The 251,637-nt window shown below is 40.8% G+C and overlaps 15 protein-coding genes and 1 long non-coding RNA gene across 24 annotated transcripts; 9 read left to right on the top strand and 7 right to left on the bottom strand.

Annotated features, from left to right (window-relative positions):
• Positions 1 to 26,660: 26,660 nt before the first annotated feature.
• On the bottom strand, positions 26,661 to 31,534 carry drd5a (dopamine receptor D5a). Its single transcript, XM_055026968.1, has 2 exons — positions 29,756 to 31,534; positions 26,661 to 27,439 (listed from the first exon to the last, which is right to left on the bottom strand). Exon 1 carries the CDS (start codon positions 31,145 to 31,147, stop codon positions 29,765 to 29,767), a length of 1,383 nt encoding a protein of 460 aa, XP_054882943.1. The 5' UTR covers positions 31,148 to 31,534; the 3' UTR covers positions 26,661 to 27,439; positions 29,756 to 29,764.
• A 2,654-nt stretch (positions 31,535 to 34,188) lies between these two features.
• On the bottom strand, positions 34,189 to 42,775 carry otop1 (otopetrin 1). Its single transcript, XM_055027094.1, has 6 exons — positions 42,159 to 42,775; positions 41,314 to 41,450; positions 40,884 to 40,942; positions 40,533 to 40,663; positions 36,590 to 37,512; positions 34,189 to 35,451 (listed from the first exon to the last, which is right to left on the bottom strand). Exons 1-6 carry the CDS (start codon positions 42,508 to 42,510, stop codon positions 35,281 to 35,283), a joined length of 1,773 nt encoding a protein of 590 aa, XP_054883069.1. The 5' UTR covers positions 42,511 to 42,775; the 3' UTR covers positions 34,189 to 35,280.
• A 2,909-nt stretch (positions 42,776 to 45,684) lies between these two features.
• Positions 45,685 to 53,038, bottom strand: tmem128 (transmembrane protein 128). Its single transcript, XM_055027120.1, has 5 exons — positions 52,861 to 53,038; positions 50,443 to 50,575; positions 47,928 to 48,089; positions 46,412 to 46,521; positions 45,685 to 46,016 (listed from the first exon to the last, which is right to left on the bottom strand). Exons 1-4 carry the CDS (start codon positions 52,958 to 52,960, stop codon positions 46,422 to 46,424), a joined length of 495 nt encoding a protein of 164 aa, XP_054883095.1. The 5' UTR covers positions 52,961 to 53,038; the 3' UTR covers positions 45,685 to 46,016; positions 46,412 to 46,421.
• A 1,645-nt stretch (positions 53,039 to 54,683) lies between these two features.
• On the bottom strand, positions 54,684 to 57,738 carry lyar (Ly1 antibody reactive homolog (mouse)). The gene is made up of 8 exons (XM_055027477.1): positions 57,215 to 57,738; positions 56,609 to 56,723; positions 56,412 to 56,519; positions 56,186 to 56,266; positions 55,542 to 55,842; positions 55,366 to 55,416; positions 55,075 to 55,160; positions 54,684 to 54,939 (listed from the first exon to the last, which is right to left on the bottom strand). The coding sequence occupies exons 1-8, from the start codon at positions 57,334 to 57,336 to the stop codon at positions 54,802 to 54,804; spliced, it is 1,002 nt and encodes a 333-aa protein (XP_054883452.1). The 5' UTR covers positions 57,337 to 57,738; the 3' UTR covers positions 54,684 to 54,801.
• Positions 57,687 to 62,808, top strand: zbtb49 (zinc finger and BTB domain containing 49). Of its 2 annotated transcripts, none has more exons than XM_055027474.1 (8): positions 57,687 to 57,736; positions 58,633 to 58,803; positions 59,261 to 60,390; positions 60,475 to 60,521; positions 60,611 to 60,684; positions 61,060 to 61,142; positions 61,233 to 61,394; positions 61,676 to 62,808. In XM_055027474.1, the coding sequence occupies exons 1-8, from the start codon at positions 57,732 to 57,734 to the stop codon at positions 62,395 to 62,397; spliced, it is 2,394 nt and encodes a 797-aa protein (XP_054883449.1). In that variant the 5' UTR covers positions 57,687 to 57,731; the 3' UTR covers positions 62,398 to 62,808. The 2 variants fall into 2 exon arrangements, with proteins under 2 accessions (XP_054883449.1, XP_054883450.1); XM_055027475.1 differs by lacking the exon at positions 57,687 to 57,736 and adding an exon at positions 58,221 to 58,270.
• A 5,361-nt stretch (positions 62,809 to 68,169) lies between these two features.
• On the top strand, positions 68,170 to 85,638 carry synpra (synaptoporin a). The gene is made up of 6 exons (XM_055026644.1): positions 68,170 to 68,398; positions 68,530 to 68,595; positions 82,989 to 83,113; positions 83,260 to 83,458; positions 83,624 to 83,815; positions 84,183 to 85,638. The coding sequence occupies exons 1-6, from the start codon at positions 68,381 to 68,383 to the stop codon at positions 84,432 to 84,434; spliced, it is 852 nt and encodes a 283-aa protein (XP_054882619.1). The 5' UTR covers positions 68,170 to 68,380; the 3' UTR covers positions 84,435 to 85,638.
• On the top strand, positions 69,420 to 70,798 carry LOC129357359 (uncharacterized). Of its 2 annotated transcripts, none has more exons than XR_008605499.1 (3): positions 69,420 to 69,971; positions 70,185 to 70,319; positions 70,403 to 70,622. It is a non-coding gene; the product is annotated as an uncharacterized LOC129357359 (long non-coding RNA). The 2 variants fall into 2 exon arrangements; XR_008605498.1 differs by lacking the exon at positions 69,420 to 69,971 and adding an exon at positions 70,667 to 70,798 and having other exon boundaries at positions 70,101 to 70,319; positions 70,403 to 70,536.
• On the top strand, positions 70,878 to 72,614 carry LOC129357350 (uncharacterized). The gene is made up of 5 exons (XM_055026649.1): positions 70,878 to 70,962; positions 71,069 to 71,408; positions 71,485 to 71,668; positions 71,764 to 71,888; positions 72,071 to 72,614. Exons 2-5 carry the CDS (start codon positions 71,346 to 71,348, stop codon positions 72,407 to 72,409), a joined length of 711 nt encoding a protein of 236 aa, XP_054882624.1. The 5' UTR covers positions 70,878 to 70,962; positions 71,069 to 71,345; the 3' UTR covers positions 72,410 to 72,614.
• A 1,020-nt stretch (positions 85,639 to 86,658) lies between the features above and the next one.
• Positions 86,659 to 93,375, top strand: LOC129357334 (interferon-induced GTP-binding protein Mx-like). Its single transcript, XM_055026638.1, has 12 exons — positions 86,659 to 86,942; positions 87,414 to 87,551; positions 87,632 to 87,786; positions 87,918 to 88,056; positions 88,137 to 88,335; positions 88,434 to 88,512; positions 88,605 to 88,727; positions 88,815 to 88,956; positions 89,071 to 89,229; positions 90,821 to 90,897; positions 91,927 to 92,133; positions 92,801 to 93,375. The coding sequence occupies exons 1-12, from the start codon at positions 86,756 to 86,758 to the stop codon at positions 93,059 to 93,061; spliced, it is 1,866 nt and encodes a 621-aa protein (XP_054882613.1). The 5' UTR covers positions 86,659 to 86,755; the 3' UTR covers positions 93,062 to 93,375.
• A 1,708-nt stretch (positions 93,376 to 95,083) lies between these two features.
• On the top strand, positions 95,084 to 100,316 carry LOC129358235 (interferon-induced GTP-binding protein Mx-like). The gene is made up of 12 exons (XM_055027132.1): positions 95,084 to 95,383; positions 96,340 to 96,477; positions 96,575 to 96,729; positions 96,977 to 97,115; positions 97,196 to 97,394; positions 97,472 to 97,550; positions 97,624 to 97,746; positions 97,827 to 97,968; positions 98,058 to 98,216; positions 98,879 to 98,955; positions 99,074 to 99,334; positions 99,869 to 100,316. Exons 1-12 carry the CDS (start codon positions 95,197 to 95,199, stop codon positions 100,091 to 100,093), a joined length of 1,884 nt encoding a protein of 627 aa, XP_054883107.1. The 5' UTR covers positions 95,084 to 95,196; the 3' UTR covers positions 100,094 to 100,316.
• Positions 100,317 to 100,721: 405 nt separating this feature from the next.
• thoc7 (THO complex 7) lies at positions 100,722 to 105,276 on the bottom strand. The gene is made up of 8 exons (XM_055027134.1): positions 105,206 to 105,276; positions 104,842 to 104,962; positions 104,364 to 104,491; positions 104,189 to 104,275; positions 103,878 to 103,935; positions 101,114 to 101,180; positions 100,964 to 101,033; positions 100,722 to 100,867 (listed from the first exon to the last, which is right to left on the bottom strand). The coding sequence occupies exons 1-8, from the start codon at positions 105,222 to 105,224 to the stop codon at positions 100,809 to 100,811; spliced, it is 609 nt and encodes a 202-aa protein (XP_054883109.1). The 5' UTR covers positions 105,225 to 105,276; the 3' UTR covers positions 100,722 to 100,808.
• Positions 105,277 to 107,485: 2,209 nt separating this feature from the next.
• Positions 107,486 to 140,291, top strand: LOC129357174 (ataxin-7). 2 transcript variants are annotated; one of them, XM_055026605.1, is made up of 14 exons: positions 107,486 to 107,630; positions 109,569 to 109,665; positions 115,405 to 115,620; positions 115,855 to 115,923; positions 125,236 to 125,340; positions 129,959 to 130,238; positions 131,136 to 131,256; positions 131,365 to 131,473; positions 131,795 to 131,877; positions 132,608 to 132,888; positions 132,997 to 133,186; positions 133,273 to 133,394; positions 134,261 to 135,413; positions 136,043 to 140,291. In XM_055026605.1, the coding sequence occupies exons 3-14, from the start codon at positions 115,413 to 115,415 to the stop codon at positions 136,058 to 136,060; spliced, it is 2,739 nt and encodes a 912-aa protein (XP_054882580.1). In that variant the 5' UTR covers positions 107,486 to 107,630; positions 109,569 to 109,665; positions 115,405 to 115,412; the 3' UTR covers positions 136,061 to 140,291. The 2 variants fall into 2 exon arrangements, with proteins under 2 accessions (XP_054882580.1, XP_054882579.1); XM_055026604.1 differs by having other exon boundaries at positions 131,136 to 131,473.
• Positions 140,203 to 144,700, bottom strand: psmd6 (proteasome 26S subunit, non-ATPase 6). Its single transcript, XM_055026606.1, has 8 exons — positions 144,430 to 144,700; positions 143,771 to 143,976; positions 142,681 to 142,826; positions 142,383 to 142,602; positions 141,795 to 141,903; positions 141,508 to 141,676; positions 140,635 to 140,712; positions 140,203 to 140,530 (listed from the first exon to the last, which is right to left on the bottom strand). The coding sequence occupies exons 1-8, from the start codon at positions 144,572 to 144,574 to the stop codon at positions 140,434 to 140,436; spliced, it is 1,170 nt and encodes a 389-aa protein (XP_054882581.1). The 5' UTR covers positions 144,575 to 144,700; the 3' UTR covers positions 140,203 to 140,433.
• Positions 144,701 to 145,617: 917 nt separating this feature from the next.
• slc2a9l1 (solute carrier family 2 member 9, like 1) lies at positions 145,618 to 155,122 on the top strand. The gene is made up of 12 exons (XM_055027205.1): positions 145,618 to 145,653; positions 150,620 to 150,715; positions 150,829 to 150,989; positions 151,638 to 151,762; positions 151,862 to 151,991; positions 152,074 to 152,222; positions 152,297 to 152,484; positions 152,724 to 152,834; positions 153,109 to 153,210; positions 153,598 to 153,670; positions 154,334 to 154,461; positions 154,570 to 155,122. The coding sequence occupies exons 1-12, from the start codon at positions 145,630 to 145,632 to the stop codon at positions 154,753 to 154,755; spliced, it is 1,473 nt and encodes a 490-aa protein (XP_054883180.1). The 5' UTR covers positions 145,618 to 145,629; the 3' UTR covers positions 154,756 to 155,122.
• A 7,432-nt stretch (positions 155,123 to 162,554) lies between these two features.
• On the bottom strand, positions 162,555 to 238,357 carry prickle2b (prickle homolog 2b). 5 transcript variants are annotated; one of them, XM_055026509.1, is made up of 9 exons: positions 184,563 to 184,812; positions 184,310 to 184,480; positions 177,513 to 177,696; positions 171,358 to 171,471; positions 170,025 to 170,162; positions 168,021 to 168,224; positions 166,879 to 167,065; positions 165,375 to 166,229; positions 162,555 to 164,061 (listed from the first exon to the last, which is right to left on the bottom strand). In XM_055026509.1, the coding sequence occupies exons 3-9, from the start codon at positions 177,642 to 177,644 to the stop codon at positions 163,142 to 163,144; spliced, it is 2,550 nt and encodes an 849-aa protein (XP_054882484.1). In that variant the 5' UTR covers positions 177,645 to 177,696; positions 184,310 to 184,480; positions 184,563 to 184,812; the 3' UTR covers positions 162,555 to 163,141. The 5 variants fall into 5 exon arrangements, with proteins under 5 accessions (XP_054882484.1, XP_054882470.1, XP_054882464.1 ...); XM_055026495.1 differs by lacking the exon at positions 184,563 to 184,812 and adding an exon at positions 183,676 to 183,775 and having other exon boundaries at positions 184,310 to 184,384; XM_055026489.1 differs by lacking the exons at positions 184,310 to 184,480; positions 184,563 to 184,812 and adding an exon at positions 238,308 to 238,357.
• LOC129356985 (uncharacterized) lies at positions 213,144 to 221,491 on the top strand. 2 transcript variants are annotated; one of them, XM_055026524.1, is made up of 3 exons: positions 213,144 to 215,159; positions 220,948 to 221,003; positions 221,110 to 221,491. In XM_055026524.1, exons 1-3 carry the CDS (start codon positions 214,981 to 214,983, stop codon positions 221,202 to 221,204), a joined length of 330 nt encoding a protein of 109 aa, XP_054882499.1. In that variant the 5' UTR covers positions 213,144 to 214,980; the 3' UTR covers positions 221,205 to 221,491. Both variants share the same exon structure in this region; 1 of them encodes a protein (XP_054882499.1).
• Positions 238,358 to 251,637: the final 13,280 nt, after the last annotated feature.

The raw sequence follows: 251,637 nt of genomic DNA, 5'->3' as shown, positions 1-251,637 counted from the left end.
ATCCTACATCTGTAAAAAAGTGAAAAGCAACAAATCTGCTTGTTTTTTTACATTTAAATCTATTTAACCAGCAATTTTCTCATTTTCCAGGGACAGATACACCTACACCTCTGGAAGGAGTCACTTGTAACTTTATTAAATCATGTTAAACCTTTCTAATGTTTTGTAAAGCACTTTTGCACTTTGCACTTTTTCCTTTTCAAGTATTTTTGAAGCAAAAACTGACTTTAGATGGAAGGAAAGATTACTTTATTGGAATAAAATAAACAGCTACGTCACTTTAGAGTTGTTCAATTTCTCACTAGTAAAGACAGAAGTTGTACATAGAAGAGAGACTTTTGGCTGCTTCTATTCACTGCCTTTAGACTGCTAATATAACATGTTGAGGCAGTCTCTGGAAATAATGGAAGCAATAAACACCTTTGCACATCAGAGTGAAACGCCTAATTCGAAACTGACTTAACATATTGATTTGGATCCAAATAAGTATTTTTTATATGAATTTTATATATACATTTATTTATATATCCGAAACAAATAAAATCCAGGTCTGTTTTATCTTAAGAAGCTATTCAATGTTCAAGAGACTTTTAGAAAGTCACATATTAGCCCCGAGAAAACTTTTTAACTTAGTGAAAATTCAGATTTTCCTCAAGTGTCCCTCACTCATGTACCCTGTGATCGCCAGTAGATGGAGGTTATTTAGTGCGTCATCTGCTCTCTGCAGATTACATGGATGCACATCCAAAGCTACTCTGAAGGCACATTCTAGAAATGGTTGCATAATTCACCGGGGCCATTTCACACCGCTCTGTTCCGCTTGTCTAGAAAAAAATACCATCAAAAATAGATTTATTGACCAAATTGCCCACAGCGAAACTTCATGCAGGACAAGTAAATCAAAAGTCTGAAATGCCCCTTTGACAAACAAGCCTGCTGAGAAAATGCAATAGAGTACGGTACAAACGGGAACCATTTGCCATAAAACAGCTTAACATTGTGTGAGAAAGTGTAATTCAGCCAATCTTTATTCAAGGTACCAGTAACAGAAATGTAATCATGGTTAATAATTAATATGTATCTGTCTTGTGCTCTTTTCTTGGTGGTTTTGCTGAGCTTATGGTTGGCTCTTTGCTACTGTTTGCAAGTTTGATATAAAAATATCTACTGTTTCTGCTTTTGCACCGTCTCACTTTACTGATTCCAACGTCTTTCTTCGGTTGCTCATCATTTTCTAAAACAAACTTTATCTCACATTTACAATTTAGTTTTATCTATCTTATGCATTTTATCTACTTCTGTCTGTCACAAGCGATCCTTCCAGCATTTTGACCAAGTTCTCCTTGTGACGATCTCCATTGCTTTTTGCATATTTTTTTCCCTCCACATATCCTGCAGTTTTAATCAGTGAACTTTGCAGCTTTTCCTCAGTAGCATTTGAATCCATAAATACACAACCTTTATCATCTCCAGACGTAAAGGACCTCACTGCAATCGTTCAGGGACTAAAAAATGTTAAGAATCTGTCAAGAGGTGCAGGGAAAAGACACGGACAGCTACTAGAGAAATGTATTTTTGAAGACTTGAAAAGAAAGTCAAAACTTACAGGACATGAACCAAAAGGAACGGGACACAGAACATGGATAGAGTTTCAGGCAGAGGAGAAATCCAGGAAAGAAAGATTGAAACACCAGGCGCTAAAGGTTTCTGAGAGTCTTTTCAAAGAACTTCTATCTTAGCATAAAATCCTAACTTCAGTAAGCGGCTGAGAGTGACACTGAGTGAGGAGTTTACAGAAATTCATTCATGAAGAGCAGCGGCGGTTTGGGCATCTGCCCAGGGCGCCCTCTTGTTGGGGGTGAGCACCTGACCAGGTCCAAAGGGCCATAAGTCATTTTATGTACAAACCAAAGGGCCATCTAAGATTAAACTGACCATCAAACGATCATCAAATTACAAACATCACCTATAAACACTGGATTTAAATACAACATTGAAAGCTCGTGCAAATTCATGACAGAGCAATCTGATCCTATACCTTAAAAACACACGGGGAAGGAAGGAGGTCCCGCGATCTCTGTGGGATTTATTGGACGCTTACACCGCTTGTAATATGAGACTTAGTTTGACAGAACATCAAGCCAATTCCTCAGAACAAACAGAAAATGGCCCGTTATGAAGAGATGTTTCTCCATGCGTGGCCGAGAGCTTACAGTGGGAGGAAAGAGGACACACACTCGCCCCCAGCATCCCAAGGAGCTGTCACATTGATGCAGTACACTCAGACAAAATGTTCAGAGCGCACAATTCCCTCGGCTTTCTAGCTATGTGCTACTGAAGTGTAAAAAAAAATTAGAGGGCTCCTTCTTTTAAGAGGAAGCAATCATCAAGAGGTTGTTACATGTGCAAACTTGCTCCAGAGGTATCAGATGGAGTTGGAGTTTTTTTTTGATCCGGGGAGCTGAATGCCTCTGCCGCAGAGTCCTGTTTGTGTGTTATTGTGTGTTAACATGTGTGTTTGGGTTTCAGAGGGACGATAAGCCGGGGATTTAGGGCACGGTTTTCTGGGTTGCAGTTAAATGCCACCTGTCTGTCCAGAAAAAAAAAATCGATTTAAAAATGTCGGTATGAAAAAAAAATCCTACTTTTTAAGTTTACAGAGAAGGTCTCTCTCTTTCCCTTTAACTCTGCACTCTTAAAAAATGAACAACAACCCAAATCTGACTGAGTTATAGGTCAACGCAATATTAATCAAAGGAAAAAATGCTGAGAGATGTAGGAGTAGCACATCTTTCTAAAAACTTGCATGAAGTTACTTGACAGCATGTGGCTGATTTCACCTCTATTAGTCAGTCTGGAACTTCTTTAAGCTAAAAGTGAAACTTCTTGAGATGTGCCTTTAGCCATGGGGTTGTTATGTGTCTAAAACTAACTTTTTGATTGATTCAAAACGATTTTTAAAAACAGAAAACCGAGCCATGTGCTGCAGTTTGCCTCATTATTCTGCAACCTCTGTGAAAATTGCTTCAGATATGAAAGCGCAACTCTTAGGCATATAATTTTCTTCACCAAAAACAGAACGAGGTATTCCTCGTGCTGAGCAATAGGAGCCTAGTTTTGACTCAATAGTTGCTAAGGGCAATTAAAATGAAATTAAATCATTTGGATAAAAACTGCTCAGTAATAAGCCCAGCGCTGGCGTTATCTGAACAGAAAGATGCTTCACATCATGCATGTGATAAACACAGACACTTCTCTCAAACAGACAGAATTCAACCTTAAAGTCAAATACTTTACCTCGCGAGTAATTTTGCCCGTTTTCACATGAATCCGGCTGCACCACATCTTAAGACCTGAACAATGCAAGCAGAATCATCTACAAAACAGCCCAGAGCCACCAGATCCAATAACATTGGGGTGAAAGGTATAATGTTGCATTTGTGCATGTCACACACTGTTTGCTCACTGAAGGAAAGACAAAAAAAGAATTAAAGAGAATGACTCATTTGAGCGTGTCCCTCTTTTCTCACATTATGTATGAGGCCTGTGTTTTTAGATGTGAACTCTTGAATATGCATTCGTTTCTTCTTTTTTTTTTTTTTCAATGAGGGCGTTGTCCACCTGCGTCCCTTTGTCAGACACCTTTCTTTCTAAGTAGGACGCAGAGCTCTTCCTGGCAGCCTGAGCACATCCTGCACTGACATTCTCGACTCACCTGAAGAGGAGGAACTCCGTCACTCCCTGTGCATTATGCTCGTGTTCCCCACCGCCTCGGACTGTTTGTCCGTGCATGTCCCCCTCATCTAAATGCCTGCATGTACAATGAATTAAAAGTGTCCCACTTTCTATCTTCTTGCGCCCAGGTGCGCAGGTCTGCTCAGCAAACATGAGGCTGACCTCGATAGTTAAGGAAAAACACCAGACACCCAGATCTGCAATGCAAATTGTCAGCACATGATCCTCTGGAACGACAACCAGTGTCGCCAATTAAAACTTAATTCTCACTTCATACTTTCTCATGCCATGCAACCACACCTTAGCAAACCAAGATATTTCATGGCAAAATGCACATTTTGTAAGAAATCCCTCAAAGAGAGGAGATTAATCACTTCCACCCGACATTTTGATGCTTTTCAAGGATTATGGGAAAGTTACCAACCGGAGGAGATTCCAGTGAACGTGAAGATGAGCACACGCTTGGAAGAGGAGGAGAGCCTTCTGTGATTTGCAGCACAACTCTTAACGTGGTGCGCCGGGGAGCACAAACGTCTCTGGACTGTCAGGAAGCCAGTTACTGAATTTCACCTTTTCATTTTGATTTTTTGTTTGTTTTCAAGACATCCACGACTGCAGAGAGACATCCAAAACACTCGGCATCCGTCAGTCGAATGTTTGTGCACTTCTCCTCTCCCAGTTCGACTTTCCATCACTCAGCTGGATGACACTTTGCAGTTGAACCCTTTTTCTTTAGCCTTTTTTTTTTCTTGTTTCTTTTTTTACCACTTAAACCTCATCACATGCTATTGGGTAAAATACTGCTCAATATGTACCAAACAAATAATGTAACTCTATGGTTTATTTGTCAATGGGTGATATTTTAAACGTAATTTTGTGTAATTCAGTGGAAGACAATGAGAGTCAGTAGAGGGTTCAGGCTCTTTAACATTTTTTTGAAATTACACAATAAACTAAAGTGGTTCAAACAAGAATGAGTGACACCCTGTTCACGCTCCTCTTTCCTTTGTAGCTGATGGTAGATTTATTTCAATGCAAGATATGTGTAAAATAAAACAAAAAAACAGATGAGCACAAGACAAGCAGCCAAAAGTTTAGTATTAATATTAACATTTATACAACAAACACCTCAAAACTAAAGATAGTGATGGCAAAGTCTCCAGCTGCCATTTATTCAAAAGTTCAGTCAGTTTGTAATTTCTTCAAAATATTTCGGGCCACAGAAGTTTCTTATCGTGCTCCTGGTTCACCTGTCTTGGTTGGACAGGAAGATGAAAGGCTTGTATGTTTTCTGTCATTTGGCTCACACACAGAAAAAAGCAAACAAATTGCAGCTCCGTTTGGTTTGCTGAGCGTTGTCGTTTTTTATTTTATCTATTTATTTAATGACGTGACATGAGATCATCAACATAAAGCCTCTTGGCTGTGCAGATGTTGTGTATGAAACAGAACGACAGATTTGGCACCTGTTTGGTTTTTCGAGAGAAGTTTGAGACGGCAGAGACTTTTCTCTGTGGGCTTCGACTGACTATTCAGTGACAGAATTTACTGCCTTCAGCCTCTGCAGTGGAACAACGGGGATTTGAATTTGAAGTTGTATTTCTTTCAGATGCTTCTGAGTTCTCTGTGCCTTAGATGGCATCCAGCCGAAGCTAACGGGCCCAGTCTACCCGCCCATCCACGTCGGCAGGCCTGCGGTCGCACCGTGCAGCCGCTCTATGAGAACACCTGCCGCTGGGGAAAAGTCTTTCAGGTAAACAAAAACTGTTCAGTGCGAGGAAAGGGTTCTTAAATTGAGTGTAAATTTGTTTTAGCTTCAGATCCAAATTTAACTCTAGTATGAATTAATTACCTTAAACTCTAAAATTGTTTTATGCAGCCATAACTGCAAACGACGATTAAACTCTCACACAAGTCACAATATTTACTGGTGTTTACTTTCCATGTGACATTTTACTCTTACACTTTTTAAACTACTGTATTGTTTAAAACAATACACTTTTTATTGCTGCAGCTAAGCTTGTAGTCTTTCTTTAGCTTTTGCTCGATAAACAGAGACAAAGATTTATTATAAATCTTTGTTATAGTTGAATTGAAAGTTCTACAAAGTACCAAGGATGACAGCACGAGATTGATGTGCATGGTGCCATTATTTCTCCTGGCTCAATTTTGCAGTTTTAATTTCCACCTGGTTTGCTGACTGATATTCCTCTCGATTACTTCCAGTTTGTGTCGCCCGGCAGAATACAAACAGATTTAAAAAACTCAGTTTGCACATTTCTCAATTCAAAGGGGTTTTTGTTTACCGCCCACATAAGGGGGATTTAAAAAAAAAAAAAAACTTGAGTCTTCCACATAAAAACAACATAAAACTGTTGAAACGTCACACAAAAGCGTCTTTTCTTCCTAAACGCGGGGTACGCCTATAAGTTGGAGGAATATTTCTGTTAACTTTGAAAACTGATCCACATATTCAGCCACAGGAGGTGTACCACATTCCTCTTCTTCATTGTCTCAGACAGCAGAATCTGCCGCATAACCTTATCGCTCCCCAGCAGCCATGTGGGTCAGGCTTACTCACTCGATCTTTTTGGTCGACTTAAATGCCACCCGATCGTTGTGGCAGACTTTGGGAAATAATATGCTTCTGCCAGTGTAATTCGAGTGGACCGTCCAGCCCGGCCTGCTACCAGTAATCCTGTAAGGCTGCAGGACGCGGAGAGGAAATGATGAGCGCAGACGCGGTGTTCTGGATCCTCTTGCTCTCCTTAAACCTGTGGCCCACTTTCAGCTAGTAAGAGAAAAGTGCGCACGTTAGAGAAACGACTGCTAAAACTTTGCTCAACGTATCGCAGGAGTCCACTCAACGTAATACAAAACAAAGGTGAAAAATCTGCATGGCAGATTTGGTAACTGTTTTCGCCAGCGCGCATAAATTACTGCACACATTTGAAGTGTATTTGTGCTGATGAACCAAATGAGGTCTGGGTTGCTGAGTCGATGAATTCATCAAAAGGCATCCGCTCGTAAATGGATACATACATGGAGACATACTTGACCTAAAAGGCTGCAGCAAACAATGCATGACGGAATACACCGGAGGAAAAAACCCCAGCATCAGCGGTACAGAGAGCAAAAAAAAGAATAAAAGAGTGTATCTTTTTTCAAATTTAGATGCATCCATAGAGCGAAATGTGAATCCACCTCAACAATAACCTGCTGAACCTCTTTCCTCGTGGGGGGAAAAGAGGAGAAAGGCTGACAGCCATGGCAGGTTGCTGAAAACTCAAACCGCAGAAACAGAGACAATGTGGCCTGACATCCCAGTGAGTCAGTCTGTTAGTGCAGCGGCTGGAAAACATTTGTGGTTTTAGTGCCGTGTTTGCGGCTCTTTTTTTATTATTATTCATTTCTTTTTTACTGGCTCTCATATGTGGCACTGTAGCACAGGTCAGAGGTCACATTTGGCATGTCTTTCATTCATGGACAAGATTATGAAACTAATACCATTTTTAATATTACCTGCTGCAATACATCGTCGCCAAAATTCAAGAATAACACCGGTCAACAGCCACGTAGCAATTGTCTGGGGTTTTTCAATTGTTTTAGGCTCATTTTGATGTGCTGCATCCAAACATCACATTGGTTTTGCTCAAGCAGACGGAGGTCACTTTTGGATTCAGCTGAAACAAACATGGACAACTTCCAAAAAATATTCTTGCGTAATGTAGTTGTTGTAGTGAGAGAAAATGGGGAAAAAAATGCTTTCTTCATCGCTTCTTTCCTTTCCTCCTCATGATTTCTTCTTTCTTTTCCCGTGTCCTATTTTTACCTGTCCCTCAGTTTCTCCTGTCCTCTTTTCATGTCTTCCTTCTGTCCGTCTTCTCTGTGTCCATCTTTCCTTCCTTCCATTTGTGTATTTTACTTCCCTTCATTCTTTGGCTCCTTCCTTCTTTTATTCTTCCCTTTCTTTCTGATCTCCTTGCTGTTTTTCTTCCTTTCTCAGTTTTTTCCAGTATCTGACGTCTCGATACAACACATTGTAGCCTGTAGTATTGGACCCCAACAAACATCTGATCTGACACTCATAGTTGATCAAATGCTGCAATCCTGTAGCTAAACAACAAAGACTTTTTCAACAATTACCATCAACCATTTCCTTATTTGCCTTCCCAGACTCACTGACATTTATTCTTAAAATGTAAAGAACGTCGTGATGTGGCATGATTGAGAGACGGATCACGCTTCAGCTAATCAGACGTTGGTGGAAACAGGATCCGGTAAGTGTTTACATACGTTGCACTTGCTCTCATGGGTCTGTGCTCTTATTCTCACGCTTGACTTGAAGCGCAAGCGCGCATGCAAACTCATCCACGTTCACGCACAAAGACGGTGTCATGTTAGGTGGCTGAGTGGCAGCAGTGGTGTCTGGGCGCAGGTGTTTTCCTACTTACAGTTCATATCGCAGGTAGGAAACACAAAGAGGTTTTCAGTCATTGGGAAAAGGCTTGTGGTGTGCTGTGAGGAATAAAGTTAAAATATATATATTTATATATATAATCAACAAGTGTCTTAAGTGGCTGTAAAGCTTTGGAAAATGTTCAGGCTTTGAGGAAGGGCCAGGAGGAATGAAAAGCTCACGGCGTGATGTCAAGGAGAAGAAAATCAACGAGGAATAAACACACCAAAGGAACTGCTATCAAAGCGCTCAATGCCGAGAAGCCTTTAGAGAAAAGTGAAAGTGAAAGGGATAAAAGTCCAAGAGGAGTCAGACATGAAAGAGGCCAAAAGGGATCCGAACAAAAATAGTGCCTTGGAAAGCAAGAATAGCCCAAGATGGCAAAAAAGAAAAGAGGGTCTGTGATCATCAGATCAGAGTCCCCCCGGCTGGACAGAGATAACATCGTCAGATGCTGAAAAGAGGAAAACCAGCCTCTGCTTTTGTGGATAAATTGTATTATTTTCTAGACTGCTCCTAACACACCAGACCATATTGACACTGGTGAGTATATAAGCAGCATAATTGTGTCTGTAAGTGTAGGATATTTTGTACAACAAGATGTTGAGTCACAAAGAGTCATAAAATTAGACTCATTTCTCACAAAGGTTTTGGACTAACTTTAATTTCCTTCCTAATAACAACAGTGGGAGATGAGTCCCTCTGTTTTCTTTATGTTTTCCAGTTTCACTTGTCTCATTTGTTCACTGGATGCTTGGAGCCAAACCCAGCAGCCAAGAGGCGACAGAAACCAGGAGCGCAGGAAAATGATGACTTTTCAAAATTTGTTCCACCTTCATGTGTGAAATTTGGTGTGTGAAATTCAAATGGAAAAAAAAAATAAAACGGCTTGATTGGATCCACTTTGACATAAAAAAGAAACTCCGGAGCACGATGTACAGGACTGTTTTTGTGCCAAACAAATCAGAACCATAATAGTTGGATTCTCCACTATGTCCAGGTGAGGTCAAAGAAACAACCTAATAGTTGATCTTACTGTGTGTACACTGCAGATCTTTGAAAAGCTGACAGGAATGCTAAATTTTCATATTTTGCGACTAGTACGTATAAGTCTAAGATGCTGGTGTAAAGGAAAGAATGTGGTCACATTGGAAATGCTAAAAGAAGCAAAGTGTATCAACTTACTCCTGGACTTGCACCACTGAGGGTTCAACTTTCACAGTCCTGCTTAGTTTGTGACAGACTGTCTGGGTTTACAGACAGTATGATACCACAGCATCTAAAACACGTTTTTTACACGTCAAGCTTAACCACGGATTAGTTGGTATTAACACTGAAAACTTCAAAGTGTCGGTGAAAGCTCCTGCAAGCTTATTACTCATTGAAGATCCAGTCTGACTCGTTTACGGATTGTTTCAAGCAAAATATGAAGATCTAGCTTCCGCGTTGATAAAAACACAAAACATAACAACAATAATAATAACAAAAAACATAGGTTTCAACTGAGCAATTTGGGGTTCGAAACTGCAATTAACTTTTTGACTTAAGAAATTTGTATCTGCAGTGTAAGCTTAGCCCTAATCCAGAAAATAAATAAAATAATAATTATGCAGAGGTTCATTGTAAAACGTCTCCTGACTCATTGCAACTAGCAGCAACAAGCTCCTGCACAACGTTTTGTCTTCACTATATCTCCCCTCTATTCCCACAAATAAAGGGGAGTGCGCATAAGCGTATTTCCAGACTCAGTAGTTGAGACTTTGAAAATCTGCAAAGCGATACAGAAATAGACTTTTCTTGTTCTTGTTCTCCAAAGAATGTTCCCAGCAGCTCAGTAAAGTGTTAACATCGTGAGGTTATTTCCTGGTAGAGGAGCAAAGACCTTCGTCTCTATTCATCACACACTCCTTACATAGAGATCCAGCCTTAAACATGTTCTCCTTGTAGGCTTGTATTAACTGATAATCATCAGCAGTTTATTATTTCTTTAGTGTATTCGATAAATAAAAGAGTTTCTTAAGCCTGCACATGCAGCTTTTCCCCCCCTCATATCGGCCGTCTGTATAAAATGATTTGAGAGCTTTGTGGAAACTCTTCACTGAGACAAAGTAATATCACTTTCCATTTGTCAGAGGAATGCTTTGCACTACTGAGCAGGCAATCTCTGTTGTGGCAGAGATGAAAGAAGCGAAGCGCATTCATCGAAACTACGGGACGTTTCTGCCAGATCTAATTTTCACCAGGTCTTTCATCCTGCTGTAGCTTATGACCAATTGTTCTTTTATCAGTCCCTGATGAAAACCGTCTGACAAGCAGATGCAATTAGTTTTTTTTTTTATTGAATCGTATTGGACTTGTGTGTTTTTTCTAAGCTATCATACACCACGTTGCTCCGATTTAGGCTTACTTTCAAGGTCACGTCATTTGAGCAACAGGTAGTGTAAGGATCACAGAGTTGATTTGACAAAAAAATGCGCAGGGGTTTCCAGTTTTCTGTTAAGTGAATAGTTGTGGACCTCTAAACTTTTGACCAGGCAAGGCAAGGTAAGGACTAGACAACCCAGGTAAGGTAAGAAAAGATAATTGTTTTTTTCCAGCACATTTGCAGCAACAAGGCTTTACATTAATAAGAAAGAAATACAAACAAAATAACAACAGAAAAGCATAAGAAACACAAAAAGCACTCCACATTTTATAAACTAATAGAAAAGAAAAGTATTGGCTTCCCATGTTTAATAAGAATGAGTGTTGTCTTAATTTGTTTTAACGTTTTTAACTAACAGGAGTTTCTCTGGGTCTTTCTCCGATATCAAAGGTTTAAATGTTGATGCTAAGTTTGCTTTAATTTCTGCTCGGGGCTTAAAAGCAAGACGTTCATCTGGATACACTAAAAGGAATTTCTCTGGACAATAGTGTAACATGATCTAAAAAAGTATAAAAGTCTAAAGTAATGAGTGCTCCACAATTTCTAAAAATCTTGAAGAAAGGCACTCGCCCCTCTGCATTATGTTAGCTGTAATATCTGGTGCAGATAGATATGTGGTGTGTGACTATTTTCTTAGGCGTTTCCTTGAGCCCCTGATTTCATATGAGAGGAACTCTATGCAGCAACACACCGATGATGATTTGTGGAGGATTTGTACCCGAGTGCAGAGAGGAGGACAGCAGTCGTATGCTAAGGTGAAGGTTTATTTAAAAGAAAATGTACAAATTGGAGGAATAAACACCTGAGAAACATCTGACTGGGAAGAACGGAGGCAATGGCGACAGCCTCCACATGCATGGAGGATTCAATAAAAGAGGGATCTAACGAGGACGCAATGAAAGTGAGAGGCTTTTAACAGCAGGGAGGTGATTACTGGCACAAGACGAGACTAATAATCAGAGTGCAGTCCGGCCAGGTGGGAACCTGAACTGAGTCGGTGAGGGGAAATGACGAACACAGAAATGAACACAGAGGCATCAGAATAGGAGACAATAGGACTTTACTAAAAGTACCAACGTAAAGATCCAAACATGACAGAACGAAGAATGTTTACCAAAATGTAAACTATTTTAGTGCAGTAAGCAAAAATGTTTTGAAAAAACACAACTTAACTTGATGACAAGACAAGACTCCATCGCTGTCAAGCTATTTTACCAGAAAGAGATACCAGTAAGTCCAAAAACCAGCTTAAGAGTGGGAACTGGAAAGACTGGTAAAGAACTCAAAGGTGACATCTTGAAGTGATTGAGATCCTACAGGAGCCATTTCAAAATATTGCTCCTTTTCTGTTCTACATGTTTAGTCCAGTCCAGTTACAGTATTGGAAAGTTTTCAATTATTTTTCAAAAACGTGTTTTTTACAATAACTCCAACTCATAATTTTTATCCATGATTTCTTTTTTCTTTTATCCTTCCATAAAGATGAAGTTTGCTACTTTGAATTTGTGTTGGCTATGCACTAACCTGCTTGGAACAATGAGACAATGCGAGATGTTTAATTCACGCCTTTCCTGCACATCTGAAATGGATTATTCATGAATGACCCTGGCGATCATTTATTTGTTTTTTTCCTCACTGTGTTTGGCATAATGAAATCTTCACTGATATGTGTGGTAGCAACATGTTTGCCCACTAAATTTCTTATTGTGCGATTTCATGACAGGAAAGAGAATAATGGATATGTTTACTGAAAGTTCATAAAAGTTAGTGTGATGCCAATTTTCTAATTCTGTTTCATCTGTCACAAGATCCAAAACATGAGCAGGAGTGCCTGATCCCACTGATGGACAGGATTTAGTGTCACTGTCACTTGTATTGACGCTCTGGCAAACCTGAATGTCATCTGGTTAATAGCAGGGAGCCACTTAATTTCACAGCTGAATGTTTTCAGACATCACAAGCAGGGACTCCAACTAGTGCGACTAAAAGGAGCCTGCAGGGTAACAAAAGTTGGAAAAATATTTGCTTTATTCCAGCGTTGTAAGGTGGAAGAGATAATGTTGAAGTGTGAGGGATGAGGGGGAGGAAGTAAGTGGATGCACACACAAAAAAAGAGGTTCAAATTGTCCAGCTCAGTAATTGCGTGTTTCACTGAATGGCTTCAAATTACTGATGATGCTCACAGTGCATGATGCAATTGTCTATCTTTGAACACAGGAAACAGCCCTAATTCACTTCATTTTATACGCTGAAGTATAGGAAGGAGCTGCTGAATTAACACTGGGGTGATGAAATTGTGCGCCACAGTCTGCTGGGGAAAGAAAACCTTAATGGAAATGAAGAGCAGAATAAATCAGGGAAAGCTGAGGTTTGAAAGTCAGATCAGAAACACGTTGATGGAGAATAGACTATGAGAGATGGATAAGACTTGTTGGGAAAATTCCTGCTGAGATGAAAACATACAGGTGATACAGGTGCAGGCAAACTTTTTGGTAAGTGGAAAATTCATTAGAATGACGTCTGCTCAATATTAAGAGGAATAAGAAACTCTTGCATTGAAAAACTAACCTTTAAAGTAAGTGCATTTATACATATATATATATATATATATATATATATATATATATATATATATATATATATATATATATATATATATATATATATTTATATGAAGAGAGCGAGAGAGAGAGATTAGATGAAGATTGAGTGTGAAAATGTGAAAAAGCCAATAACTGACTCATATCTGGTGCAGGATCTGGAGATGTATTTTCCAACTAAATAATAATGGATTTGCTCAAATTTTGTATATTTTTTCTTTTTTCAAATCTTTGATGTGAGATTGGTGCTATTACAACAAAAAATTAAGAATTTTTACACATCTTTAATAGAGTTAATATCAGTGAAAAGAAGAAACAAAATTGGCAGCGCACTGCAGCTACCGGGTCAAAACGTGATCCAGAAGGTGACTGTGATATAAAATATTCCAACACGTCAATATGTGTAAATGTCAAAATGACATTAAAAGTCTGAACCGCAGTGCCTTCTGGGAAAGTGTGTGAAAGGTCTCAGAACCACTTCCTTCTTTAATTTAATGTTATTGTGTTACTGCTGTTCTCCAACAATGAGCTTCTGGGATTTTTGTCTCTCTTTACAGCTTTAATTGTCTCAGTTCCAGTTGTTTTGAAATCCAGCACCACTTTGAAAGTTTCAGTAACAAACCAGCGATTTTCCAAAGCAGTGTTCTGACTCATGAGGATAAACATGCATCTGCCTTGTTTGAACGGCATGTTCTCTCGTTTTGTTGAAGAGTGACTTAGAGAAATGGGCCTCGGCGTCACGTCGCATTTATTTCCCAGGAAAGAAGGAAGCAATCAATGTTTCTTCAACAGATTTAGCATTTGTTGTTTCTCCTTTAAACGGTTTAAAATTAAAAGTTTCGTGTTTTCTAAAATGTTCTATTTTGCATGTCTCAAACAGAAAGGTGTTGATAAATCTCAGTAGTGTTGCTTTTAAAGCCCCCACTTTGTCTTATTTATTAATGCTTGACTGCATTACAAAGCAGCTATTTATTCTGACAACCAAACTTTGCCCGTTGATTAAATATCTGTTAAAATGTAACTTCGGGACAGTTGCCCTCTGCAGGAACCCACCTGCATAATAAACAGAGACGTAATATCTTGTGCAAAGAAAAATATTGGCACAAGTTGAGTCATTTTGGCAAGAGCAGGGGGTCACCTTATTAGCAACTCCACAGGGATTTGTCACTTACTTATTTGTCATCGAAAAGATCTGTAAGAGGGTGCTACAGAGGACAGACAAATGTTTCCCCTGAGCGAGAAAAGTGTAAATTTCACGCCGCACTTTCAAACGGAGCATCATCCCCAGGGACCACGCCCGGCTTTCGGCAACATTGCTGCGGAAGTGACAGAATGAATGCCGCACCTACAAACAGCAACGTGTCAACAGCAATTAAAAAGATCCAGCCACCACATGAGCATCGACGCCTGACATGAAATCTGTCTCTTCCACTGGATTTATCTGTCCGCTTATTAGACTGCTAACATTCAGGAAATTAAGCCGCAGACAATTTCAAGTCCTGTACCCCTCTGTGTGCGGGTGGCGCCGTCAGGTGTTGTGACTGTGTCCTGTTTAGATGTCACACAAAGAGACAGGGACTACTGGTAAACAAACTCCAGCGCAACAGCTGTCGCTTTCAATGACCCACAACAGGTAGAAGCAGATACAGCAGTGGGGGGACGATAAGAATGTGACACACAGTATCAAGTTTTCCAAGTTTTCCCACCTAAAAAAAATGGAGGGGTATGTCATTTTCATCCCAGGTGTACTTCAGCTATGAGAAACCGAATATATAAGCAACACGACTGTCTTCCACTGTTGGATAGAGTCTTATTTGGTGACGGACGGACCGCCATCCAGGTACCGAACAAGATGAGCGTATTTGCCTCGTCTGCACTCATCTGAGGTTGAACTTTTGTAACCCCAGTTGCAAAAGCTCAACCTTCACTTGAACTATTGTCACGGTAGAGCAGATCCATCAATAGCATACTCTCCAAATTAGAAAGAACACCATGTCAAACTAGAAAAAAAAATCTATTCATGTGTATCTCATACATGTAGCTATCACATTTGCTCTAATAATCACTGATAACTTCTTGTCTCAGGTTACTTTTATTGATTAAGCATTTCATTTTAAATACATAAAGAAGGCCAAAGGAGCGGAGTAACGTCACAGTTCATATGCAACTAATAATATCCTTAATGAAGTTCTGTTCAGTAAAAGTGGGGTACGTAGATTAAGTTCTAAGATTAGGTTTTAAAAAAAATGAGGGCAGTGTAAGTTTCAAACTTGACTCAGAAAGTTCATCCTAAAAGCTGGCAGGGAATCTGTGTTTTATCTCTACAACTATCTATAATAATTTTTCATTGAATGCACTTTGCATGCAATCTTTTCTGAGATGATTCGTTTTTCTTTGGGTGGCCATGAATCTGGATTCCACAGCTTGCTTTGTGTGTTTTCATGAATACAGATGTATATCACAGGCCTCCTTCTTTGCTATCAGCAGGTTGTTGGCAGTAGGTTTCTGATCACATATTTACAAACTTACCAAATATTCTCCACTGTTTTATTTGGACAGTTCTTGTTTTTTTTTATGAAACTTTCTTGTGTGAGTGTATATAAATTGTCAATGAGATTTAGAAAATTGTTCAACCAAAAATCTGCTAAAAAAACAAAGCATCTGCCCCACAAATGTTTTTTCATTTCACTGCAGAACTTTTTTGTCTGTGTCAAACACTTATTTAGTGCAATAAAACTTAAAATTGTTGTTTAAAAATCACATAGTGGGATTATACCTTTTATTATTATTACTTAATGTCTTATCTCTCACAGTTGAGGTTTACAGATTAAAAACCTCTCCATTCTTCATAAGTGGGAAAACTTAAAAAAATTGGTGATGTATTGATTATGGGGTTTTTTTGCCTCTCATGTGCATAAACAAAACAAACAACACATGCAATTGTGATACTGAATACTGCAAAACTGAATTTATGTGGATTATGCTGCATCTAAACATTTCATGTGGCAGAATTATTTGAAACAGCACACACACCCACTGTGCTTTTTGCAAAACTATGCATGTCTCTTGGACTTTATCACGCCCCGCCAATTTACAATCACGAACTCAGAGTGTTTCTTTTGGATTAAACCAACACAAATAGAAATTTGACCTGTGTGACAGGAGGCGCCATGTCGTTTTGTTAGACAACAGGAAGGCCGACCTCAGACCGCTTCAGGATGAAAAGTGTGTGATGGTCGAGATGTTGCTTTTCTTTGAAATCCTCACGGATGCAGGCAGGCAGCGGTAACCTTTGTGGTTTCTGTGTTTCATGACAGAACAATGATGGAGGGATGTCAAGTGGAATTTTTTTCATTCCCATGACATTTTGTTCACCACAGATCTTTGACACAACGAGCCTTGCTGTCCTACATACAGGCTTCAGAAGAACGAAAACACACATAAAGTCATTGTAAATATAGAAAAGACCCCTTTAACTTATTTTATATTTTTTTACTGTTACTATACAAAAAAAACCTAACTATTCAAGGATATTCTGAAAATATAAAAGCAGTACAGCAAAAAAATAAAATAAATAAAATCACTGCATGCATCAATCTGGAGGCCTATGCAGACAATTTTCAGCTTCAGCCTGTCTTCAGGGTATGTGTAACAGAACTAAAGCGAGAGGTTGGGTATTTTTGTGCCCACCTGCAATCAAAATAGCAAAAATGCTCATACTGTCATTCAAAATTATGAACTACCTCATTCAGAGGGTTTTCTATAAAGGACGTCACTCTGTGTCAAACATAACAGTGGCATAGCCCCGGTTTTTACAGTACGGGAGGATATGGCTCACCGTCCAGGGCAGCATAACCTGAGGGGCGTCAGGAGCGCTTGACAAAGATATATGTAAAAAATATTTTCGTTAACTGTCTCCAGTCGAACTGTACAGCAATCAAAATTATTGTCTGAGTGTCAAAACAATAGTTTCACAGTTTTACTTACTGGAGCATTATGAGGAAAAATAAATAAATAAATCAGTTTATTTGAATTCACCTTTCAGCAAATATGCATTTGAGTGGATGTGAATGGGGCACGATCATTTGACTTGACTGGTCTTTGTATTTCATAACCTGTAAATCTACTGGAATTAAGAAAAAACATTAGATCTGAGCTTCACAGAAAATGGCTTGAAAAGGATAACCATCAGTAAACTGTATATTTTATAAAAGTCCAAGATAGCTTTTTGTTACATGGTGCCCAAGATATACATGAAGGGGATGTGTTGCAGGGAACTATTAAGACCTATGAAGCACTGCACTTTGCTTCTTGTGAAATATGAAATGTCCTAAATATATCTGTTATGTTTTGTATCAGAATCTAGAGGTGGGTGCGAATAAAGAATCCATCAATAATTAAAAATGGTTAATGTTATTGCTCAAACAATTCATCTATTTTAATGTCTTTTCGGTTGTTCGCTTTCTATTGTAGCCAATTCACGTGACATCAACCTCGATCATCGAGGACATAAAGATTTTTCTCTTAAATATTTCAAGAAAACTTGAAGTTTGTCTCAAATTGTTTCATAGCAGCAACGTGTTGGAGCTCCACGCTCAGATAGTTGTTGACATAGGGAGAGGATCCCGTGAGCACATATGCACATGCAAACATGTGAAGTTTGCATGTAGATATTTGAATTATTTATATGCAGTCTGGTTTCAGTTCACTGTCCAAAGCCCTGTTGGGTTAATAGCCCACTCTGAATTACCCAGAGGTGTGAGTGTGTGTTTCTGTCATGGACTATTGACCTCTCCAAGATGAGCCAAGACTCTTAGTACAGTAGATAACCACCAGCAGCCTGTAGAATTATAAAATAATTCATCCTAAGCTGTGGAGCACATCGTCTTTAAATTAAAACATTACTTTTCAGGCTGACGCCAATGAGACAATGTAGGTTTAATTGAATTAAGCAAATTAACTTGGGCACCAAATTAGAGCTATAATTGGCTGCGGACTATCTGTGATGTAGATGGCATTTTGCAGCTTCTGGCCTTCTCACTGAAAAGTTTGTGACTCACTGAAAAGTTTGTGTCAGCTGGATGTGATCTTCACTTTCCTGACTTCCTCTCTCAAGGTCTTTGGCTAAGTTTGACTGACCATAGCGAGGAATCCTGGGACAGACACAAAGGACTCTGTCCATATCGACTGGATGTACATCCATCTGTTGGATGTGTCTAAGCTGTTGATCCATCAGATTATGTGCACAATTGTCTTTTCTTCATCAATCGAAGAGGGGCAAACCTAATTTTTTTTTTTGTTAATCATTGTCTAACAGCTCTGAAACTTTCACCTCATCGCCTCTCATTACAAATCAAATCTGTGCTACAAATTACCTGAAAGGTTTCAAAGGGGAAACTCTAAATGTATCAGTGCAGCGACTGAAACCTAGTCTTGATTTGCAGCAATAGCTTTCCATAACATTAACTCTATAATTATTGCTCTTCTGATGGCCAGTGGGGATTTCCAAATACCGAAAGTAAAGTATGGTCTGTTAAAATCCGATTCGCACCGCATTTATCTGCAAAAAATAAAAAAGTACACACCCTGAAATAGAGTGCATTTAAAAAAGGAATTACACATCTTTGTTTTTTTTTTTGTTTTTTTTATTACAGCCAGGTGATTTTCAAGTGTTAGCTTCGTGAGTCACATGTTTAGCTAATGATGTCAACTTGTGTACAATTTTAGCTATAAATTTCTAGCTGAGCTTTCTTTGTTCGGTTACAATTTTAGCCAAACAAAGAAAGCATTAATCAGAAACATGATGTTCATATTCATGATTCTGGAGGAGCTGCAGGAATCCACAGCTCATTTGAGAAACATCTGTTAAAAACACAACTGTTGGTCATACAGTTCACTAAGTGGAAAGGTTTTGTTGGGAACAGGTAGATGAAGTTATGCATACAGGCTGACATGAGCCATTTGCACCCACCAAACATGATGGAGGCAGCGTCATGCTTTGTTTTTTCTTTAGCAGGTGCATGTAATGGCAGGATGGAGGAAGCCAATCGCAACATACATTTCTTAATTATGTTTGCAGCTTATCGGCCTGTTGTAAAAGAAAACACCTGAATGTTATTTTCCTTACACTTTTTGCAGGTCTGACATAAAACCCAGTGAAATACGCCGAAGTCCTCGGCTGCAATATGACAACAGAAAACTAACTGTGAATGTTTTTGTTCAGAGACGTACAAAGCTCAGGTGTGTTTTATGTCCCTCTGAGCAAGACAATTTTTGACATTCAAGTGGAGTCAAGTGATTCTTCCAGCAGACAGAACCACAGACCCAAGAGACTCACCACTCCGCCAGTAGAGAACGACCCCTGACCCAAGAACCTGGTAGCGGGTCGGCACACAGGAGACTGTGCTGTGCTTGTGCTGTGCTTGTGCTCTGCTACAAATCGTAGCAGAGCACGTAAAAAGCAGATGGTAAAAAAAATTAAATAAATAAAAACACGAGTGAGAAAATTTTTCTTAGTATCAGTGTGGGAGAAGGCTTTTTAAAAAACCAGTTTAGTCTAGTATGTTAAATTAGCTCAATCTTTTCATGACTGTTCAAAACTGGCAAGACCACAATGCTGCTCTGGGTAAGAGGAAATAAATTACTATTTGTTCTTCACAATTGCTATTGTTGACAAATGTTCATGGTTGAATTATCTCCACACAGAGAGGTGGGTGGATTGAATAGAGGTGCCTATATTCTCCAGGGATGTGTGTATGATAGAGGACAGGAAGTTTTCCTGGCTTTTGTTTCCCCTGCTGTGACAAACCTAAGAACAGCTGAAACCTTTGGTTTGGTGTCCAATTAAACGTGTTGGTTGTGGAACTGAAAACGTGATGCTTCGACCAAACAGACAAAAACATCAGAGTTCAGTCGACTGCATTCGATTTATCAGAAAATGTCATGGTTTTCTAACATTTTGTCAGTTACATTGGTATTTCGAGTTACATTGTAATGATTTCTGTCATTTTTTTTAGTTATTTGGTGATATTTTGGGTCACCTGTTTGGTAAGTTTAAGGCTTGCTGAATTATTTTTATTTACAAATTTCTGCTTTTGTGTGGTATTATTTCTGTAACTCAGTCCTGAGCTTGATTTGAGTTCACCCACTGTGTCTGCTTGTGCAAAATATGAGGCTTTAAGCAAATTCTTAAACTATAAATAAAAAATGTGTACATATTTTTTTGGAGCTCAGTCTGTGTTTCCATTGCTGGCTTTAAATTTTGGGTATTGGTTGGTCACAGTGATATTTAAACTGGCCATTTTGTGGTGCAGCAGAGCCGTTTTTGCATAGTGGGAAGCGATGGAGCAGCCCCCGCAGTCAGCTGCTGGCATGCATATGTAAGTGGAGCCAGATTCCCTAATTTAAATATCTACATTTACCAAATGTTGAAGCAGACATCACAAAAAAAAAGAAGAAAAATTTGTCTCCAGATGTTTTTAAAAAATGTTGAAAAGCCATGATAGATTTCTGTGTGTTAAAAGTTGAATTTAAAATTTTTAAAACACAGATGACTTTTTGAAAAGACTCTTATGATTCTATGCATCAGTTTAATCTGTGTTTGCCTTTAGTTTATGAATCTTCCCCATAAGTTACCTCCTTTATCCTCTGCAGAGTTCATTTCCTCTGGAAACGTCTGAGCTCTCAAAAGTTGAGAGAAATAAACTATGCAGTTCCCCATAACTAAAGTTAGCACTCTTACCAAGACCTTATCCTGTACTTAGAGACGAACTGAATCTGTTGGTCATTTTTTTATTCTTTTTTTTTATGTGAATTATTGCCGTAAGAAGGGGATCCAAATCCAAAACAGCTGCCATGTGTGCTTCATAGACTACCCCTGAAGAAGAATCAATAATATTATGGAGCAATGCATGACAATCCCGCATGCAAAAACGTTTGACCTGTGTTAGATTAATATTTCCAGCTTTTTACATTCATATTGTATATTTTTATTTTTTGTCACTGAGATGCTAAAGTTTGCAGAAGGGATAAGCAGTGCTAGAAAAGAGCCAAAAACAAGAGGAGGTAATCTGATCAACTCCTCTTGATCGTCGACCTCCCAGTCGTACACAGTGGAATCGGTTTTGTGAATGTTGTGCAGTCCCTGTTAGAATGTTTTAATGTAGATACAAGATGTCAATTTACTAAAAGGAGGAGGTTATTCTCTAAAAACCCAATATGAAGAGAATTTATGCGGAAGGTTAATTTTCTTTTCTTCAGCGTGAAAACTGAAATGATTAGGAAGGTCAGTGAGTTTGAAATAGTCAAGAGCAGGAAGGAGTGTTTGAATGATGGAGTGAGAAAAAAGGAAAAGCTGGCGTTTGCTTTCAGAAAACTACAATCCTCACTCTGATTAGTGAAGTCCAAAGCTCAGTCATGTCATCGAGGGTGAACCAGCAAATCAAAAACAGCGTGGCACTTTTTCCTGGATTTTTTTTTCTCTCACATTTGCAGTGCAGTCATTAGATGAATCATTTTTGCACTGTCCCACTTAACTCTGAGGTCGGTGTTAGCTGTCTCGCTCTTTTGAATTAATGGCAGCTGAATAATGGATCCATGTGTGGAACCAGGTATGTAAACTCATTTGTTCACCAAGAGACAAGCAGTTAACTCCTGACATCTGACTTACACCCCCTGATGTGTGATTGATTATCATACATGCAGAAGTAATAACTTCAATCAGCAATAACACAAACCTAAAAGGAAGAGTAAATTGCAGTCCCTTTCAAATATATTCACACCCCTTTGAACTTCTTCAAACTGTGCGACATTACAGTGACGACTATGTTATTAGGATTTTGATGACAGACCAATACAATGTGGGACGTTAACAGAAGATGGAAGGAAAATGACAGAGGGGTTTGATGGTTTTTAACAAATAAATGCAAATCTTTCTGGTTTCCTCTGTCTGGCATCCCTCTCCCAGATGTCTCTATACTTGCCTCTGATTAATCCCTCTGGTTCTCATATCAATCCCAATCTCAGTATGTATAGCTCTCTTTCTTCATTGTTCTCTAATGGCTCATTCTGCGATCTGCTCCGTATTAACCCCTGTGATTTATCCTTCTGTCCCTGGTGTTTTGCTGCCTGTCCAGATCTCTGTGAGGTTTTTCACTAAATTATGCGCTGAATGTTCTTCCCAAGCTCTTTAGAGGCCTGAAAAGGTCTAAAAAATAATTAAAGAGTTCTTTTCACAACAGAGAAAGATTTCAATGGTGCCAATAAATTGAGGCACTGACTATTTTTAAAAGGTCAAAGAAACTTAAATGTCAATTGATCCCTTTCATTTCGTATGTCTGACTTTTTAAGATAAAGAAAGAGAACATAAGCAATCTTTGTTTTGTATGCCTTTACATCTGTGTGGGTGCATGTGTGTGTGAGTGTGAGTGTGTGTGTGTGAGTGAGTGAGAGAGAGAGAGAGAGAGCAAGAGGAAAAGAGTGATTTTGATGAATGTGTCTTGACGGATGGTGTAACCCCCCCTAACCTCCTCCAGCTCTCCTGTCACGGCCAAATATGGAGGTCAGTCAACCTCTTACAGCTGCTCCCCAGTGCAAGGGCACAACTCACAAACTCAATGGCATGCCTACAGGTGGGGTCACTGTTTTCATTCATCCAGTCAATTGTTGGGAGGGAAAACTGAGACAGAACATGAAAATTACAAACAAGATTTTTACTACTCTCTTTTCAGTCTCAGTTTTATTTGGAGAAACATATTGACAAAACGTGAAGCTCCTCTTCCTTAAGCCCTCTGGGATCTTTTCCTTTATGCCCTTCACAGGTTGACTTGGACACAAAATATCATCTTTTCCAAATTGCCATAAAAACAATATTGATCGCCCCATTTTTAATCCTTTTTATGTCTGTCCTCGCCATACGTAACAATCAGCTGTGACATATTCTCAATTTTAACCCATCAAATGCTTTCTATGGCAATACAAGTTACTCTTTATTTTAGAAAAAGCATGACAAGTGGATTATTTCGCATTCGGTTCGGAGAAATGAGATTTTGCAGGTGGGTATTATCTGAGCCAGAGTGTCAAACATAAAATCTGAATAATATCTGTTTTTTGTGTTGAAGGTTGTTTATAATTAAACTTTTCCTAAACCTTAGGATGTAAAAAATGCTTTTCAGAGAAACATTATGGAACAAAATTTATTTATTTTTTTTCAAATCTGTTCTACATTAATGCCATTATTAAAGTTTTCCCTGTAAGGTGTGTGACAAATGCTAGTGGAAACTGTGATGGACTGTTTGCTAAGAACCAATAGATTTATTCATATTTTTTGTTGGGTGCGGGTTTGTAATCGAGTCTTTGTCATCAGAAAGATTACAAAGATTTTAAAGGTATTTCAGTGACATAAATTCCATCAACAGCAGTCAAATTGCAATGGTAATGTGGTCAAAAGTGCATTTCTAATGTGAGTCAATGGCATTGAAATGTTAGAGGGACACATACTTGGTTTTAAAACAAATACCAAAGTGCAATTTACCTGCACAACAGTTCACTATGGAGTATCAAAAGCTATCTCAACAAAACGCATCAGATTTATAATGATAATCTGACAACATTTCAAAAGATCAGAGGGGGTTTGAAACATTTGCAAAGCACTAGAAGCTGCAGAACCACACGTGTACAAATGTAGCTATGAAAAGAAAATAATTCCCCAGTGCTCTGTTGTTTAGTTGCAACCCAATGTGCTTTTTGCTGAGAATTGGTCCACTTGCCAGTTTCTGACAGAAACAACGGGCTCAGCTGAACATTCCCCCAACCCTCATCATCGTCTTTTCCCATCAGAGAAACGCTGATCGGTTAAAGAACGGGAGTGAAAATGGAGGATAACCTCCTCAGGGCTTCAGTTAACAGGCTTTCCTCTTAATGTCGTTTTGCCAATGATCAGGGAAAATTACCTATTGTCATTGAGTCAAGGACCATTTACTCATCAGAGCCTAAATTGCATTGCTCTTGCTCAGTTGTTATACATGAGTGATAACATTAAGATTCTCAGTTTGCAAAGTTACGTTTCCTTATACTGAGTTTGACCAGCTGCTTGGCAAAATCTAAACACATCTTCATCACAGGCTCTTTTAAACTTCCTCTCAAAAAACATTCAAAACTACTGTATTTAAAATGGCTGATACATATAAAATTAATTGAATACTAATTTGAATACTATCAAAGGACATAGAAAGAGGCACTTAAAACTCTATTTTTCAGCATCCTTGACAAAGACGTGTGAAATTCTTTCAAATAAAAAAAATTTTTTTATAGCAGACATGACATTATTCAGATTTATTTTTTTATTATTATTATTATTTTTTAGAAAAGTCTAACTTTTATTTTGTCAAATTAAATCACCAGACCAAGAATTAAATATTTATGGGAAATCATTTCATGGTGTATGATAATAGCATTGGCCACCTTGCATATAAAACATAGCCACAGTTGAAAGGATTGTTTTCACTTAATTGAGTCTCCTGTCCACCCATTGATTGTCCCTAGCTGTCCCTTGTTTCTCCTGTTTCTCCTAATCCCAGCTGTATGCCTTGGTCTTGCCTTGTCTTGCTGTCTTGTTGTCTATTGTTTACCGCTTGCTACCAGTTTTGAGCCTTAGCCTTCCGCTCATTCTGTGCTGCCTGGATTTTGGACTTTTGATTTGTATTTTCACCATTAAATCCCCATTTATTCTCTACTACCTGGGTCCTCTGTGTCTGCCTAACCACATTCATAACCCTTCTTTACTGATCCATCTATTTGCATAATCCAATCTTGTAAAATACCATGGAGAAAGGATGAAGTGTTGTCCTGTTAGCTTTTGTGAAGTTTATAAAGCTCTAATGCTCTGTTATTTATCTGGGTTCTGCCTCAGGAGCTAGAAAGAGTTACCCATGTAAATATGCACAGTGAGAAGCGCTGTATGTGTGTTTGAGAAAGGGAAAAGGTGCCATATAGAAAAAAGCAGTACATTCAGTTTAAAAAAACAAACGAGAGAAAAGACAGATTTAAAGGGTGAAATTATTTTTGATAATTATTTGCCCTGTTTTCTTGTTAAACAGGAACATGTTGCAGTAAATGCGCCTCCTGAGGGTATGCAGAACTGCAAGATAATCTCTGTGCCTGAATGCACAGATTTGGCTCATCTCTTTGCAGATGCAATAATTAGGAGTCAGTACCTTGTGATTTCTTTGTCTGTGAGGCTTGTTTTCTGAATAATTTTGCCAAAACTTTGAGCGTAAGACTTCTCGTCACACCAGAGCACAAGGAAAATAGGAAAGCAAAAAATTTAAAGCAGCATTGTTCAGAATGGCTGCAACATATTTGCAGTGGAAATCAGGCTCCACTTTCTCCAATGGCATAGAGATTTCTATTGCAGGGTTTCACGAAGACAATGCCTTGTAAAAACTGCACAAAGGAAAAACAAATGCTAATTCTGCTTTGTGGTGGCATTAAAAGAGCAACTAGAATTGAGCTGATCAGCTTGTATTAGAAAATACTGAGGACGATGAGCAACTTTTGCCAGATTTCAGTGTGGATTCTGAAGTTCTCCAGAGAGTCACGGGTTTGAGCCAGAATTTCTTGACCACTGAGCCAACATGGACAATGGCATGGATACTTAAGCTAAAGTAAACGGTGACAATCTCAATGTTCACTTTCACAGTTTTACCTGATCACCATATTAAAGTTTGGCTTTTTACATCCAATCAATTTTTTTAGCATATTTTTTTTTCAAGAAAATACTGGGTTCTGCTTGTATTAGACAAAATAAAACAAATAGAGTAGCTACAGTAATTTAAGCTGCACACTTATATCATCTCCATCTCTGACTGCTGAGCAAACGTATTTTCTTTTTTTTTTTTGTTCTTTCCTCTGAATATAATGATACCAATGGAACAAACTGTGCTGTGAGGTAGGATGGGGTTGTCTGTCTAACCTGCCTGACAATTGATTTAGACCTAAGTACCAGGAAATGCCACTGGAAAATGAAATTTGAAATACAGAATTTTAAGGAACCCATTGACCATATATGTATGTATATACAGCTATGGAAAAAACATTAAGAGTCCACTGCATTGAAACCTCCTGGTTATTCCACCACATATTGATTTCTGAACTCTTCCTGAGTTAAAACGTCAGTATTGTTGTTTCTAAATGAATATGAACTTGTTGACCATTTCTCATGTTCTGCAAGTAAATGCTACATTTTTGCTTGGAATTTCAGACGTGTTGTTAATAAAATAAAAGAACTAAGTTCATCTTACTCAAACATATGCCTATAAACAGTCAAATGAGAGAAATTGATCATTTGAAGTGGTCTCTTCACTTTTTCCAGAGCTGTAAGTATAAACCAATAGTTTTGTCTTTATGGAAAACAATCCTGCAGGAAGATACTCATGCGCTGTACTCCACTCTGAATGACAACCTTTTATTTTATTAGACAAATTATGACACACTTCACCATTAAAATGGACAGTAAATACATTCAGATGAGGTCATCAGGATGTGGATGCGATATCCAGCTGTGCTGTCCGATTGGTTTCAAGTAATGTCTGGGAGACATTTCATTATTATCGTTTCTTTTTCTTTTCATCTTTGAGTCTGATCAGACAGAGTTAGCTCTGGCTCACAGAGCTGAAACGTTACACAAGTTTTGGCCTCTGTGTGAAGTTAAACATCGTAGAAAATAACTCTAACAATAGCAAACAATTGTTATTTCAAGATGTATGAGAGATTCCAGCACACGCGGGCTTCCTCAGTGCATCCTTCACATTAGATTTTGTGCTTTTGCCTTTCTATTAAAAAGCCTGTGGCAGCTCAGATTAAAGTGTCCACATGTCCTGAGCGCATGTGCTAAAAAGAGTCACCTGGGAGGTTGGTGTGGCGAAACGCTTCAATAATGCATTTTGGCATCAAGTAACTTAAACTCTACAGGACACATTCCTTGCATGTCTCAAATCTCTTTGTTCACCAGGCTGTAAGGCGCTAAATCGACTGCATTGGACTGTTTTAGTCACACTGTCTTGTAAGGCTTCCCTCAGCTTTCATGCTCAATGGAAAGGTGGGCACTGGGTCCGTTTGATGGTTAGTAAAGAGGCAGAAAGTCCCCTTTGTGAATCGTCAGAGTAGACGGACGTTACGTACACTGGCGCACCGAGTAAAGCCTTTTAGTCAGCAACACTGAACCTATGAACAAAGGAACACAGACTTTAATTGTCAAGTAAATAAACATCTACACGTCACGTTTGTTTTTTTTTGTTTTCAGAACAGGACAACAACATCACGTTTTATAGATGATGTAAAGCCATAGCTAGGTGGTCTATCGTGTTTACGGGAAGGTCATCAGACCCCACCACTGCCCATGCCTTGGTGCTCAGTCGCTCAGGGAACCCCTATGTTGCATCCCACTCCAATGGAGAGGGGCTTCTGGGAAAATTAACGATGATGGAAGCATCAGAGCCGGCCCACGGCAGGAAATGCAGGAGCTTAGCTACCACTCCAGTCCGCCTCAGGGCTCCTAATAACACATAAGACCAGAGCGGAAGTTGACAGATGTGGACTTATAAAAAAAAAAAGAAAAGAAAAAAACATCTACAATGCCTTACTTTTGTCCCTTGCAAAAGTTTACATACCTCTTGAATCTTTCCAGATTTCTCAACATCAAAATCACCAGCATTGATCTCATTTTTTGGGATTTTATGTGATACACCATGACAAAGTATGAAGTGGTTGGGAAATATGGCATGGTTATACTTTTCATGTAATTTTATGTAATTTATATATTTGTAAATCTAAAATGTGTGGATTTGTATTCAGGCCCCTGAAGGTGGAGGGATGCACTCTTCACGATCACACCACCATGTTTGCTTCTTTATCGTCTTTGCCCATTTATAGATGGACATTTTTGCATATACTTCTTAGAATAGCGAAGTAGCTGAAGCTCAGTCAGATCGCATGGCAAGCATCAGCGAACAGAAATTGTCAGGTCTTATTTTCTATATTGGATTTCAGTGTGAACTTTGATCTCTGATCAGTTAAAAACATAAACACGCTTTCATCTACACCATTCTTCTGCTCGTCTGTTTAAGGTCACTTCTTGCTGAAAGGCAAGCCTCATCCCCAGTTTCATGTCTTTTACAAAGTTTTAGTAATTTTTTTTTTTTAGTATTGCCCTATTTGTGTGCCAAATGACTGCCAGTTCAACACATTCCCTCCCCTGAGCTGTAGATCTCTGAAGCTCCTCCAAAGTTGCCATAGTCCTGCTGGATGGTTCTCTGATCTCATAGCTTGTGAGTTTAGTTTAGGTATAAGCTATTTTAATACCTCAATTTTGATCTCATTCCCACAAAAGAAAATTTGTCTTGAGCTTTCCCACCTACTGGTAAAAACAGGGTGTTATTTTCACTTGTAGAACTTTATTACACGTTGATTTTGTTTTATTATGACTTGAAGAAATGTGCTTTTACTTAGACAAAAAAGGTCAATTGAGTGATTCTAAACGATCAACCCACATAATATTTAAGGGCCAAGTAACATAGAAATTAAAGAAGTTAGCCTTTCCTTTAACAGTTATCTTTAAACACAGGACTAATCTCTGCATAATTTAAGGAGCTAATGACCTATACATGTCCAGCACACACTGCAGGCTCTTTGTTTAGTTGCACTGGTATTTTGGTGAGTTTGCAGCTGTGTGATGCATTTTCCATTTTCAGATTAAGATCTAAGATGTCCAAAGCTTGCCGTTCTGTTTTATAACGTAACGCTAAGCTTCTACAGCTTTTTACCTGATTTGACAGCTGTGTTCATTGGTCTTTGTGAAAACCGGGACTTTCACTGAGATTAAATTCCAAATAGGTGGACTCTCTTTACTATTTGGGTGATGTCCGGTGGAATTTTATTTTATTTATTTTTTTGCATTTAAATATTTTTGTTTTGATTGACCACATAAAATACCAATTAAATGTGTCTCTAATGTGACAAAATGTAAAAAAAAAAAAAAAGTTCAAAGGTTGGGATTTCTTCTGCAAAGGCACTGTAGCTACTTTGATCAGACTGCCTGAGCACATTTGTTCCACAGTGTGTTTGCCCAGTGTAAATACCTCGCTTTTTACCTTCAAAATTAATTAATTCAAACAATTTTAAGGTTCATGACTTTGTGTTCCCATAAATCTCTATGAACATTTTGAATCTGAGGCTGTCCTTTGATTCTCTTGGCCCAGCTCTGATTGTTTACCCTCCAGCTGATAAAAATCTGAAATATCAATTTAAGGATTTGTTGTATTTGCTTGTTGTCCTTGTTTGTTTCTATTTCTGCATTTGAACCAAGATGCTCCAATGTGGAATTTAAACAACTATCGATCACGGACAACATAAAATCGCAGCGCTTTAGTTGCTGATGGATGTTGAGCTTAATCAGACGTGGGCCTCCGAATCAAATTCTGCCCAGGGCCCCATGTATCTTTGGGCCGGCTCTGAGAATCGCCAACACACCCAGTGACGCACCGTGTGGAGTCAGTGTAATCCGTTTGGAGTGAAAGGTGACAACCTGTCCAGACTGATGTCCGCCTCGCAGTCCTCCAAGTCGCACACGGAGTCTGTGGCGTTGTCGTTGTTGTGAGAAAACTGTGAGATCCTGTCGAACGTCTCCTCGTGCTCCATACATTCGACCACGTTGGGGATCATGTTGACGTACGCGCTGGCGATCTCCTTGTGGATGATCGTGTCCTGGTTGTAGGAGACCAGCTCGTTGCTGATGTTCACCGTCTCCACGGGTGTGTTGGAGCAGAAGTGGCGGCAGCCCAGGAGGCTGGCGAAGGCCTTCCTGAACTCATTGTTGAAGGCGTAGATGATGGGGTTGAGGGACGAGTTGGCCCAACCAAACCACACGAAGACGTCAAAGGTCGTCTCGCTGACGCACGGCAGGCCCGCGTCCCGGTCCGCAGCCGGCTTGTTGCAGAACGGGACCATGCAGTTCAACACGAAGAAGGGCAACCAGCAGCACACGAAGACGCCCATGATCACCGAGAGAGTTTTAAACACTTTGGTTTCCCGTTTGATTGAAGTTTTCAGCGTGTTGTGGTGTTGGCACTCTATCCTGTTGCTTCGGCAGCTTTGCGCGTGCTCCGCCGCTCTCTCCAGGGACGCTATTCTTCTGATCTGGATCTGAGCAATCCGATATATCCTGGTGTATGTTACAATCATGATCGCCACGGGAATATAGAAACTTATGAGCGAGGAGGAGATTGCGTACTCTCGGCTCAGGCTGGAGTCGCAGTTTTCCTCCAGCTGCCGACTCGCGGAGGAGTTGTGCGCTCCGGCCAACCCGTCGGCGGCGGCTTTGTGCCAGTTCAGCTGGACCGGTATGAATGAAATCAGCACGGACAGTGTCCAGGTGACGCTGATCATGACAAAGGCGACCCGCTGGGTCATTTTCCTCTCGTATCGAAAGGGGCTGGAGATGGCCCAGTACCGGTCCACGCTGATGATGCAGAGGTTGAGGATGGACGCGGTGGAACACATGATGTCGAAGGCGACCCAGACGTTGCAAAAAGTGCCAAACGGCCAGTATCCGGCCACTTCTGCCACAGCCTTCCAGGGCATCACCAGCACGGCCACGAATAAATCCGACAGAGCCAGGGACACAATGAAGATGTTGGTGACTTTGGTCCGCAGGTGGCGAAAGCGCAGCACCGCGGAGCACACCAGGATGTTCCCCAGCAGAGTCCAGAGGATGAGCAAGGACAGCAGGCAGCCGGTCACTGTGCGCACCACCATATCCTTCCCCCCGTCGTCTGTCGCCTCCGTTTCAGTGCTGTTCCACATAATCTCTCCGAGGGGCGCCGGCACGGAATCGATCCCCTGCACCGAAGAGAGATACCTGGCCGGGTTCTCCATTTCCCCCCCCAACCCCCACCACCACCACCTCGTCGCTTCAAGTAAGACTGCAGTCCGTATCTCCGTGCGTGCGGGCGGGCTCAGCTTTCAGCCAGGCGCCGGACTCTCCGCGATGACCCGCTGGACAGCCACCGTGATGCGCAGCGCAGAATAGAGGGAAAGCAAGAGCAGGGAGCTTTGGAATTAAACCAAACGACGCACACGGCGCGCTGAAGGACCCAAAAGCGGCGAGCAAGGGGGGAAGCATATTGGGAAAAACCCGTGTGACCCGTTTTGTCGTGTAACCGGGCTGCTCCTCTGGATCCGTCAGTTCAAGATATTCTGAGCACGGCGAGGACGAGAAGGGAGTCCCTATAGCTTTACTCTCACACACGTCGACGCACGCTCACACGAACATCTAACCAGGTCTTGGCGCATGCACCATTACGCCTTCTTTGTGCGTGGCGTCAACTCACAATTACGCACTGGGGACCAACAAGCTGTCTCGTTGGGACACACCAAAGTACGTAATTAAAGGCTCCACAATAAAAGAAGGAGAAGAAAAAAAATATATTTTCTTTCTTTCTTCTTGTGGACATTCTATGCCTGCTTTATATTTGACGCCATGCAGTGAATGAAACATAAATAAGATGGAGAAGCAGCAACGCGTCCACATAAGATAATCGGGTGCAACTCCGCAAAAGTATTCACACCCGTCAACTTTCCCAATACTTGGGATACTTTGAAACAACAAAATCCAACAGACGTTATTGTAATTACATGCGACAAAACGATCTAAAGCAGTGCGGCAAAGTGTGGCGCTCATTCGCATCCAGCCCGGTTTGCTCTGCTGCACCTAAATCAAATCCAGTCCACGTAAATAGTAAACATAATCACCCTGTGCTGTGGGGTTAAAATCCAAGTAAAACTTCACGTGTTCTCTGGAGACTTAAGATATTTGTTGGGTAACATTGGTAAGCAAAATAAACGGTGTCCCAAGCGTTAGGTATCGCAACAAACCTCTGTTGGAAAGAGTATGCCACAACTGTAAACCGACCAAGACACGACTATCCACTTCCTCTTGACAGGCAGGTGAAGGAGACCACTCTGACGCAGAGATCCGAAACTCTGGTGGGAGAATCTGTCTGTCATCAGAACTTTCCTACAAGCCGCACAGAGAACACGGCAAATGCAATACGCGCTGGTAATTTGAGACCAGTGCGTATGTAACACTTTTTTGTTTGTTTGTTTGTTTGTTTGTTTGTTTGTTTGTTTGTTTGTTTGTTTGTTTGTTTGTTTGTTTGTTTGTTTGTTTGTTTGTTTTTGGCCAACATGCAAAACTGTGTCTGTGGCAGACAAATGGCGCACAGAGAACCATTCCCAGGCTGAAACCAAGTTTTATTTCTAAGAATAATAAATAACCATCTTTAAAAAAAAAAGGTCAAATGATTCTAATAGGCTGTGTGCTCAGTAAAATTACCCGACTGTTCCAACCCAGACTCTGTCCGTGGTGCTGAAACGCAGGCAGGCCGCAGCAAAGAGCATCAGGATGTTGGGAGCACACAAAAAAGCTTACGTTCAAACATATTTTTATCACTATAGTTTAAAATAATCTATCCTTCATTTAATATATCTACATGGTCTATATGGGCTGCCATTTCGACACTTCAGTGTGCCGGAACATATTTCTTGCACTATTCCTGATCCCAGGTGCTTGTTTATCCCCCTCTAACAGTCCCTGACTGGAGGTCAAAGCTCACCCTCTTCAGGGACTTTTCTTTCCAAAGCCGATGAGTCACACACTCGCCACTCATCGTGGCTTGCAGAGCGAGGAGCGCCGCGTCGACAGCGCAGCGGCAACATCGGCGCGGCTTCCGCCTCGGAAACGTCACGGTTATTTTTAGACGTGTCTGAGTGCCTGTCAAATCGTTCAGACACCACGCCGGAATAATCCCCTTGACGTCCGGTGCCAAAGTCTCTTGGAGTAGCCCGAGCCGTAATCTGCGGGGGATCAGGCCACGTCAGGAGGCAGAACGGCGTCCCGTCCAGCATTTAGGACACCTTTGCGCTTCGCAAACGCCACAAGGGCTTCATGCACACGTTCAAGTGTTGTGAAAGAACCTTTGCTTTTCGTCGCTAAAGCTGCAATGGACTGATTTCCTTTTTCAAACAAACGAGAGAAAAAAAAGTACAGAATAGCACAGTTTAAAAATTCAACATGAAAAGAGAAATGTTTGTTTTGAGTTTCTTTTTTTCTGTTTGGACGTGGCTTCAAACTAGATTTGTATTTGTCAAAGGTATTATCGCCGCACTCCTCCCACTTCCCCCTCCCCCTACACACATACACACACACACACACACACACACACACACACACACACACACACACACACACACAAGCGTTTAGTGAAAAGCATACGCTTAAGAAATAAAAGTGGTTCAAACCAGTCTGGCTCCACCCAGTGGTGTGAATGGATACTGCAGCCGGATGTACATCTCACTGCCTCCCTAACAAACCCTTGACTGATGGCAAACAGATTTCAGTTCCAACAAGAAGATGCTCTCTAAACTAAACCCATTGGGTTCTATGCGTGTGTGTGTTGGAAGGTGAACATCCACCATTGTTTGCAGTCTCTAATAATTTCTCTTCAATGATTTCCCTGCGCTCCGGTTCACTCGTCTTGCCACCAACTTTTGCCAACTTCCCTGTCAGTGCTGAAGAAAAGCACTCCCACAGCACAAAGCTGTCGCCACCATGTTTCACTGTGTGGATGGTGTGTTCAGGGTGATGAGGAGGGTCAGCTTCTGTCACACACAGCGTTTTGCATGTACAAGCAGAGTGGTCACACACATTATATTCTTCCACTTCGCAATCGTGCTGCATTTGTCATTTAAAATCCTGATAAAAATTAGGTTTTGCGGTGGTTGCAAAGTGAAGTGGAAACGTTCGAGTGGCATAGGTCCTTCGTAAGACAAAAAAGGGAAAATATAAGTCATAAGTTTGAAAAAGAAAAATAATTTTTTATTGTATGCACAGAATATGTACATATATATTGATGTAATCTCTTGAAGGTACAATTGAATCAAATAGGCAAAAAAAATCACAGCAGCTAAGAGATTTTGATCAGAGTAGCTGTATATTCAGGACTACAGTAAAATGCGAGAATTATTTTTTTGTTTTTTGTTTTTTGTTTTTGTCGTTGTTGCTTCCTTGTTTGTTTCCCACAACTTGGCACATAGAAAACCCAAAAGTATAGCACCAGACTGAGAACTCAATCAGACACCTGAATAAAACTTTCAGCAAAATTTCATGGCAACGTCTTTAGTGCAAAGTTTTGTGATTGTTTTCATTGCATTTTCATTAGTGACAGCACTCATCTGTGGTGACTCGTCATGACAGTAACAATATTTTCTGGTATGAAATTAAAGCAGCGTCTATCCTGACACATGATAACATTGTGAATTTTATCTGGCTCACACAGGGAAACTTTTTTGGCGTAATAATTTAAAATACATGTTTCAATCAGATGAACAGATTGTGGATTTAGAGCGAACAACTCTGACGGCTGAGAGACGAACGAGATGAGAACGAATGTCCAACTAGTAACAAAATGCTCAAATTTAGTGATAACATTGTAAATGCAAACTTGCAATTCTACTATGCATTCTGTTTTATTGCTCAGTCTAAACTTCAAACATGGATAATTGAGAACGTTATCCATGTACCCGGCTGCACTGTTCACTTTTGGATATTGTGACTCGGTCAGTATTCTGCAGTCTATATTTAGTCACGATTATGAGAATATATAATGTGCATTTCAGATTAAGCATTCAGTTCTAGAAAGGATTGTACCCCAGTTGAAACAATTATCAGAACAGATTATAAAGTACTAAAGAGTCCCTGTAAATTTAGCAAAATATCTATAATCTCCCCATAAATATGTATAAAATGCTTTGTGTTATTCTTCAAGGAGCACAGGCTCTGTAGTTCGTCTCTCCAAGGTTGAGTTTTTCTTTCAAGTCTACTGCAGAAGTGACCCTGATGGCCTCCTGAACACTTGACCTGCACTGCCGTGCAACGGCTGGGAGTTCGTCGCTCGTTGCTGGCGAGGGTTCCGGCGCATCTTATCGGGCACCATTGGCCGGCTTTCCGGTCAGACTCGGCGAAACACCTCGAACAGAGAGGCCACGGAGTGCATGCGGTAGAAGAGGTTGAGAGGAATGGCAAAATTGAGAACACTGGTCCACCTGCCGAAGCCAAACGTCTCCTCTTCCAGGCCGTTGTCGTACTGCGGCCTGCAGCCGAAGGCAGGAAGGATCCACAGCTGAAAGAAGAAAAGAAATTGGTTTTTGAAAAAAAGCAAAATTTAAAAAATGAAACAAGGGGAAACTTGACTCACTGTTGCAGGAATGATACGTTACGCTCATTATTTCAGGAGTCATATGTCCGTCTGGTTTGAATAGAAACCCTTTCACATTTTGTCAGCAGAGCTTCAAATTTCAATGTTTCAATATTTCGTTATCGAAACACAAAGAAGTTTTTCATTGGAAAGTAGAAAAAAGTGACAGATCACTTTCAAAGTTTAAAACAAATAAAACTCAATCAATGTTGGCTGTGCACACGTGCTCAGCCCCATCTACTTTGATACTCCTAAGTAAAATCCAGTACAACCCCTTGGTTTCTGAACCAACCTAATCAGTGAACGCATCTCGCCTATGCAGCGTCTCTAAGGGCTTCCGAGGTTGGCTGGAGAACAGTAGTTAACAAACACCATCATAAAAACAAAGGAACACAGGACGCGTCAGAGAGAAAGTTGTGGAGGATCTCAAAAAGAGATTGATCTATTTGCGAGAAAAAAAACCCCATGGGAAAACATCTTTTCTACATCTGCAAATCATAGCTGTAGTAAACCACCTTTCAGTGCAAAGTATGGACTCAGCAGACAAAATACACAACACACGTTTCAAAGTTGCATGTAAAAAAAAAAAAAAAAAGAGTGAATTTAGTGTAAACTTTTTCATCCATTTCACATTTGAAATGCATTGTTTGTGGTTGTAGCATAACAAAATGCTACAACCATTTGCTTTGTGAGCACTTTTGAAAAGTATGATACTCAAATAGTTGCTTACTTCACCAGAGCATAAGTAACGCTGGAGGGAATGCTATGTACTCATAATATCTTGTATAAATTTAGGACTTTCCAGTTGCAAAGTTTCTAAAAGTTTTTTTTTTAAGTATGAGACTGAACCAAGACAGTAATAGGCAACATAATATTATTTTTTAAATGGAGGGAGACAGTGATGTAGTGTGAAAACACTAGTTCCAGTTTCTTAATTCATTGTAAAAACCAGAAACAAGCGTCACAAATTTTAGGCAGTAGATTATTACTTTGACTCAAAAGTTTGAGTTACTTTACAAGCCAGGTTGTGAATCCCGTTTACATGGTGTGTGGAAAAACTTACCGAAATATTGCAGAATAACAGTAAAACAGCAATGTTCTTCAGGACGAGCCTCTTCATATTTAAGGTTTCCGCAACGTGAGTGTCAACGGGCAGCGGCACATTCGACTGCTTCCGCGGACATCCGTACACCTGTCCGTTCTCCTCCTGCTCGTTCTCCGCGGAACCGGAGCCCCCACTTGGAGACTCGTATGCCTGGTTGTCGATCCCGTTTAAGGGAGGCAGAGGCGAAGTCACCGAGAAAACCTCCGGATTGGCGGGCAACTCTGGGTCCGTCCTCTCTACGCTCTCCTGCTGGCGATAAAGGGACTCGATGATGAAGAGGTTCTGGACGTACTTCTCCAGAATAATTAGGAGGGAGTAGACTAGGTTGGTCCAGCGGTGAGGAGGGTCACTCTTGCTGCTCAGCACTGACACAATGCTGCACCAGGACATCAACCAGGAGCCCAGGGCCGACCCGAACAGCAGCTCTGTGTCCAGCTGTCTTGAAGGGTTCTTTGATGTGTCAAGAGGCATGTGGTTTGCGCGGTAGATGAGCAAACCCAGAGCGCCGGAAGAACACATGACCACCATTATGACGATGCCGTAAATGTAGAACATAGAAATGGCTGACTGGTGAACTTCCGGAGGGCCTTGTAACCGTGTGATGTAGACCACCAGTATTCCTATAGTGCTGACCAGTGCGAGGAGGCCTACAATGGGGCCTAAAGTCAATCCCTGTGTTTTGGTGACCAGACTCTTTCTGTTTGAGGATATGTCAATGGTGCGTCCGATGTTTTTCCACATGACGAAAAGCAGCACGGAGACAAAGATGTGGTACTCGATGTTGAACGGGAAGAGGTACGTGAAGCTCTGGGAGAACAGGGAGCATGTGCTGGTTGTGCAGTTGCAGTGCATCTCCAGCTCCAGCTCCAGCTCCCGCTCCCCTGGAAAACAGGTAAAACAAGAATGCGTACAAAGACATGAGAGGCAAAATGCAAGTTACACAACAAGATATCATTGTTGTGCCAACCATTATTGAAACACACCCTTCTATTGAGACCTAACAATGGAAGAAACTGCAAGGTTTAAAACGTGACGGAAGTACTGTAAGTAGGGAAGGGCAGAAAGAATTAGTAAATAGATAACAATGACATGATGAAATCTAAAACAAAGGAGACTTGTTAAATTAAATAACACAGTAAGTGTGCAGAAGTAATTAAGTAATATTACCACACTTACCATAACATTGCAATATTAACCCGATGAATCCAGAGAAACCCATCTGAACAGAATTTTTGTAATTAAATAAGATTCCAACAAACTCAATAGGCCTAAATATAATATTGGATTAACAAATATGCAGCAACTGTTGCTATTTTGATGTGCAGATTAAATTAAACTCATTTGTAACATCTTTAAACGTGTGACGTTCTCCATCATCTTTACACGACAGGGACATTAATAAACCCAATAAGAGTTCGTTTCTGCCAGGCCAGCAGGGATTCCTTACTGCTTCCAAAGTTTGCTTAAATCAGACCAGCTTGTAAAAAATACCAAGAACATGGTGTAAAATATTAGACCAGTCAAACCAGTTGAATCAGTATTTAATAATCTCTTTTTACGGACGAAACTAGTGCGTAATCGGCATTATTTCAGCAGGCTTCAACTTGCCAAAATTTAAATTTGCTTAGTAAATCCTTCTAAGCCACAGCAATACTTCTTAGAAACAAACACATATGGATTAAACACTGGATTAGCTCCACCTCTAGCAACAGAACAAAACTTGTTTAGTATTGGTATTCTTATGAAGTCATACAAGGTGTATATTAGTTAAAATGAGCAAATTTGTACATTTAAGTCAGGGTTCTTTGCTGTAAAACAACTGGTAAAATGATATATTTACATAGTGTGAAAAGACATTTTCCTCTTTGGCATTAAATCAGTTTTTTAAATATATTTTAGATTAGTCAGGATGAGCACAATTATTGCAAAATGACAGAACAATAACATAAGAGGATTTTTTCCCCCACTAATTTCAGAAGTTACCTGTTCATCTTTCTTTAAGCAGTTTTTAAAAAGTTCAGATGAAACAGCTTCATAAAGTTCTGATTCAAGTCAAATAGTGCATTGGTACTGTAGGAGCTATTTCTCCATTTTTTTTGTTAAAGTTTAGAATGTAGATTTAGTTTATTTTTATTTGTTTATTTTCTAGTTGATTTATAATTAGAATGTTTATTTTGTTGTTTCTAAATAAGTTTTGTGGTTAGTAATTAACTTAATTAGTTAATTGATTTCAGTTTGGGAAGTGGGTGTGTTTCACAGTATAAATATGTAGGGTTTAAATAAGTCTTGAGTCACATGGGTGGTCTTATGGTTTTTTACCTGTCGTCTGTCAGTCAGTTTTTATCAGTGAGAACAGGTGGAGGAGTTAGGGCAGGTTTATCCAAAGCCTGTAACTTGTTTTTAACCCAAAAAACTGAATAAAGTAAACAAAGAGCTGCATTTTGACGCATTGTGGGTTCTGGTTAGACTGCGTAAACCAGAACCCACAATGCACAGTATTGACTATTTGAGTTTATTTTATTTTGCTTTGATCATTTTTTGAGATTTGAGTTTTTTCGATTTTGGAATTTAGTTTTCGGACAATTAGTCAATACAGGCGCACTTTAAGGCAACACCTCAAAAACACGACTTTCTGCGTCCTTTTGTAGGAGGTTGTAAAAATCTGAAGGCGTTTCTTTTTATGAGACATTTTCATGGGATGTAAGACTTTTGGCCATAAAGAGCGTCGATGCCTTTGGAGGAAAAGTGGAAGCTTGCAAATCTCTGAACTTCATCCCAAATGTGAAGCAAGGAGGTGGCAGCATCATGTTGTGGGACTCTTGATGAATTTGTTCCCTTCATAAAATAGATGGCATCAAAAACATGATGTGGAAATATTGAAGCAACATTTCAAGACATCAGCCACACGCAATGTTTTGGAGCGATCGTCACAAAGCTCTCATCTCAGTACCAAAATATTTGACCAAAGTCTACAATTTAATTTTAATAATGCAAAGAAATGCATGTGAACGTTTTTTTTTTTTTTTCTGGCTTTCTCTTGTTCCCCCAATTTTCTGATTTTATGATTTCACACCTGCAATTACTTTATATATTGCAGGTCTTTTCAATTTCAACAAGTATTTTTTTATGCCATATTTCAACTTTTCTCTGGAAGTGAAGTCATTATTAGGTTTATAATATTAAGTCATTTTTCTAACAGCAGTAAATCCAAAACCTTCACCTGGACTGTTTTTGTTGCTTTTCCGTGGTCAGTCATAGCAGGTAATATTTTATTGATTTGAAATTTTTCCCCGTTAGCTGAACGCACCTGCAGTTGAATGTATGTTTTATACTTACCCACTGCGTGTAAAGCCCACTGTGGTTATTGGTTGCCCCCAGGGGCACACCTTAACAAAACCCTGCCGTGTGCCCCAGCCCCCCCGCCCCCTGCAGCCCATGGGAGGCCACCACCATGGAGCTGCACCTTTTAATTAAAAGGGGAACAGTCAGGGTGCAGCCACCCTCACAGCCAGCCGGATATGAGGAGGAGCAACTGAACCCCCCAACCCCAGGCTTAGATGTATCAGTTACTGTAATTGCAGCACCCTTGGGACTAAGCAGCCCTGGGATAAAGATGCCTAGGGTCAAGTGGGGGGTTGCCAAAGTGGGCAGCGGTGTCTAGAGTGTGCGGAAAGGGCCAGGAAGGGGGCAGCCAGGACCAGCAAATCTGTGCTCCACTGTGAAACCTAATAGAGAGATGTCCGACACAAACAAGACCTACTGGGAGGCTGAGCTTGCCTCCCTTCCCCTCTCAGACCCTCCTCTATTTTAGTTTTCTTTCATCCATTGAAGCGAGCTCTCAAGTGGACAAGTATACTTTTCTTCTGAGGTACAAGGCAGCAATCGACCCTCTGGCCCTTACCTTCGGTGATATTTTCAAATTCCAGGCCGGCGGTTCTTCTGAAGTGGTTCTTCATAAAATGCTCGGTCTCCGACATCACGCCGTTGCACCACAGGAGGAGGTTGGTGAAGACGGCGTGAATCACTCCAAACCTGAGGACACAAATATATCATACTCGTCTAACAGTGTCTGGAAATAGTTGGCATCTTACACTGCGAGGTTCAGTAATTCTTTTTAGATACATGATACGGCAAAAAAAAAAAAAAAAAAAGTATTTTTTAGACACACGGTACAAAAAGTCAGAAAGGTGGGATGTGCGCTTCCATTCTTTGACCATGACTCTTAAATCATAAAACGCTAAAGTTCAAATACCTTTCAAATGTCTCAAAGCTCTTGATCACGTCCTTGATGTGAAACCAGAGAAAATGTACCTAAAAAGTTGGAAAAAAAGAGAGAAGAAGAAAAAAACCCAACAAAAGTAAACGTCTTGAAAGGCTTGTAGAAACAAAATCAAAATGAGTTCACAGTTCCAGCATTTGGCACAAATACCATTGTTGTATGTTCAAAAATGGTTACTAATCTTAAATTGAGTGTTTAAGTCTCTTTAAAACACAAATTGTCTTTGCCGTATGAGGTTATTCTCAAATAACATGGAAAAGGAGAGGATTACAGTGTTTATGCAACAAAGGGCACTTCTTTATCCAGGGTTCTTTGGTGGCACACAGATAATAAGGACTGAGCTGGTAAAATGCAGACAAAACATTATCACGTTCCTGATATTAAAGCAGGTTTGTAAACTTACCTGCGCTACGGTGTGAACTGCGTGCACGACAGGATAGACTACGTGCACTGCCGACAAGCACAGCCGATATCCGACGTAGTATCCGATTTTCAAGGCGTCCATGATCAATGAGAGGACAGCGAGAAGAGTTAAACCACCTACCAAGGGGAAAAAAAAGAAACAAATTCCACCATGTTTGTCATTTACAGTGACTTGGGGAAAAAACAGCCATCAGCATGAAACGGTTCAGTGTCTCCTGGAAGCTGATTTGACAGAAAGCAGCACAAACTTTTTTTTGTTTGTTTGTTTGTTTTGGTTCAAAGTGAGGCATGAAATTATGTTATTCATGTTAGCCATCTACTGTTGACAGCTTCCTCGCAGCATGATGGTGTCGTCACCATGGGGGGATGATGTGATCAAGGTTGATATAAGAAAAGAAAAATAAATAGAATTTCATATATATATATATATATATATATATATATATATATAGATATATATATATATCTATATATATATACATATATATTTTTTTTTTTTTTTTTTTTTTTTAACTTAGAGGTTTCTAGTCCTTAAGACACTCAAGCAATTTCAACACAGGTCTATGCTGTTTACTATTATCATGTGACTTGTTGAGGTTGTCTAGGATCTTATGTAGGGGGTGTTGCAGTGAAGGTTGGTGAATATGCAGGCCACACGCTCCAGATTTTTGTTTGCAGTTCTGTCACACAAAACCACAACAAAATGCATCGAAATCTGTTATTGCAACCAGACAAAATGTGGGGAAAAAGAGTTAATATAGGCTATCCATGAATATCCACAGCAACTGGTGTTATGCGCCTGTTTGCCTCCTCTACCAGGCTCACCTCTTATCCAGCATGTCGTGGCATTGACGTCCCTCTCGGGTCGTGCGTTCCACTGGCTGTGCCGCACCAGGATGTACCACATCATCCAGATCAGCTGCAGCATCATGAGGCTGGTGGTGAAGGACAGCAGGTCCTTCTCCTCGACGGAGGCGTGTTGGTGCGCGATGGCCAGCATCAGCGCCACCCCGACCAGCAGCAGGTTTATCCCATACTGAGCGCTGAGCAGCTCCGCGTTCTTCCTCGGGTAGTCCCCCGACAGACTGAGCTTGAGCTTGGCGAAGACATTCCTGTCCCGGATGGAGCCGGAGGACGACGAGGAAGAGGAGCTCTGGCTGTACTTGTTCAGGGACATGATGTTCGGGCCGCCGTGTCCCGCCACTTGGGTTAATGTGCAAACAAAACAAACAAAAAACGCTGCAACTTTGCGAGGGGGGGGGAAATCTTTGGTGCGCTATAAGTGCATCAGAGGGGAGGCCAGGTGCGCAACGCGTTTCCGCAGGGCGCTGACTCAGACGGATGCAAAAGAGTGCCAAGCAATGAACTCGATCTTCGAGGTCCGGCTCAGTGGTTGCGCACAAGCTCCAGTGTCCAGCCTCGTCCGGGATTGACTTGATAGATGCCAGTGTCGCCGCCGTGGGCCGAACCCCGAAACGCAAATATCTGCGCTTCTCATAAGCCCGCTGAGTCACATCAAATGAGGGTTTCAATTACGTTCATAGGTGATCCCAGGCGTCCGCCTTGTGGAAACACCCACGTGTTTCCAAGAAGCTGGTTGATCTCCCTGTGACGGCCACGCCAGCTATTCATGGCCTCAGAAAAGCTCAGACCTGAAGCCTGGAGTTCATCCACACAGCAGAAAAAAACAAGTTTCGCCCAAATCCCGCGCTTCGGTCCAACTGGCGGACAACTTCTGGCTGGCAGCCGCGCAGGGGTTGAGCCGAAAGACAAGACGACCAGCTCACACTCCGTCTACTTAGAGTGGATGATACCTTCTAGAGGCAGAGCACCGATGTCAGTTGATGAAAAACAAACAACAACAATAAACATCTATTGTATAATACTCAATGGCTTGTTGTGCAGTCTGGGAGATTTAATGGACGGTCGAAACGCAGACCGGTTAAAAGCGGAGGCGTCTGCGCGTAATTTGCGTATCAAAGGTGAGACTGTCCAGAAGAAAAAAACAAAAACAAAACAAAAAAATACCGAGAGGAGGTCAAATGGGTGAAAGATGGGATTATGAGAAATCTTGTCAATATAAACGCATGCCTTTGCAGAAACCTGCTGCTTGCGTACCCATAAATAAAACGGGACCTGGATGGTGGGAGTTTTTATTATTACTTACAAAAAAAGAAAATATTAAATTCTTGGTTTAGTTGTTACTTAACTTCAGTAACAACTTATTCTTTTTTTATTTTATTATTCAAATGCATAAAATGTGTTGCTCATATTTTCTCATGATACATTTAAGGCAAAAATGACAATTTAAAAAAACTTATCAATTATATCACATAAATAAATGATGAACTCGGACGATGATCAGCTTTCATATTGAAAAAAAGACAAGCTGCTAATCTCGAGCACACACACAAAAAAAACAAATTTCCCTCTGCAAAAGAAGTAAATTAATACCTGGAAATGCTATATCTAAAAAAAGAATAATTTTATTATGAATGTAAGTTGAGAAACTTTCAGAATATTTTATTTCACATCAAAAAAGAGAATTTATCACGTGTCGTAAGTTTTTTTGTGTGTGTTTTGCAGTTTTGATAAACGTTAGTATAAATATGCTCCATTTATGCAAAAAAAAAAAAGAAAAAAGAAAATAAAGTAGGCTCAAAATGAAACACAAAAATTGAGGTTATCCTGAACTGAGACAAAATTATACAAACGAAGCGGCTCCCCGGAGGTACGTGGGGAAAAATATATAGCCTATAATAATAATAATAATGAAAGACGACTTTACGTTTCTGGGCCCCGCTGACACGTGATTGGTTACCAACGAGACGCAGACGACAACCTCGGCGCTGATCTATCGCAAGTGATGACGTCATCGTTCCAGCTCCCGTCTTAAAACAGACACTGCACCGGGACGTCCTAAATGAACAGCAGAAGATTTCCCAAGATTTGTTTCCCGGTGACACTTTCCCAAGAAAAAAAAAAAAAAAAAAAAAAAAAACTTCAGTGGGATTAACTTTGTGTTACCGCTGCAGATTACAGTCATCCGCCGGAGTATTGACTTGATCACCGATGATCAACATGACGACAGAGATAAGAGCCGTTCCTTGTGCAGAGGGACAGATTGAGTTGGAAACACTGATTGAATTTTTTTGGGGCACTTTAGGCCAATAAAAAAAAAAAAAAAACTCGGTGACATTTAAGACTGAAGCATATTGAATGTTTAGTGGTCCAGTCAAAGCCCAACTCCAACCAAGCATCTTCTGTGCAAAGATTTGGCACCTGACATACATCCAATCTACCTGGACTATCCTAAAAATTTGAATTAGAAAAAAAAAAAGCATCTGTAAAACTCAGACAAATCTGGTTTTGACCCAAAATTTTATGTTTTTGCAAGGGCCTTTGATCTGAACAAATATGTTTCAGTGTTCCTACATCAGGGGTGTTAAATCAATATTAATTCTGGGCCACATCAAGGTAATAAACAGCCTCTACTGGCCAGTTGTGGCAGAATGTAAAACTATCCATTAAGCAGTTGGATTGCTTTTGCTTTCTCTGCATTTTTAAAACTAAATATTACACATCTTGTCACATTGACATAGTTTGGTACTGTACAAATAAGAACTAATTTGACTGGACTAATAAATCAATATTTATGCTATAGCTATTACCTTAGATTTCTACTTATGTGGCCATCTGGATTCTAGCTGAGGCAGGCCGGAGTTTGCTTTTCCCTGTGGGTCTTGCATTTGACATGTGCTCTACATTAATCTTTTTGAGGGAGATCCTATTTTTTTTTTTTTTTAAACTTATTTAGGCAAATTGTTTTTGTTGCAGGAATGGAGATAAGAGCTATTATGATAAGCCACCAGGACCTCATTATCCTCCGGTGCCGACCGCCTCCCCGCCCTCCTCCTTCTCCAGGAGTGTACAAAAGTGCAAAGTGTCAAGTGCTTGAAGGCACAGCCAAGAGAAAATGGGCCAAAACGCACCAACCTGTCGGTCTCTGAAATTTTGTTGACTGGCCAGAATAGGTCTCAAACGATGCCGAATGAAATGGCGTCCTGTGTTTGGAAATGAAAACCACACTCAACCGAAACTGTAAAAGAAATGGATGACGGTGTTTCTGCAAGCAAAATTGCCCTTCAAAAAAAAAATCTGAATGGAAATTATTGAGCTCTTCTTAATTATCAATCAATTCATTTCTTATTGCGACAGGCTTAGCTGAGACCCAAAAATCACTTTGTAGATGACAGAAATGTTTTGTTTGAGAATATCATGCATCCCAAAGGAATCAGGTTCACTTATCACATTTAAATGTATTGTAAATTAAAATTGAGTCAGGTTTGCACATTCTTTGAAAATGGTTAGAAGAGTTTATTTCAAAAAACATAAAAAGAGTAGAAAACACAAAGCATAAGCAGATGTCTTAACTTAAAACCAGACACATTGATAAAATCTCAAGTACTTGGACATTTTGCATGTTCACAATACCTCTGCAGGTGTGTGTTGCAAACACAAAAAGCAGAGGGATACAAAAGAAGGTCACAATAACAATGCCACTTTAAAATGGTGAGTTTGGATCAGCCTTTTGTCTGTAGATAAACTGAGTTAGTGAGAGATTTAGAGAAGCGGAGAACCCTGGGGAGAACGCCTGGCTTTTCTCATTTCTGGTGTTTTGGCCTAAAAAAGACAGAACAGAGAGGATGGCATCACATTTAGCAGGTGAAGAAGGTTCACAATAATAACGCAAAAAAAAAAAAACATAAAATAAAAAATAAAAATTAACAATTGTCCCATGTCTATGACCCTTTGTCTGCACTGATGCCTGGGGCTCATACGCCAAAGACTGGCTTTGTACATGTTTGGCACCAAACAACAAAAGTGTGTGTGATTTTCAAGAAGCAAGCTGGTCTTCAACTTAACATCAAGGTAAAATTGCAAAGAAAAGCTTTCTTTTTTAATATAAAACCTTTTCTGTAATGCTTGATATCTTCAACAAATTAATGACAATATTATTACAATAAGCAAAAACGAAAACAAAGTCAAAAATGACCAAAATGCTTCATCATTCCCACCTTTCATCGTTCATCCAAGCAAAGAGATTAACATGACGACGCCCATGAACTGTGTGAAGAGGATTAGTGGAGTGAAGAAAGACCACACTGGCCACAGTGCAATATTAAAGCTGCAAGATAAAACAAAACAAAACAACACATTTAATCAAACTTAACAGATCTGTCACTGAGTGAGCTTTGTACAGGCTGTCATTGCAGAGCATGTAGAGATTAGTGCTTGGAGTAACTTAACGGGGGCGTTCAGAGGACTGCAGGGAGCGCTGGCAGCGATTTTTAAAAAGGGGGGTTGCTGAGATTCGTTTGGGGGGCGTTTGCTCGACTTTACAAATTAAATGAATGCAAGTTTTTTAGAGCAACTTGCTAAAACAGTGTTGTGCAACAATAAAACATGCTGTAACTGTATTGATTGTAGCTTTTGTTCTCTTCAGCGTTTCTGTTAGCTTCTTGATGCAGCTCCGTTTTCCTGCTTCTGGTGGCTTCACTGCGTCTGTTCAGCGTCACACTGGTTGGTGTTGTTGCTGTGACTCACTTGTCAGGTCACGTGTCTGATTTTTAAATATTTTATGTTTTATTGAGAATTTTGTACATATGGTTTGGCAGTGCTGTGATTGTGTCAAAGCAGCAACTTATATTGAAAAGTGAAAGTGTTTTGATGTCAATCTGACTGCTGCTCTGTGTTCATTTTGTAGAATTAACATCAGTGCTGTAAATAATATGAGATGGTAGAACAGCACTTTTGAATTTTAATCATCGAAGTATGGGGATTTTTTTCCGTTGTTTTAAAAGGTTTGCAACGAACTAACCAGATGTGAATCAGACAATCTGGCGGTGAATAGTGACAAATCAAGATGAGTGTCAAATCAGGTGAAACACATGATGATTAAGCGGCGCAGCAGGTGAATAGCATGATGAACGTCAATACAAACGATAAAATAAAACTAGAAACAGGAAAGAAACTGAAGAAGACATAAAATTAAAACCAAGAAAGGATAATACTAATTAAAGGAAAATAAATGGAGAACAAAATGCAAGAACAAACTAAGAAACTAAAGTAAATACAGAGGAATAAACCTGTATGGCAAGACCTTTTGAGCAATAATTAATACAGAGGACTGTATGGCAAGAACAAAGAGATACCGTTTTCAGATGAAAGATAAAATAATATTGCTGAAGTGCATTGGGCAAGGTAAATGCCATGTGGGTGAAATTTTTTAGCTGATACTATAATGTTCCATTCTCCTGAAGGCAGCATGGAAGCATGGAATAAATGGAAGGCAGTCATACCAATATATAAACATATATTGGTATGACTGGGCAGGGAAATCTTTTGTAATACAATTTTTTTTATTTCCTCCTACTAAAAAAAATTATAAGGTCATTTAAAGGGAAAATATAGTTACTTTGGGTGGGAAAATTCTCCTATATTGCAGAAGCAAAAATCTGTCCTTGAATTTCAGATGTATTAGAACAATAATAAATGCTGGCATTTTTCTCTCCATTTCTGTGTGTGTTTTACCTGCATGATGCAGCAATAAAGGCTGCAGTGGTAATGGGAGGAATGGCTGGGTACTCCTGGTCATAGTGCTGAATGCCTTTGAACCACTCCAGGTACACAATGCAAAACATAGCCAGAGACAAACAGACCCCAAGGAGTATCAGACCGACGTTAAACCACCAGCTGAAAACACAAGGAAAAGGTGCATTTATTTCATCAGCTGTCATTAGGGTTCTATTGAACCTTATTTAGGTTCAACAGAAACTAAATAGGGTATCACATCACAGTCTCTGTGTAGTATCATATAACAGTGGTTTCTTTTGTATTGAATCCACTGTTCCAGACGTTTGTGAGTGAAACAAACTTATATATAACAATGACTAAGCACTATTTGATCAGAGCTCCTTTCTTGTGAATGTGAATGTCTGAACTTGATATTTATGTTCAATATAAAGAACACAAACAAATAATCTTTTCTCCTATTAAACTACTTGTCACAGCAGAGAATAAAGATACAATGTGGTTATTTTATCCTGCTCTTTAAGTACACACCCATAAAATACATCATTGAAGCAACCTTTTATTCAGTCTTCCTTGGTAGAAGTCTATTAGTAAGTCTATCTATTTTTCACATAAGTTTTCAGAACATATAAGAGCCATGTACAGGAAGACTAAAAGGTTCAGAGAAGTAAGTTTGGGCAAGTCTTTAAAAACAAGCAGTAACATTTTAAAATGTAAAATTCTAAAAAGAATTAGATTCTCTTTAGAATCAAATTCTAAAAAGGAAGCCAAAATAAAGAGGATGGGTGATATGCTCACATGTAGAGGTGTTGATTAAAAGTTCAGAGCACAATGGGACTTCAACTTGGTGTTCTTTAGCCCAAGCACAGCATCTAATTTGTACCAAACATTCATTATACTGTCAGATGTATTCCCTTGTCTGCCTTCACACACATATGAACTTGAGTCACATACCATTTTCAAACTACAGGATTTAGCATCACCCATTGTGCATTCATGTTTAAGAGGTGGGAAAACTTTAACCTAATGATTTGGAGTGATGAGCAAATATGTTTGGTGTGCTTTTGTCAACTGTGGCCCAAAGGTTCAACTTTGGTTTTATCAGAATGGAACACATTCTGTCACCAGATTTTGTGAAATGTGAGCTAGGCCTGGGTGTTTTTTTTGTTTTTTTTTTTGTTTAGGGTATTTTTTTCCTGCTGTTTTGCAACCAGTGTGCTTGACAAGCTCCTGTCTCATCTTTTTATCAGTTCTGGAAGAACATCCAGTTTCTGTCACTGTCCCATTTTATATCTGAACTTTTAATGACTGTCTTCTTTGAACCATTGTTACACGCACAATGCTTTGCTTGACATACTGACACTTGACCTGACACCTTTGTAAAATGAGATCATCAGGAACTTTTCTGAAAACTATGATTTTAGCTAAAAAAAAATTATATCTGTAAATCATGACAAGGCGAACTTGGAAAAAAATAAAATGTCCAAAAGAATTAAGTAGATCATCAAAGATTTCTATGCCAATCCAACCAGGTTGCTGCAGCTTTCACTTTTTGTACATTTCTCCTCAAGCAGATGTTTTTTATGTCGAATTGCACGAGGTGAAAATGAAAGTAGTTTTCTAAAATTATTTATCTTGTCTTAATTTTTCTCCAACTCAGTTTGACAGAGGTGTATAAGTTTTGAGATTAACTGTGGTTTACCGAATTATAAATCTACCTTCAGAGAAAACCTTTTGAGAGGCTAAAAATAAGACAAATTGTCTCGTGACTTTAAATTTGCTGCAATTTTGCATCCAGTTCTTTAATAATCCAGCCAAAGCAGTTCAATTACACTTAAGACCTTACCCTCCTTTAATTTTTTTTCAGCAATTTTGTTCTATGTTAAATCCCGAATTAGTGGATGATTCCATATTACTTTCCTTTTAATGACTTAAATATTATAATCAGCATGTCACAGTGCAAGAAGTGATCTAAGTCAGAATTTGGCAAAAATGAGACATGAATGTATTTTGAGGAAATGTAAAGCTGAATGGTCATGAGCTACATACAGAAACATAACAGAAAAAAAACAGGTAGGAAGTACATGAACATCTGCTGAATGAGTTAATTACCTTGTGGAAGTGATCCTCTTTGATCATGATGTGTAAGTGTTCACTTCTCTGTGTAATCTATATTGTAAAACCATTACATAGGAAATAAATTACCCTAATATTACACCTCTTTGACTTGATTGTGTCCTTTTTATTTAATATTACATTTTCAAAGTAATTATAAGAACACTGATTGTTTTTATTTATACGTTAGGATGCAAAATAGTATATCTGGAAAGGGTTTTACTTTTTTGTCACTTATCTACACCACATTAAAGCTACAGTGTCTCTATTACAATAACGTAATGTCTTCATTCTTCTGCTCTGATTTGGTGGAAAATATCTTCAAATTCACAACGCTAATGGGAGAACTATTAAATCTAGTTTTGACTCATGCTAAAGTTCTTTTGCGAATTGGTTTTACCTTTTGATGTCATTGTTCTCCATGATGACGTGCAGGAAATCAGCATAGTACGTCACAGCTACCGATGCCACGATCCAGAAAACGGAGTGCTTGTTGATGCGAGGAAGGGGCTTCAGATCCTTTTCCTCCTGACCTGAAAGGTGATGCACGTCAAACGTTGGTAAAGTGTAGCGACTTATTACATTACTCTCTTAATGAGAGTAATGTAGACTTCAGTGGAATACAGAATTTTTAAAAAACAAGTACTTAATGTGAATTGTGGATCTAATATATATATATATATATATATATATATATATATATATATATATATATAATTTTTTTGTTATTTTACTTTTCTTTTTTTTTACTGTTGTGTAATCAGGTGATTTCTGGTCCCTCTTGAAAAGGATATCTAGCTCTCAATGGGGTTTTACCTACTTCAGTTAAGGAAGTAAAATAAGAAAAGTATCACTATCAATGAAAACTCAAAAGAAAATACTGTAAAACTATGAGGAACAGTCTTATCTTTTACAAGAAAATGTGAGCTTTGTCTTGCCTTAACAAAATGTGCAAATCTCCTTCTGTCAGATTTAAGCAACTTTTGAGGTGAAACCGATAGGTTTCTAGAAGATAATCTTGCCTTTCAGAAAGCTATTAATCTCTATAATTTACTGGCTGATTAAACGTCTCTGAGCCTGTTTTTGGCTGCTGAAATGGTTAGGCATGCTAGACTCCTCTGTGCAGTTCTCAATGAACTCACTGGCCTAGAAAAGAAGCTGCACTAAGATTTAAAGATTGGAAAAATTATATATAAAAATCATCTTGTCAATAACACACAGGAATATATGAGAGCAGTTTCTTGATCATATATCAGAGCTGACAACGTTTCTGATTACAATTGAAACACTTGTCAATTGCTGGATTAATGCCAGTGATAGATTCAAAGCCAGCTTAAAAAAAAAAAAAAAAAACACTGGAAAAGAAAGAAGTAACATTCAGTAGTGACATCCATTATGCAATGTAGTGGAGGACCAGGATTTAATTGATGGCATGTTTTTAATGTAAAAGTTGGTGGAAGACTGAAAGATGGTCTAACTCTGAAATTTGAGATAAAGATTGTGGCAGTCAGATGAATTGAGAATGGTCAGTTTATGTAGTAAGCGATGTTCTACCTCATACATGTTTTCACATCATGTGACCAACAAATCCCCATATATTTTACTGGAGTTTTATTTCAGACCAACATAGAATGACTGCATAATTAAAGGGGAAGCACTGTTTTTACAAAAAAAGAGTAGTCTGTATTAGTGCAGGAACTGATTTACTTTGATACCCTTAAATGAATTGCTTTACAACTAACTGACTTCTGAAAGCCTATATAAGACATGTTTAAGGATGATGAAGAGATTACTGAACAATTTTCATACAGACATGTATATCTATATTAAAGTCTATATTGATCAACCAGGGATGATCAATCCCTGGTTGATCATCCACCAAATAGGACAACTATTAAAAGAAAAGCACTATTCAAAGAAAGACGCAAGAAATTCCATTTTTAGGTCAATTGAAATCATTTGCTTCAATGGTCAAACTACAGTCCAGACCAATTCCTTAGGTAAATGTAAAGGTTTGAAGACTGACGCAGAAGCTCACTGTCCAATCAACTGAACTTGAGCTACTTTTAACAACAACAACAACGTTGTTGTTGTACGTTTTACAAAGTACTGAGTGGGCCATATCATTTTCCTTCTACTTCACACTAAAATACAAATTTGAATTGTTCCGTCATGTTAAATCCCAATAAAACACATGCAAATTTGTGGTTGTCGAGAGTGACACAATCTGAGCACGAAAACCTTTGCAAGGAATTGTGGGCGGGATTGCGCTGCTTGCAAAAACGGAATAATCCCAAAATGTCTAGAGATGCTTACTATAGCCATAACAAATGCAGCCAGCCACCTTGAGAGACGTACCACACATTACTTTGTGATGAATAGGTAGCTGGGCTATGCAAGAAGTGTCTAATTATTGTGCCTTTTGTGTCATGCACATTATTTATTGCAGTGAATGGAAACGGTGTATAAAAACAAAAACTGTCGTAAACCCACAAACTAAATTACTTCCGTGTCAGCAGTACACATTGACAGAGGCAATAAGTTGAAATGACTAACATTAGACTTTAATATAGATATACATGTCTGTATGAATGCAACTTTTAACCTTTTTTTATTATTATTCTTTCATGTTCGCAGCGTGTCACGTTACTGTGTCTAAAACTACTTTCCAAATGACAAAACATTTGACGGCACCAGCTGGAACAGACGTTAGAACTGAACGTGAACTGGTGACTGTCTTCCAACTCCAACGTTCCAAACACACTGAACTACTTCGATAAGCTAACGCAGTTAGCCGGCGTAGCATTTTTCAGCTTACTCTTTTCGCCGTCGACGGCCGACGTCGTCGCCTGCATGAGCAGCTCCGCATCTCTCTTGAATCTGTTCCGCAGCGTCGCCAGCTCGCTGTCATTGAACATTTTGTTGTTGTTGTTGTTCTTCAACTCACTTTAGCTCTGAAAGGCAACTGAATTGAAGACGCTTCCTGTTGGGACGCAGCGTCGCTTGTCAATGACGTAAGAACGAGGACAGTTGTAGTTTTTTTTTTCTTAATTATTATTATTAAATAAGTAATGACCACAAAAAGACAAAACAAAATAATTGTACACAATGTTCATGTATTTTGAAAACAAAATACCTTATTGAATACAGTTAACATATTCATAAGTGTGACAATCATAAATTTTCTAAGATAAAGAACAGATTTCACTAAGCTAGCTTCTAATTTTTTGGCTTTGAAACCTTATAGTTATAACTTGGCATCTGATCATTCTGAGATGCAACAAAATTTGGACTTTGCATTTGAAAATGATAACTTAGCTTTCTGAAAAAGATTAACTCGACCACCTTTCAATTGATGGGATACACCAAGTCTCTCAACTTGCCATAACTAAACAATCAACTGATCTTGAGCCATTTTTTAAAAAAAAGAGAAAACAGATTAATTTCATGCAAGATAAATTTTTTCCAAGAAAAAAGGTTTACTTTATATGTTCTCTGCAGCATGTAAACAAAGGCTACCGTGCATCTTATCTATAAAGAATCAACCTATCTGACTATCTTGTGTCAAACAAAATTTTTTTTAAAAATGTATGTTGTTTTCCTTCCTTCAGTAATTAACTTTACAGAATGTATAATAGCCGGCTGTGTGTCACACCTCATCTTGAGCTTTCTGTATACCTTTACATAGAGCAAGAATCTGACACGGTTGTCCTACTTCTGAACTCTCTGAAGGGAGAAGTTAAAGCGTACATACTGATAAATAGCGAGTACTTTCTGGTTCAGTTTTATTTTAGCTGAAAAACAGTTATAACTAACCACCTTTGTGGTCAGGTTGTTACTCTTATAACTAGAACACTTCTAGTTGGTTGGCAACTAGAATAGTGCTCATCATTAGATTGCTAGGACCTTTTGATCCTTGTGACTTATGACAAGTTCCTGGAGTTTTATGAGAAGATATTTGGACTGGAAGAATGCAACATTTTTAAAACAACCCCAGACCTCCAAAACAGTAAAGATGTGATTAATTCAATATCCTGTGAGGTCTGGATCAAAATACAAGACTTAAATCCAACTGACGCAGGTTGAATGAGAAAACATTATTTTAATACTAGCAAACTTGAGTAACAGCTCGACTAAAACCCAGAGTATGCCATATAGTGTTACAGGTAAGCAGCGTGATGAATGAGCATCAGTGTTAAACCTTCTGGGATTAGAGGAGCTTCATAAAGCTGGGCAGGTTTACTCATTCTCTGTAAGTGTGTGTGTGAATGAATGTGTGCGTGTGTGTACAGGGTAAAGAAACTGCTTATTCTAGTCGTGGAAAATCAGAAAGCATTAAAACTTCACCTGAGGCTGACACCAAGCATCTTGCTTCTATGGAGCTTCTGTGTCTCCGGCCAAGTGAACCCCGTTCGCAGTGCGGAGGAATGTGCATTAGCTTCGTCCCGTGTGAGAGTCGGATTCAGCTCAGGTGCACCCTCCCCACGGCAACATCCAATCCCACAGATAAGGTGCCGTTCCCCAGCCTTACCGTGAGCTTGGAATGCGCAACAGAGCAGCCTTCCGTTGAAACCGTCATTTTATACATTAAACAGAACTGGCGTGTTCCAAGCGTGTGCGTATTGATTACAACGACCAGGCTCACTGCGTAAAACCATTTAATCCCCGAAATTGTTCATTTGTATAAAAAGCCACCAAGGAGAACAGCAACAATAACGTTCATTTAAATCCATGGAGAACATGCTGCTAAAGGAGGAGTCTACTTTAAAAGCTTCACTCTGTCTTTTAAAACTCTAAACTTGGGGTTTTTGGTGATCTTTTTGTTGAAAAGTGCCGACAGCTCATCTTCCGTTTTGAAATTTATGTCACCGGTGAAAGAGTAGTAGGCTGACAAAACCTGCAAAGGACAGAAAAAATAGACTCTTTACCCAATGTCAAGTTATGTTTCGTATTTAAAGATGGCCATATTCAGGGTAGAGGCAAGTTGAATACGTGTGTCATGCAGACGGAAATGCGTTTCTTTCTTTCTCACCTTCTTTCTGAGTCTTTTCACTGACAGCTCCTGGTCAGGTGACTCTCTCAGCACTGCCTTGATGTTTCCCTTCCAGTTGAATTTGCCTGTGTGGGTAACATAGTTAGGTTTGGTGAGGGTCGTTTTCTCGGTGAAAACGAAGAGCCAACACCGACCTCTGCTGTCAGAGGTCAGTGAAAACAAAATATTTTCTTATTTCTTTGGCGATGTAATTAACAAGCCACACACATATTTATTAAAGTGTGATGGTAATATGTGGCAGAACTTTAAGTGGATCTAAGGCCGTGTTACCCCGAGACGTGGCTTGATCTTCAGTTTCCTCTGGCTCTGCGGTGTCATCAACTGCAAAAGAACAATATTTCATATAAAATCTGAAGCAAATATACGTACAAACAACTTAATATAATTACGACAAGCATGCTTTGACAACAGACCATTTCAATTTAAAAGAATAAAATGTTATTTACTCTTTGCTTTCTTAAAATCTTCTTCAATGCCGCTCTCAAGCTGGTCTTCATCTCCTTTGTGTTTTCTCTTTCTGTCCTTCTTTTTCTGTTTGCCTGTCTGGCCGTTCTCTGGTTCTTCTGCTGTTCCCTTAGGGGCTTTTCCATTCTTTTGCTGACGGGCCTCTTTGCGCTCCCGTTTGTTCAGCTTCTTCTTCTTCTTCTTGTCCTCTTCAGTGTTGGACTGGTCTTCTTGGTCCTCAGTTCCGTTGGTGTCCACTCGGATGTCTGCAGGTTCTTTGGTCGTTTGTGTGGCCGGAGGAGCCTTATTGATGGGTGATAAAAAATTAAGTGATTTTTTAAACTTTTTTTGTTTTTTTTACATCCATTATTAAACAAGCACATATAAATTAATCTTGGCATGCATATAAAAGGCCAGCGCTACAGAGCGCAAGGATTCATTTCTCGTAAAATATAATTATTAAAATAGGCAATAAAGTGCTTTTAAATACAACTTATAAATATACTAAAATCTAAGCCTTCTGACATCTTTTATACAAAAAAAGAAATGTTTGCTTCCAACTGATCAAAAGACCCAAAGCACAAAAAAATGTGGGACATCCAAGCAAATGATGAGTATCTTGATAAAACAAGTTAAAATAACTCACACTGTCTGCAGCAGCAATTATGTCCCACACCTCCTCCTGTAGCCCAGTGTTTGATATTTTTAAACTGCTCCTCATCCAGTTCTGAAGAGAGCGAGAAAGAGGGAAAAAAATAATCATTTATCACTGATCATGTGGTCACAAGGCATTCATTCACCCAAAGCTTCCCTCCTTCATTTAAAGCACTTTAAACAAAATAAAAGCTTTTAATGTTGTACGTCGTACCGACCTGAAACTTTGCCTTTTTCCTCGGCACGTTTTCATAGCCGCTAACTTGGTAGAGCACATCTCTCAGCTTGGCGCTGACCCCGGGTTTGTTCATGGCCTCACTGATTCTCTGCACGACAAAGGTTCAACAAGACGAGCATGAAGAGAAGCAACTCTCCTTAATCACGCATACGCAAACCTTCAATGAGGGCTGCTGACCTGTAACCACTGCTTCTGTTTCACATCTCCTTTATTCGCCTTGGCCTCGTAGCCTTTTCCACCGTATTTCTGATCCTCGCTGATGCATTTGGTGTGGTTTTTGTAGTCTTCGCCCCTATGTGTGAGACAACCAGGATGAGACACCATCTCAAATGTGGTGAAGTACCTTGCAAAAAAAACGTTCCAAACACCTGGAATTCTTTCACATTCTGCAAGGGGGGCCACTAATTATAATGCATTTTACTGTAATTTGATGTGTTAGAATTGCACGACTCACCACAGAGCATGAAAGGAAGGAGGTGCTCTGACACAAAATTGTGTAAATATCAAGAACACTACAATGGCAGCATTACACTTAACAGTTTTTTTTTTCTTAGTGGGGAAAGAAGCTGGTTAGAGTTGATAGAAAAATGAGCTAAATGGAGGGCAATCCTGGATGGAAGACCTATCAGGATCTGGTTTGGGATGTGGGAGAGGTTCCTCCATGATAATGACATGAAGCATATGGCCAGACAGTCATTGGAACGGTTTAAAATGAAGCACATTTTGACAATACTGCATCTAAAAATAAAAAAAACCCTGCTGGTTAAAGAAAACAGTTATTACCAAAAGTCTTTTCCGCAGTCGATACAGGACAGAACTTGGCAGCCACGGCACTTCATTCCATGTTTATCGACTTGGGCTTTTTTCAAGGATTCGCCACATGCGTTGCAAGTGAAGAACACCATAATGATAAGCTTCTCTTCGTGTCTTCTTTCTAGTGGACTCTTCTCATGCAGCCAACATGCGCGGACAAAGTAATAACACCCTGGTGAGACCGATTAAACCTTAACGCTTAAACAGGACCAGGCTGGCCGTTACGCTCGGTTAAGCTAATGCCGTTTACCGTTAAAAAAAAAAACAACGGCTGCACGTAGCGACGTTTATCAATAAACCTCTGGCTTAGGCTTCGGTGAAAACCACGCGAAGCACGCGTTCCTTTCGTAGCAACTTTTCAAAACACACGTGACAATGTCCGGACTTAAGAACTACAACGTTAACGTTCCGACGGCAAATGCATCTCAGAAAAACAGAGTTCCTGGCTCAACTAGTCACTGGAGAATCATCCGTCAATGCTACCGCCATGTTGTGAGTGGCTTAAAGTTCAACAGTCCCAAGAATCAGAACACCTTCACTATTTAGATAAAATTATTATTATTTTTATTATTAATAATAATCCTTAAATATTAAGTATTATGCAAAAAGGAAAATTAAAGTTAAAATAATTTTAAGGAGATTTTTACTGCCGCTTTATTTGTCTTCGTTTTTTTAATCAATTTCCCTTTTTATTCTTTAACAGAATTATTTTATTTGTTTTTAACTGTTTTCAACGTTACTTCCGCATTTGAACTATCGGACGTGCCACGCAAAATATGGCAGAAGAGCTGACGTATCGTTTCTACGGGGCATGGAAAACATCTGTAGCGTTTGTGTCTGTGACTGGAAAAATCTTCAGTAGTTTTATAAAGGCTTGTAAAACATGCTTCAGAGTTAAAGTTCAAGTATAAAATGTTCAAGTCTTGTAAGAAAACTGCCATGTTTGGATAGTTCAAAATACGTGATGCACCAGGAAGTGACGTACTGTTTATGCCGTAGTAAAGTGACCGATCATCCCAATAAAAGGTGGGGAATATATTTCTTACAATTTGGACTAATTCGAGATCCGCTTTCACCAAACGATTGATAATAGGAAATATCTCTTCGTTGAATCTCTACATTGACGCAAAAAGTTGCGCAACACAGGTTTACGGCAACCTTCTATGGCCTCGACGCCACCTCGACTGTTCCGTCCAATTTTTGCATGGGTGGTCTCGCAGCTCAGACTCCGTATTCCGCGCTGGTGTTGAACGAACATAGCTGTGCGTTTGTGATTTTGAAAGTGCCGTTTATGCTACTGGTCAGCCCGAGAGTCACAAGACGGGGTCTGTTTCGCCAGTAGTGGTTCTTGACTCGTGACTCTTGTGTTTTTGTATTTTATGGAGCAGTTGCAGCGACTGGTTGACCATGGACACGCTGTCCAGCCACAGCTCCTACCTCCTCCAGCAGCTCCAGGAGCAGAGGATTCAGGGACTTCTCTGTGACTGCATGCTGGTGGTGAAAGGTGTCTGCTTCAAAGCCCACAAAAATGTCCTGGCTGCTTTCAGTTCCTATTTCAGGTGCCTTGATGTCTTTATTTATTATTTCATTATAAGGAATTATATTTATTATTTATTTATTCCATTTACATTATAGTGAGATGTATAAAAAATAAAAACAAGTGTGTGCAGGTGCAACTCAACCAAATCATCAAAAAGTTAATTTATTTTCGTAATTCCGTTTAACTTGAAATTCAGATATGATATAGGATCATGGTCAATGAAGGTGAGTTTACAAGAGTCTGAATTTTTTTTATTTTGTAAGAGTCTTTTTTATTGGTCTTCAAATTTAATTTTTTTTGGAAAGTTTGGTTGTCATTGTCTCAAAGCCATAACTAAACAAATTAAAATATATTGATGCTTAACACAGTATCTCTACTGTAGTCACCTTTTCAATAAAATTGCAGCAATAAACCAACAGTTCAATGGTATTCTAATTTCCTGAGATAATCCTGTACATGTTACTCGATCTTTTCAGGTCTTTGTTCCAAAACTCTCCCAGTCAGAAGAACGACGTGTTCAACCTGGTGATCCAGGATGTCGGCGGCATCGGCCAAATACTGGACTACATGTACACCTCCCATATCGACATTAATCAGGACAACGTGCAAGCTCTCCTGGACATTGCTCAGAGCCTGCAGGTCCCGAATGTGCAGAGCATGTGCAACGCTTTCCTCAAACCTTGCCCGCCTCCTGTAGAGATGCCTTCGTTTGCCCTCCCGGGCATGCTGAGCTCAGAGCACGACTGCCTTTTGGGGAGTAACCTGCCACATGACGTTGACCTGCACTGCCCGCCTGACCCCCAGAGGCCGGGCTATTACGGTGACCTGGATCACACACGGAGGATGCCGGGGTCGGTGTCTAACAGCAGCTCGACGTGTGACGTACAGAGCGGCTCCCACGCGCCTGCAGAAAAGCAGCTCGTTCACGGTTACAAACTCCGTAATTTCTACAGTAAGCAGTACTTCAAGCAAAGTGCAATTCAGACAAACAGTGCATCCTCAAGTCAAGGGCCTCTGGTATTGGTGGAAGAGCAGCAATGTCAGCTCGGAATGAGTCAGGGTGCCAATAGCGCTCCTGTGATTTTAGGAAACACGGTCCAGCCCAGCCCTTCTTGCACATCTGTAACAGCAGAAAAAAATGGCGTCTCTTCATTGACCCCTTTGAATAACGTAAACACCCCTGCCTGCGACCCGACCGACTCCTCAATCAGCAAGCCCGTGCGTCCTAAGAAGACCGTTTACCTGAAGAAATACAATTACCTCCGGTCTCAGAAAGCCTTAGAGGAGATGTGCGCCGAGTCGGCCGCCGAGCCCGTCCTCAGCTGTCCCAAAGAGAGCCTCCAAGGGGGGCCCGTCGCCCACGCTGAGGCTCCGGATGAAGCTCCAGAGGCTTCCGTCGGCAGCAGCCCTTTAGGAAGAGAGGAGTGTTCTGAAGCAGCAGACACCCAGCTTCCTAGTCCCCCACCTGGAAACCAGGAGGAGCAAAATCTGAAGCCTCAGTCGGAGCCTCCTCACCAAGTGGGGCACAAGCAGTACCGCTGCCAGTTGTGTGGGAAGATCTTCAAACATCCGAGCAACCTGGAGCTGCACAAGCGCTCTCACACCGGTATGAAGCGCCTGCGCTAACGTACTTCATCTTTAATAATTCATCGAACTGTTTCAGACACAAACTGGAATTTTCTGCTTCCAGGTGAGAAGCCGTTCCAGTGCAACGTCTGTGGCAAAAACTTTTCTCAGGTATTTTCCCCGCCACACGGTCTCATATATCAGCTTTGTTCTTAAGTAGTTGGGTCGTAAAGAGACATCGAGGTGATTTCATCTTACAGGCAGGCAACCTGCAGACCCATTTGCGGCGACATTCCGGAGAGAAGCCGTACATATGTGAGCTGTGTGGTAAAAGGTAGTACAAGTTAGTTTCTATGTCAACTCATTTAATAATTCTCCTTTTAACTTTAATGTGTCGATTTTAGAAGCTTGTTAATTTACCTGGTCCCAAAAATAACAATTTAGGGTTTTTTTTGCATAGAAAGCATGGTAAATAACTAATGCTTAATTTTACTTTTCCTTACTAACTAACTGTGCTCAAATTACATTTTTATACTATTTTTATAGTGATATTATGCCTCTGCAAGAAATCAACAAAATTGATAAGGCTTTTTGCACGTCTAAAAAAGATTGGTGCCGTCAAACGCGTCTGTCTGTACGAGTTTGGGATCGTACTCAGCTTTAGGCTAAATAACAGATTTTAATGTTAGCCCAACTCTTTGTTTACCAGCTTCACTGCATCGGGGGACGTCCAGCGTCACAAAGTGGTTCACACGGGAGAGAAGCCACATCTGTGCGACATATGCGGCAGAGGTAACGTCGCGTCTCTCGGCGTAAACAAGCACGTTTTCGTCGCTCGCATGGTTCTTCGAAGGCTGAACTGAACTTATGTCTCCTGCCTAGGATTCACCAATTTGAGTAACCTCAAGGAGCACAAGAGAACTCATGCGACAGACAGGACATTCACCTGTGATCAGTGTGGAAAGTCTTTCAACACACACAGGAAGCTGCTGAAGCACAAGGCCCGCCACACTGGAGAAAAATCCCACATCTGCACCACTTGTGGTAAGGTGTTCCCATTTATCAAGAGATTAGATACAGAGTTGTCGTTTTCTGGCCTTTTTTCACAATTACATGAATTTCCTTTGCGCCTGTGTAATCAAATGAATGTATGTAGAGCATATAATAATTAGTATTTGTTACCTGTCACTATATAATCATTACGTAGACTCTATGTGGGTTGTTTTCCACTCCTATTAGTGGTCATAGCTATCTATGATAAATAAATCAGTCTTAATGTGAAATCCAAGCGGCCTTTTATATCTACGGTGTTTTCCTTCATCCAGGAAAGCGCTTCATTGACTCAGGAGACCTTCAGCGTCACATACGATCACACACCGGTGAGAAACCGTACGTCTGCAACACCTGCGGAAAGAGCTTCACCCGCTCCGCTATGCTGAGGAGGCACAGCAACATGCACTGCAAGGGGCCGTCTGTCCCCAGCCCGGCCGCAGCCAGCTCTGAGCAGACCCAAAACTCGAGCGGACCGGCCTCGTTTACTAAATCACTCCGCCGGAGTAAACCATCAGCTGCGACCACCGACCAGCAGTTTTCTGCCATCATGCCTGACACAGATTTAGGGAAGCCCTCGTCGTGCAGTCCCCCGCCCACACAAGCAATACAACCCATAGAGACTCCAGGACCCAGCATGCACCTTAACCCTGCAATGACCTCCCTTCCAGAGCTGCGCTCCCTGGTTCCCCATCACCTCCTTTCGTCCGGCCACCAGGAGAGAATCGCCGCTCTGCTGCCCGCCGACCGCCTGAAGCTGAACAAACCCACTCAGGAAGCCGTGTACGGTCCGTACGTGGAGAACGGCAACACGTGTCTGGACAGAGACCCCGCGGGCAGACCCTACTTGCCTCCGTCGGACAATCACTGCGGTTCCTTCACGGGGACCGGCAGGCCCTACAGGTCGAGCGAAGGCCAGTTTATCTCCAGTGTGACTCTCTGGGGCCTGGCCATGAAAACGCTGCAGAATGAGAACGACAACGACATGGAGCAGTAAAATCCATGTCGACTTTATCATGTGAACAGTTGCTTTTATCTCAGAGACAATTTCCAGTAGAGCGACTACAAGTCAATGAACCGAAAAACAAAACAATCCTAAACTTCTGAGAGCTCGTTAAATACATGGGTGTTGTTTCTGTGGTGACAACTCAGTGAATGATGGAACGGCAGATGTTTGGCTGATAACTGCTCAACAGGAGCAGTTATACTAAGATGTACCACACGAACATTGAATTGTTTACTTTAGAATGAATTACTGTTATATTTGCATGACAGCCTGTAACGAAGCAAAAATGGTTTATCTTTTACGTACAGCAGAGCACTTTTAAGTCATTGCTCAAGACAGATGTATTTTCATGCGATGTTGAATTCTGGTCAGGTAACAATAAACCAGCTGTTTTTCATAAGAGCTCTGCACTGCACTGTCTTCTCATCAATTCCAGATGAAAATCTTTGTGACTATGAATCTTCTTCATCTGCATACACACACACATATATATATATTTCAACCTGCAATTCTGATCCTGTGAAATTCCATAACAATCAACTATTGTTGATTGTTATGAAACTATACTTATGACCTTTGCAGGTTGAATACATGCAGCTGCTGTCAAAGTCGCATGCTACCTCAACCACCTTTAACGTGTGCAACCAATACCCGCTGCCGTAACGTTGTTGTAATGCTGCTGAAAAGCCTCCAGAGGGCGCTAGAAACTATGCACTTTGTAACTAAACATGCACAGGCGACAAAAAGCCACTGAGGTACCAGATGTGGCAGATGGTTCTCCTGATCGGCTCAGTGAAGACATCTCTTGCAGATCACTCAACACAGGCTCAACAAAATCATAATGGTTATAGTAATAAACAAAATAGTGAATAATGTAGCAAGCAATGCGATGTGCATGCGCTCCCTCGATGTGCCTTAAGATATGAACGTTGCTCATGCGAGTGACGTGGTTTCATGGACCGAAGCTGTCAGAAAAGAAAAGCGCGTCCAGAAAAGCGCCGTGCGCCAGTGACCATTGCGCAGACATGTTAACACTGCGCAGAGCAGGCATCAGTCCCTACTCTTCCCATGATTGGCCATCACTGCCACAACATGCAGGCCTCGTTAGCTCCGCGCCTGCCGGATGGGTCGCCTAGCAACCCATCCAGGCTAAGTCTGTTATCAGTGTCCATTCTCCTTCATTATCCTTTGCATCAGGTCCTCCACACAATGACGGGGAGGAAGGAGGAACCTTTTGGCTTGACTGCCTGCCTGACCCTCGCGCCTGACCCTTGTGCCTTGCGTACAAATCTTATCAAACCACAAACAGAAAACAGGCCACGCAGCATCCAGTTGATTTGAAGAAGGTCTGAAGTCATGGTTAAGTGATTTTATTAAAGCCCTCTGGATCAGTCAACCCACGTGAGAGCCGGACTAAGAACGAGTAATTCCAATCGTTTTCTCCGTCCGTCATCATGCACCTCATTGCATCCGTCAATGAAGCAATGTCAGATTTGTCTAAGAACATGTCAAATTATTCGAATGCAATTAAATTGTTGCTGCGAAACTCGTTCTCTGAGACTGAGTTGCTTTTTGTCCCTTTTTCTGTCTTGCTGCTAACCTTTTCTGGGTTTTTTTTTTTTTTTTTGCGATGGACAAGGTACGTTGACAAGAAAGTTACCAAAAGAAAAGCTTAAAACCTTAATGCAAGGTAACTTTTCCCAATTGACCTTTGCAGGGCAAAAAGGAATGATGTGAAGCCTTTTTTATTATTATTATTATTATTATTATTATTATTATTATTATTATTATTATTATTATTATTATTATTTGGAGCATTTTGAATGAGTTTCAACTTGGTTCCAGGCAACATTTCTTGTGAGACACACATGACTTGGAATTGGGCTGAAAAAAATTGTGGGATAGTCTGCAGGAGCCATCATGGCCCTATTTTTTTAAACCTGTATGGGTCGTATGTTGGGAAAATCTGGGTACAATCGGGTCCCAACTGGGCAAAGTATGCAAGAACCCATCTGGGCTCCATCTTTCAAGTTTATATCAGGAACCTGGAGGAAGGGTTAGATTTTGTGAACCGTTTTAGAAACTGTAACGCAAAAAATATAGCGAAACAAGTTAAGGACTTCAATGTGTCCTGAGGAATTGAGCCTCAGGTGCCTTTTCAAGTTGTTTAACAATAAAATCTACCATTGATTTGTACAAATACACCTTTTTTTTAAGAGCATTACTAATAGAAATGTAATGCAAAATTTACAAACACCTTCAACTACTTTACATTGACGAGCGAGATTCTCATCTAGACCATTTATTTTCCAGTGTCAAGAGGAGCACATGGAGTAGTAGTTTGAAAAGTTAATAGTCAACTAATGTTAATTTAACATCCATGTTACAGAATTAAACGTATGCTGCCTTCTGTGTTTTGAGCTGATTTGTTTAACACAGGACTGCCGCATTGTTTGAAGTTGAACATCATGCATTTGTTTTGGATTACATTTCTATTTTTAAGATGACTAAATCTGTCTAAAGCAGAGTAGCTCCTAGGTAGGCGTACGCCTGCAAAAAAAGGGAAAAGTCATTTCCAAGACCCTTTCTGCAATGACTTGTTTTAGCATTTGTGTGCCATTTAAAATTTGAAGGATGCTTCTCTGTTGTATTTAGTAACACCAGCTGAACTTGGTAGGAAAACACAGATTCCTGAGGAAGAGCAGTAGACAGATATTTCCTCTACATCTGGTTTGCAAGCATCATTCCGATTGGTCCCACCTTGGTGGGTCAGTTGGTTGGTTGGTTTTTGTTCGCTCTCCCCTGGAGTTAATCCTGATTGTGTGTGCGTCGTCTAAACGGTGCATAATGAGACCCGGGCTAATGCTATTCTCTGCAGAAACACTTCCGAAGACTGCCTTTTGTTGCGGTGTCTACTCACGCCTCATCGCTTTGTGTTGTCATAGGCACGCGAGGATAGGTTTAATTCACATCTGAGTATGAAACATTTGAATCCATCCAAAATTTGCGTCTGTGGAAAATGCGTCACTGCAGAAAAAATAACAGGAATAAGGTTTGGCCTCAAGTCAATACTTCACATTGCTATTCCTCCACGTCTGCAGATATTGAAGCTTTTGCTTGGACAGTGTTTGTTTCTGTGTCTCTTCATTACCTGTCTCCCTCTCAACTCAGCAGTTACTGTAAAAACAGACTAGGAGCATAAGCATCGGCGGCAGAAGACGTGGACTTGTTCTGGCGGCGACTGCAGTCCAGCTGTAATTGCAGTGAAGCTGTGTTGGTGCGTTGAGATGGATAAGCGGTTGACCTAGTCTCTGCGCAGTAATTCCTCTGTGAGGCTCATTCTAAAGGAGGCTTATGCAGAAGAGAAGAATGGTGATAGTTTCTGCTGATGCCGTTTCCACTCTCCCTCTATTTTACTTAGGTTCTTTTGTTTTTATTTTTATAATGTATATTTTTTTAAAACCAGAATTTGAATATTGATTTTTCTATTTATTCATGCTGTTTATTTGATATTAATAATTGTTTAATGATCTGAAACATGTAGGAGCAAGAATAAATGAAATTCAGACGAAATCTATGAAGGGTTCCCATTCTGTAAATGTGGAGTTTATGCATTATGCATCTGTCAATGCATAATGTTTTTAGTTTGGTCATCAGGATCACATGAACCAGAAATGCCCCCCGATCAATACCTGTCTAAATTTATTGAGATGTATCCAGTTATTATTTGCGACTCTTCTTACTTAAAGCAAATACATGCATCCACACACACGCACACACACACACAGTCTGACCTTTAGCTACTGTACCCAGGTGTGTTTTCTGTCTGGTTCTGCAGTGCACTTCCAGTTTCCTCAGATGCGTTTCGACAACCTGTCACTGCGCCTGACAGGTTATTCTTCCTCGGGCAGAAAAGTCTGGTCGTTACAGCACACAAAGCAAAACCCAGGAAACAAATAGAGAGTTTGCTTGTAGCTAAATATGTCTGGGGTTTTTTTCTGATTTTTTTTTTTTTTTTGTGATTTGTCTTCCGAGTCCTACTTTTATTTTTGTAGCTTCACCCTTAACGGTGCAGTGTACAGAAACTGAGAGATGACTGACATTCAGGGTTGCTTCACTTTGGAAAGTCTGGCACATTTAAAGACATGCAAACAATGCGAATAGAGAAGATTAGCTTCGAGAGCCCAGAGTCCTGCTCTCTAAAAGCTGCTCGCAAAAAGGCAGCCATTTTTGGGGTTATTGTTCCAATCTAGTTGTGGTTCAAACATGGAGCGATCCAGCACTGGGTTCAACCAGCCAGTTATGGATTTCACTAAGCATACTGGATCAGAATCTCACCTCCAAAATGTGTGGAAGTGTTAATGGCTGCCTCTAAGGCTAAGGTGTTGAGGGAAGGGGTGTAATAGATTAACCGACAACCTGAATTACTGAACAATATTTGAGTTGAAGGGAATTATTCATATTGGTGCACCACAGGGCAACACAGACAGAGACAGAGCTTAACTTGCACCTGAAGCTGACTGAGGCAGCTTCAAATGCGTGAATGTTAACCCAACATCCTCCGGACAAATGTGTGACTTTTATTGTTTATTCTCTATAGTTGCACAGTTGATTCATCAAAAATATTTGCCAAAAACTTTTCCGGAAGGTCATCAAGGCACTAATTACAAATTAAATTTTGCAGGGTACATGAACTTTCTTTTTACACCGCATCTCTGTTGTAGTCTTTTGCCAATAGCAAACGGTTCCAAGCCAATAAGAGGGTCAATGATGGGAACGTGAGGCTGGTCCGCATGGATCCCGCTGTTTGTATTGAGGCCAGTACTAACTCACCTAACTGTGAGAGACTCCATTCCTCTTGTTCACGTCATTTCGATTTCACATGGCGAAAGTGTTAGCCAATCAGACGCAACGATTGCCTAATCGTGGAGACGGAAGAGTCCGGAAGGCAGGGTGAAAGCGCGTGCGTGCTCATGTGGGGCGATCGGAGGGATGTTGTAAAATTAGCTATGCTGTCAGAGCGCTTTCCACTCTGCTTTAAAGGAATTGTCACCAGTGAAGCAGACTCAGGGAAGCCCTCTCCGCGCTCTCTTCCTTTCTCAGTGGCCTTTTTGAGAGGCTTGTTCTTGTTTGGTCTTTGGGGGAAACTCATTCAATGGCGAACGACAGCAGAGCTCTGTGGACCCGGACACGAGTGCCATTAAGACAGCGGACAATTACGACAAAAAGTCATCTTTGGTTTTCTTCTCAAACATTTTATTCAGGATTTTTTTTTTCTGAAAATTACTATAGCCTAATACAATATAGTTTAACTTCAACATACTAGTTTTTTGCTTGTTTGCTTGTTTGTGACATGAATAAAGACTCATTTAACTCTTTGTCCACACTTGTTTATTCATATCGTTTTGGCATTGCGGTCGCTCCATATGTTTTGAGCAAGCGGTTCTAGAGAAAAGCCTTCAACATCCAAAGAAACTAACCGACAGGCACTGAATGTTCAACTAAATACATGTGGAAACTGAACTCGGCAATAAATTGACAAAATAAACAGATTGAACTTCATGTCTGTGCAAATGACGGGGTGAGTGGATGAAGCCTCTCTCCTCTCTCTCTCTTTATCTCTTTCTCTTTCTCCTTCTCTCTCTCTCTCTCTTTCTCCTTCTCTCTCTCTGTCTCTTCTCTCTCTCTCTCTCTCTCTCTCTCTCTCTCTCTCTCTCTCTCTCCCTCTCTCTGAGCGTCTCCATGGCTTCTCACTCATTATGAAAAGGTAAACAGATAGGTGGGGAGAATCGTCGAGTGTTCGGGCTTTTCCGCTAGCAGTCGGGATTCAGAGACCCCCCCCTCTCCCTCCCTCTGTGTTTACGCGGCAGATACATCAGTCGAGTCTCTTTTTTTGTTTGTTAGTTTTTTGTTTTTTTGTTTTTGTTTATTTTTTCCGGTTCGAGGTTTTTTGATCCATTTCCCTGCTGCTGACATGGACACCGCTCACCAGGTGAGGGACCGAACGGAACGGACGCGTCACGCGGACGGGTTAATCACAACTCAATTTCCATTAATCGGTGAGAAAAAAAAAAATCATAACAATAATAATATTTTCATCCCCCTCGCTTTGTCTCTGTGCAGCTGGCGCCCGCGGGGACGTTTCAGGTCCTCAAACTGCCTCTGGGATTCATCCGGGTTTTGGAATGGGTGAGTTGAAATGCGCACCATTTATTTTGCGTGCAATAACTTCATTTTGCGACGCAAAACATGCAGATGTTTTGTCTGTCGCTCCGATTCACATGTGTGCTGTTGATGAAGGTACAGGCTTTTTTTTTTTTTGCAAGGAGTAAACGGGATTATTTTGAGTTAAATTTGCGCATTTGGACGGTGAAACTTTCCACCCATCTGGATTATTTTTTGGGGGAGAGAGGGTTTTTTTTTGTGCACATTACGCGCTTGCCGTTTTCTTCGAATCCGACCAGATCTTTTATGTTTACGTGCAGTCGATCGTCGTGTGTATTTCCAATTTGTGAACACGCACAAATTGTGCAAACTGTGTAGGTACTTGAAATGACCCGTTTTTACCCCGAGTGACAGGAAACGGTAAAACGGGGATCACCTGCGAGCCATGGGCGTCCTCACTGCGACTGAATCAAAGCTTTACTACAGCCACCCCTCTCTGTCAGGCAGTGGGTTGTGTTGACTCTGTGTTTATTGTACAGTTGCACAGAAGCCTGGAGCTTAAAAAAAAAAGATAAGTGAGTTTCTTTGATGTGAGTTTACACAGCAAAAACTGGAGTGTTAAAATTTCAGGGTTAAACGTGTCAGAGTTAATTTTAACTCAGTAAGTGTATTTTTAACATTTAGCGATTTAAATGATGCCCAGTGTTGGAGTTATTTCGCAGAGTTGATTGCGTTGGTGTTGAATTAACTCTGCTGGGAGATAAATAAACTCCCCCCTCTGCTTCAGTTTGATTTCAATCTGAACACGGCTCCATTTTCTTCATTCCTGTTCTACACGGTAAGTGTCCAACTTACTAAATATTTTGTCCAGCACTATTACATTGACAGAGTGAGTGATTTGACTATTTCTACTAATTACCACATAATGAAAAGCAGCTGAATATGTCCATTTTGCAACAGTTTTACACAACATGTTAGCTGGTAGCTAGTAGCACTTACACCTGATATTATTATAATGGTAATTCTTACAAAACATATTTTGTCGGACCATACACTCGTAAAAAATATACTTCTACGTTTTTGCCGTTTAAAATGATAATTTTGGCCTTGTGAATGTAAGCTAACGACTATTAGCTTCAACGAGCCGAAGTCAGCCGAAGTTTATCCTTCAACGAGCCGAAGTCAGCCGAAGTTTATCCTTCAACGAGCCGAAGTCACGTGACACCAATAGCAGAGTTACAGTGAGGTGAACTCTTGACCTTTACCTTATTTTGCTTTGTCTAGGTTTATCCCATGCTTAAATAAAATGCTGATCCATGTAAAGTTTGGTGACCTGCAAAAGTATGTGAAGTTGGAGGAAGTCGAAGGGCCGTTTGACTTTAATCAGTTTCATGAGAAAGGTTTGTTATTTATTCATCATCTGTGGGGCATGGGCATTATTCTTTTCAATGTATGTCTGTTTAACACATATTTTACACATTTGTGGTAAGTAAAAATTGTATTTTCATTAATATGTTTTATGCTAATCACATGATCAATATCAAGTAACTGTTAGTTTAAAAAAATCCAGCTAATTACAGAATTAGGCTCTAAATCTTGCCTTGTTTTTTCAGTCATTGAACAATTTTGCCTGCCACCTGATACCAAAGTTACATACAAAGATGCAACAGATACTGAAGTTGACGAAGAAATATTCAGTGACCTCCTTAGACAAGGCAATGTGGTACAGACAGTTTTCTGCTATGATGGTGAGATACCAAAGCAAATTAAATCAACAGTTTTACAGATTTTACCAAAGAATGTAACTGATGTCTATTGTCTCTTTCTTCAGAGTTCTCAGAATGGTCATCTGCTTCTGACTCAAGCTTCAACTCAAATGCATCAACATCAACAATACTAATGGATGAGATGCCACGCAAGAAGCAAAAAACTGAGAATCCTGATAACTCAGTGTCTGCTAAAAATGTAACAATATTTTTTGTCTGCCTCTAAATTCTGTTTTGTATGCCCAGACATGTTTTGTCATATTTTGGTCATCTGCATATTGCATATTTCCTTTTTTTTTTTCTTTCTTTTTTTATTGTTCATTTTATAGCTTGTTGAAGGTGTCCTACAAAGCAAGTCTGGTGGTGAAGAAATTCTGCAGGAGTATGAAACTACAGAAACCCTAACTGATGCCACAAGAAGACAAATGGTGAACATACTGGTGGCTCACATGATTGATGAACAAGGGTATGTTTTTACACTATTTAATTTATGTATAATAATTGTAAAAAAATTGAAACCAATTTAAAATCTAGGCCCTCCCCCACAAAAGCAATCAGAGAGAAGTATGCCTTTGGAATAGTGACAAAGGCATCCCTCAAGGATCCATACACCAAAAAAGGCAATGTAATGTTTTTTTTGTTTGTTTGTTTGTTTTCTACAATCAATCATGCTCTTTTATTTTGTGACTCAAAACTGTAATTTTGCATTTAATTTTTGTTCTTTTTTTTAGGAGCACTTTTATGATGCAGCAAGCAGCACTGGATACATTTCATGGCGTCTTAAAACGGTCCTAAGGAAGATTCAAAGAGGATCTCTTGTGCCATCAAGTAGCACCAATTACATTTCATCTGGAGGCCCAAATATACAGAGAACTGTGATTGTTGAAAAACAGCTTGATGGGAATGCCTGCCAGGAGGCCATATCTCTGCTTAACCACACCACAGACAGGTCCGTGATCTTTCAGAAGATGAGAGAGACTTTTGAGCACCGTCACAAGCTTATTAAAGATGCCAGTGGAAGAAATGATATATCCTGACCACATTCCCGGGTTCCTGGACACAAAAGGATTGGTAAGTGTTCAACTGAAGTCTTTAAATGTGGATTTTTACATTGTTATAATGGTTTGATTTCTACATGCTATTAAAGATTGATCAAGACTTCCGTCTCCTATTCAGTGAAGAAACCTCATCCAGACTGCTGCAGAAGTGGGATGTGTTCTTCAAACCAAATGTCATCAAGGAGGCTAAGCGTTTCACTTCTCCACCTGAGTTGAGAAGTTTGGTGCAGTCAGCGGAAAGTCTTCAAAGCGATGACCTCACTAACACATCTAGTAAGTACCTGGATATATCTGAAGATAGTTGACTATTCAGAGTATTCATAAAGTTCTGATATTATAGCTGAAAACTTTTATAAATTTGTCCTCAGGCTATGACCAAGAAATGGCCTCGCTGTTACTTCTCTTACATCTTCTTCCACCGCAACCAGGAGGACAGAAGTCTCCAAAAATCAGTGCAAGTGATGCAGATGAGAGACTTGTTGTCATTCATAAGGTAATTGAAATTTAAAATATGCAAAATTATTTGTCTATTTCCTTTTATAGACATGCATAAATACAGATGTTTGAATGACAGCTTTGAAGATGTCTGGGCATACTTAAATTTATTTTTATGTCACGTATCGTAAAGCTGTATGTTTTGTTTCTAATGTTTGGTGTATATCTTTTTAATTTTAGTCATGCTGCAGTTTAGAGGAGCATCTTCGGGGACAATGGGGTCTGCAGCCATACCTCCTTGCTGTTGGGCGTCAGAAAAGCAAGATTGACAGCTTCTACATCGTCATGGATAAGTGCCTCATCCCATGCCAGACAAACAGTTCTCTTGGAACATTTGATGAGCTATTCAAAGCACATTTTGTGTTTAATTTCTCTTATGATGCTGCATTGATGAATTTCTACACATTTCTGCAGACAACAGTGTATAACATTGACGTGGGCAAAATGAAGGAATCGCCCAGAGTTAGGGACGTGAGAGCAAGGCTGCTAAACCAGTCCGTTTTGCTCTCTTGTGAGTAAGTCAGGCTAAAAAATGTTGACCTGTTTTTGTGTGTCAAAAACTGTATCCAAGCGGACACATTTGATCATCATCATGCTTTCAAAATTGTTCAAAGTGAAGAAAGGCATTTAGTAAAAATCCCTGAACTTAAATTTCTTTTGATATTCAAAACTCTTATGGCATTTCTAATGAATGTGTGATCATTGTACCACAATTTAAAATGTTGGGAACACAGCTGCAAAAATAAAGTGTTCAAAATGTATGTACTTGTGTCAAGTTTTTTTTCTTAATTATTATAATTAATCATAATCATAAAGTAACTTTTTGGAATGAATAACACTTGAAAGTGTTAAATCAACACTAATAAAGTGGTAAATTTTTGTTCCTGGATCAGTGTTATCCAGTATATCCCACAGTGTTGAATTAACCCTGTTTTGTGAGTTAAATAAGTAACTCTGATAAAGTGTTAAAATTTTAACTATATTGAAAGTGTTAATTTAACTCTTGATGAGAGTGGACTATATAAGCACTGAAAAAGTGTTAAAATCAACTCTGTGGGAGTTAAATTAACACTGGACTTTTTGCTGTGTAGAGAAAAATTGCTGGAGCCACCAGGGTGTTCAGCATTCGCCCAGATAGTGTGTGTGTAAGTGTGTGTGTTGTTGTCCCCCTGTGTGTGAGGCTTTGCAAGTGTGAAGAGGGTCGTAGTTTTCATCAGCTGAAGAGAGATGGGGGTTCATCACAGTTGCATGAAGTGAACCCACGAATCTGACTTTCAGTTTCCACGAACCGCACGATTAAGGTGAGTTTACAGGTGTCTGTCAGCAGGTACTGACCTGAAACAGACTTGGTGGTCTTGACAAGAAAAAAAGACAAAAAAAAATGCACCTATTTCATCACACCAAAGAAAGCATTCTTGCCCAGCTAAAATGTGTATATGGGTCCCATATGGAGTTTTCTCAGTCCTTATGAATACTGTGTGAGGCTGTGCTCAACATTGGTTTTTTGAATGGAACCCATTTTGGTTGACTTAACACAACGTCTGTCAGAAAATCTAGCTGGTCATTCTTGAAATTGGTCTCAAATGGCGGCTTGTTTATCGAGGTTTTGCCCGGCGTTATCCTGTGTCACTGTGCCCATTATGTAGCTTTTTGGATTCCACAGCAGCACCGTCGAGACGGTTAGCACTACAATACTCTACGCTGCATACAGCCAGAGAAAACGCTGGTCGCTCTGACTCTTTCTCTGGTATTTCACAAAAGACTTTAAAACCTAGGAATTATGTCACGCACACTTTATTTTTGTGTTTGAATGTGTAAAACCTCAGAATACCAATGACTCTTAGTGACCTCTTAGCGTGAAGCCGTGGATCTGGGCTGGTAAAAAGATGGATTCCTCCTTCTGGGCCGGTGCTCTGTGGAAGAGTTTAATATCCAAGTGTCTTGTTCACAAGCGATTCTAGACTGGAGCGGATGATGGATCATCTCCAGAGAGGTGGGTGCTACTCTTGTCTGTCACACCAAGGAAAGAACTGAGCCAGGAAAGCAAAGCTCTAAATTTAGCAGGCCTTCCACATTCAAACCTTCACCTTTGGCCATTTTATATGGATGATGAGCCAAAGAGTGATCAGGAGTGTTTGAAATTAGCTCCCTCCACAAGGTGGTTTCTTCTGCATGTAAAGGAGTCAGGTGAGGTGGTTCATGCATCAGATCAGGATTCCTCTTGGCCATTTCCTCTTTTGATGTTTTTGATTCATCTACTCATTGGGCATGACTATATTTCCCCTCTGATTTGGGAACACCTTGGATGGATGGATGGATGGATGGATGGATGGATGGATGGATGGATGGATGGATGGATGGATGGATGGATGGATGGATGGATGGATGGATGGATGGATGGATGGATGGATGGATAGGAAAGAAGGAAGGAAGGAAGGAAGGAAGGAAAGAAGGAAGGAAGGAAAGAAGGAAGGAAGGAAAGAAGGAAGGAAGAAAGGAAAGAAGGAAGGAAGGAAAGAAGGAAGGAAGGAAGGAAGGAAGGAAAGAAGGAAGAAAGGAAGGAAGGAAGGAAGGAAGGAAAGAAGGAAGGAAGGAAGGAAGGAAGGAAGGAAGGAAGGAAAGAAAGAAGGAAGGAAGGAAGGAAAGAAGGAAACTGGCCCACACCTCGTCAGACGTAAGGAAACTGGCCCACACCTCGTCAGACGTGTGGGTCATTATGTGCGCTTCACTGCCTCCCCCAGCCCACACCACATCCGGTCCTCACATTTCTGGCACTACCAGTGACCTTTTCAGTGCAACACCTTTCCGTCTTTCCGTCTGTCTTCCCCCGAAAGAGAATATTCCTCTGTGTCTCCGTTGGCCCGCGGGTTCATACAGTAACTAGCTATTTTAATTAAGGTCATGAATTCAGATTTATTCTGCTGTGACACCCGTGGTTATTTTTTCCTATAAGCTGCTCTTCTCTGATAAAAGACGGGCGGGATCCTGTTTTTCTTTTCTCCAATCATTTGTAGTTCGTCTTCATTTGAGCCAAAGTTGCAGCCTTGCTTTTAATGTGACGTGAGGAACCTGCAAAGGCAGTGTTAGATTATGACATTGGTCCCTTTTCAGACCGCAGTGAGCGTCTACAAAATACTACCACTGATATAAGCACTGTGCAGAAAAGGTGTTGCACATTGCCCCCATATCCAATGGGTTTGCTTTGCTTTGCTTTTATTTCAAATACAATCAAGTTCTGTATTGATTGTTTTCAGAGCAAATCATGGGTGTTACAGGCCCAGGAGGGAAACCCAGACAGACAACTCTCTCCCCAGCAAAACCCTCAAGCTCGCTGTGGGGAATGCCACAATATTCCCAGAGCAAAGGAGACACCTTTTCCTCATTAACACCTTCAAAGTGACCACCTCAACTGACTGCTTTCGAAGTAGAGGAGCAGTGACTCCACTGCAAGCTTCTCCAAATGATAGAGGTCCTCATTTTCTCTCTAAGGCTTCACCCATCCACCCTATACAGAAGAACCTAATTTTAGCCGCTCTGAACTTGAATGTCAATTATTTGGTTAATGTCCATACATTATGAATATAGGTGAAGGTCAGAACACATACAGGCTGATAAACTGAGAGCTTTGGTTTGTGGCTGAGCTCTTCGTTTACTTCAACATGTGAGCTGTGCCCATTCCATATGTCCTTCTCCTCATCCAAACTTTGGAGTTTAGATTTGTTATTGTGGCTCATCGGTAGTTCCTGGGTGTCATATCTTCAGCTGCGTGTGCAGAGGGGCAATCACTTGTAACTTTTGCTAGAAAGTTATGACAAATGTTGATTGATTATCATGGAAAATGTCACTATTTACACTGACTAATCCCTGGTAGCACTGAAAGGGTTGAGGGATGAGGGATGAAAGTGATAGAGGTGAAAGAACAGTTGAGAGTGAGGGAGGACAAACAATGCTAAATGGTAGAGTTGAGTTATGTAGACTTGTGGGTGAGTGAAGTTATGATTGAGGAATAGACCTACGTACTAATTAAAGTTAATACATGAACTCCTGTAGATATGCATAACCAGGTTAATGGTTTTGAGCAGTTTGTCTGATGGGACGTTGGCTGCGTCCCATCTGACAAACTGAGACATCTTTGCTGACAGTTAAATCCCACAAATGGACATCTTGCAGCAATAGCTTGATCCTATAACGATTGGCGAATTTCAGCTCTTCCAGATAGACGAGACATTTTCAGACTGCGTTTCAAATGGAAGCCTTCCTTCACACTGACATCACCTTTCTGAAGTCATTAGCAATACCACAAAAATCAGCCACGGTATTTCCTATTAATTATGACCATGTGGTATAATCTTAATCCCGGTGGTAGGTTTTTACAAACAGCAGCTGGTCAGTGGAAACATGTCTGCTGGTTTGCTTTGTGTGTTCGCCCTTAGGCACTGAAGGTTTTTATGAAGGCAGCAAATGACATTTAGTTTGCAGACAATGAACCTTGGACTGTACGTCTGGTTGATTGTGTGGACAAATTGTGGGCTTTTAAAAGGTTATGTCAACTACAATTAAGACTTCCTAGTCAGCTGCTGCATGTCTTGGTTTCCTGGATAAAGAGTCAGCACTGGATCTGCACAAGCACAATGTGAATTCATAATTAGTCAGGCCTGCAGGCAAATGCACTATGTGTTTTTTGTCATATCTCTGAAACACACAAAAATACCAAACTATTAGATGTAAGTCTTTGAATAAAACTAAGCATTGAGATGAGGAATTTAGTTTTAAGTGTTAGGGTTAGTGTTATAGCACGAGGCTTGGTGATCCATTATATCAATAGTGAGCCCTTTCGAATACAAAATAAAAATGTATGTGTGCGCAGATCTCGTTCTTGCTGGCACGCCATCAGCGGCTGGCATATTCTGCTCCAAACAGCTGGAAGGTCCCCCTTGTCTCCCATGTTGGCCAACTCATGCAGAAGCTGTCCTTTGAGATGTGCCCAAACTCTTCACCGTTTCCAGCTGCATGCTTATGCGTCTGAAGAGTGAAAGAAAAGAAGCGAGGAGAGAGAGGGTGGGGGGGAAAGAGAATTGCACAGTTGCTTGAGCACATGATTGCAAATGATAAACATAGCCATGCTGCTGAAGCTTGTCGCACAGAGCAGCTCTGCAAGTACACTACATGAGGCCTTGTGACTCACGGGGCAAAGCCCGGGCGTCCATCGTGAGTCTCATTCATGAGTAATCGTGGTCTTCCCATCCAAACCCGCATCTGACCAACTATTGTTTGATGTCATCATGAGTACCGTACTGTACACCAGCTTTGTTTGCCTCTGGGTGGTCGGAGAATCTCATGTGCACAAACTAAAGGGTCATTAACACTTTTTTTTACTGCCTCTGTTTTGCCGTGTTTGGCAATAAGACTGTCTAAAAAGACATCTGAACTGCACATTGTGATAGATTTAACACAAAGTTCGAGTGTTATTTTCTCTGTTATTATTTATTTGCTGTAGAGTTTGTCACTTCAAGGGCTGCCTGCTGTTGGATAAGGAGCACCTCATTAAACGAAAGATTGTATCCGATCCATCACTTCTATCTCTATGTGTTACAACCTTATCGGATTTTATGTTACATTTTCTGTTGTTGACTGTCCTGCCACTTTCTTTGATATGCCACTATCTATCCTTCAATCCCACAGGTGCCAAGTGGATTTGATTAGCATTTTGTGCACAAGCGTCAGTGCACACACACACACACACACACACACACACACACACACACACACACACACACACACACACACACACACACACACACACACACACACACACACAAAACAAGTCAAAGGGAGATGCACACTGAGATTAGCAACAGCCGTTGACAGATATCGCAAGAGACTTGCCAGGTCAGAGATTTGTTTGTCACAACTGAAATAACTGTTCCCTGCGACAGGAAGAGGCGCGGCTGGTCAAAATGATGAAGGAGACGACGTTTACTATCTACTTAGGCAAAAATCTCAGTACCCACTGGGTTCAGGGCTGTGAATAACACCATGGCTGACATAGAGTTAATTAGTATTAATGGGGAAGGTGAGAAATGTTCTTCACATCTCTCTCTTGGTATTGTCTTAAAATAGGTTTGGTAGATGATGGCATTTCATCTGACTGTCACAAAAGCTTCGTCAGCTGCTCATATAAACGTCAGCAGTCCGGCTGCCAGTAGACGGCAATTTTTCCCCTTATTGTTCCAGTTTGATGACCAGCAAGTCAAATACAGAATAATCAGATTTACTCGAACCCAGTCAGTGCTATGCAAATCAGCTGAATTATTTTGAATTATATAGTTTCCTTAACAGACTCTGGCTTGCACGAGTAATTAGTGTTTATCACGTTGTTTATCATTGCGTAAAAATAAGAATTAGTCCATTTGTGATGATGGTGATCAAATAAATTAATGATTTTTACCGATCCAACAGTCACTTAATGGAACTTGTAGTTAATGCAGCTTTTTTCATAATTAAAATGCTTTTTCTTTTTTTTTCTTTTTTTACTTTTATTGTCTGAATTTTAATTATACATCTATTAACGTGGTAGAATATACAACAAAATATTGTGATCAAAACTGAGGTCCAAAGGACACAAATGCAACCTCATTTTTGTATTTATCCAACTGTTGTGAATGCAGAAAAATGGTCACATGCAGCTTTATGCAGATATGGGTAGTGATTGTCCTTTGGCACTGAAGGCCCAGTTACTAAAATAAATGTCCATTTACTTCAGTCTGTGAGTCTGACAAAGAACTTCCTTTGCAGGAAAGGATTAGCTGCTTCTAAATGAGTTACCTATTTTTAACTACTGTGTTCCAGTGTAGCATTGATCACACAACTTTTTACCTAAGACTTGTTTTCTATTGCACCTTCATAAACCACATCCTTCTTGTAAAGGGGTAGAAGAAAAAGTCATTTCCAAAACAACTCAATAAATGTATATTTTTAGCAGCAGACCATGCTGCCATGAAGTACGAAGCTAGAACTACTGAAATAGAGGAAACATGCAAACTTAAATATATTTATATATATATATTCATAATCATAGAGAAAATTTGTAATGGATGAACATGGATGTTGGACTGAATGGGGGAAGCCCGAGAACCCGGAGAGAACCCCTAAAATTCAACAATAATTAATTAACAATAACTAATAAAAATGAGCAAATACACCGTAGAAACTAATTAAAACAACCTGAATTAGACAATTCACATATATTATTGGTTGCACCCAAATATTGATTGCCATTTTTAGAATCAGAGATAGCGTTTGTCCTGGACGAACCCGGATGTTGGACTGAATGGCGGGAACCCATGCATCCAGTTGGAAACTCTGCGTTTTTAGAATGAAGCATGAGAAATCTAAAACTACTGCCATAACTAATAAAAATTAAACTAAATAAGAAGGAATTACTCTCCAGCCACATATTTTTGTTTATGAGGTAATTAAGCTCTAAATGTAGATTGTTTTTTGCCTCCTCTGTCTTTTCTATCCATGATTCACAGCAACACTCACTTCTGTCCTGCTCAGCAACAATTTTGGGGCGGCAGACATCGACTCTGACCACTGGTGGCCAAGTCTGTGCCCTGATGCGTCCTTTCAACTGACTGGAGCTTCTCAATTTGCTCGAGCTCATTTATTAGAAAAAAATCTTTGTCCGCTTATTAAAATCTGCAGATAATATCACCCGGTTGTGTATGTGTTTTTTTTTCTTTTTTTCTTTTTGTATGTATATTCCAGGTTGTTAATTTGCCATGAAATCAAATCATAACTTTCACTTCAGACCGGAGCGTTTGGTGCCATGTAGGTCAGTAGAGATGAGGGGAGACTGAGATGTTTTCGTAGCTTCGTTCACACTGCAGACCGGTTTAATTCCTGCGCTCCCGCTTTATTCGCCCCTTCCACTGTATCTATTTCTCCCCTCAGCTTTTCTCTTCTACCTCCCTGCCTCCCGCCCCCCCTTTTTTTTCTTCTCTCCTTCTATCTCTTGTTCCCTGAGGAGCCCAGCTGGGAGAGGCAGATAAACACACAGGGGCGCGAGGCTTAGCATCCACCCTCCTTCCACAATGCCACGCTCTCCTGTTCAAAGGCCCCGGTTAAGAAATGAGAGGGGCTAAAAACCGAGCTGAAAAAAAAAAAATTCACAGTAAGGACGAGGCAGCTGAAAGAGAGCGTGAAAGAGATGCTTATCTGCGGCTCTGTGTGGTTAATTAAACGGCAGCATTCATTCCCGTCGCTCCTCTGGTCACTTTCCTGGATTTGATTTGTCTGCATCTGCATCCTCTTTCGGCTCTTTCGGTAGGAGATTTCACTTGCGCTGCCATTCACTCGTCTCTGTGGGTGAACAAGCCACCTCAGTTTGGAGATTTTTCTGCAGATGTTCCAGCTGTGCTCAATGTATGCGGCACTCCGGCTCCACCTGAGGCCCAAAGCTGCAGGCAGCAAACCCTAATGAGAGTCTGTTGTTTATTATTAAGCTTTTGACTTTAATCTGGGCTGCTGTAATCAGAGATTATGCCTACACAGCATCAACACCGCACACTCACGTTTACCTCCTTACTATTGAGTCAAAGCTGCAGTATGTACCTTTAATTAAAAAAAAAGAATGTTTTTATAACATATTTGTTAAAACTGCCATTATGCTGTGAGTGTATAACATGAGACAGATCATTTGTAAACTATCTCAAACCCCTCCACCTCCTCTCTGTCGTTTTGCAGTCATGAACATAAATACACAGCTCCATGAGAAACAGCCAATCAGAGCAAAGGGGAGGGTCTTAGTGATGTCAATCATCCTCATGTACACATAGTCCCCCTTTCTGCTACACTACCACTAGTTTGCAAAACCGTAACCTGCAGTGAATGCTCAAACTAGTTCGCATGGCCGCATTTAGAAGCACATGCACAAGTTTGATTTACGGCGGGTTCCTCCTGGCTCTGATTGGTTGCTTTTGACCGGGAGTGACACATTCCTTCAGACGGCAATAGTGGCTCAGGGAGGAGGTGGAAGAGGTCGATCTTTTCACTGATTACCTGATTCATACTATGCTGCCACGACATGGTGACAGTCTTAACAAATACGTAAGAAACATATTTTTGTAAAACGACATAGTGCAGCTATAAAGACACACTTTCACATAATTTACGTATCTAAGTGAAAAAAAAAATTTATCTACTGCCCCCTTGAAAGTATTGATATGTAATGCTGTGGGCCCGTTTCTTCTCCAAGATCCCAGAGAAACTTGTCAAGTATTGTGACACACAGCTCACAGTATTGTGAAACTTAAAATACCCAACGTTAAATGGGTTCGATAGGAATTGGGTTGTTGTTCCCAACTTTTAGGAAAGCTTTCCACTCACTCATAAGAAAAAAACGGACCACCAGAAAATCTTGAAGTTGCATCGGCTCATGACATAAAGCTCAAGCACGCTTGGATAATGCATGGCACAGCCACTGAATCATGTTTCTGGAGCAATTTCATTAATTATTTGAAAAAGGAAAAAAAGAAACCGTCAAGTGTGATTTTAGAAAAAGCAAAAACAGAATAAATCTGTAGGGCAACAAATACTTTTTCCACTACAATGGAGATTATGTAATTACCAACTCTAGTTAACAGGACACTAATATGGACACAACACATTTATGGGGCAAAGGGGAAAATACCTCTTTGCTAATTTCAACAGTCAACAAAACACATTTGAGAATCTTGTGGCTACACTCAATAGTTGGTTCTACAATGTGTAGGTTTTCATTTTAATAAAAGGTTGAATTAAGGAAATATTATGTTTATGTCTTATGGTTGCATAGTGATTCAAGGCATGAACATGGCAGCAATCTGCTTAATTCACTGCTTTATTTTACCGTCCAGATCCTGAACTGTGTCAGCGCTGAACGCCACTTGCTGAAGGTGTGCTGCCCACGTCTGTTATGGTCACTCTGCGGTTCCTGGTGTTTCAGTCTCGGGCCTGGTACACGTCCAGAGGATCAACTAAGCATTCGATATTTAACTCAAATTTGAAGCGATACTGACTCTGTGTTTAAGTTTTGTCTCTGAGATGGCAGGCATACATTTGAGCACAGCTACTTCTTGTCACTGATCCCACAGCGCCCTCCAGTGGCCCAGGTTCACTCAGACTGAGAGATAAACTGCATTTCCGGATGTTGGCAAGCTGCACATCCAGCTGCCTACGATATGGGTAGTTCATGCAAACCGGGCATCAGCTCTGATTATGGTGATTATGGCTTTGAGAACTCTTGAGGCAGTGGGGAGTTTCTATGGACAACTAGGCTAAGAGAGCAAACTGAGGGCAGGAAATGTGTGTGTGTGTGGGGGGGGGGGTGCGGGGGTGCGTGCGTGTGTGTGTGTTTGTTAATTTAGAAGAAGGTTCTGGCTTCTGGCTTTGACAATTGGCCTTTGCCCTTCAGTTTTACCTGTGTGAAGTAGTTCACAAGTCTCTGCTTTGAGGAGAAAAACTGATTGTTGGTTTTTTCTTCTGTTCACACTTCTAATGGAACTTTAATCCACATCTAAAAAAAACCTTCCCAAGGAGTCCTGAGATAAAATCTATTGTTATTACATTTTTTTGCACATTTCCTGAAATGCCTAAAGTATCAGAAATAGATGTTTTCAATGTCATTTTATTATTATTATTTATTTTTTTGCAGACAGTGCCTTTCAAAAGCATTCATGTGTCTTTTGAATCATTTGTGACGGTGCAGTGGCATGTAGAGACCTAGTGTTTTTAGTTGTAGCTTAGTTAGACCACAGATGTGGATTATCCAGAGCTAATTCACAGACAATTTTCAAGTTTGCCATGGATTCCCAGTTGGCTTGAGTTCTACTTTTTGACTAGGCCGTTGTTCCACATCACTAAACTGCTTTGTTCTCAACTAATCGATTGAAGCTTCACGTTGAATCGTTCCTGTCCTGCTGTAATGTGGATCTAGAGCACTGTCCTTTGTAATCTCTTGCAGGTTTTCTCCCAGGATTTACTTCTTATATGCTCTCTCATCCTTTGAATGCGTTGCTTTGGTCAGTGTTTCTTAGATGTTGATGTGTCTCTGCAGCTCTTTGCCATTTTCGCTTTCGCCACATGTGGTGGCTACTCAGGACAGCTCAGGATCAGTGTGGACTGCATGGAGAAGGCCAGCAGCGACCTGAACATCGGCATTGACTTTGGTTATCCTTTCAGGTGAGTGTTGAGCACATTCCCTCTCGTGTCATGAGTTGGGCAGTGTTCTTCGTTGTTTAGAGTCGCAATATTGTCTCAGAGCCGAGACGGCGTATTTTAATATCCATGTGTGATAATGAAGTACAACATCCCTTTGTGTGCGGCAGGTTGCACCAAGTGTCATTTGAAGCACCCATGTGTGAGGCCATGAGGACGGAGCGTGTGTTCCTCACCGGAGATTACTCTTCCTCTGCTGAGTTCTTCGTCACCATTGCCGTTTTCTCCTTCCTGTATTCTCTCGTGGCCACTGTGGTTTACATTTTCTTCCTCAATAAGTACCGCGAAAACAGCCAAAGACCGCTCATCGTGAGTACGATAAGCTCTTACTTGTTCCTTCACATCTTACATCAGCTGTTCTTATAAGTGAATGCAAAGCACTGTTGAAAATACATTTTTCCTGACCAACGAAAAAATGAAAAAGTTTTTTTTATTCAGTGAGTCTGAAACTGAGTTCTTCTTTGTTTCCCTCAGGACTTTGTGGTGACAGTGGTGTTTTCCTTCATGTGGCTGGTCAGCTCCTCTGCTTGGGCCAAGGCCCTGTCCGATGTGAAGGTGGCCACTGATCCGGACGAGGTGCAGCTTCTCATCCCAGCCTGTAAAGACCCGACGAACAAGTGCGCCTCTTTGCACGGGCCTCGGTGGTCTGGGCTCAACACCTCAGTGGTAGGGCTTAAAAACCATGTATCCTGTTATGCTGGGAAACCAGAAAAGAAACAAGATTTTTTTTTCTTTTAGAGTTAAAGTTTCAGATTAAATTCTGTTAATATCAGAATAAAAGGTGAGCTATTTCATTAAAGTGTCTGAGTCACTCCTTCTGATCTATTATATTCATTAACACATTATTGCAGAGGACTTCGTTGCATGGGCATTGTATCATATAGTAGACCAAATTTTTAGTTTTGCACATGATACATTATGTGTAGTGGATGTATTTGTCATTTATTTCTACAATGTAGCATGCTTATAGTTTGGGCGGGGGAACAGAGTTTATGAGTCAAGATTCATGATTGCTTCTTTTTGTTTCCCTCAGGTGTTTGGATTTCTCAATTTCGTTCTGTGGGCTGGAAACATCTGGTTTGTCTTCAAGGAGACCAGCTGGCACAAGGGTGGCTCCAGGTTGGCAGGCAGCGCGCCCGACAAACAGGCCGGCACCTTCGACCAGCAGCCCTACAACCAGGGCGGCTTTGACCAGTCGGGAAGCTACAACACCCAGGGGAGCTTCGACCAGCCGTCCGAATACAGCCAGGTGGGAGGGCCCACCTCCTACTCCAATCAGATGTAGCCACCACTTGTCTTCCGGCATCTTCGAACAAAGGCAATCAGGGGCTGGGCATGCTGTTGAAAAAGAAAGACGGCCATAAGGAGTCAGAGTGCACCTGTTGTAGATTTGAAAAATAAAAAAAGAAATCGAGTTGTGTATCGTAGAACAAATGATTAGACGTAGTCCCTCGCCCTTTCTCTTTCAGAGGTTGTGTTAGCTGATTGTTGTCTTTCTAGTAGTTCGAAACGCATTACAGTTTCTCCGTGCTCGATTATCGACTTGTTCTGTTTCTGACCGGCCGTCTCTGTTCTAGTAGTTTGTTTGCACTCTGTGTCGGATGGAGAAGTGCTCTTTGTAAAAGTTTTAAAGTGCATGACGTTGTGTGCTAGTAAGGTCTCTGTGAATCCAGGAAAAACAAAAAACAAAGATAAAACATGCATTCTAAGTGTAAAAGTTTACAAAACTTACTCTGCTCTGACACATCACCGATAGCTAATCAGGTATTGAGGTATGTTTTTTCTTGTAATGACGAATATATTTTGATAATAGCCGTTTCTTTAAGTCCAATAATATTCATAATCCAGGTGTTTTTTTCCTACTTTGTTTTTTTTATTATTTTACAGCTGCAACTCTTTGACATTTTGTCTGATAATGCCAATAAGTAAAAAATAAAATAAAATAAAATCACAAGTAACAAAATGCATTCTGCAAAATCCTCCACAAAAAATAGGTTTGTACAAGAAACCTACAATATATGCAACTTCGGCCGTTCGCGCTGACTTCCGATGTTTATTTTCTCCTGCACAGATCCTATCATGCAATTTTAAGAATATTTTAAGATGTAAACTATAGAAGCCACTCTTCATACAAGTTACCTTGAGAACTTGTCTCCTTTTTACTTAAAACACACATTTCAAATGCATTTTCTCTCTGGTCATACACACAATGAAAGCCCTGCAAAAAGCACCTAAATGCCATAGTTATGACCAAAAAATGTGACACTATGAAGCTTTGTACAAACGTCTGTTCCGTTCAAGTGTTATAAAGTCACGACCGTTGAATGGGATGCTTGGTTTCCTGTTAATTTAATATGATATTTCCAGCCCTTGTGTTTTGACCGTCTGAGCATGTGACTTGCACTGGTATCGAAAAGTCTAAACACGGTTTGCCACTCATATCTAACATGCATAAGTCCGTAACTCACCAATAAAGATGGACAACTTTGTTCTGTGGCTCATCTTTGCGTCTCTTTTCAGGAGAAGTTGTTGCTCAGCCTCGGTTTCAGCTGAAACAACTTGTGTTTCTTCTGGAGTTCAGTCTATGCTAATTGGAAAACAGATGTATTATTAACACTCACAATACAAAACAAAACAATAAGTGGAAAACGATGTAAAATAAAATACATTTCAAAAAATCCCAAATTTGAAAACTTGTGACAGTTTCGTGTGTGACCAGCAGGTGGGGCCATTCACAAAAGCTGGTGAAGTAAATCAGCGTGACTGTGTTTGTGTACACCAATGTAGAAAAAAAAATCTATCTAAAGAGTAACTCAGTCAGTCAGTTGACTGATATAGTAAATTGTACGTCTTAAGCAGTAGCGGTGGTTCTTGCATGAATCACTGTACAAGACACTGAAACACAATCATCACAATGTGCGGGATCGGTGACGTTCTGCAGAATGTTGGAAAGCATGCCTGTCTCTGCATGCTTTCCAAAGTACATGCAATGTCTGGAGAGCTCTCTGCAATATGGGCTGCAAAAAACCAACAACTCATTTGTCCTAATGCACGAACTCGCATAGGATCACATAACGGGTGGAGTATGAGTCATAGCTATATGTCATCACCTGAAATCACGCAACCATCAGAACTTATGGAGAAAGATTTCTCCATGAACAATTGAGACGGGTTTAAAAAAATAAAATAAAAAATTCAAAACGCAATTTTTATTCAGATGTTAATAAAGATTTTCTTTTTATTTTTTACTTCATCTTCCTTTATTTTGTTTCATTATAGCTTTTGGGGTATATGCGTGGCTAATGTCCTATCAGAAATACTTGTAAATATTTTCTATCAATGCAAAAATATAAAAAAGTCTGCAACATAAAACTGAAACCAGATAAATAACGTCTTGCATCCTGCACTACATTAACGACAGTGAGCAGAATTGACTTCTGGCTTTGACAACAAAAACCTGCACGGAAACGAAACGTACCAAGGAAAAGGAAACCTAACCTGACCAGCCTCTGCTTGTTTTCCTGTTCCACTGGCAGTGTGGGCTTTCACCAGCCAGCGAGCGACAGCGTCCCCACCGCGAACGTCTCTGCGTTTTAACGAGACGCAATGAACTCTCTGAACCAGCAGTACGAGGAGAAGGTGCGTCCCTGCATCGACCTGATCGACTCCCTGCGCTCTCTGGGGGTGGAGAAGGACCTGGCGCTGCCTGCCATAGCCGTGATAGGGGACCAGAGCTCCGGGAAGAGTTCGGTGCTGGAGGCGCTGTCCGGGGTGGCGCTGCCGAGAGGAAGCGGTGGGTGGTGAAAAGTCACATTCTGTGGAAATGGTAACATTAAGAAACAAAGTGAGATCGTTAACTGATTTTTATACTTTGAAGCAGTTGCTCATATATTTATGCAGAATTAGAAGGGAAAGGGGGGAGGGTGTCCATCCTTTTATTTGTATTTCTTGGCTATTTCAAACAGAGCGTAAAGGAGAAACTTTGACTAGGCCCCATAGTCCTTGCCTCTGAGGTAGCCTATGATCAGTTTCACAAGCTGCGTTTACGTGTAAGCGGATAAGTACATTCGAAAGTCTATTTGAAGACCATTTCCACCACTTGGATGAAAAAAATCTCATAGTTATGACTTACCTTTCTTATAACCAGTTACAGTCAGGCACTGTCCTCATTTAGCTCACACACAGAGAAAAGAGCAGCGCTCAGATTTACAGTACAATGAATATGCTGCCTCTCTTTTGTTGTTGACTCTCATCATTGGTGCAGGCATTGTTACAAGATGTCCTCTCGAGCTGAAGATGAAGAAAAGGAAAGAAGGTCAGGACTGGCATGGAAAGATCAGTTACCAAGAACACACGGAGGAGATAAATAATCCCGCAACTGTGGAGAAAATAATTAAAATAGGTACAACATTTTGTTGTTCAGAAATTTCTTGCTGAAAGGGTTTACTCACGAGAACGTCCGCGTATTTTCTCGCTGACCAGCACAGAACAAAATAGCTGGAAAGGGTAGTGGGATCAGCGAGGAACTCATTACTCTGGAAATCTCCTCCCCGAATGTTCCCGACCTGACTCTCATCGATCTGCCTGGCATTGCCAGGGTGGCTGTGGCAGGACAGCACGAGAGAATCGGTGATCAGGTCAGTCTCTTACATTTCCTCAGGGGTGTTGCCTATAGGGTGAAAAGGGTTTAGCTGTTTGACAAGCTAAACAAATAATTTGTCAAACTTGTCATTTAGCACGTTTAAGATATTTCAACTGGAATTTTCAGATAAAGAGACTCATCGAGAAGTACATCAAAAAACAGGAGACCATCGGTCTGGTGGTGGTTCCATCCAATGTGGACATAGCGACCACCGAGGCTTTGCACATGGCTAAACAGGTTGATCCCTTTGGAGAGAGGACTCTGGGTGAATGGAAATTATTTTTGCAAAATCTCCTAACAACTCATAAAATCCCCTCAGTGCTTAAGTCCTCCCTTGTCGCTCAGGTATCCTGACGAAACCTGACCTGGTGGACAAAGGCACAGAGGAGACAGTGGTGAAAACAGTCCGCAATCAAGTCATCCCTCTGAAGAAGGGCTACATGATCGTCAAATGCAGGGGCCAGAAGGAGATTTTAGAGAAACTGTCTCTTGCCGAAGCAATCGAGAGAGAGAACGCCTTCTTTAACGATCATTCGCATTTCCAGTAAGTGTATTTATTTTGAGAATTTTACAAAGCAACTTGATTTAGGCTGCAGAATAACATGTAACATAACATGTAACATGCATTGCTTTTCTTATAAGGACTCTGTTATACGATGGTCTGGCCACCATCCCAAAACTAGCAGAGAAACTCACACTGGAGCTTGTGAATCACATCCAGGTCAATATTTCTCTTATAATAAATTAATAAGCTACCTTTGAATGACTTTAGATATTTTAACCATTAGTTTCACCCAATCCTACAATCTACAGAGATCTCTACCTGAACTGGAAAAGCAGATGGAGACTAAACTTAAAGAGACTCAGGCAAAGTTGGACAAAATGGGCTGTGGACCACCGACTGATTGCACTGAGAGACTTGGTTTTCTTATCGATGTGAGTTTAATGGCCGACTGTCGGTTTTTACATAGTAAAAGTGTTACGAAGCTCAGTTTGTTTTTTTATTCCATCGTTTTATTTTAGAGGGTGACGGCATTCACACAGGATGCCATTTACCTCAGCAAAGGGGAGGACATAAAATGCGGATACAAGTCCAAGATCTTCTCCATACTCAGACAACAGTTTGCTGTTTGGAAAACAATTATTGATAACTCCGGAACAACATGTAAGAGATTTACAAGCCGTTGAAACGTCTCTGAAAGATAATCTGGTCTTTTGTTTTCTGATTGTGGAGCTCTAGGTACTACATGATGCGATTTTACTTTGGATTTTCTTGCAGTCAACTGGAATATTCAGAAGGAGGTAGCTCAGTACGAACGCAAGTACCGCGGGAAAGAGCTCCCAGGCTTCATCAACTACAAGACGTTTGAGGCCATGGTGAAGGAGCAGATCAAGGAGCTGGAGGAGCCTGCAATCACAAAACTCAAGGAGGTGACAGGTATGCGATTTGTGATGTTCCAGTGAGTTCAAACACTGGAGATGCACAGAGAAATTGGGTGATGACCGCAATTGGTTGATTTCATCTTGGCCTGACTTGACTTGTCCAGTCAATCAATACACACACACAACTCACCTAGCAGCATCCTTAAATCTGGACTCTGCTACTTAGTGAAAAACATTCAGTGTTGGCTTTTTTGGGGATTTTTGCTCCATCAGTTAATTTTTACAAATTAATTTCTTATTCAGTCAAGTGACTAACAGCATCATCAGTTTGTCTATTTTTTAGAAATATTAGAGCCATAGGACGGCTCATAATCGGTGAGTTGTCAAGACTTCAGTCATCGTCATATCTAAATTTGCAACAAAGAACCTCGATATAGGAAATAGGTAAAAAAAATAAAAAAGGTCAATATCAACAAAAATAGGATATTGGATATCAGCCACAAAATTCTGATTGGTGAATCTCCTACCGTCCCAATACAAGATGAGACTATTCAGTTTCAATGACTCTTCTCCAGCTCTGTATTTTGCTCTGTTGAGATGAGTCTCATCAGGACACTTTTGACCACACGGTACATTACCGGCCTTCCTTGATGCATGGAGAATGGCAACCAACTGAAGGGCTGCACTGAGTAATAGAGGTGATTCGATTGCAGATAATATCATGGTGTCTGCTTCTGTGCATGTATAGATTCTCGCCTCAGATCGCTGATATCCTGGGGTTATATGTTTAGTTATGTGGAAGAAAGCAGAAAAGATCTAAAATGAAGCTCAAAATAACCCACGTCTCCCTGTGGGATCTTTTCTGCCCGTCTTCTGCCCGTCTTCTGGTCTTCTTGACTTATTTGACTACATTGCATGTAATCAAATAAGACACATTTGACTACATTTCATGTAGTCAAATAAGTTCAGGTATTTTTAGTCCACAAATATGCTAAGATGTTTTCTATGGGTGTTACATAAATTATGTTGTGCATCTGTGTTGTGCATCTGTGACATCTGACACATTCTGTCCGAAAAACCAAATTGAAAGTGTATCGAACAAAGACAACATGGCGTCTGTACATTTTGGAAGTTGTGAACAAGAAACATGATGTATATCAGACTTATGACTTATGTGTTCTGTATTGTGTTTCTCCAACAACGAGCCATTCTTAAAAGGATTCTGCTTATCGAACTGGTTTAGTGTGTTTAAAATCAAAACATTGTTGCTAGGTTGCTGGCTTAACGTAGGAAAGTGTGTAGCGGGGCTGGTTTGTATTTCAAATATTTAAAGTATCTTAATAGTTGGAGGAGTTAAAAAAAAACTTTGTTAGTAACCTACTTGCTAAATACAGAAGGGGAAAAAGTTAAAATTACTTATGTCATATGATTGAAAAACCCTTTTTATTTTGCTTCTTTTTGATAGGTAATTTTGGTTAAAAAAAACATTTTAATGATTAAAGGGTTTTGAAAGGTCTGAAGTTGAACTTGCAGCAATTCAAACATATACGCACTTCATCAAATTAGGGTGATTGTAATGAACTACAAATAATTTCTCAGACTTTGCATACAATTTTAAACTTATTGTTTGCTTTGTTTATCCAAAGAACTTGTGAAGAAAGAGCTGTTTGGATTGGCCCAGAGGAGCTTGGTTGGCCTGCCTAACCTTATCAGAACTGCTAAGGTATTGTCTTTTGTTGTTCTTGTTCATGTCATAGATCAACATTTTCAATACATTCAGACATTTTTGTAAATGAATGATCTTGATTTGATCGATTAAGTGAACTTGAAAAGCTGGAATAACAGTTAAATGGTAAATGTACATGTACTTCAGATAGCTCTGTGGATCTTGTTGAAGCTTTGGTATTGCTGTTAGAGTTTAAAGATAAATTCTCAAAAGGCTTCCAGAGGGTGCCACATGTCCAGTTAACTGTTTTTTTTTTTGGTTAAAAAAATAGCAATTTTTCAACAATAACTACTCAACGAAGGGAGTCTTGGTCTCTGGATTCAACTGGGGTCTGGAGAAGAGACCATTTAGAAGTGAGAGAGGACATGAATGAGAAGTAAACAGGAGCAAAAAAACAGGAATCATAAACAGTTTCTACTCAGTAGGTAAGGGACGAGCAACGGCTGATCAACCAGAATGGCTGGTCGTCAGACACACTGGTTGTTTCATAGTTCATTAAATCCTCAGCAGGTAATCATATGATGGGAGATAGGCACAGAGCCAGACATGAATCAGCCAAAGATCCTGAGACTGAAAGATCATATACACGCTACCACACCCACCCCAAGTCTCTTGACAGCTGGGACCATATGAGAAGGTTTTCTGTTACCGTGTACTGTACCATACCAATAATCAATCACTCAAGTTTATTTGTACAGCACTTTTCAGCAACAAGGCAGGTCAAAGTGCTTTATATCATAAAAACACAAAGACACAACGTCATCTCATACTCAACAATTGAGAAAGCCAGGAAGCATTACATTTTGCCGTCAATGCAAATCATTGGAGTTCCCCATGTGTATTTCTCACACACATCGAGTCGAAGCAAGTTTGACAAGAGCACCACATGCTCTATTGAATGCAATATTTTTAGCACTGTAAATTCATTACATATTTATGCAGGGTTTCCAGTAATTCCAAATAGTTTTGTTTTACCTCATAGAGGAGTGGACAGCATGTCCTCAGGAAACCTCACGTGTGTTTCAGATGAAGATCGAAGCCATCGCCAACGACAGGGAAGCCTTGGCGGAGTCCATGCTGCGGACCCAATTTAAGATGGAGCTGATTGTCTACACTCAAGACTGCAGATACAGCAAGAAGTTGGGGAAGAGGAAGAGAGAAGAAAGCCCCATCAATAATGAAATCGGAGCCAACCTGAAGGAGATGATGAGACATCTGAAATCTTACTACCAAGTAAGGCTTACTTAAGACTTCTGCCCATTTAGCGATTAATCAAACCATTTTGCGTGTTATTGAAACCAGATCTTTCATTTCAGCCAGTGAACAGCAACAAAATTATTACTTTTGCATTGCTTGTATCTATTAACATGCTATACACAGTTTTATTTAAATATGTCGTGATTAATTGAACGAGTTTTCATTTTTCTTGTGTGTTTGTCAGATTAAGAAAATAATGGGCCTGACCCATGATACAGTTTTGCAGTTTGTATGAATGAAAATAGACAGAATATTAAAAAAGAAAAAAATGTCTTCTAAACATTTTGCTTCTGAACGGTTTGTACATAGACAAAAACACCACAGTCCAGTCAGAAACTACAATAGTAAAGGCTTTATTAGCTCCAGGAGCAAATACCAGAGATTAGATTGGGTATTGTTATTTTGACACATCAGAAAAGATACTAGTTGTAAAAAAGTAACATCTATTTGGAAAGTGTACTTTCAACGTACTTTTTAACAAGCTCAAAATGATAATACTGTGAAAAAGTTTCAGTCATAAAACACATTCTAATGAGAAACTAATACAAGGTCTGGCTCCCCACCAAGAAGCTGGACGCGATGCTCCTACGAAGCTCAAGAGCTACGTCTTACTCCGCTACTCTCTCTCCTCCGTCAACCACAGATTGCCGGTCAGCGTCTGGCCGACCAGATCCCCCTGGTGATCCAGTACCAGATGCTGCAGGAGTCTGCCGTTCAGCTGCAGAGAGACATGCTGCAGATGCTTCAAGACAGGGAGAAGATGGAGCTGCTGCTCCAGGAGGACGGAGGCATAAAAGACCACAGAATCCTCCTGCACAACTCCATCAAGCGTCTCTCCAAGGCACGCATCCTGCTCAGTGAATTCAGCATGAACATATACGACTTCAGCACAACAGAAGCTTAGTGTGTTGCGTGAAATCGAAAAACGTTAGTTTTTGAACAGCTAGGGAAAGTTTTGCACCGTAGTCCTATGTTCTTGGCTTTACTTTTGCGAGGTTTTTCTGCGTGGTTTATTTTCTGTAAATAGAACTAATAGAAATGTCCACACTTTCAAAAAGAGGTTTTTGTCATTTAAAATCTTTGCTATAGATCTAAATCTTTTGCTTTGATTGTTAAGCAGAAGAAAACATAATGAAGCTGCTTCACTTTGAAATGTAGACTTAAATATGGAGACTTAAAATCACTTATGTAAGCCTTTTGTTCTGGCGAAATAATAAACAAAATGGACAACAAAATCATTTGTCGCTGACCCCCTTTTTACATCAGATCAATATGTGTGTTGTTTTCATGGAGAATATCCAATGAGCGCTGAAAAGTTTGTTCGCGTACAGAACAAACTCTTACTAGCAGACACGCACAAATTCAACAGGGTATGTTTGATCAGTGAGCCATCATAAATGGTGAGTAATTTATTTGCAGAAATCCTGCCTCGAGGCTCAAATCTTTGCTGTTCGCCTCTAACTGTGGTCCCTAACCCTGTCAGCTGTAAAATGTATTCCAACTGCTGATGTTACTGTTTTTAATTTCAAACAGTTTCTCTCTCTTTTTTTTTTTTTTTGCGTGACCAACTACAAAACTTGACTTCCAATTAAAAATTGGAACACAAAATTCCAATTTTGTCAGCTTCGTAGGAGCATCTCGTCCAGCTTCTTGGTGGGGAGCCAGACCTTGCATTAGTTTCTCATTAGAATGAGTTTTATGACTCAAACTTTTTCATAGTATTATCATTTTGAGCTTGTTAAAAAGTACTTTGAAAGTACACTTTCCAAAGTTTTAGTTTTAGTTTTAGTGCTTAGTTCAGTTATTTTATTTTGGTAAACTGTCCACATCACCTGAAACAACAAAGAAATAACAATGAACAATAAATAATCCACAATTTACCAAAAAAGGAATAGGCTAAAGCAAAGCTTAGTCTTGCCTTTTTTTACCCTATAACCGACAAGGATATTTTCACAATACATATATAAATCTAAATAATAACGTGAGATTTTATCATTTTACATTTTAAAGCTCCTTTAAAGTTCACTAAAAAAGGACTTAACTTAAGTTCATCATTCAGATCATTCCACAGTTTCACACCAATAACTGAAACACATCTAGACTTTTTCTGGCTCTTCTCTTTTGCACATTCAAATATAAACAAACCTCGCAAATTATATTTGTTCTCTCTTAATTTAAATAATTTCTGAATACCTGAAGGAAGACTTTTGTTCAATGCTTTAAACATTACTTCCAGTATTTTTATATAAACAATATCTTTAAATTTTTAAATATTACTTTGACTAAAAAGTTTATCTGTTGGTATCCCACTTTATTAATTAGCCTTACAGCTTTTTTTTTTTTTTTTTTTTGCAGCTTAACTAACATTTCAATAGTTGTTTTACTTCCATTTCCCCAGATTTCTGAACAATAAGACAAATAAGGCATAACCAAAGAGGAATATATAATATGCAAGCCTTTAACATTTATTAAATATTTCATTTTAAACAATATTGGGATATTGTTTAAAATAAAAGATTACTCTGCAATTAGGAATAATTACAAAATTGTTCCTAGCACCGTGGGCTAGAAACATCCTTGGAGAAAAGTGGATTTTCTGCTCAGTTTCATAAAATGGGTGCAATGAGCACTCTGTGCGCCAGTGTTCTCATTTAAATGACATGGAGAAGGTGAGGGTCCAGATTGAGGCTCAAACTAATTGCAATTGCACCACCCTTTGTTGTGACGCAAATGGAAAACGATCCCTAATTTTGCGAGGCTGTAAGTTTCGTTTGACTCGCCGACTGCAGCGGGGGAGAAACGAAACTAATACAACAAATAAATAAAAGGTTTCCGGCCGGCGGACCGCAGTGTTCCTCCTGACACTCCCTCAGTCTCCTGCGATGCTGGGAAACGAAACTTAAAAATCCGGGGGCGGGGGGTTGTTTTTTCTTTGCTTCTGCAGGGCAGCCAGCCAGTGCTCTCCGTCTTTCCAAACGGGCAGCACGCAAAACTTGCTCTCAGCCGCGGAACTGTCTGTCGGATCTCAAACCAGAAGCAATGACTACGCTGAATCAACACTACGAGGAGAAGGTGCGACCCTGCATCGACCTGATCGACTCCCTGCGCTCTCTGGGGGTGGAGAAGGACCTGGCGCTGCCTGCCATAGCCGTGATAGGGGACCAGAGCTCCGGGAAGAGTTCGGTGCTGGAGGCGCTGTCCGGGGTGGCGCTGCCGAGAGGAAGCGGTGGGTGGTGAAAAGTCATTTGATGGCTGTAGCCGAAATAAAACTATGGTTTTAATAAAGAAAAAAAAATGTTGCAAATATCATAATTTTGAACATGATCGTAGGTTTGTTGAAAGGTTTTAAAAATATGCAAATCCCGTTAAAGTCCAAAAAGTAATTCACAAAACAAGATGTACCGAGTTATCTCAACAAAAAATCTCATGTTCCAGTTTTGAGTGTATTTCTGCCTAGTTCTCTGTTTTTCTCTGATTTAACCATCTGAAGTTCAATCAGACCAAGCTCCCACTGTTTTAGGTGACCTAGAACTAGAGAAGGACTTATTTTTATTTAATTCTACAAGAATGAGGTAAACACCTTGTCTGGTTTCACTCACACACCTTTTCAGATCTGTGGAACTGACATCAGGTAATCTATAGATGCCATACTTGCTTTTAAGTCACTTTATAGCCACTTTGGCTGCAGACTTGAGCTCACTCTCCATTGGGAAGACCATTCACAGATGAGCTTTGACTTTCTGATTGATGCTTCAGTATTTCCCCATAACATAACGACGCATAGTTGGATAGCATCTGTTTTATTTCATACAATAGATGGTGCCATCTATTTCATGAAGTGCACCAGTTGCAAAACAACCTCGCAACATGATGCAGAAGTCCCCACACTGGGTGATGCTCTCAGATTTATATTCTCCTTTTTCCTTCATATGAAGCAGTGGCCATTTGAGACGAACAGTTCCACTTTAGTTTCCTCCAACCAGACAACATGCCTCCAAAAATAAAGGTGTTTGTACCAGTGAGCATTTGCAAACTGCAGTCCGGCTGTTTCAAAAAAGACATCTATATATTTTTTTGGTCTATATAAACTTATAACTCAAACTATGTTAGTCAAACGGTCACAAGCCTCACTGTATTTGCCTTAACTTGTCTTGTCTTGTCTTTGACTCATCTTTAATCCAGGCATCGTCACAAGATGTCCTCTCGAGCTGAAGATGAAGAGAAGGAAAGAAGGCCAGGATTGGTATGGAAAGATTAGTTACCAAGAATTTGAGGAGGAGCTAAATGATCCTGCAGTTGTGGAGAAAAAAATTAGAGAAGGTACAACATTGCATTTTTCTGGTAAAAGTATCAAAGCAATTTCGTTACGTTGTTTGGTTCACTCACCAGGACGACCGCCTTTGTTTCCTCTCTCCAGCACAGGATGAAATGGCCGGAGTCGGAGTGGGGATTTGCGATGACCTCATCACTCTGGAAATTGCTTCCCCGGAAGTGCCGGACCTGACTCTCATCGACCTTCCTGGCATCGCCAGGGTGGCTGTAAAGGGACAACCAGAAAACATCGGTGATCAGGTCAGCATTGTTCATTTTTCCTCGGAATCTGCTTCTTTCCGAGTAAATTGTTCAAAGAATGTTAGAGGAGCATTAAAGTGACGTCAAATTCAGACGTTTCGTGATTATTTTTTCCCAACCTGAGAGGTTGGACAGGAAATCTGCTGCTGTAGAGCAAGCTTTCAGTTTAGATCACCTCGACCAAGTGTGTTGCCATGCGCCATTTTTTATACTGTAAATCTTAGGCGATATATGTGGAACATTTCAGATAAAGCGACTCATCGAAAAGTTTATTAGAAAACAAGAAACCATCAGTTTGGTGGTGGTTCCATCCAATGTGGACATCGCGACCACAGAGGCTTTGAAGATGGCTCAACAGGTTGATCCTGATGGAGAGAGGACTCTGGGTAAATAGAAATTATTGTGTAAAATGGCCACCTGGCTCTCAGTTAAGCAGTTAAAAACTTATAAATTCTCTTGCTCTCAGGTATTTTGACCAAACCTGACTTGGTGGACAAAGGCACGGAAGAGACAGTGGTGGAAATAGTCAACAACGAAGTCATCCAGCTGAAGAAAGGCTACATGATCGTCAAATGCAGAGGCCAGAAGGAGATCACAGAGAAGGTGTCTCTGTCTGAAGCCATTGAGAGAGAGAAAGACTTCTTTAAAAATCACCCCTATTTCCAGTAAGTTAAATCTTCTTGTGCCACCAGGTAGACTTTGCATGTTGTGAAATGTTTTATCTTTTCAATTCTTTTTGCAGCACTTTGTACAACAAAGAACTTGCAACCATTCCCGTTCTGGCGGAGAAACTTACTCTAGAGCTGGTGCATCACATCGAGGTGAGGCGTTACCTCAATGTTAGCTGCTCGCTGAATGTTTCAGTTTTTAACGGTTGGAAGTTTGACTTTACAGAAATCTCTCCCAAGACTGGAAGAGCAGATAGACGAGAAGCTGAAGCAGACTCAGATGGAGCTCGACCGGTACGGTAACGGACCTCCATCCGACGCGGCGGAGAGACTCGTCTTCCTGATCGACGTGAGCGCCCTGCACTGTGACTAACGCTTGGTTGCGCGTTATCCTTCCAACAAAACACTTAAACTCCTGTAACGCCACAGAAAGTGACGGCGTTCACCCAGGATGCCATCAGTCTGACCACAGGGGAGGAGCTGAAGTGCGGGGAGAGACTCAACGTCTTCACTGTGCTCAGGAGAGAGTTTGGGAAGTGGAAGGCGCACCTGGACAACTCAGGGGAAAATTGTGAGCGTCTTCGAGTTTGTTGTCGTCTAAGCAGGGGCACAGCGGTGAGTCAATGACATGACGTGTGTGACATGTCCTCTGTGGTGCAGTTAACAGAAAAATTGAAAGAGAGGTGGAGGAATATGAGGAGCGGTACCGTGGAAGAGAGCTACCAGGCTTCATCAACTACAAGACCTTCGAGGTGATGGTGAAGGAGCAGATCAGACAGCTGGAAGAACCAGCCATCAGGAAGCTGAAGGATGTCGGAGGTGATTGGAGGCACTTCTTTTAGCGTAGCTACAATGCAGAGGTAGACTTTATGTAGTCCTGAATCAGTGTTAAATCTGTAAAGGAAAAAGCTATAAATCGTGCAACAAAGTCAGAAAGCATGGGGCAAAACTTCAAGACAACTTGTTTTGTTGTTGTTGCGATATTACAGTAATAACACAGATCAGTAGAACTGCATTATATCAGCCTGATCCTTGGATATGTTGGGTTAGGAGTACATCTAATGTGGAGGCACTGATGTTCCTACCTATATGAGGAAACAATATGTGATGTAGTCTTTTTATTAGTAGTATTATGAGTTTCTATTTATCTATACTATTGATCATAATTCTGTCTTTAATGAAGCTCGATTGGAACTGAATTTGACTGTGTAGGAAAAAAGACTATTTTATGTTTTGAGCGCTAAAATAGAATAGTGGTACATATGACATCACATTTGTATATTTGTATTGTGCTTGTGGCGTTTTTATCTAAAGCTTCACTAAGTTTTCAAGACCGCTCAAGTTGAATGTAAACACAGAGGAAAGAAAATTCACCTACACGTTTTCGTCATTATTACTGTTTTGTGTTTCCAACACAACCACAGAGGAATAAAAATAAAGCAACTTTTTCTTCTTTTTTTTTTCCTCTCTGTTTCTTCTAGATGCTATCAAGAAAACCTTCACGCAGCTGGCCCAAACCAGCTTCACAGGATTCCCCAATCTTTTGAAAACAACCAAGGTAGCGGTTTAGTGAAGACTGAGGAAAAACCGCACTGCAGCTCGAGTCACAGCATTTCTGCTCTCTTAATTCGTTTCACTGTTCTGGTCAAATTAAAATGCAGATGTTCATTTCGCAGGCAAAGATTGAGGCCATTAAGCAGCTAAAGGAATCCTCTGCTGAACTGATGTTGAGGACCCAGTTTCAGATGGAGCTGCTGGTTTACTCCCAGGATAAGACCTACAGTAACAGTCTGAGTGAGAGCAAGAGTGAAGAGGAGGAAGAGAACTACCCCATCAAAACCAAACTACCCACCCTTTCATCAAGGAGCACGGTGTTCTGCATGGACAATCACGCAACACTTCAAGAGCTGATGGTGCATCTAAAATCATACTACAAAGTAAGTAAGATTTAAATGACAGGTTCAAACACTTCAGATTGGATCTCATTTAAATGTTTGTTTTTTTCATCCAAACAACTTTCAATACCCCTGTGTCATGTTGCTGCAACAAATTCTCACATGCAACTGATGTCGGAGGATTCCCAAACTAATATTTCCTTTGTGTTGTTTCACCTTGATAAAAGCTGTGCTCAATATCTGAATGTGAATGAGTCAAAGTCCATCCATAAAAAGCTGTTAGTAATGTCTTAAGGTTGACAGGACGTAGGGTGTTAATCTGTACATTGTCTATGGCTTTATCCCAGTGAATTTACTCTATTGTTTAATTGAACTGTAATTATCATTGGTTGATACTCAATTAACCTCAATTCTGAGAAATTTAACTCTCCTGATTCTTAACTGAGATCACTCAACTAGTTGAAAATTATTCATTCCACACAGTTGGATTCATTTATGTACACAAAAGGTTAACTTTGCATACTCAAGCTACAAAAGGATAGTCTTAAACCATTTTGTCCATTTTTTTTGTGGCAGATTGCCGGAATGCGTCTGGCCGACCAGGTCCCCCTGGTGATCCGCTACGAGATGCTGCAACAGTCTGCCATCCAGCTACAGAGGGAAATGCTGCAGATGCTTCAGGACAAGGAAAATGTGGACTTCCTACTGAAGGAGGACTACGATATCGGCAACAAGAGGGATGCATTGCAGAGTCGCACGAAGCGCCTCATGGAGGCCCGCAGATACCTGGCGGAGTTCTAGGAGGAGCAGCACAATCCAGGAGGATCTTTAGCTGTAATTTTCTTCACTGCAAGTTTTGCAGTGCATAGTACTGAAGAACCTAAATCTGTTTATGAAGTGGTTTGCTAAATATGTTCCAAAATAACCAGAAGGCATTACAAATGTTTATTTTTTTCTAGTATACATTTTCTTAACAGAATTCTGTCTTAAGAATAAATTTAAAGAAAGCTTTGAACAATTTAAATCCTTTTGTCTTGCTGTCGATGTACAAAACTAAGTTTAATGGAAGGTAATGCGTTGCTGTAACTGCTCAAAACCCAGCAGTGAACTCAAATGGACTTTAGCGCACCCTTGTGGACGTTTGACTCAAATCTAAAAACTTCAAATGAAAGCAAGTAGATGGACACATACAGTACTTTAATTCTCCAAAAAGAAACCAGTTTATTGCAGAACTGAGCTGCAATTCATTGATTAGATGCAGAAAAAATATTTTGAACTGAGAAAATCCAAAATGCAAATCCAAACTTTTTAAATCTTAATTTCTACTCCTATAATATTTATATCACTCTGATCTTTGTTTGGTATGCAGTGTGTAATAAATAAAATTTAAAATGCATGTCAAATGCATCAAATACACACAAAAACCACATATGTGCAAGTCAAGTTTATTCAAAAAGTACATACAAAAAAAAGAGCGATTCTTAAAATCAGTTCCGTTAAAAAATCTAGAAAGATTTCATTCTCCATTCTGTGCAGGGCTCTCCTGACTTTGGTCGTCGTCTAATTTCTCGTCATCTGGGAAAAGTAACGATAAGCAATGTAGGGAGGGTTTTGGTTTTCATACATTACAGTTTGAAATGTAAGTGCCACTAGAGAAAAATAAATCCTTACTCTCAAGTGTCTGCTGTAGCTCCTGAATGGTGGTGAGAAGAACATGGAACTGCTTCTTCCTCAACTCCAACTGAACAGAAGACAGGTGTCAAAAAAACCCGAAAGAAACTTATGTCTAAAGAGAAGAGAGAATAAATAATTTTTCTTTACCTTTGCATCCACGTTCTCTTTAATGTGAGACAAATGTTGGAGTTCTTTGTCTAATGCCTCCAGCTGCCTTTAAGTAAACAAAATTTTGGTTTAACACAACATGTTAAACAAGCAACACACACTCAAGGACACACACTGGACCTGGTTATCAGTAAGGGTGTGGATATTTTCCAATGTCTGTAACTGATGTCGCCCTGTCGGATCACTTCGCTGTATCTTTGAAGGTTCTTTATTCTTTGACCCACTTGGACAAACAGCTACTGTCAGAAAAAGTTCTTTCACAGAAAACACAGCAGAAACATTTAATCAAATCTACTCTTCCTCCTCACCCTTAAGCTGTAATGATGTAGATCAGTTGTTAGATGATTTTCAGTCTAAAGTTTCATATATCATTGATTCCATTGCCCCAATTAAAGTAAAGGTTTTGACTGGTAGAAAGAAATCTCCATGGAGAAATGCACAAATAGTTCGGTCTGCAAGACAAGTCTGCCGCAGGGCAGAACGACAATGGCGTAAAACTCAACTTCACGTTTCATCACGACATCTACAAAGAAAAACTACGTAACTATCACTTAACACTAAAACATGGAAGGGAGGCTTTCTTTGCAGATGTCATAAACAAAAACATCAATAATGCTCGAACTTTATTTGCAACAGTTGACAGGCTCACAAACCCTCCTGTGACGTTTCCACCTGAATTCCAATCTAATGTTGCCTGTAATACGTTTTCTGATTTCTTTTCAGAGAAAATCCAAAAAATCAGAGGATTAATCTGCACATCAACTTCAAAGCCAGAACCATTGCTGTACCAAAACAAAACAAATACAGAAAAAATGACCCATTTTCAACTACTTAATTATAAAACTCTAGAAGAAATTATAAGTCAATTAAGTTCAAGCTCCTGCTGTCTGGATGTCCTACCCACACATTTCTTTAAGAAAGTCCTGCCTGTTATTGCTACTGATCTGATCCAAATCGTAAACTCATCGCTTACATCAGGTGTTTTCCCCCAGGCTTTGAAAACAGCAGTAATCAAACCACTGTTAAAAAAGAACAGCCTGGACAAATCACTATTGCAGAATTACAGGCCAATCTCAAACCTCCCATTCATCAGCAAAGTTATTGAAAAAACTGTGTGTAAACAATTAAATAGTTTTCCTCATGATGACCAACTGCTTTGACACTTTCCAGTCTGGTTTTCGTGCTCACCACAGCACGGAGACTGCCCTCGTAAAAGTATTCAATGATATCCATATAAATACGGACTGTGGGAGAACCACGGTGCTGGTTCTGTTGGACCTCAGTGCAGCTTTTGACACTGTCGACCATGACATATTACTGAATCAACTTGAAAGTTGGGTTGGACTCTCTGTTTCGGTGCTCGACTGGTTTGAATCCTACATAAAGAACAGGGATTTCTTTGTTTCAATTGGAAACTTCTCATCAAAGAGGTCAAAGGTCACATGTGGGTACCCCAAGGTTCAATCCTAGGACCCCTCTTATTTAATATTTATATTCTCCCACTAGCTCAGGTCATAAATAATATTAGCTACCACAACTATGCGGATGACACAGCTACATTACGATGTCACCAGGTGACTCTGAACCCATCCAATCACTGAATAAATGCTTAGAGCAGATAAATGTGTGGATGTGCCAAAACTTTCTCCAACTGAACAAAAATAAAACTGAAGTCATTATTTTTGGACCTAAAGAGGAACGATCTAGAGTCAATGCACAGCTTCAGTTATTACAACTAAAACCTAGCGATCAGGCCCGAAACCTGGGAGTAGTGATGAACTCGGACTTGAACCTCCAGAGCCACATAAAGACAGTAACAAAATCGGCCTTCTATCACCTGAAGAACATCTCCAGGATTAGAGGACTAATGTCTCAGCCAGATCTAGAGAAACTCATTCATGCGTTTGTCTTTAGTCGCTTTGATTATTGCAACAGCATCTTCACAGGCCTGTCCAACAAATCAATCAAACAGCCGCAGTTGATCCAGAAGCTGCTGCTCGCGTTCTCACTAGAACCAGGAAAATAGAGCACATAACACCAGTTTTAAAGTCCCTCCACTGGCACTCCCTGTAGCTCAAAGAATAGATTTAAAATACTGTTGTTAGTTTACAAATCACTGAACGGTTTAGCACCACAATACATTAAAGATCTGCTGTTGTTGTATCAACCTTCCAGACCTCTCAGGTCTTCTGGTTCTGGTCTGCTCTGCATCCCCAGAACCAGAACCAAGAGGAGAAGCAGCTTTCAGCATCTATGGACCAAAAATTTGGAACAACTTCCAGAAAACTGTAAAACAGCGGAAACCCTGACTTCCTTCAAATCTCAAGTAAAAACGCACCTTTTTAGAGTTGCATTTGAAATGTAATATGTATGAATTTGATTTTGTGGATATGTATGTAATTATTTATTTTTATTTTTTTCTGTTGTGGGCAACGGGGCCCGGCAAATACCCGTGGTTAAACGGACGGCGGAGTCCGGCGGTAACAGGCGCTTAAATTCCGTGTCAAAGGGAAGGGGGAAGAAAGGAAAAGAGGGAAGAAAAAAAAAACCTTGGTATTTTATTCTATGTTGCATGCCTTTGTGTTTTGTGTTTATGATGTAAAGCACTTTGAAATGCCTTGTAGCTGAAATGTGCTATACAAATAAAATTTGATTGATTGATTGATTGAAAACAAAACATTACTTTAGAAAAAAAAAAGATCTAAAAACAAAAGATGACTTGGATTATAAAATGCTGGCTTACTTGAGAGTTTCATGCCTGTCTGGATGCTGCTGGATTATCTTTGCCAAAGCGTCATATTCTGGAAGAACACATGAAAATGTTTACAAGATTCAAATAATCCAAAACAACTAAACATAAAAAGTAGAACTATTTCCCTAGTAGAATACAGTAAAATAGTGTTTTGTTTTTTTTGCTTCCACATCAGTTATGCGCAACTTTTTCAACCACATAAAATCCCAGTAAAACACTTTGACGTTTACTTGTATGACGTTTAAAAGCTCATCAATACTTTCCCAGATATTGTAAAAGTACAAAACATCAAAGAACTTTACCTTGTCGATTTTTTCGTATTCTCTTCGCTCTCTGTATTTCTTTTTTGCATTCTGCAATCTTGTCATGAGCGGACGTGATGTTTTGCTCTTGAATTAAAAAAAACAAACATTTTAGTTAGTTATTTGCCAAAAGATGTCAACATTACAGACTCGGATAGTGTGAATCAGTTCCTACCGATGTTTGAGTAAATCTTCTCGTAATTCTCCATTTCCCGAAGATTCATGTCGTAAACCATCAACGTTTTCCCCATAGAAAACTCACACTGAGCCAGAGTTCCCAGCATCCTCTGATACTGGGTAAATCTAAACACACAGAAACACCAAAAACAGGATTTCTTGAATGCGTTTCAAAATCCTGCAGTAAATTGTCAAACATCCCTGTCCTTCTTGGCCCGTTTTAATAATAAATAAAATCTCACTATAAATGTATTTCTACTCTGGTCCAGATGACAGGTGATAAGCGACAAACTGTCTTTCCACATCATATTTTCTTTTCTATTACTGGAAATGTTTGAGGACCTTTGAAGCACTGTTACAATTCCTCCAAACGTGTGGTTAGCATTAAATATGTCACATGCTTAGCAATTCAAGAAAAGATTTAATTTAATGGGCCAACACACCGAGTTCCAGCCTGTGTGTGTGAACTCGCTCACCCTTCCTCCGGGCTCCCCGGAGAGTGGCACCATTTCGTGAAGCTCTTCAACAGCAGGTTGATTCTGCGGTCATCTCCAGCTCCGTCACCGTCAATGAGAAGACGCTTTCTTATAACTTCATCTGTGACACAGACCAGGGGAGGGTAAGTGAGCACGCTCAAAGCTGTGCTACTGGAAAGCCACTGACTTAGCTAACTGTTAGCATGCCAGCTGCTCTCGGTAAAGACGGCTTTTCGTGTGGAATTTAATGGCGGTTGATAATTAAACCACTCTTATGTATTGATTCTTTACAGGGTTGAGAAGACGGTAACAGAAAATGAATTTTAACTAAGAGATAAAACGAATGAATCGCACAATTACTTACCATCAGTAACAGCCCCCATGGTGTTGTTGATGTTCTTCTTCTGCTTACAGACACATTTTCAGCCGATGCCGCCACCTCTGGCGGTAAAAGGAACTGCGGCTTAGGACGTTTGAGGCGTAAAAGTCTGAATTTGGTGCATGTAGTCGTATTTACAGTGCATTTGCTTTTCAGTAAGCTTAAAACAAATATTTTCAATCACTTTAATTTCTTTTGTAAATAAAGAATGAGCTGTTTACATTGAAGCGAGGTTTATCTATTTTTTATTGTTTCTCACCGCAGCTTGGCTATTTTGGTAAAAGGTAGTGAAATAACAATAAATCATTATTTAAAAAAATCATGTTTTTACTACAATTGTAATTTTATGAGAACATTTTGACTTACCAACTGCAAAATGTGATACAATTGATTATGAAATCTTCCAACTCTGGGCGTTCATAATTTCACTACAATTTAATAAACCAAAAATCCAAGATAGGTCACTACATGTCTTACCATTTAACGTCCTAATGTCACAGAAATTTTCACGAGCAGAAGTTGAACCTTTTTTCCCTGGATTGCATGGGCAACTTGGCGAAGATAAGTGTGACGAAGAACAAAACCAGTACAAAATGTGAGGATGAAAAACACTTTCTCACTGTATTGTAGTCCCTATTTGTTATTGGTTTTTTTTTTAATTTATTTTAATCTTAATCTTTTTATTGTGTTCTGCTCAGTAATTTATGTCTCTGTGTTTTTATTGTAGACAAAAACAAAAAAAAAAGAAGAAGAAACGATAATGTGAGTCACACACTGAGGTCTGATGGGCGTTGGAATTCTTTGGTAAGATCCGGATCATTTACTCAGTTCAACAATCACTTCAAATCCAATCTAATCTCCATTTAATGCAGCTTTTAGCTTTCATAATGATTCATTTAAATGTGACCTTGATACTTTTCCAGAATAAAAATTGTTCACATTTGTAAGACATTGTCATTATTTAAAGTAGTACAAAGGAATCTACTTCCTAAATACAGCAATCATGTTGGGTCTTAAAGTATGAGCAATAAGTCAATTTAAGGGTTCTCATCCATGTTCATTTCTCCTACAGACCAATAGTAATGTATTTATTGCACTGCATTCATGCCTGGTTTTAAACTGTGTTATTATAAATTCCTCTTTGCACTTTTAATGTAAATGTATTGACTAAATTTAATATTTTGGAATAAACTAGCGACATGTTCAATAACAGAGGTCCTACTTTATGCCAAGATATTCTCTCCATGCCTTTATTGTATGTGCTGCCAGGATGGACACAGAATGGAAAATAATTTTGGAAGATGCAGAATCATTCACTGGCTCTGTGACATCAAAGGATGTGTCCTGCTTGAATGGGCTTCATTTCATGAGAAAGGTGCAAAGTTGAGTTAGATTTGACTGGAAGGGAACTCAAGTTGATTTCAACCTCTTAGAACTCAGGAATTATATATTCTTAACAGCATAAGCTTGTAATTTAGGGAATATGGCATTTTACTCTGCATACAGCATGTCAGGATGTTACATGAAAGATCCTGCACAAAAACAGTTATTCAGATTCACGATTTTTGAACTGTTTCTTGTCATGTCGTGTGTTTTGGTTAGGATTGTAAAGAAAATGGTATGACAACAATGAAGTTTTTATATGTTTCCAGTTTCTCTTGTAAGTGATTTTTAAAATCTCAACAGGTCCTTCATGGTTAAATAAAAATCACAGTGAAATTCATGACTAAATGATTTAATTGTTGCATTAATTGTTTCAACGTTTGTAAGAAATCTGTGATCACCTTTATTCCAAAGTCTAAAATAATTAGACTTATTAAAAATCATCTAGAGTGAAAAGAGAAATCTACAGCTCGAAAGATTTTAAAGTAATTCAATCTGTGCTATATATAAAACGAACAGCATTTAACAATTCTTATAATACTGCTAAGACAACTTAAGAGAAAAATGAGACCTATGATGAATGGCCACACTGTTCCAGATTCTTTAGAATACAAACCACAGAAGAAGAAATTTGAAGTGAGCAGCACTCATGTAAGAGCCACTAGTACTTCTTCTCACAAGACAAACAAACTGCATTACAACTAATATCATACTGCTAAGAGAACAACAATACAACACACATCATGCACTAAATACCATCTTCACTCAGGTTTTGTATTGCCATCGTTCACAGAGAAGAACCGGCACAGTGGTTTGACTCGCTCGCGACCGACACATCACCAGTGACGTCCCTGTCCCAGAATGCAATCTGGTAAACAGACATGGAAGCACCAGGAGAAGACCTCCTCAGAAGCTGAACACTTGCATTCGTTTCTCTCCCACCGTCCTCTTCGTCGTTCACCCCGTGCATCCAGTTGCTGTTCACCGACCTGGGGACACATTTAGAGCTCCAGCACCCAGGGCCTCGGTAAGTTCCCGGATGTCGTCGTTCCGTGCCCGCCGCTGTGCTGTCAGGCTTCTGGCAGCTTCCTCGCTAACGCTGGCCATGGCTGGCTTCAGGCTAATGTAACAGTTAGCCACCGCTGCTGTGAAGTGCCAGCCCCAATGGCACTCTGAATGGAGCTTATTTATAGTACAGGACTACTCAAACATGCATCCTTTTTGACGAATATAACTCCACCAGGTGTTGGTCGTTAGTTTTTATTGGGGTTTAAAGAGAATTCATCCAGATAGTGTAGTTTGTGTTGTTACAAATGTAGTAAAAAAGTGCAGGAGCAACGTTAGCTAAAAAGGCTGCCTCTTGTTTGTGTCCTCTAGCTGCTACCCGCTAGCTACCCCATTTGCACCTGCTTGTTGCCAATGGAGACATTTCTCTATTTAACCCTTGTGAACGTTGAGTTAATTTTCGATGCGCCGTAGATATAGAGTTTAAATCCCAGTCTAACGTGGAAATATGTGAATAAGTTCACATGGAAAGTATGAAAATAAATAAATTCACTGTGATGAGAGAGTTTATTTAATTGTGAATGTTGATGCTCATCCCTTTCGGAGGCTGCTTTAAGCGAGTTTACCTGATTTATTGTGACATTTTGATCTTAATATGTTCAAAATTAGCTTATGCTGCCATTTTTAACCTCCCAAAGATGTTTTAACTTTCAGCTGCAATCACTCATGTGTGCAGATTTAAACATCCGTTTATATTCTAGTGGAAAAAAGTATAGTTTTTTTCCCTCCCAGCACACATATTTAAAGAACACCATACAACAATATGCGCTTTGGAGTGTAGAAGCTGAAGATAAAATTTCTACATAAATCGATGTACAACAACTTACATTTGAAACAATGACTTGTTTCATTGTTTTTAATTAGTTTTTACATTATTGATAAAGAGTAGTCCTTTCTTCATTATCTATGATATGCATTGCTTTGAGGAAGTTTATCACACTGGACATTTGTATTTAAATTCTGTTTATGATGGACAGCACTATATTAGGAAAACAGATAATCGCAACATCACCTCACGCTTCTCTTTCTTTTCCAACATCATCATATTCCCATCACTCTCTGCGTGCTTCAGCACATTGGTCACTAAAAGCAGAAAATGCAGCAAAACTGTATTATGGCTCAAAGGGTGTGATAATATGCCTGAATCTCCGATCACGCCAGTGATCTATTTGTAGGTAAAATGCAACGTACATAGGAATAATAATTTCTTTTTAAGGTTTATTGACTCACGTGACCCGTCTTTGATAACAAATTCACAGGAAAAGAAATAATAAAAAAGCTTGAAAAGGGTGTGGATGTTTGGAAAAGGTGTGCAAAATGTAAATATGGGATTCATATGCCATTGATTTAATTGATAAACTTTTATCAACATAGACACTAAGGTCCAAATAAATTCACCAGTGGCTACATCTGGTCTCTAGCTGCATAAAACAAGAAGAAAACATTAATTCTCACGATTAAACTTCAAAATATCAGACCAAAAAGCCTGCAGCAGAGCCTGTTTAATTTCTAAAAGTAAGTGCAGCTCATATTTTTGACTTTAAGGCCAACGCAAAGGGCATTTATCCAATGACTAATTAAATTAATTGGAGAGCAATCTACTTTTTCAAATTATTGAAATTATTCCTCAGCAGGTTGTCAAGTTGTGAAGAAACCTGTTAATGGCCCAGTCATTTTAATCAGATTTGTTCCAGCAAGGACTGTAAATCACAAAAGAACAGATGCCAACAAGGACAAGAGTTCAAGACGCTGGTTTATAGGAATATTTCATACCTAAAGTTGCTTCTTTTTATTTGTAAAATGAAGATGTGATTTGGCACAGTGGCAATTTGACCCACTTCAGCTTAATTTACCCTGTATAATTGTCTGTGTCGGTATGTATTGTTTTGTTTTTCTCCAGATATCCTCTCTGGTGTGTGCCAGGCTGCAAACACTAAAGCTGATGAGGATTGGCTGATCAAATTAAAAATAAACTCCTTGTTTTTTGTTCTATCAAGGTAAGATCTCACAGCTTCTTAACATAGCAGGTAAATGTCGTTCTTCCATACCTTTTATAATTGTCACACTTAAAAAGTTATGTATATTGAGGTTTGGTAAATCAGTTGTGAAGCAATCCTGTTTCTTGTTTTTCCACAAACTTCAGGCTTTTCTGAAATGCAACTACACTTCCAAAAATGTTGAGTTCTTCCATAACGTCACTAACAAAAACATCATTTGCATATAATTTTTTTTCAGTTCTTCGTTCACTTAGCTGTTTCGTCGCTTTTAGGCAACAGTTTCGCAGTGCATAGCATCTGTGGTTCATTCTCTGAAAATGTGACGTTGAAGCCACAAACGCATAAAAAAGCTTATTGGTGTTTTATGTGATAGACCAGCAAAATGTAGCACATCATTTTTATCTTACGAACAAAACTTGAATAAAATATTGTTTGCTTTATATTTGCTACTAAAGCAAAAAAGTGTTGTGAACCTAACTCTTCTTTAAACCTTTCTGCAACTTTCTCCCTGATGTGTGTGCTGTGTTTGTTTTTCTTTATGATCCTGTTTGTTCATTAATGTTCTCTAGCAAACCTCTGAGGCCTTTGCAGGACAACTGGATTCATACTGAGATTAATTTATGCATAGGTGGAAGCTGATTCACCAGTTAGGCGACTTTTGAAGGCCTTTGGAAATGCATGCCACACTTTTCAGATTTCTCTCTTTATTTTCTTTCTTTGTGAAAAAGTAAACTGCCCAGTTTTGTTTTCTTTCCAAAATCCATGTTCAATTTCAAAGTGAAATGGCGACTGTCACCTTCAGCCTGGAATAAGTGTAGTTCATAATTTCCATAAACACTTTCACATTTTCAGTTGTTAAACCACAGGACAGTTTTCTACTTTCTTGATTTGCTCAGGTTGGTTAACAGACTGCTACAATTTACTAAGAAAGCTTTGCAATGCTTTCTTAGACAACTATAAGAGTTTTGATTTTTAAACATCTTTTTCAATATTATTGAGAAAATTAGGGACACTTTAAGTGGTTGTTTTAAAAAATATCAGCCATTTTGCTTACTCAAAGTTGCACTACTGATGACAAAGCTGATGGATAGTTGTAAAATAAAGAGATGTACTTCAGCTTTGTTTTCATTGGTAGAAGTGGTTGTGGGATTTCTTCCGAGCTTCTTGTTCTGAGTATTCTGCCTCTCGACATTGCAGTTGTTGGTTTACAACTTCAAGTTCAACCATTTTATGAGCTTATGAGAGGATGAGATACGGATGAGTAAGACAGAAATATGTAAATCTGATGCAGGGTAAGACCGACTGATGAGTAATAACTATAAACCCTACCAATGATGTTATGAGTAATCTCTGTATCATTTCAACCCCTGCTGGGTTACATATCTTCCCCAAAGCTTTGTTAAGAACTTAGTTCATACAATTGAAATGGAGTTTGAAAAGTAATTTGTGCTTAAAAAAGAAAATCAGAAGAATAGTTGCAATTCAAGCCAAACTAAGCTTTGGATAGTGATTTATTTGTTTTTTTCGTGCGGCTGTAACAAAATACTAAGATTTTGTTTGGTCTTAATCAGCAAGATGATGGTTACAAGAACTGCTACTTTCTTGTGTCATGTGTGAATAACTTCAGGTTAGTTTCCTCATTTTACAATTCCTACCCCTAAATCATACCTAAGCATTGCCATTTCATACCTTTTTACTTCCATTTTGTATTTGTCAACAAACCACTTTGAATGTATGATTTAAAGTGTACTCTATGCAGTTTATTTAAAATTTTAGTTAATCATGCATGGGGAACATAAATATTCTTAAAATGGTCAAATGTTCCATCACATCTCATTTATTTATATGTGCTTTTTTTGTCTGAAAACAGTAGACATTGTACTATGTTCACATTTATTTTTCTTATGATCCCTGTCTGGACCAATCCACTCTTATAAAATATGGCAGCTTATGTTCAAACGCAGATTGAAACCAAACAACTCTTACGTGAGCTTCTGCTGATAAAATATTTCATGCACAGTACCACATTTCCTATCATTAGTTGACAGAAAATTATTTAAAATTGTTGGTTGCCAAGGTGGATATAAAAACATGTTTCAGTCAGGTACAAAATGGAGCATGGTGCTGTGACGGACAGCAATTCAGCAATCAAAACGGCAAAGGAACGACATGGTCGTCACCCTGTGAGGATTTATGGCTTACACCAAAACTGTACTGAAATTCTGTTCAAGGTAGGATTTTACTTTCAGTCGATGTGCCGATAGATTTCAAGTGTCAGGTGTAGAATTAAATCTTACAGCATCATCAAGTGACACGCAAGTTGCACCATGTAGTTTTAAACGGCAAAAATGTCAGAATTAGATTGCTGGCTCAAATGATCCAGATAATGGAAGTTCAAATAGAAAAAAAAATAAAAAAATTTAGTAAAACACAACTTTCCAATGATGACTTGATGTATTAAGGGATTAATATTTGCTTACTGTTTTCGGGAATCGTTTTTATTCAACAATGTTGGTTTTCAGGCATAAAACGCATTATAGAAAATCACTTAAAGTTGTTGTCAGTGGATCTGAAAATGCATTTTGAGCCCTTTTACTTTGAATTATGCAGCACCGTCTCAATTGTATTTCAGTCAAAACTTTTATAAGACCTTGTATTTGTATTTGTTAAAATTTATGACAATTCAGAGCTTGCTGGTGTGCTTAAGATCATTGTGCTCATTGAATTTAACTCTCTACCACTATGTGCTAGTAGAGTGTTGAATTCATCAATGATACTGAGTTGTCAAGGCCCTAAAGCTGCAACATTACCCCAAATTATCTCAATTCCACCTCCATGTTTGACTGAAACTGTACTTTCCAAGCTGTACCCTGGCACATTATAGGCACTACTGTTGGCTACTGTCAGAACAACAAAACAACCACAAACAAGTTCCTGTATTTTCCTAACCATAATCTGCTATATTGTAACTACAGCGCACAGTTGCAGGACCACAATGTCCTGTCATTTTACTGGTAACTTACCTGAATTCTAGCTTCCTCTTCATAGACTGACAACGACCAACTTTCAAACACTTGCACAAGCTCTTTTTCATTCTTACAACATTGCTCTCATTCTCCCTCCCCTTTCTTTTCTTTCTTTCCATGTTTAACTCCCTGTCATCAGATGACAATGCAATTTAAAAAAAAAAAAAAAATCATAAAAAAGCGTACCCCCTCACTCGAAGGGACGCGCACTTGAGTGCGTGGAGGTGAAGGAGCGGCTAATCGGTCTGTGTCTCTGTTATTAATCACACCATTAACACATGCACAAAAAGCTATTAAACAGAGAAAATACTTTGCAATGTTTGCAAATCATTTTCAACAGTTAAGGCTAGCTCTGATCCATATTTCAGAGTGGTGGTTGTAATGGCAAAAATTGGGATTGGAGAAAAGAAGTGGTGGGTTGTTATCTGATACTAAGTCAAAAAATATCTTTAATTGGAGGTTGTTAATTCCAATTTGGTGTAGTTTTTAACTTAAAAGTGCACAGGAAGGTGAATACAATTAAGAGGACTTTCCAATATGTCTTTTATTTTATACATCAAGAAATCACATTGCCTTCTCACACTAACAGCTTGTTGTTCCTAAGACTTAAAGTGAATACTAAACACAAAAGAGCTAGAAAATAGAAGGCATTCATTACCAGTGTGTTATTTTCTCAATGGTACAAAATTCATTTAGAAAAAGTCTTGTTTTTCTCTTGCTGTTGGATCAGGAGTAATCATTTAGAAAGTGAAAGTAAAATTAACCTTGTTTTGGTAATAATGCTTGTATAGTAGAGGGATTTTCTTAAAGTCCAAGGAGTAATATTGAGCTTTCTTTTTCCTTATTTTTTGTTACATCATCTTACTTTGACAACTCAGCAGCTTTAAGAGAATCCTCACCTTTGGGCAAAACAGCAGTCTCCCACTTGCTGCCCTGAGGCTCTATACACATTGGCCCACTTCCTCGTTCTTAGAAGGAAGAAACTGTTTTCCAGTTTGTGGACATAGATTGCACAACGCAAGCCATGCCTATCCAGTTTGTGCACTTGAATGCCATATGTACTGAGATTGTGAATCCAATAGTGCATTTTAAAAATGGAGAAGTAAGATTTACCCAGTTGTTATTGGTTTCTTATTTCATCTCTTCTTTTGTGTACAGTTCTAATACTTACTCTGAAAAGGTGTCACCATTGTACTCATTCATATGGTATTGTAGTGCATGTTGCCGTTCTACAGTGTCTTGTCAATTCCCTTTCCACTTTATTTCCACAAGGAAATATCTCTTGATTTTATTTATTTTTTTTTCAAATCAAACTAAATGTAGCTTACTTGGACTTTAGTGGTACATAAGTGCAAAGTTGAATAAAAACATAATTTTCATAACATTTTTACAAATAAAAACTTGAGTCTTCTTTAGTTTGATACCCCAAAATTAAACTCGATGTCAATAATTATCTTAATTATACTTCAGGAGAGCTTTTCTTGAAAGACTTCAAATATATGTTTGAGAATAATAGTGAACGAACAGCACCATGTGGATGTCACACTTTTCAGATTTGCATTTTTAAAAAAATGTTTGTTTAGAAAGGGTGTTGGCAAAAAAAAAATTGTGAAAGACAATTTTCATTTCACTCAACATAAATATTTAATGAGCATTTATGTTCTCATCAGTATTTATTCCAAGGCATCGTTACATATACACACTGGTTTGGGTGTTGTTGACTTGTGGGCTGGTCTTGGGTTTTCACACAAGCATCTCTCAACTTCACAGTAATGTTCATCTGTGTGGACTAATATGTCTTTTTCTGAGGAGAATGGACAGATTGTTTTTAGATGATGGAAATTCCACGTTAGCACAAATAATGTGGTGTTGCAAGCAAGTATGTTGATGGCTATATCTGAACCCACATACCAAACCTTTATACAGGTGGGCAGCAGCAGAAACACAGACAGGATGCCACTCTTATCAGCTTAATAACGGGAAAGTAAGGCGTATATTTTACGCAGACTCAGCAGAATTGGACAACAACAGATTGGAAAAAGGTTGCCAGGCCCGACGAGTCTCGAGTTCCTCTGCAACATTCAGATGGTGGGGTTGAAAGCTGATGCAAGAGCCCATGAGTCTATCCTGCCGTGTTTCATCGTCTAACGCTGCTGGTGGTAGTGTAGTGATGTGAGATTTTGTTTTTTCTTTGGCCCATTAGTACCAACTAAGCATTGTTTCAAAATCACAGTTTGTTGTTGCTGACCACAGAAGTGTGTCTGACTCCATGTCCTGGGTCGTGTCTGATGGAACCATCAAGATGTACCTAATAAAGTGGCCCTGGAACAAGATTCATATTGTTTTTCGTTTAATGCAAAATGCTATAGCAAAGTTATCGTTTCAATATGTGTTCTGCATAGTGGAAGAAACAAAGCTTATGCACACATACGAGTCAGGTGACACACAAGCGTCAGTGTTAACTAGATTGCGACCCAGAGACCTCCAGCTGAACTGCCAATAGGACTTGGATCTGTTCACATAGAAAGTGGCGCGCACGGGTTGGTTCATGAAATCATTTTCATTTCATTTGAGAGTCGTCTGCGAAAAAATAAAATAAAATAAAATGAAAAATAATAACACAAGTGCCGGCTGTTTTAAATATTCAGTAGGTAAGAAAGCCGTCCTATCCCGAGCTCGCCCATGGCTGACTCTCTCTGTTGTTACATTGTAGCGGAAAGAATGTCGGAAAGGGCCGAGGATGACGTCAGGGGGGAGCAGCGCCGAGCGGCCAGGCAGCAGCTGAAGCAGCAGCAGCAGATCCAGCGGGGAGAAAGCTCCACAGCAATGGCGACTGTTGCGGAGCGGAGATCGCTGCCTAGTCCTGAAATAATGCTGGGACAGCCTTGGAGCAGCTGGGTCGACGCCGCCAAACTCCACGGACACGACGGTGAGTTCCTCGGCGTCCCGAATGTGCGGGATGAAGCGAAGGGAAGCGCGACAGTTGCCAGTCCCGTCCTTTTTTTTTCTCTCTCTCTCTCTCTCTTTTTTTTTTTTTTGATTCGGCCGATTGCATGCAGTTTTTTAGGCTGGATATGAAGAAACGCTACTGGTAACAGCAGCACGGTCAGACCAGCAAGTGCAACTATTTATCTGTGCCTGTGTCGGATCGCCTTGTTTTCAGGTGCTGAATCGGAGGAAAGTTTCAAAGACTTAGGGAAAAATCGAGAAGCCATGCGTTTGTGCAGAGAAGGTGAGTGTTGTTTTTGTTTTTTCGCTGTAGGGCCAAAGGTGTATTTTGGTTCTTGGGGTTTGAACATTAGACACAGTGGCTCGAAACACTTTACGCGTTTGGATCAGTCAGAACTTACTGTAGCTCCTGCGCATAAACAACAACGTAAACAACTGGCTACTGAACGTGAAACACGGTTGTTAACGTGCTTAGTTTCACCTTTACATCTGTACACAAAAACAATAGGAGTGAGCAGTTAAGTTTAGGCCCAAACATACTCACCGCTTATTGTTTTCTCCCTGCAGCACAGATTTAGTACGTTTCTTTATGCATGTGAGGAAATGTCTCAAAAGAAACTACTACATGTGAATTAACAGTAGTGTAACTTCACGTTTGCAGTCTCAAAAATAAAGGCAATTGCAGCCTTTTAAAGCTGGAATTAAATGTAAGCCCGTCAGTTTACATTTAAACCAGTGAAAGGTTGCGACTCAAACAAAATCACAACAAAAATGTCTACTTTGCAAAATAACTCGGATGTCGCCATAAAAACTTTCACTGAGCGACATTAGATAAACGACGTGTCTTCTAAGTAGTTAGAATGCTTGTAAGTGATTGACCTTTTCTTTTATTTATTAAACGCAAAGCCACAATTGTTATTGTACGATATATTTTCTCTAACATAAGAAAACAATGAATACCATGCTGGCTTGAATCAAGGAGACATTCAGCTTCTATTGTTTTGAAAATTCAATTTTTTAGTCGAATCCGGAAATTAAGACTATTTGGTTCATTTGAGACTATATGTGCTTGTTAAAGCAAAACTTAAGCAATGACTTCCTTGAAAATATTGCCTTCACAGGGAAAAAAAAGAAAGTAAATTATACTCTGGATGTTTTAGTTCAAAACAGAAATTCTCAAAACTGCACTCGCAAAAGTGAATAGGAGCTGGTTTTGAGAGGGAGTGCTATTTATCGTAAAATGACTACAGCATAAATGTCAGCTACACACTGATGGTTGCATAGCTAATTTTATTGCTAAGTGTCTCAATGTGTACCATTTAGCATGTAAAAAAAGAGCTTTAAGTTAATTCACTATAAAGTTTCAAAACAGAAATTTAACTCTTTGTAGAAACAAACAATTCTTAATTGAATCTCAGTGTTATATCCTAAAAAAACTCCTCCCTTTTCCAAACCCATCACAGTGTCCCAATTCTAAAAAGGTGGTAGTTACAAAGACTATTTGTAAAAGGAGGATTCTTCTTTCCTTTTGTAAAATTAGCATTAAATTCATTGTAGAAACCAGTCTAAAATGGCTTTTGTCCTGCTCAAGCTTTAAACAATTTTCTTCCATTGTAGGATCACCATTTTATGGATTGAACTTGTGTATTATTACTTCTTACTGCATTATTTTCAACACAACAGAGGGCATATCCTATGCCTTTAGAAGTCAAGTCAGCAAAACAAACAATCCCTGAGCTTTGCCGTTATTTTAGTCCAGATACATTCTTGGAAATACAAAATCGAAATTAAAGAAATAAAATACACAAGACATTAAAAAGGTGTCCCTCATATTTAAAAAACAAATTAAAAACTGCAACTCTTTAAAAAGGGTTGTGTTTTTTTTTTTTTATTAAATAAGATGACTGAGTAATTAACCAGGACTCAGCATGGTCTGAATATTATTTTACACATACTGAGCATGTGTTTTAAGCTGTAGTTTTGTCTAATTGAGTGCAAAATTCAGGAACTATCTGAGGAATCTTTTCTGGAGACCTGGGATTATACACACTCTATAAATATTTGAGCCGACAGCACACAGAATGTGGTCATTTGCCTTTCTGAGCTGCTTGATGTCGGTTTATAATTTATAGATTTGTAACGTCTTGTGTACTGATTCTTGTCCTGATTGCAGGCCAAGATTTTGATTTTGAGTTTAAGGTTATTAGAAGTTATTAGAAGAACGGGCGTCACACACCAAATCAAGTTCAGGACTAGAGAGATTTTTAGTGTTCCATCAGAAGGAAAGATTTGGACATCCAATATTCACACACCATGAACCTGGCTTTAGTTGTCTGGTCGAGTAAAATTATGTGAGTTTAGAAAACCAAAATGTTTTACAAAAGCAACTTTAACAGTTGTCCAGATTGTTGAAATAATAATTTTGCACATAAATTAGGGACACCCATAGATGTCGAATCACAGATACACATTGCAGTTTGTCTAGTGATCGTCGATAGCCGATTGCTCAAGCTCCCTGTCAGGTCCTGCTTTCAGTCTGAAATCTATAAATGTTCTGAGCATCTGATCACCTAGAAGAGTCCTTCCGGATCAGAGTCTTTAAAGGAATTTCGACTGATCCGCCGTAACTGGGTAGGCACAAATGGAGATGCTCATAATGTGAAAGGGTAAAATCAGACCACATCAGAGTAGGACATTCAGCAGAGTCTGATGCAGATAACATGAGGATGACAAATGACCACTGTACAACAAGGGTTGACGTGATTTCGAAGGGCAAGATGTTATTGAATATTGAAGAAATGCTCAGCACACATTCAGTGTCTAGTACTTATGTCATTGACAATGATTTTTAAACCAAGCCCGTTTGTTTCTGTGGTTTTAGCTGCTTGTTTTGAAGTCACACTTGCATTATATTGACTTGTATGATCTGAATGTCTTTTTGAGTCGTCACCAGTCTGAACTGTCTTCCTCAAGCAGCTTCAGAGGTTCTATAACCTAAACACTTGCAGGAACAGCCTTGCTCCCAAGTGTCAAATCGGTGTGAAAGCAGTGTGATCATAAAGTATGGATGTCCCAGGAGCAGGAATTTTAAGTTTAACTTGCATAAACCAGAAGTGAGCTGTGTAGAGTTCTTGCCTACAGGTGCAGTCCCTCAGCAACCCTAAGCTCTTTGTATGTCAAAGATGTAAGCTGCAGATTGATCTTTCTTGTCCTCTAAGTCTGAAAACATGACGCAAGTGCTTTTTGCTGATATAGGCTCCATTCAAGCAGAGGTTTGGAGCTCTCCCTACTTTACCCCGTTTTGTGACCTGCGGCAAAGTTTGCCATATCTTGGAACACCTGCACAATTCTCCCCTTCTCTGTGCTGAATGCAATAGACACGACACTCTCTGGAAAAACACACTGCTGTAAGATCTCTACCAGGTTTTCCATAGGAAGTGTGTTGGAGGCTTTTGTTGATCGCTGTTGTTTTTGGACAGTCTGTGTTGTCCTATAATATCACTCAGTGTATCAACTTTGAATATGAGATTTTTATTATCTAATAAAAATCACTCAAAAATAAATAACCAACATATTTTTATCACAATTTGTCCAAATTAGGGTTGCACAATATATCAGGCATTTTATCTTAACCACTTTATCAATAATGCAAAGAATAAATGACCCAGTGACCAGTGATTAAAATGTGGCAGTTTTCTGACCTCTAATCGACAAATCAGACCGCTAATAAAACCAGAAATTTGCATCAACATGTAAAAGAATAATTAGAGCATTTCTGTTAAGTAATTATGTGCTGTATGGCAATAATATCCTCTTTAGAGCATTGGATGCAGTAGGGGTATATTAAGATGTCTGGCTTGTCACTGAGAATCATTAGTTTTTACATTGCCAAAACAGGATCTTTAAAATGTAATTGAAATTAGGTGAGTGGCTTTTAGGAAAATATTGCAACACTGATGCTGCAAAGTGCTAATACTGAAGTAGATTACAATTAACACTTTTTATTCTTTAGCATCACATAATAACTCTGTTTCTCTATGAACTTCAGTACCTCATTGACTAAAGAAATGTGTGGAGGTTCAGGGAGAGTTAAGAGTCATTTAACTAGCCAGATATGTTGGATAGTAATGAATGAGCGCATAACTCTGGGCATTTTATATCCTTCCAAACGTTGCATCCAAACAGTCTTTTGTAATCTTGATATTGCCATAGCGATTCAATATATTGTGAAGCTCTAGTTAGATTTTTTTTTCCATTATCTTCCCTTTCTATTCTCAATTTTTCTTCTTTTTGCTGTGATCAACATTTACAATTGTCTGTGTATTTATTGTGTCATATTATCAACATTCTGTCTCATGTTTTGTTGTTATTGCTTAGCCCCAATCCCAGTCTAATCTTTATTTACTTTTCACGAGTTTCAGAAAGTTAAGGATTACAGCCAGGCCTTGTGTTTGGTGCTCTGTCTAATATTAAATTCTCATTGGTCAACATGGTGTGTTGTGTACATATGCGAAGACCAATACACTATTCCTGGAAGCTCCGAGTGACAGGAGCGCCTCTTTATTGCCACATGCGTTTGTGTCTTCAAAGAGACGGCTCTTTTAGTTCTAATAGTCTCTCTGCATCCATTTTAAGCAGACTAGTCTTTAGAGGGATTTCTTTGGATCTCTGTGAGGACATGGCATTTGACGGCATATCAGATTAATTCCTCCCCTGGTCAGATGAAGACTGACAGGCAGAGTGGTCGTTTTAAAATTTCTGCTCGGGCTGCTAGATTAGCCGACTTGCAGCCAGCTCAGAACACGTTCTTTGTTATGTAGCAGCGTCTGTCGGTGACGGTTGTCTGTGTCATAGAGGCTGATCAACACATGCTGATCATGCCAGAAGTTTGCCTTCATAAAAACTGTCTGTCTGCACGGATGAGTGTAGAAGGGGTACCAGAAGCGGATGACTTCACCTCTCCATTATGAGTCATCTTTAGATTCCTCCTGTGGCAAAGCTGTGTTTCTACGCAGATCATTACCAGAACACACGCATCGTAGAAATAAAAGCCAATTAATGATTTATGAATTCGGCAGTCTGTTATGGGTTTTTTATGAATTTTACAGTGGCTCTGTCACAGTTAGCAAAGCTGGGATACGCAGCGCCACTGTCAGCCACGGGTCAGACTGCGCCAGCATGTGTGGCGCTCAGAGGCTGTTGGAGCCGCTACGATCACACCTAGCTCATCCATCACTGCCTTGGCTGAGGATGCTGAAATTAACTAGACTCAATGTTTTCCTCTAAGTCTTGCAGGCTCGATTTCTCCTCTTCGTTCTTGTGTTGCCAAGGCCTCTCCCTGGTTCTCAGCTCTTTTAGTTCTGTTATACCTCAAGCTTTGCTAGAGTTTAGGGTTTTCTGTTTTTTGAGCCTGTTTGCCCCACCATCTTCAAATGGGTTGTAAATGGTAAATAACTGAACTTGTATAGCACTTTTACAGTCATTTTAACCACTTAAAGTGCTTTACAACAGAGCCACAACACTGACAAACATTTATACCTACCTACACAGATCTATAGGTCAGTGAAGTGACGTGTTACAGGAGGAAGCTGGAATTGGACCTACGATCATTGCAAGATGGCCACTCTGAGCCACAGTCATTCCTAATAAACGAAGACCACATTGTAAGGTTCCTCCTAGCTAAAAGTACATTGAATTGCCATTGTTACCATGTGCACAATATCACAGTTACAAAGGACAGCACGGATACAATATTTTACAGTCCTAAATATACAAATAATATCTTAAGGCTTGTTAGACTTGCGCTGCATTGATACCTCAATGTGATTCTTTACTCACAAGTCATGTTATTATAAAATCCAACAGCAAAATGACTAATAAATGTTTTCCTGATAAAGCGAAGGCCTAGTTGCACACCCTAAGATTGTCTTAAGAGTGTAAATTACTGAAACTTTAAGGAGAAAAGCAAAATAAGCAAATCATATTTCCAGCCTTTTTTAAATTATATTATCTAAGATAAAAAAAATAGTATTTCTGTATAAATAGCTCTTTTGAGCTAAGAAAAGTAAATCATTTTCTGTGATTTACTGACAGAAAGCCCAGAGATAAATGAACAATCTTTCAGAAATCTCTGAGTTTGGATTTACCAGGTCTGTGTGACTTTACTGCAGTAGAGACCTTGTTCAGCATGGTGGCATTTCGTTTGTTCAAGATACAGATAATAAACTAGTTATTTGATAACCAGGTTTAACAGGTGAAAATCTTTAGGCATTTGTGGTTTTAAATCAGTTTTAAATCCCCCACCTACACTCATGAACTTTTCACTTCATCTGTAGCTAAAACTTCATGATCACCAGCCATTTTTCTGCAAAACCCATTTCCTCTCCTTCACTGCGCTGGTTTGGAGCACACAACCTGCTACCTGCTGCGCATCACAAAACACGATTCCTCTGGACTGGCTTTGGATTTGTGTCACTTTGTTTTAGTCTTTCTGTGATGCATGTGGATCGCTGATACAGTGAAGTATGTTAAAGGTGGGATGTTGAAAAATAAAATAAAAAAAAGAGAAAAGCCCACTCCATTGTGCCTCAAAGTGGAGAAGGGGGTCTCTCTGAAACATTTAATCGGTAAGCTCAGGCTTTGAATATTTGAAGGATAAAAAAAAATCTGATGTTTCATTAAACATCACTTCAGACATGACTGATTTAGAAATTGTCCACTTTATTTTTAGATAAAATACAAGCCTTTCATATCCCACAGAAGATCGTTCCCTCTTTATGCCATGACTCACACCAGACTTTCTACAATAAGCCTTTCCACACCACGGCTACTGAAGGAGATACTTGGCCAACAGGATTCAACCAATTGACATATTAACAAGCTGCAGGCTTGTCAATTCATCCAAACGCTGCCGCTGACCTCTCTGAGGGGGAGCCCAGCAGGTAGATGCTTTTATACGGTCTTTGCTTAATGGCCCTTCTCCCACCCAGACTCAGCCAGTGATGTTTGGAGAACCCTTGACAATCATCGCCAAGTAGCTCTTGGAGAGAGGGGGGCTCCACTTGGCTTCTCTTGTATCCTCTCTCCTCTGCTCATCTCATCCCGGCACCCCAGGCAATCTCTTAATTAGCCTCCTTAATGAGGCGGTTTCTGATTCTGGCTGTAGATTCTCAACACAGAAACTCTGTTCCCGATTTGTAGGAGAGGGGTACAAAAGGTGTGAGGTGGAGTTGGTGGGCGGAGAGGCTGCACACACACTGTCATGTAAAACTATTCATAAACGCCCAACCTTCTTTTTTTTTTTTTTAACTTTTGGTTGTTTTACAACAACAAACGTCAGTGTAGTTTATTTGGATGTTTTATGAGAGTAGTCTGTAATGGCTTTCAGACCACCAAACACAAGTTTGTATTTCTGCCCATATTAGGACTTTGTGCACTTTTGTTTATTTTCGTACCTGCATTTATGGCAAACTCAATCACTTACCCTAACCTTAACCAAAATTTAAACCACATCAAACCTCTACATGTAACCCGTAACTCTTAAAACAGGGTGCCCTTTGCATTAGGACCAGACTTTCTGCCCATAGAGCTCAATGGTCTTCAGAAGGTCAGCGAATATACCACAAATGGTCCCTAAATAGGCTACTTAAACGAGCAAACACATTCACACTACCTTTCTTCAATTACAGCCGCAAGTTTAGTTTAAATTAAAATTGGATGGTCTGGACATTAGGTTGTTTCAAAAACTTCACCTTAGGACTGAAACGATTCCTCGAATGATTTGAGTACCTCGAATATTAAAATCCCTCGAGAAAAATGTACCTGCCTCGAAGCTTAGTTAATTTGTGTTTTATTATTTAGCGCACCGTGTTCCGGCCGGAAGCCTCTGAGGTGTTGACGGCATAACGTCCGATTTTCAAATTCGGGATTTTATTGATTAATGATAATGCCCAGATTTTCATAGTTTTTGGGGGACCAGTAGACATCTTTAAAATGACTGGCGCGATGCCTGGAGTGTGGTAGCTTTTCTCCTCCAGGATCTGCTCGTTCAAAGCGAGCGGCGGTAAGAGCACTGCATGAGTATTTATACAAGTGAGCGGATAGACTGAACATGGCAGGCGGCTGAGTGGTTGATGGCTAAAGTATTAGTGTAACTTTACGCACAATAAATTTAATATCATCTCACCAAACGGGTGGCGGAAAGCATCGTGTCGGTACGTGACTGGTAGATGAGTTTCTGAGTGTAACGAACAAAGAAGCCGTAAATATCCCGAATTGCTGCCCCCGTTCCTACTTTCGTCCCCTGGTCTACCGGTCGTCTCCCTCACATTAGGTTTGTTCATTTTTTTCTTTCCACCCCCATCTGCCACCACGTTGTTTCTCAATGTAAATGCCGTTTCATGGTCATGTGGATTTTCTCTGCCACGCTCAGAATTTTCCATTTTGACTGAAAGATGTCGAACTCCTTCCTGTCTAACGTGTGCTGCGTTCCTTAGTCTTTGTGATGCCTTTGGTTTTTCAGTTTCGTTACTTTTTTGTTGTTGAATATGTTGAAAACGTTGCAAAATATGCTTCCCTATGTCTTTGTGAATTTATCTAAATGAAATGCTTTGAAGTTTGTCGCTTGACAAAATGGGGGAAAAGTTTAATGGGTATGAATCCAAAGCAAGACAATGTAGCATGTTTTTTTCCCCTCCAATTGTTGTTAATGATTGTTTTTCATTAAAACTAAGCTGAGTGTGCTGCAGTAAAGATTTGTGTCCATAAATAAAAGCTATCAGATTTTTCATTGATGATTATCCTAGCAAATATAGCAGTGAGTTGTTCTTCTACGCTCCCTTCTGTCCCTTCCCTCAGAGTTTGTGGTCTGATGTGCAGCCACATTCATTTGATCCCACATATTTCTATTGAACAGCTTTTGGGAAGTGTTTTGGACTTGTTGGGACTTGCTAAAGAAAAAGTTGTGCAAATGTCAGAAATTGAGTCATATGTGCTTGAAGTCTTTAAAATTTTTAATTAGACCATAGATTCCTAAAGTCCAACGTAACAATCAGCTTTTGCACATAACGTTAAGACATCCAGCTTTCTGTTGCTACCAGTTTTCTTTGTGTCATTAAGGTGGTCCAGTTAGCCTGGGTAAAACTTTATTCAGCCTGTAGGTTTGAGTGACCTATTTCTGATTCTTATCTCATTTACTTCAGCATTTCTCTTATTTTGATGTTTGTCACTGCTCTCCTTGGCAAATAGAAACCTATTGCTGATCTGTGTTTCCAGCTCCCTCCCATGTAAGAGCAAAGTCCCTTGAGCAGATTTTACTTGGCAGTTTGACACAAAGTAGTCTGTAACTCTGTAACATACTAAATAAATATATTGTAATGTGTAAATTAGCTTTTAAAACTAAATTGCTAACAGTTTGTGGTCTGGTGATCTTTTCATTCATGCACATTAAAAAAAGGGAGTTCCTTTATGCTGAGATGAACCTGTTTGGAGCCACCACAAAGCTATTACAACAAATGACTGTTTCAGAGATAAATGAATGCGCAGGTTGAACTTGTTTTCCCCTCCTTAACTAGTGCTCTCTGTCCACCATTTACAGACATGCCCATATTTGGTCAGTGTCCCGCACAGGATGACTTCTACCTGGTGATGTGCAGCCACTGCGGTCATGTGGTCAAGCCACAAGCCTTCCAAGCACACTACGGTAAGTGTGACACAAAGGCTGATTGTCACGACACTGTGAGCCTGGGTTTACAAAACTTAAGTCAAGGTTTTGGGAACGCTGCTGATGGATGTACAGCCTCTGAGTCATGCGGCTTGTTTTGTTCTTTCTGAGGATATTTAATGGATGTTTTTTTGTTACAGTTGATGGCTGATGCTTATTTGTGTAGTTAACCAGGTAAAGCAGGGGTGTCAGATGCATTGTCATTTTGGGCCGTATCAACGTCATAAATGTCCTCAAAAGGTCAGTTGTGGTAGAATGCATTGATAAATGTCCCAATTACAAACTGTTAAAAAGTGAATAAATAGCTGTCTCTACATTGCATTGGTACTTGTTAAAGTTAAATAATATTGAGTATTGTATTTTCACAACTCTAAGGCGCACATAAAAGTCTTAGATTTTCTTCAAAATGTACAGTGCGCCCTGTGTGTGCAGAGACGTAGTAGAGAACACCATAAGAACGTTAAAGGAGGAAGTTTAGGAGTTGATTTTACATGAAAGAACCGGTATGTGCGTGATGCAGAACACCGTTGTTTTAACAACCCTGAAAATGGCAAAGAGACGCTTATGAAGCACAGTTTAAACTGAAGGCCATCAGCTACATGGAGGAACATGAAAATCAAGACGCCATGAGAGAATTTAAGATTAATGAAATCATGGTTCGCAAGTGGAGGAAGCTGGAAAACGAGCTCCGACAGGTCAAGAAGACGCAGCTGAGTTTCCGCGGACATAAGGCAAGGTGGCCCGAGTTGGAGGAAAGTCTCGAGCAGTGGATTATCATGCAAAGAACGAGTGGGCGAAGCGTTTCGACTAAAAGCAGAATCACTAGCAGAAGAAATGAAAATTGAACACTTCCAAGGAGGTCCGTCTTAGTGCTTTCGTTTCATGAAACGGTGCCATTTTTCCATCCGGACCAGGACTACGGTAGCGTAGCAACTTCCAGCGGATTATAATGAAAAGCTGGCCGTCTTCCGCTCCTTCTGCAGCAAACACATCCAGCCCAGCCACATCACTAACATGGACAAGGTACCGCTCACTTTCGACATCCCGGTGAGTCACACTGTGGTGAAGAAGGGGACCAACAAGGGTTTTATATACGGATTGCATATAAAACCTGCGCCCTGTAATCAGGTGTGCCTTATGTGTTTGTTAAATACAGTGATGGCACACGTAACTGAGACTGCGCCTTTTAGCACCGTGTGCCTTATGGTCGTGAAAATACCGTATATTTAAAAATTATTTAGCAGTGTACAGATTTTTTAAACAAAAGCTACGACTTGATTAATAAAATAGCATTAATCTTGAAGGTTAAAATATCAAATTTGTGTTGCAAACATGCTTTTAATCCATTGCTTTGCCACAAAGTCAACAATCTGATGTTTTTCATTTTTGGATTTCTTTGTTTGTCTTCAGACTTAAGGAAAGCGCTTCAGCGTTACATGATTTGTGGTGCAACATTTACTGTTTCCTAGTTTCTGTTGCTGTGATAGTGACGTCCACTTACATATTGATCTTTTCTGTCATTCCTTTGCCATTTCTCATTCCTACCAGAAACCTGAAATACTGCCAAATAAATGATTTAAGAGTAGCTGGGGCATCTTCTATTTCAACTACATCAGGCGAAACCATGCTTTACACCTGTTTAAAGCTAATTTAACAAAAACTCCCACATCACATGTCACTGTTGATGTCAATTGTACATTTATAAAACATTAATTAAATAAGCTGACTAAAGTGTGAAATATTTTAGACAAAAACAAAAAGCAAAATGAGTAAATTACACTAAACGGACGAAAAACATTTACATCAACTATTCAACAAAAAGTTAAATAAGAGCTAATTGATTTTTAAAAGAATCTCCACACGTACTGTAAATTATTTTTAAAAGAGGAAGGACATCAGATGAAGCCTGACAAACATTTTTAAAATCAATGCAGAAAATATATCATTGGAGCTGTTCCAGGACCCAATTTCAGTCTCAATCTGAGGTGCCTTCCTTCCTTTTATTTTTTAAATCAATACTTGATAAAGTACCATTTTAATGCCAGTATTTGTCAGCGGATTCTTCTCAGTGCTTTCTATCCTCTCTAAAGTGTGACACCTGTAATTCTTGTCAAGGTCAGCCACCAGGGGGAGGCAGAACAGCGTGGTGCTCCTGCAAGGAATCACCTTTACAATTATGCTAACAAGGTTCACTTGACTCCTCCTACGTCGTTAAACATTATCACCAGTGAGGGATATATTATTTCTGATCTGCTTCACCATGTACATTGGCTGTCAATCCTGTCAGGGTGATTGTTAATTTGAGACATGGGGGGAACTGGAGGTTAGTCCCGTGACAGTAAATGAAATTAAAGCCGCACTGACAGCGTCCCAGCAGGTGACTGCCAGACTGTTATAGATTCAAAGTCTGGTCATATATAGCAAGCATCCGTAATGAGTCATTTACAGAGATTTTAACATGTTTCAGTTGTGCAATGATGAGTTGTACAACCATATTGTCTGCCAATGTACAAATTATTTTTCTATTTCCCAACATGCTAGTAGCAGCTTTAAATCCCGTTATTGAAGCTTTTCAGGAGCTGAGGATTCACCCTCTGCAGTAATTCTAAGTAAATCCTCATATTTGCATTTTTCTATTTTTCTGATTCCCCCCCCCCCCCCCGTCTCTTAATTCACTTTTTGTATCAAATTAGTTGCAGATACGCTTCGGTTTGAATAATTTTTTTTTTTTTTTGTTTCAACTCTGCAACAAAAGTGTCAAATTAAAGTGCAGCTCTGCAGCCGTACGCGGCCATACAGATTAGCAGGTCTCTTGCTGAGCTTTTACTCCATGTTCTTCCCTCTGATGTCGTTATGGGAATTGGCCATGCTGAGTTAACACCGGGGCAGAAGCACTGATCTCGGTACCATCCAGATCGTCTCAATATGATGTGAACGTGCTTCTTTGAGCCCATCTGTCTTCTGGAAGGTGTTTGAGCTTCTGCGGCTGATCCCAGCAGGGGGGATGAGGTTGGGGGGGGGGTGACTACAAGACGGGACTCTGCAAGCGCCCGTTCACTTTACTGCCCTTTCATAAATCTGTTGAACAGGTGCAGATCTGGTCTTATAGACTTCCACAAATATGTTTTGGGTTTTTTTTTCTTTTCTTTTTTCTTGGATGAATGCATTTGAATTGCTTTATTTACTGACAAGTGTATTCTGAATATATTTAGGATATTTTAGGTGTTGTTTTAAGATTATAACCAGTATGGAAGTACGGCCTTTGATTTGTGTTAATTTTTTTAACTATTTATTAGTAATGATTGTTCTTATTGCAGCTTCCATACACTTGCCATAGTTTAATTGTCTGATAAAACTTCAGACTAAGCTTCAGTGTTAAAAACATTTTTCTTTCTCTCGTGTTGGAGCAGAGGACATCAACAATAACAATGTCAGAGTAAGTCCTGAATTTGTCTTCAGACCCCTGATTTGCTTTATTTCTAAAATTAGCAGCTGAGAGTCCCGTTACGAGACCCAACGTTTCTGTGGTCGCCTCCTGGGATTCTGGATCGTCTGTGACACACAACCATGTCTTTCATTCTGGAAAACCCTCAACTGATCAGCGTTTGTTTCGGATCTGACGTGATATTTCATTCTTCTATTTTTGTCCCTTTTTTCCCCCTGCACAACAAAGACTCGCCCTAACCTTTCCTTCTCCCGTGCAGCCTTTTATCAGTCTGCACGGCTGCTATTGAGTGATGCTCAGTCTGGAAATAAAGCTCTTGACCTATTGGCTGCTTCTATTTCAGGCTGTGGAGGCATGAATCACAAAATGCGTCTTTTCTTGTTGTTAGGGGGAAAACCTGTTCAGTGCTTTAAAGAAGAATATCTACATCTCTGTTGGCCTGCTCATGCCTCATTGTGATCAAGTCTGTCTAAGAAAATTTCATAAGGGCTGGGTACCTTAAGGAGTATTTTTACTTTACTGACCTTTTTACTTTTACTTGAGTAAATGTATAATGAAGTATTGCTACTATTACTTGAGTAAAATTTCTGGATTCTCTACACTGAATGAAGAACAAACTACAATATTTTAACCAAAAATTCACCAGACAAAGATCTGCAGTTAAAAAAAAAGGTTTTATTGGCTTTAGTGGCCTTTATTTGAAAGTAGTTCAACAGGATAATGAGAGAGAGGGAAGACATGCGACAAATGTCGCCAGGCCAGGAATCGAACCTGCGACCGCTGCCACGAGGACTAAAGCCTCAATATGTGGGTCATGCTTCGCCACCATGACAGCACCCTCTGCTCACCTGTAGTTTTTGTTAGTTTAGGTTTTCTTTTTCTTTTGTTTTTAGTGAAAAACTAATTTGGAATATTTTCTTTTGCCTATTTTTGTTATTATTACTTGTATGAATTATTGCTATTTTTGTCTTTGAAATACCAGAAATTCCACTTAATTTTACATTTAGGTCCGTCTGATGATGTCATTTTCGAATATTGAGTAGACCTTTTAGAAAATACTTTTTTACTCTCACTCGAGTAATTTCTTGGACAGTTACCTTTTACTTGAGTAAAAATTTGTTGATGTCAGTCTGTTTGGTGCCGTTATTGCAGAGAGAAGGCACAGTTCCACCAGCAAGCCGGTCTCGACGTCGCCCTTCCCGGTGTCGGGTAGAAACCGAAGTGCCGGCAGCGGACTGAGCTCGGGTTCCGTGGCCGGCGTTCCAAGTGGAGGGATCCCCGGCCGAACATCTACTGCCCTCTCCAGCGTGTCGTCGTCTTCGTCGTCCTCCTCCTCCAATCCCAAATTTCCGAAATCAGCCAAAGACAAGCTGCAGACCATTCAGCGAAGGCCTCCCCACTCCACATGCAGGACGGGCCCATCTGACAAAATGTAAGTCTTCATCCTTTTGTTGTTCCAACTTTTCTGGGAATTGTGAATTCTTTATTGTTCAACATAAACTTCTTGTGTGTTGGTATCATACTTTTTGTTGCTCACAATTTTCTTCCTTGTGCATTAGTGGTTCTAACACAAGATATGATAGTTGTAGGGCTGGGCGATTTGGCTTAAAAACAATATCTCCGTTTTTTTCCGCATATGATACAATTTTAATAAATGTTTCTGTCTTGCTTTCTTTTCCAAAAAAAAAAAAAGTTGAAAATAAAGTATTTTCAAAGAGTGGCTTTCATTTCAGTCATTGCTCCTGAGAGTTGTGCAACGGAGTACAAGTGTTTAATTATCTTGTTTAATTATTGGAATAAAGTCATAATATTATCTGAATAATGATGGAATTTTACCAGAATAACATCTTAAAATTAAGAAGAAAAAAATGTGTTTAATGAGAAAAAAGCTTCTAAATCTGGCATGACGATCTCAGTCTGTGTGATTCTTTCGTCGCAGTAGACTCAGTCATTACTGATGTGGTAAAAGATGAAATATGTCCTGGCCTATAAAACCGACATCAGGATGCAAACATTTCTCATTTCAATTTTTTATTTGTTGTGGTCAAGTTCTCATCAAATTTCTAAACTTATAACTTTATTAACATAATTAAAAATAATAAATGAATTGTATCCTGAAGTTGACATGAATTCAAAGTGGAAAATAAACAGAAGCTGGTAAATATGCTAGTCAAAAAGATGGCTCCCAGAAATCTCTCCAAAATGATTCCCCATTTTGGGGAAAAGAAGGAAGATACAGATATTTCAAAAAAATGTAATATTCAGATCCATAAAATCGGCCCTGGCTTTCTCGAGTTTCACATTTCATATCTGTCACTTTCTCTTCCAGTCCAGCTGTGAAGGTGGAGAAGATGCACCTGAAGGTGGAGTCGTCAGTGAAGCCTCTGCAGGCTCCCTCCGCCTCCACCGCCGCCACTTCCTCCTCCTCTACGCCCTCTTCTAACACCACTGTGAGCACTGCCGCCATCACGACCCCCACGTCGTCGTCGTCCTCATCATTGCCGTCATCATCATCATCAGCCCTTAAACCAGGCCTTAACTGTCCCCTCATACCAAAGCCTCCATTGCTGGTATCTGGTCCCATTCCCAACGGCAAGAGCCTCCCCGCAGACAAGAAGCAAGACAGCAGCACCAGTAGCAAACGCCACGTTAACAAGAAGGTCTCAGGTCAGTCGGAAGGGGAACAAAGACACCTTTTTTTTTTTTTTTTTTAATCCAGATTATTTTAATTTAATACCATCACGATTGCTGTCTTTTGTTGTTCTTCAATCATCTAACTCTTCTAGATATTCATGTTTCTTTCTTGCAGTATTTTTCAATTTTCATGTATTACATCAGCTCCCTAATTTGTTCATCTTAGAAATACCACCTCTAACAGATCTCATCTGATTAACGTTTCAGAAACAGACAGATACACAGGATATGTTGGTAACGAACGAGCTAACGTGTTGTTGTTTTGTTTTTTACCCTGACTTTTTGTGCTTGTAGAGCGCGAGTTCAATCCTGATATTCACTGTGGCGTTATGGATGCTACAGGTCGGAAACCCTGCACAAGATCACTAACATGCAAGGTAACCACACTGCTTGTACCTCAGCAAATGAGCAAATGCTGAACAGACATTTGCTCGTGGAAATTTCACTTCAAACTCGAATTTCCACAATTTTCCTAAGAAACATTCTGAGATCAATCTCAAAATTATTATTTTTTTGGGCGGATATTCTCATTTTTCTGTCTATGGTGAAACTCAGTAAAGTTTTCACCTTCAAACCAACTGACGGTTTAATGTCCTTAGTCTCTTTCAAGAAAACATTTCTGTCATTTCTGCTGGTTAAAAATTAATTGTCTACTATTATTGGTTTTTGTGTTGTTGTTGCTTTTTTTTAAAATTGTAATCAGAATTGTAATTTATCACAATGACGACTAGTGCTGAAACGGTTAATCGGATTAATGAATGAATGGATTATTGAAATAACAATCATTTAGTCATTAAACAGCCAATTGCTGAAGGAACAACACACTCTGAGCAGTAATTAAGCGGAAGATGTACAAAAGTATTTACATTTACGATAAAAACTTTTAGCACAGTTTTAGCTTTACCTGCTTCAAATTCTGTAAAAAAAAAAAACTACAACTATGTTACTATGTAACAAATTATTACTAATCACAGCTTGGTCCTACACTGCACTGTGTTGTTGATGAGTCGAGCAGAAATTTAAATGAATGGTTGAGTGGAAGGAAAAAGTGTGGTGAGGAAAAAAGTTGCAGCCGTTTGCATGACCATTTGTTTAACGCCCCTGCAGACACATTCCTTAGGCCATCGGAGGGCCGTGCCTGGGCGAAGGAAGCGCTTCGACATTTTGCTGGCAGAACACAAGAACAGAACGAGAGAACGGGACAGGGAACGAGAACTGCACCAAGCCCATTCCCAGCAAACTGCCCCCCTCAGGGACCCACACCCCTCTCCCCAGCTCGCCCCTAGCCATGACACCCACCCGGTTTCTCATGGCAACGGACCAGCCCCTGATACCACAAAGCCTTTGTCACTCGGAAAGTCCAAATTTCACAGTCCTGGTCTTCCTCGGTAAGCACCGCGCTGCGTTTGTTCAAACACTTTTGTGTCCTGCTTGCGTGGTTTTCTGAAACAGTTAGCATGTTTCTGTGAACACTTGTGTCCATCTGTGTCAATCAGACTGAACAACAGTCACGCTGGAGGTTCCTCTGGGGATCCTTCAGTAGTCCACGAGTCCCTGCACCATCCCCAGCCCACCCCAGACGTTTTATCCAGACCCTCAAGTGACGAGGGAGAGAACGAGGAGCGGGAAGATGGCACGGACAAACTGGACTTTCTCTATTCAGGTTACCACCCACGACCGGCAGCTGTAAGTCCTATTAGCACACTTTCCTTTTCTTTTACACAAAGACAGGCTGTTTTTGTTTCTCACCCAAACCCCATCTCTCTTCCCAGTACTGTACCTTTGGAAGTCGACTGATGGGGAGAGGCTTTTACTCCTTTGATAGGCGGTGGGACAGAGTGCGATGTGCCCTGACCACCATGATGGAAAAGCATGTTAACTCTCAGATGTGGAAGTGAGAATCTCTAGTTTTTGTTCAGTTTCAGCACCACAAATTGACTGCAATAGTCTAGAAAAGTGTGTGACTTGTTTGTTTTTAATCATTTTTCAGCTCCTGTTGTGTGAAAAAATATGGAAAAAAGTTTGGAGTTTTCAGATTTTTTTTTCCCAAAGTAAAAAAGAATCCAATAATTCTTAGCAAATTTAGTTATTTTCAGTGATTTATAGGTTTCATTTGCTAAACCAGATACTGATTTTAACTCATTCGTGATCAGAATTTACTGTGTTCATTTACCAATTGAACAATTGAATACAGAAGTGTTCTGCTTCACTGCCTTTTTGCTGTCTCTACTTCTTAAAATTCACTTTATCAGCTCTTTGAATGTTGTTTAAAAAATGTGCAAACTTTAAATGTAATAAAATACAAGACTTAGTTGTTTTTTATTATACTGATTTAAAAGCAGTTAATTTGCTTTTTATCACACTCCTAGAACAATTATTTATGATACTTTAAACATAAATGACCAGAATGTTATAAGAAGCACATAATGATATCTAGAACTTTTGAGTCTGCTAAAGTATAAAATCTTACAATGAAGTATGTGTGGATGTCAATATGCAACTGAAGTATTTTATCTTAAATCTAGAAAGAGAAACATCAGCTTTAAAAAGCATTTCTCTTGTCCACATTTTGACACGTTACAAACGTTAGCTTCATTGTGTTTTATTGAAATTTTATAGTATGAATCCTTTCCAAAAGCACATTGAGACAGCAAAAAGACGCCTTATAGCCTTCAACTTCAGTTGTTTTGGGAAAGGCGCAAAAGGTTTTAGTTTGTATTAAAAAAGAAAGTAATGATTCCTGTGTTTCTTGCTGTGCAGGAAAATCCCCCTGGCCTTGGAGAATTCATCTCTCACACCCCTCCACAGGACAAGCACAAATTCCCACGGTAGCACTCCCTCGTCAGGCTTCCTGAGCCCCCCGGCGACCTTGCCCCAAAGCCCCTATAGCCAATCTGTCGAGAGCAGGTCATCGCTCTCCTACGGGACCACTTTAAACGCTCACAGCTCCCTCCAGGGTGGAACTGAGCACCCGGCCTACGGCACCACGCAGGCCAGACAAGTGTCTTCGTTGCCGCAGATGCCTTCAGCCCACTTGTCCTCATCCTCGTCTTCTTCAGCTGCTTCGCTCGCCTCAGGCCGGGCGCTGAAGTCCCGTTCATCCAGCAGCAGCAGCGCCGCTACCAAATCATCTTCCTCATCCTTCAAGCCCAAGGAGCTCTCCTCTGGCTCCTCCGCGCCTGTCGTACCGAACTCCACCAGCGGGGGCAGCGCTGGAGCGAATAACAGTAGCAGCACTAGCTTCAGTTCGGGAAAGAAGAGGAAGAACAGTTCTCTCCTTTCTTCATCCCATTGCTCTTCTGAATCCTCTTCTTACGCCGGTGCCCCTTCGTCCTCCTCCTCCTCCTCGTTCAAGAAGAACTGTGCAAACGTGGGCAGCTCAGGGAGCACCTACCATCACGGCTCGTTGGGAGCTTCGTCTTCGCTGTCCTCCTCCCACAGCGGCGTTCACAGCGTAGGGCTGAACTGCGGCCCCAGTGCGCGGACCAACTCGCTCAGCCTCAAGGCGGAGCCTTCGGCGGGCGGCTCGTCCGGGCCGCCGGCGCGGGGCCCGCCCTCGGGCAGCCCCGCCGAGTCCATAAAGCGAATGAGCGTGGTGATGAACAGCAGCGACTCGACGCTCTCTCTGGGGCCGTTCGTCCACCACCAGCCCGCTTCGTCGTCGGACCACCACGCCAACTTCAGCCACCACTCAGCAGACGGTCGCCTGGAGGCCAAGAAGCGGAAAAGCTCCTCTGCCTCCGGCGGCGTCAACAGCGGAGGCGGAGGTCTGGGTAGGGAAGGAGCAGCAGGAGGAACCGGACCGGGCCGGCCCAAAATGACCAAGTCCCCCGCTCTTAACAACATCCACGGGAAGCACAGCCGGAGCATTCCAGGGACGCCGGGTCTGGCCAACAACTCTCATTTACATCAGGTCAGTGTCCCATATGTAAACGTGTCTGTGCCACGATAAATATATCTGTGCAATTAATTGTCCAAGAAATGATTGCGATAAATGATAATATTGTCGATATTTTCAACCAAAGTAAAGATAATGGCGTAATAATGCAAGTACACAAAGTCAAAGATCACTAAAATAATTTCTGATGAACATTTTAACACTGGAACTGGAGGATATATAAAGATACAAATGCATGAGTGCAATTCTTGGTTTCTCTACCCACATAAAGTTGCCTCTACAAAGTGAGGGTAGGTATGAGCATTGTAAGTTTATTTTTATTGTGACAAGTTTTGTCGTCTTTGCAAATAAGCGTAACGCTTTGGTCTTTTTAAAAGAATCCCAATGAAATGTCGTTTGGAAGAATCTGTAGTTGTAATGAGACAGAATGCGCTTTGCCTTCTAGCGCGGCAAAAGTTCAAGTTGTGGACAAAATGAGAGACGATTACGTCTGAGCACTTCTAGACCGCCTGTGATATAAACACTGAACTGTAAAGGTTTAAGAAATACTTGATGCTTCACCAAATCATCCTTCAGTTAATCTACTTTTTAATCTCAACGGCTTATTTTATCTTTCTTCATTCCTTTGCTTTTTGCCTCCGCAGCCAAAAGCTCGTCCCTGACAGCGACTTCCTGCCTCTGCGATGGAGACAGGCGGCCAGGGGAACGTCCAGAGTGGTCTGCAATCTGTTCTGGACTGCACGAGGCCTTGTGAAATAAAATCCACATGACTCTCAGCTTCCCACAATCCTCAGGGTGGAGATGATCTGGACTGCCCAGTGAAGTAGACGTGGTCCTCACTATTTCTCCCAAAGCCATGTGTGTGTCAGGTGTGTGCGTGTTTGAAAAGAGGTGGGCAAAGATACCGAATGCAAAGTCGAACCCCCGCCGCCCTGCACTCCTCTGCCCCATTGATCCGAGAGGTCTTCCCAGCTGTTTTGGAGGTAGAGGGAACACAACAAGCCGATCTATTTCCGTTCGAGTTCAAGAGCGAGTGTGTAAAAGTGCGAGAGTTTTTATTTGTTTTTATATTACTCCTCTGCCCCTCCAAATGTTAGATTCTGCTGGAGTCCCCAGCTTTATTCCAGCCCCATCGCCTGATCTCAGAAGCCTTGCAAGGAGAGCCGGAGGAGACTCCAAGTTTCTAATTTCAACACCTTAAGTCACACCATAACTACTTTTTTTTTTAAATGTCCGTTAAAGTCCGACACGTTCAGTAACCGAGGGTTACACGCAGTCGCCCCCTAGCGGATAATCTGGTCAACTCTTCCAATCGTCCAGAATAATTATGCAAGTGTTACCTTTTTTTTTCTGATTTCTAATGAGCTTTGTTTTGGGTTTTTTTTTAACACTGGACTACAAAGGGTCTTTGTAGACTTGGTGAAGACGGTTGTGCTTTTAAATGTGAAAAAGGACACCTGATGTGCCCGTTGGATCGATCGGTTCTTTTGTCAGCGAGAAAAGCCTGTCCCTGAGGGGACGTCTCAGTTTCCCGAATCTATACATTGTAAAAAAAACAACAAAAAAACCCCAACAAAAACAAAACAAAAAAAAATAACAACACGGCAACAGTAGATCTACCCTCCCACCCCCGAACTGTGAAACGCACTAAATAATTGTCCACAAAGCTTGCCAAAAAAAACTGCCACAGCTTTGCCAACTACTTTCTATTATAAGAGGAGAAGGATGGGGGACCGTTAAAGCCACAACTTCCCTACTTTATCCCCACAAAGCGCTGTGAAATTCTCAGCTATGTGTGGACAGATGTGAATCGTAATGTTTTCCATATGGAATCAGGTAAAAGGTACGTCTTAACTGGAACAAACTTGCACGTCTACTCGTCTTCTGTGGGGTGTAATTGTCCCTCCCGGTGGGTAACCACTACCGAATCTCTGGTTGTTACTTTCCCCGACGCCTCGCGGTCATAAAGAGGGAGGCGTGGTTGTTGGCTATGGAGCGCCAAAACTGCCGAAATTTTCTAAACAAAATTTTAAGCATTATTTATCCACAAAGAAATTGAAAGGAAACAAATATCCCGACTTATTATGTCAAATATAGTTATAGAATACCAGATGAATTCATTAAAAAAATGAAATCAAAACTTAATATCTCATAATTATTTCAGTATTCAGTTATTTCATGGCTTTTTCTTTTTGTTGCTGCAGTACATCATGAAACGATTCAAATGTCTGAGTGTCAAAAGCTTCATGATGTATTGCAGCAACAAACCATGAACTAATTGTTCAAATGAAGGTTTGTCCTCAAAAATCAAAAAGAATATTTTGTAGTTTATTACAAATTGAATGAACGTTTCATGCATTTATTTGCAACTTCAGTTGTTTTGAAAAAAAAAAAAAATTGAAAAATTCAAATTAGGCACTTTTGGATCTCCATAGAACCCTAGCATAATACTAACAGGTGGATCTCAATAAAACGTGTTTGAAAAATGTCTTTCAGCTACTTAATTGAAGAAGCGAAATGGTTTATTTCTATTCAGGTTGAAGATCGAGGCTTGCAGCCAACAGAAACCTAATGTCAAGTTTCTCGGATAATGAGAATATTACAGATGATTTTTTTCAAAAAGGGGGATGTTTATAGAGACAGTACAGCACAGGTGGATCAGCCTGCTGGACGGGAACCGCAGCCTTCACCTTTCCTGCATTCTTGGTTCTCTCATCTTCCTCTTGCTTGCTCCCGCTGGTACTTGAGGCGAATTGCTCTAAAATGTTCTGATTTTTGGACTTGATAAAACCGAGTGGACCAACAGCAGCAGTTCATGGGACTCCATCCCCCCCAGAAGCAAAACATAACACTGGAGCTCAACAACTTGGATGCCACTGCAACTTGATTTTCTTTCATTTCAAACGTCGACCACTTTTTGTCCTTATGCTCTTATCCGGCTAATCTACGATTCCATTTGATCTTTTTTTGGAATATCTCACCACAGGGAATTTCACCAGTTGTAGTCGTCCTGCATTATGTCTGCTGCAGTCCAAGCTGAGCGAATCGCTCTTGAATTGACTTTGCAGTTACTTCTTTTGCTTGAGCACTTTTTCCTTCCACTTCATTTTCTTTATCAGAGCCCTTTTCCTGGCGTGCAGAAGGTGTCTAGAGACCGTCTGCTGGACAACTGTAAGAAAGTCTTCCCCACAATAGTGCTTTAAAAAAAAAATCCCTCACGTAATAATTCATGATTTACACAAACAGTTTATCAGCTGAAAGAAATAAATCATCAAACTTAGCAGAACACTTGAAATGGATCCCTTTAAGTCTGAGCTTCAATGTTTGAATTGAATTCTGGATTTTCTAAATTGAAATGCAGTCCAACTTCAATATTTAAAAAACAAACAACAACAACAAAAAACACAGGCAATACTCACTCGTTTGTTGTTTCTGAGTTTTTCTGGTGCCAGATTCATGAAGATGGCTTCACGAGAAAACAAGCTAAAAAGCAACTCCCGTTGATTTCTATATACAAACAAAAAAAACTAATAAAAATCCTTCACTGATGTCAAAGCTGAATTTTTTTTTTGGTCGTTTTCTAAGAAATACTCTTTAATTCACCATGTTTTCTTGTAGCCTATGTATCAAGTATTCCTATTTGAGAATACATATTTTGTTAACAAATTGTACATAGTAAAGTATGTATTTTTGCACGGGCATTTTTCCTACACGCTGAACTTTTTGGTACAATTTTAAAGATTATTTATTTATTAAGAAGAAGAGAAAAAAAAGAGAGAGAGATCTTGCGGACAAGACTATTTGAAGTGGTTCACTGCCAAGTTTATGCGATGCAATACATCCCCGTTTGTCGAAGCATCTCATGAATCGTGTACTCGACCTTTAAAGGAGGGACAGGGAGACGTCGCCGCCGTAGCATGTGTCTGTATGAGAGATACCTTTATTCATGCACCAAGGTCTGAATCACACGTGCTTTTTACCAGACGGTTTTATGTTGCCTACTAATCCGACTCTGTGTGACCCCTGTTGGTCTGAAATGTCACAGCCTGAAGCTGTGTCCGTTTGGGAAAAATTTAAAAAAAAGATGTTTTAGGGACTTTTTCTAAGTCGTCCGCTGTGCAGACTTGAACACATTTCACGATTGGAGGGTGGTGTTGGGGGTGCTACAGGGACGTGGCGACCTTGGCGAGGAAGAAGAGCAGTTGAAAAGTTGTCTGCTTCCTCGTTGCCGGTTTAAATCGCAGCTTTTCCCGGATGAGTTCAGCAGCAGTTCGAAAGAAATATCAAATCAAGAAAGTGCCTGAATTAGTTCCTCTCCCCGACTCTCTGAGGACAGTATTCGTCGGGTGGCTTTACCCTACTTGAATGTTCAAAGTATTGGAGTTTGGTTTAAATATCAGCCTGTGAACCCTTAAAGAAAAAACAAACAAAAAAATCTAAATAAACCAGAGCTTCTCATTCACTTGGTTAAAAAAACCTTTTGTTTTTCTTCAGACATGTTGAAATTTTGTTCCGTTTCACTTTTCAAATTTCACTGAGATTTTTTTCTTTTCAGAAGAAAAAGTTTGAGGATGTTTTGTTTCTTATGTGCACCGCAGACCTGGAATGTTAAATGTGACAGCGAATCCAACTCATGTCTGGGAAGGAAAAAGAATTAAAAAAAAAAAATAGATAAAAAAAAAGCATTCATACTTTGTAAAAGCGTGTATAGATTTTTGTTTTCTGTATACATTATCAGAATCATTTTCAGCTGGACTTATGTATTTGGCTGCTATGTAATTCATGAACAAAACATAGGTTAGAATTAATATTTAAAGAAAAAGATTGTATAGTATATTTGTTTTGTAACAAGTTTGTGTAAATAAAATAATTTATACTGTTATTTATATGAAACTCTGCCTCCGCCTTGTTTGTCAACTCAACAGCAGGGGACATTTTAGGTAAACAGGTTTTATTATATACACAATATAAGCCACTTTGTCAGACAAATACCAAGAGGAAAATTCGTAACGCTCCATCACGGTGGACGCCAGGGTTACATGTTAATGACTCTTGACAGCTTCTGGACTCTATTGAGCAGCAGGTCGCCCTTCTTGATGGTCTCCTGGTACTGCCAGTTTTTGCTATCAGGTCTGTTTAAAAAAACAAAACAAAACAGAACAAGCTATAAGTCTCAAAAGCTTTGCTGCCAAACCACTGTACTTGCATTTTCAGTATTTAAATGTGTTCATGTTACCTGTTAGTTTCCACAATCTCGTTAACTTTATCAATTTTACAGTGCAGACGTCCGGCGGCGATGAATCGGGACAGTTCCCTACGGAAAGGAAATGAGATCTGAGTCGGTTGGCCTAAAACAAAGAACTGCGTGAGGATTCCTGTGAACCTTCACATAAATCAAAGTTCTGAGTTGGAAATAAGTTACTAATTAAATAAATGTTCTGTTTTTGGATAAAGTTAAAGTTTGACCAAAAACTACCGTTTAGTAGACGGCGGACGTCTGATCTAAATATAGCCTTCAACCTTTTTAAGGATGTGTGAAAACTTTCAAATTAATCTCTTTTTTTAAAGCAGTAAACATAAAACAGAGAAACCTTTCATTTGACAACAAAGAAAAACGATTGAGAATTTAGCAAAATAAGTAAAATCTGCAAGGCTGTTGGCTCCCCGAGCAATCCCTTTTAAAATGAACATAAGTGAAGTAAAATCATTTACTTATGTTCAACCTTTTTAAAGATGAACATTTAATGACTTCATTTACTTTTAATTAATAATCCATCCTGGAGGACCCATCTTGTCACCAAACAGTCAAGAGGATGGTCAGGGAATTCAAAATACTCAAAGTTAAGCTAAGCAGTAATTGTGTTTGAGGGGATATGATTCCTATGTAGTCACAAACATAGTTACCTAAAGAATATATATATTGTAGGTCTTTTATCATCAGAACAGTACCATAAAATATTGTAAAAAGAACTTTAAGACCATAACACCCACCCCGATCGGATCCATTTCTATAATTATTAGAGAAAAGGAGAACCAATATGTTCAGTCTGAGTTCATGCAGACTAAACAAATGATGAGTTATAAAACAGTGGTGTAAACGTCGACTCACTGATCGATGAACTCTGTGCTGACGCCGAAGGCCTCGGCCATGTACCCCAGCGTGAGGGAGCGGTAGGACTCCAGCAGCTGGCTGTAGGCCTGGATCCTCATCTCCCTCACATAGTAGCGGTAGTGTGGGGCGAAGAGCCAGTCTTTCTTCATCTCCTGCTCCACCAGAGCTGCAACCAACACGCTCGCGTCAGGATGACATAGGAAAGCCGTTTATCCGACACAGAGTACACGTTGGACTCGACCCGTGCAGCTTTATTTTGAAAAAGCCACAAGAGACAAACTCACCCAGAGACTGGAAGAAGACAGAGTAACGGCACTCGTACAGGGAGAACAGATACTGGCGGACGGACGGGAGGCTGTGCAGCACCTCCAGGATCTCTGCTCCTTTTATCACCTGAGGAGGAGGACAGGTGATTAGTTTGACATTTTACATTACAGTTTAGTTTACTTTCATTGTGACTCGTCTAATCAGGTTAGTTTTAATTCGTTTTTAGAATGTGCTTGCTTGTTTTCATTAGTTATTTGTTGAATATGTTTTGGTTTTATTAGTCATAGTAGTAGTTCTGGTTAGTTTTTAGGTAGATCATTTAAAAAGGTCCAAGTATTGGCTATGTATACATTGATAGGGTAATGAATGCTCAACAGAATTATTGTTGATAATTCTGATTCTGGAATTTATCCCAACTTTTGGAGACTACCATAATTTGCCCACAGCTGAAATTTTTTTTATTAAGTTTGACAGGTATTGTAACTCTAATTTCAGTACATTTTAATTAGTTGCACAAATGAATGATTTAGTTCCAGTTAGTTTTTAGTCCTTCCCCGTTAATTACCATTTTATTTGATCTCACTTTGCTCAACACTTCTCCCTACCTTTTCGCGGAGGTCAGGCCTCTTCAGGGCGATCATGCAGACGTAAACTGTGTAGGTGACAAACGTCTTGTAGTCCATGAGCTCGTACGAGGTGAAGGTGGAGACGGTGTCGAGGAAAAGCTCGGCGGCCTGCTTGAAGTCTCTGATGGCCACGCAGTACAGACCCTGGTAGACCTTCAGGCGGTTCCTCCGGTCCCAGTCCCCGCCCTCCTCGATGAGGCTGCGCAGAGAAGAAGAAGCACAACCGTTACGCCCCGCGATGACGCCGGCAGGCGGATGAGGACGAGGCAGGACGAACCTCTTGGCTTTTTCCGAGTTGCGTGTGATGAGGTCACTGTCCATGTAGAAGAGACCGATCCTCAGCAGGTAGAAGACGATGTCTAACCTGTGACCCAGAGCCACCGTCTTGTCGTAGGTCTTCCTGAAAGCCGTCAGCGCGCCCTCCTGCGGTGGCGCACAGGAAAAAGGGGAATAAATTCAATGAATTTCTCAGTGATGCAAACATGCTTAAACGTGTGACAATAATAGCTGTCACAAGACTTTGAGACGCGCGAGAGAAATTAGCATGGTTTGGTTTGAAAACATTCAAACCATAAACAGACTTGTGAAGGTGAATTTTCTACAGTCTTTTTCTGGTTTTAAGTTAACTTTATTTTCATTATTGCTTTATTTCTAACTTCACAAGTTGGCCGCTCGCTCAAAATGTTGTGCAAAAGATTCAAGACGAATTGTTAGAAAATTATAGTTCTCTGCAGAGGAGCATTGCCATTCAACCAACAAGGACTTTTATGTTGAAGAAGCAAACTAAAGAAGAGCAAATAGAAATTGATGTTTACACAGATTTCTATAATTGTTTTTACTGTATCAAACTTGCTATTGTGCTAGATTTTGCGCCAGTACTTTTAATATTTTCTTTGTACGCTATTGTAGAGTTTGTTGTAAATGTTTTCACTGTCTTGAGTTGTTCTTTTGCTTTAAAGTCATCCGTTTGTTTTCATGCTTTATGATTGGTTGATTTTTGGCTTTTGTTTTTTATCCATTATTTTAGGACCTGTCTGTTTTACCACGTTTAAAGCACATTTCGTGGCCTTTGTTCCTATGAAATTACTCCACTAAAATTTTTATCTCTCCTGAGTGAAATCAGTGAAGTCAGCCGTCTTTCTTATAAATATATAGGTCATAAAATACCTATGCACAACGCATAAAAATTACGTTTTATGACATTTTTACCTGTAAAGGCCAGAAAATAACACTTGCACATCAAAAAACTTTTTGCATGCATTTTTAATGACTAGATTCGGAGGGTTTGACTTGCTTCACGTCAATCATTTATTCATTTTTAAGATGCATTCCAACACATCACCCGTCCTCGCTGAAGCATCCCTCACCTTATCCCCGATTCTGATTAAATATTCCGCCTTGGCCATCATGACGTCCCGGATCTCGCTCTCTCCCATGTTCTTCTCCGCGTCATCCAGCACGTCGTCCAGGCGCTTCAGCTCCTCCTCGTTGGCCTTTTTCATTTTGCTCAGCAGCTCCGAGTCCAGCGGCCACTTCAGCTCCTTGCACAGACCCTCATAGTACGGCGCCATGTCTAAAGCACACACACACAGAAATCCGGCACATTCACAAGAACCCCAAAAATCTCAATCAACGCGAGACTTTGAATACGCATAATATTTGGTGTAAGGATGTGAGGTATCCCCGGGAACCCACTTCTCGTCTTCTCGCGTCACAAAAATGACAAAGAACTGAAACCGACCGAATGAGCACAAAGTCTGTCTTGTTTGTGTTTTACTAGTTTTGTAACAAAAAAAGCCGTTTTAAACTTTTTGTTGTCCGACGCTAGCAGTGTTAGCTAACAGGCTAATGCTCGCGCTAAGCATTTACTTTGACGTATTGTTTTTACAAACCTCACCCACACCTCAGTAAAAGCAATTCCCTAAGCGTATCTGTCTAATGAACAGCTGTCAACACGTGGCTCGGTTGTGTTAGTTAAAAATCACTGCGTTCAAAAAAAGAGAAGAAATAAAAAAGGCTAACTCACTGTTAGCTTTAATAGCATCCATTAGCTCGGTTTTCACTTTCTCGTCTCGTCGGTGTCCGTCCATTGTGAGCAGAAATTTCAGCTGAGCTATCCTCAAATCGGGGTTCTTAGGCAGACCCTCCTCCTCCAAGTTCTCCAGTGGCATTTTTGTCTCTTGGTAAATAGGCAAACGAGTAAATAAAAAGGCTCCTTTTTTATTGTGGAGATGCGATCCACTATTCGCTGTTACCCAGCTACTCAACGATGACTACGGGAAACACTGAACAGCGTTGCTTCCGCTGGAGCGACATGAGGAAAGAGCGGAGTGACACAAGATAAATAAACACAATTTTAGATTGCTGCCCCCTGGCGGACGTCAAGCAAAACACATGTTTAACCGCACAAGCAGCGATTCCAATGTTTACAAAAAAAAGCAGCCAAGTAGTTTTTTACGATTTAAAAAGCAATTATCTCGTGTTTATTGTTCACAACATGAACAGTGCTTTTATGAAATAAAACTCTTCGTAAACACAGTGGAAATGAGATACACTGCACAAAAAACCAACTATCCTTACTGACATTAAATGAGATAGAAGTTTCCTCCTTTGAATTAGTTACCACAGACGTTTTGAAAATATTTTTATCACTTTTTTCAACATCAAAAGTTTATATACAAGAAGATTGCTGTGCCCTATAAGGGTGGCAGCATCGTGTGGTGATGGTGCCATTCTGTGCACTTCTCAAAACAGCTGACTTAACGAGGAACCATGCGCAAATGTTGATGGAACATCTCATAAGCGAGTCTTTAAAACAAGACATGGACTCTGGTCAAATTACGAAGACCTCTCATAGTCATTATTCTGGCACCGGACTATAGATCCTTGCCGACCTAAAACAGGGTCGGCTGGGATTTAGTCTGGTTTAACGTCCTTTTGCACAGTGCAAATATGTGGTTTCAACTGTACGTAATGGTTCATGACTTGCAGAGTTACGTATCTGAATCATATACGGAGTCGTTTTCCGTCCGGGAGTTGTCCGTTTCTCTTTTCACACCAGGCCAGGTTCCTACAGCTCTCGTCACTTCCCATCAGCAGGCCGACGGCCTGTTTCTGGTGCTTAATTTTTACTCCAAACGAGTTAATGATAACCAGCCTGTGGGTTTTAAAGCGGCCTGCGGAGTCTGGATCTGCGGACTGCGATGTTCAAGGCCGTCGACACAGAATGGAAACTTTCTTCCACCAACTGGTAGGAGCTCCACATATTACTAACATATCTGTTTACATACCAGGATGATTTTTAAACGTAAACGCTGAAAAGAGCAGTGGAAAAGAAACATATGCGGCAATATCAGATTCACTGATGATAACTTTTAATATACATAATCTGTTATTCGGCATTTCGGGTTAAAAAAAAATACTTATGCAAATTTGCATGACGACCTTAACGTATTATGGTTCACTGGCAAACATATTGTTTTTAGCCACTCGTTGTTTTATGTAATAAATGATTTAGATCATATTTTTAGCTGAGTCATTGTGACTTGTGTCTTGCTTAGTTATTTTTTATTGTTTTAATTCAAACCTTTTAAACATATTTAAGGTGGAAAAATCAATTAAAATGAACACTACTTCAAATTATTTTGAGAGTAGGAGTATTTTAAAAAAATCATAATTCCTACTGATTTCATAATCAAATAAAAAAAAATTCTACCTTTACATTTTCATCTCTACATATTCAGACATGTGGCTCGGCAAAGTTATATTTACACCTGTGTATGAAGTCCAGAATAATGAAACGAAAGGAAAATAAAAAAGACAGACAAAAATCTCCTCAGAAAATTCTGGCAGCATTGTGGTCCCAGCAACTGTTTCAGCAGAATAATCTATATTAAGAAGCCATGCATCAATTATGCACGTCTCACTTTTCTCCACATAGTCAGACCCTCTTTCACTCACGAGAATTTAGCTGCACTACAGTTATGTGAAGGTCAAACGTCATTATAAGCACACAGTTTCTCACTCAAACTCCATCAACATGACGTTTAACCCTAAAGCTAATCCTACATTTCTCATGGTTGTCAGAAAACGCTCCAACTCCATCTGCAGATAAGTTTGCTTCGAATTTACTTTTGGTTTTTAACACCATTGAGAATGGCGTTCTGGTTTAATGTCTTTTACAATTTTAAGCTTTTACACGTTTTGTTGCTTTAAGAAAAAATAAAGTTAGGTATTCAAATGTAATTGTCTTTTCTGACCAAGGGCTTGTTATATGATGTTGCTCAAATTAGACTTTGGTACAATCACGGCCTTAGCACAGAGAAACACCTCTGGCTTTCTCTTTTAACAACAGTTCTGCTTCTTGCTTATTAACAACTTTAAAAAAAAAAAATCGATTGAATTTTTTAATTTATCATTTATTTTTTTATGTCGAACAAATTTAATAAACAAACTAAACAGTAATGAAATCACAACTACATGGCTATTTTACTTTTAAAAAAAGGTCTCTGTTTTCAGTATTCACACAAAATCTATTTAAAATGTTCTTAACTAGAGTTCATTATTATTAATTATAACATTAAAAACACCAGAATTACAAATGTTTAAAAAAAATTATATATATATATATATATATATATATATATATATATATATATAAAAAAAAAAATTCCCTTCTCACCCACCGCGGGTGGTTCTTATCCTCTGAGCTCGGGTCCTCTACCAGAGGCCTGGGAGCTTGAGGGTTCTGCGCAGTATCTTGGCTGTGCCAAGGACTGCATATTTCTGGACTGAGATGTCTGATGTTGTTCTGGGATCTGTTGTAGCCACTGCTCCAGTTTGGGGTTACTGCCCCGAGGGCCCCGATGACCACAGGCACCACTGTGGTCTTCACCTTCCAGGCCCTCTCCAGTTCCTCCCTGAGGCCCTGGTATTTCTCTAGTTTCTCGTGCTCTTTTTTCCTGATGTTGCAATCACTTGGTATTGCTACATCTACCACAACGGCTTTCCTCTGATGTTTATCCACTACGACAATGTCTGGTTGGTTCGCCATTACCATTTTGTCTGTCTGGATCTGGAAGTCCCACAGGATCTTAGCTCTGGCGTTCTCCACCACCTTTGGGGGTGTTTCCCACTTTGATCTTGGGGTTTCCAGTCCATATTCTGCACAGATGTTTCTGTACACTATGCCTGCCACTTGGTTATGTCGCTCCATGTACGCTTTCCCTGCCAGTATCTTGCACCCTGCTGTGATGTGCTGGACTGTCTCAGGGGCCTCCTTGCACAACCTACACCTTGGGTCTTGTCTGGTGTGGTAGATCTGGGCCTCTATTGCTCTGGTGTTTAGGGCCTGTTCCTGGGCTGCCAGGATGAGGGCCTCTGTGCTGTCCTTGAGTCCAGCTTTTTCCAGCCATTGGTAGGATTTACTGATATCAGCCACTTGGGTTATTTGCTGGTGGTACATCCCATGTAGGGGTTTGTCCTCCCATGATGGTATCTCTGGCACCTCAACCTCCGTTCCCTGTTGTCTGAGACATTCACTGAGCACATTGTCTGTTGAGGCTTTGTCCCTGATGTATTTATGGATCTTAGTTGTTTCGTCCTGGACAGTGGTTCTCACACTCACTAGTCCTCTGCCTCCTTCCTTGCGGCTCGTGTACAGTCTCAGGGTGCTGGATTTGGGATGGAACCCTCCATGCATGGTTAGTAGCTTTCTAGTCTTAATATCTGTGGCTTTTATCTCCTCCTTTGGCCAGCTAATTATTCCAGCAGGGTATCTGATTACTGGCAGGGCATAGCTGTTTATCGCACGGATTTTGTTCTTGCCATTGAGCTGGCTTCTCAGGACTTGCCTTATTCGTTGGAGATATTTAGCTGTGGCTCCTTTCCTTGTGACCTCATCGAGGTTGCCATTTGCTTGTGGTATACCTAGGTACTTGTAACTGTCCTCTATGTCTGCTATTGTTCCTTCTGGGAGTGAGACCCCTTCTGTGTGGATGACCTTCCCCCTCTTTGTGACCAGAACCACACACTTCTCTAGTCCGAATGACATCCCAATGTCAGTGCTGTAGATCCTGGTGGTGTGGATCAGTGAGTCGATGTCTCGCTCACACTTGGCGTACAGCTTGATGTCATCCATGTAGAGTAGGTGACTGATATTGGCCCCATTTTTGAGTCTGTATCCGTAGCCAGTCTTGTTGATAACTTGGCTGAGGGGGTTCAGGCCTATGCAGAACAGTAGCGGGGACAGAGCATCTCCTTGGTATATGCCACATTTGATGGACACTTGTGCAAGTGGTTTGCAGTTGGCTTCAAGGGTGGTTTTCCACAGCCTCATCGAGTTTGCAATGAAGGCTCTCAGAATCCTGTTGATGTTATACATCTCTAAGCATTCAATGATCCAAGTATGCGGCATTGAGTCATAGGCTTTCTTGTAATCAATCCAAGCCATGCACAGGTTGGTGTGTCGGGTTTTGCAGTCTCGGGCAACTGTGCGGTCTACGAGGAGTTGGTGTTTGGCTCCTCTGCTATTTACACCGATACCCTTCTGTGCCGTGCTCATGTGTTTATCCATGTGTTTGCTTATCTTGGCCGCTATGATGCCTGACATGAGCTTCCAGGTTGTGGAGAGGCAGGTTATTGGTCGGTAGTTGGTGGGACTGGACCCTTTGATGGATCCTTCTGGATTAGGATTGTCCGCCCTTCAGTTAACCATTCAGGGTGAGTCCCACTTTGTAGCAGCTGGTTCATTTGGGCTGCCATTCGCTCATGGAGAGCAGTGAGTTTCTTTAGCCAGTAGGCATGGATCATGTCAGGCCCTGGTGCTGTCCAGTTTTTCATACCTGAGACTCTTTCTTGGACATCTGTCACAGTGATGGTTACCGGGGCTTGCTCAGGGAGGTTGCTGTGGTCCTCTCGTAGAGAGATCAGCCACTGTGCATTGCTGTTGTGGGACGCCTCCCTTTCCCATATGCCTTTCCAGTATTGTTCCGTCTCCAGCCTTGGTGGGTCTGCTCTGTTGTTATTGTTACCCTGCCATTGAGAGTACACCTTAGCTGGTTGAGTGGAGAAGAGCCGGTTAATCCTTCTGGATTCATTCTCCCTTGTGTATCTCTTTAGGCGGCTGGACAAGGCTTGGAGCCTCTGTTTGGCAGTCTCGAGTGCTTCAGGTATGGGCATCTGCCTGTACTTTCTGGGTACTGGTCTTTTCATTGCACCCTTGTGGAGCTCTGACAGTTGGCTCACTTCCCTCCTTGTTACCTTGATTTTAGCCTCTAACCGTCTTTTCCATGGTGGGTATTGGGTCTCATGGTTGCTCTTATAGCCAAGTATCTCAAGGATCACTGATGCTGAGTTGTAGATCAGCTCATTGGTTTCTGTTATGGTGTTGGTAGGGATCGTTCTCAATGCTGCATTCACATTCTCAATGAGACTTTCAGATGGTACTTCACTCAGCCGTTGTAATTGGCGCCGGGGAGGCCTGGTTGTCATTCGGGTCATGATTCTCTCTCTCAGGTCAGCAGCTGTCTCGTTCAGCTCTGTTTTGCTCATTGGGGCCGTGTATCCCCTCACTGGGTGGGGACTTGTAGTTAAGTCCCCACAGTCCTGACATCCGGGTTCCTCCCTTTTGCCGTAGCATTTATGTTGTATCTCGTCAATCTCAAGTTGTGATAGCAGTTGCCGTTTGCGGATGTTGGAACACTGAGCTACTAGTTGTTTTAGCGCTTAGTGTTGACTGGGGATGTCGAAGTAACCATTCCTTCCCCAGTCTTTGCATGTAACCCCTCTGACTAGGGTTACTTGAGTAGTAGCATTCCAACAGATCCACATTTTCATCTCTCGCCCATTTCCGTCTTGTTCCAGTAGCCCATTTGTCATCAAGGTGCTCTGGTTCCCCAACACCTGACGCAGACCTTGTTTGGCCGGGCGACGTCTGAGCCGGCATGTTATGCAACTTAGTATCTCTCATGGTATGAGGTAGGCAGTAGCTTGAAGGGTCTTGCCTAAGGACCCAGACTGGATTCGAACCCTGCCCTCTCGGGTGATATACTGATGCCTTATGTATTGAGCTATCCAGTCAGCATATATATATATATATATATATATATATATATATAATATATATATATATATATATATATATATATATATATATATATATATATATATATCTCTGTTGTGTCGATCATGATTCTGTTTTCACTCCTTCATTTCAGACTCAAGGCAATGCTCTGCTTGTAATCATAATTTTGGGCTGTGGAGGAAGTTTCCATACTGGTTACCACATAACCGGACTCAGTTCTCCCTCACCAGTAAGAAAAAAAAGACAGAAAAAAAAAACAAAACTACAAGCCCATTTTCTGAGTTTTCCCACATTTTGGTGTTATTTGTTTGGTCACAATACGGATTGTTGATGTCTTTCCAGTACATTCAGCACTTCATCAACAGCAGCTGGTATGACAGGTACCAGGAGTCTCCAGGTACTCAGAAGGTCACCATGATCTGGTCTCTTATCGTCTCCATGTACGCCGTCGGGGGACTTTTTGGTGCCGTCAGTGTCAAACTCTTCTCACGAAAACTGGGAAGGTGTGTGCACGTGGCTTATGGGTAAAGGTATCCGCGAATGTGGGACGTGTTTCCCACTTGGATCGGAAAACTGTATGTAAGCTCCTGTTTGAGATTGCATAGTGGTAAAGAGGCAAACGATAAATCAAGTCTGGGAAGCAAGCGTGTCTAATCTCAAATGATCACTTATTTCAATTAAGTATCAGACAATCACTTTGTCACTTTTACCCTGCGCTGCATAATCATGGAATCCTGCCAACGTCGCCAAGTCGCTGCTCCAAAAGCACAGGAAAGGTTTCCTCATCCTTTCCAGATTGGTGTCAATCACTTACTTTGTTTCTCATCAGTTTTTGTGGCGTGATGTTTTACTTTTGGAGGTCCGTTCCCCTACTTCGTGGCGTCAGACACATCCTACTTAAGTGCTTTCTTTGCAGTGTTCTCACACTTAAATGTTTCAGGTCTGATGACCTGAAACATTTAAGTGTGAGAACACTGCGAGAAGTGAAGGAACATGTAAAAGGAACAGCACTGTGCCCTGAAAATGACCCTGGTTCTGCAGGATACACTCGAGACATGTCAACAAACATTTTTAATAAACCCACAGTGTCGCACCTCTCCGTCGTCATGTGTGCAGCCGAAGAAGACATGAATTTGACTCTCTTTGCCCAGAAAACGAGCAATGATCTGCAACAGCCTGATTTCCATTACGGGGGCAGTGATCATGCTGACCAGCAAGACGGCTAAATCCTTTGAAATGATAATCGTGGCGCGGACGCTGTATGGATACTCAGCGGGTGAGAGTCCTGATATTTACTATGAATAATTCTGAATCGTGCGTAGCTTCTGTAGTGGTGCAACCCTGCACGTTGCATATGGTGACTTGTGTGTTGCAGGTTTAGGAGGAAGCCTCCATTCAATGTATTTGGGGGAGATTTCACCAAGGAAGATAAGAGGCAGGGTGACTCTGACTTCAGCCACTTTTACTTCACTCGGCAAACTCTCCGGACAGCTTTTTGGATTAAGGTACGTCAGTCTGCGTCACCTCTTCATAAAGCAAGAGCAACGATTCAGCTGGGAACATCATTTTGTGTGTTTTTTTTGGCAGCGAGATCCTTGGCCGCCAGCACCTGTGGAACATCGTCCTCTGTGTCCCTGTGTGTTTCTCAGCGGTTCAGGTTTTGGTGCTGCCTTTCCTTCCAGAGGCTCCCAGGTATTTATTCATAGAGAAAAGGGACGACAAGGCATGCAAGCGAGGTATGCATTCCCACCTCTGAACAATTTCTCTCCTGTTTTTGCTTTAAAATTGTCTTATTTTGTCGTCGCTCCAGCCCTTCAGAGTTTGTGGGGGAAAGGCGACTACAAACAGGAAATGGAGGAGATGCTGACTGAGCACATGGCTCTCGAAGCGTCTCCGCCAAAGAGTCCACTGCGGCTGATGATGGACCGGAGCGTCCGATGGCAGCTCATCACCATGCTCGTCGTTTACTGCTGCAATCAGATGTCGGGCATGTCAGCAGTGAGACAATTAGAAATACACACGTCTCTGTCTCGGTTGGCTGGGACGAAATGAGGCCACAGAACACAAAACAGGCCCGGTCAAAGTCCAGACTTAAATCCACTGCTTCGTTTCTAATTGTTGCTTAAAGTCACGGCACTTTTATTGTCGTGATTGTAGCAAGAAACGAAGAGAAAAACAATTAAAGACACACTGCATGGACCGGTCCTAACAATTTATCGTGGCGTTCTCCTTCCCAGATCAGCACCTTCTCCTTTGACATCTTCCTGAACTCTGGAGTTCCTAAAGACAAGATCCGCTACGTCACCCTCGGTCTCGGAATATCTGAAATCCTCACCTCCATCTCCTGTGTGAGCAAATCCCGCCGCCGTCTCCCCTCTCTCACCTGACTCTGTTCCCCTTTGGTGCTTCATATTGAGCAAAATGCAGGCAGCTCAGGGATGAGTGGCTGTGTGTCATTCTTTCCTTCCTACCTTTCCTCTTCGTTCCCCTCATTTTGTCTCGAGTCTTTCCTTCCTCCCTCCTCTCATTCCATCTTCCTTTCTCAGCTCTTTCCTTGTTTTCTCTTGCTTCCTTTCTGTCTTGAAAGCTGCCTCCATTTCTTTTCTCCTTTGTTTCCAACAGAGCCTTCTGATCGAGCACACAGGGAGGAGGCCGTTATTCTGGGGGGGGTACGCCGTCATATCTGCTATCTGGATTATGGCAACAGTGATACTGAACCTAAAGGTAAACATGACAAGAATGTGGTAAAAGGAAAATGTAAAATTATTACAGAGAGATCACACATTTCTGTTTTCCTTGAGCCGCTCACTGGTGAGAAACCTCCCCAGCCCCCAATATTTACCACACATTTTCTACTCTTCAAATGTGGATATAACTTACACAACCAAGGCACAGAGGATTAAGTCAATTGTTGTGAATCGTATCTACCAAATGATAAATACGAGGCCATTTGATGTTATCTTTGAGCTGCCAGAGGATCCAGCAGTCGGTGAAAACACTGGACACATTAAATCTATTCGGCACACGCATTGCATTAAAAATGAAATGCACAAACAGTGCAGACAGTAGGTGTGACTGTGTCAAGCATCATAATGTGTGTCACTACTGCAGGACCTCAGCTGGGTTCCCTACGTTACTTCTTCTCTCATCTTCCTCTTCATCGTCTCCTTTTGCGGAGGACCTGGTGAGAACGTCGCGACCGCACCATTAAACCTTTGGTTCATTATTGGAGGACAAGCCGCGTGTTGCGCAGAGCCTTCAAAAAAATATTCATAATCTTTCAGCTTTTTGCATTTGTCAGGTTAGGACCAAATTACATTCACAAAATCAGACTTCAGATTTTGTGGATGTGATTTGATGTGCTCAATTTAGAACTGAAATTAAAACGAGGCATGTTTTTTTTTTTTTTTGCATAGGATAGCGTATGATTTTATTAAGTCCCCATGAATCTGAACTTTATAGAATCTTCAAAAATTCAGATCATAACTCATGCATGAAAAGGTTAATTTGTTTTGGGATGCATTTCTACCAGCTTTGCACATTTAGAGACTGAAAATCTCGGCCATTATTGGGTCACTTTGGTTTCATTGGGTTTTAGTTTGGGGCGCTGGAGAAAAGGGGAGATCAGTCAGAATGCATGCACTTTTCAGGTCATAATTATTTAAAAAATAAATCAATAAAAAATATATATGTAGATATAGGAACAATTGTGCTTAACCTTTCTTTCTCTTTGTAATTAGTTCGTGTTTGTGCTGAGCTATCACTGAAATAATTAAGTCAAATAATTTGAAGTTTTTTCGTTGCAAAGCAGCAGAAATCTTGTAAAGATCACTCTTTGCTCTTCCAGGCGCCGCCACAGCCACACTCAGTGCCGAGCTCTTCACTCAGTCCGATCGTCTGGCAGCGTTCGTTCTCATGGGGCTGCAGCGTTGGTTCATGTTCGCCGTGGTGGGCCTGATCTTCCCGTTCATCATTGTGCGTACAGTCACACACGCCCCGACTCTGAAGCAACCAGCCTGCATGCCGCACACTGGACGACGACTCTAACCAACACAGCTCTGCTTGTCCACTCTTTCTCCGTAGGATGCTTTCGACTCTTATTGCTTCACACTGTTTGCTGTCGTGTCCCTGCTGGGCAGCTTTTACACCTTCTTCCTTCTGCCTGAGACCAAGGGGAAGACTCTGGTGGACATTTCGGAGGAGTTTAAAGCCATCACGGTTTGTGGGAAATCCTTCCTGGAGAGCGAGAGAGTGGAGACCAAGTTGTGAGGCATGGCATCACGAGAGACGCTTTAAATGCCGAGATTTGTCCCGGACAGATTGAAGACGGATTGAAACAAGGCATTTAGGGATGTAGGATGTGCCACACCTCAGTTTTGCACATCTGGAAATTAAGTACAAATATTCATCCTTTGTCAGTTTTATTCTACAAATCATTGTATCTTCAATGGATCGCTACTCAATTCCTGTACCCATAACTCCGTACAGGTTCAGTTGAGCTTGAGTTGTCTCACACACACACACACACACACACACACACACACACACACACACACACACACACACACACACACACACACACACACACACACACACACACACACACACACACACACACACACAGCAGGTCGCCTGTGCTGCGGTGGCTGCATGATCTGTGTCTGCAATGTGTTTTTCACCGAGTTGTCAGATCTCCACTGTCTCATCCTACCCAGTAATAAATCATCCACTGTTGCCTTTGGACTCTGTCGTGTTTTGATAAGACAACCAACAGGAGTGAAATTAATGGAAACTCTCCCAGAAAGTCTGACTGCAGTGGTACAGGACATTGTTTCTTCTTATCGGTTTTTGTCTTTTTCGGCATCTTGAGGAAACTCTGAGAGCTCCGCGCCCAGTTCAGCGGTGTTGCTCATACTTTAGCACCTTTCACAGAGGAATTTCATATTTGTAGATTTTTCTGCACTCACTCTCTCAGCACCAATCCGGAGAGGGAAACACTCAGCAACACGTAATACAGTTTCTCAGGAGACGTATGAAGTTCACAGTTCGTTCGTTGTCAAATATCAACGGCAAATTTTACCGTACTTAATTTGGAGTTAATGTCAGGCGTGAACAAAATTCACAGCTTTATTCTCGACCCGGTAGTCATGACGTCATGCTTATTTACCAATATCCTTGAATGAACATTTACAAAACAGCAGGATTCATACCGAGATTACTTGGTGGACTCTGCTTGCTCTATTTTATTTTAAGCTGTCAGAGTAAATTGGGTGTAAACACAAACGCACACCACACTTTTCAGATTTTGGTTTTAATAAATTACGAAAGAATGTTTTTCCTTCAATTAAGTTAGGATCTCAAGTCATGTTTATGTACTACATCTTAAAATTGAAGCGCTTTCCACAGTTAATAACTTGCATGCTAAATGCCTCTAAATATGAGTTTCCTCCTATTTTACCAAACAATTAGTTAATTGTCATCCTGGAGAAGCTGTCGTTACAATAAGTATGATCTCCTAAAATAGATCCAGTCTTAGTTAGAGGAGCCAGTGGTTTGGTTTTCAACCTTTCATCCAGTATTTTTGCTTGGCAGGCTTAAAAAAAAGGGCAGTACAGTCATTCAAAAGTAGATGGCGCTGTTACTCTTCTGCTACAATCCATCAGTGCATCCGACTTTGGCCAAGACTGCAACTCAAAACTTCTCATTTTCTGACAAAAATCGAAACCATTGCTAATGATAAAGATGTTCAAAGAAAAGAGTAAATCTGACTCTCTTGCCATCTTATGAGGAGAGGGGGCGGGGATCAGGAGGCAAACGTAAGTTCAAATTCTTCCCTTATTCAAGGTTTTAGTTTTGATAAATGTACATCAAAAGCTATTATTTCTCCACCTGTCTGCATGGAGCTTCACTGACAACTTTCTACATCAAAGAGTAGCAAACAGACTTAGCTATAGAGGAGATTTTCTTTCTAATACCTGCGTCGACTGATTTGTCCAAGAAATGGCCTTACACACACACACACATACGCACGCACGCACGCACGCACGCACACACACACAGGCAAACCCATATGCTGTTCTGTGTAAGCATGTGAATGTGATAATGAAATGACTCAAATTACTTATAACACCTGGCATTCAAAAATGACTCCTGATTGGATTGCTGAAGATGATCTAAGTGGAAGAGGATGAAGAGCGGACGTCAGGGGAATTGAGCGGGTCGCTCTGAACGTGTACACATGAATTGTGGTCATAATTAACATAAAACACCACATAACCTTCTCATAGTGACTCTAGAGAAGCTGCAGAGATCCACATACAGCTCAGCTGGGAGAATCTATAGACGCCACTCCGCAAATCTGGACTTCATGGAAGACTGGCAAGAAGAAAGCCATTGGTTAAAGAAAACCACCAGAATCTACCCACAAGTCAAACATTTGGTCAAGTTTTGGTCAAATTTTGCCACCAAATGGGACAAAATTTGAATGCTTTGGTCTTTGGGGCCTGCAAACTAACTTCCTCAATATGTGATTGTATCAGCTAAGCATAGTGATGGCAGCATCCAAACCGAGCAAGAAGTTCACAGCTTTCGGCAAAGTACGGGTCAATCCTGGAAGAACATCTGCGAAACACTTTTCTTTCTTCTAGCAGGACAATAAAACAACATGAAACATGCAGCCAACTCTAAAATTGAATAGTATAACTTTAACTGAGTATAAAGTTAAAGACTGAGTCTTTTGACTTGAAAGACTCAGTCAAAATCTAAATGGAAATCCACTCAATAATCTGCCAATACCTGAAACTTGCTGTTCCCAGAAGAACCGGCTCTCGATGTGCAAAGCCAGTAGAGGCATACGCCCCCCAAAAACCCTAACACTTCTAACTGAAGTAGCTGAATACAAATGCAAGCAACACTCATGAGTTTTACATGCAAAGATTGCCTGAAAACTGCCAAAAGATTTCAGATTATGCTGTGACAAAATGTGAAAAAGTTCAGGAAATATTCACAATTTTGCAGTGCGCTGTGAATATGTCTCATTTTGCTACACAGTGCGAGTGTCTTGATGGCATCTACTCAAGTCAAACTCTCAGACACGTTGCCTCAAAGTGTCTCTGACATAATGATGATTAGCTGGAGGACTAAACAGTTCATCCATCATCATCTGCTAAAGAGAGCGCGAAGCAGGAGAAAAGCGGCCAGAAACAAAGAAAGGCACAACTTAAGCCTAATTAACGTGCTTCATGGAATCTCTCCACCCAATGCTGAATTGCATTAAGCTTCATTAGCTGTTGTGATTGCCTACAGGTGCCACACAGATGGAGCCACCCCTCAAGACCAGAGCTGACTCCCATAAGCTCAAAGGAGCTAGGAGAAGCGGTGGGGGCTGACATCTTGAACCAGATGGATCCTTCTGGCAGCGCGGCTCCAAGATGCCCCAGCATGCAGTGCTCCTTCGTGGCGAAGCGCCCCTTTTGGTGCCGCTCGATCGGCGGCTCAGCCCCAACCTGGCAACGTTCCCTCCAAGCCACCTGTCAGACTGAGTGAAGGTGGCAAATGGATAACTGTTTCTAACATGCATGTTGAATTGGAGCCCCTCATGGAGGAGAGCAGCCAATTAAGGCCTCTACATGTCATAACTGATATTAGTGCGATTTGAAAATCCCATGTCCTTTTCAGTATTTGCTTGGGGAAGTTTAGAGCGACTTGGGAGGAAGAAAAAAACAAGTAGGAGAAGACAGACAGATGGACAGCAGGGCTGCTGTCACAGGACATTAATGCGCCACGTCCCACAGAGGACAGCCGAGTTGAAACAGAGCGGTGTCTGTGAGCAGAGGATGATCCGACTCTGCCCCCCTGACCCTTTTTTTTTTTTACACAGACTTAGAGCGATTATACCTGACATGGTAAGATACGGTGTCAGAATATGGGGGATTACTGCCGCCATTGAAGAAGGGAGGTCAGGGAGGGTAAATATCTCTCTGAAGTTGCAAACATTAAGAAACTGCAACATGTGTCCTTGTAAAAAGTGATTTCTTGCTTGATGTTTGCGCATTCTTGCCACAGTAATTGAACACACATGATGGTCCTGTGGGTGGAGACAGTGCAGCCAGGCCTCATGCCGCCTGGTCACATGCCTCCCTCGTTCAGCGAGGCCAGTCAGCGAGTTGCTGCTGCTGTCGAAAGACAAGTTGCTTATGTGTGCATCTGTGACGATTTGGCATTCATCTGTTATACAAATAGACCTAAAACCAGCTATTTTAACTTGCAACTTGCAAATACTCTTAGAGAAAAATACTTTCATTTTTGGAGAAACACCCAGTCGTCTAATGAAAGTCAAATGAAAATGTTGTGGAGTTATTTTTGCAGCATTTCGCTCAACGTATTCATGTTGAATCAACGTCCTAATACATCAGCCAAACTGGCAAAGCTTGCGGAGAAGTGGATCCTTCGAATAGACAACGATCCTAGTAATGCAGCCAAATCGGTTTCAAAGTGGCTCGAGAACAACCGAGTCATGGTCCTGAGTTGCCCTTCCCAAAGTTCTGTTCTCAGTACCGTAGACATGGCAGAGCAGAAAAGGTGTGCGAGAGTCAGCTGGCCCACAATCCAGACTCAGTTACTCGTTTGATGGAAGATGAGAAGCTTTTGGAACGAAAACCAAGATGGCTGATCCATAGAGTAATAAATGCAATGCTCCCACATTCAGAACGTTAAAAATAAACCTCTAAATTTGAACAAAGTTTAAACAACTGAAAATATTTGTGGCAACCCAAAGTGACGTAAAACGAGAAACTCTTATTCTGAAAAGCGTTGGGAAAGGAAGTGAAGAAGGGATTCATTACTTTCCTCTGTAATATAAGGAACACATCAAGACTGTGTTCTTAAAATAAAATATTAGAAGCAAGTACAAATGTTTAGCCTTCACTCTCTCTGACTGGTTCAGTCTCAGAGATCAACAAACCGTCCTCATCCTGGCTGTAATTCTGAAAGCGTGACCTGACATCCTGCAGAGAGAACCGGCGCCATTATGGCCGCACATCATCGCCTGTCCTGACCGTGGCAACCGAAAGCATCCTTGACGCACCTCTCGGATTATCCGCCCGCCTTGGATGTGGCACGGTCTGAGAAACATATGGCAGCAATCTGTGCCCCCACCGCCCTCGCTGTGCCGCCTCCATTGCTTTTAATTAAACACATGGAGACACTCCACACAAACACACACTTTGGTGAGGCACTAATAAAGAAACTAATGAGGGTTAGTGATGATGATGTAAAAGGAAGTAAGTGTTTAAAAGACAACTTTGTCCTCTCTGCACTCCCAGTTTTAAGGACTGATTATAAACTGGGAATCGTCTGGATTTATAGGCCAGGCTATCAGCAGCCCAACGTAATAATGGGGTTCACATGTTTGAAACTTCTAAATATTTTTGTGTCTTGCTTGTTTTCCCTCCACATCCAGGAGCTATCCAACTGTTTCTGAGTTGACTAGAAAACTGAAACGGACTTGAGGTAAGGTAAACACTCTTATGTGCCCAATTATTCCCCAACGGTGTGAATGGGTCTGTGACGTTAAATCAGCAGGACGGCATTCATACACCTTGCTGCATATACAGTAGGTGGGTTCGTGTGGATTATGGGAGCCAGCAAGAGTAATCCCTTCACCACATGGACATCAGAAGCAATCCGATTTACAGTATGACACTGCTTAACACTTTGCAAAACAACCTGTTAGCTAATTTATGCCAACGGTTAACCCTCAGACACAGGCGGACTGGCAATCCAGCCATCCGGGTGCCTGGGATCACTTCCAACCCCACTGGGTAACCTGAATCGGACACGGCAGCTTCAGAAAAGGAATGAATAAAAACGTGGATTTTCATTCATTTATTTTATCTCCAACACAGAGCAACACCTTGGACTTCAAGAACCACATGGAAAATATAATTTTGTAGCCCAGCACACAGGAAACATATTTGTGACTTCAGCTGAATCAGTTCTGATATTGAACTCTACAAAAGCTTCAACTCCAACCAGGAGGATGAAACTAACGACGGGGAGGGTTCAAAAACATCTCAGGAGTTTTGTGTGAAGGCTTTTATGAACCTTTAAACCTTTGTCACCTTTTGCATTGGGTGGTCATTATATTCCCGTGTGAAACATGCACCGGGAACATAAAGTGTAAAGCGTTCCAGTCGGAGCAATCGTCCGACATGAAAGTTAATTGGTGTAAAATAGAAAAAATATCAGCAATTGGACTGAATGATACTTTTGGAGTATTTACACTGCTCTGCTTTCCTAGTAGGTAATTGCTGTCTGGAAATGGTTTGCGTGTTCTGTTCACAGTGTGCGTTTCACACAGGAAGGTCATCAGTGGCGCGCCACCTACTACCTCTTTTTTTCTGTGTAAATAGTTATCAGCTGCTGTGTGAATAACCACCCAGGTCAAAAATCAGAAAGATTGAAAAGGCTCATAAAGTGGAGCTCACATAAAATGATTTGACATTTTTGGGGAGTCGTGTTCTGTTCGTATGAGTTTTTAATTTCGGTTTCTGTTTTCACACGTTCCAATTCATGAACAATAAACCAATCACAGGAAATGCTATTAAACGATTTCATTAAGTGTCTTTTCACAGCATCGCTTTCTGTCCTCGAGGCAATTCGCTTGACGTATCTAAAGAATGATTTATGACACTGACTGAGATAGAATCTTGAACAGGAAAAGGTTAAAGTCTGGAAGAAAAGTAGATTAGACTATATGAAGAGACACTGGAAAGGTTATGGAAGACAGAGACAACATTAACATTTCTGCCGTGACCAGGAATGTCCCAGACTGAAGTCAATTCTCAATATCGGTTTGTCGACAGTCAGACTTTCTGTCAGATGTATCCAGTGAGCTTTACCCTTCCAATTAATTCAGCCATTTTGAAAAAAAAATACTCGTGTGTTTAAAAGGTTGCAGAATGGACCTACAGGCCATGAACATTAGCTTGCCAATGCAATAAATCTGTTTTTTTTTCCTAAAAATGTTAGTTTTTCAATCACAATGATCGTGTGCATCTAGGGTAGCCAGACATTCGCCGTAAAATTGTACGACGTTTATAAAGCAAAACCTTTTGTATTCATGTCGTCTGCAGTGAAAATGTCCCACACAAATTCATCACCAACAAGTCATATGAAAGCGGGGAAACATTAGCACTAGCATTAGCACAGGCATTGCATGAAAAGGTCTTCTGCAGAAACCAAACAAGAGTTTATTGAAGACTGTACATGTAGAGTCAAATATACAATTAAAACCTGAACAGTATGCCTGACCTGGGAAAACTTCTGTCAGGACAAAATATGTCCAAACCCCTGCACCACCCCAAAAAAAACAAAAAACATATAATGCAGCAATCTGATCATCATTCATGAGGGACTTAATACTGGTAAAATGCCCCGTGTTATTTTATTACATATGCATGTCACTGATTTTAGCTAATTTTGAGATTAGGACTCTTTGTTAGCTAAAATCCCATTTTTAAACCACTAAATCTGGTACGGGGCACAAAATAATTCAACTTTCAGACGTCTCCCTGATCCATCGCACCGGAGTGTCGAGTGTCAGCATGAAGTCAAGTTCTAAAGAATGTGCTAACAGTATAATGTGATTGAAGTGTCTCCAAAGACACACATCTAAATGTTGCAAGACATCAGCCTGGGATGACTGCACTTTCAAATCCCAGGTCTAGAAATAGAGCGCAGACAGATATGAATATTACATTAGCAGGTCACTGAACAAAACAAACCAATAAACCAATACAGGGGAAAGGAATGTCCCCCTCTCCCTCCAAAAAAAACATCACCTGGTTTTAATAACTGAGACCTTTATTTAACATTTTTTCGTCTCACTGAGGCTGATGCAATAATCTCCTGTTTCTTAGCAGGACAATGGACAGAGTGTGTCGGACTGTGACTGCACCCGTCACCAGCTAACGAACCAGTGGAGGATGACTCCAATCAGCCCCTGCGCCACGACGTCAGTGTCACCGATTGAGAGTGGAGTTATTTTGCACACTCGATCGCCAACGTGTTGAAATACTCCTTTATTCCAAATGCAGCACCAAGTCAGCCAGACAGCACGATGGATGAGTTGTTTTTGTTACGTTCTAGCGCTACATTACAGATATTTACCTCAGTCCATCTTTACAAAATATAAAAATATGGGCCCACATTTACAATCATATTTACAGTGCCTTTTTATTTTTTAATTTAGGTGAAATTAATACTCCATTTATCTATGTACAGGTTATGAACTTTAGCAGAACATAAGATCCATCCTACATCTAGGTCACACTGACTGAAAACATAAAACTGTACCAAACCGACTTTATTATGTTCCTCTTTGTAGCAAAGAAAGAAAACAATGTTTAAGAGAAATTGCACATCAGCTTTTGATAAACGCGTATAAAACTGCACATGGAAATATGAAATACTAAAATGATGAACCATGCAAAACGTTAGTGCCGTTTCATGATTTGCCAGCTTTGATTCATTGCCGACTTTCAACTACTTGATAACTCGCACTCAAACACGCAACTTTTCTTTGTTCCTAATAGAGGGTGTTAGTGTACTCAAGCTAAACAAAAAGAGGTGTCCAGTAGGAAAGATCCGGATGTTAAGAAATAATGCAGTTCTTGCTTTTCCTGCGTTTGCGCGTGTGCAGCTGCCCTCCAATTCCTGCGTTGTTGTACTTGTGAACCATCTCCTGGTTGTTGATGTAGCGCAGCTGAATGGGCCTGGGGATGGGCTCGCCCAGGAAGTAGCCCTCGTCCTCAGACTCAGAGGACGAGGAGCAAGTGGAGCACCAGCCATCGTCGTAATACTCGTCCCAGGAGTACTGGCTCAATCCAGTGCGCCTGTTTTCTGCGGGGTTCTGCAGACAAAGGTCTGAAGTGGTCCGGGGACACTGCCTGAAGAGTTGGGGCTGGTATCGTCCCCGTCCTCCGGCGCCAAACTGGCTCGCGGCGCTCCTGGGCGGTGGGAAGCGATCATAATCTTCTCGCACGCTCAGCTGGGGCCTGTCTTGGGGTCTTACCCTGCGGTCGGCCACCAAGTTTAGAGCGTTTTCAGACCGAGAGCGGCGGGATCGTCTTTGGCGGTGATGGTGATGCCGACGCTTCTGAGGGGTGTCTTCTGCGGCGTCTGTCCGGACGCTTGCCCCCCGTACGCCGACGCCGCTCACTCTGCATTCGCTGATGGGCGGCAGGCGTGCGGCATTGGCGCTGCTGACCATCCTGTCCTCCTCCTGGTAGGCGAAGGCAGGAGGTAAATGAGTCATGGCAGCACTGACTCTCATTCCTGAGGGGTCGCAATACTGCATCTGGTACTGGGAAGACCTGGCTGGGTTCATTTCCAGGTAGGGCTGGCTGGCGTTGAGGCTGTGAATAGACTCGGAGCTACGGAACTGCGTGGACGAGTTCAGGGTGTCCATGTTGCTTTTCTCTGACACATTCATTCCCGAGTCTTTGCTTAGGTCGGGCATGGAGAAACGAGACAGGTGATCCTGAGTCTTTCCCCCGCCATCAGCCGAGTTACCTGGGAGGGAGCAGAGAAGAATAAAGAGTGATCAGATTATGTAAATCAAGTCTCAAAATACTGAGAAGTGGAAACAATCTGTCCTTTCAGATTTAGTCTTTTTGTCAATGAACAAATTTTAATATTGAATAAATATTAAATGATGATGTAAAGAATAATTGAACCCTGATGCTTACTGGTTGTAGCCACAACCCATTGTGGCAACAGCCGCCATGAAGCATTTGTGACAAGTGACGGTGAGTTTATTTGCATTGCAGTGGATGAATTTTGACCCACTTTTCTTTGAAGAATTTTATTATTTAGCCACACTTTGGGGCTTTTGTCCATCAGCGACCTGTCTGGGTTATACCACAGTCTCTCAGGTGGATTTAAACCAAGACTGCCCCTAAACTCCTATCTTCTTCTTTTTTCCTTTTTTTTTGAGCAAATGAGAAATGGACTTCTTGGCAGGGTTTGGAAAACTGTCCAGATATTTGTGCCAGACATTCTCCTTTAAGATTTGATAGTGAAAGCAGCATTCGTGGTTCCATCAATTATGGCCAACTGGCCAGGGCTTAAAGCAGCGAACCAGCCCCTGACCATCACACCGCCACCACCATGTTTGACTGTATGATGCCAATGAACTGAAATGATGTGACGGTTCAGGTCCAGATGGTAGAGCACAGAAAATATTCCCTGTGTTTTTACTTTTGTTTTGTTTTTTTAAGTAAGATGTGCCCTCGTTTTCCTTTTGCTCAGCATCTCAGCATTCAATCCCTGATGTAATTTTTTCCCCAGGCAATTTCCTATTATTGACACGGGAACATTGACCTTAATTGAGGTGAGTAAGTCCTGTAAAACTTTAAATGTTATTCTGGGTTTAGTTGTTCATTCCTGGATGAGTTGCCAAAAGTAATTTTGGTTAAATTGCCACTTCGGGACAGGCTTGCCCCGGTTGATTGTTTCCTCCATTTCTGGTTAATGGTTCCATTCAAGAACAATACTGTCAATATCTTTGTTTCTGATTTGTTCTTGCATTTCTTTGAATCGAGAAGAGAGTTCTGTGAGGAGGAAGCTCGAGACGGAGCAGCGCCTCGAAGGCGGAGCTTCGTCCCACCCAGGCGTTTTGCACGGCTGAATGGTTGCCATGGGAGATTAAAGGATTTCTCAAACATGCGTTAAAGAAACAAAGCAACACTCCAGGCATGTGTTTGATGAGGGGGAAACATTATAACATGATTTAAGGGGAAAAAAAGGTTGATTTTACATAATACTGCCTTTAGTTCAATCTGAAACATTTAAATGTAATGGAATAGGGAATAAACCACACCCACCTGTAGCATTGGACAAAGCCAGGGACTCCATGGAACCTCTGGGGGTCTGCTCCAGTGGGGTCAGCTGTTCTGTGAAGCTAAGTGCATTAATGGGATTCCTGCTCCTCGCCACCTGAGCAGTTGTCTGAGCCCCTCCGTCTCTGTCCCTCTGAAATCCGTGCAAACTGATCGAACGCTTGTCCGAGGAAAATCCGTTGTGTTGCAGTTCGGCGAAGCTCTTCTGGGTCCTCAGTTTGGGTGGGTAGTACTCCTCTGGAGCTGCCGGCTGGAGCCAGCTCTCGTTGAAAGACTGGCCCTTCATGGCGGAGATGGGGGGCCGCTTCAGACCACCGTTCTCAACGATCCTGTGATCGTGCTGCTGGTTACTCTGTCCGGGGGAAGCGTTGCTGCAGGAACTCCTTACGTTGCACTGGCTGAGGATCTGGAGCGGGGTGGGGTCGGCTGTCGGGTCGGGTTGCGGCTCGTAGCCGTCGCAGACTTGCTCCTGGTTCTGCCAGGAAGGCGGCTCGCGAGTCAAACTGGGCGTCTGGCTGGAGAGACTGAGCAGGTCCATTTGTAAAGACAGAGGGTCCACCTCGCCAGAGTGCCTCTCCGGTGGCGCGCCCCCGCCGCTCTTTGACGTCTTGGTGCTGCGCCTGGACTCCCTGGTGGAGCGAGCGCTTTGGAAGGCCGAGTCGGAGGAATCCGAGCCGTTGGGTTCTTCCCCCAGACTGCAGGAGCGCGAGCAGAAGATCTGCCCCTGTTTGGGCAGGAAAGGCCGACCGAGGAGGGAGCGTTTGCAGCGGGCGCAGCAGAAACAGCCCTCGGTGGCGTGCCAGTGCTGCCCGTCGTACGTCATCTGACCTTGATCAATTCCTGAATGGTAAATAAAAAGAAAACAAAGATTTGTGTGTATGCGAGATCACACGCATTCAAATGTGCTAACCCGCCCCCTTTAACGACTGTTCAATGGAATATTGAAATATGTGTACTGGTATGAAAAGCAGCCCATTTTTAAGTAGTTTGCTGACTGGGAAAATGGAGCTGGAGGTGGAAAGCTAAGTGCTGTGTGGCAAACTCATTACACAGCTTTCCCAGGGCAGCATAAACACGCAGCTTTGTCAGAATATTTTCAGTCGATGGGGGGAAAGAAAAACAGCTATTTGCTAATGACTGCCATCTGGTTGTGAAGCGGCCTCTGGTGGTTCAGTACTTCTTTAGTTAAATACATTTACAGCATCCTGCCTGCTAAATAATTAAAATAAACCACCTGAAAAAGATGGGCTTTACTCACTCCTGTGATACCTGATGACAATCACATCAAGTGACTGTGTTCCTTGGGCTTCAAACCATCATTTCTTCACTAACATTCAGGCTGTTTGAATGGCTTCTTAAAGTTTCTTTTTGACCAGCTTCTCATCCCTCCTCCACCCAGACCCTGGAACTTAACCGCGGCGACACAATTGGCCCCAAATGCCCGCCGTTCCATTAAGAAGTGTTGAAAACCTGTGCAGAAGCAGCATACCGATGTGCTCCCCACACGAGTCGCAGTACTCGGCGTAGAGAGACTCGAAGCAGGAGCAGCAGTAGGGCCGGCCCTCCTTCATGATGTACCGCTGGCCGCCCAGCACCGTCTCGCACTCGAAGCAGCAGAAGTGCTTCATGTGCCAGTGGCGGCCCTCCGCCTCGGTGCACTCATCCGCAAAGATGATCTGAGGAAAGGAGAGATAATGGTTGACTGCAGTCCGGGTTATTACTCGGTGCTGAACAACAACACAGAGACTTCGCTCGCCTCTCTCTCGCCTTCTCTTCACCGCTGCCGCCTCAAACTCTGACATCGTCCCTCTTTGTGTCTGGGTTGAGTAGGAGGCTAATTTGAGCGGGGACTTGGTGCAGGCTGGGTGGTGCATTTGCTTTTAGTTGAACTGTTGTTAAAATCATCGGGGTGCCTCTTAAGTGCTGCAGTGTCCCTGTTCCCATTTGTACAGTAAGTAATTTACCGTTAATGTTCAGGAGATCAGGCTCCTGTAAGATGAGCCCATTAAACAGGAAAGCCTGTTGGCAACAGACAGCAGATGCTCTATAAATAGGCTTTCAGACACGGTTACATCTGTAGCTATTTGTAGACGGCAGTGGCGGACATTCACTTCTTTTCTAGGAAGGTTACTTGTTCCTTTTGGTTCAGAATAGATCAGTCGTCCGCTGTTCTCAACAAAACCCAGCAACCCATGGAAACATGTCAGCTCCATGTTTCTAAGGCTTTATGTGAAGCTACCAGTGTTACTCTCCTGCTTTTCCTTTCCTCTTGCGGTGTCGGGGACGTTTCAGATAATAAGAAATAACGATAATAGCTGTCATTTTTTTGTTGCATTTTTATGCTGAGGTTTTTACAGGTGGTGTTGACTTTTTGTAGCAGAGCGGTTTTACATTCGTCACCAATATCAATCAGGCGGTTCCAGCAAGTTACAAGGTTCTGTGAAAACACTCAGAAAACAACACAGCAATGTACTGGAATTTTTTTATTTTTTTTACTTTTAATACCAAAGTATTGTTCAAAGGAGGACTTTAATTTGAGTAAACTTTCGACCTGTGAACTTTTACTTGTTTAATACTTTTACACATAAACGGTCATCTGTCTGCAGCCAGGTTGCGCCTACATGCATTTACCTCGTCGCAGGCCGTGCAGCGAGGCTTCAGTCTCTCGGCGTGGTGCCGGCCGCAGTAGATCTTCCCGTCCTGGTAGAAGTAGATGAGGTCCACCAGGAGCTCCTTGCACGTGCTGCACACGAAGCAGGCGGGGTGCCAACACACACCGTGGCCGGCTCGAGATGCGAACACAGCGATGTCGCCGCCGTTTATCTGGCCTCCACACTGCGAAGAACAAACGATTGTTGAAACTTTATTCCATCGAGTAAAACCCTGAGTAACTACGATTACAATGTTATGACCAAGTACGTTCACCTTGGGTGTTGAGCTGTTGGCGACTGCAACTATTATTGCAAATTCACCCATCGTTCAAAAATGTTGTTGTCGCCTGTCATCAAAAATTTTCTGCAAATCTGACGAATCCCTGTCACTTTGACCAATCGGCCCTTCTAATTTAATTTTACTTCCTGTTTCGCAACATGTCTCAAAAGCCAAATTCTGCCTTTTGTTTTGGTGCGAAAACCATCTCGAGATGTTATGTAGGATATGTTTATACTGTTATCCAGTTCATGTTAACTTCAAAAAAGATGCTGCAAAAATTTGTAATTTTACAAATCACAGACAAAAAAAACATCACAACATCCCGGAGGAACTGGTTTCTGTAGGATTAAAGGAGGAAAGTGGCCGTCTTCAACGAGTGTGACCATCAGTTCAGCAAAAGCACAAGTTTTGAATGATGGTCTGTGTTGACCCCATGTCACTGTGGAGTTAATTATTCTGCAGAGAGAAAAATTATCCTCACGTGAAATTCGCTTAAATCCGCAACCAGAACGTCCCAGCAAATCTATTTATTTATTTAGAGATGCGCAATTTTCAAAGGTCGTATAAAATTCATTATCTACATCTAGGACTACATGCCCTCACTGTGCATGGTAAAGTTAAAAGTTCGTGCCAGAGAAGTTACAACTTGAGAGAACTCACACGGCTTGTCTGCTTGTGAGGATTCCAGAGCAAGACGTCTTCTTTCTAAACAGAATGTTGCAGCAGTGCTGAAGGAAGTAGTGGATATCGGAGCCAAACGAGGAGAGGCAGCATTCAGTTTTTAAGCTCCTCCAATTTGGGACAAACTTCCAGAAAACCAAAAAGCCAATATAATGCAGAATGGCTGAAAAGGAAAAGTGTTGCAACGGATCAGTTAAAGTCCAAAGTTACTTTGCTGTTCTGGATCCTCGGTGGCTCAAGCCACCCATAAAAAATCTGGAAAGGGGAAAAATCATTTTCCACAGCACTGTAAGTTCTAGTGAACACAAAGTGCTGCTGTTGGGAGGCCAAAAGAGGGATTAAGACTAAAACCAAGAAATTGTGACGGACGTTCCACCAATTCTTTTACTGGAGATGTGGTTTGATTTGTGCTAAATGGACAAGACCCACACATGCACTTCAGTTCAACCTGCTCTCCACACAGTCGATGCTAAACTGTGCAGCTTTGTTGTTAAAGGAACGCTCCATTACACTCACTAGTCCCATAAGGATGCTAAAGGAGAACGTTTAAGCAATATATTGACCATTTCACAGCACACTGGGTACTCCTGAGAAATAACTCGGATGTTTGAATGTCGGCCTCGCTCTCAAAGACGATACGTCACGCTCAGATTTTAAATCACTAGAACAGGGTTGGAAGGCCAGGATGGCAGAGAGAAAAACTTGGACACACTTCTTTATGAAGGAAGACTCAGAGGCGAGACGAGAAAGGTCAGGGCGTCGTTGGGAAAGCCAGACAAATGTTGCGTCTCTGGCCTTCACGTGTCAACGCAAAGCAGCTGTCCTATACATCACGCCAGCAGACCGTTCCATGCGTCGGCGGCACGATACACGGCTTTCATTCCACGGGACACATTTTGGGCCGCGTCACGCTCGATCCCATCCCGTCACGCCACTCAGAAGCGAAAACAGGCCTCACGGTCAAGAGTTATGCCGTTGAGGGTTTTGAAAAAGAAAAAGAAAAAGAGAAAAAAAATCAGGCACCTGCTCACAGATGACCCCCATCATCGTGACGGGGAACGGGCGCACGTTGCCGCGGCCCAGGTTCTCTCGTTTCCGTTGGTTGCTGAAGAGCTTGAGCTCGCGCTTCTCCTCGTCATCCAGGCTGTTGCAGTAGCGTACCTGCACAAAAACAAGATGCATCGTATCATCGGCCTACTGACTTGGGTTGCCGCTCTGTGGAGGTCAAGGTTGACCAGAGAAGAATAACGTTGCGCTAAACTCGTAGTTATAACAGTTAAATTGTTGGTAAAAGACTCTGTCCATCTTCCAAAACAATCTGAATGTATTAATTGAGAGTTGCAGACCTGAATGCAGGTTTATTACTTCCTCTCTATTGAACCTATTGTGAGGCATAAAGAACATGTGCAGATCATGAAATCAAAGTATCAGTTGAAGCATCTGAAGTTTTGCTGCTGTGTTTGTCAGCTGTTCCTCATCACCCAATTTCCCTTTGCCTGTTTTCAGCCTCAGCTGTTCCCTGTTTGCCTCTTAATTAATTTCTCTGATTTCATTGGGATTTTCCACTTCTGTCTCTGTATTAAAGCTGGATTTTTAATCATTAGCAACCTGATCGTCCCATTTACCCATCTGCATGGTTCCATCCAATTTAGCATGTCATTAAATTCTCATTTTCAACAAATGTTCTTTTTGCTGTGCATTTGGGATAAATATTTGACTGACAACTTTTACAAAGCATCACTTCAAAAAAACCAAAATCAAGTCTATAAAATTACACTTCATACTAATGAATGCACTTTCTTTACAACCTCAACCCAATACTGGAGGTAAAGTTGATTTTGGTAATGGAGGGGGTTAGTGTTAGTCCAACCAGACACTGAGCATCAAAAAGCTTAACCATCATGTTTTGTTCAGTGCTTGATTTAACAAAAATAGTCACTTTGGGAGCTCTGAAACGGGAGCAACCATTGCAGACTTGTAAGCATTTTGAGCAGGTTTGCTTATTTTGTCAGTCAGATTATCAGCCACTTTGAAGTGAGCCGGTGGCGCAAAAACGTGTGGAGAGAAAGCAAAAAAGCAAAGCAATTAAGGTGGCGCGTGCTGATCTCCTACGGAGCTGCCTCTCAGGACGGCTCGTGGTTATGATTTATTAATGTAACAAATCTCAATAAGTGGCTGCAAACATCACTCCGTCTCTTTCACGTCCATTAACGAGACAGACTCCCTCCCCTGATTCCTCCTGCCTGTCTCCCCTCTTATCTCCGTAATGGCCCAACGCGGGGAGAGGCGGGGGAGGGAGACGTAGATGGATGGACGGAGGTGGGGGGAGGGCGAGCGGGTCGGTCCGGACTCTCACCTCATTGTCGTGAGGCGGGAGCTGGTGGAGCAGCTGTTTGATGCGGTACTTCTCTCCTGGGCTGTTCACGTAGGGCACCTTGTCCTCGGGCAGCGAGCTGTAGTAGTGATGAACCTGCCGGGCGACAAACACGGGATGAGGCGTGAGTGAAGCTCCATCTGAGAAACCGCTTGAAGTGACGACATGTAGGGCTCAATTTACAAGAGTAAGCACGGCGTTGGATCAGCATTCAATCTGTAGCCTTCTGAAATTTACTTGTATTCTTTGTAAAATGGCATAAAAATGTTTTTTTTTTTTTGCTGTGTTAGCAAAAAAGCAACAACAACAAAACAACTTCTTTATTCTAATTACTCCAGTGAAAAATGTTCCTTGGACTATTGATAATTAGGAAAAGCCTAATTAGCAGACAGAGATCTGCTAATTAGGCTCTTCCCAGTCAATACCCGTTCTGTTTGAGGTGAAATCGGTGAGTCCAGAAAAAAGAGAAAAATGTTTCTGCAGGGTTTTTGATGTAGGCTGTAGACTTAAATTACAAGAGGCTGGTTGATGTGTTTATAGATGGGAAGTGATGTGAATCCCTGGTTTTGAAGCATTTACATAATAAACAAAGGATAAAAAAAACAAAACGATTTTTCAGTATGTGAAACGTCCATCAGCTCTTAAGGGAAAATTGGTCAATTCTGAATTCAGGTCCATTACTTGGTACATTTCTACTTCTCAGTTGTTTTGCCTTAGAAAAAAAAAATCAAACACGATCTTTAAATAAGAACAGATCAGGGTTTTCTTGGTCGAACCGTATTTCCATTTTTTTTTAATGTTTTACCTTCTGATTATACTGAAAAAAAATTGTTGAAGAGTAAAATATGACAAAAGGCAGATTTATTTTTTCTTTGAATATTTGACTTGTAATATAAAAAAAAAACAACTGAATAAACTTAAAGAGGACAACAATGGGGTTAAGTTTTACCAGAGCAAGCCATCAACACACACACACACACACACACACACACACACACACACACACACACACACACACCACACACACACACACACACACACACACACAGTTAAGAAATCACTTTGATTTATGGTCCACCAGTGGAGACTTAATGGAACCCCACTCCTCTGTCTCTGCACATTGACATGGGAATGCATCACTGACCTGTCAAAACACTCACACACACAAAAACAGACAAACACTCGTACGGCCAAAGCAGTGATCAACCTAAATGAACGCAGTGTGTGCTGCCGCAGATTAATGCTAATCTGGACGGATCCAAATTGCATTCCTCACATTTTCGCGACACACAATGGTTGTCATCTCCTTGTTATTCATCACGGCCCCTTTTTTATTACACTGTATCTGCAGGGCTGGGGTGCCACAAAGGTCAGCGCAGGGGGGAGGAGCAAAACTGCAAGGATTAAAGACACAGGCCAAAAAGAGAGAACAAGAGAGATTTTGGAAGAATTTGTTACGGAAAAAAAAAGAGAGATACAAGAAAGTGATAAAAGTGTGGCGTTAAACATAAAGGCAAAACTAAATCAGAGCTGATGTCCTCAGTAGAAACGGTTTCTTTGATTGATACTTGCCGTCTTTCTCGATGACTGAATGGATTTGCTGACTTGGAAGATTTCAGACTTGTCTTTGCCAAGAGACACCAAAAACGGATTAACCTGAATCCTCCAAACGGGAGCCGGTGAGCCAAGGACCAAAAATAAAACTGTAACGCTTAAAAAGGTTTCAAACTGAACTGTAAAGCTGGGGCCATTAAGAAAAACCCGATCGACGGCCGGTGTTTCAGTAAAGCAGCCTTTTCAAAGCAAGTTTGGGTTGGGATGATTTCACAGCTCTCGCTCGGTGCGCAACGCAATTCCTCCTGCGCTGATTTGGTTGGCGTTCCCTTGTGTTTGTTGGAATACAGTCCATGAAAGACTGACTGAAGTCTAGAATGTACTGTACATGCGCACACACACACGTAGAGCTGATGGCTGATGATAAATTACAAAGCATGCCTCCAACAACAGCAGGGTTAGAATCTGGAGGTGAAAGGCTCACTGCCCCAGGGGGGGAGATCAAAAGATAGATAAACCCCCCCACCCCACACACACACACACACACACACACACACACACACAGATAGACAGCGAGAACCAGGCTTGCGATAATAACTGTAATCAGGAGCAGACGAAGCTCAAGACGGGGCAGACGTTTCAGCTGAACTGAAAGGAGTGTTTTCCCCGGCTTAACCTCATAGATGGCTGAATGACGATGTGTTTCGTCAAGGCCAAAAACTAAAAGGAAACCAAAAACTGAGCAGGAGAATAATCAAATTACTACCTCTTGGCTAGCAGTCATTTCAAACTTACTGTTTTGTTTCACATCATTTAACACTTTCGTCGTCTTTTTATCGTCAGCAATTGTAAATATTTTGTCTTTTAATGCTGAAAGAGACAGAATTATTGACTCAGTTGTACATTCCTATGGACTGGAGTGCACAATTTTTATAACTACACGTTAATTATGTTGAAATGTATGCCTTTACTGTACAGTAATTTCATTCTTTATTCTGTTTTTTATACAGCTCTGGAAAACAATTGAGAGACCACCCATTTAAAATGATCAGTTTATCTAATTTTACTCTTTATATGTATGTGTTTGAGTAAAATGAATGTTGTTCTTTTATTCTATGAACTACTGACATGTCTCTGAAATTGTAGTATTTATTCACAGAAAATGATAAACATACAAAATAACAAGATGCAGCGCTTTCAGACCTCAAATAATGCAAAGAAAACAAGTTGATATTCATTTAGAAACACCAATACTAATGTTTTATCTCAGGAAGAGTTCAGAGGTCAATATTTGGTGGAATATCCAGGTTTTCAATGGGGTTCAGTGCAGTGGGCTCTTAGTTTTTTGTTTTTTTCAGAGCTGTGTAAACGTTTATGGGTTTATTTGCTGTTATCATGTCTCATTTTGGTGCCGTTGCACAGAAATCTCCCCATTCTGGGACAATAAATGATATTTTTATTCATTTAGGCCATACCAGAGGGAGCGTTTGTTAAAATGATTAAAGTAACAGTCCCGTGCTTTTACTTTTAAACTAACAACTTAACAGCTAACATGGCTAATTGGCGCGTTGGCTATAATTCCCACAATCCTTCACTTTCTTTGCATTTCCTCGAATGAGGCTGAAAACGTGATGCCGTAAAAAGGGTCACAAGTCACAGGACAATAGACGCTCTTAGACTGATGGGAATGTCATGAACTTTAAAGATATTTGCTCATAAAACCTTCCATCCCTTGTTCATCCTATGGCGGGTGGGTAGGACATATGTATATAAATATCTGTCACAAACATTTTGCAATGCATGCAGTAGTTGTTAAAAAAAAATTGTCAGTGATGCAAATGAGAATAGCCACAGTCACTCGTAGATCATTTTGTTGAAGAGCTGAGTCAGCTGCTGACAGTTTTATTGGCCCCCATGCTGGCCTGGAATTGTTTTAATTGAGCTCAGCTCTATTTAGGAAACAGGTCAAACTACCATCACTCCTTTTCTTTCTCTCTCTCTCCATTTTTTTTAAAGCTATGGGTCCAGACCCTGCAGCTAGCTTATATTTCATTACCTGAAGGACAAAATGCTGTATAAACATCCAGCGTTGGAGAGCTGAAAACGCATACGTCATGCTGGACAGAAAATTAAAGTCAGATCCCTGTGACCGCCGAGACCGACTCTGCATGACAACGAAAAAATGGAAAATGCCCCTAAGAGGATTCAGCAGAGTTACATTCTTGGCCTTGCTGAACCGTGAGCTGGCAACGTCGAGGAGTTTTATTTCAAAACACAGGCCTTCCTCACACTGCTCCTAAAACACAACAGCAAAAACCCAACAACATCTCCGCTCGGTGAAGACTGCATTTCTGCAAAGTGGTAGTTATTGGGTTTAAGAGAGATACCTTGCAGAGTCATATTTTGGTTTAGGGTAAATTAGGTCCCAAAAGAGAGCAGAGCTATCCTTAGTAATCCTTCGAATCCACGTACCTGACTGCTGTACAGCTGCGCGGGAATCTCTCGTTACACAGAGGGGGACGTTACACCACTGCCAGCTGAATAGCAGACTAATAAAGAGCTCTGGCTCCCAGAGCGGAAATCTAAAACCCACCATTTAGGTCCAAAGCTTGAGCTTTTTGTTTAGATCTGCTCCTGTGCAAAAGGTCACGCAAACGTTTCCACAGCTTAAAGGTGCTAGCATTTCAGAGATGGCATCACACTTGTGCACTCCTGCATATTAGAAATAGAAGCTCTTATAAATTTTGAGTGATGTTACGCAGGGCTCATCCGTGGAACAAAAAATATATATCAGTTATTAAACTTGCTCTTTAGGGTCTTCACAGTTTTTTCTCTCTCTCTTTTACAATGATCTACCATGCTGAGCTTTGATTTACAAGTGTAGCCCTGGAGGAAAGGAAAAATAAAAAGCTCCCCTCGGTCGTCTTGAGGAGAAAACCGGAGCCTCTGCCAGCAGAGTATTGACTCAGCTCTTCAACGAAATGAAACCGGCGTCCATAAACGCCCCTATTGTCCAATTAAAGCGGAGACACCTCCAGCTCAGCGGAGCGTTGTAAAGAAGGATTTTCCTCCAACGTGCGTGAAGCTGCTTAATGTGCTGTGCAGGCTTCACTCAAGTGCTTGTGAGGGCCAGGAAACCTCCTGTAAACATGTTCGGCGGCAGAAACAATCGGGAGATTAATTTGAGGGCCGGAGCCAGGTAATCCTTTGTCAGCCGTTAGCCCGGTGAAGGCGCCGTCAGCGCAAACATGCAGCAACTTACCAATACTGGAGTTATACCTCTTAATCTGCCGGAGGATGATGAGTGAAACCTGCTAGTCCGTGTCTCTGTTGGTCACTTAGCTAACGAGAGTTTGACTGCAAGCTGTAAGCAAAAACCCTTTCACTGGATACATTTACAAGTCACTTAAGTAAAACCACTCAAGTTTTTCTTCACCACTCAGGCCTTGATAAATAAAAATAAAAATTCAAAATTTACTTTAATCTGAAAAAATTACACTCCACCAGAGAGACACAGTCTAAGTATTTTTCTAAGATGCTTCTAATGTGATTTCTGGTTCTCGGTTGAGCATATTGATTTTAAAACTTTCCTGGACTCGTTTTCTGCGTGGGGTTTCTTAATGCGGCGTCTCCAGCTGGAGTCTACGCCTTGTCAATCTCTCGTATTCTGGTTTGCAATCCTCCCAAGGATGCTGCCATCCTCGCCGCTTATGCAATATTTTCCCCACCAATGTTTTCCTTTCGCTCAACTTTCCATCGAAGCGTTTTGCGAAAAGCTCGTTTCTTCTTTGTGGCTCATCCTCCTTGTGACATGACGCCAAGCGATTGTGCAGGCCCGTGGCTCTAAACAGGCCGACTGGGTCTTCTCTGAAAACCTCGAATTTCTGCGATTCTTTCACAATATCATTGCTTTTCCACAAAAGCAGGAAGACCATCAGATGCCGACACGTCAGCCAAGCATTTCCATGCCAATCTTGTTACATCTGTGACCCAAAAACAAAATCCAAGAAAGTGTTCACTTAGAGGACCATGTAAGCTCATTTTTCTTAGCATTTTGTTTCTTGAGATCTTGATAGGTTTGTTTAGCAGAACTCTAGAGGAGTAGAAACTGAAAGAAACTTTTTATTTTGTGTTGGCACACTAAGGATTTATTTATTTTTTTTACTTTTTAGATGGCCAAGTCATTTTGAAAACACCTGCACCAACCGTGTTATTAGTTCAATGGATTAGTAAACTAAATATTTCTGGCCCTTTAAGATTTGTATCCTAGTAACCCTTGTGTAAATCATAACATTGTCATAGCATATAAGTTAGAGAAAATATATATATATATATTTTTCATTTTTGACATCTTGTTTTATTAAAAGAAGTGAACTTTCAAAATGGCAACTGCTCTTTTCAGTGACGGCTTATTTTGATATGCCTACACACATCGCTACGCATCAGGCGTCGTCAAGAAAATCTCAGGACTTTCACGCTTGAACCAACAAACAAAAACCCCAAAGTCAACACCGTGTAGCTCCAGCGCCTTCGAGTGTTTGCGCTGCGCGGTTCGAATGAAACGTGTGCGGACGTGCCGGTACCTGCTCCGGTTTGAGTCCCGGCGGCACCCAGGCGTACTCCTCCAGGGCACAGCCCGAGTCGTCGTCCGAGGTCGAGTTCCTCTGGAAGTCGTACATCAGCTTGGTGACAGTCTTCTCCATTTCCACCGGCATGGCTGTCACTGCATGCTCTTCACGCCGACACTTGCAGTGCACACAGATCTTCCTGCCGTTGGACAGACAAAGGAGGGAAGCATCGGTCAGGCAACTCCCGTGTATATTGGGGGAAAAACGTGTAAGTAAGTAATGAGAATAGTATTTCAAGAGAAAAAAAAAAGGGACGATCCCACAACTTGGTTTGAGTTGCATGAATAGCGTTAACAAGGATTTTAACTGTGGTACCACAAACAGTGGGTGTATCCGAACATGAAGAAAGACTCGAGAACAAGTAAAAACATTTCTCACTGCAAAGTAGTTGAACTCAATACAACCAGTGGCAGTAATAGAAAACAGAGCTTTCCGAGTAACAAAATTTACACAGCAGCCTGAACAAAGTTGGCATGAAACACTTCCAAACATCTTACTAGAATACATTAGCAATAAAAGGCTTTATTTTCTGCAAATTTGTTTCAAACTCACTGAGAACTTCTTATTAGAATAAAGTAGGGATGTGAAGATGCCATAAAATAAATAAATAAATAAAATAAATACAATAGATGTGGGTTAAGTACCTGATTAGGGTTGAGTCGATCTATATTTTCCCCCTTTTAATCTACCCAATATGTATTCAGAAGCAAACTGAGGAGACGGTGTATGCATTCCAATTTGTACGTCCTCGACAGACTGGGAAAATGGAAAGGTCGAAAGGTCGCACCACACAAACCCGTAACCCCCTCAGGCGGCTAAACCAAGGAGACAGAATCTCATTACCTTCCCAGATGGATGCTGTCTGACAGTCAGCGCCACGGAGGAGCTTAAGGACACCCAGGACACAGTTTGACACATCGATGCCTCAAGTGAGTGGATCTGTTGCAGGATGCGCACATGCAAGGCAAACAGCAAAATGGCTAATTCCCCGAGTTAACATGGATGCTGTTCATTTGTATTATGAGGTTGCAACACCTTTCGGTCCTAATAAAGACTATTTTATGCAACTTTGGCTCTCTATTTCTATAGCTTTGGTTAGTTCTTAGTCCTTAATTGCTACATACCCAGAAAACAAGAAGAAAGGGATATATTTAAATTGCTCTTGTCACGTTTGTAAATTCTTTTCTTTAGATTAAAACTCCCCTCTTGTCCGACTTTAATTAAAGCGCTCCGGTTTGGTTTGAAATAATGACAGACCTGAACCACAGGACCCTAGTTATCCCCGGATATTGCTTGCATTTGGCCAGGGTAACAAACGTGCCTCGACTGGTCATTAGCGATTCAATCACACAGAGGAAAAACTTTAAATAAATGCTAAGTGGGACGCAACCATCATCAACTCTTAAGATTCTTCTTCATATGCCTGAAGCCTCGTCAGCTCTCTCTCTCTCTCTCTCTCAGTGTGTGCAGAAAGGCAGACTTCTGCATCTTCTGCTTTCATTGTCGAAGGGCAAGCCAAAGACTTCGCAAACGGAATGCATGCATATTAACAAACGATCCCAAGTTCCCAGATGTTGCTGCAATGAATATTGATGAAGAAGCAGTGATGGAAAAGATTAAGTCAATCAGACCTACTGGGGAGGAGGGCGAAGCAAATCTGAACCCATACAGCAAGGCGTCATTACCGGGGTTATGGTCCAGTCACAGAACAGAACCTTAAGCATTATGAGCCGTTTAAAACTGATTGGTTAGTTGAGACACTTTAAGATTGATAACTGAGCTATGCGTGTTTCATAGTGCAGGCTGTCTTGCAAAGTGTTTTTCAGTTGTTGCATCAGCGTGTGCCTTTGTCTGGTGAAGTCACTGGTACACTGGATATAAACGGGTTTGCTTTCAACTTGACACCCTAATATTCAACAAAGGATGTGGCCTCCAAAGCCGACCAGAAATGATTAATCAAGAAAACACTCAATGACAAAATCACTGAATAAGGCCTCCACCGCCTTTAAGTCCTTCATGCAGCAGCTCGACTGGCTTCCCACTAGTGGTGGTGTGTGCGGAAAGAAAGCTGACTTGTCACAAACAAAAGACACAGCACAACTTTTTGGGGAAAAAAATATACTTCACCTAAATGTATTTGAAACGCTAGAGAAATAATACTAGTCTTCTTGCAGTAGGCTGTCTGGCAGTGCGCAGGAATGACTAAGAGAATGACGATGCAGCATTGTCCTATGTACAACCAGCATGGTCACTGGATTCTGCTGAGGATGTATAGAAGACAAAGCATGCATTGACCACATTTGATCAGCGTTTGGACCGATAAAAAAACTTGTTGGGATATTTGTGCACTGAACAATAGACTCTATAAAAATCATAGTTTCAGACATATGAAGCTATTATTTTACGTGTACAAATAAATGGGTACATGATTTCAATTGTTTTCTCTTTTTTTCCAGAATTAAGACATGCACAAAGTCACCAATATGTTGAGGAGTCAGGCTTGGAACATCTATTCACTAATCAGTTTGTGAAACTTTTATATGGCATTTGTGAAAATAAAACTGGAATCTGTCTTTCTTTCTCTTTTTCCCCTCACTGTTGTGGCATAATCCCAGTTTGCTTCATTTTTGTAAGTCAGAGGTGCTGCATTGTCTCTTCTCATGAGCTGCATGCATCACTAATCCATAGTAGCAGCACATGATGAGATGGAAAACACATGAGTATCTGTTCCATCCTTTAGACATGCTTTCAGCAATTCAAACGTTACGCCTCCCTTGGGCAGAGACCAAGTTTTCTTGAGAAGGATGACCCGAGCTGATGCGAAAGGAAGCACTTCACGACCCTGTCCTCCACTTCGCCTCTTACGGTGTATCTGGAATTCAAAGCGGAGGGTCTGGTGATTATTATAGGGGAAGCTCCTCTCTGACCCGGCCTCTTTCCAGATGTTGTGACGATCCCCCAGAGATTCACCTAGCAAACATCTCCAGAAGTAGATGCTTCACACCTACAAGGCCCGCTTCTCCGTCATACCCCACGATTGACGTCACGCCTTTTCCGACCTGCTGGGGACTTCCCCTCCGCCGAAACACAATCCCCAAGCTCCGCTGAGCAAGCTGCATGATTTCAATTAGATCAGATTTAGCGACTCTGGAAACGCAAGTCAAGTACATCGCAAATGCCTCGTAAATGATTCCAAGGTACAGAGAAGGAAGTAACGGGGGCGGGGAGGGAGCTTCCACTTCTCAACGTTGCCGGCCCATTCTCGACCCGGGGGGAGTTGTAAATGCTGGCATATCATTGGTCGGGCTGAATGCGAGGTTTACTTAAGTACTGGGGGGGTATGCTTTTCAGATGGCAGTCGCTGTGACCATGATGTCAGTGGACAATGATTCACAGTTTCCAGTTAATTATCCTCACACAGCTCTACAACCTTGGCCCTTTTACCCAGATTCTGGGTCATTTTAATTTGCAACTGGGGTCTGACAGACGACTCTTTGCATCAGTCAAATGCACCAAAGTCATTTTAAGTCTCTGCTGCCTACAAAATACAAAATTAATACAAATTGTTCATCCATATAATGAATTGTTTAGACCAAAACACTGGCTATGATCCTAAGAAATGCTAATATTGAAATTAGGCCAGTTACTGTCATTAGTGAAACGAATTGAAGATGCGGTTTCACAAACTGCAGGACTGCTCGACTCGTTGCCACACACTGACAACCACCCGGGTGAAATCTGCCACTACATTTATTTTTGGTTGGTAGCAAGAATAAACTCGATTTCCTATTCAAAGCAACCCTAACAGACGCAATAACAACGCTGATTATGGCAATTTGACCTTATCTGACTTTTGTTTCTTTCCCCCTCCTCTCTTTTGTTTCATCGCAACGTTCCCACCCTTCTATGGGAGCGTAAGCATCTCAGCCACAAAAAATATGCATCGAATTTATCCCTGTGAGATTCAATTAACAGGCTAGAAGTGTCATCTGCGTGCAGAGTTTGTACAAAAGACACTTAAAATACAAAATCCTTCCAAACACTGCCTCCCATGTGATTCACGGCATTAACGTTGCAAAAAAAAAGAAAAAGTCCCATTTGACATATTGCATTGCCCTCATTTAAATGCATCCCCAAGTATTACTTTGGACGATTTGAAGCAAATTAAATCCATTTGTGTGGATCTTACATACCACACAAATGGAGTTTGAACATTGTCTGCCTCCTTTGAAGCAAAACACTCATTCAGTCCTCAAACCGCTGAAACGTTTCCATGGCATCACTGTTGAGAACCGGGCTAAAAATCCGATCCTAATGAGGTCGCTCCTCAGGAAACATAGCAACAGAACAGCTGGACGCAGGAGGCGTCCAAGTCCCGTGTTGATCTTTTCTCGTCATTTAATCTATTTTACTTCGTTTGCTAACGTTGGAAGAAGTGAATGGAAGCAACTCGCCTTTTGTTAATCAACTCTCAACCTTTCTGATCAGAACCGTGTGTACAAATGTAGGAAGCTTCGAGACAAACGATGCTTCAAAACTGTTAACGATAGAATCATCAGGAGTTGATCAATGCTAAAACAGGACTGAGGCGTTCGCCCGGACGACTTTTTTTTTCTTTTTTTGGTTCCCCTCCTTAATCCAATTAGCGACAGTCTGATGCAATGTGTTACCGAAGCTGGAGATTAGTCCTGCTTCCACCTGTCAAAGCCAGTTTCAGATTACAGATAGCCGAGGTCCTGCCTTCTGGTCCAACGGTGTCTGGGTCACGAGCTATGAACTTAACTTAAGCACAAATTGAATTGAAATTTTACTTTGGAAGCATTGTGGACAAGATTGTTCAAAGAAAATAGTGATGTACTGAGAGATCAGCCGGAAACGGAACAATTTTACGGCTTTTTTCAGTTTCATCTATTATGATGAAGTACTTCCACTGAGCGCAAGGGATTTGAAACTGTTTTCTACATGACTGTGGTGCACTGAGGCTGAGAGACAGCAACAGAGGGTCAGACTCTCAGCAGATAACAGGAAGGCTAAATGTATTGCGGCAAAGTTGGTCCTTTTTATCCTCTCGAGCTTTCAACCTTTACCTGTCAGGGAGTTTTGGGATTCGTATGTGGCGTTTTGAAAATCTCAAAAGTAAAGTAAGGCTCTGGCCTCTCCAGGGCGTTTGCATTGCGAAGCGTGACAACCATGAATTGAAGACACTAAAGACAGCTAAAAATGTTACCTCAACAAACATGATTTGGTTCTAAATTCTACACTGACTTCTGGTACAGCGGCTGTTGCTCTTTAGGAAAGGTCAGAATCAGCTGCAACTGGTCAAAGCTCTGCAAAACTAGAGATGGGAGAATTCTGCTTTGTGCTTCTCCTTTCCTCAACTGCACTAGCATTTTCTTTTAGGTTTGTGCTCCATACCAGAGAACAGAAACACAGCCTATCAACCTCATCTGGCATTGGCACAACCAGCAGCCCCTCCAGATGCTTGTTGCGTTACTGGCACATGACACTGCAGCTTGGAGCTTTGCTTGTTATCCTTCAGCCTGTGGGAAATTTAGTAATAACCACAAAATACGGCAAAAAAAAAAAAAAAAAAAAAAAAAAATCATACTTTTAAGGTTTACTATATGTAAAATGAGAATATTTAGCATAATAACTTCTTCTTCAAAAAAAATATATATATATTTATATGTGTAAAGCTTCTAATTAGAAGCTTTACACATTAACTTTCTACACACACACACACACATATATATATATATTATATATATATATATATATATATATATATACTAAATGTATATATATATACATATATCCTATATATATATATATATAACCTACATATATAACCTTCCTACACACACACACACATATATATATATACATATATATATATATATATATATATATATATATATATATATATATATATATATATATATATATATATATATATATATATATATATATATGTAGGAAGTTAATGCGTAAAGCTTCTAATTAGGCTCCTGTCGACTTGGTGACTTTCTCAAACCAGTGACTGCAGCTCCAAGCTGCCACGTTACTCATCAGTTACCCCTCCGGTCCATTCAAGTGCTAATAAAGTGTTCCTCTTTACTGCTAAACGGCGAGTAATAAGTAAACCGCCGTCACGGTCCAATAAGCCGCTGTGGGGTTCTGTAATGACATCCTCCGATGCCATTGCCAGTTGTTTCCAACTGCAAAATACAGAGGACAAACAGAGAGAGGGTAGTTATTAAGCTTTAAATGAATTTTATAGTGCAATCCGTTTGGCACCGTGGCACACATGAAGCTGACCGCTGCGCCACAGGGGGTTTGGGGTTGTGTGTGTGTGTGTGTGGGTGGGTGGGTGTGTGTGTGCGTGCGCGTGAGTGCCACCAATGGAAACACGTCCAGAGAGTGAAAGCCACAACTTTTACACTTCACTTCCCCCCCACTTCATATGAAATCCTACAAACAGGTGTTGATTTAGACAAGAGGGAAAATAAATCATTTAAAAAAAAGAAAGAAATGGTTTTCAATAAGCAAAACGAAACATGAAAACACCATCTGACGTTTTAAATAATCAGTGGGTAAGAAGACACGTTGTTTTCAACACGACATGCGCGCTTTTACCCGTTTGGATCACAGAGGACATAGGGTAAGGGCTTGCGCGTTCAAATGGTTTGAGAACAAAAATAAAAATAATAATAAAAAAATACAAAAAAAAAGAATGAAATTTTGCAGCTCACCTTCTCACAAACCGACGCGGGCTTAAGCCATGGCACACCGAGCCGACCGCTTCGCTTGCTGCGGGCTTTAAAGTGAAACGCTCCTCATTGCAAGACTCCGTCGCGCAGCTCCAGCGCCACCCCGGTGCCACGAAGGCGCAGCAGCCTGTGTGTCCCGCACCTCTGCTACATCTATCCGAGGAGAAAGGGAGGGTCGGTGGTGGTGAGGGGGGGCGGAAGGGGGTCACGAAAATAGCCTTTTGTGAGCCCCCACCGCTTTCCTCCTCTCGCCTCTTCTGCCTCGCCGCAAAACACGCGCAGGAGTTCAGAAAACTGCCGCAAACAGATTCCTCCAAGCGGAGACCGAAGGTCCGAGGAAGAGCGCAGACTCCACTGGAAGTGTGAATTCAGTCCCCACTGAAAGAAAAGCAAACTCCTCCAATCGAGAGAAAAAAAAAGAAAAGAAAAAGAAAAAGAAAAGTTTATGCAAAGCAGAGATCCGGGCGGACACTCGGTGCGCTCAGGAAGAGTCCATCAGAGCCTCTCTTCTTGCTGCAGGACAAGCCAGCGAGCAGCGGCGGCGCTTTAAACCAAGCACGACTTTAATGAGGATGTCAAGTCAGCGGTCGTAGCTAAACCACTTCCGGCTACCTTTTTCAAAAATAAAAGAAAGTTCAGCCAATCGCCCACATGAGCAGAAACTGAGCTACTGGCATCAAGGTGAGACAAAGTTCAGAACCTTAACGTTTCCTATGATGCCATCCCAACAAGTTGAAAGTAATTACTTACTGAGATGCCAGAGAAACTAGTGCTGTGTCACTTTTTTCACTTAAACACATAGGAGGAATTATAACCATTAAAAACATTGGCGTTACTGCGGGCTGTAAATGCTAAACATTTTTTTTGTAGCATGATTCATTATCTATTTATTCTTCTTTATTCGTTGGTAGCTGGACAGAAGACAAGGAAGAAAAGAAGGGAGAGGAGGGAAAGACATGCAGCAAGTGGCTCGGGGGGGTCGAATCGCAGACTGTCCCTGTTCTACGATGTGGCGCCCCTTTTACAGGTATTATTCACCATTTGAGTCAAACTTAGATTCAGGTTAAATCTATAATTATTCCTCCATCAAGTGAAAAACATCTCTTTTGTTGTAAATCGATCAAGCAGAATTTTATTTTGAAGGCTGCTTGGTTAACTTCCTAGCTGATTTTGGACTCTGGTTGGCTTCACACACATACAACCATTCCTACTCTCTCTTTTTCTCTCTCTCTCTCTTTCTGTGTGTGTGTGTGTGTGTGTGTTGTGATGTCAGCAAGTCATCCATCCGACATCGGTGTAATTAGCAGCCCGACTTGCTGGTGCTCTGGCAGAGTTTCCATGTGAATTAGCACAGTTCCCCTGAATACACCTACTCAAGCCAGGAGGAGAGACAGCGGGGACGAGGAGCCCCCAGGAAGCTGAGCTGCGTGGAAGCACAGCCAGGCTGGCCTCTGTAAACACAACAGGGCTGTTTAACATAAGAAATGACCATTTAGCCGGAGAGGAGACAAAAGCTCACAGACAAATGAAGAAAATAACAGAACTGCTGCAAAGCCCAATGTAGCGGGACCTTTAAAATCCCTTGGTATATATATAAATTTTTTTTTCAGTAGGAACCACTGGTGATTCAGGCACCTCTAGACTCAAAGAAGAATGAGTCTAGAGGTTGCCAAACTTTTCAGCTTCTTACCAATCAAGTCACCTCTGGCGGAAAGATGACATCATTCAGTCAAGGTTTCCTTTCATTGCTGGCAAGCCAAAAGTGCAAATGCAAATAACCTACAGTTGATTTTTATTACTGTTCCGCCCACGACATGAAGTTTTGTGACCTATCGTGGGGCTGGCTGACCTCCACTGTGAGAGTCACAGGATAAAACTGTCACTATGATGTTTTATCACAAATTGAAACAGTTTCTGTTGGTTTGAGCTTCTTTGTGTGCGAAGAATTCAATAATGAGAAAGAGACTGAACAAAAATTTTTTATCCATGCGGGGGAGTTGATCCTTTTGCTGCCGCCCGAAAAGACTGCAAAGGGTCAACTCATGTTTTCCAAGAAAACACCTTGATGGTCCTCAGGACCCCTCGGTAAATATTTGGTGAACTGATGAGACAAACGTGGGATGGTATGGTGAAAAATTAACATTTCAGAAAAATAAATAAGATTAAAACACAATGGTGTGGGTTGGACTTGGACGGTAGCCAGGTCAAGCCAGTGGTCTAGTTCACTGGACCACTAAGATTTATCTTTAGTTTAACACCAGTCACAATGTCTTAAGCAGACTGCATTGTGCAACCTTTTCTTCTTGTTGTTTTGGAATGACAGTGAGCAGTAGCACAATGAGTAACATTGCTTTATGCACAAATGCAATGCATTGTGGCCATGCTTACATTTAGCACAATGTGCAATAAAAGTTGCAACACGTCAAATTTGCATCGCTTTTTAATTTTCTATGGCAGCTTAAGTGCTTTGAATCGTGCGACCCTCCACAATGTCCGTTCTATGTTCTCCTAGAATGGGCGGAGAACCCTAGGCCACGGCTCCACCACCAGAGACTAACTATGAACATCAATAGCAACAACCAAGCCATTACTTCTTCGACTTTAAGCAACTTCTGCCTCCAAAAAACAATTTTTTAATCAGGCTGCATCATTGCTCATATTTTTTTTACCTCTAAATTCTTCCCAGACAACCTTTCAGTGGTTCTGAGAGAGCTGCACTCTTCACCTTTCGGATACCGATCCCCGGGTTCCCTTGTTTGAAGACTAAAGGCCTGGTGACTTAATGAAAGCCATATTTCAGACCCTGGCATTCCTCTCACACGTGGCAGGAGGAAGCTCAAACACAAGGATGTATTATCACCAACTCTTTACAAACATAGCGGTATCAGTTACAGCTCAGGCTGCACTTAGGGCCTATCCACAGGATTTTACAAGGAGCCCTTAAGTGACACCGTCCTGCACTCAGTGCAACCGCAGAAGGGGTCATTCAAATTAAGGGTGGCCATTTTTCCGGATCAGTCATTGCTTTCTGTGATTAAACTTTTTCCAGCTCCGCAGTGAACTGTTTCAAATGCCCCGAGGGGGCTGGAATAAAAGCACCAAGGCCAGTTTAAGGAGCATACCTCAGATAGCGTTGGCTGCATGGACTCCTGGCACGCAAAGAGTACATGCTTGGTAATTTTAGACTTTGTAGGCATGAGTAGAAACATATTCCAATTTTAAATCAAAGCAGAGGATGCACAACATTGTACCTTGTACTTGGGGCTTGTTTAAAGTCCTCAAGTAAATTGTAGGGGCTCAGAATACCTTATCCTACAGCAGCATCTGTTATATCCTACCAGGAAAGGAAGTGATTTATATATTATCTGATGTAGCCAAAAGCACACACCTGATAAAAGCGGAGGTCTTATTTCAAACATAGTCCTAATATTACCTTTATTTATTCCCTCATTTTAGGAGTGCCACTCTTTCCTCCTTTCATGCGGCAAATGTTGATGGGTATCACTCTAAAGTCAACACACGAGGCAGCTGGGTCTCACCCCAACAGCTGATAGCTTTGGCATGCCGGGAGTGAGGGAGAAAACTCACCACACAGCTTTTATTCTCACCGCTGAAGAATGTTTTTAAAGTCGTGTCCTAACTACTAAAAACCAGGCCTGATGGTCTGAGCGCGGTCCAAAACCGGAAACTTTCCAAATCCAAATTCCACCCTTCACCAAGTCAAAAGAAAAGTTGCCTGGTTTGTGCCTCCTTTGGCAGCAGCAACTGTCATGATTGCTAGGGGGGAATTTTGGACCCTTTTAATGAATTTTAGCCACACTGGACTCTTTTGGACATTAACGGCCTTGTTTCGTTTAATTCAACAGCAAAGCATTCTAGATTGATTTAAGCCCAGACTTTGACTAAGCCAGTCCACAACATTTGCTTAGTTTTTACGAAACTGACAGGTGGACTTGCTGGTGTGCTTTGGACCGCTGTTCTGCTGTATAACCCAATTGAATTTGGGCCTAGGGTCACAAATCGATGGTCAGAAATTCTTCCACAGCATTTTCTGCTCAAATGTTGAATTAATTTCAATTAATTCAACATTTAATAGCACATTGTCCGAGTCCTGAAGAAGCAAAGAACCTCCAGACCACCATACTATCACCCCCATGTTGGAGAGGAGCTTGAGTCAGAATGATCTTTAGCAAAACCAGTCATAATGTCTTCAGATTCATTAAGATGTTTGTTGGAACCAACCTCAATGCTCCTAATGGCCAGCAGTGGTTTCCATCTTGGACCTGTCCCACCATCCCAGATTTTGCCCTCCATCTTTCTTAATGTTGAATCATCGAGACTCACTTTAACTAAGCATATTGAGGCTTACGGTGGTCATGACGGTGCTCTGGGTTCTTTGTGACCTGCTGGATGAATCGTCGATGAACTCTTGGAGTATTTTTGGGACACAAACCACTTCTGCAAATTCACCAGAGTTTCATGTGTTCTCCATTGTGGATAATGGTTCCACAATGGAATCTGTAAGCTTTAAAATAGCGAGATAGTCAGGCATTAATTAGACACGGGTGTGATAACAGAAAATTGTGCAAAATATACACACAGAAAATGTTTAGGGTTTTTGTTGTTGTTTGTAAATGTATTAGGTTGGGAGTACTTTTAGGTTGTTTTTTTTAATCTGTTTTTTTCTTTTAAACAAAGGTTGATTTCTTTTCTAAAGACCAGAGAGCTTACTAACTGGCCTGTTTGGCAATGCAGTAATGATTTCATCTTTAATGCTCACAGACATTTTTAAAACAGAGACGTTTTGTGGACGGTGTAGAAAATAACCTTTGGTCAACTTTTCTGTTAAATGTCAATCATCCATCTTGACACTTTGGTGTTAGTTTGTTCTACTTTATCAAAAATGAGGACAGATCTGACTCTTAGCTGAAAAAAAAGCACTAATCTTTTTTAGGACTGGGAAAAAAAAAACAAAAAAAAAACACGCCGACTCAACTACAGATTCAGGCAAGGTAGAAAATCTGGGGGCTTAATACGGGTACAGTCCACCAAAGAGACCCTCTGTAGCCATGTTCCCAGGAGATAAGTGACCATTATTCATCCTGTGCTCAACAGTAACAGGATTAAATCTGCATGGGTCACGGGGTAAAATTGTATTTGTCCAAAGGGATGGAAATGGAAAGGAAATGAGGGGACCGGCCAGCTTGGCTATATTTCTAATTAGCTCAAGGGTTCGTTAGCATATAAGCTCTAGACTTACAGCCTTACTGATACTAAGGCCTGTGTAAGTCATTGAGCCAGAGAGGGAAAGTAATAGGAGGACAGGCGGAAAAAAGACGAAAAAGGGGGTAGAGGGGCAAAGTGGAAGCAAACAGAAAGATTGTGAACACTTAGTTTCACGCATTAAGGCCCAGGGCAATGAGGTGACCTTGTGCAATGACTCCTCATGGTGACTGGATGCTATTTTTTACCCCTCCTGGCCTACTTTCACAACTGCTCTTCAGCAGAGAGAGAGAGAGAGAGAGAAAACACCCTCAAACCTTTGCCCAACCATCAGATCATCCATCTCCACCCCAGACAAAACTCTTCGGGACTGGGGCAGCTCAGTTTTCAGCTCGCTGCGACCAAGAACTGTTTTTTTCTTTTGTTTTGTTTTTCAATGAGCGTGGATTTTGTTTTGAAATCCAATTGAACATTTTTGCTCATTTCAAGAGTATGAACCGTCAGTGGAAACTTTGGCTTTGACGCAGCAGAATCTCATCAGAGGTGTGCGAGACGAAAGCGAAAACCACACAGGCTATAACTCGTAGTCCCGTTTTGGAGCTTGAGAAGTCTGGAGACCGCTTGGAAGAGAGAGAGAGAGAGAAAAAACAGCTTTCTTTTCACTCAGCAACCACATGTGCGATGAATAACCGTCTAATTTAAAAGGTGCTGTAAAGCATCGTGTAAAAATCTCCTTTTTCTCTCCCAGCAAGGCACAAAGCCACTGTTCCGATACGGAATAAATATATTTTCTTATGAATGAACCACCCACCTCCCAGCAGGGAGCCTGCAGACATTTCTCTGACTCATTCAGCCTCCACTGATGTTCCGGCTCTTTATCTCCTCATCAAGACTAAAATGTGTGGTGTGGGCGTCATTGCTGATTTGTGGAGGTTTTTCAGTCTTATTCACAATGTTACCTTATTTGATAAACCCTCTCTGACCTCAGTTTCTGCCTCCACGTTCCCATGCGGACTCACCGAACTGCAATCTGCGTCTTCCAAAGACGATTTACCACAATCCAGAAGCTCTCAATGACATCGTCTTCCTTCAGACATTGCCCAAAAGAGGAGCAACTCCTGTCGACATGTCTTCACACACCTATTTTCAGGGAGATCCACCCAGGAAATCAGTGCAACTCCCCATCAACTCCCCATCGCAACTATCTGTCCACCGCCCTGCATCCAGTCTCCACGGTAACTCATTGCTGCTCCAGTGGTTTGGCAGAGATGTTCACGTTTTTTCATGTCAAGTCTTAAACCTCTAATGACTGCAGTTGACACGCTCTCAGTCTACAGAAGGTTACAGAAGGTTAACGTAATAAGAATAATTTTAGTTAGGATAAGAAAACGCAGCAACAACAACAACAACAACAACAAGGGTTTCTGAATTCATTAAGCTGGAAAGTTTCAGATGCAGCTGTGGCATCCACTGGGTTTATGATGCAGCAACATTTTATCCTTAAACATGTTATTATCTATTATTAGCAAAAGTTGAACTCTAAGTTTAAAAAAATGGAACTAAATTTGGAGAACAAAACAGTTTCAAATGGCTTCAGTGGTTTTTTTCATGGCTGGAAAAGAACTCTACGCTGAGACGGTGGTTCAACTGTAATGGTTTAAGACCCATTTTTAAATAAAAGCCGGTACTTTATCACTACGAATTCAAATATTTAGCTTTTCAGGACCTCGGTGACAGACAGGATCAGTCTGTCAAACAGAGTTTGGCTGGAGGGCCATGGATCCGTTGAAGCCGACTTGAAAAACAATGTAAATAATTATTCTTAGGCCTCATTAAATCCCAACAAATTAAACAATAATTTTTTTTTGTCTGCAGTTTAGTTGATGTAGATTAATAAAAAAAAAAACGTTGTAAGCTGTTTATACTCAGATAAATAGTAGAAATAGATTAAAAACTGTTAATTTCAGAAATAAACAAGAAGGGCTTTTATTCTGGAAAACTGCGAGTTTCTGGACAGTGAGAAAATAATATATTGGAGACAATTCAAGTTTGTCGTTCCGACATTATCCAAAGTCATTTAATTATAAGTCCAGCTGGTCTTACGACACCAGCAGGTTGTTATAAACCAAGCCTACGTTCCTCAGACGTTACTGGTTAATAAAGTGGTTACTGCAAGTGCTTTTGTTGATGATCGCATTGGATAGGAACAGATACACTCTGAACCTGCAGTCATTTCTTTTACTGGAGCATGCAGGCTGTTCCAGGCGCTAATTTGGATACACCACGGTACTTTAAAGTGAACAGCATTAATCATTTACTCACTTAAATGAACTACACTTATGGGCTTTCTTTCACCCCCAATTACCTGAGACAAAAAGGCTATTTATGAGACCATGAATCAAATCTTGAGTTTTTAAGAGTCCCTCTCACTGTAATAATGGCAGTCTATCACTGCTTTGGGTTAAGATTAGATGTTAAACCATGGTGTCAGAATGTAGGTATTGGAGCAGACCCAGCACTTTGCGGTTTGGATGTTAACTTTTAGTCTGCGATCTCTCCAATAGGATTCAGAGCTGCTGCTACTGAGATTTAAAAACCAAAAAAACAAACAACAAAAAATAAACAACTGTTTCTTACTTTCAGGGGCTCAACCTGCACATAGAGCTGCAGATGTAAATAACTCATCCTGTTGGCTGGTTTAGTGGTTTAGTCCTTGGCCCTGTGAGCTAAAGCTAAGTGTCCAACTACAAGCACACCAAACTCCTTGCATTGCCACGCATGACCAGCTTTATCAGCCGGCGGCTGCTCATTCAGCTTCACCCGGGTAAATATTGATTTATTAACTTCTTATCTCAAAAAGATTTTTCCTGATGTCAATTTAAAAAAAAAAAAATCTGCTTTATACGGCATGGATCCAAAGATAAAAATACTTTTCAGGAGGAATTTTTTGCGGCGCACACAGCCATTTCAAATTATACATTTTACTTATTGTTTTTGTTAAGACAATATCAAACCAACACTGAACAATTTAAGAAGATTTGCACATGCTGTTAACGTAATAAGAATAATTTTACCAGTTAGGATAAGAAAACGCAGCAACAACAACAACAACAACAACAACAAGGGTTTCTGAATTCATTAAGCTGGAAAGTTTCAGATGCAGCTGTGGCATCCACTGGGTTTATGATGCAGCAACATTTTATCCTTAAACATGTTATTATCTATTATTAGCAAAAGTTGAACTCTAAGTTTAAAAAAAATGGAACTAAATTTGGAGAACAAAACAGTTTCAAATGGCTTCAGTGGTTTTTTTCATGCTGGAAAAGAACTCTACGCTGAGACGGTGGTTCAACTGTAATGGTTTAAGACCCATTTTTAAATAAAAGCCGGTACTTTATCACTACGAATTCAAATATTTAGCTTTTCAGGACCTCGGTGACAGACAGGATCAGTGTGTCAAACAGAGTTTGGCTGGAGGGCCATGGATCCGTTGAAGCCGACTTGAAAAACGTAAGCAGAGTAAACGCCGTGCTTATGTAAGAGGTTGGTCTGCGATTTGCCGTCCCCACAACCCAACTTAGACGAAGGAGCGGCGATCTTTTCAACACTCCACGGAGTTTATTATACGTATGTATGTGCGAGGGTTCCTCATCGGGAAGGCAGCCTGTGTTTACGCCAGCGGTTTGGAGAAAATTAATGATGACAAAAATCCTGCAACATGAGTCACGATGGCCAAATGGGAATTTACCTTGAGGTCTAACTTTTTGCACTGACGCGATAGAAGCGAACCAACTGCAAGCTGCAACCTATTTGTGGTGGGAGTGGCAAGGCTGGCATTATTCAAAGCACTTTAATCTTTTTATGCAGAGCAGTAATTAGCAACAACTACAGGTCCACTTTGGCTCATGTACCTTCAGACTGATCTACGACCGCAAACAAAGGCGTGGAAACGACTTATCCATGGCTAATTTTAGAAATCAATGCACGCAATGGGGAAGACCACAAGGGCATTGGTAAATGTGGAAACTATGAAGGCTTGTCTTTAGTTGTTTGAAAACTTTGATTTGAAATGAATCTTTTTTTTTTCTTTAAACTTCGACACAAATTAAGACGAATGAATAAAATAGGGACTCTTACATTTTTAATTATGTTATTATTTCAAATTTAAGGAGACAAACTGAAAAAAAGAATGGCTGATGTGTTTATTTCAAGTATTTAGTTAATTTTGATTCCCAGCTACAGAAAACCTGAAATTCTCATCTTCGATTCTCAAACTTAACGATAACCAAGTTATCAAAGCAGGTCTTGGTACTTTTGGCATTGTGGGCCAGTGAATGGCAGTCCAGCAGTTTTTCTTTTTCTTTAGCAGAAGAAAGACATTTGATAATGTCTCTGGTTAATGAACAGATTAACACTTTTTCCTCCTGTCTTTTTCCTTCCACTAGACTTTCCATTGATATACTTTCATCCAGCGCTCTCTGAACATTCTGTCATCTGCTGAGCTGCCAAGTCATGTTATGTTATTTGCCATAACATAACATTGCTAATTTCGTAAAAATCCTTTTTATTGGACTCTTGTGATATTGTCTTTTTTTCTGACTAACTATACTCATGAAAATGAACAGTAGTTAACACTCATAACATTTCATTATGTTTGATTCAAATCACAAGTTTTCTGTTTCAAGTGAATTACTGAAACACACAACCTCCTCACTTACACTGTAATATATCTGCACGCATGGACGCAGGTTTCTTACTTCTGCATTTTCCCAGCAAGAAACTGATCAGTAGAGTGTCACAATATGCTCTAAATGTTCCCAAATATTTATTGGAATCAGATTTGAGCAAATTAATCATCTCCATTTCAGCTTGTTTCTCCAACACACCAATTGGGTGGACGAAAACAAGAATGTCCGCACAGAAAAACACGCCACGTCCCCATCAATAAGGCCACTGCAGCGTCTCTTTTTCTCTCTGCAGTGTCCCGGAGGCCTGTGGACAGTACGGATTGCAAAAGAAGTAAGTATTTCCAGGACGTGACTGGCTGGCCGTGGGTTTCATCATGGGGCAGATGAAACCGCAGAAATTGAAGCTTTGCTGACAGATTGCTGCTGAGCGTTCAAACTGTCGGCAGCAAAACACACACAAGGACGGGCAAGGGTGCAGAAAAGACACAGCTGAGGAATGGAGATGAGTCACAGTGAGAGCATGAACACACACACACACACAAATCCCATTAAAGACCTTTTATCAAACCGATTTTCCGAGCGAATGCGTCTCAGAGCAAAGGCAGACTTTTAATCCATCACCTCTACTGCTTTTTAAAGCATACTGTGAGCTTGTTTTGGATTCGAGCTCTGCGCATATTTCTTACTCGCAAATCAAGTCGCATGCAAGTCTCAATCCATCTGCAGCCTTTTCATCACCCTCTTCATTCCCCTTACGCAGCTGCTCCCCCCGTCCGCCCCCACGCTCCCTATTTAAAGCACGGCCCATTAAGAAGACGTGAAAAAGAGAGCGCTGCCCTGAGAGAAAAATTGTCCTGGGGCCGGCTCCACCGGACCTGGCTCGACATACCAGCTTCTGTTTATTTGAACTGTGAACCTGCGTTTGAAATGTGTGTGAAAGTAAAAGTGCAAGCGTGTGTGTGCAGCGGAGAGAGAGAGCGACAGAACGGAGCGTGTGTAGCCAAGGGAATGGCTTCACACAAAACCCACTGTCTCGCCCTCTGATTCCTTTCACACCTCTCTTAATGTGCTTTTTACGTGCATTTATTTCCCCCGCGGGCTCCTGCAGCTCCTGGGGTTCTGCCGGCCACAGACAGGCCTCTGTGTAACCCGGTTAGGGCAAAACCGAGCTGAAAACAGACCTCTATCACCCCCTGTGGAGCTCCAGACACAGAAATAACACTGTCCTCCTGCTGACCCACACATGACATCACAGGAAGTGTACAATCACTCCTGTTGTGAGCAACACAACCCAGAATGCACACAATTATAAGTACAGATTAACACTGAGAGTGGTTTCCAAGAAGACTTTAGAAAGACACATGGAGGCGTGTTGGGGAACTGTGAGGTCAGCGAGGGTCAGGTTAAAACTACACATGCACCGAGACATTGCTTGGTAACTGGAATCAGATGGTTTCTCTGTCCTGATCAGCATCGACTGGTGAAGTGTTTAAACATTTTGAAAAAGCCTTAGACAGAAGGATGACAAGACCTAAGAATCAAAGTGTGTTTTCACACCTGATAGCCCAGTAGACCTGGTTCAATTGGGGATAAAAATAGAAATATTTGTTACATTTTCAGCTGGTACAGTTCGCTTTCACACTGCATCGTGTCAAACGATCCAAAGTAATTCAAAAACATGTTCATCTCCTCGCTTGAGGGGGGGCTATACCATATACTACTGCAGGAAATGACATGAAAACCTCAGAAGAAGACATGAGCACAACTTCCCTCTTCACTAAATCTAAACAGGAAACAAACGGAGTAGCGTCAGATTTTAGCGGTTGTAGGATTTTTCGAAAATCACCTTTTTGAAATGTGCGCTAGACTCCGACGTTTGTTTTGGTTGTATTTACCGAGATTGCCCAGGACTATGGTTAGCATCTTGCTTTTGTAGGGGTGTCTGGTTCGCTTGTATCCACATATGCATTCAAACTACACCAAAATTTGCTTCAATGGAACTGAGACCTAGATTTTTAGTTAGTCTTTTTGGTCTTCATCAGTTTGATTGCGCATTCACGCCTCCCCAATCGAGCCAGACATTCTAGACAAATGAACTAAAGAGTTTGCTTGAAGCGGACTAAACAGCGCTGGTGTGAATGCACAATAAGGCGTCACGGTTCCAGAGGCATGCAACTGACTGGGAGAAAGTGTGAGAAGATGAATGGCTGCCAAGCATTCAAACAAAACAAAATCTCAGATACCAGAGACATCAACAAGCAGGAAATAGAAACACTTAACGTTGGAAAAACCAATACAAAGAGCAGGGTGAGTCTAATTGGCTGGTGAGCATAATAGAGTAATAAAAGTCAAAGGTGTGGTCTTTTTAGTTCAGATGAAGTCTGAATAGTTTGACACAAGCAGCCGGATCATCCTTGCTGGAATGTGCTGGGACTTAAAAATCAGACTACAACACATGTTTGGACTAGGATATGGAAATAAAGAATAGAAAAGTGGGGAAGAAATGTTTCATCAACTTTGACTCTCGAAATGGGATTAAAGATACCAAATGTAATAAACTGAAGCAAAGGTGACACTGAAATGGCAACTGTGTAAAAACCGTGGCTTACTAATCTATAAAAAGGCATAACGTGTCAAATCGCTTAAGAGGCACTACAGAGTAAGAGCGCTCTGGCTTCTGTCTGGTATGTGGGCCGGCATACCAGCCAGCAGAATACACCCCGGACTGGAAAGGCAGCTCCCTGTGACTAAGAATCTGCTATGCCAAAGACTGTCCCAGCCACAGAATTCAATACTGGAATCAGAGTTATTGACATTGACCGTGCTGTTCCACAGTGGAAACACCAAGAATGTCCCTTAAAGAGGGAATAAGAGAGACCCACTAAGAAAAAGATCATAAAAGCAGATCATAAAAGCAGATCAATGAGTGATGGACTGGCCGAGGGAGGAATACATAAAAGATGGTGTGAAAAGAAGGGTGCCGTTTTGAGACAATGCACTGGCAACACAACAGAGGGAGGAAGCACATGGCATCACCAAGCCCATCCATCCGTAGTCAAGCCATATGCCAAAAACGTTCACGCATTCCACTGAATCAAGCCGTGGATTTGTCTTGACGCTGGTTCGGCCCTCATCGTGAGGTAACCTCACAATGGCCCAAGAGGAGAAGGCTGTTCAGGAACACCCCCCGACGGACTAATCCATACTTACAAAGCTGCTTGGATTCGATCAGTCAACAAACGGGTAAGATTTCCTGCAGTCTCACCAGCCTGATCCAGCCACACGTATGGGGCCATGTGAGCAAGACAGGCCGCAGAACGTTACCAGCAAAGAACTGCCTACATAATGGTTTCAAACCAAAAAAAAAAAAAAAAAGAAAATCCACCAAAAGACTTTCTGTGTTTCTACATCTTTGTACTTTTGCTTTTTGATTATTCTGGTTTGGCAAGGAACAAACAGTGAAATACCACAGAAATGCATTAAAAATAAAAAAATAAAAAGCTAGAGCAGATTAGTACTCTAATTTTCACCAAACAGGTAAACAACGAACGCCACTTCTTTGGCTTACACTGATTTCAGCAAGAAAGCACGTCAATGGGTGACGTTGTGCAGCACAAACAGCACAATAAACAAAACATATTAATTACAGCGGCAAAGTAAACAGAAGTAATAATTAAAAAAAGCAACACAGTTTGGAGGAAAACTAAAGAGAAGATAAATTTTCAAGGGACAGCAAACAGGATAAACCAATTACAAACCGGGTATTGAGTTTATTACTCTGGTTATTTTATTTAGTTTTCTTTTGCCTTTCGCTGCTGCTGGAGCCAAGGGAGGTTGTCCCTTCTTAACCAATCACCCAACACAAATCTATCCGTGTCAGATATATATATCTATATGTATATATAGATAGATAGATATAAAAAACAAAAAAAAAACATTATTTTGTGTTACCTGATCTTAAAGTGGTTGACTCTACTACAGACATCTGGAGTGTGGAGGTTTGCTTGATGTCTTTGCTTAGCTTCGAGGCACAGTAAATACGACTCCTCATTGATCAAACTGGAGCTGTGGAGCATGTCCAGCTGTTTGGTGGATACTCCAGTGCATAGCACACGAGTAACAGATGCTAAAGAGATTGGAAATTGACAAAGAGAATTCTTGTCATACTGCAAGATAATGCGAGAAACATGCACAGAAAAGCAAGAGATGATTTCAGCACGGGTTGCTCGGTGCACACCTCTCAGTCGATCGTCTGCCAAATTTGTCATTCTAGGCACTTCAATCTTCTGCAAAACCACTGGGTAGTCAATAATCGCACGATGATGACTTTCAAATGAGTTATTGCACCGACAAGGCCACAATGTCGGAAACGGACAGGGATTCTGCATCAGAATCCTGCTCTTGATTGCAAATGAATGAAATCGGTGTCAGGGACAATAAATATTGATCAGTTCATTTGTAATCTGGTACAAAGGAGGAGAAAAAGACATAAACCCTGAATCATCTGTCGGCTTAAAGCCTTTTGCACAAAAAGCTGAAACTCTTGGAAAAACCTATCGCAGCTCTATTGATTGCAGACTACTTTGCATTTAGCTGTTGCAACTGACCTGCTTTCTCCATCTGATCCTCCAAATACCACTGATCCCACCAAGAGATTGGTGTGCTGCTGGTCTATTGTGGACCATATTGATTGTTCAAAGACCAACAGTGAGACGTTCTGAAGCCCCACTGCCGGGCCACACTTTCATTTTCCCCAGAGCAGCACTGAATCAATACATGACGTGAATAAGTAGGGTATGCCGAATGCGATGACAAGCGACGTTGGCTCTAAACCCAAGACACACAGACAATTAGACAATAGCTCACAAAAATGTGTCATTCGTTGGGAAACGGATGTGAGAGAGAAGAGCGTTTCTGATGACACAGCAGTGAAGAAAACCGTGCCTGAGCAACAGCGAAACCTCTCACATCTGGGACATGCTTCGTACCCATGTGCAATGAATTATATATTTTTGGAAAGTCAGCCACGTTGGACTCTGTAATCTGTTGGTGGGATTTTATTCCTGTTGTTCATGGCTTTGCCTGTTGTGACTTCAGCGCTTGATTTTGTTTTACGAGAGAAGCTGACAAAGATGTTAAGGAGACAAAATTAAAGAATATTAAAAAATCAGCTGAATAACATCCCACAGACACAATGTCGCTTTTTTTTTTTTTTTTTTTAACCAAGAGGGATTTTTCACACTGCGAGAGACCCTCAGCTGCGAATAACTATTTTAGAGCAGAAGGGTGAAATTTGTCACCCTGATAATTGGCAGGCTCGGCAAACACTCGAGTTCCTGTGTCGGCGTACAAAACTGTGTTCGTCAAGTTGAGTAACTCTGGCTAACTTCACATCCAGTGGATGTAACTTAAAGACAAGAGGAGGACAGAGCTTTTAAAGTGCTGACACTCCGGGGAACTTCTCACAGAGCGCTCAAAGAGAAAAACATCTTTAATACGTCCGTCTGTTGAAATATGAAGGCTGCCTCTAAAACTCCTTCCACTCCGACTGTCATCTGAATTTTGTTTTACCGACTCACTGGAACCTCTTATAAATCTGGCCATTAAACAATTCAACTCAATTTTTAAAATAGAGACATGACTTTTATTTGTTTTACTGAAAAGGCCAATTGGCTCTTGCTGGCTAAATTATGCACCCAGTTAGTAGAACAAAAAATAAACTAGTTGTATGTTTTTTTCAGTGAAGTAGATTACCATCAAACTAGCATCACACATTTTGGTTGCTTTTCAATACTCACTGGAATGAAACGTCATTTTTTTCCAGACTTTATGCCAAGCTAAGTGAAGCTGCGCTGTATTTCTTTCATGTAAAATAAAATTATATCTGCATGTGGGAATAAAGATACCCCAGTAAAGGTACACCACCCTTCCATTACTGTAAATGTGTAACTTCACTTTAGCATTATTACCTCTAGAATTTTTTTCTGCTTGATAATTAAATGCCAAAATATGCAAAAAAATGTTTTCATTTGTTAATTCCTGACTGATTGATGCAAAGATGCCAGGACATTAAGACATATGCTAATGTATTTTAAAAAATGCATGTTCACTTGATTTAAATGACAGACATTTAAAGGGCTTCTGTACGATTTTGCAATTTTCTGGAAGCTTGTTCCAGATGTGTGATGCATAGAAGCTGAACACTTCTTCTCCTCAAATTTGGATGAAAGCAATTCTGGATTAACTTTTCAAACAACACTTTAAATCTGCGTCCCAATTTCACCATCACAGAAAAAGCCATATTTTTTTTTAAACAGAAAATTGGCTAAATTTCGTCAACAAATAGTCTGCCGATTGATCCATATTTCCATTCAAGGCTGCTGTCAAGGTGAAGCCTAGACATGTTGTCAGTTCATCACAGGACCAACAGAAAGAGACATTATTTATATTATTTAAATAGTGTCACACCTAGGCTTAATTTACAATCCCAAATTTATCTAATAAACATTTTGTTTAGACTGTGGGAGGAAATCAGAGAAGCCAGAGAAAATCTATTTGTTAAGAGAACAAAAAGCCTCGACTTGGCCGGGATGTGAACCCAGGCAGTCGCTCCGTCTACTCAAGTCAGTCATAAGACGGGACTCTCTGTGACTCACTAAGTAAATCAACAAAAGAACAACCAAATAAACCAATGAGTGAATAAATCGTAGACTTTTGCGACATAAATTTTAAATCTCAACAAACAGTACTCAAACTACCAAAAAAATAATAACAATAAAAAAGGAACGTGGCTTCAACAAACGTTCCGACAACTCCGACCCAAAGCCCGTTCAGGCTGTCAGCGCCTGCTGGAGACGCAGCACCGTGACGAGATTGGCTTTCTGCGCCGAACACTGAGCAGCTGAGCGGTGGCGAGGCTACCGGCCACACAGCCACTAGTTAGATCTGTGGTATTGCACAGCCACATCTGGTCAGCCTGGATCTACTCAGTGATGCATTATGGTCTACCGTTCAGCCAAACCTCAGAGGTTAGGGACTCTTCCTTGGACTGGGTGTATATAAATTAGGATGTGTATATTCTATACCTCCCCATTCACCTCAGTTGCATAAAAACGGCATGCAAATTTATAGCAGCTGCACGCTGCCCTAAATAACATAGCTGAATAAGGTTCTTTGTAAAATGCAAGACCCATGATAACACCTTTTGTGAGGGCTACAGTTTATCTTGGCTTAGCTTGGAATTTTAGCCCAAGGCCAAAAACATCATGCAGCAGAGGAAATGAACTAAGGTGAAAAAGCCGTTAACTCTTCAAAGAAGAATGGCTTCCTCTTTGAAGATTAGGATTTTGTCCAAACTGTCCTATTGGTAGATATTTATAAAGTAAAAAAAAAAATCACAATAAGTACATCATCAATGGTTGATGTACTCTAACCCTAGCTTAGACATGGAATTGGGTCATTGCCTCTGAAAGCAGAAAAACTCTCCAAGTCACTAAAGGTGCATTCACACCTGCCCTGTTTAGTCCACTTTCATCGAACTGTAGTTTGTTTGTCGAGAAAGTCCGGTTTATTTGTGGAAGTGTGAATACGCAATCAAACTCAAATGTCGACCAAAAAAAGTGGATGCACCTAATAAAAAAATAAAAAAAACACTAGATCTCGGTTTGGTTGAAATGAACTCTGCCGCTGTTCGAATGCATATGAATGCAAGCGAACCGGAGACCGCTCCAAAAGCAGACAGTGAACGATAGCAAAGGGCATTGTGGGTCAACAGGGCCAAAATCAATGCTCGAGTCTAGTCTACAGGGAGAAATGGCTCGTGGCAAAAGAGAAATCCTACAACAACAAAAAAAATCTGCTTTTTCGATTTAGTTTGGATTGTTTGACACAATGCAGTGTGAAAGTGAACTATACCGGCTGAAAATGCAACAACTGTTGCCATTTTTGACCCCAACTGCACCGAGTCTACCGGTCTATGAGGTGTGAAAACACCCCAAGTCTTGAGTTACCCTGAGTTTGCCATTACACTGCAGCTCAATAAGCTTACTTTGGATGTACCTCGCAGATCTCTCTCTCACCAAGTCAAAAGAATGGATTATAAAACTGATCCAAATAATTTTTCTGTGCTTTAAAGTCAATGAACTCATTGCACAGTGCTCTCTGTTTATGAGTACAATGTGTGCTTGGGAATATGGCGGAGCTGACTTGGTCTGTTATGTCTTGCCACACACAACGTGCCATAAGTTTTCCCGTTCCATCCGACTCGCCCAAATGCAGCCTTTGGAGGCCAGCCTTGGACTGCAAGTTGCTGTTGCCAGGCAATACATTATCACAGTTCGGTAGTGTGATCATTAGTGATTGTTGGGAGTGATATGTAGCCTCCATGAACAACAGAAGACGTTACCTTCCAGGCTTCGTTTAACTGGATCAAAGCCTGGAAAAGGATGGAACCAGAGGGCCCGGATCTTTATGTGTCTGGTCTGGGAAATCATTATCAACAGAACACAATGTTGAGTTGGGGAAAACTAGCCGCTTACTGGGCCAGTGGTAAAGCACTTATTCTGAAAGTGATTAATGGGGTTGTCGTCACTCTGGAGAAAGGGTCAGAAAATGCCCCAATTTGGAAAATTTCTTACCCTGTTCTGAATCCATTATTAAGTGTTTACTGAAATAAAAAAATGAAAAAAAGACTGTCGTTGTGAAGGAGCAATTTAGTTAGTAATAAAACTTTGGGTCGATAGATCAGATTAGTGCCTGCAGATCGGATTGGATCATAATTTATCACCATAAAAGTCAACTTATGAGTTTCAGAGTGAAGAAACAATCGCGTTTAAACTGCAGCACGTATCCTGGTGAAGAATACAGGTGCGTTGTTTTACTTGTCCCTTTTCTTACGACGGAGGAAAATAAGAATATAGTTTGGATTGATTCTCGGTATGGAACGGAAATATAACCTTTGCAGTCTGAAAGGGGGGGAAAAAAAGATGAACCACCACACAAAAGCCCCTTCACTTTATCTGGAGTGATAAAATAATGGAGAAAAATGTAGGCACTCGAGCTGTAAGTGAAGGATGACTCTTACAGAGTAAGGTATTGGATTGCAACAATGTCATTCATGTCTGGGTTGTTTTTTCTCCCCCAACGTCTTTGTTTAGTGTGAAGTGTGATGGATTTACGCCTTATTAGAAGAACGTCTATGGCAGGTCTGTCGGAGAAATGATCCTGACACGACGGTAAAGTGGACAGTTTGATGACTATACAGAGCAAAGAGTGATGAAGCTTTAGTACAGAAAAAAAAACCACATATCTAAGTGCATACGCTGGAGGACGGAGAATGGTTGAGCTTTATTGCAGACAAATGGACTGGTGCTTTCATTAAGATCTCTGACATCTTCGGTCGACTGTATTGATTCTGGGGCCAAAAGTCAAATAGAAAATCGGCCCTACTGGGAAATTGCAGTGTCTGAGAACAATCAGATGACTACTGCTTGAAAAAGTTCCTCCGTCGGCTGAAGGATGAGGAGTTTCTCAAACTCCACCACATTTGAAAATAAACTCAGACATAATTTCACAAGTTCAGAATTTATGTCTGCCCGGTCGGTCAGTTGCATGTTTTGGTAGATTTGTAGTTGTGTGTTTTGCTTTTTTGTGTGTGTGTGGATAAGGGACTCATCTATTCTAACTTCAGCTTTATCCATGAGCTGCCTGGTGCATTTCTTGATCCTCGTTTACTTTCTGTTGACTAGCATCCTCTGACGAAGCTCACCGTTGGAGAACAAGCGGTATCGTTTAAGTTCCACTTCACATTCACGCACTTCACTTTGTGCTGATCTATTGCAGAAAATCCCAATAACATAAATTGCATCTTGTGGTTGTTGTAACGCAACAAAGCACGGAAAAGTTATGGCTGCATAAATACTTTTGGAAGGGCACCCTTTGTGAAATTTGTGTGCTGCTGCTGGAGGGGAGAGAGATCGGAGACACCTGGTGTGCGAGAAACCAGAGCAGCATCTAACTGTATTATACAGATTAATTAAAAGCCTGAATCTGTTTCCTATTATCTTTGAATGCTTGTTGATGGGGGTCCACAGCCACATGCGCCGCTGTGTGGGGGCTTGTGGCCTGATTAGATCAGCGAGACCCATGTGGGAACTTTTTTCCTATCCTCAGGATGCTGCTGTAACCAGTAAGAACTTACGGCACTGCGAGAGTCTGCATAAATACATTTTTTTTAAAAAAAATTAAAACTAATAAAAAGGTGATAATTTCTGTATCAGGCCCAAACAGAGTGTCTTCAGGAAGTGCCTCCTCTGGGAAGAAAATGATGGAGTGGTAGAGTGTGTGAGTACAGAAATCGAGGGAAGGGGGATGGAAGAAAGAAACAATTTGGAGGTCATTGTCTGACTTCAAAGCACAACCCCAAACCCCCGCTCCAAAAAAAAAAAAAAATGCTGTTTCTCTAAGGCGCTGCTTTATGATGCAGAGTCTGACACAGGCCACCAAGCTACTGGCACGATGTGCGTGTGTGTTTTATCGCCAACAACAAGAGAAGCCTCCATTGCTGGACGGATGAGAAGGAAGGCGGGGGATGGGTGCATTAGAGAGGGAAACCAAACTTTCTCCACTAACTGGCTTTGACATGAACCAAACACTGGGACCCTTATAGACTCATGTCTGGACGCTCTGGGATGAAGGCGGTGAGCGCGTTTACACCCTGATGTCACCATGGCGAACTACCGGCAGGAAGGGAATGAGAATGCTAAAGGACCTTTACAACACGATGGAAGACGTGTCTGAAGTGACAGCCCAGACTATTTTATCTGCGGCAGGAGGCCCGTTAGAGACCGAAAGGAACATTATCTCACCCCTCCTGATGCATGCATTGGATCTGCACACAGTCCTGCGCATTGGAAGTACTGCTTTCGAGGCCGGCATCTTTTAACAGCTCTACGGCAGCCAGGTCTGCACCAAAGCATTTACGAATACCAATTAAGTTCTGACCCGGACTTAAAGGCCAGTGACGAGACCCCTCTCTTGCTGTCTTATTAACGTTACACACTCTGCTGAGGGTACATGCAGAGAAACATACAGCACACACACATAGAGGGAATGTCTGCTCTGAGACCAGAGCAGCAGCATCACTAGCAAGCTACTATTTTAGGTTTTTTGGTAACACATCTAGAGAAAATTTGTTATGAATGAGAGAAAGTCAAAGTGTTGGATGAGAATCTAAATAGTTCATTTGGAGATAGGCATTATATTAGGCATGCTTCTCTCTGTTTTTCTCTACATTCTAGTAAGCAATTTAGTAATGATAAATGAAGATGTACGTTAGATTTATTTATTTTTTTCTCAAAAAGGCAACTTACAGTCCGTGCTGAGGAGTGACGGGAAAATCTTTCAAGAGTCAACACGTGCGTTCTCTCAGTTCAGGCCATCCTTCTGATCCGCATTCCTCTGTTTCCAATTATGCCTAATGTTTATCTCTCACTCCTTCCTTTGGTTTCACAAATCAAACAAACCTACAAGCAAACTTGCACTGCTACAGAGACACAACAAAACCGCTTATGCTCATCGAGACAGCCAGCGCCATGTGTTTGCGTTATGTAACCTGGGCCGCGTTGGGTCGACTCGTCCTGCTGGCAATTTTTGCGCAGCCATTTAGTTCCCACGGGTTGCCGCCAAGCCTCTTGCTACTTCTGTCTTATACCTGAAAATAACCTGGCCATTAACCGATGCGTATCAGTTTGTGTTGCTAGTTTGTCAGTAGGGTGTGACGAGATTGCGGTATAAAATATTACCATATTAAATCGCCATATAAGTCCCGTCTGTGAGGCAAAGTGCTATTCTGTTGGTATAGACTTTGTCTGGTAAGGTTAGCCTATGTTGTTATTATGGGATTTGAAGATATTTGCTTAAGCCTGTTATACTGTAGATGCGTATTTTGAAGGAAGAAATGGGAGTGATTCCTGAGATGCCTGATTATGCCGTCTAAGTCTGATCACAATGAGTCACATAACACCCTGTCTCCAGCATGCTTTCAGCACAAAAATGAGCACCTGTGTGCACAAGAGCCTCATGACATTAGTTATTTACATTCTCTTCTTAGTTTTCCCTGATTTCAGCGCAGCGACAGTCACTAGGAGGCCACAACGGGTGCAGACAGAAGGGGGTTAATCTCTAATCCATTCGTGATTAAATTATTGAAAGTCAGTTTGTGAAACAGACTGAGAACGAATCAGAGCCTGAAAAAGAGGATTTGTGGCAGGTAGCAGAACAAGCTAACAACAGTAGAGAAACATGTCAGAAGAGTCAGGAGGCCATTCTGCTTGGAAGATGACGTGTTTGGAAGAAGATCAGACTACAAGCTGTGACTGCGTGAAGCCAAGTCATAGAACACACACACGAACACGCAGTACCGTGATATGCTCCAGTTCAAGTCTGCCAAAAATGATCGAGGACTTCCTTCCCCCCGTACTGCCTAGAGTCGTACCACATAGTGCAATTAATTGAATTTCATTCTGCGACATTTGTTGTCCAGTTGCACTCACCGTGTTAAATTTGAATTTTTATGTTTCTAAAATTTTGGTAGGCTAACAGCTTCTCTTAGTGGGTTTATGCGGCTCTTAGCGATTCTCTGACTGATGTGAACATCTTTCTTCAATAGAATGTCATCCCAATGTTTCTCATTACGAAGCAACATTTAAAGAAATGGGCCTCTGAGTGAAAAGACATCAAAATATTGAAGTAAAGAAAGAAAATTATTTCCTGGCATATAAATCTACTCTAGTTAAAAGGTAATTTTATTTATTTTTTTCTTTTCAGTTTGTGTCTGCGCTGAAATTTTCAAGCATTTTCTGAATGTCTTAGAGAGCGCCTCTGTTTTGGTTTTTAAAAACAAACCTCTAACTTGGATATCTGCCTTTCTCCTCCATTACAAAAGAGGGGACAGTGAAAAAAGACATGCACCATTCCTGTCCTCCTTTGTGCCATATTTCTCCTCTCTCTCTGGCTGCTCTGGTCTGTTGGGATTGGTCAGTGATGAATCACCTGTCAGCAAAGTTCAGGCATTACAGCTAAGTCAGTTCTGCAACCTCCTAATTCAAATATCGCCTCTGAAACATCGTCAATATCAGAGAGCAGAATATTAAAGTGCACAGTCACACCGTTTCGTCTTCGATACAAAGTAGAGCACAACTGGAAGGAGGAAGAAAAAGGAAACAAGGTTTTTCTTTAAAAAAAAAAAAAAAACTGAAAAGTGTAACATGCATTTGTATTTAAACCCCGAAGCGTTTTGGTCAAGACCACTTCGTCAAAGACTTTAAGTGAGCCAAGACAAAGGATGAGTGCTTGGGCACATCACACTTTTCATTTTGGCTTTTGTAAAAAGAAAAAAAAATAATGATAATTTGGAAACCACGTGTCCTTCCTCTATACAATTAAATGTCATCTTGTGTCGTTCAAACACACCAAATCCCAATAAACCAACAGCACTTTGAAGTTTGTGGTTGTGATACACAAAAAAAATAAAAACAGTCAAAATGTTCAAGAGGTGTGAATACTTTTGCAGGACTCAGTGAAGATTAGCTTAGTACAAGTCCAGAATCTGATTTCATAAACTGATATGCAGACAAATGCAGAAAGTGCTTTCAGTCATTTCCAGAGGAGGATTTCATTTACGTTGCTGACTAAAAATAATGGCTGAGTGCAGCTCGAGCAGAAGTCGCTTCTCAACAAAAATGTGCGTCGTTATATTTTATGACAACATCTGGGGGTGAACGGGAGGTTTCGGCGGCGGTCATCTTGATTGCGTGCCTGTTGCGAAATCGGGGAAGCAGGCAACCGCACGCAGGCCCCCGTCTAGAGGGGGACATTTCCAGATCCTCCCCGAATGCCCCAGTACTTTGTTGACATGAACTTAAATTTCTGAGACCTAGGAAAAATGCACAGCAAACCGCGAGTTCACTGTGAATTTCAATCGGCATTTGAAATTAAAAAAACATCTGTTCGGTCTCTGGTAGACTTTTCTTAGTCACATCAAGAAAAGACAGCAGAAGAACCACCGTGAAGAGACACATCAGATCCATCAGACATCTTGAGCTTGGATGGGAGACGTGCCGAGCCTCGCCGAAGCTTCATAACTTGGTTTCACATGTTTTTGGAATCACAGACTTAGATGGGTTTTGTGTGAAAGGCCAACAAAACGTTATGCATAAAAAAAAACATAAAAAAAAAAACATGGAAACATGAGGTTTCCAGACTTTTTACAAATAAAACTCTAAACAGAGAGGTATGCATTTGATACCCCGAAATAAAAATCCAGCACAACCTTTTTCTAAGATCCATGGCTCACATGTGGAAATTTGTAGACAGCAAAACGTCATCAAACGTGGCTTCAGAGAGAAACATCGAGATCCACTTTGGCCTTGGCTGGTGGAAAACTTTGCTTGCAGCTTTCCACAAGCTATAAAGGCAACAAAACAAAAGTGGCGGAATGTACTCTGGTCGGATGAGACCAAAATGTATCATGTTAATGACGGAAAACTAATAGACCACATCCACGTGAACACAACCCACCACATTTAAATACGGCGGTGCCAGCATTATGCTGTGGGGTTGCAGCAATGCTTGTAGAAACAGTAAACATAAAGCCACTGTTAAAGCTAAATTGTGTGTCAGAATGACCACCAGTCCTAAACTCAGGTGGAAAATTGTGAAAAGCTTTGAAACATGTGGGTCGCAGACACCATCTGAGCTTAAGTTGTTTCACAAAGAATGATGAGTATAACACTCAGTCTTTGGATGTGCAAATTTGATAAATAAAATAGTGCAGGTGATATGAAAGAAGGGGTCCTACGTTAACATGTAACTCAGTCTGTTAACATGTTTTTGATTGAAATAGCTTTTGATTTTAGTACATGTGGCCTCTTAATGCTGCACATTCAAAGAATGACCATTTGCAGTTCTTTATAATCCATAAAATGTTTAGAAAATCTGCTGTGCATCATAATTTGGGACAGTGCATTTTGAGTTTTTTATTTTTGAAAGAAATACTGTGGTCATGGGGAGCTTTGTTCAGTGAAATTCTCCCAGGCTTTCATGACTTGAAAATTATACTGACCATCATTTGTATTGACCATTTAGGAAAATCTGAGAAAATATCACTTGCATAATAATTTGGAACACAATGCACATTGAGGCTAATGTTTTAAACTCTGAGGTAAATTCCTCGTTCTAATCTTTGGAATCTTCACAGACCTACAGCGGTGTTTAGATCTTTGCTTCTTACTGCGATTTACGGCTGACGTCACGGGCTTTCAGACATCTGCGCTACAGAGAAACATGGAGATCTACTTCAGGTCTTGCACAGCTACCTCGTTTACATAAAGCAAACATTTTAATCTATACGCGCCCTAATTTGACATCCTCTCCGAGACCTTCCATGCAAGTGGCAGATGTCTTTGTTGATCCTCTGGATCGCAAACACAACGAGCGTACAGACTGGAGCGCAGACACATGTAAACAAGTGGCCGACCGATACAGGCTTCTTCTCTCTTTGCACTGAAGATGCATTGTTCTTTGCACAGCAACAAGCTGGCAGGTTGACATAGCGGTGTGCGTGCGTGTGTGCCGGTGATGGCGGCGAGAACCGCAAGACAACATGACTTGTTTACTGCAGGGGAAGAATGTAGTATTTGTCTTGATTTCCATCACTCACACATGTGAGTCTGGGCAAGAAAAGAGAGAGAGAAAAAAAGAAAACAAAACAAAATGTCCTGGAGCATTTCCAGCCTGTCACACTGAACAATGGGCTGCTTCACTAAAACCCACACTCCTGCCACCCCTGGTCATGGTGGCAAGACGGAAACAAAATGAAGGTAAAGGCGTGAGTATGTGTGTGTGTGGGAGGTAGGAAGGAAGGAAGGTATAATCTGTCATAAGTTTTAGTGTGTTTAAAAGTGTGGTGAAACTTCTGTCTGCGTGTGTGTGTGTGTGTGTATGGGTGTGTGTGTGTATGGGGGTGTGCTCCCTGGCTGTGATTAAGTAGGTCTTGCGGCCGTGCCAGCGCTGCGGTTATTCTCCGGCCAGCGGCGGCGGCAGAAGACCAAAGATACTTCATTATGGCCTCATTCATCACCCCCGGGACAGCTCTGGCACCGCTCTCAGGCTCCCGCTCATCTCCTCCCTGCAGTCTCCGATCCACGCTTACGGCTTCGCAAGTTCATCGTTCCGGAGCCTCGCCCCGTCTTCCTCCCTCGGTTCACCTGCCCTTTGTGGAGCCTTCCTCCTCTTTTTCCCTAAGCGGACACTTCCCTTTCTACACGCTTGTCTAATCGCCTCTTCCTTGCTGCTTACCTTTGTCTAACCTTCACTCTATACCCCTCTGACTATTTTTTAATTAACTCTCACTAATCCACTGCATCCCTCCATCTTGACCCATCCTCCCACGCTTTCATTAGCTCCCTCCAGCTCTTCTTATCCTTTTTTTTTACCCCCCCAACTCAGCCCATTTGTCATTCCCACTATTCCACCACCTCTCCTGCCTCTATTATTGTGTTTGACCTTCGTCCACCAACTTGGCCAAGATGAATCCTCACCTGATCAGGATGAAGATGTTTTTTGGAGGGTCAATGGTGGATGACAGAGTGATGGACAGAAAACAATTAAACAATTAAAACTCATTAAAAGTTGCGACCAGGACCTCAAAATTGCCACTTCCCACCACAATCAGTACAGCTCCCCTCTTCAGAACCGAATCCCTTTCCTGCATGGCTTGACGCGACTTGACTCAATTTCTATTTGTTTTTCCCGAATCCAGCTGAAAATGAAACGCCAGCAGACTGCTGGTCTCGCAACAGAGATTCAGTTACGAGACTTAAATCTGCCATTTTTAAAAACACACAAAAAGCGACTAATGGAAAACTTTTCACAGAATTACAGTGGGTGTATTGGATCGGGTCTCTTTTCAGGGGAGACTTGCATGAAGTAGAGCTTCAAGATATCAGAAAATATGTAGATGTTGATTTTATTGGCAAATACCGTACCTTTCTCCTCACGTTGGCTTCCAACAGTCTTCTGTGATTTTACCGTCTCGGGCAATAATCGATTGGGACAATAATAAAACTTAATACCCATTCAAATCTGATCGACATTTTAAAAAATGAGTCTGTAGAGAGATTCAAGTTTGCTTTTATTTATTTTTTTTTAAGAGTAGAGAGTTAAATCTGCGAGACAATTTGCTAAAACAATAGCTGGTGAAGGCACAGGAAGCCAGTTGGCAGGACTCGGTCCAGAACTCAGAGGTTTTCTGCCAGAACATACAAATGCATTTCCAGACAGTTTCTGTTCTGCTGGCCAGTTCGCCTCCCATGGGAGAAAACGGCAACCGCATAAACCTCAAGGACGAATATGAGAGACGGTGTCCAGTTTAAAATAAATATGGCTTGTTAAAATAATTACTACAAGCACCACTACAAGCAATTCCCATTATGCAGTCATTTGCTTAAGCACAATAGCTAATATTAAAAATGACATTGTTGTGTTCAAGGCATTTCGTTTTCAAAAACCACCTTTTTCATGTTGTTTCCGGCGATAAACTAACGACTAAACTGATTTCCCAGTCGCGTCCTCACAAATCTTTTAAGAAATTATGTTTAGGTGGATTTTTAGTTCTCGCACTGGACTTTTGAGACTTCACCATCTGCAGGCCCGCATTACTCCTGCCAAACCAATTAATGGAAACGTTTCACAATCACAATTTTGCAAATCCAACTGTGCCGTCACCATGGCTGAGTGACTACACAGGAGATTTCAGTGGACGGATTAACTACAGCTTGTCAAAAATACACAAAACTTTGAAGAAACGCAGTCTGGGAGTCTCACTCTGCTGCCGAACAGATTAAGCAAAAAAAAAAAAAAAATAAACCTGATATATGCTTCTTCTTTTTTTTTTTGCTTTCAGCTTCTGATTTAGGATTAATGCCAACTCCACTGTTCTGTGCAGACACCAGGCGTATTATTAAGTCACACAATACATGTTGAAACCACAATGTAAACCTAGTGGTTTAAAAAAATAATAATAATAGATTTTATTTATAATGCCCTTTTTATCTTAAGATCTCAAAGGACTAAAGGCTTGAATGAACTAAATTATCTTCAGTATTTTACAATGATTATTGCGGAGGCCTTGATTTTTACCACCAAATCTCTACAGAGTTTTGTGTCTGGTTGTTTAGAGCACTTTTACTGAACGACTTGCATCAACATGTACAAGAAGTTCATGTTGGGGAACCTATCTGTGTGCGTGTGTGTGTGCGTGTGTGTGTGGGTGTGTGTGTGTGTGTGTGTGTGTGTGTGTGTGTGTGTGTGTGTGTCAGCGTGCAGTGACTCTCTCTACCTTTAGTGTTCAGACACTTTCTGAGCTCCTGCTGCAGAGGCTCGACAGGAAACGGACACAGCTCCTCCACATGGACCAGACCAGCGCCACCTTCTGGCCGGCTGCTGACGTCTGCTTCAGCAGGGCGTGGTAATGAGACGCTAATGAGAATGAACCAGATATTTTTCAGAGAGCAGAGAAACGAAAGAGGACAGAAAAGATGGAGCTCTTGGAAAAACAGATTATGTGTTAAGTTTCGAGATTTCTTCAACGCAATATTGATATATCTGTTAACATTTCCTTAAAACCATGACCAAAATCACGCATGAACAACTTTACAGCTGGTCTAAGTTGCTGTAGATAAATTTGGGTTCGTTAAAAAATATGTAAAAATAAATATGTTTTCATTCAAACTTGATGAGTTTGCCCTTTGATCTACTGAGGCTGTGACATCAATTTGTGACATCACGCTTTTCTGTATTACATCACAACTCTGCATTCTTGAACATAAGCTCATCACAAGACACATTTAGTCAGTGAAGAGTTCAAACATTCCAGTCTCGTGTTCAAACAGACAAACTACGACGGAAATGGAGAACAACTCAGAGATCTTGAGGGAAATGAATACACAGCTGGATAAGTTAAATGATTATATGAATGATATAAGATTCATCTTGGAAGCTGGAAACATAATGGCTAGTGAAGATGATGTAGTTCATGCAATAATCTGGAGAGCAGCAGAGGACATTGATAAACTGCACCAGCTGGACATCACCGTGATGGACGAGAATTCAATTACAAAAATTGAAGTGTTAGAGACATTAATTGAAGAGGGCAATTTAAGTTTAAATTTGAGACTCAATAGAGCACTGAAGGCCAAGCAAAAATTAGAAAAGCTTGACGACCAGATCAAAAATGTACAGAAAGCGGTAATGAAACTGATGAAAGATACTCAGACAGAGAGAGAAAAGGAGGAGAAGGACATGACCAAAAAACCACAGATGGATGAAGAAAAGGAGATGAAAATAGATAGAAAGTTGGACAAGTTAATTGATGGCATCTTTGAAATTAGGTTCATTTTAAAAAATCAACACAACATGTCAGCTGAAAATTTAGCACAAGGGCTTCAAAATCACCATTCAGATGACAATTTTCATATGGAAACTATAAATTCAAGACTATGTAGAGCATTGTATTACATACACAAGCTGCAGCAGCTGGACTCCAAATTGATATATATGGACAAAGACAAAATGAGAAAAATTGAACTACTTCACAAAATGTTGGAAGAGGCCAGTGTAAGTTTAAAACTTAGAATTGATAGAACAATTGAAATCATAGACACAATGCTGCAGCTGGAAAGTCAGATAGACAATTTAGGAAAAGAAGTGACGATAGTCAAGAAAGAGTTGCAGATGGCAAAACAGAAGGAGGTGAAGGAAATCAACGAGGCAGAAATGAAAGCAAATCAAGACAAGAAAAAAGAATCGAGCAAATTCCTAAAGCATGTGACTATAGGAATTGGAGCAGCTTTAGGGGCAGGTTTACTAATTGCGGGCGGAATTTGGATCTGGAAAGCGTTTGGAAAATGAACCTTGATTATATTTAGAGAAAAGGCAATTTAAACCACACCAGTTTGACAGTCTTGTTTACGACCAACCAGACATCCTGCACCAGGTAGGGGCGGGCCCAGGTACTCCCAGGGGCCCGGCTGGGCCCTTGGAACCGTACCCTGGAGCCCCAAGTCCGAGATCCAGGACCTCTGTATTTTGAGTATGGTCTTGGGGTACGCCCTGTTCCTCGGGTGCCAGGGAGCTGGCACCAGGCAGGGCGGGTCCAGGTACTCCCAGGGGCCCGGCAGAGCTGGAAGAGTGCAACCCGGAAGCGAAGGACGTCATTCTGAACCTCATAAAACAACAGAGAAAACTACAAGAGAAGCTAAAGGAACTGGAAGGACATGGCAGGCGCTGCGACATGAGGATTTACAACGTAGCTGAGCAAGACGGTGAATTAGTCCAAGAAATGGTGGAGAAGCTATTACATCGTGAGCTAGCCAGATCCAGAAGCCTCGGAAAGAAACCACCACCCGAAGCTAATCCCAGATCCATAGTGGTTAATTTTTTCAAATACAAGACCAAAGAAGAAATCCTGACAAAAGCATGGAAAAGGAAAATCCAAGTCGAGGGGAAGCGGATATTTTTTGACCATGACTACCCCACCGAGGTAACAGAAAAACGCAAATCCTACTCGGAGATTAAAAAGGTTCTGAAAGACCAAAAGATCCTCTTCCAGACCCCAATGACTAAAATACGGATCCACTGGATGGGATCAAGACTTACAACAGCGCGGAGGAGGCTGCGGCGGACATGAGGAGACGAGGGCTGGGGAAGGAGAACGGGAACGACGCAGGCCCCTCGCCCGAGGAGAGGATCCAGGCGGAGGCACCCTGGCAGCGCATCGGGAAGAGAAACAAGGGATGGAAGAAGGATCCTCCGCTGTGGGCGCGGATCAGAACGCGAGGAGCCGAGCGAAGGAACGGCTACAGGTGTTTCAGAAACAATGTTACATTTCCATAGTGTCCAAAATGACGGCGCCCTCTAGGGACATGGAGGAGTTTTTATCTTTTGCGATCTCTTCTAATAGTATCACAGCATATTAGGGCCATTGTAAATTGAAAAAGAAAAATGAGTAAATTTCTTTCCATTTACAATGGAAAATGTAGATGGGGTCACTGAAGACGCGGAAGTGATAGGGGCATACATGGCCCATTAAAGAAGAGGGATGGAAGAGACTATAGTCTTCTCTAAAGTTTGTCTAAACAACGACAGGGAGATCCAACCCCTGTTGGAAGGGGAGGGGGGAATCTTCTCATAAAGAGGGCGGTTATGGACGAACCTGTGATGAGTGTCCCCGACCTGCTAGGTGAGTCAACAGTCCCTTGCTTGGTGGATCTCCCTGTCGTTGTTTAGACAAACTTTAGAGAAGACTATAGTCCCTTCCATCCCCCTTCTTTAATGGGCCATGTATGCCCCTATCACCTCCGCGTCTTCAGTGACCCCTATCTACATTTTCCATTGTAAATGGAAAGAAATTTACTCAATTTCTTTCCATTTACAATGGCCCTAATATGCTGTAATATGCTGTGATGGCCCCCCTCCCCTTCCAAGCCCTGTTGGAAGGGGAGGGGGGAATCTTCTCATAAAGAGGGCGGTTATGGACGAACCTGTGATGAGTGTCCCTGACCTGCTAGGTGAGTCCAACAGTATGAGGGAGGGCCATATTGGGAATATGGCCCAAGAGGAATATGGCTCTTGGGCCATATTCCCAAGAGCCATCACAGGGCCTCTTGGGGATATGGCCCATACTTAACCGGGGGTTCAGTGTTTTTAGTTTTTTCGTTTGTTTAGTTCTTGTTTATAGTTCAAGTGGAGAGGACGAGATTCAAACCGAGATATGATAGTAATGTCTAATGTTATGACTGTGGTATCATTGAATGTCGATGGCTTAAACAATATCAAAAAGAGGGATAAGGTCCTAACCAAATTTCGTAAAGAAAAAGTGCAGATTATTTTCCTACAGGAGACACATCTAACGAAAAAAGAGCATGAACGGTATAGAAATTTAGGATATGCAAACTCGTTCTCCTCATTCGGGGAAAGGCATAAACGAGGAGTTATGACATTGATTTCAAATAGTGTAAAGTTTGAATTGTTGAAGAAAATTGTGGAAAAGGAAGGAAGATATTCGATGATAAAGGGCAAATTGGAAAATCAGTTAATCACATTGCTCAATGTCTTTGCTCCTCCAGAGAGTGACAAGGTCTTTTATGAGAAAATATTTCAACTCATCAACCTGAAGGCAGAGGGAATATTGATATGTAGCAGGGACTTCAACGCTGTGTTAAACCATAGGATAGATACTACAAGTAAAAATTATAGTAAAAAACTGATCAGCAGGTACATGAACACCATGATGTCAGAACTGGCAATTATAGATGTGTGGAGAGAACTTCACCCCCTGGATCAAGATTTTACTCACTATTCAATTCCGCATGGTATTCATTCCAGAATTGACTATATGCTAATGAACAAGGGAGAACTTCACAGAGTGAAGGAGTGTAGGATTGGAGTTTCAGATATTTCCGACCATAACGCAATCTATCTTACAATCCATCTGGATAGCGGGAAGAATAATACTTTATGGAGACTAAATGAAGAAATACTAAATAATAAGGCTCTAGTGTATAACAATCAGTTCTAGAGTGGAGATAATTAAAATAAATATCCTACCACGACTGCTATACTTATTTCAATCCCTACCATTGAATATTCCGCAAAAACAATTTGTAGAATGGAGGAGATGGATCTCAAGGTTTATATGGAACGGGAAGAAACCTAGTGTCAAATATAAAACACTTCAACTCCCAAGAGACAAAGGTGGCCTGGGCTTACCAGCCCTAAAAGAATATTTTTAGGCCGCTCAAATTAGACCTCTAGTGTGTTGGTGCAATGGTGACTATCTCTCCAAATGGAAAACTCTGGAAATAGGCAAAAAAGACATGGAAGTTAGAAATTGTACGACCACTTGCTCTCGGGTGTGGAGGGAATTCAATTGGAAGAACATGATTAGATTTTTTATAACTCCAAAGATCAGGACCAGGATGGTTCTCAACCCGCAACCATGCTGGAGACTTTGTGGTCAGACCGATGTAGGCCACACGCACATATTCTGGTCTTGTCAAAAGTTAACGGTATACTGGCACAATGTCTGTCTTATCTTGAAAAACATATTGGGATAAGGAATACCCAGGACGTGCAAAATACTCTACCTGGGGTGTCTCACTCTTGATGCAATTCAAAGAGGATGAATACTTGTTAAAAATATTACTTACTGCATCGAGGAAAGCCATCACAAAATTATGGTGTAAACCAACTCCCCCTGGGGTGAAAAGTTGGCTGTGCGTTGTTGAAGAGATCTTTGTAATGGAGAAGATTACTTACAGACTAAGACTGCAGGAGGCCAAGTTTGTTGCTAAATGGAGAAAATGGAGCGACTATAGACGTAGGAAAAATGCCACTCATGTTACTAGTTAGATTTTGACGCGGCTGTCCGACATTGTATATAAAGTTGAATGTAATGATGCCTCTCCACTGTATGTGTGTTCAAAAAATGTTCAATAAAAAATAAGTTTAAAAAAAAAAAAAAAAGTTGGAGGTCGTCTTAAACATGCTTCATTGGATGCAGTATCCAATAATCCAGTCATTCTCCCAAGCAAACATGATGTGTCAAAGTTGCTTGTCTTCCACTATCATGCCATGGTTGTGCATCAAGGAAGGCATTTCACAGAAAGTGCGGTTAGGCAAGCATAGCATTAATATGGTACAACAAACAGACCAGGGGGAGAAAATCTGTTTTTCTGTCTTAGCCATGCTAACTAGCTTTAGCATTCATGACAGGCTGTGTGTGTGTGTGTGTGTATATATATATATATATATATATATATATATATATATATATATATATATATATATATATAATTTTTTTTTGTTTGTTTGTTGTTTTGTTTTTTGTTTTAAAGTTACATACTGGAGCTAAAATCCATTTTCTGGGTCGAAACCAGAACCCACTGGAAGTAGCCAAGTCAGACCTGTAAGCTCATTTTATCACCACAAACTGCCCAGCAAGGCAGTGTGTGTGTGCGTGGGCGTGTGTGTGTGTGTGTGTGTGTGTGTGGGTGTGGGTGTGTTTGGACCACACATGCAGGAAGCCTACCTGCTGCCCCATATGGTTGGCATTCTGCCTAATTAAAGTTTTGTTGCCCCACAAGCTGGGTGAATTACCATAAGGCCTCCTCGAAGTCCTGTATTTATGGCAACTCAGCATTATAAAGAGGATATAAAGGGAGAACACAAGTCAGATTTCTCTGCATGTTGCCACAAAGACAGTGTGTAAAGTTTCCAGACAACAGGGTAACTAACAGACTCTTTGCATGCCTGATATGCAAGTGTGCAAAAAAAAAAAAAAAGAAAATAATAAAAATAATAAAAATTAAACCACAGGAACAATATGAGTTTTGAGTGCATAACTTTTTAAAACTAAATCATAGCTAACAGCTCATTGCCAGTTGTGTCCTTTCTATATTCAACGATGGACACAACTGGCAATGAGCTGTTAGCTATGATTTAGTTTTAAAAAGTTATGCACTCAAAACTCATATTGTTCCTGTGGTTAAATTTTTTTAAATGAGATGTCAAAGAGGAGATTTCACTGCCTTTAAGGAACATGAACATAGCATGTTCCCTTGCAATGCAGTTGGGATATTCTCTTTAACGATCAGTAAAAGAGAGGCTGTACCGACTCCTGCAGTTTCTCAACTCTCAGTGTCATCCTCAGAAAGCCTTTGGTGTAGATAAAACATGGCTTGAAAAACCAATCATTAAATTTTAGAAGGTTTAAAGCTAAGCGTTAAGTTTCTTAATGGTTTTTAATGAGTTTTACCCATAAAAAAGTGAACTGAATATTGCTAAGTTTTACTGGAGTTTTATCTGCTTGTACAGGGCATTAAAGAATTTAGTGCTTCCTCTCCACTTAGAGACTTTTATGCACTGCCTCTGAGCTAGCTGAAAGAACACTACCACACTTCACCCTTGCTGGAAACAAGGGGAAACTGGTAGGGAAACCCGTTTTGTTGTTTTGGAAAAATAAAGCACCAAAGAAGTCAAATTGTTGGTGTGATAGTAATTCGTTTTGCTGGCAGAAACACTGAGGATACTGCATCTGGCTAAAGAAACCTTGCTGGATTTGCATTTGATCAACTCTCGAGCAATGGAGGAATTTTTTACGACTGATTGAATTTAAATTAGGTACTCTGAACAAAATTTGAGATTTTAAAGCCTTTATAATGTTTTGGAAGACATGGAAAGGAAGCACCTTAGAACGCCGCTAACACTAAAATCAGAAAATGATCAAATCAAAACGTGACTGGTAAGATATTTTAAAACAGGTGACGTGTGTATTGTTAAAATATTTTCTTTTTCTTTATCTCAATTTCTGTACTGTGATTTTTATTTTAGTTTGGTTACACCCCTAATTGAAAACTACAACTACATTCAGCCAGCATGTGTCAAAATCAAATGTACGTTTGATAAAAATGATTAATGACAATATTATAATTGTAGTAATTAATATCACAATTTCAGCAGCGGTAGGATTTGTATGTATTTAAACTATTTGGGAAATAACTAATTTATTTCTCAGAATCTCATGCCAAGTCACAATATCTTTGAGTCGGAAAAAACAAACAAAAAACAACTCAACAGAAATACCTCCAGACATGTATGAGACCAGTCAAGGTGACAGTTTCTATCTGCCAGCTCAAAAGACTGTCACGCTCTCACTCCTCATCTCACAGCTGTCCCTGGGATTGGCAGAAAGCGGCCTCAGCAGAAGACTTATGGCACTGAAGTATTAACACACGGATCATAGCTGGAGCCAGAGGCTACAGCTGCCGACCGAGTCACAGACTGGAATCCCACATAATACTTACAAATCAAAAGCTATTCGCCCAACAGAGCGCACCACACTCGTTCGTCACTGTCCGCCACCAAGTCAGAGAGTGTTTTGTGCGATGAATGCAAATGCTACTTCAACAGCTTGAAGTTCTGGGATACAATTCTGTCTCAATCGTGTGAGGTGATAAGTTGTCCTTCTTTTCGAAGTTAGAGTGGCTCGTGTACAATGGGAAAATAACGGGATGGTTTGGACTCAAATCAAATTAGTTTATTGCCAACTCAGCTATGTGCTGCATTTCTGCATCAGCTCACACAGGAAATGGAGGATCGATGCACATCCCACGAAACGCGGATATGTCTCTTTGCGGGTAATGAATTCTTGACGGCACTCGACTCGGGTCACTTCCACCACCATGTCAAGAGATTGGGCGAGGACAAAGGTGGACCTCTGGGGACTCCTTCATCACTCATAACTCATCACTTGACATTGGACAAAAAGAGACATAGTATGAGTAAATTTATATATGTTTATTTTTAATTACTAAAGAGTGATATAAATGCTCAGTTGGAGGTTTAATCGAGTGGCTTCATTCTTCACCAATGTCAGCATGTGACCTCACAGCCGTCATGTTTTCTAGGAACAACTGCTGTTATTAGCTCTTTTGTTTTGCTACATTTTTTGAATTTGGGTTGTGTTTACCAAAAGTATGTTGCATGATTTTTATTTATTTATTTTCAACAATGTGGTATTGTCTGAGTGTTACAAATTCAATTCTGAAAGATATTCATGGTAATTAATTTAATCTGTGTAACCTAATCAAGGTGTGGGGAGCAAACAAAGAAAACAAGACGGGTAGAGGGAAGAATGGAAGTAATAGGTGAAAGGTCAAAAGCCTTCATTTTATTGTTTGCATTTTCAGTTGTAGGATGGTGGCTTGGATTCTCTATATATTTAATTTATGTTGACTCCCTCCGTTTCTTCAGTCATCTGTCTCAATCATGGTTCTCCTGGGCTCCATCTTTCACACTCGTCCTTCCCCAGCCCCCCAACCACAATCGTTCTCATCTCTCGATTGTGAAGTAGGCGGAAACAGAATCCCGTGCTTGACGGACAGCTCCTGAGTGCCGACATCTCCTCGTGGTCGACCTTATTGGTGGATGTGCTTTGCAGAGATGAGTGGCAGCTGGCTTTATCTGGCTGCACTCTTCACCCTCAGAGTGTTTAATGAAGGTGTGTGTTCATGTAGATTAAAGACCAGGCCAATTTGAGCAAGCATGAAAAGCAGACGCAGAATTAAAAACCTCAATCTTTATATAAGCTGCTGTCAAACTGATTTATATCGGTTGAAAAAAAAACATGTGTAAAAGTGAATAAATTAAACGTGAATAAATTTCATTTGGGTTAACCTCAGGTCTTATCTCATCTCTGAAGTATGTGTGTTGGTTTTGACCTACCACTGTTTTGCTTCGTGTGTGTGTGCGTGTGTGTGTGTGTGTGTGTGGGTGGTTGTGTGGGTGTGTGTGTGTGTGTGTGTGTGCGTGTGGGTGGTTGTGTGTGTGCGTGTGTGTGTGTGTGTGGATAAAAGAGGTCAAATTCATCGTCTCTTCTCAAATCATAACAGGGAAAGTTACTGTTGTTGTGGCATCATCATTTCGTTTTACTTCTTTATTCTTGAAAATATAACCAGAGGTATTATAGCCTGAAAGTGTCCAAAGCAGAAAAATAATTCAGCTAATGGCTGAACTATTGAGCAAATAGCTGAATACACAGAGTTCCAAATTATTATGCAAATTGGATTTAAGTGTCATAAAGATTAATTTTTTTGTTGTGCTATTAAATTTATAGATGGTATTGTGTGTCAGGGCTCTTTGAATCCCTGTAATTAATTTCAGAGAGCTGTCTAGTGAGCTCAATTAAAGAAAATCTACTAATGTTCCCATTATTATGGGAAAGAGAAAGGATCTCTGCTGACGAACATCATCAGATAGTGTAGAGCCATATGACAAGGTATGAAACATGAGATATTTAATGACAACTGACGGACATCATCTCATGCTGCAAGGAATGCCACTGTGTCATTGGCTACTATCTGTATAATCCATAAAATGTTTAGAAAGTTTGCTGTGTATAATAATTTGGAACAGCGCATTTTGAGTTTTTTATTTGTTAAAAAATACTGTTCTGATGGGGAGCTTTGTTCGGTGAAATTTGATTTATACAGTAATAGTTCTAGACTTGAAAATTATACTGATCATCATTTGCATTGACCATTTAAGAAAATCTGAGAAAATATCACTTGCATAATAATTTGGAACATGGTGTAGCTCATCATGGTGAGGTGATTACATCTTCATCAACGCAGACAGAGAGCATGCATGGTGTAACACGACTTCACGCAATGTTGTAATTGTGTCTTTGCTGCTACACATAACGGTCAAGCTGAAAAATATTATAAAAGATGCATATCGTTCTATGCCTCTAAAATGGCATAGAACGATATGGCTAATTTGATACGGCTGCCATTAAATTAACTTGAAGATATAGATTAAAAAGCAAAAAAAAAAAAAAACGGCCACTGAACCCAACTGTTCCCCATCAAAATGTCTGATTACACACTTTCTCTATCGTTACCCTTTAAGTCCCTCCCAGTCAACAGATTAACTGCAACTGAGAGTTTAAAGGCTCTGTGACTCATGGAACCGTTAAATTGGCTGTGCAGCTCCAAGATGTGATGTGGGAATGACAAACTGTCTATTCAGCCAGCTGGCCAGCAGGTTTCAGGAAAAATACACTAAGACTATGACTGAGTGGTGCATCAAGCACATCATCGTGCCGTTATTATGATCATTGCCATTGTCTTGCTGCATCGTAGTGGAACCGTTTTGTGAAAAAGGAGAGTGATGGAACTTCGCCAGCAACATTAAATTTGAGAAGTTATAAACAAACCCATTAGAATTGTTTACCTGAATATCTGCCAAATGAATTGTATGATTATTTGCTAAAATAGTTACCACATGGCATAACAAAAACAAGTGCAAGTCATCACATATGTTACATTTTTAAACTTTAGGCTTCATTTAGCTTCTAGCTGTGCCACAGTGCAAACGCTAGCTTGTATCGGCATCATTAAGTGTAGCTTTGGTTTCAGCTGGGCTGGTCCTCTTTTATATTGCTGCTACAGCTGATGGCAGTCCCCCTCACATTCCTCACTATTGATGTGATCTTGTTCCTATCTAAAGCTTGCCATCTTTTTGTGAGTTTGAAAAAAAAAATCAACTTTGCGGAGGGGCGTTCTCTGAAATTTAACGTTCACAGCGAACGTGAGACGTATTAAAGCCACGGATGTAATGAGAAGCCTCCAGCTTTGATTGTGAAGATGAAAACGGAAAGCAGATGAGTGGCGCATTTACTGCGAAAGATAATACGGATTAAAATCAATAAGACTAATCGATACGGCTCTAAGCTGATACACTGCTGAGAGCTAACTCCTCCATATTGATTGGTTCGCAGCACACAAACAGAGGCAGCAGGACAAACAGCAAGAGGAAGGATGGGGGCTGTGGATGAGCCAGGACATCACTCACTCACCAGACCAATCGCCACTCTCACAGAATGCCTCACTTTCAAAATTTTATTCGTCCCTCTTTTCTTTCTACATCTTCTGGTGTACTTCTTGTAAGACCTGAAAAAGTCTCATCTTGCATTCTGAATAAATTCTCCACACAAAACATGTTTAAACTAATTACTTCTCACGGTTTGCAGATAACTAGTAGGATTAAGAAATGCCTACTACAAGGGATGACTACTCACAATGCAAACCGTTTGATTATACAAGTTAAATAATAATAGGACACTTTTTAACTCGGCAAAATTTTTTTGTATATTTGAACTTCAGTATTTAAAAATGTTAAGTCTCCAGTACACTAAATAATTGGCACCGGTAAAGTAATATTTGTCAGAAATGCTCAGTTAATGACAAGTAGGACCTAGAGGTTCACTAGCTGAAGCCCTTTTGATCATGATTTCTAATTTTTGCAAATCAAAATTGGGCATTACTTCACTAATCTAATCTAAAACAAAATGCTTCGTAACAGACTAATAGCACAGATTTTTGACTACATAGTGAATAGCAAAGCCTAAAACATCTACTGGTTATCGTACTGTAACATTTTAAAGGGACAGTGTTATGTAAAACAGCTTTTCTTTTGACTTTACATCATGTTATAATGTTATTCCCTCAACAAAAACATACCTGGAGTGTTGCTTTGATTATTTCATGAATGTTTAAGAAATCCTTTAATCTCAAGTGACTTAGCTCCACCTTAGAGGCGTAGCTCCTCCTTCGAGCTGCAGTTTGATAGCAGTTACTGTTTGTGGATGTTGGATGAGCTACTAGTTGTTTGGCTGTTTGTGTTGACTGGGGACGTCAAAGTAACCATTCTTCCTTCATTCTTTGCATGAAGAATGATTAATTAACCCCTCTGACTAGGGTTAATTGAGTAGTAGCATTTCAACAGATCCATGTTTTCGCCTCTCTCCCATTTCCGTCTTTGTTGCCCATTTCCTCCACTCAACTCCTTCAGACTAGCCAGCAGCAATTAGCAAACACCCGGTGGAGCTGCGCATCTGCTGAGCTCATTATACAAGCTACTTCTCAGTGCAACGCAGGCAAAAAAAAAATATTGCTAAAGGCTTAACAGAAGAGCAATGTCGTGGTGTCTTTGTGAAGGGTGAGTGCCGGACTTACTAAGCCTTAGTGTACTGTAAAAGCTTTTTATAGAGCTGCTTTTAGACTAGGTGGCTTCTCAAAATCCAGCTGCATTTACCGTGAACTGCTTTAAGTCCAAAAAAAGCTGCAGAGCTAACTCTGCAATAAATCCAAGCTTCTTTTTGAAGCCCTCACTCGGCTGACCAGCATCTCACGCGGCGTTGCCATCAGCAGAGCCAGCAGCATGTCAGTGTGGAATGCACTCTGTCAGTCTCCAAACATGTTCACGTCACGATTACGAACAGTTGGGCCAGCACTGGGCCTCACACATGCAAACTGCTCCTAAACCTGTCAGAGGTTTAGGAGCTCCTTGAGTCCTAAACCTGTGACACTCCTCGAGTCTCGTGACTCAAGGAGCCTTCAGTACCGTCCATTAGAACCTCATTGTACTTCTACATATAGATATATAGCTATCTGCTGACACAATCAATGGCGTTGGTATGCAGAATTAGACAAGCCGATTTGGCACATGTAGGTTAAAACACATGGGAGCCACAGACATATACACACAGGGGTGTGTTGTAAGAAACAATGACATGGGGACTGGACCTGGAAGTTCAGATATAAGGGCCTGGTTTAAAAATAAGGAAGGCATGTGGCACAGCTGTGAGATGTTGGCAGCTCACTTAAATCACAACAGCTGAAATGACAAGACGACGCCTCCGAAACGACTTCTCCTCCTCTCTTTTCTACTGCCATCTTACTTGCTGTTCCTCCATCAATTTTTCCTAACCCATTAGACAAACTTCATCAAACATGTGATACCTAAAGGAAGATATGTTGATGGGATGCTGGTCCATTTACACCATCACTTCATGTATCTGTAGTTTTCGTTGGTTCATATCAAACTTTTATGGCTATGAAATGGTGCAGTGTACTGAGGATTGTCTTGTATTGGCTGTACATCATTCACACACCAGGAGGACATTTTGTACTATTTGAAAACAGATGTTTTAGAGTAATTTTCTTTCATCTGATTGCAGTCTGCTGTCAGATCCAGCAGAAACCAACACTCTTCATCGTGCAATGCTGTGATTGAGGGAAGAAGTCTCAAAATTAGCCACTTTCAGAAAAGAGAAAAGTTCACGCAACTGTCTTTTCTAAGCTCGTGATTCTTCTATGGGTCTTCCTTGTGATTGTATAGCTTACTGACTCAGACTGAGAGACCATTTAGAGGCTCAACAATGCTTTGAGTTTGTTAGTTGAGTGGCTGCAAGTTTCCTTTTCGGACACAAAAATTAAACTACTTTTCAACACCGTTCACTTATTGAAAAAAAAAAACTATGTTTCTGTCTTAAAACAGCAAACAAGAAACCCCAGAAAGAGGAGAAAGTAATACTTTAAGTTGAGGTGATGATGAGGAGACAAGTGGTCTTGATCAAAGGTGAAAGCGTGAGTGTGCAAAGCAAGTCCCTGAATGGACAAGCTTTTCAACAGATGAAGTGATCACAGCTGACCACCGAACTGGTTGCCGAGAAGCCAAACAGTTCACAACATTGACCACACCCTTTGCCTGCCAGCAGCAGTCAAGAGTTTCTTTCGGAGCTCATTCCCAGCTCAGACTAATCCCATAAATGTTCTCTCACTCTTCTGTGCTGACATCATGTGAGAGCAGGAAGCCAAATTACCTTCATCTGAAGATTTACAAGATCACAGAGGACTTAAAGAAAGGTTAGTCCACATAAAAAAAAATAAAAAAAAACGCACACACACAAAAAAAAACTCCAGCATTAAACATTCACATATGTTTGCGTCTTTGTATCCATTTAGGCATCAGCAAGAGTGGGCAAATATATAAAAGCAGAGTGGCTCATTAGGCTTTCTAAAACCATTGGGTGGGTTTTTACAAAAACACCAGGGATTAAAGACAACAAAGTCTCTCAAAGGAAACTGTTACAGTTCATTGGTCCAACGGTTACAAGGCAAAAAAAAAAAAAAAACCTTCACAACATTTATACAATGAGAAAGATTATTCACAAGATGGAAATGTTCAAACTGTTGCCGATTGTCACAGAAAAGGTTTATTCCAAGCCAAGTCTTAGGCTCTGCAGACCTCAGTTAATGTATTAATGCCGCAGGGCATAACAGTACAGCTGAAACAATAGTCAGCAAAAATAACTTTATTAAGTTAGAAGAAAAAAAAAGAAGAACATAATACGTTTTAGTTTTACAAAATCTGCATCTGAATAAAGCTCAAGACCCCTCAACAATGTTGTTGCCCCGAGACAGACAGGCAGGACCAATGCGGAGATATTTGGCTGCCATAGTCCACGGCATTGTTTGGTGAAATCAAACGCAGCACAAACATCTAATATCAGTCATGAAGTTCATTGGTGGGAAGACATACTTTTGGAGGTTGTTTTGGAGCTATGGAACGTGATCAGAAAAATTGGAGAAAAAAAACAAAAGAAAGGTCGACAACCAACTCCTCTGTAACCCACGGAGGGTTTAAATTTAAGAGTCTGATGTGAGGTCATCTGCCTGACAGCTGAAGTTTGGCTCAAACAGGGTCATGTAATATGAAACAATGAACAGAGCTCCAGATCTACAAATAAAAAATGATGAGGCTTTTGTAAAAGTTCAGAGTGTACAACACTTTTCCAGTCTGCCAGTTATTTAATTAATTGCATAATTAAATAACTATAGCAGCTACCTTGAGCTGTTACAAAAATTCCGTCTGTAACGAACATAAAATTGCAATTTTTAAGCCTTGCAATTGGCCTCCGTCTCTTTAAGAAGCTGCTTCTCAGACACTCCGCCCTCAGCAAAACATCACAACAATGGTTTCGTTTACAGTCTTTCTTGGGACTGTTGGACCAAGAAAGACTTCTGAGCTCATATAATAAGCTCAGAAGAAGGTTTTGTTTTTGTGAATTGCTCCTGCCACTAGTCTGAAGGAGCAGAATGGGCCAGGGACTGTAGCTCCACTGCAGCATAATGAGGTGCTTTTATAGTAATAAAAGAAAAACACCAACTAAAGAAAAAATAAATAAATGATGCCCACCACCAATTTATAGCCCAGCAAAAGAAAAAATTATAATGTTTTTGTTTCGCTTCAGCAAGTAAAATAACTTTTGGAAAACCACACTTTGTATTTACCCAACATATCTTCGGTCTAATATTACAATTTCCTGCATGCACCGTAAAGGAGATATGCATTTTCACAGCACTCTGCATACACTGCCAGACTTCAGCAGGAGTAATGTGTCCTTTCTTTTGCACACAGTAGATCAGGTCTGTAATGATGACAGCTGAGCTATTATATTTAAAGAAATGCTGCATGAATGGGAAACAACTGAGCTCTAGCAACACACATTTTATTGCAAATTGGGTGTTTTCAGCTGTACAGAAATAATTCTTTACATTCTTAGCACAATGCTCGAGCAGTATTCCCTGTTCAGCAGTTCGTCAGTCTACTTTCCCTGTAAATCCTGCAGCGGCAGCACTCTATGGAAACATCTGCAGGAGCACTTTATGGAAAAGCCTGCACTGATGTTCATTCAGTGTGCAGCGGATAGCTTAAATCATAAACTGACTGCGTCTTTGTAATGAGTCTTAGGATGTTAAACCCCAAACTAACCTTGGCTGGAGAGCGTTGTCTAAAGATGAGGGTTTCCATCCTCCCACTCTGCCACTCATTTGTCAGAGAAACAAAAATACAAGAAGACAAATTGGAACATGGAGAAAGTGTAATCTTTCTGCTATACTTTTCCAGCTTGACGTTTCTGGAACCATTAGTCAGTGTGATGTGGTTAGGACATCGTCGCCGTGTCTGTGCGGCTGACACTGTGCACCTACTGTTCTCATAAACGTGTAGCTGCAGCGGTAAATCTCGAGGTATTTCTGGAGAACAAGCAGGGCTGGAGCCTGTCCACACCTCACAACAAAGACCAGTTGTGTGGTTTCTGCTTCGGAAATGCGCAGGCTTTCAATATAGCATCTACCTTGCACAGCACTCTTAAAAAGTGAGGGTGGAAAAAGAGCAAAACGAAAAAGAAATAATGGGATCAAGCAGGGGTCAGTATGCAAAACCAAAATGACAAAGCTTAGCAAACTAAAATGACTCAGAAAACAACAATACTGCTCAAGGTCAAATCATTTATGAGCTTCAAGCCATGGGATTTCACAGTTTCATTTCTGCTACTATGGAAGTTAACCTGCTGTAATCCACATAACTTAAACTAGAGCAAAGATCTGTAATGTCCAAAATATGCTAAGTATTATCTTGCTGTGACAGAAAAAAAATATGTCCAAAAATGTAAATTATTTTGAGAACCTTCAAAACAAAAAGAAAATTCCTTGCACAGTACACACTGACACCACTAACCATGCCAATCAAATGTCACTTTTCTCATTTTTTTTTATTTTTTATTTAATATGTCGGAGCTTTTCCTGAGGTATTAACACGCATCTCAAGTAAAGCAGATGGGAACTATGAAACTTGGCTTGAAGTTTATCTCCCCACAACACACAGAGAGCAGGTGGAGCTAACAGAGATCTCTACTGATCACTGTTGGGGAACTGCGGTAAAGAGTGGCTTCTTGGTTTCACACTCTCTACACGCCAAACTGGTACCTTGGGATGGACGGCAAGAAAAAAAACCAAAAACTTTTCTGCTCTACATCGTAAACAAAACGTGTGGCGTTTGCTAAACTTCACCGCATAAGTAATGGTTAAAGATTCAGTCCTCAAACTCTGGTTGTGTTCTGCTATGTTTCGATCCATCCCTGAATCAAATGGCAGAATTACTTATTCAGCACTCAGTCAACTTCTTCAGGGCTCTGCTGATTACCTAGTTATTCGATTAAGACGAATTGAAGCGCTAATGAGTTCAAAAGTGGCAGCCCTTAAGAAGTGGACTTAGAAGAAGTCTTGACAGATCTTAACAAAATGATTTTCTTCCCCAAACCAAACAAAACAAACCCAAATCTCTGTAACAGAGAGGATAGGTCACACACTTGTCTCCCTCTGTCTTTGACAAACACACAAAGTTATCAATCACTTCCACCGTCCCACCGAGAGAGGGAAGTAAGAGCCAGACGCACTCAGAGGGAGAAGCTGAGGCGGCCAAAAGCATCACAGGGATCAAAGGTGATTGCTTAAAAGCCGAGCCACACAGAACAGAAAAGAAGGATGATTATCACAATAGCAGCTTTGACCACCATCGTCTGTATACGATGAGAAAAACAATGAAACTATGGCTTTGCTCATGGATAAGTAAACTGAAACTGCTGTCAGTTTAACTTTCCTGGCATGTGTGTTAAGAGTATCAAAAAGCATGTGCTGGTGTCAAAAGGAGAAAATAAACCTCCTTTTGTGGGACACCAGGTAATGTACCTTACTTGGAAGCATGCAAGTTGCTTCTGATGCTCCCATTTTGCATATTGCATCCGAATTGGGATAAATGGTATAAAATTCAGTTTTTATTTGCCTCAGTATGACTCCTTATGCCAACGTTGGTTTAAAACTACAGCTGATTAGACACGATAAGTAAATCTGCTAAGCCGTGGCCTGCAGGCTAGCTACACTATCTGACAGCCTACAAATTAACTAAATTTGGCTATAAATTAAAGCAATTAGATCCTATAGCACATTTTGTTTTCAATTTAGCATAAATTGAAAATGTGTGTATTTGTGTGACTGCGATCCTGTTAAAACTTGCCAGCTCATGCTAAGTGTGCAGCAGAAGATAAAGATGATTTAGCTAAACTTTCAGTCTGACGGCAGCTTCCACAAAATCAGCAAAGCACTCATTGAGCAAGTGATGCATTGTCTGGACTGTTTTTTTAAGGCAACGCTTATTGCGTGTAGCTGCAGAAAGGCCTGGAATTCGCCTCGTGATTCACTGTGTCCGAACAATTCGGCAGTGAACTCGTCATCTCATGGTCTCTGGCTGTCAGCTCTGGCTGCTTATTAGGTTAACTGCAATTTTCTTTCTCTCCCCTGAGCAGAGCGATCGGTGGTGAGAGGAGAGGTGAGGCTGAAGACCATGAGCTGAGCCTCGGCCAAGAGCCGACTGAATACAAGGAAGACTGAAAGACGGAGGTCAAGAAAAAAAAGAGAAGAGAAGCTGAAACGTTTACGCTATTGTTTGAAGAAGGATCAAAACAATGTTGAAAAGGCAAGAGGAGGGTAAATGGGCTGTGTTGTGGGGAGAGAAGTTAAGAGAAGGAGTGAGCATCCTTTCTTCTCTCTCGCTCTCTCTCTCTCTCTGGCCTGGCTGTCCGCCTTTTGGCAAAATGTACGCCATCCACAGCATATGGGTAACCCTACAGACACGCACAAAAAAAAGCACACAGGCACACACGCAAACTTGCAGCCAAGTTAAAGCAGAACGGCAAACTCTGAAGGGATTTTCAAGGCAGCGTGCCTTTTCGGAGTCTGAGGCTAACCGAGAAGCCCAAACTTGGCTCCTATTAGACACAATAATTCTCACAGCTGTTTCCGATCTGTTTTGGCCTCACGTGGGCCGAAAAGAAGAAGAAGAGGAGGAATGGAAAAGGAAGGAATGCCGGCAGAGACACTTTCTTACTCAAGGGCCAATCATCAAGCAGCGTCTTCCAGGATGTAAACCGTGTCCTCAGCGAACCCCACACATTCAATCGCACTCCTTCCGAGGGGGGGGGGGGGGGGGGGCTTGGATTTCACAACACGGGATTTTACTCACACAAGCATTGGCAATGAAAATTCCTACTACAGTCCTCACGCATGGACATCAAGGGAGTAAAGTATGATGAAGCATGCTGCATATATTTCAGCATATTCCTGTTGATTTATCTTCCTCTCCTTTGTCTCGTTGATCATGTTTTGTTGCCAAAGTAAATTTGGTAAATCTCTCGGAAATGGCAACCACCCCCCTTTCATTTAGAGCGTGTTTAGACACATGTAGGTGTTTTCGCAAAAGCGTCCACGGAAGCTCCAGGTAAGCCGCAATAACGCTAACCTCTCCGCCGATCCGCTGATCACCTCGGCTAATAACCTGTTCTCAGTGCGCTTTAGAGCCATCAGTCAAGCAAAGACAAGGCAAACACATGTAAGAGGGCTGCTGTTAAAACTTGAAAATGTGAAAGTAGTACAAATGTGACGCAGCCGGTCAGTTTTCTTTGTTGTAAGCAGATTTGATGCAATTCTTACTTGGAGGATTTTGTAGCTTCACCTTTTTGTCTTAGAATGTCCACAAAGGGCAAGGTTGGTTTGGATGGCATTTTTACGTAATCATTTGAAAACTCAATTTTCTATTTACTCGGCTAAGCTTTGATATTGGAAATTGTTTGATGATCCCAAAAGTTAATGTAGTGTCACACACACTAAAAAAGCAATTTCATCCCTGGCTGGATCGCCCAGTGGTTACCGATCTCTGTTTAAGAACTTCCATTTCCTTATGTGCTCATTGTTTTTACCAAATGTTTCTCATATAAGAAACACTTATGAGTGTTTCTTATGCATTATATACATTACATATATAGTAATGAATATTTTACTATATATACATAATATAGTAATATATTATGACATAGTTTCTATGTCATAATATGACAATCATATTATGACATATTATATCATAATATGTCAATCATAAGATTATGTCATTATGAGATAATGATTATGTCAAGATTGTCATATTATGACATAATCTGCATATTATGACAGATTATGTCATAATATGTCATAATCTGCATATTATGACAGATTATGTCATAATAATCTGACATAATCAGATAATAATCTGGCGGTCCGCCTTTTGGCAAAATGTACGCCATCCAAGGTTATTATCTGATTATCTGACATAATCTGACATAATCTCTGACATAATCTGTCATAATTTATATTATCAAACAAACCCCAAAAGTAACTATGAGTGCCCATCTCAAAAAAGATATTACATATTGAACAATATTTATTTTACTTTATTGCAATTCCTTTTCATTTGACAATAAGCAGATTACAGAACATTTGAATCACTGGATACTAGAATTGCTTCATAAACATCCCCTTGGTAGATATGAATTGATGCATGATTGGCTCAATTATGTATCAATCTCAACCAAAATTGCAAAAATGTAAAATGGAAAAGTGGGGACAATGAGCAGCAGCCATTTTTGTTCTTACTGAACACATTTAGGCTTTCATCAAATGATCAAAAAATAAATAAATACAGAATTTGTCACTTCTAAACATGCCTAGCAAACTGCACTGAAGACCAAAACATTATTTTTTTAAAAATGGAGTAATGTGGTTCCAAGACAAGTGAGTCAGTTACCAGTCAGTCATTCCCATCATCCATAGTTCACAGCAGGAGGCATCCTCAGGGAGAGTCATGAAGCTGACACACACTCACACACTCACACACACACACACACACACACACAAAACACAGCACCCCTAATGAGTAATCAACCACAGGCTGTAAATACAGACGGACCATCTGCAGCAGATTTTTTAAAGCAGAACATTAAAATCAGCATCCTACAAAAGTATTATTAATCGTTACACAGACAACAAACTCTCCGCACTTTGAATCAACTTAGTTTGAAGTCGTGCATGTGTGTGCTCTCGTCACACACGGCGGTATAATAATTTCCTGAGCGAAAAAATGACATTGTGATGTATCCATCCGTCAAGCCCCAATTCATAATCCGACCGCAACTTTCCAAACAGAGCCTTCCAAATGTCTCCGTGGGAGGCTCGTGCTCGTTGTGTCAGCTGTACACAGGGTGCTCTCCTACAGATCCCTGGGTCTGTGCTGTGTTGCTGGCAGTAGGGGGTGCGGCGTATGAAAAGCCTGTATTTATCCTCGCAACCGCAACTTTGGCTTCTCGATCTCGCAGAACGCGTGCGCCGATTTCCAATATTTCCTGTTCCTCCACAAACAAATGCAATCACTGCTCGGGGAAGGGGAGAGGGAACAAAAGCAGCTCTCCCAACCCTCATTTGTGGTGGCTGATGTTTCACAATACCGGATTTCTGGAGCGCTTCCAAAAGAGGCGCGTGGCCCCCTGTACCGACAGCAGCTGAGGCCCCAATCCTCCCCTCTGCGGTGACTCAAACGCACAAACACACAAGGTCTCCAGAGATCAGCTCCGTGCGACACGGTGGCACAATCAATCAGTTGATATTGCTCCTATTGACAGTCTCTAGAGCAGCCTCCTTCTGCTTGATAATCTGTCACTTGTGTTTGTGTCTCTCTCTCTTTTCTCCTCTATCGGTTTTCTGTCATACGCTGACCTTTCAGTCCATCTCCATATCTTTCCCCTGTTTCTTTCCCGTGCGACAACACCGTCCGCTCTGCACAACGATCTTCTTTCTTTTCCCGCATTCCCCCATTTCCAGCGCCATTTAAAGAAAATACCAAAGAGATGACACGTGAACCTTTAGTAGACCAATTCATTGATCCTCGCCTTTTTCCTCAAAGAGACAAAGCGGGATTATTTCTTCTTTTGAGGGGGAGTCATTACAACAAGCCTCATGCATATTTCATATCTACTACGATACACTTTCTGCTCCATGCATAATGTAGAAACGGTTTAGGGGAGGGATGAGAGAGTAAGACGGGGAAATGAAATGGAAAATGAGACGCTGTAGTGCCGGCTAACAGCCCATCACTCATCCTTAATTTGAATGCTACACATTCGCACTGAAAACCGTAAAATATTTAGGGATTCAAAGTGATTTTTACTCCACAGAAGAAAATATCATCATTTGGTTAAAACAAGTTGAAATACATCAGTTATTATTACAGAGGCAAAATCAATTCCCAGATATGCTGGAAGTGGCATCTACACATTAAATTATCTAAATAATTTTTCTCCTCAGTTTACTAAAGTTACTAAAATGACAACTTTTTGTTGACATTTCTCATCTATATCATGGCCCCCGTTTTACCTTGAACATTATCCCGTTATTTAATGGTAACAGGAAAGCGACAATATTACGGACAAAAATCTCTTTTTATCAGAGCAGCAATGGGACATAAAATAAATGTCATTGGCATTTATATTTTACGCCAATATATTTTACTCCAACTTTAAGTAACGAATGAGACTACAGGCAATGTTCACCCTCACTTTTAAAAAATAATTTCCTCTTTAAAGTCATTATTATTTTCCTTTCTCTAAGCATTACTTGCACTTCTGAGCCTATGCTTGATATGGATTGTAACAATATATGAATAAATCAGCACCAGCTCTCAGCGATCCTGCCTGGAATAAGCGGATTTAGAAAATGTGCTGATGGATGTTCTATAATTATCTTTCCTAATTTTGCATAATTAGTCTTTGAGTTATTGGGAATTCTGTGCCTGTGACTTTTGCTCATCATCATATTAACGTGTCATGTAGATATTGTCGAAAGAAAAAAGGAAAAAAGAGGTAGAAATGGCTGTTTTACAAATGATTATTTCCTCAGTTCCAAATCACCCAAATATTTTTGTGTCGGTCTCGCTTTGTGCGAATGATTCAAATTAGCTAAACTATCAAGACACATTGCCTGAACATCCTCTGTGTTGTGAGGCGACACTTAACAGAGAACTGTGAGTGAAAAGGGTACCAGTTAACTTCACCTTGACAAAGGAAACCCCTTTGCTTTAGTGGATCTAACAAAGAGCTGCTAAACTGCCCGATTCCTGTTCTTTATCCTTGGATGTATGTTTAAAACAGGAAACGGAATCAAAGTGAAGGAAGACAGGAGACTAGGATGGTTCATCAACCAGATGGAAATGAGGCGATGAGCTTTCTGGCAGCAGGCTGTCAGTTTAATGACACTCTGTGTCGGCTTTCCTCTGATTTCAAAGCCACACACTAAATTGACTGGCTCGAGTTTTCTGCTCTCGTGTCCCCGGTGTCTTTCCTTCGCTCTTCATTCTGTCTCTCACCAGAAGTGTTGACAGTTCAGAAAGTCATTTTGGTCCTCACCTAACAAGCTGTTGTTTTTTTTGTGCTTTCTTCCCCATTCTCATCTCCATCACCGCTTTGTATCCACGCAAGACGTGCACTATATCAAGAAACGGCAAAGACGCATTTCACTGGGCAACGGGGGACGCTCAGGGGTAAGTCCCAATCAAACAGATGTCATACATCATCCTCTATCTGACGCCGAGAGACAGAACGGAAAAGTGGGAGGGGAAGGAGGAAAAACGAGGAACAAAGGAATGATCGAGAAGGCTTTTGAAAAGCAGCAGGCGCCTTGATGCGAGACAGAGATACACCCAAACACACAGGGGGACAGTATCAGCAACAAGGATGTGGTTTCCATACCATTATACAAATCTCTCCACCGTCGTCATGATTTTTTTCCTCCTAACTACGTCTTCTCCACGTCTCCCACTGTATATGATAAACAAAGACGGGAATAGTTTCCAGGACAAAGTGACTTTTTCCCCTCTGTGGGCCTGGTCTTTGGCTAAGTGGAGGATAAAGGTTGTCAGATGGGCTCATTAAGATTTGTTGGAGCTGAGCAGAAGTCATTAGTCAAAAAAAAAAAAAAAGTGGGTGGGGGGTGAGGAGAGGTTGGCTGACAGTATGGATAAATGGTGAATAAATGCATTGTACCGGGTAAATGACTACCATACAATTAATGTTGTCATGTACCTCTTGTTACCCTGATTTTAGTTGGACAGATGGCGAAAAAAAAAAAAACATGAAATAATTTTGGGAATTCATTAGGAAATACTTGAAGATTAAAAAAAAAAAAAAAGCTGGAAAATTAGCTCTCGATACATTTTCCAAAGTGATTGTTTATCTAAGTCATTAACGTATGTTTAATGTTAATGTATGTTTGGATCATCATGATCCAAACATAATGCTGAACGGGTTCAGATCTACAGATTTTGGTGACTAGCTCTAAACAAAAGACCTCAGCTGTCCCACAGACAAAAGCACCACATAAACGTAAAGCTAACTTGCTGCTTCAAAGGCAAATACATTGTTTTATGTACTAAGAAGTACATAGTACCACTACATTCTAATCAAAAAATTACATTTGAAACACACTTTTAAGCCCCGCCCTATCGAGCAGATATGTACTGCTATATAAATTATGATGTAACACAACTATCTGGAAACTCTCCACGTCCCAGTGTTGAAATCTAATATTTCTCAATATTTGAATAAAAAGATATTTGAAACTGGAAAATGTTGAACAGGTGTGTGACTGCTTATTGGCAACACAGAAATATTCTACTTTGCAAAAAAAGCGAGCTTTAAGGGTAAACAGTTTGGATCCCATAGTTTTTCCCTGTGTCGGAAAATTTTTTGTCCCTGCATTAAGGAAAATTGATCTCCTCAATTGTTTGATAGCTGTTTGCAATGCCTGAGCCAAATGAATTACATATTTTATCAATTTATTTTCACTTCAAAGGCTGTTATGGTGACTGTAGTTGGAAGTAATGTGCTGGCATAAGGCAATAATGGTCAGAACTGGATCAGAAATCACAAGCAGTCAAACAAGGTTTCTCCTGCCTCCCTTCACACCAATTAAATGGTCACTTTATGACCTGAAACTGAGGTTGGAGGCCATCAACACCAGTGTGCATGTGCTAATACGGTGTGCTGCATGTCCCATCATTGCTTTGCAGCAACGTTTGGCTATTCTCTCGTTTTTTATTTTTTATTACACATTCCACGGCTTCAGATATGGCCAATTATTGCTTCTATTAAAAGACCAAAATCACTTGAAAAGGAAAAGTTGTAAAATGGTTTTTTTTATAACGATTTTTACAACTTGTAAAGCATACAAACACAGGATAGTGAAAGTATTATACAAGGTCTGGAAATCCCAGATGTCTTTTTTTGTTAAATTGTGCAACAGATGGAAATATCTCATTATTGCTGAAATATTTCCATCTGTTAAAGAGTGAAAGATCATCTAAACCAACCTACATTGCCGTCCTATCAATCATTCATCTTGGCACCAGATTCCAATGTGTTTACCAGCTGTGTGACCCAGTATTGAAATGGACTTCCTCCGCTTGCTCTAGTTTCTCTCTCCAATAAGCGCAGAATGGACAAATAGGAAAATCAGTAATGATTTTGCATCTAAAGTCGCCTGTGCTGCAGTGAGCTGTGTTTCCCCCCCTAACCTGAACCAGGACACAAACACTTTAACTCTAACTGAGCATGTACATGCCAGTGATGGTGAATGGAGGTGGAAATGCAAGACTGTGCTATAAACGAATTTAGCTGAATGCTGGATGTGTCTTTGTAACCCCAGAAAACTGAAATACAGAGGATTGGATATTGAGGTGACTGGTGAGACTGACAAAAATGACAAATTAGGGAACTAAATGTGGCACAAAACAGGCCTACATTTGTGAAGAACAAAATAAAGTCTCTTGTGATCAGTCAATCAGCTCAGTGCTCATGTGTGTCTGAAATGAACATCAACATGCATCACGACGACTCATTTTTCCTCCCTCACATTCAGTATCCCGTCGCCGTCCTCCTCTTTCTCTCCCTCTTTCTCTCTGTGCTGGTGTCCTTGCTGTGTCCATGACTCCTCTGTTCGTGGTTCAGGGCTTCTATCCGACTAAGTCGATTCCCTTGTGACTCCATGAGGCGAGACAGAGAGGGCGGGGAAAGCAAAAAAATCTCATTAAAAAAGGGATCATCTGCTGTCAACCATCAGCCCGACCCCAGCATAGTTTGGACACCGATAAAATAGAAATGGCCATTAAGGGCCCACGAGTAATTTGGAGTTCGGCCACGCTCCGGTACCACTTTGAGTTCAGTTGACATCGGGGGACAAAAAAACAAAAACACCCCTTTATGGAAAACAGTGAAAATTTGGATTTGACGTGATGCTGTTTGTTCAAATGAGGAATCCACCTCTAATCAGAGAATAGAAAACATTTCTCTGATGCAGTACGTGAGTGTGTTGAGACTACAAAACACATCCATGTCCTCCAAGTATAGTCAAAGATCGATGACAGTTCATTTTAAAAATGTTCTATGAACACAAACACTAAAAGAAAAAAAAACAAACAAAACGTAAATAGAATCCATATCCATTCAGCCCCTTGACTGGCCTCTTTTGTAGCAATTACAAATGATCCTTTAGACTATGGTAGAAGAATTGGCCTTTTTTGTTCATTCTTTTTTGCAAAATAGATCAAGCTTAGTGAGATTAGATGGAGACCAATGTAGTATTTTTTGCCACATATTCTCCATTTGATGTTGCTGTGAATTTTTGACTAGGCCCTGCTAAGACATAAATCTTCTCTGCCATATGTTGCTACCACCTTCAGGCTGTTGTAGACAATCAGTTTCAGCTACGATTGGCAGCTTAAATGTACAGCAATCTGATCAAAGAAATATCAAGAAACTTAAAACTGTGCCTTAGTTTTCTTTCGCTGTGAGGTTATGCACAGATTTAGCATGAATTCCTATTTACCATTTATTTTCTGAAAAAAATTCCAAGGTTCCAAAGTTGACACAATCAAAATAAAATTGTCCCAAGCAAAAACAAACAAACAAAAAAAAAAAACACTGCCTAATCTTTTAAATTCTCTGTTGTTGAAAGCCTTAATTAGCACAAATTACAGCGAGGCTGCCTTTTGCACTGCGACACAGAGGTAAAATACAGCAAAAACGACTGAGAAATGAGAATAAATACAAAGATGAAAAGAAGAAGAGCTTCAAAGTGTTGAGGGAAGCGGGAAAATAATTGCTTCTGGTGGTGAAGCAGCAGGTCAGCAGTCAATTTACACCACCTGGTTGGAAGTCACATACCCACATCTGCTTTTTATCTGCGTCTTCCTCATGCAGACACCATCAATGTGTTCTGCTGAAACACTTTGCCTCAATTTGTTACCAGTTTCACTGTGCAGATTTAACTTCCTTTTACCAATGTATTGCAGTAACGGGTTGTGTCCTCCACATCGGTGAAGCACGCTGTGTTTAAACAAGCAACAGTGTGTGGCTAAAAAAATGGAAGAAATGAAACCTCCTGATGCCTTTCGCTCAAACTTTCTTGTTGTCTCGATTTAAAATATCCCCAAGTCAAAGAAAGAGGTGGGCCTATGAGCAGCGACTGAACTTCAGGTGTTCAAAAAAAGTTGATGAGGGGAAAAGTGCACTGCAAACTTTGCTCCTGTTAGACCTTCTTATTATTAGACCTTCTTATTATTAAGTGTGTAGGAAAAGCATTCATTATTAAATTTTCTTCACATTTTGCGATGCGAGACCAACAAATTTTCATATTCAGTGGGATTGTAAATGGCAAATCAACACAAAATAGGACATAAATATTTAAAACTTGTGCACCCACCAGACTAGGCACTGTTTATTTATTGAAGTCTTTTTAAAATGTTTGCATTTTTAAGACTTTATAGCTAGCATTCATGTATTATTCTTCCAAGCTTTTAGTAACACATAATTATCAAGTGATATTTTAAAATTTCCTGTCAACTTTAAACATTTTTAACTCAAAAACACAAAGGGCTTCTAGATGAATGACTCCCCTGACATCCAACCACAAAGCTCAACAGGTTTTCTGGGGCAAACCTTGTAAAGAGAAGGATCCCCATAGCATGATTATGTCTCACACCTATGTACGTTTTATTTAAAAAGAAATGACATATTTGCTGAAGCTCTCCCTCTATTGTGACAGTATGCTATGAGACAGATAATCTGTGAAAAAAGAGAAACATATCAAGCTCTTCCACCACCTCCCTGAGCGACTACAGTGATCTGCGAAATGTACAACTCCCGGTCAAAAACAACCAATCAGAGCCAAGAGGAGCATCCTGTATTGTTACGACAGTCAGTTTTTTTTAAAATCAGTTCCATACTGTACCTTTAATGTTTGCTTGTTCACCAGTGCTGCTCTCCATAGCAGAGAGGGAATTGACTCCTCATCAGAGTTGCCTTTCACACAGTTTCCTGTGATGTTGCTCTGAAACAACTCGTAGCAATGAAAAAGTCGACATACTTCTAAAAGAGCCAATTGATTAGGAAATACGCTTTTTTTAAAAAACACAATGCTTTACGAGTTTGGCAGAAAATCGGCATTCACAGAAACCATGTCGTCTTTCCCACAAAACATTTCGATTCACTCATTTCCAGACCGTACGCTCCACGGACCTGAAATAGCAAATGAATCCTGTGTGTCTTATTAAATCCAGAAGGATCCATGACAGCCAACATGCCTCTCCTCCCCCTTACCTTTAAGAATTGGTCTCTAATGTACAGACGTAAAAAGTGTGAGGCTCATTTAATGCTAGCAGTGTTGAAACGGAGGGTTGGAACAAAGGTCACGCTGGTTTCCTCATGCATCTATGTGCATGCCAAACCGTGTGCATTCGTCTTTTAGCCAGTGTCCATCTGTCTGTCTGTGCACGTGTTTGCATCCACCATGTGGAGAATGAATTAGACCCAACACAAATCATTGGCAGTCTGGTGTGTTGAACAGCTCTGGCCTTGGATGCTACCTCAGTAGTGGGAGTTGAGGAAATGCTGAGGGAAAATTGCTCTTACCTGCCAGGAGCGGAGGCAGGTTGCGCAAAAGTAAGAAAGAAAAGAGTTTCTCCCGTTTCTCAAAATAAAAGGAAACCTTGTTTCCCCCCCCCCAAGTTTTGCTTCCAAGTTCCAAGAACTTGAACTTTTTTTTTTGTTTGTTTTTGTCTCAAATTTCCAAAACAAATAGAACCCTGGAGTTTTAAAACAAGCTGCTCAAAATGTCATTTTAATTCTTGGCCTCCGTGAGCCCATGCTAACTCCAGCCCTGACAAAAAGCAGTCCTTTCCTCTGGGCCATTTCAGAGTTGGTGCTAAGAAAGAGTTGGCTTATCTATGCTAGACAAAAAGCTACTGGTGTAAAGAAAAAGAACTGGCGTTCCCTACATGCTAGCATCAGCTTAGTGCTGCAATCAATGTACGTCAAAAGGAGGCTTATATATAGTTGCAGACATTTTCCATTATTCACTACAAAAATAGCTCATTCAGGCTGGCATCCATGAACATCAATGTTCAAGCCCTGCCAAAGACCTTAAATTGCATTTATCTCTAGACTTTGAATGGGCCATTCTAACACAATGATATGTTTTGATCTGGAACAATCTACCTCTAGTTGGGTTGAAGTCATTATTCTCTACGCCAAGTTCAAGCCTCCTATTAGTGTCTAATAGTTTCCGTCAGGATTTTTGTGCATCTCAGCACATTTTCTACCAGCTAGAAAAAATATATACACTGAAGTTAATGGCTGTAAAGTAGCAAAATGTAAGCATTTTTACTATGTTAACTTTCATATGATGTCACAAACGTGTAAAAGACAAGATGCCAACTGCATCATCTAACACCCCCCACAGAGTGGCTCAGGATATGACCTCATCGTGCACCTTCAACCAAAAATATCTCAAGTCTGCTCTGATCTTTCTTCCACTGCACAGATATTAACAGTCCCCAAATGAAGCAGACTGCTGATGCGATCAGACCTATTTCAAGACCAAAGCAGAAGAAAAGTGGGATGACTCACGCCACAAAAGTCTGGCAGAAAAATCACCAAGGATAGTTAGAGAACGAGCAGCAATGACGCAAAAACCAGAATTAGAAGAAGTGACAGCGGCGGTGTGGGAGTACAGCAACCGGGTTGAATGAAAGACGCCGTCTGAATCACTTGGACGACAGAAGAAGCGACAACTTTGCTGACCTAAAATGAATAAAATACATGCCGATAAAGATTAAAAACACATTTTGAGATGAACAAAAAGTTTCTCTTTTTTTTTTTTACTAACAAAAGCAGAAGATGATCAGCTCCCCCTCCCACAAATTAGTGCTGTGGGATGCTTAACGTGAACTTTTCTAACAGCTCCCTCTACATACACACCCTTGAACTCTACTGCACTCCCTTAGGAAGGAGGAACGCCTCGCCATTTGAAAAATCTCTCACTCAGCACAAAAAACAATAGACAGCAGGAAAACAGCTATAGCCTAGCAGTGCAGAGAGCAACCAGATTCTTCATGTGCTATAAAGTCCAAGTGTCACTGCTGGTTCTCTGACAAAGTTGTAAGTGACTGAAGACTTTGGAAAGCAGGAAACGCTGCCAAGCAACCAACAGATAAAAGTCAAACAGGGTTTAGTCTATTGTTTGTGTGCATAATTTATAGCAATCAGTGTGTAGAAATCATTGGACTATAGCCTTGAGCTAAACTCTGCAAACTGTCGCCAATATGCTTATATTTCCCTCACGATCATGAAAGCAAAACAAATTATCTCATTTGTTTAAATATAAATGAATTAAATCAGATCAATTTATTGTTGTATTTCTGTGGCTCGGGTGCATTTTGGAGGTTTCGTGCACAGCCCACATGGTGCGTATTGGAGATGTGGTTGTGTTCATGTGGGATTGGTGCGGTGATGGTTTCTGTGCGAGAATGTCCTGCAGGGGTCCTCGGCCTCACATGCACTTCCTCGGTGTCTCTTTTGTTGTCGCTCAATGACGCTTTTGTTGTACTCTTTAACAAGCAGCATACCAGCTTTTCAAAACCCGTTGCTAAAACTTTGTGCATCGGCCACATTGCGCTGTTCACCATGTGGGGCAACAAAAACTGAACAAAACTGAAGAACTTAGAACTTTGTTCCTGAAGAGTGTTGATTTGGAAAGGAGAGTTACAGGCACAAATGATGTTTTATCATTATTCCATAGGGATGATTTACAATGATGCTTCTGTTCACTTATTCCCTTTTTTTTACATGTTGGATGATGTTAAGAACAGGGCTGATCAACTTCATATTAAACCTTTCCGTTAAAATGCTTCCCCTGATATGCAGATGTTCTGTTTGTGCTGAAGAAAATTCACTTAGCTGGGAATCGCCAGTGCTTGCTAGTATGCCAGCAGGCCTGGTTCTGTCTTACAAAGTAAATTAGCAAAAAATAAATAAATTCTCAGAGACAATCCACATCACAGAACTGAACTTTCAACAATATGCCATGCCAACCTCATCTAAATGCAAGGTTTTCAGAGTCATGGGATGAATTTCAACTCACTTCCTGAAATGTAACGCAAGCAGCTCTGCGTCAATGAATGAACTCCGTAATTTGAGCCTGTCACTAAGTAAGTAGCTCCAAAACTCCATGCTCCATGGACTGAAATAAGTCCCACATGTTCACCCTCGGCCGGTTCATGACCCCGTTAACCCCCCAAATAAGGCCTTTGTCAGTTCTTGCTAATGACCCCCTCCATAGCCCTTCTTCACGCACACGCAAACAAACAGACACATGCAGACGCTCACTACCCTTCAACCTTGTCTGGCTCATGACGGCTGACTGACAGTCGCGCTCTGTACACACACAAACAAACGCAGCTCATTACTGGACACGGAGGCACAAACACACACCGGTTGCATGGAGGCTGGATCTGTGTTGAGGAGGAGGAGGTCAAACAGCAGATGGCAGCCAGAGGATTACTGCAACTCTCACAGTCAATCTCTAGTTAAACACAGAAGAGAGACACGCGCACATTAAAATCACACATTAGCAAATAAATCACTGTCACTCTGAATTATTTGCAAAAAAATAATTTTTCTAATAATATATGGATGCAAAAGTAACCGGCAGCATGCCATGTTTTAAAATTGAATAAAATTTGAAAGCAGCACATATATGAGCAGTGTTGACGTGATAGCAATGACAAAATAATCATAATAAAAAAAACAATTAATGTAGGATTATGCATTAAGATAACATAATAACATTGGGTTTATGAGAACAGAATATAATTTCTAAAAATGTAGGAAACTAAAAAATGATCTTTCAGTAGTTTTTTCCTCACCACACAGATTTCAATAATTGTAAACTATGCTTTAACAGGATATTTAATTAGCACAAACTGATTTAGTCTAGGTTTGAATAGTCCATATGTTTTTTGTTTTTTTTGGATTTACAACTTTTAGATTAGTCAACTTATTTTTAGTGGTTGTAGCGCTAAAAATAATTGTAAATTAATCATTTCTGGGGGTTTAACATATACAGGAACCAGTTACAAGATATGAAACTGTTTTAAAGAAACTGATTCAGGTGTCATTATTCTAAATATTTTAGAAATAGTTCTGCAATGATGATGATCGGAAGCCAGTTGCTGTTTCCAAAGCAAAAACAGCTTAAAAGCAGCATGATGTCAGATTGTTTTACTTTGACAAGGAATATCATGGCATTTTATTGCACTGCACATCTATTTAAATAATAGGTAGAATAAGACTACTGACCCTTAGAATTCATAAAGGAAATAAAGGAAATAAAAACAATAAAATAAAATCGTGGAAGTCAAAATAAGTTGGACTAACAGGAGGATACCAACTTTATGAAGTTGTCATTACTTTGGGATTCTACTTTCTGTCGGTATGACGTTGCTTATGGACATTATAGAAATGAAACAGGTAGAGTAGATTTAGAACAGTCATTTCATCTGATGACCTTTCAGCAAATACATTTCAACTCTATATAAATATAATATAACTGCTTAAATATTAGGTATGAGCCTCAACTGGACTATTTGGTGTCAAGTGTAAACCAAAGAAAGGCTGTTGTGAAATTTACTAGACCCACAAAATGTTCTGGGAAATAACAACTAAGTTGACATGTTGCAGTAAATCCTTCCGTTTCAGCAGTTCTGCAACCTAAGAAGAAATATCCAACCACTAATTTAACAAGCCATTGTGGGGCAATAAAAACATAATTTTACTGATTATGAAAATGACACATCCAAGCAACACACACGGAGCAGAGTTCCTTACAGTGCAAGCCATGCTTGACATGAGCGTGTGGAGGCAGCGATGTTTCTTCTGTGTTGTGCAACTCGCAGGCACGCTCACGCTCCGCCGCCCCCGGCCAAACCTAGCGAGTGCTCTGCGGGTGTTTTACATCTGTCAGAGCTGGTTTCGTCACAGTCGCTTCCACTGCTGAAACCCGAGCTCAGCAAACATTGTGATTCTGGGGGTGAATTTCCAGTTCAGTGCAAAAAGACATCCCTGAATTCGTTTATATCTATAGCCATGTGCGTGAGTGAAAAACCTTTTCCTCGACACTACATCACTGTCAGACGGGGTTGTTTTTTTGTTTTTTTCCCTCGTGAACTGGCAAACACATTTCACTCCTCTCCTGTGTCAGCTGCTGGGTTTCCCAGGTGTTGACAAATCACAAATCAATTGCATCAGGCACAAATAGTTCAAAACAAACGGCTTAAGTGTGTCCCAGCAACTGATCCGCATCGGCCAATTTTGTTTGGCCCATCTACTTTCCCTCCTGTTCTCCTGCATCATTAATCACACACTAAGCCTGGGATAGCATCTTGCTAATAATACGCGTCATTAGTTCTTAGGCTAGCCTAAATAAATCTTATTACACATAACTGGCCAAAGAAAACACTGTCAAACTTGTCGTTATGATGATGGGTCAGGGTTTTTTTTTCTTACTGGCATCCATCCATCCTTCCATCCATCATTCTCAACGACACACAGGAGAACACGGCATCGGGTTACTTCAACTTCTCTGCTTGAGAAAAGTGTTTTTATCTAAGCAGGAGGGAGCCATCCACCTTTTCCTGATTAAGGACGGACTCATTAATCTGAAATTGTCCAAGGTGGCAGTTCCTAATATTGTCACCAAGCTCGATTCTCAGCGAGAACGAGAAGAACTCTTCCTTTATAAGCTTTACCGCGCTAGTGGTGCGTACGTCAAAAAGGCGTCCGGCACTTCAAGTTTGACGCGTGTGCACTTTGAATGCAGATGATGGTCCGTTCACACCAAACACATTTCGCATGTCGGGTTTACATTCAAAGTCTTTGGAGAGGCGTGTTGAGGGCGCATTGTTTTCCATTGCCAGCCTATTTGTCTGATGCATTGGACACTTCTGAGGCGTCAAGCACTTCAAACGCGCCTCAAAAGGCCCTCGATGTGCCTCCACGTAGATTTTGAATTTAAACTAGACGCGCCTGACGGGCGAAACGCATTTGGTGTGAAGGCACCATAAAAAGCAAGAGACTCTTTACAACTTGAGATTAATTTAGATACAATTAGTGCTTTTGGTATTTTGGTTGATCTACTGTATTTCCTTGGTTCAAAATGAGGTTTATATACAAGTTTCACAATGAAAAATTATAATTGATTTGTTCACAGCTCCCAGCCACGTCAGGTATGTTTTGCCTGGCCACAATTTTTTTGTTGAACCAATGAGAATAGATTTGACCTTCTGTATTGACCTCTGGTAATAATTTTCACCAAGGTGACCTGTTGTGTCTCGTCCAAAGTAGGAGGTGCACCAACTAGTCAACTTTTAGATTAGTCAACTCTTTTGATCTTTTATTCATCATATTGACTAGCTGCAATCGCATCACAAAAGAGATTTTTCCAGGAAGATAAAAGATGAGGAAATAGGTGAGTTTGTCAGGTTGTTTGAATTGCATGCCAAGTAATTGACCAAAAGTTTACAGAAAACTCCAGCAAAGGCAACCGGAGTAATGTGCGGCACGATGTCCGACTGTTTTTCATCCGTCCAACCGCATAATGAAACATTGACAATTGTTTAGGACTTTTAATGCAACTTTTACTACATATTTGCATTAAAAGTGTCATTATTTACCATTTACAACAGTGTAAATGGTGTCATTTGATAAGAAATGTTATGGATTTCTCATCAAATCCACAACATCTGGATCAACTTTTAACCCTGATTCTCTTCAGGTTAGGATTCCAAACCTGCACTTGAGTCAAAAGTCTTATTTCTGCGACTTAAGAGCAGCACCCGAACAAAGCGACCTTTTCCAGGCGGCAATGGTAATGGGACTAAAATGAGGGCTGAATATGATTTCACACATTTGCTTTTTTGGGTGAAAAATGGTAAAAACGTGGATTGTTTTCCCTCCACTCCCTACTCAAACACCGCCTTGTGTTGCTCCGTCACATAAAAGCCCAATAAAAGTTTTGCACACTGTTAGAGGAAAGAGACCACTAAAGAGACAGACAAAGAAACACTCGAGCTAGCATTAGCCAGTCTCCTGGTGCTGGAGAGCCATTGTTCAGACACAGCCTGGTTCAATTAGAGCATCTGGGTTTCCCAAAAAAGGCGGAGGGGAGCTGCAACTCAGCAGACAGAGGGAGGGGGGGCACACAGGGATAGTTAGTTGTATTTTCCAGATTTTAATAAAAGGTCCAAATGTGTCCTTTCTTGTACTTGAGTGGGAAATTAGTTTTGGGGGCTGCCCGCCATCTGACATAAACGGAGGCACGCTTTCTGGCTCATGTGTCAAGCGAGTTAATAATACAGCTTTCCGTCCTTTACAAACCCTTTTTTGTCATCGTTGTTGTCTTCCTTAGCGAAGAAAAACACTCAGTATACTATACAAAGCTGCTTTGGGGGTTTTAAACAAAGCGCGTCCAGCCCTTCGCACCTGTTGTCACACGCGCGCGCCGGCCCAAGCCTCCAACGCGTCTCGCGCCGACGCTCCGCGTTCCACCTGCGTCAGGAATCAAATATCCTGACGCAGGATGGAGTCGGGTTACCCCGTTCGCGTACACGTGCAGTCGATAACCACGGTCTGCTTCCGCGGAGCTGAAAGCTTCAACCTGGTTGGCTGGAAACCAGATCAAGAGACACGACCGGGGCGTCGCGCAGCACCCAAAACGCAGATGTCGCGGCTCTCAAAGAGTTATGCAGGGAAAAAAAGACCCTGAAAACCATTAGAATATAAACAAACAAACAAAAGCAAGAGACGCATAAGCCAGCCAGATGGAAATAAAATGTGCCATAAAAAACCAAAATCTAGAGGCCTGAAACAGGCCGAGCTTTGCGCTCCCACATGACAGGAGACAAGAGTTTCCGCGCGCTGCGGCTTATCCGACCCCTCTGCCTCCCGTTTCATCAACCGAAGCTCCAGGCAAACAATTTACATTTTACTCCCTATCTGCTCGCACGCCGTTCATTATATCCCCATTACTTTCCGCCTGCTGAGGACATTAAAGAGGCCCTAATGAGGAAGAAGAAGTTTGGTCTGAACGCATAAATAAATAAGCAAATTAGAAAAATAAGATAGGCACAGAGAATGGGCTTATGAGAATCAAACGAGGGAGAAATTACCATCCCACGACCACTTACAAAAATATACGAGCCCTTGATCTCTGTGGTGAATTAGCGATTCATCAGACGAGGGGAATGGTGTGTGTGTGTGTTTTGTGTGCGTGTGTGTCAGAGCACCACAGGCAGCGTTTTCTTCTTCTTTCTTTTCTTGTAATGAGGACGGGTCCAGGTGAAGACAAATTCGGCTAAACGAGGCGGAGACGCGCAACGCAGATAAACTGGCATTGTCCACAAGGGGTCAACTTTATTAATATGAGCAGCCAACACAGCGAGCAGAAATGTCCAACCATCACAAACATAAGCATGTGTAGTATGAAAAACCCCACTGGGAGTTCAGAGTGTTTTCAGGGAGCTCCCATAAAGATCTTAATGAGGAGGTGTGCTTGATTGTTGCTAGGTGTGGCTAACCCTGGTGCTAAGTGTGACACTGTCAGGGATTGATACTTTTATACACAAGACAAAAAAAACAACAACCATAGTGGCCCCAGGTAGGCAACTGATAGAAAGTAATTTACAATCTATAAGATGCAATCTAGTCTAGATGAAGCCATTGAAAATCAAGTCATTTTCCACATCAACATGTTTGATTGCATCTTATTTACATCCTCATTATTTTGATCTGTGGTCATTTTACTACATCCAGTTGACATTATTGTGGACACTCAGCTGTCAGCAATTTACAGTGATTGCCTGCTTTTATAAATGTCTTTGAAATGGTGAAACGACCAACATAAAATAGGGAAGTGAAGGACATGAAAACCAAACCAAACAGAGGAGCGGTTTCGGCTCCTGGCACAGCTCTCCTCATTTTACAGAACATATATCCTTTCCAGAATCTCCCCTGCTTGAGACACTTTTAGGCTCAGTTTAAAGGCCATTTTTAAATGAGTGTAAATCCAATCCGGAACTCTTAAAAACAAAATGTTTATGGGTATCATTTCAAAATCATGATATAATTTGATCAAGTAAAGGCAAAGGGCTTTATTTCAATCTGAAGTCAATGACAAAAATCTATTTAATCATTTATGCAGCATGTTACATATCCAGACCTGGAAGACGATAACAGCAAATATCAAATTTCTGCAGACTTTTCAACGCTCCATGCAATTTTCCTTAATAATTCATTATTTCTCTAAATAAGGGTTGCATTGCAAAGTATTGACATGTAATAAATATTTGGACCTCCCTTTTTGACTGAACTTTGGCAGAAATATTAGATATTGACTTGAAGGTGACAGGAGCCACCCCAGAGCCAGCCTGTCTCTTTGTGGTCTGGCGGGTCCAAGATGAGCCCAGTGGTGTGGGAAACCCCCCACAAAAGGGATTAAATGGAAGAAATGGGGATTTGCTGGTTAAATGCTGCCCTTTGACATGGATACAAAGGACTTTTGATTCAGCAAATCAGCTCATTCTGTCTTTCGCTTCTGGATTTTGTTGTCGTCGTGTCACTCAGTTGATGTCTCATTAGCTGCAGAGGTTAGCAGAGCTGGTTGCCATACTGAAGATCAGAGTTGCTGCACAAACAGTGTTTTTGTAAAATCTCACAATCATATACAGGCTTTTTATTAAATGGTCTACTGGAGGGTTTTGTTTTTTATGTATATATATTCCAGGTAGTCAGGCTATAAGCTTATTTTTACCCAATTACAATCAAGAAATATTGACCATATTCTTCTGTCCAACAACAAATTGCAGTACAGTGAAGCCCCTCAGTATTTACTGACTTTCCTGATTCCTGTTATTGTTCGGTGTAAAACCTGACAATTCTATGTATGATATTCTAAAGAAAATGCAGCTTAAGAAGCTGAAATAGCAATACTACCTGATATGCATTTACAAAGCAGCCAATCCAGGAGTGCCATTAATTTTCCTTGCTGCTGATTGGCTATACCTCCAAGCGATATGGAGACTGGATATTAGCTTCTACGGTTTCCACTGTACGTATTAATGCATAGTCAGATATATTTTGTGCCTATTCAAATAACTAGTTATAATCATTTTTACAGGGGGTCTCAAATATTCGAGGAATTTAACTATTTGTGTGCGGCTATGATCCCTAGTGACTGCTGACTATTGAATGTATAATAAATAATGTCACAAATAATGTTTTAAAACTGCATATGAACACAATACAAGTATTCATTGCTTCATGTGTACAGAAAAAACAGGAAAGATACACACAAAAAAAACACAAAATAACTTTACAGAATAATAGCTATATGTAAAATATTGACTACTTTTGAGCTATTTTTAAAATCCATTCTTATGTATCCAACAGCTTAAACTTATCACAGTAAACTATAAATTTCAACATTTGTTTTTTAATTTCAATATGCTGTTTTGGTCTGGATTCACACTCATTTAAAGAATGAAAATGGCCATTAAAAAAGAACTAACTAGTTAAACATCTTGCCGAAGCTTAACGTCCAACACAAAAACACGCAGCTTAAGTCCTAAAAGACTGATTACACAATTGACCTTCGACTAATAACGCTCTGCCCAGTTTTGTGGTGTCAGAGAATTAGTCTCCTATGGGAGTGTCTCCGAGGAGTTGATCAGCCAACAAGGTCGCAGTCTATTAGCTTTAGCTCCCCAGAGGACCAGCTGAGGTTCATCAATAGATCTGAATTTCCTTTAAAATCCTGCAACCACAGAGCAGTGACTCAACCCATTCAGTCATCT

This window comes from Poeciliopsis prolifica, unplaced genomic scaffold, assembly GCF_027474105.1.
Source record: "Poeciliopsis prolifica strain line A6 unplaced genomic scaffold, Auburn_PproV2 SCAFFOLD003, whole genome shotgun sequence".
In the NCBI taxonomy this organism is placed as follows: Eukaryota; Metazoa; Chordata; class Actinopteri; order Cyprinodontiformes; family Poeciliidae; genus Poeciliopsis; species Poeciliopsis prolifica.
Note: the sequence above shows the minus strand (reverse complement) of the source record. Positions and strands in the feature narration are given on the sequence as shown.

Coding starts and splice junctions, on each gene's coding strand:
- drd5a (XM_055026968.1), bottom strand. CDS start 31,147: ATGGAGAACCCGGCCAGGTATCTCTCTTCGGTGCAGGGGATCGATTCC.
- otop1 (XM_055027094.1), bottom strand. CDS start 42,510: ATGTCCCTGAACAAGTACAGCCAGAGCTCCTCTTCCTCGTCGTCCTCC. Junction 41,451..42,158: donor CACGACATGCTGGATAAGAG/GTGAGCCTGGTA, acceptor TCCCCTTGGTAG/GTGGTTTAACTCTTCTCGCT. Junction 40,943..41,313: donor CAGTTCACACCGTAGCGCAG/GTAAGTTTACAA, acceptor CCAACTTTTTAG/GTACATTTTCTCTGGTTTCA.
- tmem128 (XM_055027120.1), bottom strand. CDS start 52,960: ATGTTCAATGACAGCGAGCTGGCGACGCTGCGGAACAGATTCAAGAGA. Junction 50,576..52,860: donor GGCCGTCGACGGCGAAAAGA/GTAAGCTGAAAA, acceptor ATCACCTTTCAG/GTCAGGAGGAAAAGGATCTG. Junction 46,522..47,927: donor TTTATTGCTGCATCATGCAG/GTAAAACACACA, acceptor TTTATCTTGCAG/CTTTAATATTGCACTGTGGC.
- lyar (XM_055027477.1), bottom strand. CDS start 57,336: ATGGTGTTCTTCACTTGCAACGCATGTGGCGAATCCTTGAAAAAAGCC. Junction 55,843..56,185: donor TAATTGCTGCTGCAGACAGT/GTGAGTTATTTT, acceptor CCCATCAATAAG/GCTCCTCCGGCCACACAAAC. Junction 55,161..55,365: donor AGATCAAGCCACGTCTCGGG/GTAACACGGCCT, acceptor TTACCCACACAG/GCAAATTCAACTGGAAGGGA.
- zbtb49 (XM_055027474.1), top strand. Junction 58,804..59,260: donor GCTTTCAGTTCCTATTTCAG/GTGCCTTGATGT, acceptor CGATCTTTTCAG/GTCTTTGTTCCAAAACTCTC. Junction 60,685..61,059: donor TGTGAGCTGTGTGGTAAAAG/GTAGTACAAGTT, acceptor TTTGTTTACCAG/CTTCACTGCATCGGGGGACG.
- synpra (XM_055026644.1), top strand. Junction 83,114..83,259: donor GACTTTGGTTATCCTTTCAG/GTGAGTGTTGAG, acceptor TGTGTGCGGCAG/GTTGCACCAAGTGTCATTTG. Junction 83,459..83,623: donor ACAGCCAAAGACCGCTCATC/GTGAGTACGATA, acceptor TGTTTCCCTCAG/GACTTTGTGGTGACAGTGGT.
- LOC129357350 (XM_055026649.1), top strand. CDS start 71,346: ATGCCAGTGGAAGAAATGATATATCCTGACCACATTCCCGGGTTCCTG. Junction 71,409..71,484: donor TCCTGGACACAAAAGGATTG/GTAAGTGTTCAA, acceptor ATGCTATTAAAG/ATTGATCAAGACTTCCGTCT. Junction 71,669..71,763: donor TGACCTCACTAACACATCTA/GTAAGTACCTGG, acceptor ATTTGTCCTCAG/GCTATGACCAAGAAATGGCC.
- LOC129357334 (XM_055026638.1), top strand. CDS start 86,756: ATGAACTCTCTGAACCAGCAGTACGAGGAGAAGGTGCGTCCCTGCATC. Junction 88,957..89,070: donor TGATAACTCCGGAACAACAT/GTAAGAGATTTA, acceptor ATTTTCTTGCAG/TCAACTGGAATATTCAGAAG. Junction 90,898..91,926: donor ACCTTATCAGAACTGCTAAG/GTATTGTCTTTT, acceptor CGTGTGTTTCAG/ATGAAGATCGAAGCCATCGC.
- LOC129358235 (XM_055027132.1), top strand. CDS start 95,197: ATGACTACGCTGAATCAACACTACGAGGAGAAGGTGCGACCCTGCATC. Junction 95,384..96,339: donor GGCGCTGCCGAGAGGAAGCG/GTGGGTGGTGAA, acceptor TCTTTAATCCAG/GCATCGTCACAAGATGTCCT. Junction 99,335..99,868: donor ATCTAAAATCATACTACAAA/GTAAGTAAGATT, acceptor TTTTTGTGGCAG/ATTGCCGGAATGCGTCTGGC.
- thoc7 (XM_055027134.1), bottom strand. Junction 104,276..104,363: donor GAAGATTTACTCAAACATCG/GTAGGAACTGAT, acceptor TTTTAATTCAAG/AGCAAAACATCACGTCCGCT. Junction 103,936..104,188: donor AATACGAAAAAATCGACAAG/GTAAAGTTCTTT, acceptor GTGTTCTTCCAG/AATATGACGCTTTGGCAAAG.
- LOC129357174 (XM_055026604.1), top strand. CDS start 115,413: ATGTCGGAAAGGGCCGAGGATGACGTCAGGGGGGAGCAGCGCCGAGCG. Junction 115,924..125,235: donor CATGCGTTTGTGCAGAGAAG/GTGAGTGTTGTT, acceptor CACCATTTACAG/ACATGCCCATATTTGGTCAG. Junction 130,239..131,135: donor ACGGGCCCATCTGACAAAAT/GTAAGTCTTCAT, acceptor TTTCTCTTCCAG/TCCAGCTGTGAAGGTGGAGA.
- psmd6 (XM_055026606.1), bottom strand. CDS start 144,574: ATGCCACTGGAGAACTTGGAGGAGGAGGGTCTGCCTAAGAACCCCGAT. Junction 142,827..143,770: donor TAATCAGAATCGGGGATAAG/GTGAGGGATGCT, acceptor GCGCCACCGCAG/GAGGGCGCGCTGACGGCTTT. Junction 142,603..142,680: donor AACTCGGAAAAAGCCAAGAG/GTTCGTCCTGCC, acceptor TTCTCTGCGCAG/CCTCATCGAGGAGGGCGGGG.
- slc2a9l1 (XM_055027205.1), top strand. CDS start 145,630: ATGGAAACTTTCTTCCACCAACTG. Junction 152,223..152,296: donor CGACAAGGCATGCAAGCGAG/GTATGCATTCCC, acceptor TCGTCGCTCCAG/CCCTTCAGAGTTTGTGGGGG. Junction 153,211..153,597: donor CAGTGATACTGAACCTAAAG/GTAAACATGACA, acceptor TCACTACTGCAG/GACCTCAGCTGGGTTCCCTA.
- LOC129356985 (XM_055026524.1), top strand. CDS start 214,981: ATGAGGAGACGAGGGCTGGGGAAGGAGAACGGGAACGACGCAGGCCCC. Junction 215,160..220,947: donor GAGCGAAGGAACGGCTACAG/GTGTTTCAGAAA, acceptor AACCTAATCAAG/GTGTGGGGAGCAAACAAAGA. Junction 221,004..221,109: donor GGGAAGAATGGAAGTAATAG/GTGAAAGGTCAA, acceptor CCGTTTCTTCAG/TCATCTGTCTCAATCATGGT.
- prickle2b (XM_055026489.1), bottom strand. Junction 170,163..171,357: donor TCCCGCCTCACGACAATGAG/GTGAGAGTCCGG, acceptor GTTTTTGTGCAG/GTACGCTACTGCAACAGCCT. Junction 168,225..170,024: donor TGGGGGTCATCTGTGAGCAG/GTGCCTGATTTT, acceptor TGTTCTTCGCAG/TGTGGAGGCCAGATAAACGG.